The following is a 238,489-nucleotide window of genomic DNA, read 5'->3' as shown; positions in this document are numbered from 1 at the left end:
TTTCGTTTTTGTAGAAATGGCTAAAAAGATGCCCTGATTTTGATGTATTTTTTGTACTGAAAAAATGTCAAAGATTCAAAAAATTCACTAAATAATCAATCTTATATTAATCGTAATAATTTTATAATGTGAATGTCAACTATTATGTGTTCTATCAAAATATTGTATTGGTTTTTAGTTTGCATTGAAATGAAACTTTTTAGAGAGTTCATAACGAGGCGTACTTTTCACCCTTGAAAACCCGCCTGAAGCGAGAAACCGAAAATGTCATTTTTCGGCGGAGAAAATTGTTTTTTTCAAGTTTTTTATTTTTTTCTGAGAATCAGTTTCAACTAATGTAATCTTCTGGTAAGGAAAAGAAAATTTTCATTTTTTAAATTTTTTCCGACAATAGTCAATATTTACGGACAGCCTCTCTTAAACACTCAAAAAGATTCCTTCTCACGAGTGGGTGCACTTCTATGGAATCAAATACCACCTTTCATTAGGAGTTTATCCAAAAAAACTTCCAAAAGGAAATCAAAACCGTTTTATTAAACGATCTTAATATTAATCGCTATGATACTGAGATCTTCAAACTTTTTAAGTAAGTCTATCTGTAATGAGCTATTTTTCATTTTCTACTCAGTGAACTACTTTTCATTTCCTATTCAGCTCTTTGTACTCTGATTATTTAGTATTATTAACATATAAAGACATCTTTGTAAATCTACGTGTATATTCTGTGAATTTAACCTGCCTAGACTAGCTTTAGCTATATGCAGGTTATATAGTTTTTCTTTTTTGTATTCCTTTATTCATCAATAAAGTTTAAAGTATTCATGTAAGGTTCTTTCCAAAGAAGGGAGGAGTTGTAGTGCCGGGATCCTTGTGTCAGGGATCCCTGTGTCATGGGATACACGGAGCACATGGAATGATTTTGTATGTGTAAGTTTAACAACGGCTTCGGAGCGAATAAAGTGAGTTTAATAGGAAGGTTATTCGTCTTTTCCACACTTTGAATTAGAAAAGTTTCCATACAGCAAGATATGGACTCAGTCTGCAGATGTTTTCTTACAGTGTAATTACATCAGCTGTAGAAATTTATCTTCCTAGCTGTAGCTTGCATGAAATACAGAAACTGAAACTTTCCCAACCAGTCTGTACTGGTTTCAGAGATTCCCTCCCTCATTTCAAAGTCAGGAGAAACAAAAAAATAACAAGCCTGAATCCAGTTATACTATGTTTTATATATTTTAATAATATCATGTTATTCACATTTTAAAAATGGCGATTTGGAGTTGAGGGATATCATCAAGTGGCTGACTGGAAGTTATGACATCCCCCCACTTGAATTTCCAAAGAAGTTCCAAGTAGAATTTGTTCATGGTTGCTTGCTTGGATGTTGTTGTCGGCCAACTGCTTCAACATGTGATATGCCCATAAAGTTGCCTGTACACAAAATAGTCCCAAAATGATGGAAGAGATGATTTACTCTTCAATTAAAGAATGTCATGGGTTTGGATTATCATAAATCCAATAATCATTAGTACTGTCACAAGTTTAGAATATGCACATTCATGTTGGTGAGGGAAGTTTGCTTTACCTTTATTGTTCATGTTGTTCAGCATAATAGTCCATTTTACAGATCCTCTCAGTTACTCCAGCTTCGATAGAGTGTAATATATTCTTTAGTTTTTGACTGCATCCCGTGGGAATGTAAGAAATGGACACATCAAACAACAATTATTGAGACCCTTTTAAAATCCCACAGCCTAACTCTAAGAAGTTAAACATCAGCCTGTAAGTGATTGAGCTTCTGATCAACAGCATCTGAATTTTCAGGTAAGAAATAAAGAATGTCTGGTACTCCCGCAACTGTATCGTGATGTTGCCTTCCGATGTAATGACTGTTCCACTGCTGAACGATTTCATCCAGTTCTTTTTGAATTACTCTTGAAAAACAAAACCAAAGGCATTCCATGTGGAAAGAATTTCCAAGTTCATCAATACCAGATTCAAACATGTCTTGGAAAAAATTGAACCACCAATTTAAGTTGCTTCATCTAAAAAGACCACCAACCTTCAATACGCTGGTTTGATGGGGAAGAACCATAATGGTGAGCTTTTGACGCCGCCAAATTCATCATCTTCATTGGTTCTAAAATAAGATTGCATTGCAGCAACAATAACATTCTCAGTGCCACCATCCGAACGTACAAGTCTTGGACATTCGCATTTTGAACAGCATCCAAGAACAATCAAGCTATGATCTTTGGATTATTGTTTGATTTTACCAGTTCCAGCCAAATTATTCTTCTGCTATATCCACATACACAGCCATGGATCGGGAACCCATATGGCTTCGGCTTGTCATAGCCTATGAAGTTAGACAATAGACAATGTCTTATTTTATCTTATGAAGTTTGACAATAAGACAATGAATGGTGGCCTTTCAGTGCCATTCACATTTATCTGATTAATAAAAAAATCCTGAAACAATTTTTTTTTTTTTTTTAATTTTTTATTTCATTTTTTATTATTTTTTAATTCTTATTTTTTATTTTTTATTTTTCCAAACATCTGACTGCTAACGTCGAGGGACGGTGTCAGAAATACGGCAGAACTGGCCCCTGACCATGGTTCCCATGCAGGGAAAAGAATGTACTATGGAGAACATCAAATATGCTTGCAAAAAAAACATTTCAATACTGAATTGGAGTGTGACATACTAGCAGGAGAGCGCGGGCATTAATACACCGACATTTCACAGATGAAGTCCTTCAAAGTTATTCACATTCGATTCATCGAAGTCCTTGAGCTCGAGTGTGCTGAAGTAAAAACAGCTCACAATATTTACAGTACTAAAGCTACAAATCACCCGGTAAGTCCCTCAAAGTCCCCACCTAAAAAGTGTAAAACAACACCAGCTAAGGTTGCTACTTCTGCACCTGTCAGCACAATGCTTAAATATTGGACAATTTATTGACCAAAAAGTCGAAATCTTAAGCCTTTACTTGGAGGAGTTTTCTATCGCCGAGAGAGAATGATCTAAGCCTTTCCCAGTGAATTTAGCAGTGGACAAATCCCCATTTGCAAGTGAAGGATTTCGTCATGCCTACATGGCTAGCACTATAAATGGACTCCCTGAAAAGAAGTACGTCCTTAAGAGATACAAGGCGGAGGAGATTGAAGGAATAAAAAGATTGACTGGGTCTTTAGAGGTGAAAACTAGAAACGCTGTACAGATGAGCACTCTAGCACGTAATTTTGCCCAAAATATGGAAGTGGAGAGTCCAATGGAGTTTGGAAAGTGTTTTCAATACCCTAAAATATACTTTTCCGGTCTCAATGGAGAGTATATCACACTGGAAAACATTCTAGAAGGGGGGCCCTTTCATGAAATACATGAATAATGATGGGTACGTGTGTGGGGATGAAGTTCATGATCTCAGCCTTAAAGCAGAGGCATATGCTAATTACACATAAGGACAATCTCAGAAACAATTAATTGTACTCGATATACAGGGGATTGCAGGGAGGTGAGGAAAGTCCTATTTCATTGCACAGGACATCTTAGTGAGCAAGCTATCAACTCATTTTTAACGGAACATAGCTGCAATCAATTCTGCTGGATGTTTCAACTTCCAGAGCTGTAAATACCAACTTGTGTAAAATATTATCATCAGCTGGATGGACTGCAGATTAGCCATTACAATCAGCTACTAGATCAACTAATAATTATGATATTAGAGCGATATCACATAACCAATGTTTAGCATTCAAATGAGCTGGTGAGTAAAATAGCATGCTAATGATGTGCTCACGTGGCTACACGCTTCGGTGAATCAGCTAAAGTTTTAAAAAAGACTATAACGACAAAAATTCGCTGGTACAAAATATTTAAAATGAATTATAACGATTTATAAGATATGGGTTTAATGTAAACAACATTTTTTGGGGTTCACATATCTCAAATATCTAAACAATCAAAACATAACAATTTTCATTTAAAGGAGTTTATAGACTGCAGAGTCGAATTTAAGATGTAAACTCCTTTCTATAATATATTTTTGACTTATAATTTCTATGAAATGCATTGATATCGTTCACTACAACTTAATGAAAATATAGAAGGACGGGTTTCCAGTAAATTCTTAGATTTGTTGAAAAAGTCTGACCCGTCTTTCTGCCAAAAACGCCACAAGCTCAATGCAAATTGGCATCAACCACCTTGGATGTCTCCAAATATTTGCTATAGCCTTATAAGTTTTCATGTCCTTGAAAACGTGTTCTACTTTAATGCCTCTTCTTGCCAAACACCTGTTAAATTTCCGAGCTCGCCTTTGGTCTCTAGCGTTCAGTAAATGCATTTGCATCGCTTGTATTGGAGTAAGTAGGGGTCCGCCGTCTGGGTAAGCTCTATCAGTTAGAAAATTAGCGTCACGCGGTAGGCTAAGGGGTTGTCCAGTTCCAATCGGGGTCATAAGCCGGTATGCAGTAGCATCATTAAAACAGTGATAGTGACGGTGGCCACTGTAGAATTGTCTCTGTGGTTCAATTAAGGGCCGATAAATCTCGTGCGGAGTTGAATCAATCGCACCCACTGCATTCGGAAATTCGGGCCAATTACCCATCAAGTTCGCCCATTCCAGATCATTGAGCCATCTTATTTGATTATGGAAGTACTGCCAGAGCTCAGGCAAAACTTTGTAAATGATCCGGACGACAGACATATGATCGATGTCATACAACGCCAGGGTGTCAATATGGGGATACTTCCTCAACCACATGAGCACTAACAAAATTTGGTTGATAAGATTTATCTTTTGTCGCCCTTGACGCTGTCGTGGTTGCCCGCGAACATTCAACTGAAAAAGGTTTGGTGTCAAATCTCTAACCAGTTGTATAAAAGATCCTGGAGTCTCGCCAGTGTTCCTCCAAAATAACCAACACTGCCCAGAAATAAGAGAAAACAAGTCCCGCCCTCGAAAGTCATATCCGTGAAAACCCGGTAGCAAACGCTGGCTCAAGGAAAAGCGACCACCTCTTAGTGGAGGCTGCAAGGCAACAAAAAGCAGCACGACCGCTATTAAGGTTCGAAGCAAGGACTGTAGCTGTACGAGATCCATCAGGTCTTCTCACATGCATGCACTGTATTTCATGGTTGCATGGTGATGCTAATTAAAAGGACAATACAAATTACAAATTCTTTCATGCATTTTTTCCACTCTCTCAACCATATTTCTCGCCAGTGTTGCGGGTGTTGAGTTTTAGGAGCTGTTCTAAATTTGAAATATTTTCCGCTAATATTCGATTTCCACGAAAATGTGGAGTCCCTTGGAAGTAGAAAGTACCTCTTCAAACGATAGACTCGATGAACAAGAATCAAATAAAGCAGGTAAGTGCCCAGGGAGTTGAAACTGCAGAAAAAGCGCGAATGAAATATTTCAATACTTTGAAATTTTATTAATCATTTCCCTTCAAAATAAAACAGGCACCGAAAAGAAAGCAAGAGCGAATGTAGGTGACCTGGAAAGGAAGTTTATTCTTCAATGCTACAACCTATCCATGGAGAAGGATTGGAAACATGTCCTGTTTACGAAAGAGCGAATACTAGATGCAGAGCTGCCTCAATGTGTTGTGCAGATATACATGGATTCTCCACAAGACCGCGTTATAAACCGCATGAAAAATATCGTCAAGAAGGCCCTCTCATCTCCACTCCCATCCACTTCCACGTCGGCCTCCTCTAAGCCAATATATGTAGAGGAGCAAACCGAAATACAGGAGAACCTGATGAAGTACGCGTCAAAAGGGACCCCAGCCCATAGAAAGTTGCAAAACAAATTGCGTAAGGATTTTACTGCATCCTCCACAGACAGTGACAGCGAAGCAAGACTAGAGCAAAGCAAGAAGAAAATTAAAAGTGATAGGGAAGTTGCAAGAGAAGCTCAAGAAGCACATAAAGATTTGTGTACCAACGCAATGGACACACTCGAAAGAGTGAACAGTCTGCTAGTCAGTGTGGATAATCAAATTAAGAAAACAAATCAAGATAAGCCTGTCTAATGGTTAAATTTGTACGAAAATACTGCATGTTTTGTTGAGCTTATATTTGTAGTTTGGCTGGGTAGGTAATAAAAAAAGGAATAAATTTTCTACTGCTTGACAGCGAATTTTTGTCGTTATAGTCTTTTTTAAAACTTTAGCTGGTTCACCGAAGCGTGTAGCCACGTGAGCACATCATTAGCATGCTATTTTACTCACCAGCTCATTTGAATGCTAAACATTGCTTATGTGATATCGCTCTATTCTGTTATGCCAATGTCACTGTGATAGCATGTGATGATTAACAATTGTGAGTTTACCTATGAAGGGGATTCTCTCAAGCTCTGTCATAGTCAACATCTTCTAGTAATTTTGAATGCTGATCCTTGAAGAATGTCTCTAGCCTTTCAAAAAGCTCTTTCCAAAATCTCTCTATTTTCTATGGAAGGGCCATACATTACAGATTCATCCACCTCAGCTTCATCACAGTACTTGCTTAGGAGATATAGGTGCATTGTTGCCAAATCTACAGTTTCTGTCCCTTTATCTAGCTGCAGACGAGATAACTATGATATGACGATAAACCGCATAACTAAAAAAATTAAACCATGTGATTTATGTTTTACATTTTAATTTAAAATTGTTGTGCAAGTACAAGGATGGTTTAAAGGGTAATACTCTAGAGATAGTGAGTTAAATAAAAGCATTGTCCCTTACTGTTATGATTGCTGCATTTCAGCAGGAACTGTTATGTATATGGGTTTCCTGTTTTACATCCAGGAACCTTGTGGTTTCGGGAGGATGCCATTTTAATAAATAAAACTTAACATGGTGTCAGGATAAAAAAAAGAAGAAAAATGGGCAGATTACAACCTCCAACTGAACTGAGAATGACTGGAAATGTAGCAGAAAACTGGAGACGCTTTAAGCAGCAATTTGAAATATACAAAATCGCTTCAGGGTTAGATGAAAAAGATGAGAATTTTCAAGCGATGACAATAATGCACGTGGTCAGAGCTGAAGCCCTGGAAGTGTACAACGCATTTCAGTGGGACAACGAAGACGACAAAATCGATATTGAGGAGATTATGGCCAAATTCGAAAGATATTGCAATTCTTGTAAGAATATAACTTTTGAAAGGCACTTGAATTAGTGATTTGTGACGGACTGCTGATGAAGGGTGATCGCGTGATAACACCCATAAGCTTACAGCCAGAGATGTTCAACAGGATACATAGTAGTCACCTGTGAATAGAGAAAGGTTTAGATTGAGCAAAGGAAGGTCTATTTTGGCCGGGGATGAGCAAGCACATACAGGAGAAAGTTTCGACACGTCCTGTCTGTAACAGACATAGCAACAATCAAACCAAAGAGCCATTGATACAGCATGAGGTACCTGAGAGGCCATAGCAAAAACTGGCAGCAGACTTGCTTGTAGTTAATCAACATAAATATCTTGTACTTGTTGACAAGTATTTTGAACTGTCACATTTAAAGGCCAGTACCAGTAGCACAGTAATCAACTGCTTAAAACAACACATGTCCAGACATGGTATACCAGAGGAGCTGCTTACTGATAATGGGACAAAGTTTGCTAGCTAAGAGTTCGGTCAATTTGTAAAGGCATGTCAATTCCAGCACACGACATCTTCACCCAGATACCCACAAAATAATGGCATGGTAGAGAGGACTGTTCAAACAGCCAAGAAACTTCTGCAGAAAGCCTATGAAGACCATTAAGATCCCTACCTAGCCATACTCGAGTTAAGAAACACTCCATCCACCACACATAGAAAGAGGAGACATGGAATCAAAAATGAATGAACTTATGCCAAGCCAAGCAAAGGATAATAGAGCTTATATGACCAAGCCAGATGTAAGTGATGAGCCACCTGTAATCAGTAGGGTCAGCGGTAGAGTCATCAGACCACCACTCAGATACAGAGAATAATAGGAAAGAAACATTGCTTCAGTGATGGGAACATTGAAAACATTTATTGAATCTGAACTCTGAAACACCATTATCATTATAGTTTGTCTTACTGTTGTCTAGTCTTTAATTGTTGCTGAAAAGGGAGACGTTATGTATATTGGTTTCCTGAGTTACATCCGGGAACCTCGTGGTTCGGGAGGATGCCATCTTAATAAATAAAACTTAACAGGAGCTCTGATTTCAGTATTTACTACATACCTTTAGACTCATATAAGTAATCCAAGTAATAGCGGCCAATTATTTTGGGATTACTGTTGGATGTTGATATGCATAGAAATTGAATTTTACCACTGTAAGTGTCTAGACCTCCATAAACACAGAGTGGGAATGTTGCATTTTGAAAGCCACATAACTCGTAATGGCCATCAAGGGACATTATCCAATCAGAGCCCTAAAAAAGAAAACAAAAAGAGCAATTAAGGGCTTCTCTGCATATTTTAGCGTACTAACAATAACAGCTCAAGCTATATTTGAAATTAAGAACTTAAGAGTGGATGTCCCTAAATGTCAACTACCGCGGGAAAATCGAAAAAAATCGAAAATTCCTAAAATATTCCAGAAGAAAGCCTTTGTGGTTCTTATTACCAGAAAAATACTTTTAGGATATTCCGCTTTTTAAATAGCGATTTTTTAAATGTTTTGTAATTCACGCCTAAAACGGCGATTTTGAGAGACGAATAAGGCCGAGTTTTACCGATGTACCTTGTCCCAAATTTCTTCAAAATTTTTAACATTTTGTTTTCTACAGGTGATTTGAAGTTCGCCTAACCTTCTTCACTTGATTATTTAAAATTGGCATGCAACGAAATTTTTTTTTTGATTTTTGAAGAAGGGCCTAATTTATTCAGTTTTGACAAAGTCAAATATTGACCATTTTCGAAAGCATTAAAAGTCAACTGGTACATCGATTAGCCTCATGATATTATATGCTGTGGATAAACAATCGTTTCAAGAGTTTATTACCGAAATCCAAATCTCGGGCACTTTAAATGGGAACTTTTGAGAGCTTTTTATGACCGGGCTGAAATTAGCAGCCAACTCGGCAGCCAACTCAAAAATGTCATATAATGCATCCTATGCAACTCAAATAAGATTATTCATCTGTACTAAGTTAATTTATGGAGTTTCGTGCTTTAATTGAGCTAAATAAATGAAACATATATATTTTAGTAGTCATTGAGTATCAAATCAGTATCATGAACATTGACATGCTTGATGATGTAAACTTAACTTAACCTAAACAGTTATCTTTACCATCGTGCATTGTAAAATATGAATTTAATGTATACTGTGCTTCTTTGTGTCATTTACCATGCTTTCCAATGAAAACATATTCTTATATCGACATTTTTTTAAGGAATGCGTTCAGTATATGGGACAAAGTAGATAATGCTCTCACCAGTCAAGTGTCGTTTTGTATTATTTAAAGAATATCAGTTTATAAATCAAAGTCTATTTTTTATTGATTGAATGATACTATTTAAAAGATCTATAAGAAATAAAACTGACTGTTTAAGTTTTTAAGTTAAAAATTAACGTTAACATGCACTTGATCTTTATCTTTTGCGTGAGGTAGCGCCGTTATTGACTCTTATAGCACATTTAGTTTCAATTCTCATTCAAGTTCTTTCTACCATCGCTTTTCTTTTGATAATGAAGTTTGCTGATAAGAAATATTTTAAGGTAAGTAAACTTATTCATTGGCTGATTTGTAAAATTTGTAGTTAAATGATAGCACTTTTAAGATCATCACGTTGTTTCAGGCCAAGCGTCATTTGCAAAAGCACTCAATAGACTATCTGAGACTTGGAACCATCTTTGGTTGGTTTTTCAATGAAAATGAAAAGCCATCGATATCCAAAAAAGATGGCTTTATTGTAAGATCGACTCAAGAATATTTCAGAAGGACTGAATGTTCAGCACGGGAAGTGAAAGCCGTCTACAACGCTTGGACAAAGGACATCGGCGGTGCTAGAAGCTACGCACTTAATTTTCAGGGAAAAAACAGTGTTCGTAGCGTTCTCTCAAGAAAAGGCGAGGTAGGTTCATATATTTGTCCAAAATTTATAAGCTTTTTTTATTGATTTGAATGGATTTTGATTTTGTTTTTGAAAATGGTTTCCGGCCAAACATGCCAGAGTTAAACTATAATCATGCCAATCAAGATTTTTACCAGCTATCAAGCAGTTTGGTATGCCGAGATAACAGAGCCAAAACAAACCGTCTGAACTGTTTAAATGATTAAACTAAATTTTTATTGTTACTTTAAACAAAAGTTGATGAAACTTTTTGGGGACAAAGTATGTTATATTTATGAGGACAGCTATATTCCAGCTCGGAAACTCAGAGCGTGGGCAAAGCTTGTATGTGTACTTAATGGTAGTGGCTATTAACAAATGCAACAAAAGCTGCGTTAACATACCACAATAAGCTAAAGAAACAGTTTATCAGTGAGTACCCTCGACATATAAAGCCACACATGTGCTATACTATACTATTATACTATTCATCTAAGCTACAGCCTAGGGTTACAATTCCTCAACGTTGACAGTTCAGGGAGTAGTATATCCCTCGGCGTATCATGACCTTTGTTTAAATTACGTTATCCGGTAATTCTTATCTTATCATTTTGGAAAGGTTTTATTTGTTTTCAATTATGTTGTCAATCATTGTAAAACAAAAAATAAGATAAATGTTTTTTGTTGTATTAAATGAATAGAAAAGTACCTGGGAATGTGCGCATGAATTGATAGAAGATAATCTAATGAACTAATGAATGACGACTAATAAATGAATCAAGTTATTATATAAATCGGACTGGATGCATTCAATGGGTGGATCGACACGTAAATGGATGAATGGTCGCATTAATTGAGTCGAATAAAATTTTGACGGATTAAATAATAAATGAATACGCCTGCATTAATTTTGGGAAAGAAGAAAAAAGAAAATGAAGAAAATGCATGAATAATAATGATATTCATTGTTAATAAATCGTTTTTAAGTAATGTTTAATAAACGAGCAGGAGTGTTTTATCGGGTATAAAACACGAGGCGCAGCCGAGTGGTTTTAGACCCGATAAAACACGATCTGCGAGATTATTGAACGGCTTAGAAAACTTATGATGTTTGTTCTCATTGTGTACCGATTTTTTTACGAAATGAACCAAGTTTGATAGAGAAAATCCAAGTTAAAGTTTATGCAAATGAAGACGAATCTTTATCCGATATAAAATCACCTTCATGGTCATGATTTCTATTGTGTTTTCTTCATGAATTATTAATGAGTTTTCTAATTAACAATAATAACTCAATAATTGGTCTGAAATAGGAAAGGAGAAAAAAATTAGATTAATTACAGTTTTCTTTTACAATTTCTAAAATTTGATAACACCAGCGTTAAGATGTACTAAAATATTCCCATTCATTCCCATTCATTGATAAACTGTGTAAACATAACCATCCTCTATCCAAATTCTGAAAATTTTCGTTTATAATTCACAAATCCGAGTAAAAAAATATTTCTGGCAATTTTAATGTCTAAATGAATACACAATATGAACAATAATGATGTTTATCACCTACAAGATTATCATTCAAAGAGTACAAAATTTCTTTTCTAAAGAAATCTTTTTATAAAGTCCTGACTCCACCGGCAGTTATGAGCAGAAATTGGTGAATTTGATGAATTTATGTAAGTATGAATGAAGGAGTAATAGAGGATATTACATGGGCGCGCGGAGATACGAAATTTATCTTCGAGTGTTGAAAAGATCTCTCATGAGTGAGCCCAGCGAACGAGTGAGAGATTTTCAACACGAGAAGATAAATTTCGTATCTCCAAGCGCCCATGTAATATTCTGTTTATTATATAATTATCAATGAAGTATGTTTTGGCTTTTTCAGACAATTCTTTCCGTGTATTTTTGAATAGCCATCGCAATGGTGTTATTTTCACGTGTGAAGATATCAATTTTTCGAAATAGAGAAAAATAGATATTTCATTGGTAATTATATAATAAAATAGAATAATACAAGAAGAACCGAACTAAGAAGTAAACGGAAAAATGAATTTGCAAATGTCTAACAAATATAAAGAAGGACAAAAGGGGAATAAAATCCTGCAAGACGGAAATTGCCCATTACCCCACCCTTATCATTTTTCTAATGGTCCATATCCCTTAATAAAAGAACAAATGGATGAATACATACAAAAGTTGCTAAAGAATGGTTTGACGGACGCAAATAGAGTGAAATAACAAATGGCCGATTGTCATAAATAAGTGCACAAATGAAAAAATAAATAATTGAGTGTGAGTTGAAAAAGATGAATGAATGGATGGATGGGTAAATGTTATGGATGAGTGCGTGAATAAAACGATTAGTGAGTGAATGACATGAATTGAATGAATGAATGATATAATGAAGATATGCATGAATGAATAAATGAATGAATGTATGAATTGTTTAATGGACGCATTAAAGGGGAATGTTGTGAATGAATGCGTGAATGAATGGATGGCTAAATGGATCACATGACTGAATTTTAGTGGTGCAATGTATGGTAAAATAAAGATATGAATGGATGACCTGCAGGAAGAATGGACGGAGATATAGGTGGATTTGATTTGTGAACAAATAACAAAAACGATAACAACTGACATATAATAAAATTGAGAACTGACATACGAAGGATCAACGGCCCTGGGGACGCCGAGGGTAATCGTGCGGGGATGCTCGTCGTATCTCTTAGGGGTAAAAATCAGCGATTTGGTCTCTTTTAGTGCCGTAAAGTTGATATATTAAGCAATTCAGCACTTTCTGGTATCTTTTAGGGTGTTGAAAAAGGAACTAGCTCATCGCAATCATCGCATGTATACAAATCCAGTCATTAATTAATATTTAACAAAAGAATCTCTGGTGTATTTTTATAGAACAGTAGGAACTCGTGGATAAATTGAATCACCGTAAAAAGCTTTGTGAAACTGACGTTTCGGATGTTAGTCCTTCGTCGGAGTAAGTGGAAAGAAAATATGAGAAGGGATGAATAAATTATAAATACTAAGATGGAAAATAAAGTGACCAATGAGCAATAAGCATATGAAGAAATAAAAAGAAACAAAAGGACCGAAAAAAACAATAAATGAGAAATGGAAAGTGAAGCATGACTAATTAAAAGTGAAGTGTTGATTCATCCCATGGGGACTGACAGTGCCAAGTGAGTGAATAAGCCGCATTTCTAACGTTTTGCGGGAATTATTACCGCCGTGCAATAAACTTAAACCAAAGACAATGATGTTACATTATGTTAGATTATGTTAGATTTATTATGTTGTATTTTGATAGTATTGTTTTTGTTGTATCTCTTATTGGTTAAAAATTGCCAAGCCACGCCCTTTTGGAAAAAACGTCCAATATCTTTTAGGGTTATTTTGAAAAATTCCCGACGAGCATCCCCGTAAGTTTATCCCTGAGTCCCCCCCTCCTTCTCCCGGGTCAACGGCACAACCAAATGACTGAAAGAATGAACCGATTGAAGGGTTGAAAGATCTGTCATCAGATCTGTCAACCGGGAGGACGGGGTTCGAATTCCAGCCGGACAATCACTCAGGGTCTTAAAATGATCAAGGTGAGAATGTTCTAGCTTTGTAATTAGTTCGGTATATAACTGTGCATTGAGACGTTATTGAAATGGACTATATATAACACTGCATTACACTACAATAATAATTTAGCCTTTTAAACAACTATTTCGTCATTGATGATGTTTAATTAAAGGTTTTTCGAGTCTGACTTATAATAAAAATTTTCAAAACGTTTTCAAAAGCGATGAAGGTACTAGCCAGAACGTTTCTATTGTATGTCCTAGTAAAAAATCTATCATATTTTATATAGTATTATATTATTTGGATTATATCTGGCACATGTTAGAGACAAATGAACTTAAATTTTTCAATTCAATCGGTAGAGTTTTGATGGCATTTATACTGAAAACAAGTACGAATGTCTGTCCAAAGGCCAAAAAGCTGAAAAAGAATCATTTGAAGCTGTCCAAGAGAAAAGCAACGTAAGTATGCTTAAGTTTCATATTACTTTTTAATTTGTTTCTTACAATAACCTTTCCTTTTTCATTTAACATAGCGCACATATTATGCTTATGTTCACTGCTGTTTTCCAATGTAGGTTTTTGAAAACAAACGAAATCTGAGGAGAAAACGAGAAGTAAGTCTACTTTTTTACATTACCAAGATATTTACCAAAATATGTGAAACAACTTACTAGAATGGAGTCTTACGGAATCTTATTTCGATAATAGAGTGCTCACATTATATCCGTGAAGCAAATACTAATTTTTAGCGCTAAATAGTGATAATTAAACAATAGCAAACAAAGGATTCTGTATGAAATAATACTAATTAGTACTATTTAATGTTCACGGTTTTAGTGCGTGCACTCTAAACAAAAGACGTCGATAACCCAGAGCAAATGACTTATTTGGTAAAGGTTTACACGATGGAAATTTATATGAAATGTCTAGAATAACTAAAACTCAAAGTTAACTTCAAGAACTCAATATCGTTTAAAATTTCGTTTTCGTTTTAAATTTTTAGAAATCAGTTAAACTGAAAGATTTTGTGGTCACTCCACTCTTGTTTCCTAAAAGAAAACCCAAATCAAGCGTCGTACAGAGTTTAGCAGATACGGTTTCCAAGGTAGGATACTTATTTACCAAAAATCGTACGTCCTGCTCTAAATAATCAAGACTAAAGATTTTGTTCAAAATAGGAGAAGAAGAATGTTGTGGCAGAACAAAAAAAGACACAAGAAGACACCACAGCTCCATTAGCAGAGGTAACTTGCATCAACCTTACTGTGCATCTCGTTTGAAATAGCCAGAGCCGCTGCATAAACAAACAAATATATTGTTTTTCTTTGCCCATTGCAGCCAACAAATGATGTTGAAATGGACAGTTGTGGTGAAAAACTCAAACCAACGATAGTGCTTGAGGTAGGAAAAAAATCATTAATTACAAAGGTATGCCTGCCGTCTATAATAATGAACTGACATATTTGCTGAACGACAGAATGATGGCGTCGATTGAGTGGTGAGCGAGTGTACAGTGGTAGCATATGTTATGATCACTTATTATTCTGAACTAGTGACTGTTATACGGACGATGCACTGACCCATCTTACCATTTTTTTTGGTGACAGACAGTTAACCATAGTGGTTAACTAGTGGTTAACAGAATGCTTGTTTTTGTCATGTTTCTGACCTAAACGTTTTTTATTATAACGGAAAACCCCTTTTCTCTTTGTGCAAGTTTTTCACTAATATAAAATTCCCCTTTACGTATTTTAGCCAAATAATGATGACGCAAATGGGCTTGATGTTCCATGTGAAGAAGTCACACTAAAGGTATGTCATATTACTTGTTCTAATAGATGTAAATGACAGTTAATGTACTCCAAAGCATTTGATTGCTTACGCGTGCACAATATTTCGAATATTTGTGAAATATTTGTTGTTAAAAGGCCGTGAAAGTGCAAAAACACAACACATTAGCGGTAGTTAATTTTTAAAGGTACCCTTTCTTTAGACCACGTTTCTGATAATAACTTTTTATTTTCTTATGAAGGACGACATCACAGTAGAGACTGTTTCAAGACTTACTCGTTCTATTGCTACAACAGACAGGGTGTTTTTCACTGCATCGGTACCCAATAACTCCACATCCGTTATGGAATCATTTGATTGGGATAAGATCAAACCATCTCGTTCTCGCCGAACGCATCTGGCTAAAGGATGGACTGATGTCGTTTACAAATATCTGAACAAACTCAACCCGTACTGCCCTTTTGTATTTAAAGGGCACAAAGCTAAGCGATTTTCTAGTCGACAGAGCACTGCCAGTTATTCATTTATTGCAAGTGGCCGCTGTGCTTTCAAAACCTGCCCTCTCCAATTTAAAGTTTTCATGTTATGCAGTGAAGAGAGGCAACGTATTTTGCATATTGCTTTTAACGGCGATGTGAAGCACGACCTGAGCATTAGAAAGGCTCGTCCCATCACCGGCGAAACAAGGCAAGAAATGGTTCAACATTTTAAAAAAACATCTGAAAAACCCTCCACTGCTCACAATGAAAAAGTAGACAACATTGAGAGTTCGTCATTTAGTGCTGGTAATTGGTCAGGTGCAGGTACAAGTGTCAATGTTGTTCAGCAAATTGCTAGTGAAGCTAGGCGTTCGTTGAGACTGAACGACAATGCCATTGTGTCATTGGACTCAATGCGCAAAGCATTCATGAACGAAGAAGGATTTTCTTCGCTTAAAATAAAGGGATATGTGCAATATATAGCTGCCTCTCCACTTGTCGTTCATCTTTGGACCGAAGGACAGATTCGCCTTTGGCACGACACCTGCCGCAACATGGTGGCATTTCTTGACGCTACAGGTACCATCATATCCAATTGGGATGACAATCGAGTTTTGTACTACACGTTGGTCGTTCCCAGCCCTGTTGCCGGAAAACCACCTTTACCAGTTGCAGAATTGATAACGAGCCGTCACAACGTGCCCACTATTCAACACTTCTTGCAATCCTTTAGGTACGCTGAGGGGCTTTTGTTTGGTCACAACAATGTTCGAACGCCAATGCAAATAGTCAGTGATCAGGGAAAAGCCATACTACTAGCATGCCTCCAGGAATTTAATAAAGAAACTGTGCTATCGTACCTCGAGCGAGCTTGGCGAATAGTTCACGGCAAAGGAAGTGAGAAGGATTTTACCTTAATGACACCTCATATCTGTTGTAGCCATTTGATGCACAACGCAAGTACCATCTGCAAAAAAATATGTAAAACTAACAGCAAACGTTGGTATTCTTTCTTGCTGTACTCAATATCTCTTCTTGTTAATGCCTGTACATTTGACGAGTTCCAACAAATTCTTGAAGACATATCCCTTCTCTTTCTGACCTCCCACAACTGTCCCCAAGTTCAAAAAGCATATACACGAATTCAACAAAAAATTGAGAAATTAAACAAAGAGGAACCTCAGATAGAACACAAATGCACAGACGACTGTGCTAACATGGACGAGTCTTTTACAAAACCTGATGCTAAAGGTCCATTTGCAAAGAAGCTGTTTGAGATAACTCACAGCATGGAAGAACGTTCCAGTACGCTTGTCATGGGAAAAGACGAAAACCGATGCTATTCACCAGAGTTCATGGAATACTTAAAGCGTCTTCTCCCAATTGCACCTTTGTGGAGTAATTTTTTCCTCTGTAAAATTTCAAAATCAAGATTCCAATCTAAAAAAAATTCAAAAGAAGTAACAACCCAAGGTACGATCGAGAACTACATGAAGTTAATGAAAACAGACGACTTCAATGGAAAACACCATCTCCGCGTCGATGAATTTGTGTCTCTTCAAAAAACGTTTATTCAAGCTAGGTGCCGTTTATATGGCGACACAATACAAAAACGGGCTGTCATGCAATTGAAGCGAAAAAGAAAAGAAATGTGCTGTGATGATCTCGATCTCTATTCTGGATCAACCGAGCAATGGAACAAAAAGGTCAAACGATCGTCATCTCCAGATAAGCGCCGTGGACAGTTCCAGCAGCCACCTTCCAACGCAATGCCAAAAACCCCAGTCAACTCAAAAGTAAATTTAACCAAGAACACTTCTAGAAATTCAAACAAGTCAACGACAACAACTATGAAACCAATAAAAAAACAATCTTCAGCGTACTCAAATTATTTGACCAAGAATTTTAAATCATTTTCAAACAAAGTAAAGATCTCCCAGCAGTCTCTAAAATAGCTTCTAAAAAGTGGAAGCGACTCACTGCCGAGGAAAAAGATAGCTATGATATGAATGACATAACTACTGGTTCTCTCGAATCCAGAATGCCAAAAGGTAAAAGAACGCCACCATCTACCAGCCCAAGTTGTCCTATTTTTTCGATAGGAATGAAAAACGAACACAACAACTGTTGGTTGAACGCTTTGTTGCAATCTTTCTCAGTTACCACTTTAGGTGATATTACAACAGAGGACGCAAAACCACTATTTCCAATGATGTTCAATTACCTTGCCATGATTTTTACAAGACTTAAGGAAAGTGCAGATTATACAAGGCCATTGAATCCCACTGATTTACTCAAGCAATTACACAAAAAGGGTCTGAAGATTGGTAAGCAACACGATGTTCATGAAGCTTTCTCCAAAATTATGGAAATCTGCTCTTTCGACCTTGGTGGAACACCCATTCCTTTTTTTTCTACGTTTTGGGGCGCAGTGCAATACAAGAATTCCTGTTGCACTTGTGGAAATTCAAGAGAGAGTGAAGAGGATTCATTTCATTCACTTGCTGTGGAGCTCCCCAGAAACGGAATGACATCTTCAGTAAAGGACTGCCTCTTTGAATATTTCAAGGAAGAAGTTCTTATCGATGACAACAAATTAGAATGTGGGACTTGTCGTCAAAAGACTTGTCAAACACGACAGGGTTTTTTAAAAACCTGCCCCCAGAACTTTGTCTGTGTACTAAAACGTAATGATGTCACCGCAAATACTAAAGATCATTCTCCATTGACATTGGACATCACAATCGATGTATCACAGTTGAAGCACGAGGGCTCTCCACCCACTGAATACATATTAGCAGCTGTAATACTCCACAAAGGACAGGCGTTGAGTTCAGGTCATTATGTTGCCCTACAAATTTTCCCTGACAATGATACTGTAGTACTTTTTGATGACGAAAAGGTCGAACATAAAAACCTTGCATACTTGTCTAAAAGAATAGTCACAAGAGAAGTATACATGCTGTTTTATGTTAGAGTTGATGGATAAAAAGATAAAAACACTGTACACTCAGCGGAGATCGAGGACGCGAGCAAGTATACCGATTTCAAAAGTGAATTCTCTCACAATAAAAGTGGTTTCGACAGTGTAAACAACATACAAAGCGAAGACGGAGCGCAAAACGACAACAAACACAAGATTGAAGTTCACGATACAAGTATTGACGACGCACGTACAGCTGAAAATGAAAAACAGCAAGAACACAAATATATTTCACCCTATGACGCACTGGATATTACCAAAAAAAATGAAATCGTTGGGACAGTGAAATCGCTTAAAATATACGGACGGGATTTGAAAACCTTAGAACATCCTCCTTTAAATAACACATATGTATTACCGGACAACCCTGGAGAACTCAATGACACTATTATCTTGGCATACCTATATTTGATCAAACAAGCGTTGCTTTTGGAAAATAAAGAATGTGTTGTTTATGATACCAATTTTTTTTCGCAGCTTAGGTCAGTTTTTTACCATTCTCCAACAAGTCCAAAGACAACGCAAGACCTCTTAAATCTCTGTCATTCACACTTTAAGAAAGTCGACCTGACAAGCGTTGATCACATCGTGTTCCCTATACACAGATCCATCCGTTATAGACATTGGGCTATTGCAGCTGTGGATGTCAATGTCAAAAAGATCACACTGTACGATCCTTTGCATAATGGCGATTTTCAAGAATGTCTGCTGGAAGCTAAAATGATTAAATGTTATCTATCTGCGATTGCAATAGTAAGGGGATATTGTAATTTTTTTGACGATTTGAATATTTCAATGGATAATCACCACCCAAAGCAAGACGATGCCGTTAGCTGTGGTGTTTTTTGTTTAAAATTTGTTCGAAACAAAATTCTTGGATCATCCTTTGAAGCCGTTCATCGAGCATCAATCATGGATGATATTTTACAAGGCGGTATTAAACATGACCGTAACTTTTGCGAAAAACTGACAATTGACATTGACTTACCCAAACGAAAACAGTGCGAACGTGGCTCTAAATGTACTCTCCGCTTTATTGCAAAAGATGATGCTTTTCTAAGGTACACTTGGAAGAAGGAAACGTCAGAAGGAGAGATCATCACACTTGAAGAAACCAGCAATAAGCTAGTCTTTACTGTTGATCAAAGCAGCGATGGATCATACTTTTGCGAAGTGGAAAGTAGCTTTGGAGACATCATTTGTACAAACACCTGCATCATAACGTCAACAACCTACTCAACCTCTATTGCGTACAGAATATCAGCAGTTGTCCGTGAGTGGAAATTTTCCCGAATCCAAATAAAAGAGGTAGAACAAACAATCCAAAACATCATCCCGTTTGCATTAGAGATTATAAACACACCGACTTCTAAAGAATCACCGGACAAATGCCAGCAAAGGCATCTTATATACCTAAAATCATCGCACAAAGAACGGCTTGAAACAAATTACACATTTCCAGGAATAACCTACTTCGAGGAAAACACTTTGGATGACTTGCTGCAAGAATTAGCCAAACGTCTGCAAACTTCAAACATAAGATACAACTTTTGCACTCCGCAATACATATCAAAAGTACTTTTTCCTGAAATCATCATTAAACTTATCACCGATAGAGAAAACTGCACTTACGAGGAAGCTTCAGCTATAGCGTACGACCAAACCCCTGAAACTAAACAGGAACTGCACACCTCTACCATCGACATTAACATAATTAAATCTAATGAAACCATTTACCCAGCAACAACACAAAAGCAATCAAGAAGAAAAGGAAAACTAAGAAAAGTTATTAAACAGGCAAAATAAACCCATACACAAAAAACGTGACCGTCACAGCTTTCTCTACAGAAAAGAGATAAGTGGCTGCTAGTCCATCTACAAAGCTCGATTGTCACTGTTAACATGGCTACTAGTCCATCTACAAAGCTCGATAGTCACAGAAACCATGGTTACTACTCCATCTACAAGGCTCGATAGTCACAGTAAAGGTGTCTGCTAGTCCATCTACAAAGCTCGATTGTCACTGTCACCATGGCTGCTAGTCCATCTACAAAGCTCGATTATCACAGTAACGATGGCCGTTTGTCCATCTACAAAGCTCGATTATCACAGTATTGGTGTCTGCTAGTCCATCTACAAAGCTCGATTGTCACAGTATCGATGGCCGTTTGTCCATCTACAAAGCTCGATAGTCAAAGTAACCATGGTTACTACTCCATCTACAAGGCTCGATAGTCACAGTAAAGGTGTATGCTAGTCCATCTACAAAGCTCGATTGTCACAGTAAAGGTGTCTGCTAGTCCATCTACAAAGCTCGATTGTCACAGTAACGATAGCCGTTTGTCCATCTACAAAGCTCGATTGTCACAGTAACGATAGCCGTTTGTCCATCTACAAAGCTCGATAGTCACAGTAACCATGGTTACTACTCCATCTACAAGGCTCGATAGTCACAGTAAAGGTGTCTGCTAATCCATCTACAAAGCTCGATTGTCACTGTTAACAAGGCTGCTAGTCCATCTACAAAGCTCGATTGTCACTGTTAACATGGCTGCTAGTCCATCTACAAAGCTCGATTGTCACTGTTACCATGGCTGCTAGTCCATCTACAAAGCTCGATTGTCACAGTAAAGGTGTCTGCTAGTCCATCTACAAAGCTCGATAGTCACAGTAACGATAGCCGTTTGTCCATCTACAAAGCTCGATTGTCACAGTAACGATAGCCGTTTGTCCATCTACAAAGCTCGATAGTCACAATAACCATGGTTACTACTCCATCTACAAAGCTCGATTGTCACAGTAAAGGTGTCTACTAGTCCATCTACAAAGCTCGATTGTCACTGTTAACATGGCTGCTAGTCCATCTACAAAGCTCGATAGTCACAGTAACCATGGTTACTACTCCATCTACAAAGCTCGATTATCACAGTATTGGTGTCTGCTAGTCCATCTACAAAGCTCGATAGTCACAGTAACGATAGCCGTTTGTCCATCTACAAAGCTCGATTGTCACAGTAACAATAGCCGTTTGTCCATCTACAAAGCTCGATTGTCATAGTAACGATGTCTGCTAGTCCATCTACAAAGCTCGATTGTCACAGTATTGGTGTCTGCTAGTCCATCTACAAAGCTCGATTATCATAGTAACGATGGCTGCTAGTCCATCTACAAAGCTCGATTGTCACTGTTACCATGGCTGCTAGCCCATCTACAAAGGTCGATAGTCACAGTAAAGGTGTCTGCTAGTCCATCTACAAAGCTCGATTGTCACTGTTACCATGGCTGCTAGTCCATCTACAAAGCTCGATTGTCACATTAACGATAGCCGTTTGTCCATCTACAAAGCTCGATTGTCACAGTAACGATGGCCGTTTGTCCATCTACAAAGCTCGATAGTCACAGTAACCATGGTTACTACTCCATCTACAAAGCCCGATTGTCACAGTAAAGGTGTCTGCTAGTCCATCTACAAAGCTCGATTGTCATAGTAACGATGGCTGCTAGTCCATCTACAAAGCTCGATTGTCACTGTTACCATGGCGGCTAGCCCATCTACAAAGCTCGATTATCACAGTAAAGGTGTCTGCTATTCCATCTACAAAGCTCGATTGTTATAGTAACGATGGCTGCTAGTCCATCTACAAAGCTCGATTATCACAGTAACGATGGCCGTTTGTCCATCTACAAAGCTCGATTATCACAGTATTGGTATCTGCTAGTCCATCTACAAAGCTCGATTGTCACAGTATCGATGGCCGTTTGGCCATCTACAAAGCTCGATAGTCACAGTAACCATGGTTACTACTCCATCTACAAGGCTCGATAGTCACAGTAAAGGTGTATGCTAGTCCATCTACAAAGCTCGATTGTCACAGTAAAGGTGTCTGCTAGTCCATCTACAAAGCTCTATTGTCACAGTAACGATAGCCGTTTGTCCATCTACAAAGCTCGATTGTCACAGTAACGATAGCCGTTTGTCCATCTACAAAGCTCGATAGTCACAGTAACCATGGTTACTACTCCATCTACAAGGCTCGATAGTCACAGTAAAGGTGTCTGCTAGTCCATCTACAAAGCTCGATTGTCATAGTAACGATGGCTGCTAGTCCATCTACAAAGCTCGATTGTCACTGTTACCATGGCGGCTAGCCCATCTACAAAGCTCGATTATCACAGTAAAGGTGTCTGCTAATCCATCAACAAAGCTCGATTGTCACTGTTAACATGGCTGCTAGTCCATCTACAAAGCTCGATTATCACAGTAACGATGGCCGTTTGTCCATCTACGAAGCTCGATTATCACAGTATTGGTGTCTGCTAGTCCATCTACAAAGCTCGATAGTCACTGTAAAGGTGTCTGCTAGTCCATCTACAAAGCTCGGTTGTCACAGTAACGATAGACGTTTGTCCATCTACAAAGCTCGATAGTCACAGTAACCATGGTTACTACTCCATCTACAAGGCTCGATTGTCACAGTAAAGGTGTCTGCTAGTCCATCTACAAAGCTCGATTGTCACAGTAACGATAGCCGTTTGTCCATCTACAAAGCTCGATTGTCACAGTAACGATGTCTGCTAGTCCATCTACAAAGCTCGATTGTCATAGTAACGATGGCTGCTAGTCCATCTACAAAGCTCGATTGTCACTGTTACCATGGCTGCTAGTCCATCTACAAAGCTCGATAGTCACAGTAACGATAGCCGTTTGTCCATCTACAAAGGTCGATTGTCACTGTTAACATTGCTGCTAGTCCATCTACAAAGCTCGATTATCACAGTAACGATGGCCGTTTGTCCATCTACAAAAGTAGTATAGGGGATGGGGGTTCCAGCGCAACGACCACCGGAGGATTACCCGCCTAAAGTACCCCCCTCGATTCGTACCGCGATTACCCGCATCCCGAGTTTATGTAAAATATGTTAGTCTATATATGGAGTGCGAAGATTGTAAAGAGTTTGCTTATGATTTCTGGGTAAAGTGCTTGAAACCCAAGTTTGTTACCCCACCACCAAATAAGTATGTTTGTTGTGACAAGAAAATGCAAATAGAAGACGACACGTCAGCACAGTGTTACGAATGTGGTAAGAATATTCGTAATGCCGTACCAAATGCTACCAAAGAGCAATATTATGCCAATGGAGGTCGTAAGAAGACCCCATACAAGAGAATAAAATACTTTAGGGACTGGATGAGTCATATCCAAGGTTTACATCCGATATATTTAAGCGACGAAGTAAAGAAGAAAATCATAGACCACTTAGAAGAGCCAACCCCGCAAAGTCTACGGAAGACATTGAAAAAATTAAAACTAGGGAAATATTACAAAGCTATTCCCTATCTTTTGTCTGAAATTACCGGCAAGTCTATTCCTGAGGTTTCTGATATGACAAAAGCCGAGTGGATGTTTTGTCGGCTGGATAAGGATATTCCTTATTACCCTGACGTAATCTATGAAATATTTTACAAAATTGACCCCAACCACCCCCTGTTAGGATGGATTCCAAGAAGATAGTGGACGATTACGTCATATGTTTTCAGCCAATCAAAACCTTCACAATTTTCCTTCACATTTATGAAAACGTTTCACATTTGTGAAATAGATTTGTGAAACTAATCTGCATATTTTCTAGACTGACGTTCGATATGTAAATAGAATCCCGTCACGCTCTTTTCGAAGCAGATGTTTACTGAGCAAGCTTTCTTTGAAGCTCTTCTTTTGCCTCCTGGTAGATCTTTTTGCGAGATTCCTCGGAAAGATCTTTTACGACTGTTTTTTTATTCCTTATGTCCGACTTTAATTTCTCGTATTTGTCTTCTTCGGCCAGAATAAGCGAGAATTCTACGTCGTCTATCTTTCTGTCACGCAGAGCCTTTGAGACAAGGTCGGTAATAGTATTTACTTTAGCCCTAGACAGAGCTATTGTCGTGTCATGCTTGGATATTTTCGTGGATAGCTTTTTCATAATACCCGTAGCAACAGCCGAAATGATACCACAAGCTGTCCCAACGCCGGCCAAAGGAACTCCAACGATTATTCCCGGCCCAGTAAGCGAAGTAGCAACGCCAGAGCCCGTTAACACAACAGATATGGATCCTGAAGTTATCGCAATCTTATGTAGCGTACTCCGGGCTCTGACGTATTTCTTCCTAACTTTTTCATAGTGTTTTGTTTGCCCTTCCAAGTAAGCCAGGATTAAGTTCGCTTTATTCAGACGAAAGTTTTCGGCGTTTAGTTCGTTAGGTGTAGTATAGGGAACATCTGGGTACAACTTAGGTGCTGAAGGTATAACATCCATTATATATACTAATGTACGACGCTTTTGGGAATGATATTGAGGAGCAGCCACATCACAATAATCGAGATTACTGGAATTGGAGGGCCTTTAGGAAGATGTTTCCACATGCGGATGCTAGTAAGTTCGAAAGAAGACCCGATGGTATTTACTATAACGGCTCCAGAATGTACAGTAATGAGGATTTGAAACCTACGCTGGTTAATCAGATAGACGATCAACTGAAGAATTCTGGTTATGTTGAACATAAGCCTAAGCCAACATATGTTGAACATAAACCCGTGCAAGGTTGGTCAAAGGAATTATTGCTGGGTACCAGTACTTATCCGATACCCGCAGTTTCATTTGATAAACACCCAAGCTTGGACCTAACGCTGAACATGCGGATCTTTAACAAGCATTCCTTTCCGTTAAAGGTGCGAGATATCTTCAAAAACGTGCCCATTAATCGTACCACCGCTAAGGAATCTCATGAATGGTTAAGTGGTCCTAACATGCGTTATTGGCCGCAGCAGCTGAACTTTGCGGTTTGGTGTGCCACTAGCGGCTGTGGGGTAAGCGCAAACTTGATGAAGAATTCAATATTTATGTTTCATTTTCACTTCACGGTTAGGAGAATACTACATGAGATGGGCGTTACTGCATTGCCGGGAGATGCTGCGTTTTATCCTAGAGATAACAAATACGACGTTCCAGCCTATAACAGGCTTTGTAAGGAGTTCGGTGTTGTAGGGAAGGATTTTAGATGCACTACCGGTGCTAACAATGGTTTGGGACATATTTGGGCTTATTGGGGGATTGGTGGGCATGTGCTAAGTGATAAGGAAGTTCATGCGCTGCAGTTGCGATGGGACACGGGATATCACAAAGAAACTCACGACAGTAGCACCTTCTTTGAACCAAATACCAAAACCACTAAGGAAGTCAGAGACGGACCTCTGTTCAAAGATGAGGGCGGTAAGTATGCAGGGGCCAATCCACTGATTATTAAGATTACCAACGACGAGCAAACGAAGCAATACTTTAATTTCATACCCCCAGAAGGTAAAGGACTAACCAAAGCCGGCCTTGCCCGTTTGAACCGCAGCATAGAAGCTTACGTGTATTCCATCCTTGGAGCTCAGGTAAACACCCGATCGAGTATAGTGGGGAATACCGGCGCCGCAGAAGAGACGCGAGCCGAAGCTTTGATTCTATTCGAAAGTTCGATTTTGGAGGGCGACATTAGCAAGGGCGTACAGCGTTACCAACTAGCTATACAAAATTCTAAGGCCCGACTGGACTACGCAGTAGCCCCGGGTTGTTGGTTAATGCCTAGTAATTTATCTATAAATACTGGTTCTGTAGTAGGATACAGCAATAAGCTGCAGCGAGCTACCAAGAACATGAAGTTTGGGGTGAACGACGTGAACTCTGACACTCTTAGAAGCATCCCCCATTTCGTGGAGAAGCCTAAGAAGGAGCACGTAGAAAAGCCCGCACCAAAGAACGTAAAGAAGAAGGTTTTGCCTGCGATACCTGAGGAATATGACCATAACTTACTAAAGGCCGGCTTAGCAGCTGCAAGCATTGGTCTGAGCTATTATATATGGCGATGAACAACCCCTACGTAGCTGGAGTAGATTGTGTCTATACGACTTACACAGGCGAGAAAAAATACACCCAGGCGTCTTGGGTTGATGTCACGGGCATGTCCGTGAATTTGAACTACTCAGGAAAGAAGTTAATCCTTTGTAGTATTTGCATTGGCACGAGCGGCCATGCCAACGTCGGCTTTAGGTTCCTGGATGACAACGGCGTACTGCAGCCTATGCGTGCGAAAACGAATAACAGGGAGCCTACGCATTTTTCCGTAGAACCGCCAGCGAATAGCGCCGAGAATCTTACGACTTGGACTTTTCATATGGTCGCCGATTGCCATGGGAAGGTAAAGCTACAAATACGCGTAGATGACTCAGGGAGCGTTTGCGTGAATAGCATAGAAAATCAAAGAGATACGGATTATAACCACGCGACCATAAGCGCTTTTACGGTGCTTAGCCTTTAAATATATGAATCCACATCAGAGGGAAACCAATTACGTTTATCACTTAGAGGATGGTCGGTATGCTGATCGCACCTGGATTGATATTGGAATGTGGGTTGAGGTTGGAGGCCTTGCATTAATTGTTTGTAGTATTAACTTTTCCCCAGCGTATCAATCTAGCATGGGGCTTAGGTTAATAGATGAGAATAACGAGCCTTTAACACCCTTTAGAACGTCGACTAATAATCGAAAGCCTACTCATTTTTCGGCGCAGCCATACATATATAGTGCTGAGGCGTTTTACGTGTTAACGTTTCAGATGGTGGTTAATTGTAAGCATGTTAAGCTACAACTTCTTCCAAATAGCAGGCTTAGCACCAGCGTAGTTTACGTAAATCGACTAGTTAACAACCCCGATGAAATTTGGAATCATAAGCCCATTAGCACCATGAGCGTGCTGCCGCTAGTTCCGCATTATCAGGGCGGCGCGAATACTATCTTTACTTATCCCCAATCGAGGATGCCTCGGATGCCTGACGACGATAAGCCCGACATAATACACGAGGATAAGATTAACCCTTCATCTTCTTCAGGAGTACCACCCCAATAGCGACGACCAAGATCCAAATGTTATTCCCCACAAACTTTAGCAGTTCTCCGCCGGCCCTAAGTGCCAAGGAAACAACCGAACCCAGCAGCCCAGGAAGACCGGCTGCCATCTTTTTTCCCAAGTCCGTCAGCCCACTGCCTAATTTCTTTACGCCCGCGCCTGTAGCCTTAAGCGTGGATAGGATAACTCCTACTACGGTGCTAATAGCGACCGCGAATGCCAGCGGAAGACCATACTTCACCAGAGCTCTTTTTACCTTTTCCTTGGTGGTAAGCCCCAATTCTCTTTCCAGGTTGTCCTTTTGCGCTTGTAATTCCGCAACCCTCTCCTGAAGGGCTTCTACTTCCCTTCGGGCTGCCTCCCTTTCTTCTTCGGGGCGCGCCTGGTCATTGATTATTTCCTGCTTTTCGGATATGTTTTTTTCCAGGTCTTCGATGGCCTGATCTCTTTGCTGGATTTGCTCTTCTTTAATGTTGATTTCAGCAACTAACTGCCGCCGCTCCACCAAAGAACCCTCTATGGTGGTACGTAAGTCCTTGGCTTCTTCCTTGCTTATATCCAGGTCTTGCAGGGCGAGATTGAATGCCCTTTGGGCGCTGTCTTTTTCGCGAAGAGAAATGTCTCTTTGTTCTCTAAGTTCTAATATGCGTTGATTCTTGTCGTCAAGTTCTCTCTTTTGAGCATCAAGGAGTAGTCGGTTTTGCCGTATGTAATCTGCTTCCCTTTCCTCCATCGCTTGCTTTAGCTCTTCTACTTCCCTTATCGCCTCAAGACCTTTTTGTTGCCGCTGCATTATGGTCTTAACTCTTTCGACGGCTTCGTCAATATTCTCACTATTTTCTCTCATTCTTTCGGGTAAGTTGGGTTCTCCTAATGTCTTTCTAAGGGTTGGAGGAATATTTTTATCTGCGTAGTATTTACCATTTATGTCCCTGATGACATATGGATGAGCATTAGACCTATTTAACCTTGCTACTACGACTTCCCTGCCCCATTCGTTATCCGCGTCAAACATTACTTGGACTTTGTTTGGATCCCAGTTTGGGAATTCTTCCTTGATCCTATCAAAGTCGTCCGGGGTTTCTTCCATGGATTCGTCCATTTGTTCCTGAACCCTACTAAGCCATGCAGCGCCGGGGGCTTCGGGGATGTTGCCGTCCGGACCAAAGCTGGTTTCCGCGGTTTTGCTCCTAGGAGGTTTCATCATCGTGTTACTACCAAAGTCGATGTTATCGAGCTTTATGTATTCTGGTATGGGTTTGCCTGGGTTCTTAGTGCGGTATTTGTCTAGGAAAGCCATCCAGCCGGCGCGGACTCTTTTTCCAAACCGACGCACCATGTTACCTCGGAATTCCGTGGGGTCGTTGGTTTTAGGTAGTAAAGACTCGTATTCTTCGTCGTTAATATCGACTTGACCTTCTTCGGTGGTGGGATCAAAATCCGTTCCTTCTACTTCCATTATATATGATAAGCTCAAAGTTAAATCCCAACGTATTACCTAAGCAGGTTGGCGGACTAAAGGCAGAACGCACCTTTCACCGGGTCACCTTTACGCCTTCTAGCGCTAAGCCAGGGGAAACCCTGTACGTAGGCGTGCCCCGCCTAACGGATAACCTAGTGTTGGTTCCTGGCACCCTAGCGCTAAGGTTTAACCTAGCAATACAGCCAGATACCGCAGACGCGCGTTACGCCGTCAATAATGCGGGTAGAAACCTCGTTTCCAAAATGCGTGTAAAGTTCGCCGGGGAATCCCTCTTGGACTTAAACAGGTATGATTTGTATACCACGTACAAAGACTTATGGTTGACCGCATTTGACCGCGCGCAAAGGATAGAGCAGGGAATCGCCAGTGATGCCATACGCAAGGTAAGGAGCGCAACCTCTGGCGCCTCAGGAGAAGACGAAATAAAGACGGCTTATGGTACTAAGCATGTAGTTCCATTAGATTTCGAAGTTATCACGAACCACGGTGCATACTACCCAACGCAGCTAAGCGAACTACAGTTCGAAGTAACCCTAGCAGATACTACGAACATTCTACAGGGAAAGGACGTAAGTTCCTCAGCCGTCCACCCATACTCCGTTACTAACTTAGAGCTGCAGTATGAAACGGTATACAGCGAAGACTTAGCACGTAGCGCCGGTATGGAATACAGCGCCGGGAAGGCTTTCCTTTACGATCACGTCGTGATGTACAAGACGTTCAGCTTCACGAACAACGTCGAAGAGGTCATCAACCAAAGCATTAACCTACCCAGACGCAGCCTTACAGGGGTAATGTTACTGTTTGCAAAAACATACACGGCAGGATTGCGTGACTCTGAGGCGTTCTTTAATCCTAACATCACTAACGTAGGCGTTAGCATTAACGGAGTGCCTAATAAGGTTTACTCACAAGGGATAAAGCCCGAGGACATGTACCGGGAAGTCGCGCGTAAGTTTGGCGACCAAATTGACCCAAAGAAATTCTTTAAGGATAAGTACGCGCTGTGGATCGACATGCGCACGACGAACGACGAAGACCTACATGGACAGGGATTGCGGCTGGTAAATACCCAGGACGGCATTACGTTGGAGATCAAGCGCACCAAACATGCCAGCGACACTACTAAGATCAACGCGTATATCTTCGTAGTCTCAGACGCGCAACTGAGCGTAGAAATGAATCAGCTAAAGAGCGTTGCCTATTGATTCGTGCTCACTCATCCTTTTGATAAAAATATCGTTGGTATATAATGCTTCGCGTATTTGAAAACAACAACACCAAACTGCAATGCATAGTGCAAGGCGATAAACTTTATTTCAAAGCAAAGTCCGTGGCTGATGCCTTGGGTTACGTAAATTCCAGAAAAGCGGCGTCTGATCACGTCTCAGAGGAAAACAAGGTAACTTTGAGGTCTATAAAGGGTGTAAATCTGACTGACACCCTTAATGCGCAACCACATTCCGTTTACATCACTGAAATGGGTCTTTATGAGTTAATATTCGGATCTGAAAAGTCCGTAGCTAAGGAGTTCAGAAAATGGGTGTTAGGTGACGTTCTCCCTACCCTCAGGAAAACAGGTAAGTATGAAATAGAGCGGCGCTTTGACAGTCCTAACAAGTTGGTATTCAAAATAGAAAATGAATTTGACCTGCATAAGAAGGTCGTAAACTACATACGTCGATTCCACCCTATCCTACTGCTCGCACCAGGTCTTGGAGAACTACAGGACTCAGCTAGCAAAAGGATAGTATGTTGGCAGAAAGGGTATCAGGCGGGGCAACCCGACATCTTAGTTCTTAATGCACATAAAAAGTATAATGGGTTATGCTTGGAGTTGAAGACACCTAAGGGTAACGGCGTATTATCACCTAAACAAGAGGCGTTACTCGCACAATACGAGGCAAATGGTTACCTAACCATGGTGTGCAACGATTACGACCTTATATGCAGGGAGATCGACTATTACGCGGAAGGTATTCGTGTACCTTGTCCTTGGTGTGTTAAGGCTTTTAAGACGCAGGAGGCGTTAAGGACTCACCAAAGAATATTTCATAGATATAATGATCATTGAACAGACGCACTGGCGTGAATTAGTCCAAGGCATCACATACAAAATAAAAAATTACGTCGTTTTCGAAGACATCAGCCGTTTAAGGTTGGTCCTCGAATACGAAGGGAAAGAGTGTACCCTGTGGGCACCTGACTGTGTGCGGTATGTAATCCAAGGTGAAGAGTACACGCACATACGCAGCTATGGTAAGGTTAACGGGCGATGGAAGTTCGACGTTGAACGTAGGGTGGATGCTAATCCTCTGTGTGATTAGTCATCCTCGTGGGCGGTTAGGTATTGGTCTGCTTCGGCGGACCTCATTTTTTCTGTCATGTAATTAGTGGATATGGTAATTAAGGCTCCTCCTGCGAACGCTGCGATGTAAGGTAACATTATATATATATTATTCATTTTTCCATGCTTTTCTTACAGCAAGGTAATGGTCTAAGGGCTTGGGTCCGTCGTACAGGCAACACCAAATATGTTGACCGCTACGTAGACAGCCACATCGGTCGCAAATGCCGTCCCAGTGTTCCCTGTCTTCCCATCTCACGCCCTCGACGTCGTCAAAGCATACGAAGGTCTGGTCTATTTCCTTCTTACGTCGCGTGAGCGCCCGGGAGGTTTCGTGGGGACAACAACGTTCGGCTAAGTCTCCGTGGGTTTCACAGACGACATCTTCGAGGTGGTAACGACGACAGCGGTATTTATGCCAGTTCTCCTCGAAGTGAGGTTCATCGCAACGGAGACAACGGTCTTTGAGGCAGACTCTGTTCTCGCGGTGATATCGTAGGGCCTGTACAGTGGACAGTTCCTTACCGCAGTCACCGCAAAGGGTACTTACGGTCTTCTGACAGACTTTCTTGGAAAGATGGTATTGCAGTCGCTGCTTGCTACTAAAAGCTCTATCACATTGCACGCACTTCATTATATATACCTTATTTTTTATTGTTAATTGTTAAAACCAGCAAAAGATAATGATGTAGGTCTTATCCTTTATTGTTAAATTGTTAAAGTAAGATCATCGACATCATCTTAACCATTCTTTGATATCATCTGTGGTAATTTAACAAAATGACGATAAAAAATAGACCCTTACTTGAGACCTCTTTGCAGTATTTAACAAAATAACAATAAGAAAGAAGACCTATGCTAATTCCTCTTGCTGGGGCTTAGTAAGATCTTCTTTGCGACCTCTTACTCTTCCAAGTCTCCTCCTCGAACGTCGTCTAAAGTCCTTTGTGCTTTAGTATCCGCGGGACACCAATGTCCAACGAAGTCTTCTTCAGAGAATACCTTATTACAGTGACGGCAGCTGTGTTTCTTACGAGGCTTTGGCGTTGGAGGGGTAACGACAATGCAGTCAGCAGGTAGTTCAGATGTAATGCAGTCCATATATATATATTCACAGAGGGTATCGCATGAAGTCCTTAAGGGAATCCCTAGCCCAACCTATCATTGTCCAGAGCGCAGCAAGCCTCTCTGTGCGCTTCAGATTGCACATTTCTTCGTGTAGCTCTTGCACGCGCTCCCGTAATCGATCGATCTCTTCTCTTTGCATCTTAATGGTATCTAATTTATCTTGCATGTAGGCGATGGTCTTTTCCAGAGGCTCCATTATATATAAATGGATCCAAACCATATTCCTTGCAATGCTCTTATCGTAGGACCCACCGGCTGCGGAAAGACCCAGTTCGTCGTGGAGCAGCTATTAGGACCCTTTAGATACCGCTTCGACTACATCGTGCTATTATGCCCCACCTACGTGAACAACCGCACCTGGACTGGTATAGGCGCGAACGATGACGACTTCTTTGTGGACATCTTAGACCCTAATGAGTTATCCGGTCATTTGAAGTTCTGGCACAAGCAATTCCCTAAAGATACACAGACGCTCCTCATATTGGATGACATTGCCTGTGGGGACGACGTAAAAAGGCGCACCTCCGAATTAGTGAAGCTCGCCTTTAGCGGCAGACATGACAACATTAGCGTTTGGTTGCTTTCCCAGCAGCTTACCAGCGTCTCTAAGCCCTTTAGGGAAAACATAGGCTCTCTCGTAGTATTTTATACTCCGAGCAAGTCTGACCTGGAAACCATTTTAAGCGACTACGGCGGTGAGATAAGCAAGGAACAGCTGCACGAATACATGCGGCATTTAAAAACGCACCAACATTCCAAGATGATCTTCTCTTTGAGGTTTCCGTATGACGTTAACATATATGGACATTGAGCAGCTCATAGATGAAGTCCCCACACAGTTAGATGAAAGTAACCTCAAGGAACAACTTAACATTCTTGTGTCTTCTGGGAAGTGTAAAGAAATGATAGGTAAGGAACTTACCCATGAGCAGGTTAATAAGCTGTCAGAAGAGGAGGTTAAGAAGTTCCATAAGAGGTACGAGGCTGCCCTCGCAAGTAAGACCACGGACGCCGTAGCAGACTCCGCTATCCGACTTGCCACTAAATTGCTTGGACTTGCGCTGCCCATAGACGACGTGGAGCAACTGCGGAAGGACATAAGCGAGGACTATGTCATCGCCCAAGAACTTAAGATAACCTGCGGGTGGTTGTCTTTGAAGTGCGGTAAGTTAATGGCAGTCGCCTCTGCGGCACTTCACGTAGCTCAGCACGTCGACTTGAAGGAGGTACTAGGTTCCTTTGGAACATCTTGGAAGGACTTCAAGAAGGACAGAGAAGTCGAAAAGGTCTTCCAGGCAGCACTTGCTGAGGTACCTGATCAAGTCGCCTCAAGTACTTAGTCAAGTCGTTGTCAAGTCACCTCAAGTACTTAGTCAAGTCGTTGTCAAGTCACCTCAAGTACTTAGTCAAGTCGTTGTCAAGTCACCTCAAGTACTTAGTCAAGTCGTTGTCAAGTCATTGCCAAGTCATTGTCAAGTCGTCATCAAGTAACTTGTCAAGTCCTTCAAGTCCCTTAATATAAGATGAGTGGCACCGAAGAACAACCAGAAAAGGCTCCCGTAGAAGATACCAAGATTACCAAGGCTAAATCTCCGGGCAGAGTCGCTGCCGGAAAGAAGCTCGCGGAGATGAACAGGAAGAACAAAGCCAAAAAAGAAGAAAAGGTGGAGGAAGAAGAATCCTTTATTAATCCGGGATACGTCATTGGCGCGTTAGGAGTCGCTATAGCAGCAGGCAGCCTCTACTTACAATGGCGGGCAACGAAAAAGGTAGAACCACCAACGTATCGCGCACCTGTGGAACCGGCTGTTAGAAAAAGTAAGATCCCTGAAATGGAGTAGATTTATCACCACGTACCGTGGCGACCTAGATTTTCCTTCTCGCTTTGTAATATAATGTCAACCGCGTTATTGAAAACTGTTGAAGAGGCAGCTATCATTACTTCCATCGTTGCGGGTATTGGTTGGGTAGGTAAGAAAGTGCTCAAAGAAGACTTTACTGAAGACCCAAGCAAGAGCTTCGCTAATTTTGCTAAGATGACCGCTGCCGTTGGCGGGGCTATCATGGTAAAGGATTACCTACGGAAGGAAAAGTACATCCCTAATGTATAAATGGCTAGCGTGGTCGCAGGTGGAGTTATTGCAGCCTTAGCATTCACTGGAGCTAATTATGGTGGTCAATATTTGGATAGATTAGTTAGAGGTGATCGCAGCGGAGATTTGGCCGCCGAAAGGAAGAGACACGACTTAGCGCTGGAGAAATATCAGCGGGACGTGGCAACTTGGAATGAAAAAAGACAAGCTTACAGGGATTGGTTGGACAAGAACTACCAAGACAAGATGCAGGCGGATAAGAACTTCGAAAACACAGACTACGCCTTCAAACTTTATGCGCAAGCACACCCCGCGGCATTAACGGGGTTAAGAAAGCCTCAGTTCAAGAATTACTACCAGCCTTCTAAGAAACAAAAAGACAATGAGTTGGTCTTTGTAGGAGTCGCAGGGCTGGCAGGAGGCGTGGCCTTGGCGTATCTGCTCTAACGAAGGGGACTTGTCCCCTGTAATATATGATCGTCTTTTTGGAAAGCGACAAGAATAACTTTACCACTTATCTGAATCCCCCCATCAAAGCCTGTAAGGTTCGGTTGGTTAGTTGCTCTTTGTATAATTCTTGGTATAATTTAATTAATGGCTTTGTCATCGGAACTTCCGGCACCAAACCAAAAATACCAGATTCCCATTACACCCCAATAACACTGGCTAAGGAGCTAGCGAAGCATGGATACACTCTTACCACAGGATTACCCCATGAAATGAAATTCAAGAAAAATAGTGGAAGCGCTAATTTAAAGGACAGTTCATTGGTAGAACTCCTGGGCCTTACTAGTACCACGATAAATAGCGGCAGTACATATGATGTAAAATGGAAAGTCGCATCCTCTTACGAAGTCTATTGCGACTTGGTTCATAGTTACAACAATGGAGAAAAGTCTTCTCTTATGTCCAAGTTTCTGCCCCAAGGTAATCCATTTGACCCAGTGGAATACACTCCCATTTCTTTGAGCTATGACTTGTCTAATTTGGTAGAAAGCATAAACATCACCATTAAAGTGGACGGAAAGACGGTGGATTTTAACGGACGTAAGATCAATCTTCTCTTGGAATTCATATAATGGGCCGCGTAGAGGACAAACTTAAAAGGATTTACTATGGGCCGGAAGGCTATTGGAGAGGAGCGTCAGCTATCAAGAAACTCGCGACCGCGGCCAGGGTATCAGACGAAACAGCTAAGAACTGGTTGAAAAAACAAACCCTCTGGCAGGTTTATCTTCCCGTGCCTAAGTACATTCCCAGGCCCAGCTTCACCGTAAATACCCCCAATGAAGTTCATCAGGCGGATTTGCTTTTCTTACCGCACGACAAGGTGCGAAGAAAGACCTATAGATACGCTTTGACCGTAGTTGATATCGCAAGCAGATACAAGGACGCCGAACCCATAACCAGTAAGGATTCTGGGGAAGTCGCAGAAGCCCTAGGTAGGATTTATAAGCGCGTCTTGAAATGGCCTAAGCTGCTGCAAGTGGATGCGGGGACGGAGTTTATGGGCGTGGTTACCAAGACCCTGAAAGACCACGACACTAAGATTAGAAGAGCTAAAGCAGAGTACCACAGGGGTCAGAGCATCGTCGAAAGATTCAATAAGACCTTGGCCGAGCGTCTCTTTGGGTACCAGTATTGGAAAGAGCTGGAAGATCCCTCCAAACGCAACAGGGAATGGACTCAGAGGCTCCCCCAGGTCGTCGCAGCTTCGAACAACGAGGCGGCCAGGGCTACGGGAATGAAACCCAAGGATGCCATAAAAAAGAAACACGTGGAACACAAGTCCTTCATCAGAAGTTCGAGGGCGGTCTTCCCCCAGGAAAAAAGATTAGGCGATGTCACGGTTCGATATCTCTATGAGTCGGGTGAATTAGAAGGAGGATCCAAAAGAGCTACGGATCCTAATTGGTCTTTGGAAACTTATCAGATCCGAAGTGCGATAGCTAAGAAGGGCCAGCCCATCTTGTATTATCTTCATGATGGTCCCACGCGTGGGTTCGTCAAAGAAGAACTGCTTATCGTGTGATGTCCGAATGCTATCGTATGCACTCCGTCATCACACATCCATCGCTTACCGTCAAATGCAGACAGTGACACCTTCTCCTGCGTGACGTTATGTATCTGATGACCATAGCTGCGCAGGCTGTTCATCTTATGCCGCTGTTCCTTGCGTGTTCGTAATACGTTGAGGTAGGACTCGTGCGTAATGTCCTTCTTAACCACATACTTTTTTACGCCTTTAGCTTTCTTTTCTACGCCGTCTAACTTTAGCACGCTGTACATCTTTGGTTTCAGACCCACGTACTCTACTATGGGTTTTCCTAACATTTCGTCTTTCATCTTCCCAATTACCTTCTTATTCTTCGCAGAGTAAAGGAAGTGCTCCTTCGGGTAACCGCTGGTGTCGTACTCGTCTATGTCGGGGAGGCAGTCTTTGTAAACGTCTTCCGTTTGCACTTCTAGAATTAGGGAGTCGGTGTCTGTGTACAGGAGGCGACAGCGGTCTCCGTACTTTGGCTTAAGCTTATCGTAGTAGAACTCGTACATAAGCAGCTTCGATAGATCCAGCACCGTAAAGCCTGTGTAAACGGGCTTGTTTAGTAAGAGGTTTGCCCTTTTCATGTGAATCACGTAGAAGTTCAGCATTTCTACGTATCTAACGAAGCCTGGCTGTGACACGTATGCTTCTGCTTCCTCTTTGGTGCTGACTATTTTTACGCTTACGCGCTTGCGGATGTTCTCCATTGTCTTTCCGAACACGCTGTTGTTCATCAGTTTGAAGAGGTTTTTCTCGAAGTCATTTTTCGCTGCGGTACGCTTTTGCGTGTTAAAGTCAATGTAGGGGCGCATCCAGGGTTCCTGCGTGAATTTTAGGACTCTGTGGATCTTCTCTACGCGCATTCCGTGTCGCACGTAGAACTGCAGGTTGCGGTAATGTACCACATACTTCTTCTTATCCATCAGGTTCATAGTTAGTTTCCTGTACGGTTTGTAACCAGGGCACATTTGCTTTTGCAGCGGACTTAGCTGCTTAAATGGTATCTCTATCGCTTCTGGTGCTAAGGGGAACTCATTGTGTTCGTCGTGCAGGCGCTCTGGGTACTCCAGATCCACTTCTAAGACGTAACCCTTGTCTTCCTCCTTTCCTACCTGCATGTAGAAGTCTATCGGCTTCACTGGATCCCATTCGAAGTCTCTCACAGGTAGGTACTGTGACATTGCCCAACCATAAAGGTTATTCGCATCCAGGTAGTAAATGTATGTGGTTGGTTTCTCTGGGTCGTGCTCTACTAAGGGGTTGTTTGCGCGGGCGTAACGTCGGCTGGGTCCGCATACGCCGCCACGAATACCGTCTTCCATAAACCGATACATGTCGTACTCCGTTAGGAGATCCAACTGCGCATTTGTCTTCTTTAACAAAGCACTCCAGCTGAGCCCAGGAGCCGTGTAGAAATTAGCGGGATCCAATCCGTAATATTCCATAGCCATCTTTCTGAAGCTTTGGAAAACATCTGCAAGCAGCACTACGTCAGACCTTAGGTAGATGTCGTGGTAGTCACCCATGTTCTCACAGGAGTACTTTTCCCACACGTCTAACGCATGCTGGTACTCCTCATCCTTTATACCAGACTCGTTTAGGGTGCTGTAGAAGCGATCTTTGGGTGGTAGGGGTTCTTTGAATCGATCCCAGGAGTCTATGTATTCGTATGGGTAGACTCCTTTCCTTTCCGCGCCGTATTGACTGGAAATGGGAAAGTTGGTGTTATACTTTACGAGGTTTGTTAAGGAGTCCGCCATAAACTGCTGCGAATCTAAGAACTTTAGCTTACCCACAGTTACGGACATGTAGCGCTCTTTGTTGTTGGGTATGCATTTGACGTCGGAGCCGTCTGTTCCTTGTAGTAGCAAATGGGAGTCGTAACCGCGGAGGTTGTGAAAGAACACCGGAATCTCCATGTCTGGATTTACTTTGAAGTTTATATTGCATTTCCAATGAGCCGCTCCTCTGTATTTACCCGTGATGTGGCAGTGATCCCTAACCTTATCCACATAGAAATCCTCAACAAATGCTTTGTGGCAGTGAATGCAGTGCGTGGAGGGCTTTCCCGGCTTCTCACCTTTCTTAGCATACTTCCCGCATTTAAAATGAGCTTCTCCTAGATACTTTCCATCTTCATCCCACGCTTTCTTGGCTCGTCTTCCAAACTGAAGAAGCGTATGTTGGCAAATGTGGCATTTTTTTGCCTTGTTAAAAGCCTCCTGGTTCTCTTTGGTAAATTCCATCTTCTTTGGACGTCTTAATTGTTCTCTAATCTCCCCCTCCTCTTCTCGCAATGCTTCTAGAAACTCATTAGCTGCGTTCTTACCTCGGTAAATTACAGGAGGGTCGGCCTTACCATCTGATCTGACTACTATGTAACCAAAGGAGCAGATCTCGTGTAATCCCACCTTATTCGTGGCACCACTTTTCTGCTCTTCCTTAGTTATCAACGCTTCAAAGTCTGCATATATCACGTAAGGCACCTGCATCTGCTTTTGATGGTCTGAGTAGGATAGGTTCTTATCTGTGGGCATCTGGATCCGTTGCGCCACTTCTTCGACTCCGCGACATATTTCGGCGTGTTCCTTTAGAGCTTTAACGCTGGTAAAGGATAACAAACAACAGTCGCAGAAGTATTTCTTACCTTTGTGCTTGGTGTGTCTGTAAAACAGTCTGCTAATATGTTTAACCCATGAGTAGTGTCCGCCGTGGTAGAATAAATGTACGCGCTCTCCTTTACTTTTTGACAGAACTAACGGTACTATCGTCTGCTCTCTGACTCCGTAAACGTTAATTGCTAGATCGTTTATTTCCTCAAATATGGGGATGTCTATCAACTGCATGGGAAATTCCACACCATCCCACTCTAAATCATCTGTGGGATACTTACTTGTCCTACAGGGATCCTTCTCTGCTGGATACAGTGCAGACCTGATTGCCCACATAAAGCATCGATTGTCTTCATTCTTCACGTTTACAATAGCCTTCTTCCTTTCTACCCACGTTGGTAGCGGTACGTAACTCCCCCCTCGTATGGGTACGTACCTGGCTATACTTATCTCTATTCCTTCAACCTCCTCTACTGTCCAACCCGATCCTTCTTTCGTGTAGTTAGACAGCGACTCCATTATTGCTTCTAAGGCTTCACTGAGTGACCTATCCAGATTCGTGGATTCTAATATCACTAACGACTTTGATCGCAACATTGCTGTCGTCATTACCTCGTCTTTTGACAAACTTACTTCTACCATTATGCTCGCTTTCAGGGCTCCTAATTCTTCTATACCTTTTCGGAGAGTCCTTTTAACCTTCCTTTCTGACTGACGCCAAAACTGTCTAACGTCAATCTCACCGTTACCGGGTATTGACACCGTGCTGAAGTTGCTTTGGGATTCCATCTATATAATAGGAAATATCTTATACCTAATTCCAGACCCTTTTCAGATCGTCGTAGTCATACTCACAATCCTGACAATGCCAAAACAATTTAACCTTAGTCTCAAACTTCTTACCACATCCACAATTATAGCTGCTCATACATTTCGTCTTCATCTTCAAATGCTTCTTCAAGTCCACTTCTTTCTTAAAAGTTCTCTTACAATCTTCGCACTCCATATATAGACTAACATATTTTACATAAACACGGGATGCGGGTAATAGCGGTACGAATCGAGGGGGGTACTTTAGACGGGTAATCCTCCGGTGGTCGTTGCGCTGGAACCCCCATCCCCTATACTACTACAAAGCTCGATTATCACAGTATTGGTGTCTGCTAGTCCATCTACAAAGCTCGATTGTCACAGTATCGATGGCCGTTTGTCCATCTACAAAGCTCGATAGTCACAGTAACCATGGTTACTACTCCATCTACAAGGCTCGATAGTCACAGTAAAGGTGTCTGCTAGTCCATCTACAAAGCTCGATTGTCACAGTAAAGGTGTCTGCTAGTCCATCTACAAAGCTCGATTGTCACAGTAACGATAGCCGTTTGTCGATCTACAAAGCTCGATTGTCACAGTAACGATAGCCGTTTGTCCATCTACAAAGCTCGATAGTCACAGTAACCATGGTTACTACTCCATCTACAAAGCTCGATTATCACAGTATTGGTGTCTGCTAGTCCATCTACAAAGCTCGATAGTCACTGTAAAGGTGTCTGCTAGTCCATCTACAAAGCTCGATTGTCACTGTTACCATGGCTGCTAGTCCATCTACAAAGCTCGATTATCACAGTAAAGGTGTCTGCTAGTCCATCTACAAAGCTCGATTGTCATAGTAACGATGGCTGCTAGTCCATCTACAAAGCTCGATAGTCACAGTAACGATGGCCGTTTGTCCATCTACAAAGCTCGATTGTCACAGTTAAAATGGCTGCTAGTCCATCTAAAAAGCTCGATTGTCACAGTAACTATGGTTACTACTCCATCTACAAAGCTCGATAGTCACTGTAAAGGTGTCTGCTAGTCCATCTACAAAGCTCGATTGTCACTGTTAACATGGCTGCTAGTCCATCTACAAAGCTCGATAGTCACAGTAACCATGGTTACTACTCCATCTACAAAGCTCGATTATCACAGTATTGGTGTCTGCTAGTCCATCTACAAAGCTCGATAGTCACAGTAACGATAGCCGTTTGTCCATCTACAAAGCTCGATAGTCACAGTTAAAATGGCTGCTAGTCCATCTAAAAAGCTCGATTGTCACAGTAACTATGGTTACTACTCCATCTACAAAGCTCGATAGTCACTGTAAAGGTGTCTGCTAGTCCATCTACAAAGCTCGATAGTCACTGTAAAGGTGTCTGCTAGTCCATCTACAAAGCTCGATTATTACGAGTTCTTTGAGTTTCGTAATTTTGTTTGTTTATAAATGTCACAGTTGCAATTGCAAATGTTAATAATTAACTTCGTTAGAGATTTCTGTATTGGACATTGTTAGTTGAAAGGTTTTTTCATTAATAAATGCTGTGATGTGTTTTTCTTTTCTTTTTTGAGTTTATTCAGTGTGTGACAGAGAGAAAGACCCAGGTTTAAAACTTAATAAGTAATATATTAAAGATATTAATATTATTTTGATAGTTGTGACTTTTAAAATTTTTATAAAAAGGTTTTCTTTGGATATACCATTCATAATTTATAGCATTCGAGGCAATATTTCGAAATATTGAGTTGGCTGCCGAGTTGGCTGCTAATTTCAGCCCGGTAGAGAGTTTGGCAGTGTAATCAATGAGAGATTGGAGGGGATAGTTGGCAAATATTTTGGGGTTGCAGTACAGTAAAACTAGTAGCTGTACTGCACTGTAAAACATTTTAAAGTTTTTTCATAAAGAAATTTCTATTGAAAGTAATGACTATTAATTACTTACTTATTTTTAGAATCAACTGTTCCCTGTGATTCACCTTCACTGGAAAACATACCAGTCAAGACTGCTTGACAAACTGAAGGACGTGAAGGATGGTCTAACAGTGGCAGGGGATGCCTGTCACGACAGTATGGGGCACAATGCCAAATATGGGGCCTACACCATCTTGTGTTGTAACATGCCAAAAATAATACACTTTTCACTAGTTCAGGTAATTTATTTCTTAATTACAGTTCTCATGCACATAATTATTTGTTACTGTACATATCTCATTTGTTTCGTCCAAGGAGGACATCCCAACCACTACCAAACTATTGTTACAGATTTCCGACACTAACTTTAGACACTTCTCATGGTGTGCATATGATATATATCATGTCAATTTTATTTTCATTGTCATTGTGTTTAGAGAAACCAAGCAGAATCCAGTAATGCAATGGAATTTATGGGATTTAAGAACTGTATGAATTACTTGTTGGAGACGTGTGGCCTGGGGATTACCGCATTCGTATCAGATCGACATACAACAATTGCATGCCATATGAATAAAGTACTGACCCAGATTAAACACTACTTTGACTTATGGCATTTAAAAAAAAGTAGGTGCCTTGCTGACACTATGTGCATTGTTGGCAGATCTGATGTTGCTCTAAGTTGCCGTTATTATGGAAGCAGGCAAATAGTATAGCTTCAAGTAGTATAGCTTCACTTGCATGTTTCTTTAAACAAAAGAATATCTCAATGCCGACTCAACAGTAATAGCTGCTGCCAGTGTGTGAATTGATCAAGATAATGTATTTGTATAACATTTTATTCTTTCTTACAGAAATAAGGAAAGTACTCTCTAAATTGACCAAAGAAAAGGCTTGTGAAGTTCTAAAGGATTGGATAAGGCCCTGTGAGAACCACTTATATTGGAGTGCACAATCAACACATAGTGGTGATGGTAATCTTATATGGGCAAAGTTTAAGTCCTTCTTTAGCCATGTAATTAATGTGCACAGTGACCTTGGTGATCCTTTGTTCAACAAGTGTGCCCATAGGAAGATCAGAAATAGAACCTGGTTAGAAAAAGGTATCACTGAAGAAAAAAGACCTTATATTATTGTTTGTATATTAAATGGACTATTGTCTAAGCATAGTGTAATATTCTTCCCCGGGCATTGTTATCCATGAGATGGTAATAAGGAATGGGGATAGCTCTGGCCTTCCCCACGCCAACATCCTTTCCGTACCAATGACTCAGGCAATGAACTGTACTCATTCTGTACCCGGAATATCCTCCAACAGTTTATTATTAGGCAAACTTTGTAGGACTCATAACATCACTCTTTCCCAATCCTTACTCACATATCATTTCCCAACACCTGATATATCTTTAGAGTGGTTTTGTATGAGTGGCAAAGGATTAATTAACAGTAACAGTTACTATATATACAATTAGGGTACTGGGTACTAGGTAACCGCCAAAATTTGAAGTGTTTAATTACAGAACTCATGGTTCTGGACACGGTACGGTCATTGTCCAACCCATGCGAAAACACTCTACTCCCCCAACACTACGTTAAAGCAAAATCTTAGCCTCACTAATCACCACCGAACCAAAGCATTCATTGCCTTTTAGGACCCTCAAAAGCCTGAGAGAAGCCTTCTAATGAATTTGCGCGTCTATACGTTTCGCCTGTATCAATAGGCAAATTCGCTAGTCTTGCTGCCGCTCCCGCTGGATTGATCACCTGTTTTAATTTTATGTAATGCAAAGCGGTCTTGCTACTCTTCCACCCGACGTGGTCCATGATTTCATGAAGGCTTATACCCTCTAAGGCCAAAGAAACCGCTGCACCACTGCGAAAACTATGCAAGGTGAGCTGTTTCCCCGAGAGCCGGCCAGTCAACAGTGAGGTGTAAAACTTAAGGCGCGCTTGGGCCGCGGTAGGCTCCAAACAATATGCACTGACCATATTTTCCTTAGTTATCGACCGAAAAAGGAAACCCGGAGCTAGATTTACCCGTAAGAGGCTGGAAATGTCAAAGTAGACCTCTAAACCTCGTACCGGGCAAAGAAACTTGTTCGATCCTCTTTTAAAAGCAAACCCATTTGAATCACCTGATCTCAATGATTTAGTCCAAACATGGTTTAGAAGGAAGCCTGAGTTATCCGGAAAACGGAGCACATCCGAAACCTTTAACTGAAGTAGATCCGCTGCCCTATCACCCGCAAAAAATAGCGACTTAAATAAAGCTTGATCTCTAGCATACATAAATAATTGAATTGCCGACAGAGTAGAACTATTATTAAGTACATTTTCTATGTATTCTGAAATTACTGCCAAGTCATTTACTAGGATAGGCTCTGCCTGACGTCGCGTGACCCTGGCTTTGAGTTGTTCCTCCCTCACATCGGCTAAATAGGCCTTAACCGAGCGACAAGCAGCGGGGTTTCCTACCCCAAGGAGGGAGTGCCACTCCGAACCCCTACCATTCTCAGAAAATATTGCACGGAGTTTTCCTATCAACGAATCAATCGTTCCATAGGCAAGACGCGTTGGGCAAGAACAGGTCACACCACGACAGACTAAAGCCGGACACTCTGACTTATGTACTTTTGTCCTTCCAGCACGATCTTTCCATATGAGGAACTCTATCACATCATCAGGTATAGCAGAAGCCAAAGTCTTTTTGCGATGCCCGGCTACCCAAAAACTGGCTAAATTCGCACTCCAACGCTGACTTTTGCTTGGTATATCTTGACGAGTCCCGCTGGTTCTTAAGTTCCTGACGTCGTGCCACTATCAGCTCTTCATCAATCGTTAATTTTTCCCCGAGCCGTCGCACCGAGGTGTTTAGGGATGGCCTCTGATAACCACACTGTTGGCAAAACCTGAAGCTTTCATCATTAGGGTAGTTACACCGTGGACACGCCACTGCAGGAGTAAACAACTTGGGCACCCTTGGCAATTCCTAAGCACGTCAATGAAATACGACAATCAGAAGCGCGTTATCCGCAACACCCACATTGTAGCTGGACATGGTATGGGGCTGTAACCAGACTTAGACGGAGCTAGCAGGACATGACTATCTCCCTTTTCTCCTAAACACAATCTCCCTGAACAGCGCGCCATTAGCTCCGGCCACCAATACGGGTGAGGAGTGAGCGCTGGGACGATTATAGAAAAAGGCCTCTTAAAGTTAGTCAACAATCGAAGTACAGGGCCTATCAGGTTAAAAGGAGGAAAGACATACGGATTCATCATGTTTGGTGCAGCATGCAGGTCTTGGGCAAATAGGTTTACACCCCTCGACATAGGGCTTGGGGCTGGTGAAAAATGGGGTAGAGGAATGTTGTTCTTGCCTCTCACTACATTAGAATCTAATGCCATTAGATCAAAGGAGTGGCCCGTCTTACCCCCAAACTCATCATCCACTTGCGCAAACGACTCTAGGGACAACTTTGTGTCGCTCCGCGACAACCTTCGGGAGGGGGCATCCGCTTTGTTAGAACAAGACTGGATAAACTGCAAGTTGAGATGAATATTTCGTGAAGAAACTTCCCAAAGCAGCTGCTTCGTGACTCTGACTAATTCGAGAGAGGTTTTACCCCCTTGAGACTTCCACGCTCCAATCATAACCTGACTATCAACAAGAGCGTCCACCCTAGAATTACAAATGTCATCGGGGAAAGCTCTTATAGCGTACACCAGTGCCTTCATCTCCTTGGCAGAAATGTTGAGCGTCTTGTCATTGACGTCCCAATAATCTCCAAAAGAGATGTCTCCGCACCCACGGTGAATGACACAACCCCAGCCATATCCGGAGGCATCCGTGGACAGAGAGAAGGTATGGTGTTTTTCGTCCCTCCAAGGAATGAATTCATCTCAGTTGTCAAGAAAGCGCCAATAAGACACTTCCTCTCTCTGAGTCTCGTTCAAGATGACTGCATCCTTCCCCGCACGCTCGGGCCGAGCTTTACTGATCTCTCTGATAAACAGCTTTGCTGCTGGAACTGCCAATGACAAGGAAATGCATTTGCCTTGGAAACGCTGAAGCGTTTTTAGTGGTATGGGCTGTTTACCAGTGAGAATGAGTTCCCTTAACGCGGCAAAAGACTCCTTCCTGCGCTGTGGTATCAGGAATGACTGCTTCTCAGAGTCGACGATAAGGCCCAGGTATTCTAATGAAGTTGTAGGAACGAGAACAGACTTCTTTATACCAATTGTATAGCCCAATGCTATCAGCACGGACAGCACCACATAGAGGGCAGCCTCTGCTGCTTCGTAACGAAAAACTTTCTCACGCTCTTGTGGCAACTTAGCCCACCGACCGGTCGCAGTAATGAGCTCACCATTCAACCGATCATCTATGTACAACGAGCAAGGGACCCCTTGCGATCTCAAAAAACCCTGTTGCTGCCAGACCGATGGTGTGATATATGTAGGGGGAGATTTTCCATCCAAAGGGTAGCGTTGTGCATACAAACCATAAGCCCCCAAACGAGAAGCTTAAATACGTTTGGGAGTTATCTGTGACCATCACGTGGTCATAGCCGGACTTGTCGTCACACTTTGTAATAAACGACGACTTGTAAACATACCGGGGAACATCCGCTAGACGATCTAATGACAAGGGAGCATCTTTCATCCAGAGGTTCAGGAACCTCGCGTCCAGACAAAGCCGAGGTTTCGATGGCTCAACTATCAATGGCATCACCAGGTGCGGTGGGTCATCCGAACCCACCTCTCCCCATACTCTAAATGCACCAGATGTGAGACGCCCAAGTATCTCAGAGGAGATGAACTCTGAAAACTCTTTACAGGATGGGTGATTCGCAAACATCTTGCGCGGGGGTAATTCTGTCTTGTACCTCGACCCTTTGAAGGATCCCGAAAATGGCTGAGAAAATTTGAGGATGTCCCCCTTGTTTTTTATCCACTCCTCAATTCGCTCCTTTTGTGGATGTTCTTGGAGCAGTTCCGCCCAAGCTTGAACATTTTGATGAACACCCCCGACTGAGAAATTTTTGGGGTCCCTAAGTTTGAGAGTATATAGATCCGGGACCACACCCGTTGAAATTACTTCTCTCCAGTAAACTGGAGTCTTTTCTCGCCCCTCCTGACCGGGAACGCCGTCGATATCCACCCACGATCGATTCACTTGGAATTGTCTTGGCTCGATTGCTTTTTGCCATTCTACGGAATTCCCACCACTTGTCAACATCAACTGAAGGCTCGAACTTCCTCTTATGTCCCGTTGTCTGGGGAAAAACCGGTTCAAACCAGGATTCAAACACAGACAAATGGATAAAGCCAAGACACATCGAAATAAGACAAGATATTTATTGACGCGATAGGATACCGACGGGTTCCCGATCAGGAGAGAGCAACTTCAACACGCCTGTACAGGTCGTCTGGTGGTTGGCCGTAGTGGACAACCAGCAGGAGTTGTTCCCCCCGATATGGAAGACCTAAAACAGTAAGTATCCACCTCTCTAAAGACAAGACGTATGCCCGACATGCACGTCATAATAAATTTTATTTTATTTATTTTTTCTTTCGCATATCACACATCGGATTCCCTTTATTATTGATTGCATCCGGAGTATTTATAAGATGTCGGCCTGTTAAGTAGTATCTCCACTACAATTCCTACACGTCTTGGACGAGTTAAGTTCAAATGAAAATTAATACCGAACGCTAAGCGGTGTGTCAACATAATGTTCAAACATGAACCAAGCATGTACATGTTTAAAACAATGCGACGATTGTTTGCTCATTAGTCCATTAAAGAACCACATTATTAACCCCCAGCATTCATCTATTATTACAACCATAGGCATTTCGTTACGTTTTAACTAAGCCATATTTTTTGCTAACAATATTCCCTCTTGCCACACAAACATTAAAGCCCAACATGCAATATTTCCAGCCACACTGTCAATGTTCGAGTCTCACAGACAATATTTCACGCCTCACGGCAGCATTCGAAACCACATGGCGATCTACAAATGTCACGGGTAAACAATTTCAAGCCTCACAGGCACTATTTCCACTATCGCGCGTACACAATCTTTTAAGGGTCACAGAAAATATTATTAAAGTTCCACAGGCAATATCTCAAGCCTCACAGGCAATGCTCAAGTCGCACAGGCAATGCTCAAGTCTCACAGCTTATATTTCAAGCCTCACAGGCAACATTTCAAGCCTCACAGGCAATATTTCAAACCTCACAGGCCAGGCAATATTATTCAAGCCTCACAGGCAATATATTAGTCAAGCCTCACAGGCAATATATTAGTCAAGCCTCACAGACAATATTTCGAGCCTCACAGGCAATATTTGTCAAGCCCCACAGGCAATATTTTGAGCCTCACAGGTAATATTTCAAGCCTCACAGGCAATATTTGAAGCTTCACCAGCCAGGCAATATTATTTAAGCCTCACAGACATTACACATCCTTAACTGAAATACACCAGTTCATAAAGTTTATAGTGAATATGAAAACAAAATACAACAACAGCCGGAAAGATTAAACTTGGCACCAACGGCGATACCAGAATGCAAATTACGCGACTAGAAAACTTCGAACTAATATACGAAGCACACTAACTTAAAACTTCAGACCCAACGCTACGAACGACTAGGAACATAAACAACGCACTAGCGAAAGGAATATTACCTGAGGCGCTGCTTCCTGGACGTCAGGAGCAGCGGCATCTTGAGCGGGGTTTTGTGCTCCATCCTGCACAGCAGCATTCCGGTCCGCACCTTCGGGAGGATTTTGAGCAGCATTTTGAGCCGCATTTTGAAGCGGCGGCACATCTTCTACTGGGTTTAACACTCGAACAACTTCTTCTTGAGGTGGAACAACCGGAGCTTGTTCGGCCATATCACAGGAAGACGGGTTTGAAATACCAAATACTATAACAAAGACGATGTTTGACCGGCTGCCTCGAGTAGAGTGACACTATAGGACCACGTGAAGGGCTTTTATTATCTCATTTGCATAATCCCCGGGGACTCAAATTAGCAATGCAAATTGAGTTTGCATAGTATAGTAGTAATAAATTATGCGTTCGGTGTGTATATAATGAAGTAGAGAGAATAAGAGAAAAATTTATTTTCCCTTGCACACACTCTGTTATCAAGGACACATGTTATTTTCTGTCCTGTTTTTAATCTTTACATTTATCTTCTTTATTACCTTATGACCGTTGTTGTTTTGTTACTTTGTGCAATGTTGTCATTTCAGTTTGTATGTGTACTGTAGGTTCAACAGCCCATGACAAGTTAGTAACTGCACTGTCGAAACCAAGCCTCATTAGAGGAATAAAACAAGCCTCTCCTCTGGACCAAACAAGGGGTTTGGAAGGTTTCCACTCCGTCGTGAATTACTTCGCACCCAAAATGATCGCATACTCATATGTTGGGATGTACAGCAGGTACTCTTTGTGTTTCCAAGTTCCATTTTATTCAGACTGTGTGTTTTCTTTATTTCTAGGTATTCGACCTCTTGCATATTTAGCAATATGAGGGTCAAAACAAAAGACTTTTGATTTCTTTACAGTTAGTGTTTGGTCCCCATATTGACCTGCACTTCAACATGCTGCAAGAGATTTATAACCCTAAGTTTTACCCTATATTATTTGTAGGCGATGAAGTTACATGTAGTTGCTTAGATAATAGTAGTTGTATTCTACCTTTAACATTTTCTGTTGCACTTATTTTGTGTTTATCAGAGGGTATAATTTAGATGTAATTTTTGTTTTTTAGACACATCTTAGCCATTCTCCACTTCAATTCCAACTTGGACAGAGAAGTTAAGTACAAAGCTGATGGGACTGAGCAGTTGAGGGTGTCATATCCAAAGTTCAAAAACGGGGAGGCCACAGTGAGGAATGTGTGCATCACCCAAAACTTTGGTAAGAAATGGTGTTTAATAGTTATAATATTTCTCAACAAAACTTTAATAAATGTTTTGCGATAACGAATAAACTCACCCTCAAGTGTTATTTTACAGATTATGTAGAGGAATTGTATGACACCTTCCTGACAAGCAGCAAAGAAGAAATTAGAAGTGCCAGAGATGAACTACAAGAAATGACTCCATCCCCTATGAACTCGGTACTTCAAAAGCAGCCTGTTGCTGAAGCCGTTCAAAAAAGACTGGAAAGAAGAAGTATGGAAGTTGCAGATACGCCTGCCACTACACCAGGTATGTGTGGCCTAGTATTTTTTATTCTTATAATGCCTATATGCATTATTCTGAAAACCTTGTATCTATTTCATAGCATTGCAGAACCAAGCACAGGTCCAACATGAAGTTCCTGCAAATAGAGCACCCCCGAAGTGCAGACAATGTCAGCAACCCATAAAGGGACATAACAAAGTTAAAGATTGTCCAAGAAATAACAAAACATAAATATTTTTATTAGCATGATATGTACAGTAATCAATTTTTGTTCCAGTTCTTAATTAACAAAATAGCATTAATTTTCTCTTTTAATGCACCATACCATCAAACAAACTATTCAATAGGAAAACCAAATACCAAAACTTAGGACCATTGTGAAATTATTGCCTATTTCAGTAACATAGAAGCTGGAACCAGAATGGAAAATGACATAGTAAACCTCTGAATAGTTTGAGATACACCAGAGACTTTTTGCTGTGCTACTCGTGTACCATTTCAGTCTAAGGTTCTATGTTCTGAGTTTTGAAACTGACATTTTTTACAACCGATAGTGGGTCCAGTTTATCAAACTTGTATATAATATTATGTATTTGACAAAGCTTCATAAAGCTGTAAAAAGTATACTTTATTTTACTGATTTATAGTAAAAACATTCATCAGTTAAAAAAAGAAATAAATAAGAGTAATTGCAGAAACATTGAGTCTATGATTCTTCATCCAAATCAAATCCGGTGTAAGTTACTTCACTTGTACCAAGAGGAAATGCATCTCGTATGGCGAGGTACGCACATGCTGGTAAAGGAATTCTCCTTGATCCAAGCCAGCCATGAATGAGGCGCGAAAATTCTCTATAAGCGATACTTCTCAAAAACCTATGAAGGGAACGGGAAATAAATTATTTTAAAGGGAATAGATTCCAAGACAACGTAAATACTTCTCCACTTTATATAGGTGTTGACTAGTAGTGCAGAGAAGTGTATATACGTGAAAATGCCATGGGAGGGTCATGGAAGGGCGAAAGAACTCTCGCTTTCAAAAAAAACAAAACAAACAAACAAATAGATAGCTCTTTAGACCTACATCTGATAATAATGTTGTCCTTTGGAAACAACGGCTATTCCGACATGAATGTAAAGCAACCTTTTACGTCAAACGTGAGTAAGTCCTAACTACTGTAAGGGACACGCACTGAACAATATTACACATTCTTACCTTTCTTCAGATCCTGTTTGACGATATCTCTGCTTATTTTTCGTCTTGAATCTGTCGGCAGCCATTCTCAAACTCCACTTGTTGAGGCAAACCGGTTGGAATCCAGGATGTTGAGTCACACAGGAAAGTTCAACTTCGGGTGACAATTCTTGTCGCACCAGATCTGTTGTGAGGGATTCAACACAACCTATTTCCGTGCAACAGTAACATTCGCTTATGTTTTGGAGGTTCGTGATTGCACAATTTCCGCACTTGCACCTTCAATAAAGAATAAATAAGTTTGCTAAAAAAATCTGTGTTTACGTTTCACATAATTCTTAACTTTAGGAGTTGAATGCGACCACGAGTTTCTCACTTACCAATCACTAGCTGGCAATTCGCCGGTAAGTCGCTTCTTTAGCTCTGATTCAAGCTCTTCGATTTCCTTTTGCCTCTGGTTATATTGGTCCATCCCGGCACTGATCACTTGCTATGGGCTCATCCTGATAAGCGCCTTCGTCTACATCATCGAGTTCAGCTCCTGCTGTAGATGAACATTTGGTTGTCGACGCATCAACCGTTGTCTCTTCAAATTCCTCTTCAAGATCCGATATATCACCAATAAAAGAGCCTAAAGAGCTCTCAGTATCCGAACAGCTTAGTGACATTTCCATTTATGTAGTTTTCCAGAAGATTTCGATATGTTTCGAGCGATAACAAGGAATACAAGGGAGCAACAAGCATGAACGATGCCTTTACTTTACTGTAGCTTTGTATAGCTTGCTAGTTCGCGTACCTTAGCTGACGTCACTCGACCCAGGCCCCTAAATTGCACGAGGAACTCTAAATTCGGCAAGGGCGCCAAATTCAAATTGATATTACGAATTGAGAATTTACCTAATTCAAAAATTCTTTTTGCATTTCGCTTTTAAATGTATGTAGATTTGAATAAGGTTTCGGAAAAATTGGGTTCAGTTGCACTTTAAGTATTAGGAAGACCTTGAGGCGATATAAGCCGTGTTATACTTCATTTGCCAAAATATCGCTATATTTCCGAGAAAAAGGAGAAAAACCGATTTGTGCATAATTGACTCTCTGAGAGAGCCAATATATCATCCAACTTCGAGGGCCTAGCGTTCCTTTGCAAAAATGTGTATGGGCTTCTTTGTTGAAAAACTTTTTTTAACATTTTGGCTTGAAATCTGTGAAATTTTATTATTTTCCAATAAAGTTTATGTTGGCGGAAAAGTTTTTATTAGCAAGTTACTTTGGCACGTCATGAAATATAAAGAACTTTGAAAAAATATTTTAACCTTGTGCTGTATAAAATAAAACGTCGAATTGAGAAGTTAAAACAATGTTCTAATCGTGAGTAAAGTGATTGTTTTGGGATTTTTGTTCTGAGATGAGTAATACTTGTGCTACTCATTACGCTTCTTTCGTGCTTAGCAGCCTCCCGCGTGCATCGATAACTCGGTAGATGCACGCTACTTATGAACCGTACCATTCCTTCAATTTGATGTCAATAACTTAAAGTCAGTCAAATACACATCGGTAGCAGAATCCAACTGGTTACCCACGATATATCATCAGGACGTCTGTTAGTGTTGTCAATTTTCTGGATGAAAAGCTTCGAATTCAGTTATGGTTTTAGAATCAGTGTCAACAGGAAATTGAACTTTCTTTCAGCTCTTCTTCTTGATCTTATTGTAGTCTTGATATTATAATTAAACCTTGGCAATTTAAAACCATCTTCTTTGGTAAGGGTGCATAATTTAACAGAAGACAGATTTTCTGTCCTTTTTGGTGGGATAATACGCGTGTAACGGAAGTTAGTGAATACAAAAAATTACAAGTAGTTTAGTTCATACCAAAGACAGGTTTTCCCGCCAATTTGTATTGGTGGGATGATACACGTGTGTACTGGAAGTGAGGCATACATAACCCTTATTAACTGAGTAGCGCGAGAGCCATAAGAAAGTGAAAAAAAAAAAGGGTCCATAACTTACGTTACGAACCGAGCAAACAAGGATAATAAGATATTTATTGTATGGCAAGGCATTTAGTTAGAAAAGAGGGGGAGAAACAACAACAACAACAAAAAAAACAGACGCATGTCAAACGGGAACTTCATTGGAAAGGCTTCCTGTACGTGCCACAAATCATGCGTGTTTGAGTCACTCAGGAAGATAGTTTTTAGTTTTAAAGTTATCTGAAATACTAGAAAAAAGTGAGCCTTTCTTTTTACTGAAAGTTAGGCTTTCTTTCACAAAACATGTGAATGCAAAAAACCTGAGCATTAGAATAAAACTGTCGTACTTCAAACGTTTTTTTAGACTCAAGATTGTCAACCAATATGAAAAAAAAAATACTACTGGCTTTCGTTTTGTTTTCTTATGAAAATACTCTCCAGGAATGAATGAGAAGCTTTGGAAAATTACAACTTAGTGAACATGGATAGTTTTTTGATACTGTTGACTGTTTGAAGCATGCCGGCCATAATGCACAATAAACGCATTTTCAACTCAGTGAAAAGGTACTGCCAACTCTCCTGTCCGCAAATGCTTTTAAATTCAAGTGAGGATGAAATATTATGAGATATGGAAATACCTAAAAAGCGGATGAGCCTAGAAAACTGCTTAAAATTCCAACGAAAGAAACCACTGACTTCTTCATTGGATCGACTCAGATAAGTTCAAACTTAACGTTGTAACGTTACTGAAATAATACATTTGCTTGATGAAATTATAATTTTTTTTTTCTAGTAAAACTATTTTTATTTCATTTATGAGCTATTGAAGCCGCTATTCAGTTCGTAGTTTTACCTAGTTTTTTTTTATTTAAGTCGTACGAAATCGCAATTGCTCAACTAATGTAGTGTCTAGTTCAAAAAAACTTCTCGCTTATTGACGTTGTGACTTCTTTATCAGTCTAAAGTAGGTTATCATTAGATAATTTATTTAAGTTTTTCGGCGATTTCCATCTAGAAAATTTTTTTTAGAACGATTTGAATGTTTTTAAAAGATCCTAAGTACAGCATTTTGTTTCATTTTTTGGTCCGTACCGTATGGACCGTAAATTGAACAATCATAACGGTGTGAAAATACCTTGCCATATAAAAAAAATTAATTACTATTAGTATAAGTCCCGCATACCAGTGGTAATCTATCAACCAATGAGTGTTATCGTCATATTGGTGAAATCTGTAGATATATGCATGGAAATTAGTTTTAATTGTTTCTCCAACACTCTCTATGTTTCCTAAGGCGAAGCATAGTCGAAGAAGCAAATCATTCTCGATTGAACGTGTTTGATTCATTTCATATCAGGCGCGTCCCGTCGTTTCCACGAAGATCAATCTGACCATGACATGCTCTGGTCCAGTGGAAGAATAAGCCCACCGATAAGAAAGGTTTGTTTTATATGAAGTATTCAATACTTTTATACTTATTGGTATTTCTCTAATCAAAAAAAGAAGCAACAACAGGAGAGAGAATACTTAAGACTAACGATACATACCCTTGATCTTCTCACCTTTTTCTAAACTCCACCGGCATGATGGACTGTCGTGTGACGATACAATCCATCCCGGACATATTCCATCTTCAAACGAACATTGGAGCCTGGTTGAATCTGAAAAGGTCAAATTTGTTCTTTAGAATCGCCCAAGTAAACATAAAATCATTTGTTTTGAAACGCCATATCTATTGCTTACCGGAAACTTGTATGGACTTCGTAATACGTCTTTTCTTGTGCCAATGCGTTAGGTCGTCGGGAAAGTGATACGATAACTATGTATGCATTTAAAAAAATATATTTGTTGTAAAACTTTGGTAAAAACATTCAAATATAAGAAAATACTTTAGACTGAACGTAAAGAAACATATGAGCTTTGTCCGAGCTTCCTACAGTAAGAAAACGATGTATTATTTTATATTTTTATTTGTTTTATTAGTTGTTTTTGTGTGTGTGTGTGTTTCTTTTCTCTGTGCGGAAAATAATAACCATCTAAAAATCTCGCTTTCTATTTGGTGGACTAAAGCACGTTGTTTATGATGGCGCACAGCACAGCACAGCACTCCACATCACGTGCGTTTGTTATGGGGCTTTCAATTTGTGACGTACTTCCGGGTGGAAATGTAATCATTTGTAGAAAAGATTAGGTGTTGAATTTCGATTGCGTACAACATTAGTAAAATGTCTGAATTTTAAGAAAAAAATTTTCCCGCATAAACCTTTGAGTGTATTAGTAGAAGAAGAATCCTATATTTAGTTATCAAGTCTTATACAGGTTCTTCAAAATCGAAAACGATCATGGTAACAGTTTTTGCGTAATAAAAGCACTTGCAGTACAAAAAAAACAACAACAAACAAACAAGCAAACAAACAAGCAAACAAACAAACAAACAAACAAAACTTATAAGCTTCATTTCGGCTTTCTTCAACACCTGACCATCGACTTATATGTATTAACTCGCAATGTGTTTCTTGTAAATTTTTCCTTTTAGCATCATAAAATTCGTTCTTTATCTCTGTCTTAAGTTTTTTCTTCTTTTTAGCGTAATTATATAAATATAGGAATATATATAAAGATTGCAGATAGATCAAATACAAGACATCACTTTAGCTATTCGCGATCTTTTAATTTAATTAATTAAAGTTTGTATGATGATCGCGTAAGCGTGAAACTCGGATTAACAGCTAAAGTGATTTCTTGTATTTGATCTATATCTACAATCTATATATATATATATATATATATATACACTGCGGTTTGCATAAACTTTGAGCCTTTATATATATATATACACACACATATATATACAAGTACATCAAAAGTGCATCAAAAATTATGGGATGTCATCTCTGATATTTTTTTCAGAAAGCCCTAGTGATAGACAACTCGAAAATATATATACATATGACTCAAAAGAGATCTCATATCTTACATCAATGCTGTAATTGTCCGGTTGCACGATCGTCGAGATTTTCAATTTCATTTTGTGCTCTTCACAGCTCATTTCGAGTCTCCCGTTAACCATTATCGTTCGCTTAAAAGCCTCCAGCTGTCTTACCAGTGGACAGGAAGGACAGGCAAGACCTTTGCAGCAGAATTTGTAGACAGCTATGGAGAAGAGAGTAATCAATTATAGAAGTTTTGAAAAGTCCAAAATAAAGAGCGAGAAGTATAAGTGAACAAGTAATGACTCACCTTCAAAAGTTAACTCTGAACCAAGAACAATGCTTCTACTGATGTTGTTGGTTAATTGAAACTTAAGAACTCTAGAACCTGTGATTTAATAAATACGTGATAATAAAGGTAAATATGGAGTAAAAGGCAAAATCTCTTTATACTTTACCAGAGATAAAAGGAGAAAATGGGTGAAGATAAAAGCAGTGGTATAAAAAGAACTCCTTTGCTATTTGGATATTCTGTTCCATCGACACAACTAATCAATCGTGACAACTGAGCACAAAGATGAACCTTACCTGGTCTCATCCAGTAGACAAACTCAGAGGGGAAAAGTGGCATCCCTTGTTCATCGGGTAACTTTAAGACTACGGTAAGATAATCGTTATTGACCCGCTGCCGCATGTAAGCCTCCATATGATACAAATGACATCTGCTGAAGTTTTGTAACTTATATTGGCTTGGACTCCTGGAAAAAAGTGTCCAAATGTTACCACAACAATGAAGCAAGAAAGCAAGCAACCAGACAATCAACCAGACAAAAGTGACAAACAAACACATAAACAAACAAAATTACTATCAAACAAACGAACATATTGACAAACAACAAAACAAAGCTACTCAGTATCAAACAAAAATAAATAAATAAATAAACTAAAGACAAAAAACAACTCAATAACCAACAAACAAACAAACAAACAAACAAAAAACAAATAGACAAACAGACAAACAGACAAACAGACAAACAGACAAACAGACAAACAGACAAACAGACAAACAGACAAACAGACAAACAGACAAACATAAAAACAGAAAAACAGACAAACAGAAAAACAGAAAAACAGACAACAGACAAACAGACAACAGACAACAGACAACAGACAAACAGACAAACAGACAAACAGACAAACAGACAAACAGACAAACAGACAAACAGACAAGCAGACAACAGACAGACAACAGACAAACAGACAAACAGACAAACAGACAAACAGACAAACAAACAAACAAATAAGCTAGCAACCAAGAAGCAAAACTGAAAATAATAATCTTACAATTTATATCCGGTGGGATACGTAGGTGACTCAATTTTAATCAACAGCTCGTGATCAGCTCTTTCATTATCACCCAGTCCTGGTTCTTCAGCTCTTCTTAGCCATATTTCACATTCATCATCACATGAAGCTGCGATAAAGTAAAGTCTTGACATTGCAACCTGATGATTTAGGATAAGTTTACCATTAGCGACTTAGGATTACATTGAAGAGCACTGATATAAGGCATGGACAATAAAAAAGATCAAATTACAAGAAACACCTGGTTATCCGATCCATGGTGGTTAACTAAGTGAAAAGAGTTTTCAAGTCTTACCATCACATAACCTTGCTCTCGTAGACTGTAGTTTGACAGACCAGAAAACGCAGTTATGCTAAAGGATGGTGAAACACTGGATATATTGGGAGAACCACTAAACACATCATTAAACTTCAAAACTGAGCTCTTGTTAGACGTTGTGTACATGTTCCATGATTCATACAATACTCCACGTATATTAGTGAAATTGTCTGCAAAGACATTAAGACATTCATAAAACACAGACAAGCGGATGATGCTGGAATGAGTGCATTCAGATGGATAGAGTTGATGAAGGTGGTTGGGTATATGGATGGATGAATGGATGGATGGATGAACGAATGAATGGATAGATGGGTGTAAATAGATAAATGATGGGAGTGGATGGATGCATGCTTGGATAGACGCATGGATCAATCTCGTACCCAGAGCCCACGTTCCTCATGGTCAGCACCGAGAAACGAGAGGCTCTTGTTGCAGCCGATTTTATGCGAGCTTCCGGTCCGTGAATCTCGGACCGGAAGTTTCAACTGCGCATGCTCAAACAAAATTCTAAAAATGGCGGCCAGGCGTCAAGAATTCGATTTATTTCGTGATGCATTGGATTACGGACTAAAAATAATTGGAAAAGGAGATTTACACCAGATTTCAAAATAGTGCGAACTCTCGGGATTTCCAGTTTCGGTCGATCTTCGACACTCGACCGACATCACTCGACGGCTTGGTAACCAGGCTAACCAGGCGGGTTACATATCTATCAATGGCAGTCATGACGAAAACCAAACTCGGGAACTGATCATGAAAGATATAAATCAGGTTTTGACAAGACCATAGACTTCAATATACCATTTTCATTGTCTGGAATGAAATTTAGAATTTACAATATTTTATTGGCTGTGTTCCCGACTAAAATTTTGAAGTAAACTAACGTAACCTTACGTATAATAAGCTTATACTCACATGTTAGCAGTCGATACCTTCCTCGTCTCCCAAGTGCTTTGACATCTCGCTGCTGTTTATATAGCTTTCTTATTTTACACAGGAATGTCTCGCCAACGAAAAGAGCCCTGCATGTTTCTTGAATTGTGGAGCAATAAATTATCTGATGATAGATTACCCTCCATCGCAGATCAGTTGATATGGTTTCCATGATCAGTTCCCAAGTGAAAATGGCATATTGATGGTCTTGTCAAAACCTGATTTATATCTTTCATGATCAGTTCCCGAGTTTGGTTTTCGCCATGACTGCCATTGATAGATATGTAATACGCCTGGTTAGCCTGGTTACCAAGCCGTCGAGTGATGTCGGTCGAGTGCCGAAGATCGACCGAAACTGGAAATCCCGAGAGTTCGCACTATTTTGAAATCAGGTGTAAAGTTAAAAGAAAAGCAATACCAAGTACTAGAAGCCATTTGTCTTAAAGAAAAAGACGTCTTAGCTATTCTCCCAACTGGATATGAGAAGTCTTTGATTTACCAAGTTTTACCTCCAGTTATGGATTTTTTTTTTAGTAATTGGAAAAGGAGATTTAAACTTAAAAGAAAAGCAATACCAAGTACTAGAAGCCATTTGTCTTAAAGAAAAAGACGTCTTAGCTATTCTCCCAACTGGATATGGGAAGTCTTTGATTTACCAAGTTTTACCTCCAGTTATGGATTTTTTATCTGGTTATAACATCAATCCTTTAATTAATACTACTAAGCGTACTGTAATTGTCATATCGCCTTTGACTGCATTGATACAAGATCAAGTATCAAAACTGAAGGAATCTGGACTGAACGTTTGTTTGTTGAAAGGGGATCGTGTCACGAAGGGAGTTGACGAGAAAGAAAGCCAACCACTTGACTGTATGCTAAATTACCAACTTATATTTGCTCATTCGGAAGCTGTTGTGAATAACAAGAATGTATTGAGAATCATGAGGTCCAAAAAGTTTGGCGCTAAACTTAAAGCAATCGTACTGGATGAAGCTCACTTGGCATTAGATTGGTAACACCCTTATAAAGTAAAAATTCTTAAATTAAGAAACTAAGTCTTATTTTAAGGTCCCCAGATAAGAGGACATACTTACTTACTTTAGAGAATGAATAGTCTTGAATTAAGCACTTTTGGATCTTAAAACTAGAAACTTTGGTATCTTGCATTCTTTTATTTTGAATAAAATATTTTCTTATTTAAGACAAATTCTATGTCAGGTTAAGTTACACAATTTTATTGAATTAAGAATTGCATTTCCCTAAATACAACATTATAACAACTTAATTTGAGAATTTTGTGTTCAATAAAGTAATCATCTTTTGTTGATTTCTTAAATTGAGTATCTGGTTTTCTTATTTTAAGACTTTGATCAAATTCAAACATTAGGAGTGATACAAATTCAGTATGAATTACTTTTTAAAATACCTATTTGCATAATTAACCCCACCCCTTATTAGCTTAGGAGAGGAGAAAAAATATATATGAAAACCAAAATTCAATTGGTAAACAATGGCTTTCAGAAAACCATACTGATAACTGCTCAGAAGATGCATGTATGTACCACCCAATGTTCAATAAATTTCAAACTTTAATCCATTGCATCATGGAATCTTTTGGGCTCTTCTTGACTTTTTTCAGCTACTATTTTAAATTAAAATATTTTAAATACATCATATAGAACCTTTATATAATAAATGTGTTTCTCACGATTTAAAAGAAAAAACATTTTTTATATGCATGATTCAGACCAGCATACCAAAAGTTATGACTTCTTTCAAGTATTTTTACTAATGTGCCAGTAATGGGTCTCACAGCCACTACAACCAAGAAAGCTAGAAGTGAGATAGTGGCATCTCTTGGTCTTATTGACCCAATTATAATTGAAAGTAACCCTGACAGAAGTAATATCTATTTTGCTTCATCAAGAAGGCCAGATCGTGGGGAAACAAAGTTTACATAGATTCTTGATGCATTAATTGCAGATCTTGACAGGCATAAACTTGATTTCCCTTTGACTATTGTCTTTGGTAATCTTGAAACAATTTCAAATTGTTTTGCATATATGAGTGAGAAAATGGGGAAAAGACAATACCACCCCTTAGGGTCTTTAGAAATGGCAAGTAACAGGCTTTTTACACAATACCATGCGCAATATCCAGTACATGAGAGAGAGAAAATTGTTGATGGTCTACTTTCTGGAAGCTCAAAGCTGAGAATCATATTTGCAACTATTGCTTTTGGGATTGGCCTTGATTTGAGAAATATAAGAAATGTCATTCACACAGGGGTGCCATATACACTGGAAGAATACTTCCAGGAAGCTGGGAGGGCTGGGCGCGATGGCCTACCCTCCAAGGCAATCATCTACTATAATTCATATGATATATCCAGAGCAAAAACAAAAATTGTCGGAAGAGATGAGAATGTATGTCACTGCCCAAAAATGTAAACGTCAAATGATCTTGAGTTACTTTTGCTTCCAAGAACCACAAAGAGCTGGGCCTGAACATGATTGCTGTGATTATCATCAGCAGTTATGCAACTGTGATGACTGTATAATTGAAAGTGTTGCATACATACTGGACAATGATGTGGTAGAACAACCAGAATCAGATGGCAGTTTACTTGAACCTCTTGGTGATGCAAACAGAGAGGAACTCTTAGTAGAACTTGAAAACTTCAGATTGTCTCAACCTGGCATTGGAAGATCTGTTGTTGGAAGCACAAGCTTTATAAGTGGTGTGAGTTTGGAACTCCTGCATGATATTGTTGAAAACTTATCTAACTCCAGGTCATTAGAAGATATAGAAGGTAAACTACCTGTTTTTAGTCATGACAATGCTGTCCAACTCTGGAACTTTATTCAAAAATACATTTGAAACATCATACAAGATTAAACATATGTATGCTTCAAAAGGTAATTTGTGTTTCAAATACATATTTGTACCTTATACTTCATCAGCACAATCATCATCTTCAACAAAATCATCATCGCCTGACTCTTCCTCTGACTCTTCATGTTCATCTCCGCAGTAAAGATACATATGTTTAAGTAGTTTTCTTTTGTGATTGGTCATCCATGAATGCAAAAGTGGGACATTCAGTTTGTCAAGTGGAGTCTTGGAAATTTCTGGGAATGTATTGAAGGTTCTACCAGGTTGATGATCAAACGGTTTTGTTGCATTTATGATGTTAAGCATCTCCATGATATCTTCTGTGCTGCAAGCATGTGTGTGAGCAGGACACGGCTAAAAAACCGCTGCGCATGCGCCAAGATTCCTGAAAACAAGATGGCGGACGCGTGAGTGTTTCCCGTGCTTCAGAATGCTCATATTTCCAATGACCACCAGCGTTTCAGTTTGACTTTGATTGGAGATCTAGAGCAAGTAGATAAATATGTAGACCCTATTGAACATGTCCATGGTCTTTGAAAGAATATTGACTCATTGGTCATCATGATAGACGATGCTGTTTTTGGGCTACAATATTCATAGTCGTGGCAAAAATCGTTGCGAATCACCTTTGTATTTCGAGCCGACTTAAGGTCAGGACAACATACTTAAGCTCAAGACTGTGATATTTTGTTCATTATTCGTCATTCTACAACATATCAAATGAGCTCCTGATTCCAAGGATGAGCACCGAAACTATTTGCATTTTTTCCTTCCTTGTACACGAAGCCTTCAACGAGGTGCCTGGGCATTCGAGGGAAAATTCTTCGTACGATCAATAGTCCATCATTGCCATTCTAACCTTTCAAATGTGACAAGATTCGCTATACTTTAAATCAGATTTATGATACAAATGGAATTATTTCAATAAAAATGTTTCCAATAGTAATAAGTTGTAATCTTATTGCCTCCGAATATTTCCGCCATAATTTGCTTAAGTAAGGTAATTATAGATCAACAAACTTAAGCTTCTAGCTTTGTGAAAATGTTTGTTATTTTTTCTTCTACTAAATATCGAAACTGAGATTTGCCTTTTGTTAATTTTTGATATACAAAGTTATTAGTCAACGCAGCTAGATTTCACTTCAGAAGGTAAAATAGAGGATATTACATGGGCGCGCGGAGATACGAATTTTATCTTCGAGTGTTCAATTGATATCTCACGAGTGAGCGCAGCGAACGAGTGAGATATCTAAATTAAACACGAGAAGATAAAATTCGTATCTCCAAGCGGCCATGTAATGTTCTGTTTATTATATAGATATCGATGAAACTTAAATAAAACAAAAGCTCAAAAATTCTTTATTAAAATAGCAAGCCGATTCAACAGCGATATCTTCAGGTGTGAAAGATATGGTATCTTCCACTGGTTAAAGATATCAAGTTTTCGACACTAGAGAAAACCTGGTATTTCATCGATATCTATATATAATAATAAAAAATAATCTCTGGGTGCTTCCAAAATGACCTATTCAATACATATATTTTTTCGAGTTTACCTATTTTCATAACATGAATACAAAACAAGTCGATCACTTAAATAGTTTAGCCTTTTTTTAATATAAAATTATCTTAAACATTAATCATGCCACAAAGGTGGTTACTGGATATTTCTACTATAGCATTAATCTATTCTGCATTATTGGTAAGACAGAAGTTGATGCTATGAAATCAGAACAAGCATAAAATTAAAGTTTATAAATAATTTATACACATACAATGGGATAAACCTCTAAATTCCTTGTTATATTTTTATAATATTTCAAAAATATTTCAGTTACAACAATTGAGGACTCATGCTCACACTCTTATTACTCATTAGGAGCATTTCAGATTTAGGTCTAGGACTAGTTAAAGCTTTGTTTTATTTTATTTTATTTTTGTTTGTTTTGTTTTGAAAGTAAACCTTTTTAAGAAAAGAAAGTCTCCTTTTTTAGCCTCTTGTAAACTGTAATACTTTATACAATTAAAACTGATTAATGTAATGTGAAAGGTGACTGTAACTCTTTTTTCTATTTATTCCAAATGATATCATCATTCTGACAAATATAATAAATGAAACACAATTATATCTCACTTCTGTAGTTAACCAATTATCTATTCCAAAAGAGCTAATATATAGTCAATATATGAGCTGTTTCAAGAAATAAAACCTGGAACTGAAAAGAAATAACATTGACTTAGAGCCACACTGAATGTATACTTCCATTTTAAGAGGCAGTCTCTGTAAAAGCGGCCCACTGCATTTCGGGTCAGAAAATAGTTTTCCCTCAAACTTTTACCATAGAAAGGTAATTACTAGTAAGTAATGAAAATGACTTTATTTTCTCGAAATTCATCAAAATGATTTTTTTACAGCGCATAAATCCTGGACCACCGTTATCACTAAATTTACATTTATTATCAATTGAAAATTGCCCATATTCAAGTCGTCACTGCTCGCAAAATATAAAACGCTGGAACAAACCATTATTTTTCCTGACTTTTACATTCATTCTAGTGTCAAGAATAAGCAAAATTTTGAATGTTAAGCAAAAGGGGAAAAAGGAGAAAAATAAGTATTCATACCCATTTGACGGCTTTTTGAAATCAAGACAAACCACCCTTCACTAAAAAGCTTTTTTCTCCCAAGTCCGGAACGGATTACTTAAGTCTTTTACTTCAATCTACTGACCGAAGGTTGATAAAAGTGGATTCATAAAAACATTTTGCGCTTTTTATGTATCTTCGTCACAGCAACCTCGGACTTTTTCGTGTTTTTACCAAAATGTCTCATGAAATATGCAAATTAAGTACTGAAATAAACTATAACTAACCATTATTACTTGCTTGAATTTTACTATATCCGGTGTTAACACACTAAATATTATCTTATTTTCCATTTTAAACTACTTTGAAGTAAAATCGTCTCCAAAAAATACGCTATGATGCGTTTGACGCGGTATATGAACTGTTTTGAAGTTTAGGCAAATTACTTATTGATAATGTAAACTAATTTTTCTAAAATATAGTTTCCAAAACTGTATTTCAAACTGTGTCAACACTCAATTTGCATAAACTTCAAAACAGGCTAGCCTTGGAAATTTTTGGTGACCCACTAAGGCTTGCCTCTATTCAACACAGCAAGGTATACCAGGCTACAAGAGCTCTAATACCTAAAGTCGGCATTCAATTAAAATTTCGATATGTCCAAGCGAACGTTTAGATAAACGAGTGGTGATGACTAGTAGAATACTAGTTTGGACTGCGTTCGATGTTTCTGAATAAAACAGTCGGAACTCGTGGATAAATTGAATCACCGTAAAAAGCTTTGTGAAACTTTTCGAAACATTTCGGACGCTGAGTCCTTAATCGTCGGAGTAAGTGACATTTAGATAGTCTGCGTAGCAGCGCTTTGAGGGGAGGGGTAGGAAGGGACAGTGGAGGCGAGTCGTCTTTAGGCGCGATTACACCGAGAAATTTTTGCCCTGTCTAAACTTTCGCTTGGACATATCTAAATTAATTGAATATTAAAATAGATGCTTTTTGACAAGTTTTTAGGTTATTTCAAGACAATAAAAGAAGAGAAATACAGTTTTGTAAACTATATTTTAGAAAAATTAGTTTACATTATCAATAAGTAATTTGCCTAAACTTCAAAACACTTCATATACCGCGTCAAACGCATCATAGCGTATTTTTTGGAGACGATTTTACTTCATAGTAGTTTAAAATGGAAAATAAGATAATATTTAGTGTGTTAACACCGGATATAGTAAAATTCAAGCAAGTAATAATGGTTAGTTATAGTTTATTTCAGTACTTAATTTGCATATTTCATGAGACATTTTGGTAAAAACACGAAAAAGTCCGAGGTTGTTGTGACGAAGATACATAAAAAGCGCAAAATGTTTTTATGAATCCACTTTTATCAACCTTCGGTCAGTAGATTGAAGTAAAAGACTTAAGTAATCCGTTCCGGACTTGGGAGAAAAAAGCTTTTTAGTGAAGGGTGGTTTGTCTTGATTTCAAAAAGCCGTCAAATGGGTATGAATACTTATTTTTCTCCTTTTTCCCCTTTTGCTTAACATTCAAAATTTTGCTTATTCTTGACACTAGAATGAATGTAAAAGTCAGGAAAAATAATGGTTTGTTCCAGCGTTTTATATTTTGCGAGCAGTGACGACTTGAATATGGGCAATTTTCAATTGATAATAAATGTAAATTTAGTGATAACGGTGGTCCAGGATTTATGCGCTGTAAAAAAATCATTTTGGTGAATTTCGAGAAAATAAAGTCATTTTCATTACTTACTAGTAATTACCTTTCTATGGTAAAAGTTTGAGGGAAAACTATTTTCTGACCCGAAATGCAGTGGGCCGCTTTTACAGAGACTGCCTCTTAAAGTGTGACAAGGTTATAACCACACTCCCAACATACCTGGATTTTCAAGGAAAGATAATAGGAAAAAGAGGATACATATATGTGTATATATATCGCTAAATTGTCAAAGTTTTAGGGATTCGGTGTATATATATATATATTTGTATGACCGGTAGATGAAAAATCTATCTTCTTTGGTTCTTTACTTTTGTAAAATAAACACTGAGGACAATGCACATGGCAAGGCTTCTGCTGTCAAAATAATGAAGGCTTTTACACATAATGGCTAAACACAAAAATTCAGAAAGACTTTTCTATTTTCAGTGCTGCAAAGTGCTTATATAGAGAAATACATTATTATATATATATAGCAGGTTTGGGATATCACTTGAAAAACCTTGAAAAGCTAGAAATTGAGAAAAAAATCATTTTTGACATGAACTATAAATGGCACATTAACTTTGGAAGCACTTTTAAAAGACAACCTTTGGTTTTGGTATTCACCTGTAAGATTTAAAAGAGAACAAGACCTTAACCAAACTATACAATTCAACAGCTCGCTGTTATACACAACCTTACTTCCACTTTACAGCTATAGCACTTAACAAAATATTTTCTCTTTTTAATCAAAGGAGTTTACTTCCACACTAGACATAATACTATGATATTATGATTTTTTTCATTTATAATAATATGATGAATTATTGAACTGAACTGAAAGTAATATGAATGGAGAGAATCTAATATACACTCTAATTTGCATTTAATTCCTTTAAATAGTGATGAAAATATTTAATTGTAAACCAGGAGGTGATTAAAATAGCCTTTTAAAAGCAACTTCAGTCTGTATTCAAAATCGTCTTGAAACTTAATATGAAACTGGTTGCCGAATAATTTGTTTGTTTGTTTGTTTTTGCTTTTTGCGTTGTTGTTGTGTTTTTTGTCTGCGAAATCCCCAAACGAAGGCATATCTAGGGTTTTACCTCACGTTATTGAAATTTGTCTAAAATTTGCGAGTACCAGAATTTATAAGTAAGGTATTTTACATCATGATCGGGGTAAAGCATGTTCATCTATAGCTTTTATTGCGATTTTTAAAGTTTACAGCATCCATGACTATATTTACTTGATTATCTTGACAATCGATGAGCTTTTCAAGTTCAGCATCTTGAAATAGACTTGGAACAAGAAAACAATAATTGTATTTCTTCTCTGTCTTTTTATCCAAGTAAGCTTACTCGATGACTTGTTTTTGTCCGAATTAGACTAAAAACTTGACAATTTACCATCTACCGGACATCGTGTTTCTTATCTGTGTCGTTTTCTTGATAAACTATGGCATAAAATCAAGGTCTTTGAGATAAAAACTGCGATTTTTGGAAGGAAAAATGCCCGACAGGAATCCTTTCCTCGTCCGCCATTTTGTCAGAGCGCCTGCGATAAATTCAGCGGTAAACCACATTGCGCACTCTCAGTTGAGATTTAAATTAGCCAATCAGCGGTTTTTTAGCCGTGTCTGTGAGCAGTGGAATCATCAGAAATGTGAGATTCTTGATCGAATTTTTGGCAAATCTCCTTCAATCCATATGCAGCTCTTGAGCATCTTTGAACAGCTTTCAATGTCTTATTTGCACATAGTCCCTTTAAAATGTCTTTGTTACTTTTAACAAGATGTTCCATTTTCAAATCATTGGCATAGTTAGTTCCCAGCCCTCCTTTTGGATTTACGAATTGTCCATGCAATACTCTATGAGCAGTTTTATCAGTGTACAATGCTCGTATTCATGTTATAAACCTTTGAGCTTCACATGCATACTTCGTTCCTCTTTTTCTGCATCTAAAATACAAGATTAGCATCTTCCAGTTAATGAGACTACGCTCATCATCACCTTCACGTTCTGTATCATTAAGTTGCATTAACATGAGACCCAACTGTATAATTTGTAGGCCATAGTTAAGTACTCTGTCTTCTCTACTATCTGTGGGGATATCTGAGATAGTACTCTTTGAATGAAGCGCTCTTTGTCTTGATCGGTTTGACCTGTCATGGTATCCGATGTGGTTAATGCTGCTAATAGTTCTTTTTGCCAGATAACCAGTTGGCCAGGTGTCAAGTTATCAGATGCAGGTCCAATGATAGATAATACGAGTACTGCAACAGTTAAATTTCTGTTTATTGTTTGGATGTTCTCTGGTGTTTCCAGTATCTTTTCAACTGCTAGAAACTGATAGTTGCTCGACTGTTTAATGGTTAAATGACCTGTGAAAATTAAAGGAGGTAGTCATTACTGCTGTTTTTTTGTACCTATTTTTATCATATATGTATGAAATTACCTGGAGCAAGTAACTCTTCTCTATTTTTATTTTCTGAAACAGTAGCTGATGATCCTGGAGTAGATGCCTCCATTCTATTATTCTCTTTTGCCTGACTCTTTTTCTCTTTTCCTTCTCTCCATTTTTTTTCAATGTCAAACTCTGCCATAGCAAATTCGTCTACAAACTTTCCTATATGCTCTTGCAGAAAACTCCATTTCTCATCTCCAGATGCATCTTTTGGCAGATGTCTCAAAAATGATGGAGAGGCACTTGTGCTTTTTCATAAATGCCTTTGTTGCAGAAAGCATTAAATGTTCACAGCTTGCATAGTTTTTGTTCACTTTACTAGGGACGTTAACCAATCTAAAACATTGCCTGAGATGGTACAATGTTCCAACTTCTCTTGCACATGTAGGTGTTGCTCTATACAGTTCCTCCCATATAAACTAGTTGCAAAATAAAGAAATGTAGTGAAAAATTCATGAAATATTATATTTTCCTGATGAGTGTATTAACCTTGTGTTACTGCTATTGATATGGACCTTCCAATTAATCCACATACCTTAACTGTAGAATAACTCATCAATTAAGTTAAGCAAAACTGTGGTCTATGGACATCAGCAAGGAATTCTTGGAGTTCATCGAGATATTGACATACGTCAGAATACCTTGATTGATCATAAGGTACAACTGGTAGACCAATGCCGGACTGTGGACTTCTTTTGCATGTATTTTATGTGTATTTTCAGTGATTTATAAATGAAAAAGAATATTTAGGATCTGGTTTTAGTTTGTGTTGTATCAATTATATTCTATTTCATCTCATGTGCAACCATCAAACAAAGTAATGATACGCTAGGGAATGACACATGATCTGAAATGGGAAACATATAAAATAAATATTCTATACCTGTGATTTATATGACTTGGAACAACATTTTCCAGTGCTTTCGTGAAATCGAAGAATTCCACAAGAATTCTGGCCACCAAAACAATGTAGTCTTTCCTTAGTCTTTCTGTTTCAGTGCTGCTCAGCAAATAGTTAATGTTATCAAACCCTTCAAGATTCTGTACCAAAGGTTTCGAATCATCAAGGTTATTTGATGGCACTCTATCAAATGTTAGATACTGAGCTGTCCAGTGTAGATCTGAATTACGGTGGTTTTTCAGTTTTATATTAACCAAGATTCTGAGGTCAATGTTGTCCAAAAATACCTCGCATTGCTTTCCTGCACAAGTTTCTTATCGCACTTTCTCAGTAAAATCTGTTCCAATTTCTTCCATAATTGACCTGTATCTGTCTCTTGATTGGGTAATCCCTTCCTTGTTCGATCTTTGAGTTGTCTGCAAAATAGATTACACATGACTGTAAGTAACTGCAATGAAAATTACTTTAACCTAAAAACTACACCAAGACTTTTTTTGAATCCACAGATAACTAACTATATACCTTAGCTGTGGCACCTCCAACTCCAACAATGACAACATTTATCTTTTGTACGAGGCAAAGTTCACTCCACCTTGTATTCATAGTGTGCAGTATGAAGTACACAATGGAGGAACTTTGCTCTCATAGTCATGTTTTGTTTTAGGAAGAGAAATAGTAACAAGGAAATCCAAAACATCTGGTGCTCTTTTTTCCATTTCATCCAAAATTGGCAACCAAGAAAAGTTCTGAAGCTCCTTAAATTATAGAAATTACATAATTATACACATTAAACAACCTATGGAACCCTTAACATTTATCATTAAAACATAAACTTCATTATAAACAATGAAGGAAATCAGAATAGGACGTTTGCATGATGGCGTCATTTGACTCCCACTACCCAGATGCTTTGCGAATTTTCTTTCTCATTTAAATTTGTATTTCCTCATGAGAATAGTAAGACAATTGGTGCTAATTAACTGAACAAAAGAAAGCGTGCAAGGGAGTCTGGTAGTAGAGGTCAATGACGCCATCGTGCAAACGTCCTATTCATGAAAAGTAATTATGGTATGATTTAAATTAAGAAAAATAAAATTCTCTTTTATTATAATGTAATTATTTCTTGTATAATTATTACCCTTCAAAGAAATGAAAATAAACACACGTATTTACAACTGTTATTATAAGCTCTAACTTGTTGGATACCTTTTGTTTATCTACCGGCATCCTCAGCACTGATGTGTTCTCAGGATTTCTTGTCCAAAGTTTCCTGCACTGGTCATCAATATGTTGCAGAATCAAGAACTTCACTGCATTTAGTAAATCTGGAGACTCTAGAATAACCTTGGCTACTTCAAGAGTTGTTGTTCCAATAGAAATCATTTGAAGCACCTTCATCAAAACGTTTTTGCAGTTTTCATTGACTGGTTTGTTCTCATAAAGCAAATAATTTAAAAATAGACTATATTTACCAGACTGTAAAGAACACATGAAGTTATTATTCAACCTTATTATATGGCATCAATGTTTCGCGCGCTCTGATTGGCTGCTTAGCGGGCAAGATTTTCTTGTAATGACCGGTCATTACGGAAATTGTTCTCGGCTTCATTCACGGCTCTTTTCAGTTGCGATCAAAAGCTACGAAACCAAACATTAAATCAACCGAAAACATAAACAAAATACATTTATCTTTTCAATAACTGAAAAAAAATTATTGTATAGCTTAGAGATACTTCTCAGTGTACAATGAGCGACGAAGAGAGCCACAGCAAAAGCGAATTTTACTATCCAGAGGAAGAAGAGGCAAAAAGTGAGCAAAACAACATGGCTGAAGTAACCAATACCGGAGACGACAGTATCAATAACAGTCAAGAAGATTTGCTAAAGTTTGTGCAAGAACAGAAAAATGAGAACACTGTGAAAAAAACGGCAAGTGATATGAAGTGTTTTTACCGTTTTCTTGGGGAGATAAACAAGACAAATGTTCAGATTTTGGACTTGGCACCAAAAGGCTTGACCACCTCCTTGGAAAGTTCTTCAAAAACATCAGGAAAGTTAATGGCGAGGAATACGAGCCAAGTAGTTTGACTGGGCTGCAGAGAAGCATCCAAAGGTTTCTGTCAGATTCCAGGTCAAAGATGAACATCCTCAAGGACGATGAGTTTGCTTTATCTAGAAAAGTATTGGAAGCCAAGCGTAAAAACCTTGTTGAACAAGGCAAAGGGAACCGTCCTAACGCGACTCGTTCGTTGACCAAAGAAGAAGAAGACAAGCTGTATCAGAATGGCGCTTTTGGTGCAGAAAATCCCGTAGTCCTTCAGAGAACCATGTGGTGGATTCTCTCCCTGCATTTTGGGTTTAGAGCCCGCGACGAGAGCCGTAAATTGTGCTGGGGAGACGTCTCCTTACAGACAGATGCTCTCCAAGATGGACGCGAAATGCTTGTTTGGCTGAATGAGCGGGGCACCAAGACACGTAACGGCAAAGAAAATGGTCACAGGCGTTCTTTCTCACCAAAAGCATACGCCACAAACACGGAGAGATGTCCTGTTCAGTTTTATAAGCTGTTCAGAAGCCATCGACCCGAAGAAATGAACAAGCCAGATGCTCCATTCTTTCTTGCTGTACGACACGGCGACCGCCGAATAAATCCTCAAATGTGGTATATAAAGGCGCCCCTAGGCAAGAATGAAATCGGTAAATTCTCGAAAACAGCCGCAGACGAAGCCAATCTCCAAAGAAAAGGAGCAAAAGTCACAAGTCACAGCGTCAGGAAGACTGGCATTGGCCGATTGCTAGATGCAAATACCCCAGAGACTTTTGTGGCTCAATTAAGCGGTCACAAAAGTCTTCAAAGCTTCCAGTCATACAAGTCAGTAAATGAGCACCATCAGCGACAAATGTCGTACATTTTGAGTTCTTCAAGTCACTCGCAAAATTCCAAACAGATAACTGCTTCTCCAGACAATAGCAGTGGCCAGTTAATAACAAGTTCACGGCAGTCACACAGCAGCCTGAGTCTACAAAACACAACGAATTCGCTCGCTTTGAATAATTCAAGCGACCCAGCAGCTTTAAATGGTGTTTTTCCTGGAGCGAATATCAGCAGTATCTATCAATGTCAGTTCCAGATCTTCAATGGTCCAGTTAAGTTAATCCAACAAGGTGCAAAGCGACGTTATGTTATTGAGAGCGACGACGAAGAATAACACTTCACTGAAATCACTGCAAGTTCTCCGCACGTGTTCAAAATTCATTGACAATTTGGGTCTATTTTTCTTCTAAATTTTTGAGTTTTTAAGAGTTCAAACACTTGTAAACACAGGTATCTGTGTTTTGTGAAATTAAAGTATTCGCATTTTCCTAGATCCTGCCATAATAAAGACAAAAATGTTCTCGCTTTGAACAAAACCGTCTCTGCGAATTTCAATAAATTCGCCAGGATCGCTTGGCTCAGTGAACACGACCTCAACTTTGACCTTGCGTGCGCAAGCGGATGTTGAAAATTACTTCCGGTGTTCATAGTTAGGTATATTATTTATTAAAAATACAGCACTAAAAAAGGCCATATAATAAATAACTTATTAACCTCGTCCGTTCGGTCATTACAGGGAAATCTCAGACCTCGGTCTTTTTTGTACGGACCTCGCTGCGCTCGGTCCGTACTGTCAAGACCTCGGTCTGAGATTTCCCTGTAATGACCTCACTCTCGGTTAATAAGTGGCATATAATCAGTTATTGACAGGAGAGCTACAGTTGGAATATTTAAATGCATGAGGTGAAACTTTGAATCTTCTGGAGTGTTCATGATTTGTGGGGTGGGGTAAAGGGGGCATTATAACGGGCTGTAAAATAGGGAGCAGCCATTTTCTATTGTCTAAATTAGAGGCGCTAGGCTTAATTAACACTCAATGAAAGACACTTGGAAATAAGTTGTGATACTAACCTTCGGATTACGGAGACCAGAAGTAGAAATAATAATTGATGATTTCGACTGTGGCTTTTGGGGTTTATTTGGTAGCAGTGAGGGTGGTAACACACGCTTTTGAAAAGCTTCTGGGGTTGGAGCTGGCAAGATTGGTGTTAATTCTGGTACAATCGTTACTGGTTGGAATGGTATCATCGGTGCAGATAGAATCGGTGTGAACATTGGTGCTGGTTCTGGTAATGGTGATGGAGCAAATAACTCAGCACGTGCCTTTGGCGCACGAGAGGGATCTCCATTTTCTTCTCGGCTAGCTTTCTTTCTCACATGCCGAACCGATGGCGATACTTTCTCTGAACCGGGGCTTTCAGTTAAATTTCTTTCCCTTTTGAACCGAACTATGTACTTCTGCTGTTTAGTAGTGTTAATAAATGTATCCAAAAACTTTTGAAAGTTATTGATCTTAGCGTAGCAGGGACGGCAAATGACAAGAGACAACCCTTCATTTTCCTCGATTTTGATTCCAGTTAAACTTTCGATGTTAGAAATTATGTTTTCGGAAGAAGACTTTGATACAAAAAGATTGATAGGATGATTTAAAAAAAACCAAACATTTCCATTGCAGCAGCGGCACTGGCAATTTTTTTTCTAGGGGAAAAGTCCGCCATGTTTTATTATGAATATTTACTTTCGGACTTTCTATTGTTTAAATTCGACCAATCAGAATGCGCATAAAATAGGCTGCAACCAGAGCCTCTCGTTTCTCGGTGCTGACCACGAGGAACGTGGGCTCTGGGTACGAGATTGATGCATGGACGGGAAAGCCAAATAAGATATCTTACCGAAAGCTACTATATCTGGTTCACTGCACAGTGTCAAAGTATCATTCTCATCCGATGAACAAATGTTAACAACGTTTACTTTGGATTCAACGCCACACTTCGCTATATCCATGGAAACATTACATGGGATGCTGTTCCCAGAATCCGTGTCGTAGAGGTCGATAGTCGGTGGGTTGTGATATTGGCTATCACTTTTGGCCTGGCAACTACGATTTAACGTTACAGTGTGTATGTAGACACTTCTTTGTAAAAATAGCTGTATCCAGGGAACAGATGTCTAGAAACAGAGAGAACGTCTCATAAAATGGAAGATAAATCTATAAACGTAAATAGACGTAAATTTGGAAAAAGTTATAATGGATATTAATTAGAATAATTATAAATATGTGTTAATTGACTCTCGACAAGTATTTCCAAGAAGGTTATAGTTCATAAGGAGAAGTGCGTAAAGGAGTCGTCATGTGCAGCTTGAATGATTGATCTTTCAACCCGTTTTGGCTCTGCCACCGTAAGTAGATATGTCTAAGATATCCTCAAAATCAGGTTCTCGTTCTTTTTCTTATGCTGCTGCTTCTCTTTTTAATAAAATAAATCCTGAAGTGAAACATGCTAAGTCAGTGCGAAGTTTCACTTCCAATTATTGTCATTATCACCAAGCCTGAATATGTTAAGGTTTGGTGGTAGTACCGACGATTGGAGGTGAGACTTCGTCTGTCGTTCCTTTGTCATTTTTAGTTTTACTCAATTAATATTAATTGCATTAACCTTAGTGTACATATTTCCTTTTATAATTATTTGTAGTTTTATAGATCTCAATTTTAGCTATATATTTCTATTGTTATCATATATTTAACATTATGTTTAATTTTTATCAATATATTTATTATGATTCATTTTATACACAGCTTCAGTGTAAATGAGCTTCTTCAACTTTCTGAATTCTGTGTTAAATAAAGTTTATTATTATTATTAAGTACTGAGCCCCAAATGGTCTCCAATATTGTACCGCTTTATCCTTTCTCTTTCTTTTAATCATATACGTTGGGCTAAGGCGACACTTCTCTACTAGAAGCGGTAAAAGGACAAGGATTTTCTGAATCTGGTAGGAGCCAAAGGTTCTCTTTGCTAGTGCAGAGCTTAGTTTTCTGTTGTCGCGCGAGTACTTGTGCGGTCTTCTTCTTTTAAGTTAAAGCTTCCACAACATCATTGTATATTTTAAAGTTTATCTCTGGTGATTCCGTGTGTCAAAAAGGTGTCTGGACCACTTAATCATCTCTTTAGCTGATAAAACTAATTTATTTCGAATATAAAAAGCTATGAAAAATTGGCCTAAGAACATTGGAGCTCAAAAATTACAACTGGAAACGCTCTTAATCGCTTTTTCCCCGCTCGATTTTTCTTAAACTTACATATATTTACCGTTTAATTATGGAGTTTACAACAATACCAAATAAATAACACATTGTTTTTTTTTCCCAGTGTATTCCTTAAATTTCTTGATTACAGGCTTGAAAGAGTGTTGTGTTTACATTAAAGTTCTCGAGTACGCTTCTAATAAATCCCCTAGTCTACCACGATTTACACATGACAGAATCTACTCATTGGTACACGGGGTGACGTGGAGCGTCACGGGGGTGGGGGGGGGGGGGACTCCCATATATTGAAGGGTGGGGATGCTCGTCGTATCTTTTAGGGGTAAAAATCGAGGATCTGGTATCTTTTAGGGTGTCTAAGAGATTTTTGGGTCATTTTAATTCAAGCTGGTGTCTTTTAGGGTATTTTTAAAGATTTTTACGTGTAACTTTGCGTGTTTGAAGTTGACGTCTTTGGAACTATTGAAAATGCAAAAAAAAAAAACCTATAAATTTGTTAAATTTCAGCTGGTATCTTTTAGGGGTAAAAACTTATGCTGCCACGCCCACCTTTGTAAGACTCGGGTATCGTTTAGGGGTCATTTTGGAAATTTCCGACGAGCATGCCCGCCCGTTGCCACCCAGAGTCCCCCCCCCCCCCCCCCGGGCTTCCTTTGAGCGAAGCGGAATGTCCATACACTTCGGGTTTTGGCAGGCGTCTCTCCCCTCCTTCTTTCGCTGGCTGGTTCGCTCTCCGGCAGTTTACCTTGGTCACACCCTACAGCTAGTCCGCCAAAGAAAGCGATAACAAGAAAGCCTCGAAGCAAAGAGAGAAACGCCTGCGAAGGAGGCTAACCCCTAGCTATATTACTTGTGTGTAATAATAAGAAAAATAGTAAATACCTTGTTTGTGACAAGAGGAGTTTTACTTTCGGTTTTCACGTCAACTACTTAAATTAAAACAGAAACAACATGAATATAATGACGTGGTGAATTTGAAGTTAATGAAATTGATGGTTTTCATATTGTTCAAATGAATCAGATATTTGTATTTACCAGTAGGATATCCACACGAAACTCCTCTGATGCTAAACGATGAACGGTTTTCTACTATTGTATGTGCTACTTTACAGCATACAAGTGAAGACTCATTACCATGACAACTATCCAAAGACAAGATTGTTGGCAGTTCTGCTATCACGTGCGGTGACCATGGACTTGCTTTGCCAGTCATACCAAGCATTTTACAGGCTACTCTTGATTCTTTCGTTGTCCAGTGTCGAGAATAAATCTTGCCCCACTTACCATCAGTTTTGACTTCGATATAACCTTGATTGGGTGTCGCACCTCCCGTTAGACGAATGCCTTGAAGTCTTTCTATTGAATTCAGAAACTCATGAATAATTCCAAAGCCTTTGATCGATCCTATTGGAGCGACTAAACCCGTCACTTTGATGGACCTTTGATAATAATACTTTATTCTAAAAATGCAGATTACATATTTTGAAAAGGAAGACATTGAGGTTAGCCCTATATAAGTCCCCTATAAAGTCTTCATCGTTAGTCTATTCTTTATTCATAAAGAATTGTAAGAAAACAGCATCGAAGCCTACAACGTATTTTTTTTCTAAATAGAATAAAGCAATTAAAACGGCTTTCTCCCGTGCTCCGTTCAGTAATACCCCTTGCATGTGACGTCAGAGCAGCTCAATTAGTAGACAAACAAAATAATTTCAATCTTATTTCAATTTTATATGAAGACTTAGAGCCTCATCAAGGTCAGTCTCGCGTACTATCACAGACGACCCACCAAATATCATCTTTCTTTCTTTCTACAACTGATGTAAAACTGTTAACTTAACGTAAATTTCAAATATAAATAGAATAACAATGATAATAATAATAATAATAAAAAGATGGATAGAAGGATGTATGGTGTGTGAATGGATAACCACCGCTTCTACTTACCTAGCTTCTTGCGCCCATATACTTCCACACGTAGTGTTTTGAATCTGTTAAACTTCGTTGGTATAAACCTTATAAATCTGGCCTCATCTGGTCTGTCTAGGATATTCGTCTTTACAGTGAACCGGTATGTACTAACCGGAAAAAGCTGACACAAAAGAAAATAGTTATAGAAACGAAAAAAAGTATAATGTGGGTACTAAATGAATGACTAATAAAGACCAGGTATTGAAAAAGGAATAATAATATAAATATAAGAATTGATGATGATGATGATGATGATGACGATGACGACGATGACGATGGAGATGGTGATGGTTATGGTGACGGTGATGCTGATGCTGATGGTGGTGGTGATGGTGATGGTGATGGTGATTGTTAGATTTGCATTGATTGACATGTAATTATATATGACGATCGTACATAATAAAACACAAATACACCACAATTACTGGCGACGAGGATGGCCACATTGTAAAAATTCGGAGGACTTCTTCTTGAAATAATGTGAGATTTCCTTGGTTTTCACAAACAAAAATGGCCTTTATTGGAAGAATAGAACCATTCGACGAAGCTACAGAAACATGGAGTGCCTACATCGAGCGTTTGGAACAATATTTTACAGTCAACGAGATCAAAACAGAGAAGAAAGTTCCCGCGCTTGGAAGTAAAACTTATAATCTCTTACGGAATTTAGCAGCCCCAGAAAAGCCTTCTGAGCTTGAGTACAATACCATCGTACACCTTTTGGAGAGACAACTATCGCCTAAACCGTCTGTAATCACTCAACGTTTCCGATTTCATACAAGAATGCAAGACGAAGGAGAAACTATAAACGACTATGTAGCACAACTAAGGAAGTTGGCGATTCACTTGCAACTTCGATAACCTGAACGACACACTCAGAGATAGATTAGTATGTGGAATCCGTAATACCGGAATACAGAAAAGATTGCTTTCAGAATCTACGTTACCACTGGAAAAAGCTATCGCAATATCCGTAGCAATGGAAATGGCCGCGAAAGACGCCATTGAATTACAAGGTAAGCACAAAGAAGTTGGTGTAAACAAGATAGCTAAAGCAAAGCCTAGAAAACCAACCGAAAATCAGCTTAAACCAAGAGATAATACGTGTTTTAGATGTGATAAACCAGGTCATTCATCTAATTCATGTAAACATAAAGAAGCTACATGTTATTTTTGCAAGAAGAAAGGACATATCGAGAAAGCATGTAATGAGACCACTCCACCAGCTACTGGAACAAGGTAAAGCATGGCAGTGGACGAAAGCATGTGACAAAGCCTTCGAGAAGGTAAAAGAGATGGTCACGTCAGATTTGGTATTGTGTCATCATGATTCCAAGAAGCCTATCCGCTTAGCATGCGACGCGTCACCATATGGAGTCGGCGCAGTTCTGTCCCATATCATCGATGGACAAGAAAGACCAATAGCATTCGCTTCTCGCACCTTAACGAAAGCAGAGAAAAACTACTCTCAAATTGACAAAGAAGCATTAGCAATCATCTTTGGAATCAAACGATTCCACACCTACCTTTACGGAAGACAGTTTACGTTGGTTACGGATCATCAACCACTAGTAACCATCTTCAGCCCAACCAAAGGCATACCAGTGACCACAGCTACAAGACTACAGCGATACGCTATGTTTCTATCAGGCTATACTTACGACATAGAGTATAGGAACACTAAGCGACACACTAACGCTGACGCCCTTTCAAGACTACCGTTCGAAGTAACCCCAGAGGATCAAAAGGAAGAAGCTGTTGACATTTTTCACTTAAGTCAGTTTGAACAGTTACCAGTGACAAGCGCAACAATCAGACGAGAGACAACAAGGGACAAGATCTTAAGTAGAGTCTATGAACAGACCATGTCTGGATGGTCAACTAAGCCAGACGACAAGTTACTACTGGCGTACTACAATCGTCGAGATGAAATCACAACGTATCAGGGATGTCTCATGTGGGGAATACGAGTAATCATTCCAGACACCCTAAGGAAACAAGTATTGGAGGTCATCCATTCAACTCACCTAGGCGTAGTGAAAATGAAAGCCCTCGCTAGAAGTCACATCTGGTGGCCAGGAATCGACTCCGAAATTGAACAGATAACCAAAACCTGCCCTGGTTGTAACAAAGTACGAAACAACCCAACAAAGGTACCCATCCACCCCTGGGAATGGCCAAGTTCACCTTGGGAACGCATCCATATCGATTTTGCTGGACCATTTATGAACAAACAGTTTTTGATTATAGTCGACGCACACTCTAAATGGCCAGAAGGTGTTTCCAATGAACAAGATCACAGCAACAAGCACTATTGAGGTACTACGCTCAGTATTCGCAAGAAACGGCGTACCACAGCAGCTCGTTTCTGACAACGGACCGCAATTCACGTCAGAGGAATTTCAAACATTCATGAAGAGCAATGGGATTCACCATTTTAGATCAGCACCGTTCCATCCTGCAACGAATGGACAAGCAGAAAGATTCGTGCAAACCTTCAAACAGAGTATGAAGGCAATGAAATCAGAATCAGCCTCTTTAAACAAGAAGATAGCAAATTTCCTACTGATGTACCGCAACACACCTCATGCTACCACTAACGAAACACCAGCCAAAATGTTCCTTGGTCGAAACATACGTTCACGTCTGGATTTGATGAAGCCAGATGTAAAAAGCACAGTGCAGAAGAAACAAATGAAGAAAGCACTTGAGAAGAAGACACCTATACGCTTGTTTGATAATGGACAGCCAGTGACAGTTCGAGACTACAGAGGACAAGACAAGTGGGTTAATGGAACCATCAAAACACAACTAGGACCATTAATGTATGAAGTCAAAACAGAAGCTGGAAGTTATTGGAGAAGGCACACAGACCAAATCCAAGAAAGGAAGCATGATGAAAATCAAAGCGACCCTCAACCAAGACCAGCAGAAGATGTCTGCCCATCAGCAGTAGAACAGCCATCAGTCAGCACAACCCAGACAAGCAAGAAAGTTACCCCCGCTAAGAGCAACATGACGCAACAAGGACAAGGCAAAGGACATCGATACCCAACAAGGCACAGAAGCCCACCAAAACGTTATATGTATGAACAATATTAGGACAGTCATAAGAGATATGAACATTCAGAGACATTATTATTGAGTTATTTTTTCTATCACAGTGATTCATAACTAAGAAGGGAGGAAATGTTAGATTTGCATTGATTGACATGTAATTATATATGACGATCGTACATAATAAAACACAAATACACCACAGTGATGGTGGTGGTGATGGTGGTGGTGATGGTGACGGTGGTGGTGATGGTGGTGGTGATGGTGATGATGATGGTGATGGTGATGATAAAGGATGGTATAGTAATAGAAGTGAGTGAAATACAATTCGGTCTGAAATCATAAGAGTTATTACACAGATATATATTACCAATTAATTAGGAATATTTTGCAATCTTTTTTGTTAAAGGCAAACTAGACGGCATTTTTCTCTGCTCAACGTACGATCAAAGGAGAACCTTCCAGATTCCAGAACTAGCAGTCTGATCATTTTTTTTAGCTAAACTTTTCTTATTTTAAAAACTAAGGCTCTCTTTCTACAACTAGTACCAAAATCATCACACTATCTGTAAGGTTTATCTCAAACTGTTTTTGAAACCCCCACTGCAGGCATCTCCTTTGGTTTTCTCGGGCTTCCTTTGTAGAGGGCAAAAAGACAACTTTTGAGCAACTTTTTTGTAACCCATATCGAATAATAGGAATAATCTATACTTGATAAGAATATCATTATATTTAAACATTTATAAGATGTAACGGCTCGATTGATCGGAATGCTTTGGAACACTTCTTTGGATTTGACCAAATTTAGTTCCTTCAAAGAGAAATCAAGAGGCAACATAAGAATGTTTTTATTAGACGCCAGGCCGTATTTGAAGTAATGTTTCAAATACGAGTTGCTGTATTCTATTGGGGTTTCAAAATCCGAGGGGAATTGCATTTGAAACTCCACGAGGATTTTGAAACCCCAATAGAGTACAGTGACGAGTATTTGACACGACATCTTATACTCTTTTTGTTATGGTTGTTTTTATTTCAAAGTTCTAGTACTTTGAAATATTTCAAAGTCCGAGTAGTAACACTTTGAAATATTTCAAAGTACTAGAACTTTGAAATGGGTGCGGTCGTATTTGATGGAGTTTCAAACTACTGCACGTGGTACAAATAAGAAACCCTGGTTGGTCGATGAGCTCATGAATAGATATAATCTCAAGACCACTAATGTTATATGATACCCGTAAGGTATTTTCAAACTAAAAAAAAAATCCTATGGGGTCTGATGGGGGGAGGGGAGGGGATTTAGGTCCCCATAGGTGAATTTACTAGTCCGTAACCTTCCGTTTTTGGCAGACTACTCCGTCTCTCTTCTTTCTCTCCCTCTCTCTTCCCCAGTTCTTATCTGTCGTTTATATTTCATTACAGGAATCCCAATTACTTTCCGGCGAATGAATATGGAGTTGCATGAGGAGGAGGATACTGTTTTTATACATTTCAACTGAAATAGTTGTGTCCTTTATATTGAATGAATGAAAGGGTGAGTGAGTGAGTGAGTGAGTGTGTGTAATATTTTCTAGAAACGGTGGAAAGTGTGACGCAGCGTTATGAAACATCAGGACAAATGTACTTTTTTTGCAAGCAAGAAAAAAACAAAAAAAAACAAAAAAAAACAAAACAAAAAACAAAAAAAACAACACACACACGATATTTTAAGCCTCCAAAGCATCATAAGACTTATTCAATTCGAAGAACAATAAATAATAAGTGTTTACTATATTGAAGACATGATTTTATTAAGCAAAAGGTATGTAATTTTTTTAAGATTGAAAAAACAACGGCTCTCATGAATAATGCTTTCTAGTTGATGAATTGGTTGCAAACGTTTTCGAAAAATAAAAAAGCCTACATTTAGTTCAACTTTCCAATATTAAGAGACGGATTTATTAATACAAAAAATAATTAACCATTTATTCATTATAAGTCTTAAAACACTTGTTTTATTTAATAATTTTCTTTGTCAGTAATTCGCCTTTGCAAACAATGTGCTTGATTAGTTTTTTATTGATAGAGTACATGCAAGCTTTTTCAAGTGAGCATGTCGCTCTCTTTCAACAACGCAAATTCCTTTTGTGGAATTCATAACAGCTGGAAAAGCTAAATAAATAGCGAATATTGAAGTAATATGTATTTGTTTTTATATTTCTTTCAACGTTGAAATAAATTATCTATGTAAATATTAAAATTATTCAAAAAGAACTTGTACTCTGATTTGTTGATTATTCTCACGGTCGTCATGACAGTGGACCTTTGAAAACATTGGAAGTTTAATTGACAGTAAAATGTCGTTCACGTGCTAGTTAAAAAGTAACAGATTTTGATAGTCGATGAACCAATAGAAAAAAAAAAAAACAGCCGCAGTCTACTGATTTTCATAATCAGCTATTTATTTATTTATTTATTTATTTATTTATTTATTTATTTATTTATTTATTTATTTATTTATTTATTTATTTATTTATTTATTTATTTATCTATCTATCTATCTATCTATTTATTTATTTATTTATTTATTTATTTATTTATTTATTTATTTATTTATTTATTTATTTATTTATAAGCTTTCACCAAAAATAAAACAGCTACAAATGATAATATTAATATATGATACTAGGTGTGCAAAAACAAAATGAAGTGATGAATGATAATAATATGAAAGTGTTGGTGAGGGTGTCACAACAGAGCCTGGCTCCACATAAAGTGTACCTTTTCAAAATATTAGTAATAAAAAGAGAATACTATCAGATTGGCAAGGATGAATGGACAAATAAACATGGTGCATGGTGTAGAGGTCGAGACTATTAATAGTGGAGCTTCCGAAGGCCCGCGCGAGCGGAGCACCATACTTAAGAAAAAATGGTAAACCATCGCGTTGATTTTTCATGGCTTGGCTGACGTCACTTCCGTCCGTACGTACGGGCGTCCGTGTACACAAGAATCCCGATTGGCTGGTTAGATTATCTTTTTATTTTGGCGGGAATGTCGACGCGTTGCAACATCCGGGTACACATAAAGGTACACACGTACAAATATGTGTACATACAATCCGGCTATTAAACTTTTGTAGAAAATTTTTACACCTGTTATTACGTATAGAAATACCGAAAGATAACAACACAATTTTTTATTCAAGCTTATATTTATATTTATATTTATATTTATATTTATATTTATATTTATATTTATATTTATATTTATATTTATATTTATATTTATATTTATATTTATATTTATATTTATATTTATATTTATATTTATATTTATATTTATATTTATATTTATATTTATATTTATATTTATATTTACTCTATTTACGATGGAACCCCTTTACGAAATCGATATGTCGAAAGAAAGCTCAGAGGAGAATGAAGCCAAAAGAAAGGCCAGAAGTAAGAGAGTTTTTTCGGAAGAGGAAAAGCTCTGGAGGCGTGAAAAAGAAAGGCAAAAACGAAGGAATCTCACCGAAGACCGAAAAGCGGCAAACAGAGAGAGAGAGAGAAAACGCAAATCCAAGCGGGACTTCGATTATGAACAAGGAGAACATGATCGTGAAAGAAAAAGGAATATGAGGCAAAACTTGACGGATGAACAGAGAGAAAATGAACGTGAAAGACAAAGGAATTTGAGGCAAAACTTCACGGATGAACAAAGAGAAAATTAGCGTGAAAGATAAAGGAAAATTTGAATCAAAACTACTAGCTAAGGCGGCTCTCAAATGCACAGAAAAAATCGGTTTAGGGCAAGTTATAGACCAAAGACAATTAAAAAAACTTTCATGTATTCAAAGATGGATCAAGAAGTGTTCTTCAAGAATTCAGGTGTGTGTTTTTTAGCAAACAATCGTATATTATTATTTTTTGACAAGCATTTTTTCTCGACCAATCGACAAATCAAAGACTTTCTCTCAAAACTTTTAATATTTCTATGGATAAGCTTAATTTATTTTAATGCTGGAGGAAATATAACATGAAGAGCATATTACAACAAATATTCGTCCTTTATTTAGCTTTGTAAATCATTAACAATTCGGTTGTTTTTAACCAACTATCGTATGTTTTTCGTTCAAGAAAAATGCAGCTTTGTTTGCCTTCTATCGCGGGTCCCATCGGCAAAACGAAAGCTGAAGACTTTCATTCAATAATTTTATATCTTTCTAGTTATTGTATAAAGACCTTGTCTTTCACTTTATAAAGCTAAAAAATGTTCAAAAACATTTACAAATGCCAATTTACTGCCAAAGAAATTAGTCATTTTGTATTTTGCATTATTTTCTATTTTGTCTCAGTTATTCGTGTCAAGTTTAATACTGAATGCAAACTTTGTTTTTCGAAGACTTTTGTCATTCATGATTTTCGTATCTTTCTCACACATGAAAACAGACATGAAAACTGGTAAAATCGAATCTCAAAATTTAGTAAGCTTAGTTTTCAAGCTTCTCGAAAAGTAGTTAATTCTCATATGAAAGGAATAAAATTATTTCAATGAAGTAATTAAGAAAGCTTTTTCTTTTAACTGATGACACATTTGGTTTTAAACGTTCAGGGCCTTCATTTCTCAAGTTTAGTAAGTTGATGATCTCCAGCCAATTTTCTCTCTGATGCTACCAAAGCATTTGGTTTTTTTAAATTTTCATTGCGGTAAAAATACATTTAATATAAAAACATCAAAATTCCTATGGAAAATCAAACATCGTTACGTAAAAGACGCAAGTAAGCTTTTTTTTTTTGCTCACCTTAACCAGTTTTCAAGTTAGTTTTATAGTCCTGATTTGTCCTAAAAGAATCGGGAATCTCCAAACTTTCGATTTCAATGAAAGACATCCAAGGTAAATTTCACTACACCTGATATTTTGTTGGACTGTCTGTAGTTATCTTTCGTTTTTTTAAAGTAAAATTAAACAGGAATTCAAAGCTTAAAAATGTCGGTCATGGAAAACTTTGTCGAAGAATCTTCAAAGAACAAAACTAGCCCCTGGGGTGGCTGGTGGTGAGTTGTGTACAAAATTCCTAAGTTGGAGAGTATAATCGCGCATAGAAAACAATGTAGTGCGTTTTGATTCGATTTCAATGCATAGTTTTTATTATGGGATACGCTATCTTTATCTCGAATAAAAATAATTGAAGACTTTTTTCCGGATCTTATTTTTACCTTTCAGATTCATTCAAATTGGGCTCCCTGGCTCCCTAATTTCGTATCGGGAGCTCCGCTTTTAGGCAGTGCCTAAATATATATATTACTATATAAAAAACACTTAAAATATGTACTATTAAAATCTATACTCTATATATAATATTTATGATGTATATAATAAGCGACGGTAAAGAAAAAGCATATTCAAAAGACTGCCGACTCAAGTACCGCCATTAGAAGTTAGTAGCAGCAGTTAGAATTGGCATGGAGGTTACGACATGAGGAGCACTTAGTCATGGTGTTGTCAACTAGTGGTGGCAGGTCATTGATATACACCAAAAATAATAATGGGCCTAGGATACTGCCTTGGGGTACCTCTGAAGGTACTCGTGATCAACTAGAGGTGTAACCATGTACTAGGCACCTCTGACCACGCCCAAACAAGAAACTGTGGAACCATTGCAGGATAGTGCCAGCGACGCCGTATCGAGATAACTTCTACAAAAGTCTATGGTGCGATACACTATCAAATGCCTTAGCAAGGTCAAGGTACACTATATCTGGCTGAAGTCCCCGGTCCAAGGTCTGTCCTATTTGATGGTAGAAGGACAGCAGCTGGGTGACGGTAGAGCGACCCTGCAAGAACCCATGCTGAGAATCATCTAAGATGGCACATAGATGATCTTTCACGTATTTGAATACGCAGCGTTCTAATATCTTGGAAACGATGCATAATAATGAGATGGGCCTGTAGTTGGTTACTGCCTCTTTTTTCCCTTTCTTATGAACTGGGACAACTAGCGCGTCTTTCCACTCAGTAGGAACCTTACCCGATGCTAACGATAAATTGAAGAGAGTGCAGATAGATGGAGCCAGCTCTCTTGCGCAGGTCTTTAATACCAGGGTAGGCACACCATCAGGTCCAGGCGCTTTACTTGGGTCCAAGGTAGAGTGAACCTTAGAACCATATTCATGAGAAGTTGTTGATTTATGTTTGTGTACATTTAGTGTACTATAATATTTATCATTGACTAAAATAAGAGCAAGACCTGAGCGCTTCATCACCATCCCACTGACTATTTTTCCTCCCCGTCGTAAAAGCCTTCTTCCCTTTTCAAAATTTTCGTTCGGCGTTGAAACGTCTGTACTGGCTCTGTACATTTGGATGAAAACATGCGAAAGTGCGAAGTACCAAGACTATATAATTATCGAAATACAGATGCCCGTATCTAATTTGCCATGTTTGATTTTACAAAATACACTAACCTCAAAATCCATTCCCAAAACCATGGCCAATTTAACGATGAATCCATGTTTACTTTTTGACATTGAAAATGCTCTAAAACCACTTAATCCTCACAAGTAGAAAAGCACCGAATGTCCACGTCCTATGTGCGAAGCATGGTGAATTAACAAATGGAGCTGATTTATATATATTCTCATTTAGATATGATGAATTTCCAAACATTTTTAGTACATGAAACTTCACCAAATATCAACATGTTTGGCATCAAAATTTTGCTTGCAAACACAGCTATTTAGGCACGCTAAGACACTTGGCTATCCTGTACAGATGGTCAGCAGGTTTACTTGAGACATATTTACTTCCGGTTGTAGTTTGAACGAAATACCTCAAAATTGAAATTTATAAAAACGTTCGATCAAGTAGCTAAGCAAATTTATCATGCCTGGTTTACTACTACAATCATACGAAATCGAAAAGTTCAAACGAGACATAAGCGTGATTACACATTACTGTTTCCGGTACCTCAAAAAATCAAAAGTCGTTTCGTAATTGTCCTTTCTCTTTATTCGTTTTGAATTAATTCTTTCCTTTTCTTTTCTTACAGCGATCTGTTGATTTGACGGCGCATGTTGAATTCATATTATTATTATAGTAAATGCCGCTGGCATATGGCGGTACCACGATGACCGCAATTCCTGACCATGGTACATGACAATGAACAAGTTAGTTAAAGGGGATTTTGTATTGTATTTTTTTAAATTTTTTTACTATAAATTTTTGTATATATTTCACATAGTATAAGAATACCGAGATGAGGCTACCCGTGTTCTTACCTTTACTTTGCCACCACTTTGGTACATGGTCCAAGTGTTTTTGTCAATAGATGTTGATATTTTGTATTCTGTAGTCCATGTATACCATTGAGGATGACCTTGTGTAGCTACAGCAAGGATAACAAAAACCTCACCCAAGTCTATTTGTAGATAGTCATTAGGGTCTTTATTGGTTTTTGGTTCCCATGCCCTGTTTCCATTCAATCTCGCATAGTGTGGTTTGTAATATATACTCCGATATGAGCTTGCCGTAAATCTGTCATCTGGAATGATTGTTCTGTTAAATACGCCAACGGGGTTCAGATTAACTGTAAAAAGAAAAAAGGTTAAACAGATTTCAAAATATCATGACAACGTCTTGAAACGAGAAAATAGCATCAGAAAATTGACTTCACTATTGGTTTAGATTACGATTTTGTTAAAATAATAAATTGACAAGTGAAGAGCACTTCTTTTAAGAATTAAAATTAAAAATTAAAATCAAGATTCTTTGGATAGCTAAGCATGGTCAGGACGTAGCCAGGAATTTCCGGAGGGTGTCCCAAAAAAAAACCACCGCCATTTGGTTTGCGCCCCTGAAACGACGAAACAAATAATAATAATAATCGACTTACATTTTATTTTTACGAAATTAAAAATATAAATCCGGCATTACCTTCTATTTTTACAAAGAAATTGAAATCACCGTAAAAAAATATAAAAAGCCCCACTTTTGCTACCACAAAGTGGGGGCCCTGACCCCCAGTGCTAGGCCCCCTCGCTACGCACCTGATATATAGTTCAGCTCAAGCTAGTGAACCAGTAGACCTCATGAAACGGATTGTATCTGCCCTCCGCTTTTTAGATAGGACGATAGAACAATTAAAGGCTTGATTGCACGAAAGGTGTTTTTGGAAGCGTTTGCGAGCAATATTCGAAAGATAAAAATGGAAAAAAAGTTGTACTCAAATTTCAAGAAAGTAATGTCAGCTTTGAAATATAGTAATTCTATTTTCTTAATAACATGATAAACCAAAATTATGATGCCAAAAGAATGCAAAAACCACGGGAAGAGCAAATAAATTAAGGATTTGTTTTTTTAACATTAATTGTTACTCTAATATAAGTGATAATATAAGTGAAAAATAAACAGTTTCTACAATGCTTTTCAGATTATCTCAAAATCTAGCTAAACATAATTTTGCTGAAACTCAAATATATGATAGCTAAGATAGTTTAAGAGCAGGTTTCTGTAAGACTCAAAGCAAGGTGGGAAATGAAAGTTTTTGATCACCCTTCAAATTTGGTGAGCAAGTAGGCCGTTATATGGGATGCACTGATTTAGCAGCAAGAAAAAATATTTTGACTATTTTAGCTTGTTGCTAAATCAGTTGATACATCTGTTACTTGAAGGCACGAATATTTCACGTACAAAATAATACAATAACATCAAATAGTATTTTTCTAAACTTAAAAACATACTTTATAATTGACGAAAGTTTTAAGGAAATTAAGTGTAAGTGTATAAGAAACACAGCATTGAATTTTACCTTCGAATGGGTCTTATTTGCTACAAAAATTGTAAATTAAGGTATCATAAAACATTTGTCGTTTCCATGGCAACAGTTCATTTGGTGACAAAATGGTTGGTGTTTTTGTGCATCCCATATGATAATAATAATAATAATAATAATAATAATAATAATAATAGTAATAATGGAAACTTTATTCTTTTTCTTAAATACAGTTGTAAATCTCTATACGTATAGGCAATTAACAACTGGCTACTTGAAATTGATTGATATATAAATGATATAGATAGATATATGTGTATATTAAAAAAAAAAAAAAAATTAAAATTTCATTAAGTCTGGGCTTTCCCAAATCTTATTTTTACAACAAAATATATAATACGTGGCTCTAATGGCAAGTTTCATTATTTTTTTGATTATATAGTGTTGTTGTTTTTTGTCGACTCCAATGTCATTCATCATGTCTAAAAACGTAGAACATTCGTCGGACAGGACGCCAAGAGAGTTCATCGACAGGTTTACAAATTTAACGCGATCGAATTTACTGGTCAAATCTTTAATCAAATTCTTGTATTTTTCTCTTTTACGGACTGCATTGTTATTAAGGTTAGACTCAAACCCAACTGTTAGTTCCAGAACATAAAGGCACTTGGACTGTATTAGGAGGAGGAGATCTGGACGAAAAGTGTTACCAGTAATAATTGAAGGACTTAAAAAACCATTTACATCAGCATAGAGTGAAGAGCGATGATTAATTACAGGTTTGAGCGAGTCGGCAATGAAGTTAAGAATTGAGTCATGTCTCCATGTAAAGCGTTCGAGGTAATGGTGACAACCAGATACAACATGGAGGAGTGTCTCAGGATTAATGCAAAAGGAGCAATCAGGACTTTGTGATAATCCCCATCTTGTCAGATTCTTACGTGTAGCAAGGGAGTTATTTATGTAGCGAATGGTAAAGTTGTAAATGTTCTTGGGTAGGTTAGACTGAACAGAAGACCAAATAGAATTAACAGATGACAATGAGAACTTTATGACATTTGAGAAAAAGAAACCTTGTGATGTTAGGTGGTGTTTCAGTTTATTTTCTTGATGAGAACGAAAGTCTTTAAGAACTTCCTTGGTGGAATTATACACATCGTATTGAACATTAGTGTGACTGCTTGATGACTTCCAGAAATCTCTTATAGAAACATTTCTTGACTTTTTTAAGGAATTACGGAGAACAGTTTGGCACTGAATGAATTTAATTGATGGAGGACAAATATTGAGACCAAATTTATTGCGTTGTAGAAAAACATTACTCAGTGTACCACATATCGGGATATCAAGCCATTTGCGAATATAGCCATTCACTATGGAATCAAGATTTTCTATTATCCAGGTTTTAGATATATCATCTACAGTAAGATGCCAGGAAAGTTTAGATAGGACGAAGCGGCTGTACAGAAGAAGTTTATTTTTAGAATGCAATGGCTTCATATCAATGTCACACATCAAGTCTTGCACAAGAGAGGTCAATTCGGACATGTGTTGGTTGTTAGACATGTTAAAGTCAAAGTAGCGACCTAAGTAGCGAAATGATTCACCCATTTTGACACAGGGAACAAGAACTCCATTAATCAACAGTTTAGGTAAATATTGGTCAGATTTAGTAGACAGTTTTTTTATACCAAAAGTAATGCATTTGTCAACTCTTATTATCATGTCAGACCATTGACACCAGATTATGAAGCGATTGATTAAGTGTTGATTTTCTGATTCTTGACCACTTATGACAGCGGCGGCGTCGTCAGCGAACTGGAACCAGTGGATGGGATTTAAGAACTTAAAGGAGAAGCCAAATTGACGACATTTTTCTGATTTAATATGCTGGAGGAACGTGTTAAAACACAAGTTAAAAAGAAGAGGGCTTAGGCAATCACCTTGAAGTACACCACGATTGATAGGTACAAAGGGAGTGCGAAATTCATTGGTTATTATGGAGGTTTTGAAATTAGTGTATAGGTTTTTGACCAGGGATTTTATATGATCGGGAATGTGGTGGTAATCTAGAACAGTTTGGATCAAGTTGTGATGAACTTCACCAAAGGCGTTTTTGAGGTCTAGAAGAGTAATGACGAGAGAGCGTTGCTTTGTGCGAGCTTTGTTGATGATATCAGCCATTTGAGTAGTATGCTCAAAAGTTCCAGAGAGACCGGGTGTAAAACCCTTTTGAATTTCATGTTCAATGTAGTTATTAGCGGCAAGGAAGTTGAATAAGGCATTACGAAGACACGAGGTAAAAACCTTTAAAGGCACAGATTGTAGGGTAATTGGACGAAAATTAGCTGGATCATTAGCGTTTCCTTTTTTATGGATAAGGATGGTACAGGTTTTTTTCCATTCGCTGGTGACGGATCCAGTTGACCAAGCTGTGCAGATGATTTCAGACAGATATGTGCGGAGAAAAGGACATCTTTTAAAACTAATGATTGACAGTTGATCTAAGTGACACGGAGAACCAGAAGACTTCATTTTTCGAATCACATTTGATATCTGTTCATATGTTGGAGGGTCAAGGTTGAACGGAATTACAGGATCAGATAAAGTTGGTATCCAGTTTGGTAGGTTAAAAACTAATAATAATAATGATAATAATAATAATAATAATAATAATAATCTTGAAAAGTAGTTGCTTGGAGAAGCATAATAATAAAAAGGACAGTGATATGAAACATATAGTTTTTACTTCACAACGTTTCGGTGTCATCATGGCTCCATTATCAAGTGATAGTGAATTACAAGTGTACAGTAGTTTAAGATCAATCGAATTAACATATAATTACTTGTAAAAAACAAAAAGTATTGTTATGTAAATAGTTTGGCCTTGATAGAGTCACTTTGAACATTTAGAGAAGGTGTTTTTTCTCGTATAAACAACATTTCAAAAATTAGACAATCGAATTTGTTGCTACATTTTTTCAAGATCTTAAAGTTATTATTTATATCGTTTGGCACAAAAAAAACGGACAAATGCCTACTTATTACAGAAGATACGTGGACGACACTCTAACCTTCATGCCTAATGACTTCGCAGCGTCTAACTTCTTAGAAGTCCTCAGTAGTAGTCACCACTCAGTACAGATCACAATGGAGCTTGAAAGCAACGGCATGCTGCCTTTTGTTGGTATCCAACTTATCAACAAATCTACTTGTATACAGACTAAAGTGTTTGTAAAGCCCACCAATACTGGATTACTTCTACACTATCAGAGCCACGTAGATGATCGTTATAAACATTGTTTATTACGCACAATGCTCGACCGTGCTTTTCGATTGTCGTCGTCTTGTGAATATTTCTCAGCCGAGTGCAGTAGACTGCAAAATGTGTTCTCCAAGCTTAAATATCCTGAAAGGTTAATTAGCCGTACCATCAATCGCTTCGTATCGGATAAAACATCTCCGAAGCATACCACGTCCAACTCCATTGATGCAAAAAAGACCGTACGTGCAATAATTCCTTTCAAAGATCAAGGATCTGCAGATTTAGTTAGAAAACAATTGAAAGACCTTGGCAACAAAGTTGATGTTTACATCCAATCCGTTTTTGTTAGCCACAAGCTGAATGATGAGTTAAAATATAGAGAAAGTAAACCACCTTTAGTCAACCAGCAACGTGTAGTTTATGAATTTCAATGTGGCTTGTGTGATGTGAGCTATGTAGGCTACACCCTACGACACCTACACGAACACTGTGAAGAACACAAACGTTCATCATCAAGTATATACAGACATTTCAAAAACGAACATGGCTTTGTGCCATGTACACGTAGATTTTCATCTTTCTCCTTACGTGCATTTTGCTGCAATTTTCTTATTGTAGTGTCATTTGGTGGTTTATGCGTTTGAGATATTATTTGTTCAGCAAGTGGAGCAGTTGTCTTGATTGACGTTGTGTACTCTGAGGCTGCGACCTGACTTGGGTTCGTAAATCCAAGTCCCCCCATCCGCACTGGCAATGCCAGGATATCTCGCTCGATCGGTGTGCAATTGTGTTCTGTAACTGATGGTATTAACACATCCGCTACAGCGCGCTCTAGTGGTTCTAGTAGATCTTCAATATCTGGTAGTGTTCTGAGGTAGTATGTCCATCGATGTCTTAGACCAAAGGTGAACGCTACGTAGCAGGCTTGGGATTGTGATTTAGCAAATTCTGCTAACCTTGTTATTTGACTTATCCAGTCTTCCACTTTTCCATTCACGTATTCTTCAAGATATGTTCTTGAACCAAGCACAGCCCCTAGATGTTGGTGTCCTTGCGTGGTGATGTTGATTGATGTTCCATCAAAGACATCTCTGGCGGTTTCTTCTTTCTCTGGTTTTATGATCAGCCAGCATTTCTTTGCATTAGGATAGTATCCTAAGTCTGGTCCAGCCTCCAGCAACCACTTTTTTAATTCCTCTAGCGACCCAGCTCCACTCGCATCATCAGCAAACCAACATTGTTGTGCAGAGCTAGAGATATTTAGATGCATGATCAAAGGCTGAAGTCTGATTGCGTAGAGGCCTATGGCCAGAGGTTCACCTTGCGTGGTACCTTCTGCTGATTTCAATTCTCTTCCTCCTGTGATGAATAGTCGCGCTGGTTCTCTGTATGTGTTTATTGCGTAGGTTGCTATGGTGGGACAGGGTACTCTGATATTGTGCAGAGCAGCAGCTCTATTCAAGGCATTGAACGCGTTTGAAGCGTCAATGAGCAATATTGCATCTGTATCATCAGCTTCGAATATATTATGCATTGCGTGAATCGCTGCTTCACTTCCGCATTTATGACCTGCGCAGACCTGGAGTGAACCACTGGCATCGATGACATCCTGTTTTAACACCTTCATCACGCACTTCCCGATTATTCTTCTGATCACTTCTCCAACACCAATCGGTCGAACTGCACCCCCACCTTTGTCTAATGGGATCACCCGACTTGCTAGTAATGGCTCAATAGTATGAGGATCACTACACTCTGTACATAATCTCCTAGTCAAGGTAGCTAGGGCATCACACAGGTTTGCGCTTGATTTTTTGAATGACTTACAGACAAGAATTCTCTTAAAGCCAAGGGCATCCACGCCTGAGGGGCCGCCTGATCCCTTGGTTCTCAAAGCAGCTTCTCTGATCATTTCTCCATTGATTTGTTGGTATATAGAGTCTGGGACATCTTCAATTGGTCCGAATAGTAGTGATCCTAACTTTGCTTCTTGTGGTTTTGGATGGTTTTCTTGAAGTTGCATCATAACATCATCTGTTAATGGTAACACACCCTTACAACCATCCTCGCTAAGGTAACGCAAAGCCGAGTTTATTTGACCTTCCATGATGAGTTTTGTAAAGATTTTTGCTTTGTTTGGTGGATCAGCTTTCTGAAACTTTACAAGACGACGTTGGATCATTCGTCCTTCTCGTTCAAGTTTGTCTATTTCTCCCTCCTTCCACAATGCCAACCGCTTCGTCAAACATTCTTTGTGCTCTTTTGCTTTAGATTTCTGACTTGGTTTTTGTAGCCCTACCGCTAGAAGAACAAAGCCTGCCTTTAGAGCTATATGTTGCTTATCTGACCCATTGTTCCAGTCATTTATATGCATTGTTAGTTGATCGATGAAATCTTTTCCTACTTTACCGTATGGAACAAGGAAGGTATTTTCCCGCCATTTTGTGATTCCATCGTATGCATTAGTGATGGTTGATGTCATAACTGTTATTGTTGTTCCATTTCTATTTTGACCCCAATTAAATGTGGATGGTATGTTGGTGGCTTTGTATTCTGGTAGGCTTCCTGGCACGCTGGTATGAGATTCGAATGAATCGTTAATAGTCGTGTAGTTATGCTCAGCAGTCCCTGGTTCCTTTGGGAATAGTGTTGCTGTCACCGTATGCAAATTCGTGCTCGAGTTCAAAATTGCGAAATTTGCATTTTGACTTTCGTCTTCTTCTTCATCATCGTCCTTGGCTTCTTTATCTAAACTTATAATGCTATCCGCGGCACATCCTTGCATTTTATCCAGTCTTGAAGCCTGGTCTCGTAGGTTTTGGCTTGTTAAACCAAGATATCCATATCCTTTCTCGTCCCAGAGTTCCTTCATCACTTTATTGTAACCCTTTTTCCTACCGTTCTCATTTAACGGTGGATTTTTCGATGAAATCATTTCGTTAGCTTTTCTTTTGCACTCTAAGACATCGCTATTCATTTCCTCCGTCCATTTCAATCGCTTTGGTTTTCTTCACATAGTGCATTGGATTCAATAAGAAGTAAAAAACAATAAAAAATTGCGGAGGACTAGTTGATACGTCCTCACGTCTTCACGTCCTCACGATTATAATAATAATAATAATAATAATAATAATAATAATAATAATAATAAACTTTATTTCAAGAGAAAAAATTTAACGGTTTGTACTGATGAACTTATGTCCCTCATTAAATATTAAAATTAAGTAAAATCCATTATATACATGGTACTATATATACATATATACATACATAATACAACCCTACATGCTAAAAATGATAAATACTTAATAATAAATACTAAGTAGATGCTAAAATTCATACCCATCCCCCTTACTGTAGATCACATATTTAGATATCCTACACCCAATGACGCAAATCCCATGATATACTAGACTATTACATAACCAATCCCGCTTTGCTTATGATCCAATTAAATTCGCACCCCTATTTATACATTTCTTAAAAATCGTGCTAAGCACAGCTAAATAATCCTAATAATAACTCATTTATGTTTTCCCTTGGCTAAATATTAATAACTATTAAAATGGCACAAACAATGTCGATTTTCCTGCAGCTTGTTTACTGGGCAACAAACAACACACTTTGATTGGAGTACCTATAGCCTGTTTATTAAATTATAAAATTCAATCAATTCAAATATGTTCTAATTATAATCTAATTTACAATAATGTTGCCTCAGTAAAGGAGGGGGAACCGAAAAGCGCCAAAGGTGTACAACCTGTACACTACCCCCACCCAAAGGAAAAGCGACAATCAGGATGTCAACCGAAACAATAACATTAAATGGTAAAAATAAACGTCCATACTAATAATAAACCAATTTGAAATCACTAATGCAAATCAGTTGGTATGTAGTACCAGCTTCTTATAATCAATTGGCTATCTCTCCAAAATCCCATTGCAAACTGCCACCCTTGCTAATCAGTTGCAATATAGGGCTATTTATAATCAAAACATAAATATATCAAAAATTCTAAAATCACATTGCAACTAAGCACCCTTGCTAGTCAGTTGCAATATAATTCTAGGAACAATCAAAACACTACTATATAGCTATACTATATAGCTCTATATTACATTGCAAACTGCCGCCCCTGCTAGTCAGTTGCAATATAGTACAAGTCTATTAAATCAACAGTGAATATACTATATAGCTCTATACCACATTGCAAACTGCCGCCCCTGCTAGTCAGTTGCAATATAGTACGAGTCTATTAAATCAACAGTGAATATACTATATAGCTCTATATCACATTGCAAACTGCCGCCCCTGCTAGTCAGTTGCAATATAGTACAAGTCTATTATAATCAACAATGAATATACTGTAGCTCTAAAAAACCACATTGCAAACTGCCGCCCCTGCTGGTCAGTTGCATTATGGTACAATAATATAGTAGCATACTAACAATGGTACGAACACTAAGATGACAGAGATTGCAAGCGAATATACTTCTGGAAGGCATCAGACTTCCAACGACCCAAAAGCCTAATTTGTGCATCTGAGAGCCCTTTATCTGCAGCATTCGATGCTGCTCCGATCCGAAAACTATGGCCTTTATATCGGGCAGGATCAAGTTTACACGACCTTATGACAATGGAAAGGGTGGAAGAGAAATAAGAACGTGAAACAGGAGACAAATCAACCATTCTAAATGATGGACCAGGAGAATCACCCCTCAATCTAAGATATGCAAGCATAAACTGAACTGGACAAAAAGCATTGCTTGGTAGAATATGGATAGTAAAGGGACGCTTGTTGTAAGAATGCTTATAGTTATAAAAAGTTACCTGAAGACTGGCAACTTTATTGTTGGCATTACAGACCTGAGATAGCTGGTGAAATTGAATATTATGATTAGAAGACGAATGAGTTATCTCCCCAACTCTAGAAAAAGTATGAAAAGCAAATAAACACATGGCTTGAAAAAGAACAATATTATACTTGGAATCACTTAAAGTAGAAGAAGAAAGAATTATCCTATGGAGTAGTGGTAAAGTAATTGGTAAACGACTATCTATACGAGTGTCTCGTTTGGAATAACCTTTCATCATTTGAGAAATCAGGAAATTTTTACTGGGATCTTCATACCCATGTAACTTGTGAAAATATCCCAAAGCTGAGAGATATGTCGTAACAGTCGAAACAGCATAACTCTGGTCATACAAATATGAGATAAATAAAGCAATGGTAGATGGCGAAAATGGGAGGCTAATTAATACACCAGGAAAAATATTATGAAAAAATGTGGAAAAAAGCTTCCACGCCCTTGAATATGTCGGAATTGACGATGGTTGCAAACTTGATTGAAGGAGCCTAGACATTATGGGTGCCAATGCTGAGGCTGCAGATGTAAGGGAATGACTGTTGCTGTTTTGTCCATGTGGTCCGGGATTAGTTGAGTAAATTTGGCAATCTGCAACCGAGATAAGGCATCAGCCAGAGTATTATGACAGCCCTTAATGTGCTTTGCCTTGAAAAGAATATTGTTTTCTAAACAAATTAACACCAACTTTCTAACATAAAACATCATGTCCTTATCCTTACAAGATTGCTTGTTAATTGCATGCACGACTGTCTCATTGTGAGAGAAAAATCAGGGGCGGATACAGGATTTTTCAAGGGGGGGTGGAAAAAAATTTCAATTAACCATAAGTCATTACACTTTATTTAAATAACGAAATTAGAAAGGCGCTAAAAAGATATAGATTAGAAATATTTGATAGTACAACTGCGTTTTAGAAAATGGAAATGATTGTAATGTATACAAAAATTACGATAATAGCTACTTAGCTACAACAGCGTTACTGATGATCTTGTAAAAGGGATGCTGACATCATTCTTCCTTGGTGTATTGTCATATATCTTTGGCATACTTCGTCTGCACTGATATGGATGAAGTGGCTATGCATCGCAATGCAAGCCAAGTCTGATAATCTTTGGGTAGTCATGGTACTCCTTAGCCAAGTATGTATCCTTCTGACACAGGAAAACGATCGCTCAGCTTCTGTACTAGCTATTGGCAATACAGCAAGAATCTTGAGAAGCTCCCGGATATTTGGAAAGAAAATGCTATCAGCATGTTTTGCCAAAAGACTTGTTGCAGAAGATTCGTCTATAGCATGCTCATTGCAGTAACTCTTCCAGCGGAACAGTTCGCCTTCAAAAGATGATGAAAGTGGCAGTAAATGATCCCACTTTTGTTGCAGAACACTGGCAAGTTCAGTTATCTCATCAGAAGACTTGGTTTTAATGACTGGTGGAATTAAAGCGCAGAGCTCATAGTGTGCTACCGTTTCTTGGCTGAAGCGGCTTTTCAGTTCTGAACAAACTGTGTCCAAGAAGGGAACCGCCACTGTACGTTTCCAGTATTCTGAGACTGACTCTGCTGGGGTGTTATCTCTATTCTGCTGTCTACTGCATACACGTGGGCGTTCTTCATTAGATTGTACCAGCTCGGATAACTTCAAGACCTTCTCGTACATGCGTTCAAACCACTGGTCTAATTCACTACGAATGCCGGCGTAAAAGTTTGTAACGTCGTCGATTTTCTTAAAGCCAAGATACACTTCTACAAGACGACCTTGAAGGGAAGAAACAAGTGGCCGCATAGGCTCCAACATTTCTTTGGCACAGATAAAACTGAAAATATGGCCAAATTTTGTCATGGCATGTCGAAGGCCATTTGCCAGTGTCTTAGTGTTTGCATCCCAACTCCATTCTTCGTCATTAGGGTAGAAGCGATCATCATTGGTTGGTTCGCAGATTTCGTTTAGCGTGATAACGACATACTCATACAAATCAAATAAAGTCTCAAATGTCTCGTGTCTTGCAACCCACCTTGTTTTATATAAATTCTTCAGCTTTCGTTTCCTACTCTCAGGACAAAGAGCATCTATTACAACATTAAGAAAGTTCTATCGTTTTGGGGAATTGTCAAAGAAACTGTACAATTCACGGCAGCTATCCATCATATTCTGTATTTGTTTGACCTTGCAAGCGTGACAGATCACGAGATTTAAAGAATGGAGAAAACACCCTTGATATTCTGCATCTGGTGCATGTTTTCCAATTTCTGCTTGGACGCCTTTTTTATCGGATTAGCTAAGTTGATGTTGTGTCTATTTAGACTCTCCCGTATAGTGGTGGCTATAGCTGATCCAGTAGTTCTAGTGAGTTCGCACAGGTCTAACAACAACTCGCGCTGTACGGGACAGGATGGGTAGGAAATAAAATCAAGTACTCTGAGGCATATTGAGAGCACCTCACGTCCTCCAGATGTCGTTTCATCTGCAATCAATGCAAAGTGTGGGGTTTCTTCAAGGCATCGTAGAGAGTACTCTCTAATCAAATCGGCTATGACACTTAGAACTTCGTTTTGAACAGTTTTGCTAGTGTAGCGAGCATTTTGCGGCCCAAATGTTAAGTGTTTCTTAAGCTCAGGGTTGCTTTCTGCAAGAAGAAGCAAGATGGCAATGAAATTACTTTCGTTTCCTGTTGGTGCGTTAGTGAAATCTATGCTATGGTCCCTATGCCCACGCAAAGGAATTTGTTGCTTTGCACATAGCATCACAACATCTACAATGTGGCGTAATATGGTTTTATTTACTTGGATATTTTGCGATGTCACAGCATTCATTTGTGTGTCAATACGCTTTTCTATATTTGCCACTTGTCCTCGTACCGAGTATGAACGGTCTAGAGCTCTCTTGTGATACTCTGTGCTTGAGTGAACATCCAGCTTTTCTTTTGATTTGTTGTAGTTTCGAAATGGAGTCTTAACAAATACGCCTAGTGACTCGTTTTCTTTGTCATTCAAGAAAAGTAAACATGTCTTACACCATCCTCCCTTATGTTCAGGATGCGCACTGTACGCTAACCATGGTCTTCGATCAAGCCATTTCATTTGAAATGTTATTTGCTTGTTTTTGCTAAAGCGATGAGTATGAAGATTGGCACAGGATCCACCATTTGGACGCCAACAATTATTGAGAAATTGTACTTTATCTGAGTCATTCATGTCATCTGCCATTCCCAAAATAATCTTACTCACGTCATTAGGCGCTACAACTGAGACTGGATCATTATCCAAAATGCAGCTTTCTTGATCACAAGAATCATCAAGTATGTCTATTAAAATTGAGATAATTTGATTAGATTAAAAACAGACGTGCTCATAGGTGAACATATTTCTTTATTCATTTAGTTCTTCTACTAACCTAAATGTATATTTTCACAGGAAATGTAAACACTTAACTACACAAAAACTTTAGTTTCCAAACATCAGGTCTCACTGGTTGATAGCATAAAAAAAACTAGGGTAACAACAAAACTGTTACAAATCTAAGTTATCTTCTTCACCTTCATATAAATAGTTTGGCAAGTTAGTCCTTGCCCGATGTGACATGAGATGTTCTCCAAATTTTATATCAGTGTGTTGACTCAATAATTCAGCCCAAGCAGGTGGTGGACCCCATGTTGGAGTCACAGCTAGTTCTTTTAAATGTTGGTTGCCTAAAATGTCCCTGACAGTTCCTAGTGAAAAGGGGCAGATTGATTCCCCCTTGAACTTCTCAAGATATGGGAAATCTTTTAATGTATGAATTAGGGATGAAATATGTTCATCTTTAAACTGCAAGCAACGCGAGATATTCAGAACTCTAAGTGTTATGCATTGCTTAAGACATACTATCATATTCCATGGATCGATACTAGTACAACCATACACATTTAAAGATGTTAAAGAATGCATGCTGTAAACAAAATCTAATGAAATTATAGAAGTATTGTAAGTTAAATCAAGATATTTAATGTTTTCACAGCTTGCAAGACTGTTTTCTATGAACATGTAAGGACTGTTATAACGCACACGTTTTTGAGAAAACCTCAGTCCAAGCTTTCGGAAGTGCTTTGCATGCCTAAGTATTATACACTGAAATGTTTCCACGGTCAGCTCAACATCTATTTCCACTGTTTTCCAAATTTCACCTGACCATTGTACTAGAAAATAGAAGCGCCGGCAAACACATCCTACGCCCAGATAATCTTGAATCGAGAGATATGTAAATATCTCAACTAAGATTTCAGAGGGAAGCTCGTTCAAAGTCAAAGATGCACCTTGTGACAAGTTGTTGTGTGACTATGACGTGTACACAGTTGAGCAACACGTACTTAGAGATATAGCCCTCGTGCTTATGAGTGTCTTGCTGATCTTGTGTTTAACTGTATGTAAGAGTTCGTAATAAAGCATTTACTGTATACACACTGTATACATTTTTAAGATTTTAAGAGCTAATGAAATTAAGAAGGTATAATATATACCTAGCTCTTCATGAAAAAGTATTTACGAATTGCTGACTTAAAAGCTTGAAAATGCTTTTTTCGTAGTTTCTGCAGGAATAGTGTTACATAACTTAGTGCTAGTGACGCTAAACAACCTCCCCTTCACACTGCCTTTTATATTTGGGACGAACTAGATTGTACCTTGAATGCCTAGTTGATCTAGTGTGGATATCTGAGTTTATAATTATTATCTCATCTATGTAAGTTGGGGTAATGGCCTACTTGCAGAACAAATTTGAAGGGTGCTCAAAAATTTTCATTTCCCACTGCACCTTGCTTGAAAAATTAAGTTAATGCAATAAAAAAGGCCACGGTGTTCATTTTCACGCTTCAACTCGCTAAATCAAGAAATGGCGCTTAAAAGTCTTACAATGACCGAGGGAAGACTAAGGCGATTTCAAGATTTCAAGATTCAAGCTCGTTAATGACTAAAACGTCATTAACTAGTTCTGTCATCTAACGTTACGCGCATTAGGATGCGCAGTGAGAAGCCATGGAATTACCTATACGTATCGCTCTAACATAGAAGAAATTTTAAATTTAGACAACATATTTTTCATTCATATTATCAGCTTATCTTCGAACCTCAGAATCTTCATATATCTGATTAAAAAATCTAAATGAAACACCTTGTTTTACCAAATGGAGCAGAGTTCAATGAAAAGAACAAAATTAAAGAGCACTTTCTTCTTAATTTGTGGTGAATGCTCACAATCAAATTATTCTTAAAACGCGTGTCAAGAATTAGCATATTGAAAGCTTCTCTACTATTTTATTTGGCTGCTGAATAGTTCAGCGTTTAGAATGTAATATAGTTCTTGAAGTTCGTGGCATGTTTCCTAATTTTGTTTGCCAGCTAATAGGACAATAACATGACTTTTGGAGGGCATATTGTTTATTTGTGGCGCGAGTAGCATCCTTTGCAGCCTTGCGTACTCTCATTATCACCAATAATGTTATTCTCATTATCACCTCTGCGTAGAACTTTCGTAAAACCTCGTTGAGCTCTTTCAGAGCAATGGTTTTCAAGTCGACACTGATTTTTCGTTTCTCACTCCATTTGTAAAACCTTTTCAGGCCCCATTCAGTTGTCTCTTGATATTTTTTGCTTGAGCTTTCGTCTCAATCTCGTCGAGCTGCTCCTGGCCTAAGTCAGAACTTTGGCTACTCATTTCTAGCTCAAAATGTGGATACTTTTCCATATTAGAACAGTATTTTGACGAAAAAAAGCTGCCTCAAATCTCTTCAAACTAAACAAAAAACAAAAAAACAAAAAAACAAAAAAACAAAAAAACAAAAAAACAAAAAAACAAAAAAACAAAAAAACAAAAAACAAAAAAACAAAAAACAAAAAAACAAAAAAACAAAAAAACAAAAAAACAAAAAAACAAAAAAACAAAAAAAAAAAAAAACAAAAAAACAAAAAAACAAAAAAACAAAAAAAACAAAAAAAAAAAAAACCCGAGTCGGTGTAAAACAGCTCGTGCGCTTTCAAATGGTTTTCTCGTTGACATTTGATTGGTCGAGAACAGTCGTACGAGCCCTTTTTAGCCAATCAGCAACAGGGCTGCAAATGTATTTGCGGCCGCGCATTTTCAAGAAGGCATTTTATTATTTGGCTTAGTTTATTGACGATAATGCTGTTTGTCGATAGCTGAACTTTGCGTTCAGTGGAAATTTATCTACGTAGGGCTTTAAGAGCCGGGCACAAAGTATAGAAATGTTTTAAGCCTCTGGGCCCAGTTGCATAAAACATACACTTAAGTATTTACTTAAGTGGAGCACTTAAGATTTCATTGCGTGTTCTTTTACGTGTGTTGCATAAACCACCCTTAGCTCTATCGTAAGTGGGTTACTTAAGTGCAAATTTACGGGAACACTTACGTGTTCAATAGACCTTTTCCGAATTCATAAACTATACTTCTGTACAATGATGTCTGAATGTCCACAAATGCCAACGGTAGAGTAAAGCCGATACACAACTCGGACAATACAAACACTTCAATATTCAACTTGCGACTTTTACTGTAAGGAGCGAATATTAATCGAGACTAATTAAGCCTGAGCAACAGAGAGTTCACAAATGGAGTATTTCGTTTGGTTTTTTTTATTTTGTATAATTAGACACACGAGGAAGATGCAGATTCAGGGGACGGAAAAGTAATGCGCATTGAATTCATCAACTCTTTCTTTTCTTCAAACTGAATGTATATATGTTAGAACCATTCTTAACATTGACACAAGTCCATAAGTAATAAACTTGTAATCATATATGGCTAGTAAATCGAGGGAATATCTTTTGTAATGAAAAAATAAAATGAAGTGGCCATTGATAAAATTAGTATAGTTAACTTTGTTCCATAGCTGTTTAATTAAATAATAATATGTGACAAATTTTTTTTGCTTGATTTCATTTGTCCGTTTGTTTACTTACTTGCTTTTGCATTTTACAATTTATTCAGTTTTCCTTAACCAAAAAAATCTCCTTTTCATCTCATATAAAAAAAAAAAAAAAAAAAAAAGGAATAGATCAAATAATAAATATGACACACTTCGACTTACGGGACCTCCAGGGTTCCCGTAACTTTACGTGTGGTATTTCCACTTAAGTAATGTTGTAAATGATTCTTTGCAACGCCCGTAGCTACTGTTACATAAGCGACACGCAAGCGAACACTTACGAGAATCTTAAGAACATATATTTAAGAGCAATCTTAAGTAGATAACTTAAGTCTTTTTATGTAACGCCCTTGTTTTACGGGACCACTTAAGTGTACCCGTAACACTTACGGGGGTTTTATGCAACCGGGCCCTGCAGGTCCTGTTTAAAAGAGCTGAATTAAAGCGTCTATGTTCGCGGATAATTCCCCCGAGGTGTGTCGAGCGGATGACCTCGAATATGGGAATGTTATGAGCCTTGTCACGTTAAAAGAGCTGAATTAAGGCGTGTATATTCGCGGTATGATTCCCTCGAGGCGTGGCGAGCGGATGACTCGAAAAAAGGATTGTTGCGAGTCTTGTCTAGTTCAAAAAAGCTGAATCAAGGAGGCTGGAAAGGGCTTTCTTGAGCTCGCGCGCGCTCTAGGTTCTATGACGTAGAACTTGCAAAAGGAAAATTTTGACCTCAAAAATTTTAATATTCAAACTAAAAAAAAAAAACAAAAAAAACTCTGCGGTGAAATTTCTTCAAATTTTGCATATGGCTTTGGTTTATTTTTTTTGCAAAACTTAAGGAAAGATTTAAGAAATTATATATAAAAGGGAACCATTCCAAACAATTTTTTAGTTGATTTTTACGAATTCCCTCTAACAAAATTTTTCCCTTTTTCGTCAAAAAGAAGATTACGATACAAAATATTCCGTTTTTTTAAAAAAAATTCACCGTTTGCTTCGTGAGTTATGATTTTTTATATGAACAATTTTGATGGCATAACAAGGGCTCTGATGTTGTCAAAGCAACGTCTTACCACAGGGAGCCCGGCTTAGTGATGCTAAATCGGTAAAACGATCACGTGTCATATGTTGATGACATTACATAATAATCGTAACTCAATACACCCATATACAAACGGTCACTACGTAATAGAACACCAGTGTTTGTAACGCGTAACTTAATACCGTAATAAATTCAAATTCAAATACGTAACGGCTAAGTGTAACGCACGCGTTAAGGAGAGAGAAAGGAGAGAAGTGCTGAAACAAGCAAGGTTTATTCGTTGTATGTGCGGCAGCAGTTGATGGGACACTTAATTTATTCATAACCAGCATGACATCGAACGTGTACTCAAATGTACAAGTTCCGAGTTCGTCAATAATAGTGAGTATTAAAACTGATTTTTACAAATACGAAATGAGTTTGTTATCGATTATAAACTAAGAATTATTTTCGAGAACTTCGAGAACAGGCTACTTGAAAACGTTGAAGTTGGCTCTGAAGAAATATCAATCGCCGAAATATACGAAGAGCTACCAGCTTATGGTTCAGGATAAAGAAAATATAGACAATAATAACAGAGAACTCGGACGTCTCCTAAAAACCGTCTTTCCTTCAGCAACTAGAGTCAAAGTCACTTCTGGAAAAAAGCGGGGGAAAAACATTTCTACCTGTCAAGATATTTTGTTATTTTCATGGAAAAATGGCAGATCAGGCTATCATGAGAGTTGCTCACAAGTTATGAAATCAACGCTCCCTCATTTGGTTTAATCTATACTCATTCGCTTGATCCAGGTTTAAGAGCCCTAACTCTAAAACAAGACTAGAAAATCGAGTTTTTAAAAGGGCTACTATAGTTTGTTTCAGCCCTTCTCTCCTTTCTTTCTTCTTACGGGGCGTCTAACACTATTGCATTACAAGTTCTATTAGTAGTGACCGTTTGTATATGGGTGTATTGAGTTACGATTATTATGTAATGTCATCAACATATGAAACGTGATCGTTTTACCGATTTAGCATCACTAAGCCGGGCTCCCTGTGGTCTTACGTCATTTTAAAAATGTTAATTGTGACCTTTGGTTTTAGGTCTTTGACTTTCCGGGTTTACTTGCTGTCATATTATAGCCATATCATTTTTGTAGTTCATAATTGTAAGTGAATGCAAAGGCGCAAAACACTTTCCAGCCTCCTTAAGGCGTCTATGTTCGCGTGATGATTCCCTGGAAGCGTGCGAGCGGATAACCTCGAATTTAGGAATGTTTTGAGCCTTGTCATGTTAAAAGAGCTGAATTATTAAGGCGTCTATATTCGCGGGATGATTTCCTCGAGGCGTGACGAGCGGATGACTTTGAATAAAGGATTGTTGTGAGCCTTGTCTTGTTCAAAAGAGCTGTATTAAGGCGTACATATTCGTGGAACGATTCCCTCGAGGTATTTCGAGCGGATGACTTTGAACATAGGGAAGTTTTGAGCGTTGTCATGCTAAAATGAGCTGAATTATAAAATATGTCTAAATGTATAAAATGACTCTCTCAAGGCGGGAGGATGACTTAGGATAATTATTGAATGCTATGTAATCTTGAGTGACAAGTACTTGATCAGTGAGCAAAAAACACTGGGTTTGGCGTCAATACGGTTTTCTGTTTTTGTTAGCTGGTGCAGCGCCAGTTGGAGTAAATGAAGACCAAGGTTGATGTTCCCTCGGCATCAATGGCAGAACTTCTGATTCGCAGGGTTCGCAATCTAGCCTCTCGGCCAGCCTCGAGTTCAACAAGTATGAAGCCTTAAGCTAATTGAGGCCCTCAAAAATGCAGCTCAAGATGCTAATCACGAGAAAAAAGATTACTAGAGGGCGGCCTTTGAAACTTTAAGAGAAAAAGGTTAACCAGCCAGATGGCATGTTTCGGAGTTACTTGTTGCCACTCTTAGGTGATAAAGACCAAGAAAAAAATATTGAAGTTATTGCCAGAGTGGAGAAGTACGCGAACCGAATAGCTGAGGCCAGACGATACGCGGCCCCCTATGACAGATTGCAAGACCGCGGGTAGCTAAGGTGCTTTTATTGCCATCAATTTGGCCATTTCCGTGCGGAATGCCCAAGACGCCAACGCAGTTCCAGGAGACCCCCGTCTTCTCAGGAAATAAGTAACAAGGATCGGGAGTAGCCCGTGTTCAGGAGTGTAGACTTGTAAAGCTGACATTAAAATTTACTCTTGCATTATAAATTTGTCTCGTGTTTTAGGTATCCCTGTGTATGCGCTTTTTAATACACCTTTTGCTGTTCAATAACAGAAAATATACTTTCATTAATGTTGCATCAATAAGGTGGACATACATTAACGCCATAATAAACTTCATTATCCGGTGTTCACGATGTTCACGATTTTTTCAAAATAAAAGTGAAATTATTCAAAATGAACATCAGTACGTTTATTTGGGTGGTATTTCACATCTTTGGACCAAATATAAACAAAATCCTTTTTTAAAAAAATTGGCCACCGATTTTCGATTATGTTTGATTTTTTTTACAGACATTGCGTCTTAATGAAACTTCAATAACACCAATTGACAAACAATTTCATTTATGGACAATCATTTAGCGAAAATAGTAAATTCATTAGCGCAATTAGCATAAACATGGACAGTCAATTCCGCGTTTATACAATCATGAGCGTCAGCGCTATATTCTATGTCGTGGTTCGACAAACATTTGCATGATTCAAATGAACATTGGACTTTTTCCGCTACTGGAACAATATATACGTATTTTAAATCATTCCCAATTCTTAAACATCGATCCGTGGGACAGTGGCCAGTTTGGATAGACTACAATTTGATTGACGTTACTTCGCGCCTAAAAAGACATAATGCAGAGTTTTATGTTATTTGGATTATGTATCGAGGAAGTTAAAGCCATAGAAAGGAGTTTTGTGGAACAGCCGAATGTTCTCCCCCCCCCCCCCCCCCCCCCTCACCCACCCCCTTTTTCCTCCAGAGTCTCATTAGCTCTGGCCTTATTGTCTCTCCGGATCTATTCCCCTTTTTCCGCCACCAGAACAGTGAATCTTCCTCATTTCTCACTCCAAGAAAGCGGACTCGAATTGTCCCATTCTAAGATACCTGCACTATATTTTTTTCCGATGCTTAAAGTAGAAGTCTATCCAAACTGGCCACTGCCCCACGGATCGATGATTAAGAATTGGGAATGATTAAGTGGATTTAGTTGATCGGCAACCGATATGATATGATATGGTAAAATATGATAATAATGAGTTGCAATTTGTATGCAATAACTTACGTAAAGAAACCACGTGATAGAAAGATAACCACAGGACTGTTTTTGGTAGCCAGTGTAGAATACACATTTTTATTCGCACCTATTTACAAAGAAAATTGCATTGTCAAAACTGAAGTAATGTTTAAGCAACGAACAACACAGCAGTGTTAACCCTGGTATAAAATACCAAGAGAGTAGCCATTATTTAAAATTTAGTTTAAATCAACATTTTAGTCGAATCAAAATGAAATTGCTCCGATTTGCTTTAGCAGCTCCCTTTTATTCCTTTATGGAGAAAAAATGCCCTCGAAAACCATTTTATGCCTGATTTAACATTTAATAGTTATATATCTTTATAATTTAAGTCCAATTAAACTACAGCTATTAAACGTATGACTGTGCACGAGAAAATACTCAAAACTTCCCTGTTTAAAGCTGTACTTCTCGTAAAGCTACTCAGCCAAACGTGAAAAACAGGGCTTACCGTGTACGTTTTCAGCAATTTTACCAAACAAAAAAGTTCGAAAGTTTCCGCGAAAATGGAAATGCTACAAACGTGAATAAAATTGGACTATCCTCAGTAGCGACTGAGAGCGAGTACTGCAGCGTTCTGTGTCGAGTAAGCGAAATGAAACGAATATTAGCTAATAAAACAAAACAAAAAACAAAAAAAAACTACAAACCTCATGCAAAGATGTCGTGCCTTTTGAAGACGCACGGAATATGCTTCCGTTGTAAAGATTCTGAACTTTACCGGACGAATTTCAACTTTACTTTAATTTTTCTCTAGGAAAGTAATGGCATCAAAATGACGACTGATAGAAATGGATTAACTGTACGAGACTAGATCAAATATTTATTAGGGCGGGCAGCTGGAATTAGTATGCTAGGGCGTGTATTTTTTCGTGGTTAAAAAGATTCACATTAAAGTTAATTCTCTTGGCATTAAAAACGTTATTAGGAAATATTTGAAACAAAATGAATGCAAGAAACGTACCTTATGATTATACAACGTTTTGAATTCACAGAAATAAATGGTAAAGCCTGCTACGACAAGTTTTACAGGGCCTCCATGTATAACAGTTTTTAAATTTGTGTAATATAAGATTCACGCAATTCAAATAAAAGTATTTAATTCAACACAACACAAATGAAATGCAATGAATGAAAGGCTATTCTGTTATATTTTAATATAATAAAAAATGGAAAAAGTTATTTCCGGTAGCATTTCAAAAAAATAGGCCAAAATATGAAGGGTTTTTTTTAGAAAATGTTTCTAATTATTTTTACAGCATTCCAACATTAGAATTTGTTTTTTAATGTATTATAAAAAGTGAAAATATGAGGGTTTATTTTAGAAATTTGGCCTTTTGGTAAACGGTATTAAAAATGTATTTCCATGATCATATAAAGTACCTCTAATACAGGATTAGTCAAAATTTGAAGGCAAAATGTTCAGTTTTTGAAATGCAAAAATTATTTTTTCGCTGTTTGGAACCATTTTTTTACAAGGGAAAGATTGAAAATTTGGCAGAAACTTGACTTTAATTTCTATTGAATATTAAAAATTACTGACTAAATTTTCCTCCAGATTTAATAATTTGAAAAGATTTCGAGCACCTTTATATCAAAGATTTCATGGGTTTTAAGTATGGCAAAGTACCATGGTAACGATGCATTCAGCTCAAGTACCTCAAAGAAGACCTTTCTTGATCTCACAGCGTGGCCTAAAAAACACTAAAGTTAATGCAATTTGATGATATGAATAAAAAAATTAAAGTGGATGCCATATGTTTGAATTCGGTCTTTCACAATTTGACAATTGATGAGACTTTCAATATTTGTCACTTTACATATGGTTAAGTTTTTTAAAAACGTTTATTTTACAAGGAAATGTACAAATGTATTAAGAAAAGGTGCAAAAAAAAAAAAAAGTCAAAATTTGCCGGCAACAGGCAAAAACATCGATCTCGCTCATATTCTAGTATAGGTTTGACCTATAGCCAAAGGAAATCGTGGTACACTTCGTGCTTCTAATATTATCGCTTGATTTCCGAGAAAAATGAGAAAAACGTATTCGTCAATAAATGACTCTCTAAGAGAGCCAAAATACACTCTAACTTCAAGGGCCTCACCTGCCTTTGCAAAACGTTATATGGCTTAAATTTTTCAAAAAATTGTTTATAGTTTTTAGTTTTTAGTTAAAAAAATGAATATCTTTCAATAAATATGTATATATATAATGGTGGAGAAAAAAATTAACAAGGTACTTTGGCGCCTCATGAAAAGGTAAAGAATTTAAAAAAAAAAAAAATTTTTTTTACCATATTGACTAAAAAAAAAAAAATTCGATATCACGAAATCAACAAGCTAAAAACACACATGAAAAAAGTACTCAATTCTGATTGGCTTAGAGCAATGTTTAAAACGTAATACAGTGCAAAAAAGTGTAATTCAGCGCAGAAAAGTGTAATTCAGTGCAGAAAAGTGTAATACAGCGCAGAAAATCGTAACACATTGCAAATTACAAACGGAATTATTACTTTTGATTGGATAATAAACAAAAGAAAAGGATTTTAGCCAATAAGATGACAGATTTTTATGACGAAAAATTTGACGGAAATTTAGCAAATCGAGGGGGAAAATGACAGCCATCTTATCTTAGGCAAAAGTAAACAAAGATTTTACGTATTTTACTATCAAAGTGTAATACTATCAAACAACTAAAAAACAGTTCAAACACCAGTAAAAGTGCATCGTTATGGCTGAATTTATAGAAGAAATAGTGAGAAGAAAACAAGCTATGACATGAATTGATGGAAATGAGCCAGCCGATCTAAAGAAAATACTCGAGCGATTCTTTGCCGAAGTAAAGCAAAACTAAAACAGGAACGAAGAAGACTATGAACAAGACCATAAATGAACAAGATGTGATAAGTGCTTACACAATATTGTGGTCTACAAGATTCCAAAACTGGGCCGAAAAGTTTTCTGAACACGTTCAACAACTGTCAGGCATATATATTTTTAATATACAGCTTCAGTTAGCTGCAAAGTCAGTCAATCCAAATGTCTACATTCATAGTGATTCAGATTTACTTTACTGTAAAAAAGAATTTTTACAATAAACATATATAGTTAAATTTTGGCTTAAAACAGAGTTAATAGAGGGGACTCTATTAACTCTGCTTAAAATAAATAAAAAACTCATTGAATTGTGCATTTGAAACCAAAATTACTTTGAATATAGTTGGTCGTGAACGAACGAATTTCATAAAATATTATGCGTTGAATATTTCACATATTTTCGTCACTTGTTTTTGGTATTTTTTCATGTTTGTTATTACTAAGTAATAACACGATTTCTCATTCAATTTGAGATAATTTGCACAAGTGTGTTTTTCAAAGAGCTGAAAATGCACTCGACCTACGGTCTCGTGCAATTTCTTGAACTTGAAACCGTGTTATTACCTATACTAAAACGTTATAAGTAGTTAACATTTTCTAATCGTGAGTAGACGGAAATTTTATTTTGTAATGATTAATGGTGATTTAAAGTTCACCAGGGATGTAGAAATTTAGAAGAAACAGTGGCCTTAATTCGGCTCAATCTAATGAATTTATTTAAACAATCCTAAAAAAGCGAAATATTTAAAAATTACAAAATTACTGAAACAATTATAATGCTTCAAATTTTGAATAGATTATATAATAAAATGAAAATTATCAACAGTAAAGTAGCACTTATTTAGATTCAAGTGGCTTCTTACTAATAGCGGCGTTGCGTGACCAAACGTTCATGTCCACGCAACATTCTAAAAGAATTGGGTGTGACCTTTGATGCTACCGAGTAACGCCTTTACATGTCATGTTCGTCACAAATTCGAATTGTACTGAAAATATCCTTCTATGTTTTAGCTTCTCTAGAAAAAAGACTTTTATGGATCATTAAGGGTATTTATATACAATCATTATGAATCGCTAAATTTTAGAAATATATATATATATATATATATATATATATACACACACACACACACATTTATATATATGTGAAGTGAAATTCCGTATACCACTGGCTGATAAATGAAATCTAAAACAGTCAACCTTAAAAGTATTGCAAAGTATGACAAGTTTCTCCAACTTTGAAACTTTAACTTAAGGGATAATAAATCGGCTGGTTATGTCTCTGTACTGTAATATCAACACGCTGAGAGCTGTAGAGCACTCGAAAAGCAATATCTAGAGAAACACTTGGCTACGCCGCGTGTTCCCAAAGCCTGCCTTCTCTTGCGCTCTAAAGCTCCCAGTGTGTTTATATTACAGTACAGAGAAAATGTTGTATCGCATGAATACAACTGCAGTTTATTTTCATATTCTTAACAAGTTGACGTTAGGATCATGTATTTCGCACGACACACTTTTTTTTTCAATAATTATTCCTGGATATAAGAAGAATCTAAATTCCTAAACTCTTGGAAACTTTTATTATGTCTGTAATACTTTCTTCGATATACATGTCTTTAGCGTGATCTGCTGACTTCCAATTTTTAAACAATTCGTTAAATCTAGCATATCATAACTTTCTATCATCAAAACAGTATTTATTCCAAGAACTCAGAAAAATTACATTTCTGAAAATATATTGTTCAGAGCTTTGACCTAGTACTATATTACAAAAGAAAGAGGGCCATTAGGGCCACTAGGGCTGCTTTTTCAAGTTTATTCAATTTCAGAAAAGAAGAAGATAACTATTTCGAACACGATGGGAGGGCCACTAGGGCCACTTTTTCAAGTTTATTCAATTTCAGAAAAGAAGAAAATTACTATTTCGAACACCATAGGAGGGCCACTAGGGCCATGCCACGTTTTAAATTTTTGATAGCAATGTCGTAAGAACAGACGAAAATGACTATTTTAAAGGGCGATGGTCGGGACAGTTAGATAATTGGGACATTTCCATGTCGCAATCGTCCTTCTTATCATATTTTTCAGTACTAAAAGTCGGGACAGTCGGGACATTTTTCTCATGGTCACTAGTCCAAATTGTCCTTTCCCTCGTTCTTTTCGACGCTAAAAGTCGGGACAGTCGGGAAATTTTGATGGCCCGTCGCATTCAATACATGGCATGTTCTTCAGCTGAGTGCCTGCTTAGCCTAGTAGTCCTTCGGTTGAGTAACTGCGTATCATAAACGCTTATTCAATTTATTTTAATACGGCGGTTTGTTTACTTGTTTCGTCGAAGAGATTAGCTCAAGTTGAATGAAACAAAATTGCAGGGTTCGCGGAATGGCATACACCCAAATCTTCCGATGTCGAATGCGATAGGATAGCAAAATGAGCATTTCAGGATCAGAATGAGCAGATCAAGAGCAACGCATGCATGAGCAAAATGAGCAGGGAAAAAATTGCCTTCTGCCTTGAATTATAGTCATGACGTCATCCGGCCGAATCCTCAGGATGCAAAAAAGTACCCCCTGAAAAAGTACCCCTGAAAAAGTACCCCCTTTGGTCCCGGAGCGGCTCCGGAGCGGCAGACAGAAATTTAATTTAGACATGTCGTCATCCCAACGCTAGCTACCCCTCCACTTACGGGCGCGGGGCAGCCTGACGGTGCAGAGCCGTTATTTGTATACTACTTGTGAATCGGATTATGAGGTAAAGCGTTTCTCCGCTTCAACTTATAAATTCTTACGTAACGCAGAATCCAACGGATTATTGAGAGAGGAAAAAATTCCGTGAACCCATTTCGTGGAAAAAAAACGAAAGAAACCACACACACAGAACCCATTACCGATAATTTAGGGAGAAGGTCAAAACAATGGTCCCAGCTAGGGACCCGATTTAGGGGGGTGGGGTATTGCCCGCCATCACCTACCTTTTCACGGATGGGGGCGGGAGGTATATGCTGGTACCCACCACCTCCATACACCAGTCTATTTCAGATGATTTTCTTATTTCTTCTTTGGTTCGGTGACGAGGTGTGTGTGTGGGGAAGGGGATGGGGGAGGGGGGGGGGGGGGTATGTGCCGGTACCAACTACCTTCATGGCGAACGACAAAAAGCAGGCTACATGGTAAAGAGAACTAGTTTTTTGACAGCTTCAGTCATCAACCCTCTTTTACATTCGATCCGCGTGCCAACGTAATTAGCGCTTTTTGTCACATGAGGAGCTTTATACGCATAACTCAAAACCCTAGTCAGGAGGGTCATACGTCATGATTGACTATTGTTCTGGTAAAAAAACGTATACATTACGAAAAAGGTTATAAAGATTTACTATTGTGCAAGCGTAATCCGAGATCAGTAATCAGGAGAATAGGAGAACGTCTTGTAATGAATCAAAGAACAAATCGAAGTAGACTGACCCTGAGCACTAGAGGTTATCAACATACTCCGCGAAAACTGAATGAAAATACTCTGAAGTTTCATTAAATGTCTGAATTTTATTTATCTTTGCGCTTGTGTTATTGAACACCATGCAGGCTTTAAACAAAGACAAGCAATGCAAGTTGTAAGTCAGTAGCTTATGTGGCATATTCGATGTTCAATTATGATCAGAGAAGCAGTTTACAGTAGAAGGCGAAAGTTGATGTAATCAAGAATTACAAGCTGCTCAATGAAAAAGAACGAAAAATTAAAAAAAAATAGCTTGCCGGTTCTCTGATAAATTAGATAAAACTTAGATGGAACTCGCATGATCAGTAAAGCAGATCCTTCTTTTATCTGTTTGATGCCGGATTTAAGCATGTCAACAGTATGTAGGATTTTAACGCGTTTCTATACCTTGTATTATTTCTGGGCTATCTTTAAAACAGGGAACGGGGAACGGGGAACGGGGGAACGGGGAATTGGTAAACTTTCTACGCGGTAAAATATATTTCTCGTTACAATATTGTAAAATATCTTATATATATATATATTTTTTTTTTTATTTTTTTATATTAAAGTCCGACAAAAGTACTTATTTGAGCCCACCATATCTATGGTTTGAGAATCATTTCGGTATTTTAAATAAAAATTGACAGAGATACCAAACATAGGGTCTTTGCGTAAAAAAATATCTAGAAGAACAACCCTCTCTCTCTCTCAAGATTCTCTCTCTCCCTCGGCGGGGCTAGTTAAGATTTACAAATGCGGTTAGATTACAGGCAGTAGAATATGACTGACATATGTAATTATTGGGGTATCTTTGATTATGCAGCGACTGGTTGTGATTGGCTAAAACGTCTTTCGCCGGAACCATATACTGATTGAGGATTTCCAGGAACATGTCAAACTATTGAGTACCATCGCGGTGTCGAAGGCGTATGACTACTTTATAGTATAATGTCCTCTTCTGAAAATGATGAAGACTTGCAGGATTCAATCTTCGAGTCCAAAAGGTTGCGTATCTTCTTAGCAATACAATAATTTTTCTGTTCCAAACTACTAGTAGTGTATTCTCAAACGCTAACAAGGAAATTATCACAGTCATAGGCTTCAACCATATCGAGACGAAGATATTTTTTACACGAATGTAGCTCAACGTGAAATCAACCTCAGAAGTCATATTTAGGAACCCAAAGGTAAAATGTTTCTTGGCCCCGTTGCTCAGCGACAGCATTTTACCCCTGCGTTCCTGATGCGTGGTCATAAGGTTAGAGGTAGAAGAAGTCTTTGACATTTACGATCTGGGCTAAGGGCCCGTTCGCGCTAGACCGACAAGAATTGTCCGAGTCATTTTGGAGCGGAGCCCCATGCTTAAGAAAAAATGGTAATTTATCGAGTTGATTTTTCATGGCTTGGCTGACATCACTTCCGTCCGTCCGTGTACACAACACAATAGAAATTCGTTTAGAAATACTATTTCATTTGACTTCATTCAAGTCTGTAAATTACTGATTATTTATTGGAGCGAATTGTCGTTAGTTGTCTCGAGCAACATCTATTGAGTAGATTTTTACCTCCGCAGATATGTATGAGTCAATTCCAAAGGTGCCAAACCCCCTCCCACCCCGGACAACCCCCCTGGGTATTTGACTTTTTGGAAAAAAATGGTCAAATTCCCCACCATGCAGGCCAACAAAATGATCAAATGCCCCACCGTTCAGGCTCCACTAACTGGTCAAATGCCCGCCTCTCCAGTCTGATGAATCTCAAATTTTACCTAAAAAGTACTTAACTGAGCCCGTGCAACTAAAGTTTTTTTATTCGTGGTTATCATAATAAATAAAAAAATTTAAATTTTCTCAATATCATAGATAACAAATCTTGAATTTCCTCTCAACAAAACAGCAATTTTATGTGTTGTGGCAATTTTTTCTGTGTCGATAAACTTAATTAGGTTAGTGGTTGAAGGATTACCAGCCCAAGTAGCGTAAGAAAGCAAAATAATATACACTGCAAAACACACACCAATGGAAAACCTTCAACGAAATTTTCTAAAACAATTCAGTATTAAAAATTAACTGAAGTAGGTGAAGACTTTTTATATCGTTTAAAACATATCCTTTGTATCCTTTGTGGCATCCCAGATTTTAAACAACTTAGGTTTTTTATTTTTTATTTAATTCAAAGCACGAACATAAGCACGAACCAGACTGGTGAGAAATTTTGCAATCATAGAAGGCTCGAATTGACAAGAGGAAAGTCCGAGAATAAATTATGCCAATTAGATAAGGGCCGCTACATTTAGTCTGTAGTCAAATGCCCGCCCGTTCGGGCAAATATTCAGCGTCAAATTCCCCACTATGCAGAACTCGACTATGGTCAAATGCCCGGGGTATGCCCGGGGGAAGGGGGGGCACCTTTGTAATAGACTCATACATTAACCGGGAGTTAACATACATGAATATTCCTTCGGGTGTTTGTGATGTCCGACGATCAATCTACTTTTTATTCAGAACGGTTTATTTGGATGACAAAACTAGCCGAACTTTCTTCAAGACTCCATGACTCTCGTTTTGAAATCTAATGAAAAGTTCTTTTTCCGATGCATCCGGCTCTACCTACGAGCCTTCTGAAAAAATCTAAATATGTTGACGATTATACTGTTTACTTTAACACATCAGGAAAAAAAGGTTTGACTCATTGGAATTTTAGTTTAGGCCTTAATCGTATTATTTTACTTCAACTTGCATTTTTCCTTGATTCTTTTGATATAAATAATCCGAAGATAAAACTAAGTGCGAGGTGCGCATGTGCGCAGTGGGTCCACAGTGCTAGAAATATCCCACATGAAACATCAGCAGTTCATTTCGTCATATAAATAGTGAAAGTAGTCTAGACTGCATGTAAGAGCTTTGTGCTTGTTGGTGTTGTGTAACGTTCGTAATCAGATGACGTAAGACGATCGATAAACGTTTAATTATCGATCTGCTAACATCTTAGAGTGACCACAGTAAATCCGTGAAACTTTAGTAATACTAAATAGCACAATAGCACTATTGGCGCAAAAAGGCCAAAAAGACCAACGACCCTCTAGCCTGGTCCGCCTATGAGAACTTTAAGCGCGAGGTGAAACACGAAATTAGATTTGCAGAGAAAGAGTTTGTAGCAGACCAAATCCAAAGTAATCCTAATGACTCGAATACTATCTGGAAAGCGACCCGTCTTTGTATACCAAAGAAATCATCGTCAAAGAGGACCTTTAGCAAAGACGACAAAATTGTGTCAGACGAATTTAATCGTTTTTCGTCTCTGTTGGTCCAAGTTCTGTTGATAAAATTAAATCTATGGCCAATGACTTCAATTTCGACCTTAATGATGAAAGCTTTGTCCCTAAACAATACCCTTTGTCTGAACAGTTTACTCTCCATACAATAGAATGTAAAGACATTGAAGACATAGTACTGTCCATGCCTTCCAATAAGGCCCCTGGGATTGACAAAATTCCAGTTCGTGTCATCACAGATTGTCTTGTACCAATTATACCTACAAACACATCTATTGTAAATGCTTCACTTAGCTCTTCTACATTCCCATCTTGTTGGAAAACAGCTGAAGTAACACCCATTCCGAAAAAAGGCGACCACGAACAAGCAAACAACAACAGACCCTTGATAGTATTAGCCACAAGATCCTGCTGACAAAGTTACAAGATGTAGGGGTTCTCATTCACTTATCCAGTGGTTTGGTAGTTACATTAGTGAAAGACATCAAGTCGTTAGGATCAATTCAGCAGTCTCTGAGCCTCTCCATTTGGTCAGCGGTGTTCCCCAAGGAAGCATTTTGGGCCGTCTTCTTTTCAGTATTTACACTAACGACCTCCCTTCTGTGTCTAAGAAATGCAACTCACAATGCTACGTAGATGATACGAAACTCCTCATATCTTTTCAAGTGCAAGACAAACAGTCTGCCATTTCTGACCTGAACGAAGACCTCCTTAACGTTAGGAACTGGTGTTTTAACAACTACTTGCTCCTAAATCCAACCAAGACTAAGCTCATGGTGTTTGGAAGTAGGCAAATGTTGCCTAGATTACAGGACTTTACTGTATCTCTACTAGGAAGAGACCTTGTTCCTGTTCAAGAGGCCAAAGACTTGGGTGTGACTCTCGATCCTCATTTATCATACGACGAACATATCATTAAAACTGTTTCTGCATGCATGTCTCGCCTTGGACAGATTAATCGTGTTAAACATGCATTTGAAAAAAAGACTCTCTTAACTGTTATAAACACTCTAGTGTTCAGTAAATTATATAACTGTTCTAATGTCATTGCACAACCTCCAAAAATTGCAGGCCGTCCAAAACTTTGCATTTCGAATTGTATGCGGGGCTAGGAAATATGATCATATCACGCCTTTCTTAAAACAATTGAAATGGCTTCCAGTCGTTCGCCAATTATATTATCGTAGTGCTACCTTGGCGTTTAAATGTATGATCGGCAGTGCCCCAGAGTATTTTTCGTCGCAGTTTGTTAAACGCGCAGAAATAAGCAATCGCACTACTAGAAATTCGCAAAAACTGAATATTCCTCTCTTCAAGACGGCCAGTGGCCAAAGAACATTTTATTATAGAACAGTAAATCTCTGGAATTCTATCGAATCGTCCCTTAAATTGTGCAGAAATGTTAATATTTTCAAACAGTCGCTTAGATCTAAGTTATTACGGGAGTTCTTAGATAATTAGCTCTCCAGTTTATTAGTTTATTTATTTATATCTTCATACTTTCTTCATTATTTATAGATAACTATTATTTTACTGTAAGATATTGTAATATATGTTTTTTTCTTAATAATAATAATAACAATATTTTTATAAATTAGCAATTAGATATTTAGCTGACTTTTTAAATGTAATATATTGTCTTTGAAAAGCCCTTATGGGGAAAGATAATAAAGTATGTATGTATGTATGTATGTATGTAGCAAAAATGTCAGCACCAATATCGGACAGAGATTCCTTGGCCTAGTTGATAAACACTTTCCTAGAGGCCATAATCTTAGGAAAGTCTTTAATCGTAACACCATCAAGATCAGTTACAGCTGCATGAACAATGCCAAACAAATCATTGACAATCATAACAAGCGCATTTTACATCCACCGAGAGACGACAACGACACCGCAAATAACACAAAGGACAAGAAAACATGCAACTGCCGACAAAAGAACAATTGCCCGCTTAATGGCAACTGCCTCCAATCATCAGTTGTATACCAAGCCACCGTCACAAGAAAGGACAACAACACTACCGCAACATACATAGGACTCACAGAAAACGACTTCAAAACAAGATACAGAAACCACACCGCCTCATTCCGCCACGAACAACATAAAAACTCGAGTGAACTCAGCAAATACATCTGGACTCTCAAGAACGGTAATATCAGCTACTCCATTTTATGGCGCGTCCTATCTTCAAGCTCCGCCTACAACAGCTCCAGCAAAAAATATGTAACCTTTGTCTTAAAGAAAAGTTTCTAATAATTTATCGACCGGAACTCTCATCATTAAATAAGCGCAACGAACTTGTATCTTCATGCCGCCACAGAAACAAAGCATTATTACGCAACAGCTAAACTACATCCACTAATTAATTATGTATACTTTTTCTATATAAATGATAGTAACGAATATTCTTATCATTAAATCCCCTGAAGAGTGAAGTAATTCACGAAACAGGCTTGTCGGGAAAAATGTTGTCTTGACTTTTTCTTCTCAAACAAATATATATATATATTCTCGTTTTTGTGGCTACTGCATCGAAGAGGCGAAGCCACTATGTCATCGAGTTGTATCCGTCCGTAAGAGTGAGTGAGTGTGACTCGGCAAACGTTCGGAATTAGTCGAAAGGGTTTCGAGGCATTGTGATTAACTTCGGAACCAATCAGCATGTTACGGCTGGGGCAATCTTTCGAGTTTCCCCGGGTCGGCCGTGTTAGAACAGCAAATCACTTACTGAGATTCCATCATTCAATCACTGCATTTATTAGAATCACGTAAAGACTGGGTAAAATACAATAAGGTATATCTGTATTAGTTAAAACCGCTTACAAATAGAAAAAATGTGCTTGATTAGGGAATGATTATGCAACACGTGGTCTAGCGATACTTAGAAATGAATGCTCAGCCAACTATAGGAAGTTTATGCTGAATAATAATATTGATAATTTCTTGTAGGAGAACTAAATATAATGAGTTACATACCTCTGTGCTACTTGGCCGGATAGCAAATTAGTTAATATTCTAAGGAGCTTCTTTCTTAGTTTAACTTTCCTTCGACACGCTACATCAACTTATCACCCAAATCAAACTATCAGATTACGGTTATGTGATACGAGCATAATCACTGGTAAATCATTAACATGGCTCCCCTAAATTGTGATTACAATTTACCCCAAACAAAACAAACTATATATATATATATATTACTAACAAATGTTCAATATTCAGTGTTCAACTTGGATATTCACGTTATATGGCTCCTTAGCTGGGACTCCCTGGTCTCTCATTTATTAGTTGTCATCGCTTCTCAGGAGCAGAACAAGCTTGTGGATCGGCCTTTCTAAGTATGTCATCTTGGAGCCCGTTCTTCTTCCTGAGGAATCGAGGTGAGGAGAGGAGACAGCAATCTTGACTTTGCGGACGTAGCCGTCTTCGTCTTTATATGGCTGTACAATGCGTGCGAGCTGCCACTTAGATCTCGGGTTGTCCGCATCCTTCAGTATGACGATGTCATCCACTGACAGATTCTTTCGGGGGCGCAACCACTTTTGTCGTTCTTGCAGAGACTGTAAGTAAAATCTTCTCCAACGTTGCCAGAACTCATTGGTTAGGTGTTGGACTCTGCGCCATCTTTTTCTTGAGTATAGGTCCGCCCTCTGGAAATCTCCCGGTGGAGGCATTACTATCGTAGTCTTCATGGTCAGCAAGTGACTCGGCGTTAATGCATCTAAGGAATCTGGTTCTGTGAGACCGTTGGTAGTGAGGGGGCGGCTGTTTACTATCGCTTCTGCTTCGATCATCAGTGTCCTCAAGGATTCATCATCGAGTTGCTTTCCATGAGTCTGTAGCAGAGCTGTTAGCACGCTTCTCACACTGCGAATCTGCCTTTCCCACACGCCGCCTTTGTGGCTTGCGTGCGGGACATTCATCTTAAACTGTATCCAATCGCAGTTGGTCTTTATCAGCTCTCTCTTTATGGCATCTTGGTCCATTTCCTTCATGGCTGCGTCAAGCTCATTTCTAGCACCCACAAAGTTCGTTCCTTGATCCGATCTTAATTGGCGCACTGGTCCACGCCGTCCGGTAAACCTTCGGTAGGCGTTGATGAAGGAATCTGTTGTCAGCGATGCCGCTGTTTCTATGTGAACCGCACGTGAGGCCATGCAGGTGAATAGGACTCCGTACCTTTTCAGCTCACGTCTTCCTTCCTTTATGTACCAGGGGCCAAAGTAGTCCACCGCACTGTATGTGAAAGGTGGAGCTTCTTCCAGTCTGTCTTTAGGAAGATCACTCATTTTCTGTTTCTGAGTGGCGCCTCTCAGCCTTTGACATGCGACGCATTTGGAGATGTAGTGTCCCACTGCTGAGCTTCCATCAATAATCAACAAGCCAGCAGCGCGTATGTCTGCTAGTGTTCTTGCCTTGCCTTGGTGGGCTCTCTGATGATAGTGGCGGATTACTAGACCTGTCACGTGACATTTCTTTGGGAGGATAACGGGATGTTTCACTTGGAAGGGAAGGTCGGCCAATCCGATTCTGCCACCAACGCGGAGAACCTGGTTTTCGTCAAGAAACGGACTCAGACGGAGAAGAGAGCCAGATTTCACAATCTTTTCTGCTGGACGTCCCAGGGCCTTTAGAGCTCTCATTTCTTCAGGAAAGAATTGGCTCTGGACAGCCTTCAGGATCAGATTTTCCGCTTGTTGTAGGTCTTGCACATCGAACTGAACTCTTTCCCTTGTTGACGTTCCGTCTCTTCGACTTTTATAGGGATCCACCCTTTCCTTGCGTGCGTTTATCGTCCAGGCTAGCTTCTGCACAAATTGCTTGCATATCACGATGGCTCTCTTGGCGCGATACCAATCTGAAAAGTACTTGACACGCTCCAATATTGTTGGGTATTCCTTTGAGTGCGTTGCTAAGGCTGTGACTTTCTTCACTTCTGGATCGCTGTGGTTGATAACTGTGAAGGTTTCTGATAAAGTCTGGGACTCTTTGATTGGGTGCCAAAGGAAACTTGGGCCATTCCACCATCGTTTGCTCTCGGTCAGCTCTTGAGCACTAAGACCTCTGGAAGCGTCGTCAGCCGGATTCATGCTTGTTTCCACGTACTTCCATTGGTGAGGCGAGGAGCGTTCACGAATTTGCTGAACGCGGTTTGCAACGAACGTGTGAAAACGCCTTGCATCGTTGGATATATAACCAAGAACGACTTTACTGTCCGTCCAGAACACTTCTGCTATTTCTTCGTATTTCAACTCTTTCTTCAGAAAGCCGCTAACCTTGGCGGATACCAATGCTGCCGTGAGTTCTAGGCGAGGCACTGTTATAGGTCTGAGTGGTGTCACTCTAGCCTTTGCCATTACCAGGGCGCAATGTATCTCGTCACGATCGTTCACCATTCTAAGGTAGGAGCACTGGCCATAGCCGTTGGTGCTTGCATCGGAGGAGTTGTGTATCTCGACGGTCTTGCACTCTCCAAAGCCTTCAGGTTTGTAGCATCTAGGAATCTTTAATTCGGCCAAGCGATGCAGCTCGCTCCTCCACTTCTCCCAACGAGGTCTGATTGACTCTGGTACTTTATCGTCCCATCCAACATTGTCTCTGGTAAGGTCTTGGAGTATCCTTTTGCCCACAAGAACAAAGGGAGCTACCATGCCCAGGGGGTCGTAAATAGAGCTTACCGTTGCTAATATTCCTCTTCTCGTCAATGGCCTGTCCTTCAGTTCGATCTTGAACTGCAGCTGATCCGACTCTATACACCATTGCACTCCCAGGGCTCTCTCGATGGGCAACAGGTCCTTGGTTATGTCAAGATTCTTTAAACCTTTCGCGCGCGACTCAATTGGGATTGATTCTATAACTGCTTTACTGTTCGGTAGGAACTTGTGCAGGTTGAAGCCACCCCTCCGGCAGAGTGCCTTCGTGTTCTCAATAAGAGCGATGGCCTGCGCAATGGTTGGAACGGACTTTAACCCATCGTCTACATAGAAATCATTCCTAATGAACTCTGCTGCTTCCTTGCCAAACTCGATCTCGTAGTCGTCGGCTGTTGATTTCAAGGCAAAATTCGAACAGCCAGGTGAGGAGACCGCTCCGAAAAGGTGAACTGTCATCCTGTACCCTGTCAAAGGATTGTTCGTATCACCGTACTCCCACCAAAGGAACCTAAGAAATTTTCTATGTTCGACGTTTACCTTCACTTGGTGGAACATTCCTTCGATGTCACACATTAGTGCTACCGGTTCTTTCCTGAATCGGCACAGAACTCCTGAGAGGTTGTTCGTGAGGTCCGGTCCCTGAAGCAGATGTCTGTTGAGTGACTCGCCCTTGTATTCCGCACTGCCATCAAAGACAACTCTGATTTTATCCTTCTTCTGGGGGTGATAGACGCCGTGATGCGGGATGTACCACACTTGACCATCATCGCCGCTCTCCTTTGACTGGGGAACTTTTTCTGCATAACATTTACTGAGCATCTCCTTCATGAATTCTTGGTAATGCTTGCGGTAGGTTTCGTCCTTTTCAAGCCTCCCTTTCAACCTCATCAGTCTGATTACGGCTAACTCTCTGTTGTTCGGCAGATTAATTCTATCATCTTTGAAGGGTAGAGGAATTTCATAATGGCCATCCTCTCTTTGGTTAATTCCATCTTTCATCCTTTGCATGAACTTGCGGTCATTGTAAGAGAGTGTCCGCTCTTCGTCTTGTGATTCATCAAAGTCAAGTTCGAACATCTTCGAAACTTGAAATGGTGTCATTATTTCCTTTGTTTGAGTACGCATGGAGAAGTGAAGTGGTTTCTTGGTCTCTCCTACAACCTCCCTGTCGAGTATGCGATGGCAGCCGCACTTCTCGTGGACATCCTTGCAGTCAGGATCTACTATGCCTATCACTCCCCATCCTAGCGCAGTCTTCTTCGCATAAGGTTCATCGTCCTTGCCCGGAATGACTTCTCTTGGCTTGATTGCGCGTGCGCAGTTTAGACCGATCAGCAACCCGATTTCCACGTCGCTTCTGTGTGGCATCAGTTGATCAGCTATACGCTCCAGGTGTGGCCACTTTCGAGCTGTTTCTGGTCGAGGAATCTGTCCTCTTCTCGCTGGAATGATTTCTCTAGAATACGTTCCGGGTAGTGGGATGATCTCACTTTCGTTTAGGCCTCGTACCACAAGACCGTTCACCTTCTGACAATCAATGAGACGTTCCGCAAGTACCGTTGACAATTTGAGCTTCACTTGGACTCCCTTCACTGCCATTCTTTCAACGACGTCATTCTTGATGAAACAGCCGTCTGACTGGTCGTCTAAGAGAGCGTATACAAGTACTTCCTGGGACGAATTGTCGTGTGATGTATCCATACAGGAACGATCAGGGAATGGGCGGCACAGTCGTCTTGTTTCTGGTCACTGATCTTTGTACATTTCGATGAAACCTCCTTAACCTCTATTTCTTGATCAGAGTTCTCTTTCAATTCCTTCTTTGGAACGAACGTACCGTCGTGCAAAGACGTCGGATGGAAGCCGTGGCAACTCTTGCATACTGCTATCCTTCTGCAATCCTTTCGCATGTGACCCATCTTAGGCACCCGAGACAGAGTCCCTTCGCGCGTACGAAGCTTACTCTCTCTTTAGCTGATAGCTTTAGGAACGCCTTGCAGTCGTCTAGGTTATGTGGTCCCTTGCACGACGCACACTGCACTGACCTTTCTTGCTTCGAGTTGTTCTTTTTGGATCCTGAATTTTCTCGCTTTACTTCAGCGGAATCTGTGAAGAGGGATCTCTGATTGTAGATCCTTCCTACTCTGACAGGTTTGGCTATTTCCTCTTTCTTACTTTCTTCTTCTTTGAAGATTTATTACCGGATTGCATGCGATCCTTGCCTCGCGCGATATAAAATTGCAGAACTCGGCGAATGGTGGGTATCCCATCTCATTCTCTCTTTCAAAGGGAAGCAAAACGCCGCTTCGTTCGCCGCTAATCCATCTATCTACCTCTCGACTCCAGCGATCTACTAAGTATCTTGGAAGTTTCTTGGCCATTTTTTGGTTTTCTTCCGGATCGTTTAGCACCTTTAGATACTTAACGTTCTGCATTGCAGCCAAGCAATGGAATAAAAAAGCGGAAAATTTCCGCAAACTAACTCCATCGTTTGGAGGGATTTTCGGCCAATCACTTAGTTTCTTTCTGTATGCGTCAGCCACAAGGAAGGGGTTCCCGTACCGATATGCTAGTATACCCTTTGCCTGAAGGTACGCGTCCTTGCTATCCAAACATAGGAGACCGCTAATCGCTTCTTTGGCTTCCCCCGCGGTGTATTTTCCAAGATAATACAGCCGTTGAGCTGGACTTTCTATTCGGCTTTCTATTATAGTCTCAAAGGATTTAAGCCAATTAGGATAATGGAACATACTGCCTCTGAAGATTTCCGGTTCCGGAAGGGGAAGACTATCTATGTTGCGTCTTTCGGACAACAAATCTGCCAATCTGCCGAGGGCGTTATCATTATTCGAGCTTGGTGTACTACTATGCACGTTTGTTTCTCGGTAAGACACGAACTGCGATGCGTCGACATCGTCAAATAAATCCGTTGGTGGATCAAATGGGTTCCGTGTGTTCAAATGTGTTGACGGATAGTTGTCAAATGGTGTGCCTATGACGCGAGTTGAGGTGAAAGGATTTACAGACGAGTTCGAAGGTTTCGAATAATTTTTTAGCTCTGGGTCTGTCTTGTACTTGGACTCGAAATCAAGATTTTCTGACTTAGTCGACTTAGATTCTTTTGCATGGATATGGGATTCTGATATGTTAGCTGCATGATGCGTAGATTGCATGACAGGATCGTGTTGCGGGGCTTCTTTGACGGAGTCAAGTTGCATACTCAAATATTTGTTTAAATCTTTCTCTGTGTCATCTTCTTTAGGCAAATCAAATGCGCCGTCGACTAATCCTAGCTCTGCTTCTTGTACCTTGGCAATCGCGTTCATTTCGGCCTTCGCAAACGCTAGATTCTTAGCAATTCGAAACTTCGTCATCTCAGCCTCCTGTTTTCTTAGCGCGTCGGCTCTTTGTGCTTCTAAGTCTTGAAATTTTAACTCTGCGCCGAGTCTCGCGATCATGCCAGCCATCTCGGCCTTTCTTGCAAACGCGGAATTGCTGGATTTACTAGAGCGAGTTGATCTCGAGCTGCGAGATGAGCCCGAGATCGAAGATCTTTCGTCTTCATTTAGCCTTTTTAAATCGCTTAACCTTTTGTTTACTTCTTTTAGGAGGTCAGAGTGCTGTTGGTCGATCGTCTCAAATTTCTCGCTCGCTACGCGTCTTTCTGTTACGTCTAAAGCCTCTTCTAGCCTTTCATTCGCGCCGGCGAGAATCTCCATTTTTGCTTCCAACAGACCCCTTTCACTAAGAAGCCGGTTGACATCCTCTGAGTCTGCTAGCAATCCATTCACTATATTAAACTGTTTGCGCCAATTTCTTTGGGCCGTAATTCGATCACGATCTAGCAAGTCCAATTTAAAGGCTGTGCCCTTCTCTGTCATTTTCGTTTCTCTTTGCGTGTTTTCATCGATTTCCTCGGTGTTTAAATCAAAATTTGACATACCTTCAGATGCACTGTAGCACAGAGTCTTTACTGATACGGCTGGGGCAATCTTTCGAGTTTCCCCGGGTCGGCCGTGTTAGAACAGCAAATCACTTACTGAGATTCCATCATTCAATCACTGCACTTATTAGAATCACGTAAAGACTGGGTAAAATACAATAAGGTATATCTGTATTAGTTAAAACCGCTTACAAATAGAAAAAATGTGCTTGATTAGGGAATGATTATGCAACACGTGGTCTAGCGATACTTAGAAATGAATGCTCAGCCAACTATAGGAAGTTTATGCTGAATAATAATATTGATAATTTCTTGTAGGAGAACTAAATATAATGAGTTACATACCTCTGTGCTACTTGGCCGGATAGCAAATTAGTTAATATTCTAAGGAGCTTCTTTCTTAGTTTAACTTTCCTTCGACACGCTACATCAACTTATCACCCAAATCAAACTATCAGATTACGGTTATGTGATACGAGCATAATCACTGGTAAATCATTAACACAGCAATCAGCAATCAATAAACAATTCGATACGAAACGATGAACAAACTTCGAAAACAATCAACGCTTGAACAACAAAATCTCGCTGTACTCCGATTATTGCCAAAGGGGATGACAACCGATGACGGCCTTGGAACCTCGTGGTGGGAGACTCGGCGAAAGACGACTACGAACTGAGTCAAGTATAGAGCATAATTGAAAAAAGAAGTATTTGAAAACGCTTTTCTGTTTTTCATTTCAAAGGCAGGCTGTGTGTTTTATTCCAGGAATCATTCGACCTACGAGCTCAAAACTGAATATACAAGATAATTGGCCATTTATGATTATATTGGGCGTTGTGCGTGTTGATTTACATTACTACTTATCTTGACCTTCAAGGGTCACGGACACTATTTATTTACGCCGTGAACTAAGCAGATATTTTATAGAAATTCGTTTAGAAATGCTATTTATTTTGTCTTCATCCAAGTCTGTAAATTAATGATTATTTATTTGCGCAAATTCTCGTTAGACCTTTGCACATTTCAACATATAATCTGAGCATTGCTTCGGTTATTTGTAATCTTGTAATGTGTGGCGATCAATCTACATTTTATTCAGAACGGCTTATTTAAATGACAAGACTGGCCGAACTCCATTGGAATAGCGCAGCGCGGTTATACTAAAAATAGATGTCACGAGATCGGACCCCCCGCATGACTCAGACAAACAGAACACAAAGGTCATAGTAAATGTAAAGCGGTTTTCATTACGCTCGCTAGTTTCTTTATATTTTCTCGTCTTTTTTTTTGACAAAATGGTCAGTACGAAACATTGCTGCTGGGGAAGATGTAATAGTGATTCAAGATACCCCGATAGACTTCCAGAATCGCTCAAAGAAATGGAGAAATTGGGCCAAAAGATCTTCATTCCATTCATCAAGCCATCACAAGACCTCGAGCGTTGTCAGAGGTGGATCAATGCTTGTTCTCGAGAAGCGTTTTCGCTAAAGAACATTACCAGAAACACTTATATATGTGCTCTCCATTGGGTTGGAGAAAGAGGTCCAACAGATGAGTTTCCCGACCCTCTCAAAGCCAATCTGAGAGATAATGAAACCAAGAAAGCTTGCCGTACCAAAAGGAAGGCGCCAAAGGAAAGAGATATTTACAAACCTTGTTTGAAGAAGTCGAATTCAGACAACGAGAAAGATTGCATTTCCACCGTTAACGAGCCCTGTGAGTTGGAGGAAGAACTAATTATTGAAGACAACGAGCCAGGTAATAACAAGGCTACACAGACTAATATCTCTAAGTATGAGTTGGCGATCAAGGTAGAGACATTGATTCTTCGTAATCAAGCTAAACTACCAGAAGAAAAGATAAAAATTGTAAGTAATCTTTCTTATGAAGTGATCAGTAAAGACCCCAACCTAATGAAGTACTATGTTGGCCTAACTTCGTCTCAGTTTGACATCCTCTACGATTTTTTGAACGAAGTTTGTCCTTTGGACACAATATCATTTTGGGGTTGTAAAGGAAACCGAGTTATAAAAGTTAAGTGCTCGCGGCGTCTCTCGAAATGGTCATCCAGAGAGAAACTGTTCATTTGCCTCCTAAGACTCAAGATGGGCTTTAACATTAAAACACTGGCGCACCTATTAAGTACCCCTGACAAGGAAATAAAGGATACCCATATCAGGACCATCTTTACTACGTACATTCAGCTAATGTTCAAGATATTCCGCCAAATGCAGAAAATAATTTTTCCTACCAAGGAATTTTTGCGACGTTTCCTTCCAAAAGTATTCAAGTCAATCAAAAATGTTCGATGTAGTATAGACTGCACAGAGTTTCGAGTTGAAACCTCCAGAAACTTTGCCCAGCAAGGAAATACATATTCAAGTTACAAGCACAGCAATACTTTCAAGTGCCTTATTGCCTGTACCCCTACTGGTGGAGCTTGTTTTGTGTCCGATTTATTTGAAGGGGACGTCTCAGATGTGCAGATATTTGAAGAAAGTGGCATCCTCAAAGACTTGGAGCCAAATGATGTCATTCTTGCAGACAGGGGATTTACTGTCCAACATTTAGTTAACCCCCTGCAGGTTAAACTCAAAATCCCAGCCTTTTTAAAGGGAAGAAAGTCTCTGACAGCTAAAGAGGAGTTGGAAACCAGAAAAATTGCCAAAGCAAGAATTCACATTGAACGTTTTAATCAAAGACTCAAACAATTTAAACTAGTAGGGAGAAAAATTCCCCTCAGCCTTGCACCGCTTGCCACTCAAATGGTTGTTGTGGCCTGTGCTCTTGTGAATTTTCAAGAAGTTCTTTGTAAATAAATACATGCATATAATAATACACATAAGTTTCACTTTCAGGACTGTCATATTTTACTAACATGTACATAATGTAAATAGAAGAGTCACTCATTTACACAGGTTGTAACTAATATAGACTGACTGGTATATTTTGCAATCACTCTATAAAAAATCCTTATTTCTTAATTCATCAATTTATTAATTCATAATTATTCAAAGTGTACTCTAGATTATTACTGAGCTGCAGCATAGATAACATGGCTTAGTTTATATCCCATTGGGCTTGCCTTGAATACTGATAGTCCAGAATGTGGATTTCTGTGCTCTTTAAGTCCATCATAAATATAACATGTGCCATGATGAATTATGATGCTAATGTAGTGGCCTTCATTCCATAAAGTGGCACTGTGAAGGTATAACTGGGTGGAATTGATAACAAGGGTCGCTGGTAAATCTTCCCATTCTAGATGACCTGCTCTACTGAGTAAGTCCACACAAAAGACAAAGACATTATTAAAGCAAACAAATTGTCTGGGTGAATTTGCTCGCAGTCCAGAACAGTACCAGGCAAGGTATTGCTTTCCATTGCAATCAGTGACAGTATCTTGCAAACAAGGAATGCCTGTAAGTGGTTTGTTCTGAAATCTTCTTCGGCAGAGGGAAACACTTGGATTCAGCCATTCATGAAAGGCACTTTGAAATGTGGTTATACCTGGACAACAACTAAGATTGATGTTGCATGTTCTATAGATTTTAACTGGTGAAGGGCAGTTAGGCAGACCACAAGTTGATATAAATTCAGTGGTCAAGACTGACTTCAGAAGCGGCAAAAAAAAATCTGCTTCATTTCCATACAAATCAATATCACCAGAGTTGTTGAACTGAGCTGCTGCTTGTGGTATTACAGCAACCTTTGCATCACCATATTGGTGAAGTTCTAATAAATGCAATGAGGTTTTAATAATAGCACCCCCTCCATATACATTATCAAGGTTTAGTCTGTTCGACTTTGCTAAACTTTGAAATATCATGATCCAGTTGTCAATGGGGCAAGTGTTCGTAAGTGATATCCCACCTGATGTGACACACCCCCAAGGCAAAATGACGAGATTAGTGCTAGATGCAGCAAACATGGTTGTGTAGCCCGTACTGCTAAAAGAAGTGCATGTGGTTGGGTAGCTAGTACTGCCAGACGAGGTACATGTGGTTGGGTAGCTAGTACTGCCAGGAGAAGTGCATGTGGTTGGGTAGCTCGTACTGCTAGGAGAAGTGCATGTGGTTGGGTAGCTAGTACTGCCAGACGAGGTACATGTGGTTGGGTAGCTCGTACTGCTAGGAGAAGTGCATGTGGTTGGGTAGCTAGTACTGCCAGGAGAAGTGCATGTGGTTGGGTAGCTAGTACTGCCAGACGAGGTACATGTGGTTGGGTAGCTAGTACTGCCAGGAGAAGTGCATGTGGTTGGGTAGCTCGTACTGCTAGGAGAAGTGCATGTGGTTGGGTAGCTAGTACTGCCAGACGAGGTACATGTGGTTGGGTAGCTAGTACTGCCAGGAGAAGTGCATGTGGTTGGGTTGGTTGAACAGCTACCGCTGCTAGAAACTGAAGCATATGTGTGATCATGTGATAACACGAATGGCAAAAGATCTCTTGGAATCCTCATTTCAAAGACTTCAGGTGCAACTACTCTTGTCCAGAAAGCTGTAAGGGAGAGTAGTATGTCTGATATGCATGATTCGTCCCTGTAAATCCTCTCAGCAGACACTGGACCTTCCTTTGCATACAATACAAAGTCACAATACTTCCTTTCTGTTACAAGGAGTTGCATTTGTGTTTGATAGTAATATGAATGACTGTGCTTTAAAAGACATTCGTTGTCTTTTATGTAAAAGCACTGCCTTTTCATGACTTCCTGTGATAGAACAGACTCTTGGATCACACTTTGAATAGTGTGATCATGAAAAACCTTTAGACTCTTAATCTCTAGCAAACCATCTTCTTCCACAAGACCATCAGGAGAACATGCTAGCCAGGGGTATTTGGGATTAACCCACAATCCAGATGCCACAACTTGATGCTTTGTTTGAGCTTGGTATTTCAATATAGCATCGGCTTCATTTTCTAAGCCTCTTGCCATCCAAACAGACTGGTAGTTTTCACTCTCCATATTCCATTTGTAAGATGATATAAACTTCGCACTTCGACTGGCTGCACTTTTGGATCCATCAAGTACAAGTTTTCCAATCTTAACAGCTTCAAGGCATTTGGAGGCGGTTAGTCGAAGCCAACTCTCAGAGTGCCATTTTTCACTTTGGCTCTGTTGCTCTGTGTCAGAAAGTTGGGTGAGTGATGAGGGAGTTAAGTTCTTAACAAGGATTTCTACCTTCTCTCTTAACAAAGGCAAGCAAATATCGTCTACTGAGTAATCATTATATGAAACCTTCAGTTGTGTCGTCCACATAGAAATTTTCCCGGTCTTAGCATTTTCATATTGTAGCCGAGAGACAAAGTTATTGGTCATTGACGATGTTACCTGTCTGTATTGAGGCGGTCGTGGATCGAAATCTATAACTTGAACTTGTGTTTTCTTTTTTTTGGAGGGATATTTGGCATCTGAGAGTCTTTTGGGATTTTTCTTTCTTCCTTTGTTCCATGAACACTCCTGGCTAGTACATGGTGTAGTTACGATATGTCCGTGTTCTTTGACGTGGTCTAATAACAACAGCAAAACCGCAACTACGTGGCTGCATCGGCCAAGTTCTGACGCTTTGCATGGCTCACACGATGCATGTATAACTGCGCCACTTTGAATCGATAAAATTATCAATACGTTGTGAGGAAGATCTGTTTTCATTGAGGGCCAAACGTGCGCGCGAAGGAAATAATAATCACTGTTCTTGTTGTCAGTAACGTCGTGTACGAAGCCAGAGTCAACATATTTACGTCCGTTCTTGAAAGGCTTGTCAGTCATATGTCCGAGTCCGTGTCCCTTTGCTTCATCATCACTATCATCAGACGTTTGATCTACGACTTCACTTTCTGATCGTGATGGAAGCGATTCTAAAGCATAGAAATAAACGTGTCCATAGTTGAACTGCGCCGGTATGTCATTGGATGGAAAGTTTTTCCAGCCCGATGTAGGTATTTCAGGGACTTTATTCTTTGGCTCTTTGATTATTTTTCCGTCCTTGCTGTATTCCTTGGATACCTTAATATCGAGCCACCTACCTCCATCTATACTCGGATCAAGAATGCGGTAATTTCCAGCGTTTATACAATCCTGAACACGTGCGAGCAGTTCGCTACGCTTTCCAGTGACTTTTAGGCCTCTGCATTTAAGCCAACGCTTTAACTGGTAGACAGTATAGTTTCCCGGGTCAGCATCAAACCTGGATCCAGGAACTCCATCATTTTCAGTCAAGTTTGTAGCTGTTTTAAGTGGATTTAGATACGAAGTATTTATATTTGCAGTCATTCCTCTTCTACTGAGATGGTTTGTTTGTCTGAGTCACGCGAAAGGTATCATATTTCGTGACGTAATAACCGCGCTGCGCTATTGGTCTTACTTTAAATTTTTATATTATTTATCTCAAATAATTCCTACTTCTACTCTGATCACCGTGATATCATACAGTGCGCCATCGCATGCGGTAACTGATGCAGGGCTGTCAACCCCCAAGATATTCAAATCTGAAGAATTGATAGGGAAGGGGCGTGAAGTCACAGCGGAAAAAAGCGCGCGAAAAGACGTCATTCACTTTGTGACATTTGATGTAATTGGTTTACTTCTGGCCAATCAGATTATCGCTTATATTACAATGGCCTGCTTGCAAGAACAGTTTATGAGGAATGTTTTGATTTTGTTAGTGATGTAAAATAACACAAACAACACAAAATAATTGGGATTTTATGGTTGTGAAACTCGAGTCTCACAAGAAATGGTCAGCTTCGGGGATTATCCGAGAGATTTGAGACTCTAATCTGGAGACCGGGAGATACGGTCCAAAATCTGGAGACTCCCGGTTTATCCGGGAGAGTTGACAGCCCTGCAGTGATGATCCACATACACCTACTTGCAAAAACGTTGTCATACGATATTAGAACATTAGTACTTTAGCGAGAAAGGAATAAATTAAAAGACAAAAGAAAAAGTTCAGCTTTAGTGATCTTCTTTTGTTTTTTAATATAATTCCTATCCCACTAAATCACTAATGTTCTATTTTCGTATGTCAACGTTCTTGCAAGTAGGTGTATCTACTGTACAAATCATCTATTGCATTTCGATAATGGCAGTAGCCACATGCTCTTTATAAGCACTATTTTTTATTTAGTTGCTTTAAGAGATGTCTATTTTCCGGTCACAACAACCGAAAACTCAATGATTCGGATCTAACCAAGGGAGCACATTAAAATTGTTTGTGTAAGGAAAGTCATTGTTCTTGGTTGATCTATCTAGCGCGCGCAATCCATCTTGTGACAGGCGTTCCTCGTAGTGTTTTGGTTTCGGCCGATCCGAATGGCTTACGATCGTGTAAGGAAAGGAATGACGAGTGTAATAGGAGGGGAGTGAAAGAGTGGAAATTTTATCGTCCTATGCTCGTAGCAGATTGCTATGCACACAGGCGGTTGCTAGGCACATTGATGGCTGGATTACACAATCAATATTTTAACGTGCTCCGCTGTCAAAACTTGAAGTAAGATGAATTTATAAATTTACATAACATGAGCGTATGAGTTTATGTTCAAGACGACTGTCGAGTCACTCGTTTGAGTGTTTTTGAAATCGTTAATTTGAAATTTGAATTTTTCTACAGAATAACCACTAATTTATTTTCCGTATCTAATGGGGAAGCTATCAAAACTACGGAGGCATATTTAGTTTAGAAGACCGAGTGTAACGAAAAAGGGCTAAAGCCATGTGATCAGGCAAACTTTTCAACAGTAGGATTATTCTTGATTATGTTCATCAGTTCGTGAGCCGATTTTTTCCTGTTCCGACGCCGGCGAATGAATGTATTGTCGATCCTCCTATATTTTGAGCCGCAATTCCCGTTGATACGGTGATAAAAACACCGCTTTCTCCCTTTCTCAACTCCTTTAAAAAATATATAATTAAAAATGATTTTCCGTTTCCAGCTACTCCACTAATAAACACACTAAAACCTTTTTCTACGATATTAGATATATTTAGGCACTGCCTAAAAGCGGAGCTCCCGATACGCAAGTCACAGGGAGCCCAATTTGAATGAATGTGGAAGATAGAATTAAAATCAGAAAAAATCTTCAATTTTTTTTTCAATATTAAGACAATGTCTCCCATAATAAAAAACATGCACTGAAAACGAATCAAAATGCACTACATCGTTTTCTTTGCGCGAGAATACTCTCCCGATCCCACTTATATGAATTTTGTACACAACTCACCACCAACCCCCCCAGGGGCTAGTTTTTTTCTTGGAAGATTCTTCGACAAAGTTTTCCATGGCCGACATTTTTTAAGCTTGGAATTCCTGGTTAATTTTACTTATAAAACGAAAGATAACTACAAATAATCCAATACAATATCAGGTTTAGTGAAATTTACCTCGGATGTCTTTCATTGAAATCGAAATTTTGGAGATTTCCGAACTTTTATGGACAAATCAAGACTATGAAACAGACTTGAAAACTGGTAAAAAAAGGTGAGCAAAAACATAAGCTTACTTTTACTTCTTTTACACTAATAACGATGTTGGTTTATTGTCCACATCAAAAGTTTTATGTTTTTACAAGAACCGTATTTTCATTCATAAAAGTCTTGACTATTTTTCGAGAAGCTTGAAAACATAAGCTTACTATATTTTGAAAATTCAATTTTACCAGTTTTCATCTTGGTAACAACAAACGTTTTTGAAAAACTAATAAGTTTACATTTATTTATACTTGACAAGAACAACTGAGGCAAAATAGAAAATAACGCAAAATGCAATGCAAATACAAAATAATATTTTCTTTGTCAGTAAATTAGCATTTGGAAATGTTTTTTAATATTTTCTTAGCTTTTGAAAGTGAAAGACAAAGTACCGCTCTTTATATAATAACATATCTCACAACAACACAAATTTAAGCTCATTTTTATAATCATGTACTAGGTCGAAAAGCTCAATAAACAGTTGAATATTTGGTGTAATTTTAAACTCATTCAATATTTAGATAAATTATCTGTAGAAAGATATAAAATTATTGAATGAAATTCAAAATGAAAGTACTCTTACCATAATAACAAAACAGCTACACTTTTTTCGCACGTTTGTCATTCTAGTTCGTTGCTCGTTTGCCGGTAATTTTAGGAATGTTATTTAGCTTTAAGCTTTGTCAAAAATCTCTTGGATTTGTTTAATTGTGGAATTCAAAAAGTGCTTTTTCAAATGATTATTTTATATCATGTATGAACTACGAATACTCTTGCCATAAAAAGAACAAACCAAGTACTTTTTTCGCTCGTTCTTCATGCTAGTTTGTTGCTCGTTTCCCGGTAATGTTGTAGCTATGTTATCTACACTAAATAAAACAAAATAGAAAATGTCCTAACCTCTATCTTCACACTCTGGCGAATTCTTTTTTTCCATGATTTCTTCAATAATTTTTTGTTTCGTTTTTACAATATTTACAAAAAAATTTATCCATAATTTTTTGTTTCGTTTTAACAATATTTACAAAAAGTTTTTAAAAAGCTCGTTAAAAAAAGTCGTCATTTTCCAAGTGACGTGTGATTTGAAATCTCGACCAATCAGAAACGCGATGTACACCTGGCGGGCGACACTTTTAGCGTTACGCACAGGGTTCCCATGCGATGACCACGAAAACTGAGTTGCATAGTTTACCATATTCTATACCTATGGTGCTCCGCTCGCGCGGGCCGAGGAGCTCCGCTATGATGAACCAATTACCAGAAAGGTATACCCAGAATGTCACAATCGTTTATGAGTGGGATACAAGCATACTCCTAACAACTACCTTATCATTTATTATTTGTATCAAAGCAGTTGAAAATTGAAAGATGGTGGATACTTATGAAGCAATGTGGGGGAAAATAACTACTAGCAAAATAGAAAAAAGAAAAAAGAAAAAAGAAAAAAGAAAAAAGAAAAAAGAAAAAAGAAAAAAGAAAAAAGAAAAAAGAAAAAAGAAAAAAGAAAAGAAAAAAGAAAAAAGAAAAAAGAAAAAAAAAAAAAAAAAAAAAAAAAAAAAAAAAAAAAAAAAAAAAAAAAAAAAAAAAAAAAAAAAAAAAAAAAAAAAAAAAAAGCAAAGAAAAAGAAGAATAGAACATGAAAGACCCCGACATTGTCATTAGGCTTTTTTCCAAGGCCTTTTAATTGACCTAATTCACTATGACGTCACTGCTTGTTTATGTCGGGGATAGAATCGCCAAATCCAATAGAAAATTCAACTAAATTTGCTCCTAGCGAAACAGTCTAATCTAAAATGGCCTGGTTTTCAGATATAATATGTGTTAATATGTACTAAAAAATATTCTGAGCGATTGCTGGCTATTCTACTTCTCTTCGTGGAATGATACGGGATTTAGAACAATTTTCGGTTAGTTTGCGTTGATTTGACCCCGTCCTACGACCATGATCCTTTGCGTTTAAACAATAGATTGTTGAAGATTGTTTTGATGAGACGTTATAGTGAATTAGGGCAATTTGTATATTATCTGTCAAACCTGTGTAAACTCCTTGAAAAGAACACGTGACTGATCTGGTAAAACCGCAAAAAAAAAAAAACAAAAAAAAACAAAAAACAAAAAACAAAAAAAAAACAAAAAAAAACCGAACAACAACAACAACAACATCAAACAAACAAACAAAAAAGAACATAGGAAAACCTTGGAAAGAGCATGAAAAAAACATGTAAAATCCTAAATCCTCAAAACTTGAGAAAAACCAGCGAAATGATTTCAATATTAAACTATTTCAGCCCTTTTTGTAACATCATATCACAAGTGGGTGCTAGGTTATTCTACTATAAATTTAGCACAGCTATTCTTCATCTTGAGGGTGTTAAACAGACGGAAGTGTTACAACAATGTTATTAGAAAAAAAAAAAACATTACCTGAAAGTGGTCATCATTAATTTTGATAAATACATACAGTGGAATAAATAAATGTTGAAAAAATATTATCAAAATATTTCACAACGAAAGTCTAACTCTCAATACCAGGAAGGTATACCCATAATGTCACAATCGTTTATGAGTGGGATACAAGCATACTCCTAACAACCATCTTATCATTTGGTATTTTAGTGTATCAAAACAGTTGAAAATTGAAAGATGGAGTATACTTATGAAGCAATGTGAAGGGAAATAACTACTAACAAAAAAAAAAAAAAAGAAAAAAAGAAAAAAAAAAGAAAAGAAAAGAAAAGAAAAGAAAAGAAAAGAAAAGAAAAGAAAAGAAAGGAGAAGAAAGAAAAACCCCGACATCGTCATCGTCAGGATTTTTTCCAAGGCCTTTTAATTATATTTGCAATTGTGTATCATAAAAAAAAAAGAATATATAAGATGAAGGGAGATGTGACGTCCTCATTCATGTGTCACGCCACTAATGTAACTTGACCTTTCCCGTTTCCTTTCTTTTTGTATCCCTCGAGACTGTTTAGACAACTATACACATACTCAGGCAAAAAGTCAGAGTTGAGTGTTGAGGTTGGTTCTTTAAGGCTTGGCTAAACCAGGAATCATGTTTCCAGAAAAATATTTATCCTTCGCATGTTTCCCCAATGTTTCCCAGTTTAGCCACATGTAAAACATTGCTGCGTGCAATAAATTTTGCAAAATTTGCTTCCAAGACGCAAAAAATATATCTGCTGTGCGGCATAAATATTGTATGCTTCAAAACGCATGTAAAAAATGTTTCCCGATGTTTCCTGGCAGTTTTGCTACTTTGGAAACATTTTTTGGAAACATGTTCCCTCGTTTAGTCAGAGCCCTATTCCAAGGATCTATATCTAATTAAGCTTCGAAAATTAGCACCAAAGAGTTGCAATAATCTAAACAAGCATTAGAGGTTGAAAGGAAATACCTAAACAACAAAGTTCTAGCAAAAGAAATTAATAATAAAAATAAAAATAAAAATATTAATAATAATAACTAAATTCTAGTCTGCAAACAAATTAAAATTAATCATTATTGCCGAATAATACTCTGGTGGTCCAATTCCATTTGAGGGAAACTGAGGGAAACGTAAACAATCAATTGATCCTACTGGGGCTCAGTGTGTTCCATTTGTTAAAGCCTGATTTGTAGCTTTTTGTGAACACAAAATATTAAAAAGGGATAAACTTTCTTGTGACCTCCAAGTGGTACATTGGGGTATCCATGTTCTCTGCACTTTGCACAGGATCTAACCGAGGGAGTATGATTAAGAGACATGATTAAAGTGTAGACAGGAAACGAAACCGATCCTCAGATTGAGCGCAGATCATTTTACAATAATTGCAATACAAAAACCTGGAAATTATATTGAATGTATCAAATTTAGGGAATTTTTAACAAATTACCTGCCAGAAATCGGTTAAGATGGAAACATCAAAGCTCGTGGACTAGACTCATTGTATTAAAAATGTTCCCAGAAAATTTTAGAAGTCATCAAGTTTTGCGATTTTAGCTTTAACTGTTCGAAAGTTACATACATACATACACACACACACACACACACACACACACACACACACACACACACACACACACACACACACACACACACACATACATGCATGCATGCATACATACATACATACATACATACATACATACATACATACATACATACATACATACATACATACATACATACATACATACATACATACATACATACATACATACATACATACATACATACATACATACATCTTTATTTAAACACGGATGTCTCATCATACAAAATGGGCTTCCTAAGAGCCGTGTTAAAACTTATAATAGAATAATAAAGCAGGAGCACAATACGACCTCACCTTAGTAAAATTGCTAAAAGAGGAGAGTACCTATGCTGGCAGAGTTTATTACGAATTCTAATTATTGAAAAAATAATCCATTGAGTTACGGAAGTTACTTAATGTTGACACACTTTTCATATTATCAGGGAAGCTATTCAAAAACAGCCCCTCTGTAGTCCCTCTGTTATACGAGCTGAACTTTGGAGCGGCCCTCAAAAGCTCCTCAAAAGCCCCCCCCGCTACCGGTTTGAATAGCGCTAAGGAAATTTCAAAAAAACGGTGCATAAGCTATTCGATATAGAGCGTCATTAGGCAATTCAAGGCTAAAGGCTATCTAAGTAAGTGCATATGTTACAATGGGCCATACTAAGGCAGATAAAGGAAGACTAATGCAATCTAAGGTGATCGATCTTATCACTTTGCCATAAGCTGCACACGACTCCGACTTTGAGTACGTGAAACCAGGCTTATTGGTCCCCTCCTCCTCTCCTGTCCAGCCCTGTCCTCTGCACTCCTCTGCTCTGCGCGCTGTGCTCCAAACTCCTTTCTTCTCCTCTCTTTTCTTCTCTCTACTTTCTTCTTATAAATCGTACGCGATTTTCTTTTTTACTAAAAAAGGGAATTCGAAGAGCAAAACGTTATCTGAAAGCAAATTAAGACTAAGCATTTCAATTTTGTTTCCTCAATTGAAGTCTGTATTTCTTTATTTCTTCTGTAGAAACAATGGAAAATTTCTGTATTTTTTTCGCTTCGAGCTCCATTTTTGTACTAAAAAAATCCAGCAAAATTGCTGGCTTTCACTCAGCTAATAAAAGCTTTTGAATCTCATTATCTGCTCCACATGGTAATCAAACACTGACCACCATGTGCTATCAGCCAGAAAGAATTATAGTTAAAACTTGCGATTCAGCTGATGAAAATTTCACACGAGACAGGAAATGACGTCAAGTGAAAGCCAGCAATACCTGCTCCCGATGTTATTTTTGAGCGTGCAAAATGTCACGCCACCGGCTTTTTTCACGTTCTGATCACGTGCATTGGTTTATATTCACCATTCTATTCACGTGCGTTGGGCTTCCTCGATGACAAAGAGGTTTTGCCTATACGAAGCAGCAGCCACAAAAACCGTCGGGTGGTTTTAAACAACTTTATTCAATATTAAATCATTTAAAATGTTTTAAACTTTAAATAAAATCATATTTAAATGTGTTGAAACCATTTTAGGCTTAGCAAATTTTATAAGCTTCAATTGTGACTAAGAATGTGTTTAGTTTGACTCTTTTACAATCAAAGGCACTGGACTATCAATGTCTAATAAATTCTACAGTTAAAATGATTCTGATAGAGACAGCATTTGCAAGCTAATGCAGTTTTAATTATTTATCAATGTCTATTAATAACTACAATATGATCATTATGGTAGCAACGTTTCCGCCACTATCACTCTCTTTTAGAGACAATAAATGCAAGAATAGGCAGTTGATTATTTACCAATATCTATTAATAACTACAATATGATCATTATCGTAGCAACGTTACCGCCACTATCACTTTCTTTTAGAGACAATAAATGCAAGAATAGGCAGTTGATTATTTACCAATATCTATTAATAACTACAATATGATCATTATCGTAGCAACGTTACCGCCACTATCACTTTCTTTTAGAGACAATAAATGCAAGAATAGGCAGTTGATTATTTACCAATATCTATAAATAACTACAAATATAATGATTACGAGAGAAACGCCACTCTCACTTTCTTTTAAAGACAGCAAATGCTAGCGAGGGCAGTTTTAAACTTTTATCAATATATTTTAAAAGCTACAAAAAATGATTATGATAGAAACGAAACGACGGTCATTTTTGCTCATATTTTTTAGTTTCAAGATTTTGTACATTTAAGGTCTTACAAGGGTGAAAAGCACTGCGCTTGTTCATTAAAAGGGCGGGAAAATATCAAACCCGTGTTAAAACAAAGATTGTTTTAATCTCTTCAAATTTACTTTCTTCAGTTCGGCAAATCATACCAGAGTCATTATCTATGTCCTCTAATAATTCTTATTAAGGTTACTGGAGACCTTCAGGGGTATGTTTCGTTTAAGACTCTCTCTTCGCAAAACTTTACACAAAATCCCATAAAACTATATATCGTTTTCAAGGTCATATAATAAAGATTCAGAAAATAATATTATTTGAAAGCGATTTTTTAATATGAAACAATCCATAAACACATATCGGGAAAGTTCAGTTGAGGTCAATTAATTGACATAAATATAGCGCATATAGCCAAAAGAATTTCACTATGTGAATAAGCAAAAGATAAAGTACAAAAGGGTGTGAGCGATTTTTGATATTTTACTTCATTAAAAAGTTATTGAATTTTAAAGTTGGAACGTCGAAAAATGTCAAGGCCGGTTAATATTTTACCGCATAAAAAAAACGAAATACTCAAAATATCAAAATTCGCTCACACCCTTTTGTAGATTATCTTTTGCTTATTCACATAGTTTGGTTCTTTTGGCTATACTCGCTAACGCTATTTCCATTAATTCACCTCTACGCAATGTGCCCGATTTGTGTTTAAGGCTCGGTATTGTTTCAAATTAGAAATTAATTTTGAATAATTATTATTTTCGAAATCTTCATCATATGACCTTTAAAACGATATATAGTATAAGGGGGTTTTGTTGACCTTGTTGCGTAGGGAGAGCTTAAGAGAAACATAGCTCCGAAGGTCTCCAGTAACCTTAAATAATCTGTTACTGATTTCATTTATTTGCAACGCTGAAAGACGCAGTGCGTTTTCCCCGTGTTTATTAAACTACCAGAAATGGTTTAATCTATAAGGAGGTGTCTTCTTTAAGATCACCAATCTTGTTACAGTCTTTTTACTTTCATCATCTTCAGCCTCCACCACTTATTGATGCTCGGTTATCAATATTTCGTTTTCAATCGTTTATTCTGCAGCAAAAGAATCATACCACTTTTTAACAATGCGATTGAATAAAAAAACTCTGAGCAATAAAAAGCGTGAAACAAGAGCTAATATGCGAATAGTAACATGTCAGGATAGCATGGTTTTCAGAGGAAAAAACCCTTAAGTATTGGAACCTAAAACGATGGTGCAATTACTCCGGTTTCTGGAAGATGTTTTTGGATACCATATCTTTGATTCCTGTGTTCATATACGTCTATTGGATTCTGGGATGAGGGAAACGAAACCAATTAAAACCAATAACAATACTTATAACAACTATGCAAAGCCTTATCACATTACTAATGTTTTGCATCGTCAAGATATTTGTTTTGTACTCACCTCAGAGGTTTGGAGTTTGTGTTTGGAAGAGTTAATGCAGTTCTTGCTCGACAGCTAGTTGTTCTGGGTTTTCTTTTTCTCGGCAAATCCTAAGGTCCTTCAAAGGCAAAGCTACGGGGCCTATTTGTTGAGGTGGTAAACGTCCTCCTGCAATGTTAAAAAAATAACAATAATTTGAAAATGCGATTAACTTGGCTCCCAAGCTCTGTTTTATAGCAGAAACCGAAGGTAAGTCGTTAATATTATATATTCCTTGCACAAAAAAAAAACTCTTGTATTCCAGCTGCATATATACTTGACTCTTGTATATACTAGGCTTTGAAGATTCGTTTACAATAATGAAAGTTTGGAATCCAATAATTAATTCAAGAATGCAAGAGTAAAGTCATTAATGGTCACGCTTAAGGTGATTTAACTGTAAAAAAGAAATAATTTTCTATTTCATCAGCTTTTTGGCTACCTCATCTTTTCCACACTAGCTCCCCCACGTGATTTGGAAATCAAGGCCAGTGTAGTCCACTCGCCTCAGTTCTCTCAGACTCGACCCCTGAACTCCACATCACATGTGAGCAGAGATTGTTGGGTCTCTCCATTGTTTCAAACACTTTTCTGTAGGTTCTTTTTCTAGTTCCTCCATTTGTAGAAACCGATTCGATCCGTAAGTAAACTGGCCCTGACTTTTATAATATCACTCAAAAGGTTTTTTCAAAGTTCCCTCTACCCTTCAATACACTGAGGACATCGTTTTCCTTTATCTTTCAGCAATCATGTTCGAGCATTCACTTCCTCTCCACTCCCTCCCCCCTGCTAAACACACCAATAACACCATTACCTTTATCTTTCAACAATCTTCTCCTGATTGACTTCATGCTGTTGATCGTTTGAGAGGATGAGAAGGTGTACAGTACTGGGTTGATGGCTGAGTTGACGGGAAGTACGAATACAGCTACCCAGATATACACAGAAGGTTCGTTGAAGTCATGGACGAGAGAAACTACGCCAAGAATCATGACAGGCATCCAGCAAAAGAAGTCGGTCAGAATCACAAACAGAACCCGCTTCCCTAATGCAGAATCAGAGCTTGATGATGAACGCACTTTTTGAGCGGATTTTCGAACTTTTATGAGTATGGCGATGTAACCAACAAGGATGAAGAAGAACGCAGCGCCATTGAAGCCAATAAAAACAGCAACGGAATACTTCCAACCGGGAGGGCGATCCTTGGATAACTGTAGCGGCAGACAGACAGTTGAACGGCCGTAAAAATTGAAGCCAGATACTTTGTCGTTGAAGTAGCTTGGAACAAGAAGGGGAGTAAAGGACATGATGAAGCCAGCGACCCAAATTAACAGACAGAGAAAATGAGCAAGTTTCAGATTAGTGCGTCTGCCTGAGAACTGGAAAAGAATTGTGTTTATTCTATCGGCCGTTATGGCAACCAAAATCATGACTGAAACTTCGCTGGACAAAGTGGAAATGGCGCCTGCTATTTTACACTTGATGCCAGCTCTCCACTCTACGTCATGTAGAAAGTATTCACCCTTCCTTATTTCATTGTAAGTTCCAATGAGCAGAAGATATACTCCCATGAGAAGATCAGCAAGCGCGAGATGGCAAAATAGCAAGGACTGGACACTGTTTATCTTTACACGTCGTGTTCTTGGTCGTTTTCTTGAAAGGAATATCCACCATGCTATGACAGCCAGATTGCCAAAGGTAGCGAGAACACCTTCCGCCCAAATGCAGACTTTTACTACGGCGTTTTTGAGCATGTCGTCACAGCTGGAGAACTCGTTGCCAGGGGAGACACAGTTAAGGTTTTGAATAGACTTGGTTGCATAGCAGCACATGATGAAGCTGTCTGTTGATCTATAACGGTACCGTGTAACAGAAAGATTAAAAGTCTTGACAAAATTATAGAATTTGAGTAAAATTTAATGTCAGGTAGTAAACAACACATTTATAAAAAACACCAATCCTGCATTTATTGTTCTGCATCCCTAGTTACTGTTGCGACGTCGGACAAGCTAAAATGTGTTCGTTTTTACATCACGGAACACAAACCGCTTTCTGATCATTGTAAATGTATGTCTTAGAATCAACAAATTCTCACTAATGGTATATTAAGAAAAAAATTGATAACTACTAAAAAATATATTTTGAATAGTCGAGTCGAGTTGGAATTGGTCGGAATTTTTGTATTCCACTGGAAAAACTACACATTGTTTGGTTGAACAAATAAGCAAAGCCGGGTTCGGTCTATTCTCACTTACAGATATTTGAGTTTTTGCAGGTTCTTGAATGCATCTTTTGGAATGGTCCTTTCGTTGATGGAATTGTTCTTCAACGTCCTATCAATATAAAAAGTTAATTTATTGGTACATTTCATTGTTCGCTTGATTTTGTCAGTTGTTTCGATTTATTAGTCTTTCGTTCATTCACTCACACATACTTCGAAAAAATCCTTCAATTTTTATCGATTTCCTGAAACTACCTGTGGGCTTATCAAAGTCAGGCCAATTTACAGCTCGAATTGAATGCTATCGTGTTAGGTTTTGCGGAGAGAGAATAACCGGAGAAACTGAAGAAAACGTTGGAATGCATGAATCAAGGGAAAGAATAAGGAGGGAAAGGGGGCGTCTCTAGGCAAATGGCTGGAACGGTGTTTGCATTCGTGAAAGATAGCGGAATGACGTGTAGATTTTCGAATGAACTACGAGCATCAATGTCTAATCTTAAGAGGAGGACATCAAGAATCAACCTCACAAGAGTAGGTTCAATAAAGACGATATCAAACATTATCCATGCCGTTTTTCAGGGACTGTTGTCTTTTGAAACTCCATATCATTCCTTTATAAAACTTTTATGGCTGTATTTGTCAATGATGAAGAAGTTATATCGCATATAACGGCATTCAAAATGGAGGATTTAAAGATGACTAGCCTAAGTGTAATAGCTTACAGTTTTTTCAGATTTTCAAGTCCTTCAAAAATTGTTTTGTCAATTTTTTGAATTTTGTTTTCATGAAGAAGCCTGAAAAAAATAAAATAAATAACGAAAATGATAAATAATCAATATCGCAAATTTAATCGAATTCCAAATATTTGAATACTACTCTTCCCAGTAGACCGAGGTAGTTGTGATTTTTTAATCGCCTTTGTAGCGTCTGTTATGTTATCCGCAAGTACATTTCAAATTGACCACGTGATGCCAATGTTGTACCACGAGGGCAAGTTTTTTACACCACGTGATTAAAACTTGACTGAATTTTGATCACGTGGTGTAAAAAACTTGTCCTCGTGGTACAACATTGGCATCACATGGTCGATTTGAAATGTACTTGCGGATAACATAACAGACGCTACGAAGGCGATTAAAAAATCACAACTACCTCGGTCTACTGGGAAGAGTAGTACATTGATTTATGTTAAAGCAATGACTTGTCGAAGAAAAGATATCGGTTACTTACAAGATCTCAAGGTACTTTTGGTGACGGAAAATGCCAGCAGGAATCGACTTCAGTGAATTGTCTTGAAGGTATCTAGGAAAAGATATATTGGAAGCAAAAGTTAAAGTAATAATGTTATTCTTAATAAAGAAAAAAAGAATTATCAACCATTATAACCTTATTATTTTCCCTTTCCTCCTTTTTCCTCATTTCCTTCCTTCGTCCTCCTCCATTCATTCCTTGTATTTTTGAATTTATCTTATCACTTTCCCCAATATTTAGATTAAAAAACTCTACGGCACTTACAGATATGTCATATTAGTGTTATTTTGAAAGGACTGTTCTTGGAGTCCCTCTATTCGGTTACTACGAAGGCTCCTAACAAAGCATAAAATGCGACAACATTAAAGATCAGCCTTAACAACGCAAACGGTTAGCTTATTGTATAACTTTGATATAAGACTTACAGTGCGCGAAGACCTGGAAAACCAGAAAAAGCATCCGAATTGATATTGGAAATTAAATTTTCTCCAAGATCCCTGAATTTAAAGAATAGTATTTTATAGTTAGAAGGTCCCTCGTCCATTATTAAGACCCACATTATTGTTTTATACTTACATTGCTTCAAGTTTCTCCAAACCAACAAACATGTTTTTCAAAACTTCTTTAACGAAATTCCCATTAAGTCGTCTAAAAAGAAAACGTGATTATTTTTCTTCAGAAAAACCATTGTCTTTCAATGTAATTAGGATAAGCGGACTCAAATATTCAAGGCGCGCTGCACCGTTGGGCGGGCACTTTCTTATTTAACTTCTTGGTATCTACGGAACTGGTCCAGTTTTAAGAGGGACGATAATTTTGTGTTTGATAAAATATCTACATTTAGGTACTGTCTAAACACGGATCTTCCAATGGGTTCACGGAGCCCGATTTAAATCAAAATGAAAGGAGAGATTTATTCGAGATGAAGATAATGTCCCCCATAAATAAAACCTTGCAGTGAAAAACTCCAATCGAAATGCATAACATCGTTTTCTTCGCGCGAGCCTTGTTTTCAACTTTACTATTCTCCCACTTAGGAATTTTATCACGTGTACACAACCCAGGATTTTACAGGCAAATCACGAACTCTAAATAAGAAAACATACCGACGCAGCTCACACTAGTTTTTAGCTAGTTATCTCTTCTAAATAAGAACATACTTAAGAGTGACTGTCTGTAACCATCGAGCAAAACGTGGCAAACTTCGAAAAATCGATTTCGCTCATACTTTCAAGTTAGTTAGGGTAATGTATCCTAAGAATCGCTGTATAGTTGGTTTGATCAAATAACGCTTTATTATGGAGAAAAATGGAATTTTTCAAACACTCCCGAAAACGCCGTTCGCGACAGTAAATTTTGACTCAACTTTCGCGGATGCTGGACAAAACATAAGCAACACTGGGAATAACAACAACCCATATTCTTGAAAACCAATCTATTGAGTACGATATGCGTGACTTTGGGATCAATTGTACAATTTTAAGATAACAAAATAATTTTATTCGCTAGACGTGTGTTTAGAGTATCAAAAAGTAGGTCTTACAAAAATATTCATTCTGAATGTGCTAAACCTCTCAGTCGCGTGAAACTTCGCTGGTCGATTAGTCAGATGTTGGTCTTTCTAGTGATGTAAAGAAATCTTTGGGCAAATGATTGTGTGTCACGCAGTATGTCTTCAAACTTTGGTCAAATTACTCATTTCTGACCTATGGCCGCTTTCTATAACAGACAAGATACTAGTGTTTATAAGTAAAATACAAACTCAAAAACAAGCCTAAAACACTTTTATAGCCTTAAATAATGTAGCTGTTTAAGAATTCTTACCTGGCAAACTCTGAAACCTGGATTTTTATGAATGTTTTTAGACACAACATCGATCTGGTTTCTTTCATTACCGACTCGAACTTGTCAACGGCCGAGTGCCACAGGGAGCCCAACCTTTCTTGTTGTGGTGCAAAACACAGGAAACCCAGATTGATTAAAAAATCGTTTTAATTTGTATTAATGATGATGCAAACACACACAATAAAAAATTTCACAACTATTCCAGTAAAACTTACTAAATTACATGATAATCTATAATATGAATGACTAATAAAGAGGGGAAAAAACTGAAGTAGAACCTTACTAATGGTAACAGTTCTAAATTGATTTTAAAGAAGTTGAACCGTATACACTACATGCAATTTTTCTGCTCGGCATGTCATCATAAATGATCACCGTAATAGCGGAGCGCAGTCGTGACGTCACGAAATTGTGACCCCTGCTGAGATTCGGACAAACAAATCAGCCTTTAAGAGATGGCATGGCGGCAACTTCGAAAATTACGTCGAGTTTTATCACTGTTCTCAATGAAAATGATGGCGTTCCTGGTTCAAAATTTGAAAGCGAGCCGGATAACTATACATTAGAGCAGCTGAAACGTTGGCTGAAATGCAGAGGGTTGAAACTTAGCGGTAAACGAAGCAATTTAATCGCACGCGTGAATAATTGTTTATCGTCAGGCAATAATCATGTTCTCGATCCAAGTATTGATGATGGAAAATGGTTTGAAGCCAAAGCTTTACGAGAAAAAACAGGAGATGATGTAAAGAAACCAAATTTACGAAAGATCCCGGACATACCAAATTCCGGATGGAAGAAATTCCCGGCATACGATATACCATCGCAGTTTAACTACGGCCACGTGCACTACTATGGCTTGGAATCCCTTCCATCAAGCAACGAGGAAGAGAACGACGACAACGAGAGCCATGGACTTGGCCACATGACTGATAAACCCTTTAAAAACGGACGAAAATACGTAGAATCCGGCTTTGTGCATGATATAACAGACAACAAGAACGACGATTACTACTTTCTACGCGCTCATGTCTGGCCTTCTATGCGAAATGATTACCCTCATAATGTCACGATTGTTTTATCTAGTATTAGTGGTGCCGTTGTGCATGCGATGTGCAATCCATGTAAAGTCTCCCAGCTAGGTCGCTGTAGCCACATTATAGCAGTTCTCCTTCACCTTACTGACCACGTAAAGGCAAACGGGTTCACCGTATCAACACCATGTACCAGTAAGGAATGTTCATGGAACAAGGGTAAAAAACGCAAGAAAAATCCCCAAAGACTTTCTGAGGCTAATTATCCTTCAAAGAAAAAGAAAAGCCGAATAAAGGTAATCGAGTTCGATCCTCGACCACCACAATACAGATTCGTGACAGAAAAGCACTTAAATGCTTTATTTAGAAACATCGAAAAGGACTGTAGTCGCACGGGGAAAAGTTCTATGTGGACAACACAGTTAAAGCTGAAGTATGCCGATTACAAGCTGGAGGACATAGATTTATCTGTGTTGGAAGAGCAGCTTAAGGTCCTCGAATGCAACATCACTCCACCATCCCTCATGCAAATACAAGGCACTGAAGCTCAAAGCAAAAGTGAAATGTGGCAGTCAGAAAGGTGGCTACGACTTACAGCATCTAAATGCATTGAAGCATTTAGAGTCGGAAAGTTAGTCCTTGATGACTCAAGCACTGCTTTGATCAGATGTAAGAAGTTCATATGTTCTTACATTTGGAACTTAGTTTCTCCAAATTATCAGTCGGTTTGGATGGCACGTGGACTTGAAAGTGAACTTGAAGCTGTTTCAAAGTATCAAGAACAAACCAAGCAGCAAGTAGATCCATCTGGTCTCTGGGTTAACCCAAACTTCCCTTGGCTGGCATGTTCACCGGATGGTCTAGTAGGCCCAAATGGACTCATTGAGATCAAATCCTTGAAAATTTTTAGTGATCATACCATCAAAGCTGTTTCAGAGGATTATAGTGTGGTTCCTAAGGAGGTACTAGGCAGACAGTGTTTTAACATCAAGGATAAGCAGTGCTATTTGAAGCACACACACAACTACTTCTACCAAGTACAGATGCAACTACTTGTCACTGAGAGAGAATTTTGTGACTTTGTTTTGTATGCAAAGGATGGTCCTGTTTCAATTGAGAGGATAACAAGAGATGATCAACTGATTTCAGATATATTGGTGAACCTCACAGCCTTATGGAAAAAAGTTATTGCTCCAGAGATCTTTGAAATGAGAGTTCCCAGAGATTTGAATCCCTTCATTTTACCAGTTTTAAATCCAGTTAATATTAATCCATCCTCTGGTAGTACTAATACCCACCCGTCACAGCCTACAGTGTCACCTGGTAGTACTAATACCCACCCGTCACAGCCTACATTGTCACCCGGTAGTACTAATACCCACCCGTCACAGCCTACAGTGTCACCTGGTAGTACTGATACCCAGCCATCACAGCCTACAGTGTCACCTGGTAGTACTAATACCCACCCGTCACAGCCTACAGTGTCACATGGTAGTACTGATACCCACCCGTCACAGCCTACAGTGTCACATGGTAGTACTGATACCCACCCATTCCTGTCCCAGTCATCTTGTCATATTGATAACAGTTATTCCCAAGACGAAATTGACATTGCAAGCTTCCTAGCACAGTCAAAGATCCCTGATGATTTGATAGCCATACCTTGGGGAGGTATGACTAATAGAGGTTTAAGTCTTACCAACACATGCCCTCTTGACAACTGGCTCATGATTTTACAAAGTTTGGTAAAATCAAAGAAGATAAACCTTGACATTCTTAAAAGAGGAGATGCAATTAAAAGGACACTTCATTTGGTGGAACTCCACCAATTTGGAGATGCTAAATTGACATTACCTACACCACCTCTGGTAACACCTGGTGACCTATATGGCAATGAGGCAGATTACTATATGCCACTATTTAGTTCTGTTCTTACAAGTGAAGTCACAACATCATGTAACCTAGCTTCATGTCCTTCACCATGCAACACACACAAGACATGTAGCAATACACTTGGGTGTCCTTCAGGCCAAGGCTATTCGTTTGAGAAATCACTATCTGAATGGCTAAATCCTGGTCCCACTCTATGTCAAAGAAAGTTCTACAGTCAGCCATCAATTGGAATTCCATGCACACAAAATATTTCAATTGATTGTAATGGAACACAGTATCTATCATGGCACTGCTCTGGTATGAGAACAAGTACAGCACGTCACTTTTGCAGTTTTGGAGATATTTTTATCTTTTCTTTGGACTTAGCCAGTAGAGCAGGCTATTTACGGATGGACAATTTACCTATGGTTATAAAACTGAACACAAAGGAACTATATTTACACAGTGTTACATTATGGAATGGCCATCATTATATCTGTGTTTTCAACCACTTTCATGCATGGCTTGTGTATGACGGTCTTAAAGAGTACAGAAAGCCAAACTCTGGCCTTTCTATTTATAAGGCACAGCCACTTGGATATTCAATAAGCCATGTAATTTATATTGTTTAGATAATCACCAGGTTGCATTTCAGTGCATAATATCATTTCATTTTTATCATTTTTTTATAGCATCGTTTTACCTTTTGAACTTTCTTCTATGTTATAGAGTGTGTTTCATTAACTCATGAAATAAATTGTACTGATTACAGTGTAATAGCTACATAAACACAGCAGAAAACAAAGGAATGGAGTGACGTAGTGCGATAAACATGTTAAAGTGTATTTCATGAGTTTATGAAAGCCACTAATTTGTTAACACAGATATAAAACCATGTGACATTTCTTTAGTCAAATTGCTAATTCCGTATGTCAATATTACAAAAGCCTATTGTTCACTTAATCTACACCAGTGAATTTTAAAACCCAAACAGTGCTTTAACAAAGCTATATATGATGACTTGTAACATACTGTCTTTTATGCAAGCTCAGATGTATATGGCATATTAAGTACAATGACATGTACACAAGAACATTCAGTTGACCTTGAAGGGACTATCTGCACTTGCTTATGTCTGTCACAAGTCAATATTTCATTGACTTACATAAAGTCCAATGTTCAAGTGTTCTATTCATACAAATGCCTGACATGGGCAGGTCCATAGCTAGGATGGGTGAATGTGGTTGAAAATTTGCTCAACATGAACCAAATACAATCATTATACAGTATATGCCATAGAGTTGTTTTTATCTGGGAGACTTTGTTTAACAATACCCTAACAGAGACAGTTCTGTTGTAATTATTTTGATACAAACATTTTAAATTAGATAAATATTTAACTTCTTGTAGCCAAAGAGTGGGCCTTCAATGTCCTGACAGGGGTGCAGGTGCACCCTTTCATGGGCATCCCCTAGCTATGATCACATGCATGATTTACTTACATAAGACCTCTTGGAAATTAACAAGCACGCACGCAACTACCACTATTTGTGTAGCTAATGGTGCAATCGAAAGAGGGATTTTCCTTCCCACAAGCTTAAACTGTTTGAGTCTCTGATTGAATCTTTCAATGTGTATTCTCGCCTTTGCTATAACTCGTGTGTCAAGTTCTTCTTGTGCTGATAGGCTCTTTCTCCCCTTCAAAAATGAAGGAATTTTTACTTTGGCTTGGAGTGGGTACAAGTTATCTTGAACTGTAAAGCCTCTGTCAGCTAAAATAACATCCCCTGGTTGAATGTGCTTCATGATTCCACTTTCCTCAAAAATTTCAACGTCAGAAATGTCTCCCTCAAACAGATCTGATATAAAACATGCTCCTCCATTTGGTGTACATGCAATGAGACACTTAAAAGTGTTGGCGTGTTTGTACGAGGAAAAGGTATTTCCTTGTTGAGCAAAGTTCCTCGACGTTTCAACACGAAATTCTGTGCAGTCAATGCTGCATCGCACATTCTTAAGGGTCTTGAAAACCCTTGGTAGAAAGCGGCTCAATATCTGTCTCGATGGGAACATCACCGTCTCCATTTGTCGAAAAATCTTATACATCAGCTGAATAAACGTTGTAAATATTACTCTGATATAGCTATCTTTGATTTCCTTGTCGGGAGAACTGAGTAATACAGACAACGTCCTGATGGTGAATCCAGTTTTTAGCCTCAAGAGACAAATGTACAGCTTCTCTCGAGAAGACCACTTGGACATTCCTCGCTGGCACTTTACTTTTGATATCTTTCGATCTTTGTAACCCCAATATGAGATTGTTTCTAGAGGGCAAACATCATTAAGAAACTCATGAAGCATCTCAAATTGTGACGATGTGAGGCCAACAAAATGTTTCATTTGGTCTGGATGGTGCACAACGACTTCATAAGATATATTGCTTATAACTTTGGGGGCGCTAGATGAGCCAGACTGGAGCTCATTACGTAAAATCATGTTCTCGATTTTACTTGCCAGCTCGTGCTTTGTTACGTCCGTTTGTGTTGCCTTATTATTCTCTAAATAATTCCCTTCATCTTGTACAAGACAGTTCTCCTCCATAATTTCTTGATAGTCTTGACTTTCAATGGGAGTATCGTTGGTAGCACAGCACTTCTTTGTCTGCTGTTGTTCAGCCTGTTGTCGTTGTTTGGGGAGCTTTCTCTTTCGTGTTGCCTTCGCCACTCCGCTAGTCGAAAGATTCGCTTTCAACGGGTCTGGAAATTCTGTGGTCGGTCCCTTTTCTCCAGGCCAATGTTCTACACAAATATACGTGTCTTTTGTGATACATTTTACAGTGAAATCTTCGCGAGAGCAGGCATTAACCCATCGTTGGCATCTCTCAAGATCGTTCCATGGCTTCGGAAAAGGGAGATATATCTTTTTGCCCAAATCTGCCATTTCTTTCAACGATCTGGGCAGTTTGTCAGGGTATCTCGAGTCATTTTTACACTGTCCCCAACAACAGTGTTTCGTAGTGACCATCTTGCAATGAAATCGCGATTTTTTTGGGTTGAAGCGTACTCATTCACAGTAATACACAGTGAACTATCGGTTTGTTTGTCCGAATCTCGCCGGGGGGTCTAATTATGCAAAGCTATTTTTAGTATGACTGCGCTCCGCTATTTAGTAAGTAAGTAATTATCTTCAAATTTTTTCTCCCTCGAGATGAAGATAATGTCCCCAATAATGAAAACTATAAAGTGAAAAAATAAAATCGAAATGCACTTGTCTTCGCACAAGTCTTTGTTTTCGACCTTGGTACTTTACACCTCCCACTTAGGAATTTTGTCACATGTAACCAACCCACCACCAGCCACCCCAGGGGTTAGTTTTGTTCTTGAAAAATTCTTCGACAAAGTTTTACATGGTCGACATATTTAAGCTTTGAATACCTGGTTAATTTTACTTGAAAAACGAAAGATAAGTACAGATGATCCAATAAAGTTTAGTGAAATTTACCTTGCATGTCTTTCATAAAAATCCAAATTTCGGAGATTTCCGAACTTTTTATGGACAAATCATTACCATAAGACAGATTTGAAAACTGGTTAAGAAAAGGTGAGCTAAATATAAGCTTACTTTTATTTCTTTTACATAACAATGTTTGGTTATCCATATGAAGAGTTTTATGTTTTTATAAGAACAGTATTTTTACCGCAACGAAATTAGTATATGTAATAGGACTCCATGCCGTCCAATTAAGAAATAATTGGACGAGGAATATTCTGAGGACTGACAAAATTGGATGAGGCCGTACACCGAGTCCAATTTAGCAGTCAGAGGAATTTTTCGAGTTTAATTATTTCTTGATTGGGGAGCATGAAATCCCATTTCCTATTAATTATATGGCTGCCTAATTAATCCCATATCAACAAGACCTGTCCAATTAAGAAAATAATTGGACAGTTACCTATATGGGATTAATGAGAAGCTGTAAAATTAAGAAAATAAATGCTTTGGTAGCATCAGATAGAAAACTAGCTGGAGATCATTAAATAACTAAACTAGTCAAATGGAGGACCTTAACGTCAAAACCAAATGTCTCAGTAAAAAATAATTTTCTTATCCTAATTCTTCATTAAAATATTTTTATTCCTTTCATAAAAAAATTAAAGGGCCACTTGAACGAAAATCGCTCCAAAATTAAAACTCTTTCGTTCGAGCTGGAACTTTGCTGAAATAATCTTGAATACATTAAGAACCACCCACTGGAATATCTTTCTAATATTCGAAAGGGAAGGGCCAAAATTTTACGATTTATTTTCGTCCGCCATTAATTTTTTGACTCACGGCCAACGAGTCATTATGTACAGCAGTTTTACGCTGTGACGTCATTTACTCAACACCGTCATGTTAGCGTCGTTTTGACTATACATTTCTTGTTAGATTACCTGAAGTTTATTTGATGTTTTAATCGCGTTATCGTGAAAAGAATCTCTAAACAGACTTTTTTTAAACCTTTGATACCTCTTCAAATATGATGGAAACTCCTTTGGACGCTCGCTTTGTCAATCCTGAAGAGTTAGAACCATAAGTTATAATGTATGAAGATGAAGCCGAACTAGAAGAAGAAGTAATGCTTGGGAAGAGGTTTTCATAAAAATTCCTTACGTTCATTTCATTATTTGTATTTGCTACGTACTGTCCATGATATAAAGATCTTAAATTTGAAGTTTCAATGTAATCTAATAGTGATTGATGCTATGAAAACAACCGATTGCCTTTTGAATTCTGCGTTGTGATATAAAGATTTGTGACAATATACTTAGATCTATGTGCCGAATAATTTAGAATGTGAGCTCGTAATTCTCCTAGCTGATTTACTACAGAACGGTTATTATTTGCTTCAAAATGTTTATTATGCATTGAATAGGTATAAACATACGATTATCTAATATCATCTTTGTAATAGAACATGTCAAAGGTTTCTTATTTATTACTCGCGCGACAGCGGCGTCTGTCACTCAGCTCGTAGATTTTTCTTTCATTGTGTCGGATGTCTCGCGGACCCAAATTTTGCCCTTGTATGTAAATACTAGTATACCTTGAAAAATTGTTATCCTTAAAATGATTCGAATAAATCCCGAATATCTCAGTCACTTCGCGCGATGGAACCGCTAGAATCTCGTCCATGCGTCCTACTTTGTTGTGATTCTTGGCGTGCCGAGATGTATTGAAATTTTCGAATTATGATCGTCAGTATTATAGAAACTGAAACATTTCAGCGCCTAGACATTGTTTGGTCATATAGTAGTTAGGAAACCGAATGAAACATTATATATTTTCTGAATAAACCAAATAAACCGAGTTTTACGAACATGGTACATACATTACCCACCAATGTTTTGGTTTGGGTTGAGTAAATGACGTCATAAGTACTCGTGCCAGTCTTCTTGAGTCGAATTCTGTGATTCAAAGAAATTAATGGCGGACGAAAATAAATCGTAAACTTTTGGCCCTTTCCTTTCGAATATCAGAAAGATATTCCAGTGGGTGGTTCTTAATGTATTCAAGATTATTTCAGCAAAGTTCCAGCTCGAACGAAAGAGTTTTAATTTTGGAGCGATTTTCGTCCAAGTGGCCCTTTAACTATTCTTCGAGAAGCTTGAAAACTTATATTATAGGCTTACTAGATTTTGAGATTCAGTTTTACCAGTTACATGTTAAACTTGAGACAAAATAATAAGTAATTATGATTATAATATATATAATATATAAGTATCATTATAAATATGATGCTCCGCTCGCGCCGGCCGTCTTCCCACGAGAGAGCTCCGCTAATAATGCTTTGGTAGCACCAGATCGAAAGAATGTAGATGGATATTATTACGAATAAACTAGTCAAATTTGTAAGCCCCTGAACACTGCACAAAACCAAATGATTCGTTAAAATAATAATTTTTTATTCATTATATATTAGCCTTACCTATTCCATAAAAAGCTACAACGTACAACGTGAGCAGGTTAAAGCTCATCAACTAATGATTTTGGGCTAGGTACCACTGCGTGATCCGGTTACGCAACATCAGAAAAAATATGTTAACGTTTTGGTCAGTTACGATTTCAAGCTCACACCCCCTCATGTGAGCCCATACAAATTATGTCTCAAAAACACGGTTTTTGGATCTTTTCTCAAAATAATGACTATATAGGCAAAAAACAGAAGTGGATTCAGTTAATTCAACTATTCGCAGAAACGAAGGACTAAGCTTTTCACGATGATCCAATTTATCTACAAGTTCCTACTGTTTTATTCAGAAGCACCGACGCAGTCCTCGCTAGTTCTACTAATTATCACCACTACTAATTTTTCATAGGTATGGTTGTTCACTATAACGCGCGCTAATTGGCAGATTTTTCATAACTTTTTTACATAAATAAAAAAAAAAAACAAAAACAAAACCAAAAAACAAAAAACAAAAAAAAAAAAACCAGAAAACAAAAAAACCTTTAAAATATTCTTTTATAGAAGTAAGATATACAATCTTAGATTGGCACCTGTGTCTGTGACATGAACAGTCTGGAAGCAGTAGCTTGGTTCTCTTTGGTGCTTTACAACTACCAGCTTGTTAATATCACAGTTCGCGCTTCAATTTACTTACAATGTCTTTAACGTTGGTAAGTTTACAAAAGACTCTTCTTCAACCACGAATATTCGATTAAAACTCAACTCGCTGAAAAGAAACATAACAGATACAGATGACTGACTTGCTTCGCTGATAAATTGACGGAATAAACACTACAACATGCTTTGCTTTCAAATAATGGATGCTCTCAATGACTTCTACCCGCTGCATGTATCACAGGGCAGATGAAAGACCGTTTAACGCAGCCGCAACTGTGACCTCTACGCCTTTTTACTTTCACTGCGCATGCTCAAAGAAATGCCATGGGTGGTCAGAACCAGCGTGATGGGGTCGAGTAAGACGCACATTATGCAATTTTCGCCTCACTCGGACGTTTCTCCTCGGTCCCTTTTAGGTCTGGAAGTAACAATATCATACTTACATCAATGACAGAAAACTTAGTTTCATGAATGAATTCACTTTCACCTGGTGAATCTTACTTCCTGAAAATAAGCTATCGATACAAAGAAAAGAAGGAGTAAAATCTTTAAAATGAAATACACAACCTGATACGAAGAACAGCCGCCATTTGACAAGTGCAAAAGTTAGCATTTACATTGCCAACCCAAGGGGTATATCTAAAGACGTGATACTTACATGGCTTTAGAGTTCTTGGGCAGTCGGTCTGGAAGGGACATCAATTGAGTCGAAGTTATGACAATCCCACTACCATTCGTTTCTCTTCCACAGGTACATGACAAGGGACAGTCTGTGTGGAAAAAAAAGTCAACAATAACATAATTATTAGTTCCACCCTCAACCTCTCTGTTCCATGACTTTAATAACAGTAAACCACATCATAACCGGAATGCAACAAGTATGACCGACAGTGCAGTGTGATCCTCATACCTTGAACACATCCGTCATCTCCTGTATCTGGGGAAGAACAACGTTTGAAGATAAATATTCAAATAATTTTTTAGTCATTAATCAAGGTAGGTAAAACTGAAAATGAAGCACCCTTTATCTTGACCTCTATTAGAAGCTTAGAAGCTATATTTGACAAAAAAGGTCATGCTGTAAAGACAAAATGTTATTGCAAGGACACGACCAAGTCATTAACTAGAATCGGTTGCATGTCTTTGTACCTTTTATTATCTGGTAATAAACCTTGAATCCAGATCTTGTAACATTGTTATTGGACGAAAAGGTTATCTTGATGGTGTCTGACTGTGACTCGATCATTTGTGGATATCTGCAAAATATCAGAAACGAATCATCAGCCTAAAAGCTGTAGCTGTATAAAAATATTTGGTGCGAAAACTTCTAACTGATCGTTGTCTGTACGTGCTTCCTTACAGTGCATATGACAAGAAAAAAAATAATGTTGAAAATGTGTAGTTTATTAGTATTCATAAGAATATCACGGTAAAATTGGTTTTTAATGTGTATTTCTCTAGAAATTCAAGAAAATTTAGCACAAGTTGTGACGTCATTTTGTTTACAAGTCTCCAGATTGAGTTGCAAATACATGAAATATGTTTCAATGTATAATCTTAGTTTCAGGGAGGACACTTCTAAATTTGAAGAGTACCACAAGTGCATTCAAATGAAGCTAAACAGAATATGCTTTTTAATGTTATTTTATATCAACCGCATTTCTTATTTAGTGCCCAAACAACTTAATCTATAGTACAAGTCAACAAACTGACGTCACAACTTGTGCAAAACTTTCTTGAATTTCTAGAGAAATACGTCTTTGAAACAAATTTAACCATGATATTCTCATTAGTACCAATAAACTAAACATTTTCAACATTAAATTGTTTTTGTGTCATATGCAGTTTAAGGACGATTTTACAAGGGTGCCGCGTCAGGCGAGAAAAGAAAATATAAAACTATTATAAATACACAACCTTACTAATAAGAGACATTAGAGGAATGAAATTAAATAAGTATAAAGTACAACATGATCAATCAATGTTAATTATATATTTATTTATGTTAATCCCTTTGTTCTTTTTTACCTTGATCCACAGTAACGACCAATACGAAAAGTCGACAGAGCTTCCTCTCCATCATACACTTCTACAAAGTCAGCTGAACATGTCGGGCTCAACTCCAATTCAAAGGCTTTAAATTCCATACGAATCACGTGACCTTTGCTCGCCTTGATTGTCCAGGTACCGCTAGTATTGTTGTCATAGTAACCAGGATAATAGGGCGACACGATGTAGCCTGTATTGTTGGTCAGCAACTCATTGCAGGCTGTGTGTTTAACGTGTTGAACAAAATCAAAATCTGTAAATTCAAGTTTCATTTCATTTTGCTCTCGATACAAAAAGTCAGTAAGAGAAACTGTATTGTGTTCATTGAAAAGGAATACAGTTGCCAGATGAACAATTCTTCAACCTTATCTCACCTTCTCTCGCTGATGATGGTATAATATCAGAACAGTAGCCCTCGGTGGTGTGTAAGGCACCTATCGACAGCAATCCTGGCTTATTCCTGATTTCACTTTCGATAGCAAGCTTTAAAAAAAACGCAATTATTTAAGTTATTGTTATAAACGTCTACTCTGCCGCGTAGTCCATCAGTGTTAAATAATCCTAGTCAACCACAATGCATTGAGCGACGGAACAATGAAATGCTAAGCAAAGCGACATTTTCTTTGCCAGGCAAAATGGCAGTTTCGTAGGTAAGAAGTTTGGAAGTCAAGTTCCATGAAAGAGCTTCGAAAAAGATGTAGACGAACGATGTAAACCATAGCATCTTCGAGGCTTTCAAGTCCAAACTTGATTAATTAAGTATAAGATTAGGGATAAAACGAGTATAATTTTTTAAAAAACGTGCGTTTTGGCTATATCTAGTGAGAGTCTTCATCAGAACACCACCACCAATACAGACCGATGGCATAAACTAAGAACGGACAATACTAGATCTTTCAACCATTGCCAACACTGTTGGAGCAGAACATGTGAAATGGCAGTGAAACACCTGTGAAAACTTTCAAAGGATTTTCACATATTTTTTTTACATGTTGATGTGAAAAAAACATGTGAAAACCCTGTGAAATGGGTTCCTCCTTTTCACATCCTTAACATGTGAAATAACCTGTGAAACACCTGTGAAAACCAAATCCACTTTTTTAATATAAATCCATTTCACATGGTAAAAACATGTGACAATCCTGTGAAAACTGAATCCATATAAATTCATTTCACATGGTAAGACATAAGAAAAACAAATTTACATGTTGTAATACAATTTTATTTCACATGGAAAAGAATGTGAAATTATATTATCTTTAGATCTGAAAATACTGTGCTTGTGATCATGTAAACTACTTAAATTTAGATATCTGAATAAGTTGATCTAATACAGGTAGTTTTTAACTAAGAAATTTATAAATAAGCTTTAATTACACCAAATTTTCTATAAACTACAAGGCAATATTGACATCTCGTGCTAATGATTTATAAATACAGCACTTCATCATCAGTTAGGTTAGGTTTTCAGGAGGTAAGACCTACAAATTCGAAGGGTAAATTAGTTACATTATATAAAAGAAACATGTTCCATATCTCAATACAACTTTCCATGAATAGTAGATTTAAGAAAATGCTAGGATTTTGACCTAAATATAGCCGCCTAGATTGTCACTTCATTGATGTAAAAATCGGTTTGTAACAGAGGACATTTTGATCGCTTACCTCAGCGAAATCTCTTAGAAATTCGTTGATCTATACCAGATTACCCTCAGGTTATGAAGTATCACATATTAGTTCGTTGTTCCCCGTTTTTCTCAGGGGATTTTAGGCTATTTAAAAGCACAATTATCCATGAACCATCCATGCTTTACAACAAAGAACGATTACAATAACTGAATGAAAAGTCCGCCTAAATTCGAACTGTTGAATTAGCGAATCAGAGCAAGCAAGGATATCCAAATATGGCCATCCGTATCCAAATATGGTCAAAACTCTACACCAGTCCGGCTCGGTTAGTCATGCCAACATGGCGTCTATCAATGTTGATCGTAATGTAGATCTCGTTCTTTAATCGATATGATTTATTGAAAGGTATAATTTAGGATGTTTAGAGAAGTATTAAAAACATGTTGGAGATGTAGTAAAAATGTATTCATCGATTCCTCAAGGTTAGATGTGTAGTCTTGTAAAGTGTCTTATCAAATCAGCAGATGTATATTAGCTAACCTTGAGGAATCGATGCATTTCTCAAGGTTAGATAATATACATTTGTTTTAAGAATATGGTAGTACTAGATATTTTTATATACGATAACCCACTTTTGATTATGACGAAAAGGAAGAATGATATTCTATTTACCACTTTAAGGTAATAATTTTGTAATAATTATATGGAACAGCTAGTTATAAAATGTCAACATATATTAAAAGTTTCATACGGTTTTCATTAATTACATGGCTTTGAAATTTTCTTTGTATTTCACATGCATGTGAAAAAAATGATTCAAAATTTCACATGTCAGATTTCACATGTTTCAAGTTTTCACTCATGAAATTTCACATTCCGTTTCACATGTTCCCAAATTTCACAGGTGTTTCACAGCCATTTCACATGTTCTGCTCCAATAGTGCAACCACGCTCACGACAACCCTGATCATAACATCGACTTTAATTCTGTTCAAGTTCTCGCCAAGACCTCCTAATGCCTCCCTCGACGCATCAAAGAATCCATGGAAACCTTCAAATGCCCTAATAACTTCAACAGAGAAGGTTCCTACCGCCTTAGTTCTACCTGGATCAGACAAGAACACTAGTGACTCTGACCGCCTTTGCCGTGAAACCCCACCAGAGAACAATAGACATGTTAATCATTCATCGCTTCATTGCCTCTTCCCACGCTTTGCTTAGATATACGCGCTTCACACATTTTCGTCATCATTCTGATGGAGGCTATCACTAATTATAGCCCAAACGTCATGTTTCTTAAAAATCCTACGCGTTTCAACCGTAAACTTACATTTAATTAATGATGTGGACAATAACACAGGGGCACAGCATTGCATTGTAGTTAACTAAGATTCTTTAAGATATACGAAGAACAACATCCCAGTGGAACAAAGGTTTACAGGATCACTGATATGTTCAATCAAAGAGTGCTTTGACCGTACTAGATTCCAGATCCTCCTCCTTATTAAAACATCATTTTCAAACTTAAGGTTTCCCATTCATGTTCCAGATTTTCCGTACCTCGTGTTTTTAAAGGCCTACGCTAATGTGTGATCTATGAAACTTAGACTGAAACCAGTGGAAAACATTGATTTCAGAAAGGAACTTATTATATTGATTTAGACTAAATATTTTCAGGGGGAAAATGGCTATAGTTTATCTAACCTTATATGCCGTTACTGCTGTCAGTGTTACTTGTCCATCCCTCCATCTACTGTCCTCACTGTCTTTGACCATCCATATCGGTCTCTTACTGTACTCTCGGTTATCAAATTCTTGATAAATTATCATCGCTTTCGCTCCAGGTCCCCACATTTTGTACTTGAACTTCAAACACCTCCCTGGAGATTCCGATGACCTGTTGTATCGCGGGCTCTCTATTCTTGCAAAGCTACTTGGTGTCTCGGGACTCGATGGACCAATTAAACTCAGAACATTTCCTAATATTAAACGAATATTAATTAAAATTTATGTATGCGCATCTATTCGGTCCAACTGATAACAAAATATGTCTATACCTTGCTTTCCTCGACAAGTTGACTCGTAAATCTTAAAACCACTAGTGTTCCTTGGCTTTACATTCAAGTAGTCTTTCCATCCTAAGAGGTTCCCAGTCTCTGTTCCACATTCGTACGACATATAGAGTATATATTGCTCAGACAACACATTATTCCATATGTTTAGTCTACTGTATTTAACCTCGGTTTTCTGATCTTGGGAATCAAAAGTGACCGATATGTTACCTCCTGAAAAAAAAGAAAAAAAGTTAGGAAGAAGGATGAGTATTTGGCGTAGTGATCACCAACTATTTAAGAGAAAAAATGTTTGAATTTGTTTGGATTTTTTAACTGTGTTAGGTCGCATGGATTTCCTTTGCTAATGCTAATGAATTTGTGAAAAGTATGGTTTTCCTATGTCTGTCAGTCATACGTAATATGGTTCCATGTGTCCTACTAAGGTTAGCTGAAATAGAGAGAAATGAAATCTCCATGGTTTATTGCTTCATTCACAACATCGTAACACCACAACTTAGATTTGTTTTTCGTAATATAGTAAAAAAAATACTTATTTCACCGATATTTCAGAAAAGCATCAAGCTTACTATACAGTTCCTGTTTGTCCAACACTCCAAGTCCAATAGCTATTGCAGCACCGTCAATGAACGTTTGCCATACCCCAAAATTGGACATCCACGTGAGGCAAATGTGGATCCATTTTCTAGTTTCATTTCTGAGAAGATAAAAGATCAGAAGAAAGAGAAAAAGGAATATTAAAAGAGCAGTTTCATGTGATGGTCAAAATATTGAACGAATTTCTAAGAACACCTGGGGGCCTGTTACGCCACAAAATGTAATAACTCGCACAAAATGTAATAACAACGCAAAATGTAATAACTTTTGACGCAAAATGTAATAACTTCAGTAACGCATTTTAAATATATGTATCCAGAAAATCAATATTTGTTCGGTATACGAACCATACCAGGTGACTTTAACTTGAATTTCGCATGAACTGTGAAGATAAATATTCATGTTGAATACACGATTTCAAAGTGTGGATTTTTACTAAGCAAAGTCCACTCACTCCAACAGTAGTATATTTGAGGGAAAAATCAGCAACTCTTCATATATATCACCAATATCAAGCGCACTCAGGATCAACATACATTAATGATTTTAATAATTGAAGTATGTCAAAACTATCGTATTGAATCCCGACATGTCTCATGGATAAGGGCTAGTTTATTATTCAATACTGTCAACTTGTTAATCATTTTATTGAGTAAATAACACTTTAAAAAATTTACCACATTATGGTAAAAAATGTACCAAAATAACATAAATTAATTAGTCAGAATGTTCATCAATTAGCAATAAAAAAATACATAAAAATTAGCATTTAATCTTAGCAAAAAGGCGCGGGCATTTGTTTAATATCTCGTAATTTGAATGTAGTCTATCCAGTTTTTCCCCCCAGACGATTCTCTATTCTGTTCTGTTCGGTTCTACTGTGTCGTTTACGTCCATTCAGTAAACATTGATTTTAAAATGCGTTATTGAAGTTATTACATTTTGCGTCAAAAGTTATTACATTTTGCGTTGTTATTACATTTTGTGCGAGTTATTACATTTTGTGGCGTAACAGGGCCGTTTTTGTTATGAGAATCTTTCTTATTTAGCACTTTCAGATCGTTTGTACCTTGTCGTTGCATCAATATTGAGAAATGCAATAACAATCTTTTCGTTCTCCTCCTTTACATAACTAACGCTAATGATGATTGGCGATGAGCTGTTGATTGACATCCAAAGACACATGGTCATTTCTTCCAGTGATTCCCTTATCTCCACGTTGACATAGTGATTTTCATGGTCGAGCGAGAAACCAATGTCTGACTCATAATCCTGGGTTAAGTTGTCACCTGAATAAAAACACCATGAAGTGCATTGAGATGTGTAGTACTGGACTCCTTTTGTTTAGTGTGTGTAATGGTATTGGGGTCCCCTATGTACAGCCTTTGAATCTCGTTAATGACAATGTTAACTAGCACTTTGATCAATCTCGTATCCAAAGCACACGTTCCTCTTGGTCAAGCACCAAGAAACAAGAGGCTCTAGCTGTAGCGCTTGTTTTGAGTTGGCTTCTGGTCCATAAATCTCGGACCGGAAGTTTCAATCTCACATGACTAAATCACAAGCTAGTCGTTGTTTAGTTTACTTTGATTTTTAGCGATTGCTTTAAACAACGGTAATCATTTTCGACCTTACTAGCATTGAATATATAGCTCTTATTAACCGAGTGCGAGGTCCGTATCGTAAGTTATGGACCGAGTTTTTTCCACTGCCTTATGGCCCAAGCGCGTATCGCGCGGGCCATAAAAAAGAGGAATAAATGAGGGTCCATAACTTACGGTACGGACCAAGCAAACGAGGTTAGTAAGATATTAATTATATGGTAAGGCATTGAGATTAAAAAGAGGCGAAAAACGACAAAAAGTAAAGTTGACAGCGCATGTCAAACGAGAACTGCATTGGAAGGGCTTCCTGTACGTGCCACAAGTCATGTAATGTTTGAGTCGCTCAAAAAGAGAAGTTTTAGTTTACTTTGAAAGAATCTAGCTATAGTTTAAAGTTTTCTGAAATACTAGTTAACAAAAGTGAGGCGTTTTTTGCACAACATTTAAATGCAAAGCAAAAAAGGCATCAACAGAAGACCTCAAGAACTCAACATGAGATTGAGAAGAAAACTGTCGTACTTCAAACTTCAAGATATTCACAACCAAGATGAAAAATACTATATCCTTCCGTTTGTTTTCCTTCCTTTTATTGGAAAATAAACTCAAAACCTCTCTCCAGAAATGAATGAGAAGCTTTTGGAAAATTACGGCTCGCTGAACATGGATAGTTTTCGTCAATTTTCAACGTTTTGACTTTTTGAAGCAGGCCGCCATATGCACAATGCCTGAAGTCATGAAGACGGCACACTTTCGACTTGGCTAAAAAACATACTGCCAACTCTCTCCTGTCCAAAAATGCATTCAAATTCAAGTGTGGATAAAATATTACTGAAATATGGAAATACTTCAAGAGCGGCTAGAGGCTAGAAAATTGTTTAAAACGTTAACCAAAGAAACTACCGGCTTCTTTACCCGATCGATTCAGATAAGTTCAAACTTGAAGTTGTAAGCTTACTGAAATAACAATTTTACGTTAATTCCACTCCTATCTTTATTTCATTTACTGAATTAGCCGCTATTCACCACCCTTTAGTTCGTAGTTTGCCATTTAGTTTTAGCATAGTTAGTTTTTCTAGTTTTTTCTAGTCGTACAAAATTGCTCAACTAGTGCCATGTAGAGCATTGATCGAAAGAGTTGTCGCTTGTATGAAAGAGTTGTCGCTTGTTAGATAAGTTTTACATTAAATACCAGTGACTATCAGTTATCTTTAATTATTTATTGAAGGTTGCCCGACGATTTTCATACAGAAATATATTTTTTGATGAAGATTTTAATGTTTTAAAGGATCAAAAGTCAGTACACTTAGTGAACCATTTCATTATTCGGTCCGTACCGTAAGTTATGGACCGCAAATTGACCAATAATAGCGCGTGAAATTACCTTGCAATACATTAATGTAGTAAAATTTTTAATCCTTTATACTTTTACTTTTAAAAAGTTTACTATTTCAATTTGTCCCATGTGTAATTTTTTGTGCCATTGATTGCCATTTGTTTTTAAGAGTGAATGTTAGTGAAAAATCGAACAAAATTCGAAAAATCGCGGACACAGTCAAAAAACTGAATTTGCTCATATTTCGTGGATGGATAGTGCTAGGTACCAACTAGACGCAAATGGGGTTCGTTTTTTCTAAATATCTTTTTAAACGAGAAAAATCGTCGAAAAATCGCTTGAGTCAAAATCAGATGAGGATTCACTAGTATCCCAAGTGCACGTGCACGCTTATTGTTTTCTTTGGCTTTAACCGGTTTATTTATTTATTTATTTTTTTGGCATTGATACTTCCACTCCTAATATTACTTATACTAACGTGTTGCTTTAGCATTTGATGAAGACATGTTTGACTAATTTGAGAAAATAAAAATAGCCAGATATAGGATCTCTACTGAACCTGAAATTATTTCAGTATTTTGATGAGTTTCTTTAAATCTCTTGAATAATTTATAAATAGATATCGCTAAAAGGTATGAAATACACTCTACTCTAGTACAATTTTACAATAGTATTTTATCTGTTGAAATGAAAAACTTTATTTCTCTCTCGCGATGCATTCTGGGATACTAGTGGATCCTTCTCTGAGTTTTTAAAATAAGCTAATTTTTAATGCGACCGAACTCGAAATTAGGCCAATTTCGGTTCGCTCTCCTGGAAATTCATGATGCCTTCGAAAAAATTCAAAAGTTCAGGTACATACATTAGTGTTTCCTTAATCGGAAAGCAACTTTTGTTTTTGCCTCAGCATTTTTCCTATTTTTTGTATACCGCATAAGACTAAGGTCAAAACCAGCAAGAAATAATATATGTGGTAGTGCCTCAAAACTTCCAACTTTTTTGCCACATAATACTGAAAGGTCATTAATTAATTCTTTGGTTTTAGTTTTTGGGCTGTTTTTGTTTTCTCGAGCTGAGCGCCGATGCAACTTCTGCTAAATCCACCAATGTCAAACTCAAAGAAGACATGCTTACGTTATTTCCTGCGTGATTTATATTCACTGAACGGAGCACATATAATAATGATAATATAGCTGCATGATATATAGCTGTTTTATTTGTTAAATAAGTTCTCTTGTTCAGGTAGTATCTTATGCTTTCTTATTTCAAGGTGTGTTTGGAGGAATAAAAAGTGGTTGTAGGCTTTTCCAACCATTTTTTCAGGACACAAGAAAAGCGAGCCTTTCTCCTCTTCACCGAAGTCGGTTTGATTTTGTTTCTAAAGCATTTTAACAATCTCGATCTGCTGTAGACTTTTTAATATATCTTAGCCTATGACGCGTGATGTTCTTTCGCCGGAGCTGGCTTTGCCAGTAGCGCATTTATGGCTGCTTCATCTATTCAACTCGCCCATAGTTAATTCTCGACACCCGTAGGGGGGTGCTGTAAAACGCGGAAACAAAATGTGCCGATTGCCGAAAGTGCGAAACGGAGCGGAAAATGCACTAATTTATAAATCGGTAAAACGCAAAATATTTGTTGTCTAAAATTGCCAGTATAAATAATAAATCAAAATCAAAATATGCCGATCAACGTTGCCAACGTTGCGCGACATAGGGCCAAAAAAGAAAAGAAAGAAAGGGATTAAATATCGGAGTCACATTAATATACATACATCTATTTCTTAATTAGATTAAACGAAGAATCATTATAACTTTGAAAGAAACAAAAATCTACCGAAGTCTGCCCTGGCGCGAGCTCTTAAAAAAACCTTCGGGAAAATGACGTGAGCAGGGTCGTACAGCTTTGAGCGAGCAGGGCCGTAGGGATTCGTACGGCCCTGCTCGAAACCTGCGACCGTATTGACATAATTTGCAACTTTTAAAATATCTTTTTATTTAGGGTCATATGATAAAACGCTTATTGAATGAGTTAGGTCAGGCCGTACGGGAAAATATTTGGCTCTCGATCATTTGTACGGCATCACCTCGAGTCAAATGTTTTCCCGTACGGCCCTATACCACTCAGTCAATAAGTTCATATGAGTTAAATTATCTTTTACAATATTGCTCAGGCAAAGCAAGGAAAGTGGTAACGATTTATGTTGTTATGGAACCATCTATTGGCTATGCAACCGCGCGAAAGCTGCTAAAACTCTCTCTTTTACTCCAAAGAAGAACTAGCGTCCACAACGTCAGTAAGTTTTTTTTTCATTTTTTCAACTTTTCACAGTGTAAAATTTACCCTTTTATCATTACCGTTTCATCAGAAACACCGACGCAGCTCACACTAGTTTTTAGCTAGTTATCTCCTGCTTTATTCGTCAATTTAAGCGACGAATAAAGCAGGATCTTTAAAAGTCATTTAAGTTCGTTCTCGTTATTTCAACAGTGCGAGTACAATAAATTTAGCGGTAACAAATAGTAACACAATTTACTCTTATAACAACTAGACATACCTTGTGATCTTGTCGCTGCCTTTATAGAATTTGCAACCTTTTCATAGGAGTTCTCATCAAGTACTTCCCATGGCACTTTTTCATTACTTCCTTTAACCCAGCCATCCCATTCCTTCTGAGCATTTGACTCAAAGCTTTCTAGATCTAAACCCCAAATGTCATTAGAGGTCAACAACACTCATAATATGTTATTATATAAATTTGCTCCCTTCTTCGCTGAATTCACCCATTTTACTATATTGTCGTTAACCACATGAATCAGTAACACGTACCTTTCCTATATCCATACACTTCTACACGTAGTGTCTTCCATCTGTCGTATTTCGTCGGTATGAATCTAATGAACCTTGCAAGAGTTCGAGTATCGTTTAACGCATTCTTGACGACACCATTTTCATCTTTGTTACCCGAAAATAACTGAAAAGACATACAAAGAATCCATCTTTAAACTCGAAAAAGAAAATGTTTTCCATTTATCTTTGAATTGGTTGGAGATGAAAGATAACGTTTAGAGGTGTGTTTGTGTTTTGTTTGTTTGCCAAGTCATCTGCTTTATAGAGATACCAGTGTACATGTTCTTACCTTGATTTTGCCACCACTTCGGTACATTGTCCAAGTGTTATTGTCAATAGATGTTGATATCTGGTATTCTGTAGTCCAAAATGGAACATTAGGATAGCCTTGTGTAGCTACAGCACGGATAACAAACACCTCACCCAAGTCTATCTGTAGATAGTCATTAGGGTCATCATTGGTCTTTGGTTCCCATGCCCCTTCATTTCCATTCAGTCGTGCACGGTGTGGTTTCTCATACATAGAGCTATATGAGCTTGCCGTAAATCTGTCATCTGGTATGATTGTACTGTCAGATACACCAATACGATTATCTCCCCATTCTGTTGGAACAGAAAACAGCTGACTATTTAAACATGTTTAAAAAAAAAAAAAAAAAAAAACATTTCCATAGGGATTCCCCTCTAGCTGGCTCATGTCTAATCTTTTTCCACACAACCTTTTTGAGTTAAGGACGTTCATTCGCAAAAGACCCCGTCATACATATTTCAATTTTTTGCACGATGAAAGTACATCACACTAGAAGTAAAATACGCATAGAAGTAAAAATTGGAGTCAACGATTTTTTTGCGATTAAAACGCGCAAACAACGCAAACATGGAAATAAGCCGTATTTTACAAAACACATACGATAATTTGACGGTCCCCATTTTTATAAAACTTTAGAAAATGATCCAATTATTGCTCGGTATTTAAACGTTTATTGCAAAATTAGGAATATGTAAAGGTAATCATACGGTTTCGAGTTCAATTTGGGATTAATTCGCACAAGTGTGTTTTTCATAGAGTTGAAATTGCACGAGACCGTAGTTCGAGTGCCATTTCAGCTCTTTGAAAAACACACGACTGCGAATTATCCCAAATTGAACTCGAAACCGTATGATTACTTAGTAATAACACACATGAAAAAATCACAAAAGAAAGGGACGAAAAGTTGTGAAATATTCAACGCATAATATTTTATGAAATTCGTTCGTTCACAAACAACTATATTCAAAGCGATTTTGGTTTGAAATACATGTTTCAAAGAGTTTTTTTTACCTATTTTAAACCAAAATTTGGCTATATGTTGATTGTAAATATATATATATACATATATATATATATATATATATTTTTTTTTTTTACTGTAAAGTAAATCTGAATCACTATGAATGAATATATTTGGATTAGCTGCCTTTGTAGCTAACTAGAAATGTATGTTGAAAAAAATTATACCTGGCAGTTGTTGTTGAACGTGTTCAGAAAACTTTACGGCTCAGTTTTGGGATCTTGTAGACCAAAATATTGTGTAAGCACCTACAACATCGTGTTTAATGGTCTTGCTCATAGTATTTTTTGTTTCTGTTTTAGTTTTTGCTTCACTTCGGCAAAGAATCGTTTGAATATCTTCTTTAGATTGGCTGGCTCAATTCATGTCATAGTTTGTTTCCTTATCACTATTTCTTCCATATATTCAGCCATAACGATTTACTTTTACATGTGTTTTCTTTTTCGAACTGTTTTTTTTTAGTTTTTTGATAGTAAGATCCGTAAAATCTTTGCATATTTTTACCTAAGATAAAATGGATGCCATTTTTCCCATCGATTTGCTTCGAATTTCTCTCAAATTTTCATTCATAAACATCTGTCATCTTATTGGCTAAAATAATTTTCTATTGTTTCTTATCCAATCAATAATTGCGTTTGTTATTTGCACTGTGTTACACTTTTCTGCACTGCATTACACTTTTCGGCACTAGATTATATTTCTCTCCACTGTATTATACTCTTCTGTACTAAATTACACTTTTTTTGCACTGTATTACGTCGTAACTACACTGTTGTAAGCCAATCAAAATTGAGTAATTTTGTCATGTTATTAGTAATGTTATTGGACTACATGTTTTCGCCTGCGTGCAGCTGGACTTTTCTCTCGTATAGACTGTCTGCGAAACAACGACACAAACCGCGTTCTCTAGACCCCACGCCCCCGCGTATGGATTTGCATACTGAATTCTAATTCGTTATAATGAAAGCCGTTTCCGATTGGTTATCAGAGCCTTTGCTGAAATCAAAGTGGCGAAATTTAGCCATCACCAGAAATCTGGGACATTTGAGCCCGCGCGCATTGAGCAGTTTAACATCGAGCCCCTTAAATATGGACCATCAAATGTATATAAAATGTATGGGAATTATTTTTAAAATAATGATTTCTTATGAAGAGAAACGTTCGAGCTTTTTCGGTGACCTCTTGTTAAGATAGTTAGGTCTAAAAGTACTTTATTCTTATAATCATCAGCATTCGAGTGTTAACCTGGTTCTATGATAATACTCTATGCCCATAGAGCCTTTGTAAGATGGAGATTTATGCAAAATGCCCCCTAATGTTTTACCTCAGTCAAGGTTTTTTTGCTAACGAACATATTTCGGTGACCTAACTTTAGAAACTTCGAAGAAATCTCGTTCGAATGACGCTGTTTTTTTACCTAAAACAGTACCTTTAAGTTGGTTCCTTCGGCCTCCGAAATCCATGATCAACGGCGAGTTCCACAGAGAAAGGATTCCCCCATTTTGAAGGGGAAAATGGCCAAATTTAATGAAACATTCGACCAAAAACAACGAAAATGTTCATTCCTATCCGCCATGTTGTAAACAGACCCGGTATATTTGGTCCCATGCCCTCACAATCAAATTAAACACAGGGTTCTCAAAATATTTTAGTACTATAACTCTCTGTAACTTTTTTCACTTGAAAATTGATCAAAATGGCTGATGTTTTTACAGAATACGAACGCAATATTATAAACCAAAAGCTTAAAGTTGTTGATCCACCTATAAGTTATATAAATCAACGGAGAGCTAAGAATGAGGAGTTTGTTTTTGCTATTGAAATCCCCTATCCCATCCTAAAGGCTGCCTATGAGTCCCCTGGGGAAGTGTGCAATGGGATATACTGCGGCTCAATGTGCGCGGGCTCAAATGTCCCAGATTTCTGGTAACGGCGAGGACTTGTGAAACGAAGCTTTTTCAGCTGTCCGAATATCAGTTTGAACACAGCTGTGCTGCCTCCTTCTCTATGTCCTTTACATCGAGAGCTGTTAGTTTTTTCTTAAGGTGCTACTTGGACGAAAATCGCTCCAAAATTAAAACTCTTTCATTCGAGCTGGAACTTTGCTGAAATAATCTTGAATACATTAAGAGCCACTCACTGAAATATCTTTCTGATATTCGAAAAGAAAAAGCCAAAATTTTACGATTTATTTTCGTCCGCCATTAATTTGTTGTTACAAGAATTCGGCTCAAGAAGACTGGCACGAGTAACGTAAAAACCAAACCAAAACATTGGTGGCTAATGTATGTACCATGTTCGTAAAAGGCTCGGTTTATCTGGTTTATTCAGAAAATATATGTTTCATTCGATTCCTTAACTACTATATGACCAAACAATGTCTAGGCGCTGAATTTTTTTTCAGTTTCAATAATATTGACGATCATAATTGGGACATTTTAATACATCTCGGCACGCCAAGAATCACAACAAAGTTCAGGACGCATGGGAGAGATTCAGTGTCAGGGAGATTCGAGATTTATTCGAATCATTCTAAGGATAACACTAAGGATAACAACTTTTAAAGATATATTTATAACAAGCGCAAAGAGCCACCTCACAATTTAGGTCCGCGAGACATCCGGCACAAAAGTAAAATCTACGTGCTGAGTTACAGACGCTGTCGGGCGAGTAATAAATAAGAAACCTTTGAGGTTTTTTTTTACAAAGATGATATTAGATTATCGTATGTTTTTACCTATCAAATGCATAATAAACATTTTGAAACAAATAATAAACGCTCTGTAGCAAATCAGGAGAATTACGAGCTCACATTCTAAATTATTCGGCACATAGATCTAAGTAATTATCACAAATCTTTATATCACAACGCAGAATTCGAAAGGCAATAGCTGTTAGATTATATTGAAACCTCAAATTTAAATCTTTATATCATGGACAGTATGTAGCAAATACAAATCATGGAATGAAAGTAAGGAATTCTCATGAAAAACATTACGCAAGCATTCTCTCTTATACACGATGACTTCTTCGTTGGTAGCAACGGGTTCTAACTCTTCAGGATTGACAAAGAGCGCGTCCAAATGACTTTCCACCATTTGAAAAGGTATCAAAGCTTTAAAAAAAGTTTACTGAGTTCATTCTTTTCACGATAACGCGTATAAAACATCAAATAAACTTCAGGTAATCGAACAAGAAATGTATGGTGAAAGCGACGCTAACTTGAATGGGTTGCATGTATGACGTCACAGAGAGAAACCGCTGTACACAATGACTCTTTGGCCGTGAGACAAACAAATTAATGGCGGACGAAAATCAACCATAAAATTTCGGCACTTTTCTTTCGAATATCAGAAAGATATTTCAGTGAGTGATTATTAATTTATCAAAGATTATTTCGGTAAGGTTTCAGCTCAAATGAAAGAGTTTTAATTTTGGAGCGATTTTTGTCCAAGTAGCACTTTAAAGACAAGAGAGGGATATTTTCAAGCTACATTAGCCACCCTTTTATAGGTTCCGCAAACTAGCATCTTGTCCAGAGATTCTAAGTCTTGTGGTAGCATTCTCTCCTTAGCTTTTCTTTGGATGTTCATTTCACCTTAACGGACAGATCTGTACGTATTGACTTAACAGGGGTTTCTCTCTGAACTGGCGAATAAGGAGGAACAGCGGGAATTGGTCTTGTGAATGCGAACACATGATGTGTTATCTTCGCTAGTCCCTTCGATACTACTTTTTTAGGGGTTACTCTTTAGCTCATTTGTCTCAATAGGCAACGCATTCTTCTTATAATGTCTCGCAATTCGGTTTCAAGTTTGTGTTGCAGTTGGATTAAACTTTGTCTGTTTCACAATGTTTGAAAGAACGACTTGCATATATACTCGCTCTGTCGATTGAAAATAATCTCCAACTCACACTTCACGTTTAACTTTGAATTTCCTTTTACAAGATAACAAACATTTTGCTTTGATAACTCTCAAGGACATAAAATACAAATTATGATTATTACTAGCAATAAACGAGACATAAATTTGAGTCTTATTCCCGACAAGAACCAACACACGTGAAATCATATACTGTAAACAACCTAGCCTGAAATTTGAGTAGAAACTGAAAATTATAACCAATCAGCAAACTTATAAGTAAGAGCCAATCAGAACGCGTACTGAAATCCTGGGGGTAACGGAACAAGAAAGATGTCGCTGGTTCGCAGACGGACTTAACAGTTAGTTACTTCAGCTGCACGCAGGCTATACATGTGTAGACTCGTACCATTAGGTAAAGCCTACAAGTTTACGAAATATGTGATTCGATTTGGTCCCATCGTCAGATGTTTTTTTAATTATTTTCTCTATAAAGCTAGACACTATAAAGTACTTAAAAGAAACGAAAAAAGATGAGTCACCGACTTTGCTTTATAACAATAAGTCGTGATTTATTAGTGAACTTGTTTCCTTAATATTTACAATTAAAGAAATGGTAATTGATTAGCGTGCTTCCATCGTGTTTTGGGTGAACCCGTAAGGCTGCTAATCACGAGTGAAGGGTAAGAAATGCAAAAGGGGTATCAAGCCGGCAATGGTCAATGCTTACCTGGGCGTATATCTAGTTCTGAATGCACTTGGGAGGATGCTTAAGTACTAAAGAACCTAGAATCACTCTCAGCTACGTCTCGTGCGAATCCTACGCTTTTTTCGCTTAAGCAACCTACCGAGAGCATCCAGAACTTGATACACGCACGTTAAGCATTGTCCATTCTTACGCCTATCAAAGCATTCTAATGACGTCATCATGATAAGCGAACGCACACGCGCACTAAACTTACCTTGTTTGTAGACAGTACAATACTTTGATGGACAAGTTGGAACTTTTCTCGGGAACTGATAGACAAAATAATCCTTGCAGTTTCGTATCTTTACGATAGTTTCCTTAACACAGCACTTGCCATCTGCAGCAAAGCATAGTTGACGTTCAACTATCCCATCTTCTACTGAAGGAAGTAGGCCATTGATCCACCCCATGTATTTAGTGGAGCAAGACGATTTTCTATCTATGCACGATCTTGCCAACTGCCGTCCAGCAGAATCCACGACTCGGTACCAGGCGGTCGTGGAAAGATGATCGTCACAACCTCTGAAGGTTTCTTCTTTTGCATTGGTATCCTGTCGACGATCTGAATAACTGAGGGACTTGTACTCATGACACTCTTGATGTGCTAAAAGACGTGACAAACAGAATTAGTCATATAATTGGAGAAGAGTCTCAGCCATTGATGATCAATACATCAAAAAAGTTTGGTGATCGTTTACTAATAGCTTCTGCAAGCACAAGTGCACCAAGCTCTAAATGTGTTAGCTTCCCCAAACAACACAGCAAAACATTAAAAATTTACTAAAAATCACAACTTCAACATATCATTTTTGAACTATGCAAAATAACTTGTTTTTGTTGGCAAATATATGACTGATAATTGAAACTGTTATCACACGTCGAAATCGAGTGATTCATTTCTGAATTAGTCTATTTGATATCACATGAGTAATCCAAAATGAGATGATAAATAGAGATTATTACATCCATTTTGAAATCACAAGCAAATCCTGCAATCTGATTGGTTCCCTGCAGCAGTGATTTCAGCATAAGTTGCACGATTTTGAGCTCTAAATTGCACGATTTTGCGCATCAACTGATATGAACCAATCACAAGAGAGACATGTCATTTTCTAGCCAATTATATCAAGGAATCCATCTGAGTGTTGAGCTCACCGCTTCTTGCGAAAAAAAAGAGCCACGGCTCAAAAAAAAATTTTCTGAAGAACGATTTTACCGTCAAAAGTCTTAAAAAAAGACTTAAAAAGCCGTAAAAAGGACTTAAAAAGACCAACTGATCACTTAAAATCGTCAAAAGCATCTTTGTAAAGTAACTGCTTAAGTAAGTTGAAGATATTACAGCGAAAAGCAGTGGGAGAAAATGCAATCGGCATCTTTTGAATGTGACTTCTTGGCGATTGATCGTGGAAAGTGGTTTCCTTTTCAATCTTTAAAGCATAACAAAACATCGAAAATACAGTCATTAAAAGAAGTTTTTCTTAGGAAGAAGATTTTTGCTGAGCTACGTGACTTCTTAAGGACAACCGAAGGACTAAACAACCTTTGATTTTTGCTGTTTTGTGGGCACAAGTGTGATCTAAACATGTTGAACAGAAATCGTAAAAATACAAGCAGTGAGCATTGGCTGTAATATGAACAACAGCCAGTTCATTACAACCCTTTTGGGCAGGATTGTCTTGTTATTTAATGTAAGTAAACGATTCTTAATACATGTAATGCATTTTGGTCCGATATAAATTCATTTTAGTTTTGGATTGAAAGTGTTGGTTTTCAAAATGAGAATCATTGCTCGATCAGTATATAAACAAGTTATCTTAGCAGCATGTTTGAATCGACTGCTTTTAGATTGTAAGTCATGTCGGTTTAACTGGAAAAAACATCTTTTTCAAAAAAGATTTCAAAATGGATATAATAAAGTGGTAATTGAACTTCGTGTCGTGCAATTTTGGTCTGAAATCAAACTTGCGATTTTGTAATCGCGCGTTTGATTTCAGACCAAATTGCACTCCACTAAGTTCAATTACCATTATTTATCACATGTTAAGAACTTGATATCGTTTTTATTCACGAGTTTTTCCGTATCATATCGCGAACGAGCGAGTCCTCGAGCGAGTTCTTAACATGTAATAATTTGTTTATTACACATTAAGGCTCGATATATAACACACCCAAAATGTTTTATTGTCTTAAATATCCTTAACCGACTTACACCATTTCAAAATGTTAAAGAATTATACGTTTCCAATTCAATATCATTCAAGATATTAAAGCTTAATTAAAAATGTAAGGAGCACAAAATTTATCTTGAATTTGATAGAAATAAACACTAAATAGAGATTTATCTCGCCACTCTTGACTACTATCGTAATCAAGTTACAGTTACAGTTTACCGTGAAGTGATATCGTATCACTTCACTGATATGGTTTTTATTCACGGCTTTATTTCACGGATATCGAGCTTAAATGTGTAATGAATAAATTTTCTATCTAGAAAATATTTCAATATATATTTAAAGATGAGAGGTCCCATCAAGGGACGTATTTGGTATGACTGGGCAGAGAGGAACGGTATCGTAGGCTACCTGGGACTACCCTTTCCATTTGAAGTTTATTTTCACCGTGTATTGAGATGATTCAGAGGAGGATCCACTAGTATTTCAGAATTCATTGCGCGTGAGAAAAAAATTAAAAAAAAAATTTAAACAGCTAAAAGTAATATTTTCGAAATCGAAAAAGAAAAGACCTTCGTACTTTAGTAAAGAGCGTCTTATACCTTTTAGCGATATTAAGCCATAAATTATTGAAGAGATTGAAAGATATATACTCGTCAAAATACCGGAATACTTGAGTAATTTCAAAGTCAGTACAGATCCTACAACTGCATACTTGTATCTGCCAAATAATTGGAACATGTCTTCAACACTTTAGTATTAGTAATATTAGTCAGTGGTAGAAGTAGTGTTACAAAAAGAATCACATAAACCGGTAAAAGCCAAATATAACAATAAGTGTGCAAAGGCACTTGGGATACTAGTAGATTCCTCCATTGGATATGATTATTGAAGTTATTTGCGAGTGACCACCTTTCCTTTTGAAATCCTGAATACGTTGTTGACATACATGCCGCAAGATGAATGATCCGTACCTGGAATCTTCAGGCAAGGCTCCTTTGAATAGGTTGAACCATCGATAGTTAAAATTGCATTGGGGTTCTCCTTTTGTCCTCGTATCCTTATCTTAAAGTAAGACGGTATATTACAATTAGCAATAAAACGACTCAATGCCTTAATTAATATAAGGTCAGGTGCGAAGGTTGAGAGCAGTGTTGCAGAAATACAATGGAGATTTACTTCTGCAACGTTGTATCCAACAGGTTTCATCGTATGAACAACATTGTAGCGTTAATGGCAATTAAGTGAACATAGCATTTCAAAATGATAAAATATATTTATCTATATTGTCGTAACTGAAACACTATTGCAAAAAAAATAAAAATTAAAATTAAAAAAAAACCATAGAGAAATAACAAACAAACATACCAGTAAAAACGTTCGTTAATTCTATCGTTAGTATCGCGTTGCAACTTGTGTCTAGACCTTAAGAAATGGGGAAGGACTGTTTAGCTGTTTTAAAGTTAATTGTAATTTACTTGTAAACGCTCTTGTTTTTCTGGGATTGGCAGTTGGATAAAGGTCGATTTATCAGTGGCACTTCTATAGCTCCATTCTTCTGTAGTTCTCTTGTCGGTTTGGAATTCTACAGCCAATTTTCTTGCAAAATATTTGCTTCCGCTGTAAAACCAAAATCGAAGGCATCGCCATCCTTCTGCTTTTGGGTGAATGAGTGGACTTAGCTTATCCCAATCACATGCGCCATCCTGGTCTGCATAGCAAGATGGATTCCCTGCATACAAAAAAGGAATCCATTATATCCTTCGAGCTCGCAGATGCCTTGAATTTCAGAGGTTTTCCCTCTCCAGTACTTTCCGGTCGTATATTTTGTTGTCGAGACTATCACTGGAGCGAGAGAACCTCTGGAAATCAAGGTATCCCTATTAGAGCATATACATCATTGAATCGAACTTTTCCATTATAATAAGAATTAATAACAAGGAACACTGAAATAATGTCAAATCGCTTACGTTGAGAATATACCGAAGCACAGCCACCTTTGACAAATCCCAAATCGTCTAGAGCTACGAAATGTTCGCTCACATATCCAGCGAGAACAATCTATGATAAAAAATAAAAGTAAAAAAACAGTCTCATTACGACTATACAAGGGCACTAGGACACCGAACGTGGTTGGATTTCTATAGGTTTTATTTTACTTTCGATTATTTGAATTAAATTAACGTTATACTTGTTTACTTATTTTGAGTCCGTGTTCCTTCGTTGTTATAATGCAGACGTTTTTTTCCAAAGGTCAAACAGATTTAATAGCCGATGAGCGTTACTTCTTTAACGGCCGTTCTGTAATTTACCCTGTTTGTACTATACCAACAACAACGCGACCGCGCGATGTTCCTTACGTCAGTAATATTCAACCGTCCTAGAGTTAATATGGTTAATCAAATTCACCTTAGGTTCGTGTTTCGGTTTTGGTCGAGAGTCAAGAGTACTAGGTCGAGAGTCGAGACTACCCTTTATCTGAGTATCTAACTATAGCTTCTATGATTTTTGAGCATAGTTAATTTCCTCAAATATAAATCAATAAATATAAATGAGAGCGTATATATAAATAATAACACTGACATCGCGTCATTGCGTTATGTGATCTTGTCTCTCTACACTCACCTAAATATTCCAACGTGTCATTTTTGGTTCCCTTGTTATTTAGAAAATAATTTAAATATATACACAAAGTTGTGTATCTGCGTCTTTTTCCCCTTGTTTTTCGGATTCTTGGAAGATAGTGAGTTTAATGTAGCACATGCCCGCTTTACAATCAATGACAGCTCGCACAGCATCAGATCTTAGAGTAAGATCTTGCATTGTAAAAGCCGGAATCTGTTTTCAGAGTTTGAACTCGTGCAGTCGAACAAAAGATGTGCGATATATATATTGAATTATCTTGATGGCTATTATTTCGTGCTAAACGCTACCAGAGCGTTGATGACTGGCAATAAGAATTTCATCGTATTTGCCCAGCTAGACTGCATTATTCCATTCGTATATAATATAAATCATAGTATACGATATGTGACATCCGGTTTCGTATAACGATGGCTGGCGCAAAGACTCGCGAAGGCACCATTGTTTGCGGATTTTTTATATTTGAGAAAATTAATCATATAAACTATAATTGGATACTCAAGGGTAGTCTCAACTCAAGACCAAAACTCTTTAAGTTCCATATAGAGCATCGGGTAGGCTACTGGCCTGCTTGCCGTTGTTGAAAATAATTGGATTAAGCGAGCGGACGAGATAATAATGGCAAGCAGGCTAGTAGCCTACCCCGGGGCTCTATATGGAACTTAAGAAGTTTCACTGATTCACTGATTCACTGATTCACTGATTCACTGATTCACTGATTCACTGATTCACTGATTCACTGATTCACTGATTCACTGATTCACTGATTCACTGATTCACTGATTCACTGATTCACTGATTCACTGATTCACTGATTCACTGATTCACTGATTCACTGATTCACTGATTCACTGATTCACTGATTCACTGATTCACTGATTCACTGATTCACTGATTCACTGATTCACTGATTCACTGATTCACTGATTCACTGATTCACTGATTCACTGATTCACTGATTCACTGATTCACTGATTCACTGATTCACTGATTCACTGATTCACTGATTCACTGATTCACTGATTCACTGATTCACTGATTCACTGATTCACTGATTCACTGATTCACTGATTCACTGATTCACTGATTCACTGATTCACTGATTCACTGATTCACTGATTCACTGATTCACTGATTCACTGATTCACTGATTCACTGATTCACTGATTCACTGATTCACTGATTCACTGATTCACTGATTCACTGATTCACTGATTCACTGATTCACTGATTCACTGATTCACTGATTCACTGATTCACGTAACAAACCTCTCCTGGTGAGTTTCCTGGTATTTGTACTTGTCCAAATGCCCAGTACCCTGCAGTAGGAATTGAAGTGTTCCAGAGAAGCTTGGTGCTGGTTGCGGTATGGACAACGATTTCGAGTTTTGAGTTAGATGTATCACGAATAAAATACCAGAATTGCATACAGGCATTGACGGTTATGTTCCAATGCTTCACGAGTCTTCCATCGCCACTTTTGGTGCTTTTGTTTGACTTTAAAACAATATAACTTCCTACATCAAAAACAACAAAAGCAATATATTGAACAATTGGACTACGACTTCGAGTTTTCCACGAGTCAATAGATAGTCCATGAGGTATGCGTATCGCCGAATCGACTATTTAACTCTAAAAAACGAAAACGAGTAGTCTAATTGTTGTAGCACAAACCTTCTAACTAATATTATAGTATTGAAAACAAAGAACGACACTGAAAACTTTATTGAACAAAATGACGTTCAACCCTAACCGGTGGCACTGTTTTCATTAATTTATGTGGACTCGAATCTTTCTGTCTTAACGTATAAGCTCAAACTTGTTTCTTTTATTTTGATGATAACTATGTTTCCAATATTTTTCACCTTTTATCTGTTCTTGCGAGAAATTTAAAATCATGAGCGATAAACTGAACGAATTTGTTCACAAATACTTTGTTGTGTGTTCATTCAAAGCCGTGCCATGTTTACAATTCGCTTAAGCTTCTTGTCGGTTAATTTGCACTTTCTTTAGTGTTTTGTTTGTTCTTACCGTTTAAAGTTCTTTTTGAATACATGTGAATAAGTTTTATTTTCGATGTTTTCTATTCTTTGAGAAAATCCTCTTAAAATGCTAACGTTGTATGTACGTTAGCCAATTAAGATTACAGAATTCGTAATAGTATGCTAGTAGGTTTATGCTAAATACGTATAGTTTTAAATCTCGTTCTGTACAACAATCGTATGTATGCGTAAGTTAATTAAGATAAATTTTTATTGCATTCCTCGCAGCAATTTTTCAAACTCTGCACTTTTAATTAACATATTTTGTGAATACAATGGGTACCTTGGTCAGTCATTGACGTGTGGTCGTGGTTAGGAAAATTCTGTTTCTTGGCTTGGTATTCCCCTGGTTTAAAGAAATCCCAGACAAGAGTGCCTTTCGTATCGTTTTGAAAGCCACAAAGCTCTTTGTCAAAACTGCAAACTCCTAAATAATACCAAGAACAAATACCAAACTAAACTAAACATGACATATATTACAGTGCGACTACTCCAACCAAAGCCACCTCGATAAATTTTCTACAAATTAGCCAATCAAAAGTAGGAATCTGAACAATAGAATTGCTACAAATCGGCTAAACATCCATGGGTTTACACGGTTGAGAATACTGCCGGTACCTTTGTTGTCGAATGTAAACGTGCTGTCGCATAGCAACATGGGGATAAAGTCTTACAGTGTCAGCTTGAAAATATCTTTGTCAGGAAGAAACAAACTGTAATCATAAAGACTGTGTTTTATACGATTTCTAATTTGCTTTCCTGTCGTATTTGAAGTCGCACATTACTATTTTTGTATATCTTTGGTGACACAAATCACTAATTTGCGAAGAAAATATATTTACAAGCTCTTCTTCATCATTTAGTTTAACCAACCGGAACAGCGGAGGAATATCTAAATTCAAAATTTGCTGCTAATCTATTGTCTAAATACTCAAACACTATTGGCTAATTTGTAGAAAATTTGTAGAGGTGGCTTTGGTTGGAGAAGTCGCACTGTAATAACAAAATAAACGAAACACTAAATAGTAAACGTGTTAATGTTAATGATGAGGGTGATGACGATGATGGTGATAATGTCGATAATGTTAATGCTGATGGTGTAGGCATTAATGATAATTATGATGATCAAGCAAATAATGATCGTGATGATGATTGCTGATGTTGATGTCGGCAAAGATGATTATGATGGCCATGTTAATAATAAGTAAGGTGATGACGATGATGATTCTAGTGACTATGCTCATGCTGATGGTGGTTGCGGTAATGATGATTATTATGGTCATGTTAATGATAAGTAAGGTGATAACGATGATGCTTCTAGTGACTATGCTCATGCTGATGCTGGTTGCGGTAATGATGATTATTATGGTCATGTTAATAATAAGTAAGGTGATGACGATGATGCTTCTAGTGACGATGCTCATGCTGATGGTGGAGGCGGTAATGATGATTATTATGGTCACGTTAATGATAAGTAAGGTGATGACGATGATGATTCTAGTGACTATGCTCATGCTGATGGTGGTTGCGGTAATGATGATTATTATGGTCATGTTAATGATAAGTAAGGTGATAACGATGATGCTTCTAGTGACTATGCTCATGCTGATGCTGGTTGCGGTAATGATGATTATTATGGTCATGTTAATAATAAGTAAGGTGATGACGATGATGCTTCTAGTGACTATGCTCATGCTGATGGTGGTTGCGGTAATGATGATGATTATGGTCATGTTAGTGATAAGTAAGGTGATGACGATGATGCTTCTAGTGACTATGCTCATGCTGATGGTGGAGGCGGTAATGATGATTATTATGGTCATGTTAATGATAAGTAAGGTGATGACGATGATGATTCTAGTGACTATGCTCATGCTGATGGTGGAGGCGGTAATGATGATTATCATGATCATGTTAATAATAAGTAAGGTGATGACGATGATGCTTCTAGTGACTATGCTCATGCTGATGGGGGTTGCGGTAATGATGATTATCATGATCATGTTAATAATAAGTAAGGTGATGACGATGATGATTCTAGTGACTATGCTCATGCTGATGCTGGTTGCGGTAATGATGATTATCATGATCATGTTAATAATAAGTAAGGTGATGACGATGATGCTTCTAGTGACTATGCTCATGCTGATGGTGGTTGCGGTAATGATGATTATCATGATCATGTTAATAATAAGTAAGGTGATGACGATGATGCTTCTAGTGACGATGCTCATGCTGATGGTGGAGGCGGTAATGATGATTATCATGATCATGTTAATAATAAGTAAGGTGATGACGATGATGCTTCTAGTGACGATGCTCATGCTGATGGTGGAGGCGGTAATGATGATTATGATGATCATGGTGTTCTTGATGGTGATTGTTTAGTGTTACCTCTTTGTACTTGCAATTGACATCTTTTGACCTTGTGCATTTCTTTGATCACGAAGAAATCTTTATACATGCAAAAATGACATTCAAACGTCTAGTTAATTCGCATATTAGCAAAAATATTCATTTTCACCAAGAGAATTATAAGAGTGCCAGTGGTAATTGACTTCTACTTTTGAGCTTTGAAACTTCATGCAAGTGATTTTCTTCAAAAGAAAATAAGGAGTTTTAATCATTACTTCAAAAAAGCACCTTCATCATCATATTTCTGATATTAGTTGCTTGCTCTTTCCTGAGGAGTTCCAGTTAAGATTTATTTAACTAAAAATTATTCCAACAAAACTACTTTTGTTTAAGCAAAGTGCACCTCGAACATGTGTTTTTTTTTCATACATTTGAGAGCCATAAACGAGGTATGTCAATATTTTCCGTGCATAAAAATCTCCCTTTATTCGTACCCCTCCCCGACACTTGTATCTAATGACCGGACCCTAAGGAAGCAGTGTTTACCACAAGATTGCTGATGTAGTTTATCCACACAGGACATCTGCTGGCTACAAGAACTGCACGTTCCATCCAGACACTGGTACTCTGAACATTTTTGAGCTAAATAAAAAAGAGACACAATAATGTAAGGAACTGAAAGCTAACATTGATTGCAAATTTCATCTCTAGAACGGTTTCTTTTTGCTTTGATTATGATTATATATTGTAGTAGGCAGGTATTTGGTGGTTGTTCTTCATATAATGATTTAGTTTATCAGTTGTTTGTGATGCGCATGAGTATTTATATAGAATTTGCGCAATACAAAATAAAGTTATTATTATTATTATTATTATTATTTTTATTTATTTATTTATTTTTTACAAACATTTGAATTGAAATTTACAAGCTATTTACAAACATTTTAATTGAAATTTACAAGTTTATATATATATATTTATTTATTTATTTACAACTTAAAGTGTAGCACACTAAGTGTGCTACACGAGATTTTTCTACAACATGATTTATATTTTATGATTTACATCTTTTTGCATCTTATAATGAAAAGTTTACATCATTTTAACATAATTACTAGTATAAATATATTGATATTAGATTACAGCACACACAACAGCAAGCACAAAAAAATATAAATATAGATATAAATACACAAACAAACATAAGATTTGCCAGTTATTTGAGTCTAGTGCGAGACATATTTCCCCCCTTTTTTTTTTTTTTTGTGTTTGAAAATAACGTTATTCTCCTTGGCTACCTTATACTCAATTATTTCATTTTGTCTCAAAACATTTTGTATTAACTTTAAATTAGGAGTTTTCTGGCTCTCTCTTGCTTTATATAAACACATTTTGTATGTTAATACGATATAGTTGATTATGGTATCATCTACACCTAAAATAATATTGGATTTATTACATTCTGGTAAGTGAATATCAAAATCAAAGAGCCAATTCCTTAATTCAAAATAAAAATTCATTGATTCAATGCATTCTACAAAGAGATGATCAATAGTTTCAGGATATAATGAGCAAAAAGAACAGGACGAGTACTCCAAAATTTTAAAACGGTGAAGATCCCGGTTGAGATATAATATATTATTCAAAATCTTGTATTGAAAATATCTCAAGTATGTATCGATTGCTGTGGTATAAATTCTGTTATAAATTTTGTTCCAGTCAAGGGGGTTCAATTCTTGATTCATTTTCTTGGTTATTTTCTCTTGCGACGTAGGAGGGCAAAATTTCACTTCGATAAGGTATTGATAAAACTTATGTGTTGTAACGCTTTCAAGTTCTATCCTATCATTCCTTAATTCTAAATATAATTTTGAACTAATTTTGCTTTTTATCTTGTTTATGTTTTTATTCATCATCTTTTTCCATAATGAAGGAATTGCCGAGATTATTCCTGCCCACCTTAAGTAGTCCTTCTCTTTTAGGCCTTTTAGGCCCTGGTTTTTGCATATTCCCCTGTTAGATTGTAACTTCTATCGTATAGATCGTCAATTGTATTTATATTACAATTGGAAAAATCCTTGTAAAAGACTGATTTATTTGCAATTTTAATATATTTGTTATTCCAGAGATACTGCTGACCTACTTTAGTAGGACTGTTAACTTTTTGGTCAGTTATTTCGGCCCATCCTTTTAGAATCAATTTATAAAAAGTGGGAATATTTGTAGGAATTCGTTCCTGATTGAAGTTTAAATTTATATGTTTAAAACCTCCTATTGTGTCAATAAAAGTAGATGGAATTAATTGGAGTTGTGTTTTGTTTTTTGCAGATAGAACTAAGCGTGTAGCCCACTTTAAATAATTTGCTTTCAAAATTGAATCAAAATCGGGACATTTTAAACCCCATCCGAATAGTCACTAATTAACGTGTTATGCTTAATTTTCGTTTTTTTCCCGTTTCATACAAAATCTTTTGTCAACTTTTCAACTAAATGAATAAAATCCTCAGGGACTGGAATGAATTTACATGCAAATAAAAGTTTAGGTATTGCAAGAGTACGAAGAATCAGAATCTTTCCCAAAACAGTAAGATTCCTTGATTTCCATATAGAAAGTGTTGTTTGAAAATAAGTAATTATACGTTTTAAATTATTATCATACAAAAAATTATCATTATAAGAGAACTAAATACCCAGAATTTTGATTCCTTTTTGATGAAAATCTATCCAATTAATATCTTTAAATTGCTTTGGTTGGTCACGGTTTTCCCTTCCCTACCATCCTGCTTCTGATTTCTTCCTATTCAGTCTTAATGACGAGAACTTATAAAAACGATCCAACTCTTGAAGAACTTTTGCAAGTGACGACTCATTTTGCATAAAAAAAGTCGTATCATCTGCAAAGAGAACTAGTTTTTTTTCTTTACCGTTAATATTTACTCCTCTAATGCTTTCACTTTGTCTAATCATGATTGCCGTGATTTCCATTATCAAGATGAAGATATATGGGGATATAGGATCCCCTTGTTTGGTTCCCCTTCCGATGTCAAAGAAATCCGTCGCTTTTCCATTATTTAAGACACAGCTGAGGTTATTACTCAATAGAATTTTTACCCATTTAATAAAATTATCCGCAAAACCAAACTTTTCAAGGACTGCAAATATAAAGTTGTGTTCGATCGAGTCGAACGCTTTCTCAAAATCGGCGGCGAATAATATAGGTGATATATTATTAATTTTCGAATATTCCATTAAATCGCTAATTATACGTATTGGTTCATCAATATTTCTTCCTGTGACGAAAGCGGCTTGTTCTGGATTTATTAAAGCGGGTTAGATCTTTATCAAACGATTACTTAAAACTTTACTGCAAATTTTCGTATCCACATTTATAAGACTAATTGGACGCCATGCATCCATAAATCTATTATCTTTCCCTGGTTTTTCAAGTAATGTTATAATTATTTGTTTCTGCGTAGTAGACAGAGAGCCAACTTTAAAATTTTGGTTAAAACACATTATTATGTCTTCTTTAATTTCGTCCCATAAAAACATATATAACTCTTTTGTGAGACCGTCATTGCCTGGTGTTTTAGAAGGTCCCATTTGCTTTAAAGCATTGTAACATTCTTCTATTGTGATTTCTTTTTCACACGAATCTCTATCCTCATCCGATAAAGTTGGGATTGTGTATTTCGATAAAAAATCGCGACATTGGCTTCCTGTTTTGTTCGACTTAGAAAGAAATAAAGTACTATAGTAATCTTTAATTGTTTTCATGATTTTGTCAGATTGTAATTTCTTTATTATTTTCTTTATCTATTATTTTTTTAATATGAGTTTTGGACTTATTACGTTTTTCTAAAGTTAGAAAATATTTTGTATTCTTTTCGCCTGCCTCGTACCATTTTGCTTTTGATCGAATAATTATACCTTCTGTAATGTAATTACACTTTTCTTCTAATTTTTCTTTTAAAATTTTATGCTCTTTAATCAGTTCTTCATCATTTTCCCATCCATTTTGTTTTTCTATCTCTTTAATTTTCTCCTCGATTTGAACGTAATCTGATTTGCGACGTTTAGCTATTTGTTTTGAAAAAGTCATTGAAAATTTGCGTATCTCGTATTTTATAAGTGTTACTTGGTGTTACTTAAATAGGACTTGATCCGGGTACCAAAATATTTGTTGTCAATTATTGAGTTATTGAATTTCCAAAAAGACGAACCTCTGAGGTCTGTATTAAAGGCTTCAAAGTTAATTGTAATAGCTGAGTGATCAGTTGTAGGAGCTGGGATAATATCACATTGTAGGGTCGGTATATGGTTGTAATTCGTCTGATATAAAGAAAAAGTCTAATATACAATGTATAGTCTGATTTTTTTTACTAGATTTTCCTTGTGCTTTTCCTCGCCAAGTGAAACGTTTTTCTAATGGATTCCTTAATCTCCAAATATCACATAAATCGTATTCAATCATAATGGTTTCAATTGTTTCTACAGACTTTAATTTAGCTGTAGGGTTACCACCAGATGATTCAAGATCGAGATTCATTGAAAAATTAAAGTCACCACCCCAGCAAATAAATGTATCAGTCGGATAATCCAATCCGTTAATAAGTTCTACTATCTCTTTCATCAAAAGTACTTGTTCTTTATCATAATTTGGCAAATAAGAATTAACAAATAAAAAAAAAGCTTCCTTGTAATTCGCAGAACGCTATCACATATCTAACATCCTTATCTAAGATTTGTTGCTTAATTAAAACACATAATTTACTCCCAAAAAGAATAGCTGTTCCTTTGCTCTTTGACGTCCCTTGAGACATGACAATTTTGCTCGTTCTTTTTGCCCATTCGTTTTCTAAATCTGGTGTACTATGAGTTTCCTGAAGAAAAGTAATTCCGTTTTCTCCTCTATGTTTAACTATCCAGTTAAACATTTTAAAGTTTTTCTTATAGTCCCTTAGGCCTCGGACATTTAATGATAATAGGTTGAAATTAAATTGATGCATGGAATTCTCCGGAGTGAAAGGAAAGGCAATTAGGATAACTGACAAAGGCCTTACTAAAGATGAATACTAATACACACTCACAAAGAAGAACAATCAATAAGATGAAAAAATTTTCAAAAAACAATAAATGATATACTACGCTTCTAATGTGAATTAAATCTACTAAAGTACTCATACTGGGTTGTTTTGAACAAAAACTTCACTGGTCCACAAGATATCGTATGACGTGGCCTATTATAAATATATTAAAAGAGTATTAATTTCATAAAGAGAATTGAGTTTAGATTGTGAGAACTTTGCCTAATGGCCAGAATTTTCCATTAATGTATAGTGCTACTCAGCTATCTATCACATGATAGATAGTGAGTAAGTTGTCCAATCAGATTGCAAGATTCGTGATAGCATGCTAATAGGTTTAGTTAATGCTAATTATACTAAACTTTTACAAATACTTTTTAGCCGGCTGCATTGCCTCGTCCAAAACTATCTTATCATCAAAACTATCTTGCATTAGCCACATGCAGTCCTTGACTGCCTATTTTTTCAGACCTATTATCATTGTTATTATAACATGCTCACCACAATGATGCTCGTCTTCACCATCTGCACAGTCCCTCTTCCCATCACAAAGTCTTGTGTGATGAATGCATTCCTGATTTGCACAGGTAAAGTAACTAGTTCGACAAGTGCACCCATCTTCATCAGAATCATCAAGACAGTCGCCATGGATACCATCACATCTGTGATGTTTGTCAACGCACTGACCATTCCCACATTTGAACTCCGTCACTTTGCATTGAAAGCCTTGAAGAAAGGAGACAGAAGAATATCACTATGATAGTGTTTCTTTCTTATATCAACAAGCCAATTTTTAAAAGGTCGAGTTTTAGTTAAAGAAAGGTTGGCTGGTTGGTTGGTTGGCTGGTTGGTTGGTTGCTTACTTTCTTGCTTGCTAGCTTTGTTGGTTTGTTAGATGGCTATCGAAAGCTCGGTTCATAAAGTTCCTTAGGTTGATGAAACAACCGATAAAAATTGTAATTCGTTTACTCAGATCTAAGGTAAATCGATAGAATTTAGCATAGCAGCAGGTAGGGGGACTCGCGATCGATGCCAAAGATATACGGGTTTAACTCGCGGATTTACGAAGACGGGTACAGCAGATTTATCGCAAACGGAGGTTAAAATATTCCTTAGATATACATGGCCACCATCAACGACATTCAAAACAAAACTGTGCGCAGGCTCGGAAATCAGGTGATGGATAACTCAGACGCTGACTTTGTCTTCGCTACATTTATGGAGGGAAAGACAGACAAAACTATGAATCACAAAATGGCTGAAAAGATAATCAACAGAATGCCGGCCGGTGACTACCGTTTGGAGTTGACATTCGTAAAGTACTTAGACGGTGAGTGGATAATAGAAAAGGGTCGTAATCCTATCAGAGCGTCTGGTAAGCAGAACCTGTTCGTTTTGAATAAGCACACACGACCGGGAGCACTTGAGGGAATAGACATGCTCTTCTACGAGGTCGCTTACCCGGTTACCGTGGTCATCTACGGTGCATACGAAATTAAGAAGCCGGACGTTAAGAAGCTTAAACCAATGCGACATCCTGGTAACTGCGTTGGGAAGCTGGTTAGGGAGTTTTTCGAGGATTCCTCTCGGGGTGGTAAGCTTACGCCAAAAAGAAGAGAAGCCATCAGGAAATGGGAGCATTCTACTCGTAAAACTGGAGGAACCATCGAAAACATCAAGAAGTTGGAAACCACGTTAGGAAGGCGAATCCATGTGAAAGATATCACCGACGGCTTTATTTACCCAGGAACGCATAAATACGAAGGCAAAGGTGCTCCCATAGTCATTTACCAACACAACGCGCACGCGTGGAGGGAGTTGAGGTTCCCAAGAAAGAAGGAGACAAAGGTCTATAAGAATTCCCCATTGACAGAATTAGTTCATGAGAATTCTATTTGGTTAATGGATTCAGAAGGATGTCAATTCATGACGCAAGATGGTACTTTATACCGACCACAAGTGGAACATCAACGCATTAAAAGCGCCTGCGAAACCCTTGGTGAGGACTTTTCAGACGAAGTGCTCAGCTCTCGCAGCTTGGACTTCTTAGCCGCGAAGAAAAGGAACGGCTGGAAACCTACCCCAAAAGAGTTCAAAGATATCTCCAAAGCTTGCGTAGAACACGGTCACGGCGGTCTTTGGAATATGGAGTACAACGAAGACGAGTACGTGTCGTTGGATATGAAACACTGTTACCCCGCCAGTTTCAAAGGCCTTGGGGATTGTAAGGAGTATTATGACCGTTACGGACATCCAGACTCCCAATTCTTTAGGGTGTCACTACCGGGTTACTACGACGCCCCAGCAACGGGGTTCATCAGACTGACCACCTGGGAGTTAGCAAAAGACTTACATCCCATAATTTACGCGTGGTATGGGAAGCACCTGCAGGAGAAAGAATGGATACCCATACCCCTACTGAAGTTCCTCGAAGAGCGCAAGCTTTTAAAATACACAGCGCATGAAGCCATACTCTGCCATAGCGCCTTTACACAATGGCTTCCAGAGCACAACCCCACAGCGCGTGTGGTCATAGGTAAATTCACACAGGGCGCAAAAGAAGGCGAAAAACACATGCAGCGACGCTTAATAACAGACGCCGGTGAGCTAAGCTTCCTCATAAAACGTGCACATGACCAAGGAACAATGGTATCCGTAGAGAAATGGGACTACTTCATAGAAGGTCAAAAAGAACAGAAATGGAATGCGCTGTGCTATTACCAAGACCATCGACCACAGTATTATCATCTGCGTGCCAGCATGCTAGCATATGCGCACATCAATCTCTTAGCAATGCTGCTACGGTTTGACAAAGAGGACATCCCACGCGTAGCCACGGATTCCTTGTATGTAAAGCCAGAAGTGTTAGAGAAGATGCAGGAGTTCTACACTGCCGATGAACTTGCAGAAAGTGGTCAATGGCGCGTCAAAGATGAGGAGATAAAAGCATGGAGAGGCCGTGTAGAATATCACGGAGAACATCTTTACGGTAGCGTGGAACCAACCGGGGAGCCTCTACCGTCGGTTGCGGACCCAATCTCTTACCAACGCTTCTCTTACCTTTACGGAACGGGAGGCAGTGGTAAAACTACCAGGGTTTTGGAACTCTTTCCAAAGATAAAGGTGTTAACGCCAACGCACCGTCTGGAAAGAGAATTAACGGAGATGGGTTACGACGCGCAGACCTACCACAGCTTCTTCCGCTGGAATGGTCAAAAGTGGGTACCAGAAGCCATCCACGACATACCCCCGGTGATACTTTGGGATGAGATTTGCACCGTTCCTTTAGAAATCCTGCAGGAATTTGTAGAATTCCTCCGTGGAAAGTGTCAAGTGATATTCGCCGGAGATCCTTGCCAGCCTCCTCCAATAACCGGAGAGATGCCCCATAAATGGTTAAAAGAAATGGTAGACCATGCGGAGGAAATTAACACCGACTACCGCAGTAAGGATCAAATAAGAAACCTGAAAGCAGAACTTCGGGGCCTTAGTGATGCCGCCCAATGCAAGACACTGCGCAAACGTGTACGAGCGAAGTCCTACGAGGACTTCCTTCACACATGGCATCCAAAGGATTTGGTGCTAAGCAGCAAACGCGCATCACAGTCTCGCATACAGAAAGACTTGCTAAATATACACCGAGAGCGCTTCCCTACACATCCCGTACCTGTTTCTTACAAACCCCACGATACCCGAATGCAAAAAAGAGATGTCTGGGTACCTGGTACCGACATCCAACTATAAACTGCATTAACACATGATAAAGCCTGGGTACCCAGAGAAAAGGTGGAAAAAATTACCTCCCACCCAGATTGGCGCTTAGGTTACTGCATGACAGTCCACAGCGCGCAGGGGCTTACCATAAAAGAAACCTTATGGATCATAGACCAGCGGCTGTGTTGGAGCAACCTTATCTACACCGCTGTAAGCCGTGTGGAGTACGCCAAACAGTTAAAAAGAGCCTGGGGGCCACAAATGCGTTACGACCGCACCCCAGAAGACATAGCAATGGAGAACATTGCTAAGAAACTCCTTCGCTACAAGCGGCACGACGAAGAAAAGAGCAAAGATCCCCGCTATGCGGGGATAAAGTTTGACCTATGCGTGGACGACGTCTATAAGAAAGGGGCACGGTGTGCCAAGTGTAACATACCGCTACTATGGAGGTTTGACCCAAATGACGATCAGCAGTTCTCCGTGGATCGTATAAATAACAAACGCGGGCATTGTAGAGGCAACGTAAGGTTGACATGCCTAGAGTGTAATCGGGCGCGTGGTGCTGCGCTACTTTGAAGGGCAGCTAGCATTACTCTGAGTCTTTGGGGACTATGAGCAGCTCTTCCATGACAAATCCACGACTTGGGCCATTTAGGTAATACAACACAGGTTGCCCTTCCTTGGTGACGGACTTCGAAATCTCATACGTTTCCAGAGACCAGTTAGGATCCGTGGCTCTCTTACTGCCACCTTCGAGTTCCCCCGGCTGATAGAGGTATCTGACCACTATGTTGCGGGGGAGCTTTTTTTCCTTCAGTCCGACCGCCCTCGAACTTCTGACGTAGGACTTGTGTTCCACGTGTTTCTTTTTTATGGCATCCTTGGGTTTCATTCCCGTAGCCCTGGCCACCTCGTTGTTCAAAGCCGCGACGACCTGGGGGAGCCTCTGAGTCCATTCCCTGTTGCGTTTGGAGGGATCTTCCAGCTCTTTCCAATACTGGTACCCAAAGAGACGCTCAGCCAGGGTCTTATTGAATCTTTCGACGATGCTCTGACCCCTGTGGTACTCAGCTTCAGCTCTCCTAATCTTAGTGTCGTGGTCTTTCAGGGTCTTAGTAACCACGCCCATGAACTCTGTCCCCGCATCCACTTGCAGCAGCTTAGGCCATTTCAAAACGCGCTTATAAATCCTACCTAGGGCTTCTGCGACTTCTCCAGAATCCTTGCTGGTTATGGGTTCGGCGTCCTTGTATCTGCTTGCGATATCAACTACGGTCAAAGCGTACCTATAGGTCTTTTTTCTCACCTTATCGTGCGGTAAGAAAAGCAAATCCGCCTGATGAACTTCATTAGGGGTATTTACGGTAAAGCTGGGCCTGGGAATGTACTTAGGCACGGGAAGATAAACCTGCCAGAGGGTTTGTTTTCTTAGCCAGTTCTTAGCCGTTTCATCTTATACCCTGGCCGCGGTCGCGAGTTTCTTGATAGCTGACGCTCCTTTCCAATAGCCTTCAGGCCCATAGTAAATCCTCTTGAGTTTGTCCTCTGTTCGGCCCATTATATAAATTTGATTCAAGCGAAGGATAGGACGAGATTGATCTTACGTCCGTTAAAATCCACCGTCTTTCCGTCCACCTTGATGGTGATGTTTATGCTTTCTACCAAATTAGACAAATCATAGCTTAAAGAAATGGGAGTGTATTCCACTGGGTCAAATGGATTACCTTTGGGCAGAAACTTAGACATGAGAGAAGACTTTTCTCCATTGTTGTAACTATGAACCAAGTCGCAATAGACTTCGTAAGAGGATGCGACTTTCCATTTCACATCATATGTACTGCCGCTATTTATCGTGGTATTAGTAAGACCCAGGAGTTCTACCAATGAACTGTCCTTCAAATTAGCGCTCCCACTATTTTTCTTGAATTTCATTTCATGGGGTAATCCTGTGGTAAGAGTATATCCATGCTTTGCTAGCTCCTTAGCCAGTGTTATGGGGGTGTAATGGGAATCTGGTATTTTTGATTTGGTGCCGGAAGTTCCGATGACAAAGCCATTAATTAAATTATACCATGAATTGTACAAAGAGCAACTAACCAACCGAACCTTACAGGCTTTGATGGGAGGATTCAGATAAGTAGTAAAGTTATTCTTGTCGCTTTCCAAAAAGACGATCATTATATTACAGGGGACAAGTCCCCTTCTAGTGATCTGAGCTGCGCTCAGAGCAGATACGCCAAGGCCACGCCTCCCGCCAGCCCTGCGATTCCTACAAAGACCAATTTGCTATCTTTTTGTTTCTTAGAAGGCTGGTAGTAATTCTCGAACTTAGGCTTTCTTAACCCCGTCAATGCCGCGGGGTGTGCTTGCGCATAGAGCTTAAAGGCGTAGTCTGTGTTTTCGAAGTTCTTGTCTGCCTGCATTTTGTCTTGGTAGTTCTTATCCAACCAATCCCTGTAAGCTTGTCTTTTTTCATTCCAAGCTGCCACGTCTCGCTGATATTTCTCCAGCGCCAAATCGTGTCTCTTCCTCTCAGCGGCCAATTCTCCGCTTTTGTCGCCTCTGACTAATCTATCCAAATATTGACCGCCATAATTAGCTCCAGTGAATGCTAAAGCTGCAATAACTCCACCTACGACCACGCTAGCCATTTATACATTAGGAATGTACTTTTCCTTCCGTAGGTAATCCTTTACCATGATAGCCCCGCCTAAGGCAGCGGTCATTTTAGCAAAATTAGCGAAGCTCTTGCTTGGGTCTTCAGTAAAGTCTTCTTTGAGCACTTTCTTACCTACCCAACCAATACCCGCAACGATGGAAGTAATGATAGCTGCTTCTTCAACAGTTTTCAATAACGCGGTTGACATTATATTACAGAGCGAGAAGGTTATTACTCCATTTCAGGGATCTTACTTTTTCTAACAGCCGGTTCCACAGGTGCGTGATATGTTGCGGCCTCCCACTTTACTTTTGGCTTCGTAGCCCGCCATTGTAAGTAGAGGCTGCCTGCTGCTATAGCGACTCCTAACGCGCCAATGACGTACCCAGGATTAATAAAGGATTCCTCTTCTTTTTCCTCCACCTTTTCTTCTTTTTTGGCTTTGTTCTTTTTATTCATCTCCGCGAGCTTCTTTCCGGCAGCGACTCTGCCCGGAGATTTAGCCTTGGTAATCTTGGTATCTTCTACGGGTGGTTGTTCTTCGGTGCCACTCATCTTATATTAAGGGACTTGAAGGACTTGACAAGTAACTTGATGACGACTTGCCAATGACTTGACAATGACTTGACAACGACTTGACTAAGTACTTGAGGTGACTTGATCAGGTACCTCGGCAAGTGCCGCCTGGAAGACCTTTTCGACTTCTCTATCCTTCTTGAAGTCCTTCCAAGTTGTTCCAAAGAAACCTAGTACCTCCTTCAAGTCGACGTGCTGAGCTACGTGAAGTGCCGCAGAGGCGACTGCCATTAACTTACCGCACTTCAAAGACAACTACCCGCAGGTTATCTTAAGTTCTTGGGCGATAACGTAGTCCTCGCTTATGTCCTTCCGCAGTTGCTCCACGTCGTCTATAGGCAGCGCAAGTCCAAGGAGCTTGGTGGCAAGTCGGATAGCGGAGTCTGCTACGGCGTCCGTGGTCTTACTTGCAAGGGCAGCCTCATACCTCTTATGGAACTTTTTAACTTCCTCTTCTGACAGCTTATTAACCTGCTCATGGGTAAGTTCCTTGTCTATCATTTCTTTACACTTCCCCGAAGACACAAGGATGTTAAGTTGTTCCTTGAGGTTACTTTCGTCTAACTGTGTGGGGACTTCATCTAAGAGCTGCTCAATGTCCATATATCTTTATGGAATACGGAAACCTCAAAGAGAAGATCATCTTGGAATGTTGGTGCGTCTTTAAATGCCGCATGTATTCGTGCAACTGTTCCTTGGATATCTCGCCGCCGTAGTCGCTTAAGATGGTTTCCAGGTCAGACTTACTTGGAGTATAAAATACTACGAGAGAGCCTATGTTTTCCCTGAAGGGCTTAGAGACGCTGGTAAGCTGCTGCGAGAGCAACCAAACGCTGATATTGTCGTGTCTGCCGCTGAAAGCGAGCTTCACTAATTCGGAGGTGCGTCTTTTTACGTCGTCCCCGCAGGCGATGTCATCCAGTATGAGCAAGGTTTGCGTATCTTTAAGGAATTGTTTGTGCCAGAACTTAAGATGGCTGGATAACTCGTTAGGATCCAGTATGTCCACAAAGAAGTCGTCGTCTTTCACTCCTATGCCCGTCCAGGTGCGGTTATTCACGTAGGTGGGGCATAATAGCACGATGTAGTCGACGCGGTATCTAAAGGGTCCTAATAGCTGCTCCACGACGAATTGGGTCTTTCCGCAGCCGGTGGGTCCTACTATCAGAGCATTGCAGGGAATATGGTTCGGATCCATTATATATACGATGGACCCAGTGGACGCAGTAAGAAGGATTGCCACCGACGCAAAAGATAAAAGAGACACCATAGAAATGCCAAGGGAGGAGATCGATCGGCTGAAAGAGCGCGTGCAGGAATTGTACGATGAAATGTGCGGTCTGAAGCGTGCAGAACGGTTTGGCGCGCTTTTGACGATGGCGGGCTGGGCGAAAGATTCCGTTAAGGACTTCATGCGGTATCCCTTATAAGGGTTAATAAATTCTTATTATATAATGAAGTGTAAGGATTGCGACAGGGAGTTCAGTAGCAAACAGGCTTTGCAATATCACCAAAAAAAGAAGGTATGTTTTAAAGAGGTGGATAACGTCACCACCTGTGGCACTTGCAGCCGGCAGTTTAGCAGTAAACAGGCGCTGCGATATCACGTGGAAGGAAGGGTGTGTTTGAAGTCTAAGGAAAGACGTTGTGCTGATTGCAATCGGCTCTTTAGCACGCCCCAAATGTTGCAATACCACCAAGAAAATAGGGTGTGTTTAAAGGATGTGTGTGCGCGCTGCGACGAAGGTCTCACGGACGCATGGCATCAACATAGATGTCGTGGTAATTATGATTTGGACGTCGTATGCGAGGAGCATGGTGATATCGCTGCGAGATGTTGCCCAGCGGAAACCATAAGGAAGTTAACTCTTCGTAAGAAAGAAATAGACCAACGCTTTACGGAGTTCGACCGCGCCGAAGGCACGCTGGGAGAACGCAGAGTATTGGAGTGCGCCCTGTGACGCGTGTGGCGGCTTAAGGAAAGGAGATGATCATATCTGGCAGTGTTTGTGCCCGCAACATCATCCCCGCGGTTTTAAGGAGTACTTGGATCGCTTTGATGATTGGCATGCTCAAAACATGGAGGTAAGGAAAAGGCGTCCTTAGTTTGCGCAAAGAGTCTCAAAACACACTCTTATATTTATTAATATTCTTTGATTGTTTATTAAGAATAAAAGAAGAAACATTAATAAATATAAGGACCCCTTTTGGAGAAGGTATGCAGAACTCAATAAGAAAAGAAGAAACATTAATAAATATAAGGACCCCTTTTAAAGGTATATGCTAGCCTACGCAGCCGCCTTCTTAGGAGGATTCCTAATCGCCCTTTCAATATATGGACTGTATTACTTGCGAACTACCTGCCGACTGCATTACGCCACCGATACCCAAACCGCGTAAAAAATACACCTGCCTTCATTGCGACAGGGTATTCTCCGAAGGATCCTTTGTGGGGCATTGGTGCTCCGCGGATCCTAAAGCGCAGCGGACTTTAGCAGACGCGCTTAACTACAAAGAGGAGATGGAGTGACTCTTCTTTCAATGTCAAACTTCCATCGGCCATTTACCTTACCATAGCTGCGTAAGTGGGTGAATTCCTCGCCCTGAATTACGTACCGCACGCAATCCTGCGCCCAAAGGGAATATTCCTTGCCTTCTAAGTCTTTGAGGACTAACCGTAAACGGTCGATGTCTTCGAAGACGACGTAATTTTTTATTTCGTATGCTTTACCGTGGACAAGATCACGCCAGTGAGTCAAGCTGAGCTTCATTATACCTATGGAATATCTTTAGGTGCGTTTTCAAAGTGGCGTAGGACTTAAACCGCTTTACACAGCCCTTACAGGGAATACGAATGCCATCCGCGTAATCCATCAGGGCACGGCAGATAATGTCGTAATCGTTGCTAACCATCGTTAGGTAACCATTTACGTCAAGCTGTGAGATTTTCTTAGATTGCTTCGCGGATAAGACGCCGTTTCCTTTTGGGGTTTTCAACTCAATACACAACCCGCGGTATTTCTTATGCGCATTTAGGATCAAAAGGTCGGGTTGACCGGCTTGGTAGCCTTTTCGCCAGCAGGTTATTCGCTTGCTGTCTGAATCTTGAAGTTCGCCAAGACCCGGCGCTATGATGAAATCGGGGTAAAACCTACGTGTGTAGTCGACGACCTTCGCGTGTAGGTCGGCTTCATTTTCGATCTTGAATACTAACTTGTTTGGGCCGCCAAACCGCCTTTCTATTGCATATTTACCCGTTTTCCTTAGCGCGGGTAGGACTTCCTCAAAGACCCAATCACGAAACTCCACAGCTTTGGGTAGTTTGGAGCTAAATATCAGTTCGCACAAACCAGGTTCGGATATAAACACGGCATTTGGTTGCGTAGTAAAGGAGCGGTGATTCGCAGCCCCTTGTAGATCAACCCATTTTTTCTGGTATTTCTCAGATACGTGTGCTCTAATTGCATCTCTAGGGCGCTCATAGCCCAACGCCAAAGCCACCTCCTTTGCTTTGAAGTACAAAGTTTCGCCTTGCACTATGCATTGCAGTTTGGTTTCGTTGTTTTCGAATACGCGAAGCATTATATACCAACGATATTTTTTTATCAAAAGGATGAGCGAGTGGATCAATAGGCAACGCTCTTTAGCTGATTCATTTCTACGCTCAGTTGCGCGTCCGACACCACGAAAACGTAGCAGTTTATCTTATCACCGTCGCCCGCACTGGCGTTTTTGGTGCGCTTGATCTCCAATGTTATGCCATCCTGCGTATTTACTAGACGTAAGCCCTGACCATGCAGGTCTTCGTCGTTGATGGTGCGCATATCAATCCACAGCGCATACTTATCCTTAAAGAATTCCTCGGGGCTAATTTGGTCGCCAAACTTGCGCTTTGCCTCCCTGTACACGTCTGCGGGCTTTATCCCCTGGGAGTAAACCTTGTTTGGGACTCCGTTAATATTCACGCCGACGTTAGTAATGTTAGGGTTGTGAAAGGCTTCGGAGTCGCGCTTACCGGCCTCGTAGGGTTTAGCAAACACCAACATTAACCCCGTGAGACTTCTTCGGGGGAGGTTAATGCTTTGGTTGATAACCTCATCCGTCTTATCCAAGAAGCTAAATGTCTTATACATCACTACGTGGTCGTAAAGGAATGCCTTGCCAGAGCTGTACTCCATGCCAGCGCTACGGGCCAGCTCTTCGCTGTACACGGTCTCATACTGCAGCTCTAAGTTGGTGATAGAATAGGGATCCACAGCTCCACTGATTGCGCTGTCCATTCCTCCTATAACGTTCGTGGTGTCCGCCAAGGTTACTTCAAACTGCAACTCGGATAACTGTCTGGGGTAATACGCGCCATGGTTCGTAATTACTTCGAAATCCAAGGGGATAACGTACTTGCTACCATAGGCGGTCTTTACCCTTGTTGCGTCTGCTACTGCGGTTGCTCCACTGGAGTCCGTAGGCGCGGGGTTAGTATCGCTGCGAAGCTTACGAAGGATAACGCTTCCAATTCCCTGCTATATCTTTTGTGCACGGTCAAAGGCTGTTAGCCACAGATCCTTATACGTGGTGTACAGGTCGTACCTATTCAAATCCAAGAGGGATTCCCCTGCGAACTTGATTCTCATCTTAGAGACGAGGTTCCTACCCACATTATTGACGGTATAGCGCTTGTCCTTGGTGCTTGGTTGTATTGCTAGGTCAAACCTTAAAGCCAAGGTACCAGGAACCAATACTAGGTTATCCGTTAGGCGGGGCACGCCTACGTACAGCGTCTCCCCCGGCTTTGCGCTAGAAGGTGTGAATGTGACCCGGTGAAAGGTGCGTTCTGCTTTTAGTCCGCCAACCTGCTTAGGTAATACGTTGGGATTTAACTTTGAGCTTATCATATATAATGGAAGTAGAAGGAACAGACCCCGACTTCGATCCCACCACTGAGGAAGGTCAGGCTGACATTAACGACGGTGACGAAGAACCGCTGCTTCCCACCCAACAAGTCGACGATTCCCTAAGGAATAGAATTGCAAAGGCCCTAAGACATCCCAAAGCACGCGAGTACACGTTTCCGCGTGAGCACATAGAGCTTCAAAACATGGGCGAGCCGCAAGCAGCCGCGCGGGAAACCATAGAGTGGGCAAAGCAGGAGCTAGAGCTGCGCTACGACAACTTTGATGCTGACGACGTAAAGCTCACGGAAAAGGGAAACAAAGTCCTCATAAGCGTCCAAGACTTAAGATTTCCCGACAAAGACCGCTGGACAAAACCGCAAAACCTCTTTGATGAGGAGGGCAACGTTAGGGGTGACGTCTTGAGATTAAGAGGCTTTCAGCGTGCTACTAGAAGCCTGTTAGTAAGGCTGCACAACTTAACCGAAAGGACCAACGCGGAAAAACGTGCCGCGGATCTGCAAAGGGAGTTAAGACAAAAAGATGTAGAATATGCAAAGCAAGGTCAGCTACTTGCCGATGCTGAAAAGAAGTCCGCCCATCAAGATGAAAGAATAAAAGAAATAGGAAATCAGGTGGATCAGGTGGATCAGGCCTTACGCGAATTAGACAAAGCACGGGAGGACTTAGGAGAAGCCCAAAGCTCTGGCGCCTCAGTGGAAGCGCTGCGGGAAACGTTGGAAGAAAGGGAGGAGGAATACATGAAGCAAAACCAGCGGCTTGCCGACGCGCATAGGAGGGAGGTCGAATTTAAAAATCAAGAAATAAGGGAGCTGGTAGACCAAAGAACCCAAATTCGACGCGAAAGAAATCAAACTCAAAGGGCTCTTAACCTCGCCCTGCAAGAGTTAGACTTAATTAAAGACGATACCGATAACCTGCAAACCACCATAGCCGGCTCTTTAGTGGAACGGCGACGGTTAATGGCTGAAATCAATACTAAGGAGGAACAAATCCGGCAAAGAGATCAGGCTATTGAAGACCTGGAGGGACAAATAGAGCGGCAGCAGGAAATAATCAATGACCAAACTCGTCCCGAGGAAGAAAGGGAGGCAGCTCAAAGGGAAGTAGAAATCCTTCAGGAAAGAGTCGCGGAATTACAGGCGCAAAAGGACAACCTGGAAAAAGAGCTGGGGCTTACCACCAAGGAAAAGGTAAAAAGAGCTCTGGTGAAGTATGGTATTCCGCTGGCATTTGCGGTTGCTATTTCGGGCGTAGTAGGAGTCATCCTATCCACGCTTAAGGCTACAGGCGCGGGCGTAAAGAAATTAGGCAGTGGGCTAACGGACTTGGGAAAAAAGATGGCAGCCGGTCTTCCTGGGCTGCTGGGTTCGGTTGTTTCCTTGGCACTTAGGGCCGGCGGAGAACTGCTAAAGTTTGTGGGCAACAACATTTGGATCTTGGTCGTCGCTATTGGGGTGGTACTCCTGAAGAAGATGAAGGCTTAATCTTATCCTTGTGTATTATGTCGGGCTTATCGTCGTCGGGTGTCCGAGGCGTCCTCGACTGGGGATAAGTAAAGATAGTATTCGCGCCGCCTTGATAATGCGGAACTAGTGGTATAGCGGTCATAGTACTAATGGTCTTATGATGCCAGGTCCTGTCGGGGGTGTTAGCGTATCCGTCCGTGCTATTTATGAAAGCATAATAACCAAGATTGCTACTACCGTCAGGGTAAATCTGTAACTTAGCATACTTACAATTGACTACCATTTGAAACGTAGCCACGTAAAACGCCTCGTTACTAAATGGATATGGCTGCGCCGAGAAATGAGTAGGACTTCGATTGTTGGTCGATACCCTATGAGGGGCTAAAGGCTCATCGTTCTCGTCAACCAACCTAAACCCTATGATTCCCGCCCGCCCCGAGGTAACGTTAATGCTACAAACGATCAACGCAAGACCTCCAACTTCAACCCACATCCCAATGTCAAGCCAGGCGTGATCAGTATACCGCCCATCCCTTAAGTAATAAGCGTAATGGGCTTCCTTCCAATGTGGATTCATATATTTCAGCAAATAAATTTGCTTCTAAAGGCTAAGCACCGTAAGAGTGCTTATGGTCTTGTGGTTATAGGTCGTATCCCTTTGGTTTTCTATGCTATTTACGCAAACGCTCCCAGTGTCGTCTACGCGTATTTGCAGCTTTACCTTCCCATGGCAATCAGCAACCATGTGAAAAGTCCAAGTCGTAAGATTCTCAGCGCTATTCGTTGGCGGCTCTACGGAGAAATGCGCAGGCTCCCTGTTGTTCGTTTTCGTACGCATAGGCTGCAGTATGCCATTCTCATCCAGGAACCTGAAGCCCACGTTGGCATGGCTGCTCGTGCCAATGCAAATACTACAAAGGATCAATTTCTTTCCTGAGTAGTTCAAATTCACGGACATGCCCGTGACATCAACCCAAGATGCCTGGGTGTATTTTTTCTCGCCTGTGTAAGTCGTATAAACACAATCTACTCCAGCTACGTAGGGGTTGTTCATCGCCATATATAATAGCTCAGACCAATGCTTGCAGCGGTTAAGCCGACCTTTAGTAAGTTATGGTCATATTCCTCAGGTATCGCAGGCAGGGCCTTCTTTGATGGTTTCTTAACTACGGGTAGCTTCGTTTCATGCGACTTTTTTGACTTCTCCACGAAATGGGGGATGTTCCTAAGAGTGTCAGAGTTCACGTCGTTCACCCCAAACTTCATATCCTTAGTAGCTCGTTGAAGTTTGTTGTTGTATCCTACTACAGAACCAGTATTTATAGATAAATTACTAGGCATTAACCAACAACCCGGGGCTACTGCATAGTCCAACCTCGCCTTAGAATTTTGTATGGCTAGTTGGTAACGCTGTACGCCCTTGCTAATGTCGCCCTCCAAGATCGAACTTTCGAATAAGATCAAGGCTTCGGCTCGCGTCTCTTCTGCGGCGCCGGTATTCCCCACTATACTCGATCGGGTGTTTACCTGAGCTCCAAGGATGGAATACACGTAAGCTTCTATGCTGCGGTTCAAACGGGCAAGGCCGGCTTTGGTTAGTCCTTTACCTTCTGGGGGTATGAAATTAAAGTATTGCTTCGTTTGCTCGTCGTTGGTAATCTTGATAATCAGCGGGTTAGCCCCTGCATACTTACCGCCCTCGTCTTTGAACAGAGGTCCGTCTCTGACTTCCTTAGTGGTTTTGGCATTTGGTTCAAAGAAGGTGCTACTGTCGTGAGTTTCTTTGTGATACCCAGTGTCCCACTGCAACCGCAGCGTATGCACTTCCCTGTTGCTTAGCTCGTGCCCACCAATCCCCCAATAAGCCCAAATATGCCCCAAGCCATTGTTAGCACCGACAGTGCATCTAAAATCCTTCCCTACAACACCAAACTCCTTACAAAGTCGGTCGTAAGCAGGAACGTTGTATTTATTATCTCTTGGATAAAACGTGGCATCTCCCGGCAGCGCAATAACACCCATCTCATGCAGTATTCTTCGGACGGTAAAGTGGAAGTGAAACATAAATATCGAATTCTTCATCAACTTCGCACTTACACCGCAGCCGCTGGTGGCACACCAAACCGCAAAGTTTAGTTGCTGCGGCCAATAACGCATGTTAGGACCACTTAACCATTCATGAGATTCCTTAGCGGTGGTATGATTAATGGGTACGTCTTTGAAGATATCTCGCACCTTTAACGAAAAGGAATGGTTGTTAGAGATCCGCATGTTCAATGTCAAATCCAAACTTGGATGTTTATCAAATGAAACCGCGGGTATCGGATAAGTACCGGTACCAAGCAATAATTCCTTTGACCAACCTTGCACGGGTTTTGGATGTGTTGGTGTGGGTTTAACATAACCAGAATTCTTCAGTTGATTGTCTATCTGATCGACCAGCGTAGGTTTCAAATCCTCGTTGCTGTACATCCTAGAGCCGTTATAGTAAATCCCATCGGGTCTCCTTTCGAACTTACTAGGGTCTGCATGCGGAAACATCTTCCTAAATGCTCTCCAATTCCAGTAATCCCGGTTGTCGTGATGTGGCTGCTCCTCAATGTCATTCCCAAAAGCGTCGTACATTAGTATATATAATGGATGTTATACCATCAGCACCTCAGTTGTACCCAGATGTTCCCTATACTACACCTAACGAACTAAACGCCGAAAACTTTCGTCTGAATAAAGCGAACTTAATCCTGGCTTACTTGGAAGGGCAGGCAAAACACTATGAAAAAGTTAGAAAAAAGTACGTTAGAGCCCGGAGTACGCTACATAAGATTGCGATAACTTCAGGATCCATATCTGTTGTGTTAACGGGCTCTGGCGTTGCTACTTCGCTTACTGGGCCGGGAATAATTGTTGGAGTTCCTTTGGCCGGCGTTGGGGCAGCCTGTGGTATTATTTCGGCTGTTGCTACGGGCATTATGAAACAGTTGTCAAGCAAAATATCAAAACACGACACGACAATAGCTCTGTCAAGGGCTAAAGTAAATACTATTACCGATCTTGTCTCAAAGGCCTTGCGTGACAGAAAGATAGACGACGTAGAATTCTCGCTTATTCTGGCCGAAGAAGACAAATACGAGAAATTAAAGACGGACATAAGGAATAAAAAAACAGTCGTAAAAGATCTTTCCGAGGAATCTCGCAAAAAGATTTACCAAGAAGCGAAAGAAGAGCTTCAAAGAAAGCTTGCTCAGTAAACATCGTGACAGGATTCTATTTAGATATTGAACGTCAGTCTGGAAATTACGCGTAATCTTATGCCATAAGATTTATGCTATTCGCTCATCTTATGGCAGAAGATTTATGCTATTCGCTCATCTTATGGCATAAGATTTATGCTATTCGCTCATCTTATGCCATAAGATTCACTATCTTCTCGGAATCCATCCTAACAGGGGGTGGTTGGGGTCAATTTCGTCAAATATTTCGTAGATTACGTCAGGGTAATAAGGAATATCCTTATCCAGCCGACAAAACATCCACTCGGCTCTGCTCATATCAGAAACCTCAGGAATAGACTTACCGGTAATTTCAGACAAAAGATAGGGAATAGCTTTGTAATATTTCCCTAGTTTTAATTTTTTCAGCGTTTTCCGTAGACTTTGCGGGGTTGGCTCTTCTAAATGGTCTATGATTTTCTTCTTTACTTCGTCGCTTAAATATATCGGATGTAAACCTTGGATATGACTCATCCAGTCCCTGAAGTATTTTAATCTCTTATATGGCGTTTTCTTACGACCTCCATTGGCGTAATATTGCTCTTTGGTAGCATTTGGTACGGCATTACGAATATTCTTACCACACTCGTAACACTGTGCTGACGTGTCGTCTTCTATTTGCATTTTCTTACCACAACACCAAAAGCGTTCTGGCTTAGGTACGATAACTTTAGGTCTTAGACAAATTATGCAAAAGTCGTTAACGAACTTCTTACATTCGTGCATCGTATATTTATAAGATATTTTAACCTCCGTTTGCGGTAAATCTGCTGTACCCGTCTTCGTAAATCCGCGAGTTAAGCCCGTATATCTTTGGCATCGATCGCGAGTCCCCCTACCTGCTGCTAGCATCCATACCTGGCTTTGCAACTACTGGGCGCAGTGTACAGGATCTGCTTGTTACTTTAACATCCCTTATCGCGACTGAAATAGAACCGTTTGTACTAGAATAGCCTCTGAAAGAAATCTATAAATTAAAAAAACATCGTCAATACTCATAAGTTTAAATATCAAGTCTTTATAGATGGACAAGTAAAAGTACCTGGAGAAATGTACTCGAAGCGCATAAAACAACCAACAACCCATTTTCTTACAAATTCACATTGGGTCCGGCATTGATTAATAGATAATTTATTATACGAAACACACTCAATTTCCCGTGTATTAGGCCATTTTTTCGAGTGCTATTACAAAGCGATAATACACTGTCTGTGAACCGATTTTGAACGGTTTTTGTTTTTGCGGTTGTCAGGAGGATATCTTCTCCTTCTCCTTTGTGCGGCTCAAGTCAGTGGTTAAGCTCGTAAATTTTAAATTTGCTTGTTTACAATAAAAATTATTGTTTTAAGGAACTCTTTTTCAGTTTTTCCTGTCGTACAACAAACAATTTATTACATCACTAATACAAATAAAAAATAAAAAATAATTAAATAAAAATAATAAAAAAATAATCTATTACAGCCGAATAATTTTACTCGTGAAACTGTATTTTTTTTCGTCCTTGGGCGAATCGAAAAGAAATACGGCCACTTTCATTCGTAAAAGTATCCGGCTGTTATACACAACTAGAAGTGTAATATCCTCTGTTTGGTTTAGAAATCTAGGTACCTGGAAATTCTTCTTCGACTTTACAGGTATGTGTGCTCGTTCCCACACCATCCCTTGGCACCCTGATACCAGCCACAAGCGATCTTTACTCAAATTAGTTTTTAAGAAGACCTCAAGACGTGACGTAGTGTTGGAAGGAAGAAGATAAGAGAATTCAACGCACAGCGTTATATGTTCATATTGAGAGTTCCAAGTCATGGACGGGGATTCCATGGACGACATTCCTGGTGTGGTTAGAGCTACAAAACCACCTAAATCAACAAAGTAAAAAATACATGGTTTACCGTATATAACTATCTTACAAAAAGAAAACTTTCGGAAAACTTTTTAATGATGATAGACGCGTTCATCGTCTAGCACATAGAAGTCAATTTTTCACATGTGAGTAAATGAAATTTATTATATAAACTATTGTTGTTTACAAAGATTTCTACAACTGAGAAATTTCGTATTTCAAGCAACATATGTAAAAATACGATAAATTTCTCAGGTAAAATTATACCAATCAGTTTTCAGTATTCTGTGACGCCATTGCTCTCACAGGTGCGGGAAAATCATAACGGTCGGCAGCTTTGTCTAGTATCAGGGTCTCGTATAATAATAACCAATTTTATTCAGGAAGCCTACTTCACATAATGTGTTTTACGATAGGGTCCTGCCGTATAAATAAAACTAATTTAATAATAAATAATTCTAAAGGACTAAGAAAAATCTAGATATAAATATAAAAAATTATAAAAATACCCTTCCTCAAATCAACCATGCAAGCAGCAGAAAAACACTATTAAAGGTTAAAATGATTCAAAAACTCTTAATATGAAAACTATCTTACAGTAATTAAATCCCCTCCCCCTTTATAAGCTTCTTAAAAGTTGTAATATCCCTAGCTTCCCTTATTTCATGCTTCAGATCGTTCCAGTCATTACTAGCGAAATTAATTGATGTCCAGTGTCCCCATTTACGCTTAGCTGCTGTCTTACGAATATTAGACTTAACACTGGTATTATACCTATGAATATCTTGCTGATACCTTAGATCAAACCTATGTGAAAAGAGGTTGTTCCTACATTTATAAATGAAAATTAGACGATGCATCTTTCTTCTAATCTTAAGATTAACCCAGGAAAGACTCTGTAAGGCAGCACTTGCAGAAGACCTATAAGAAAGGTCCAGGATAATACGCGCAGCTTTGTTCTGTAAAACTTGTAAATCTGACATTAAGGACTCATTACCCCGATCCCCCCAGACTATATCAGCATAGTCAAACAATGGCAAAATATAAGAATTATAAAATAATAGCCTACTGTGGATTGGCAAATAATTCTTAATGCGCTTAAGCAACCCTAGCTTTTTGTTTATCTTAGATTTGACATAGTCAATGTGTTCATGCCATGACAAATTTTTATTGATGACTACACCAAGATACTTGTAGCTCTGCACTTCACTTCCAAGGGAACATCCTCGATGGAGAACACCAGATTTGAGGATAGCTTTGCCAGGCGTTGAGAACTGCCAATAATCATGAATTTGGATTTCTTGATGTTAATTGTCAGATGGTTCATCTTAAGCCAGTTACAGACTTTTTGAAGGTCACAGTTTAATTTCTCCTGTAAGGTATCTGAGCATTTAGATGAAAAGTGCAGCACTGTATCGTCGGCAAACAGAGTTACGCGACAAAAATCTAAGGTGTTAGGGAGGTCGAAAACTTAGACATATTAATCGAGAAATTTTGAAGAGTTAATTTACGAAATAATTTAAGAACTTTATTTTAGCAAGCTATTTAATGCGGTTTTCCATATTCTGCGAACTAGATAGTTGCGAGTTTGCATGCTGAAATTTGGTTTTTCTGTACCGTACGTCAATCAATAATAATCAGTTGGTACCTTTTTCAGCTCTTGATTGGCGGCTGAGATAAACCAATTTCATAATAGGCCGTTGTAATGTCTGAGTTTGCAGAATATGGAAAATCAGTAAATGCATGAAAACTGACAAATTAATGATGTATGTAAATCGTTTTATCTTTCACTACGTAACCCTGGAAAAATCAGGAACTTTCTAGATCAAACTACCACTGAAAAACTAGCTCACGCTTTTGTGTGCTCCAAAACTGATTTCTGTATGTAATAGCCTCATTTTTGGTATTCCGATGAAGCAACTTGGCAAATTGCAACGTATATTAAATGAAGCTGTTCGCATTACCATCAGAGCAAAGAAATTTTAACACAAAACGCCTATACTCAATCGTCTTCATTGGTTGAACGTTGCCAAAAGAATTGAATTTAAACTTATAACAGTCACATACAAAGCTATAAACGGTATCGCTACATCCTATATAAGTGATATTCTTAAAATACACTAACCTACTCGTAAGCTAAGGAGTGCCACACAAGGAGTAATCTTAGAACAATCTTCATACCGTAATAAGTCATATGGTGCGCGTAGCTTTGCCGTAGCAGCGCCCAGACTATGGAACCGTTTACCACCAGATATAAAACATCGCAGTCTTTGGAAATATTCAAGAGAAAACTAAAAACATTTTTGTTGAATTTTTAACTTAACACTTATTTTTATCTTATCACTTAACCATTTCATCGTTATATTTGTAAAGAGCATTGAGAATCTATAATGCGCTATGTAAGGACATATTTATTATTATTATTATGAAATGTTTTTTTTTTTTAATTTTATTTTTTTAATACAACTAAATACGGTAGATGTATTTGGCTACCAGAAAGAGTAGCAGCAGCATTTTTAGCCGGGTTTTTTTATTAATTTTTTTGTTGGTATTTTTTGAGTCCTTTTTATTTTTAATCCGTGGATACTCGAAGCGTAGAAACGAGTTATTGTGAGGGGTCTGAATATGCAAATGTGTCACTCGCTCGCTCACTCACTAAGACGTTAGCAGATCGATAATTAAACGTTTATCTGTCGTCTTACGTCATCTGATTACGAACGTTACACGACACCCTTGGCAAGTACGAAACTCTTATACACTATTGCCGGTTTTCACATGACGTCATCAAAACATCAAAATCTAAAACTATAGATCGTATAAAGGCATTCCTCTAGTATGTTTTAGAAATCAGTGTTATAAGTAACAAGAAAAAATTTCGAGTCATTTCGATGTTTGGTTCTCGAGTTATGAAGGTTGAGTTTGTGTCACGCAATGCCGTCACGTCTATCTAAATAGCGATCAAAATAGTAAAACAATTTACTCTAGTTAAAAGATTTTCCCTTAGACACGTTTTAAAGATCTATTTAAGGTGTATTTAAGTGAAATATAGTCAAAAATATTAAACATTCCATCATCTTAAGCCTTTGAAATTTCGTCCGCCATGATGGTTACCAACTTGGAACACCAAGATGGCCGCTCCATACATTTTAAACAAAAATTGCGTCATGTTTACTCGCCTCTAGTTCCTCAACGAAACGCTTTACAGCCTCGACATTTGGCCAGAATATGTAGTTTTGACCGCGTTACAAGATTATGAAACTTTTATTTCATTATAATGCGAATTTACGCTTTTTAAATTCATGATGACGTAGGTGAAAACTAAGAATAGGTTACATTGGTTATTTATATGAGGAAATGAAATGCTGATGAAACATGTGGGATATTTCTAGCACTGTGGACCCACTGAGCATGCGCATACTCGCACATAGTTTTCTCTTCGGAATATTTATATTTAAAGAATCAAGGAAAGATGCAAGTTGATGTAAAAATATACAATTAACGACTGAACTAAAATTTTAATTAGTTAAACCTTTTTTGCTGATGTATTGAAGTGAACAGGAACACTTATGTACAATCGTCAACATACTTTGATCTTTTCAAAAGACTCGTGGGTCAAACAGATGCATCGAAAAAAGCACCTTTCATTAGAATTCAAAACGAGATTCAGATTTCAAGCTTTGGAGGAATTTATTGTCATTGGAGGAAGGTCAAAGTCACAGCGGTCGATCAGCAAAAAAACCTTATATTAAACTCGATCAAGCGACGTTTTATTAGAACAGCTGTTTAATTTAATAAAGTGACTTCGTAAATATTAAATCAATGTTTAGATCGATGGAGTCTTGAATAACATTCAGCCAGTTTTGTCATCCAAATAAGCCGTTCTGAATATTAAAAAAGTAGATTGATCGCCGAAGCAATGTTCTTGTGTGCTAATCTGCGAAGGTAGCAATCTACACAATAGATGTCGCTCGAGACAACTAACGAGAAATCGCTCCAATTAATAATCCGCAATTTACAGACTTGAATGAAAACAAATTAAATAGTATTTCTAAACCAATTTCTATAAAATATTTGCTTAGTTCACAGTGTAAATAAAGTGTTTAATATAAAAACTTCGATCGCGCAACAAATCGACTCTAAGCGCCGTGACCCATGAAGGTCAAGATAAGTAGTAACGCATAAAGCAACGCTTTTTGTTAGCCAAAAAGATTTAAACGAATGATTCCTGAAATAAACCACTCGGCCCGACTTTTAAATTAAAAACACGATCCAGAATTCGTTTTTCAGAAGACTTAGCAAGTAGGAGTCTGTCGAAGTCGTCTTTCGTTGGCTTCACACAATCATCAGAATCACAGAATTGGGCTTCAAAACTCAACAAAATAACAAAGAACTAAACAAAGTAGGTGCTAAAAGGGAAAAAAAAGGACGACTCGAGTATTTAAAATATGAAATTGAGCGAAATACCTTGAAACATTCGAATGTCAACAAGAAAGAGAACACAGTAAACACAATCTCTAGAATGTCAACTAGTATCCACGAGTTCGTCAAAGGGCGGTTTGATTTCCAATTAAAGTCTGTATTTCTTCTATAGAAAGACTCTCTCTGTTTATTGCCGCTATTTCCTCCAAAAAGTTCACGTGACATAAAATGTAAACAATATTGAATCAAATGTATCTTCTATTATCATTTAACAACTATTCGCAGAGAGCAAAGTGGATATCGAGGAATAATAATCGAAACGAAGTTGAGGTTATTATTCCTGATATTCTCTGAGCCTGAGGCGAATAATCGTTTTTGTATCAATACACAGGTGATTCTTTCAAAAGGAAAAAAAAAAAAAAAAGGGGAAAAAAAAAAAAAAAAAAAAGAAGAAGAAAATAAAAGACACATTCAAAATTAGGCAACAGCAACAAAGCGGCTGGCCGCCATTTTTGATTATCGCTGGAGGAGATTATCGCCTGGTCCTGATGGTATTCAACCAGAGATTTTAAAGGAATGTGCTAACGAACTTGCTTCCTCCTTATGTTCGCTCTTCAACCACAGCTTAAAGTCTGCGTCGGTCCCTCTCGACTGGAAGTGCGCAAATGTCACACCCGTTTTCGAGAAAGGCGCAAAATCTAACATTATGAATTATCGTCAAATTTTGCTGTTATCAGCTATCAGTAAGCTGTGTAAACGTTGCATACTCACGAAACTAATACTTAAGCTAATCCATCTGATTTCATTGGTGCAACATAGCTTTATTGAAGGTAGATCGTGTGTTACGCAACTCTTGTCTGTACTCCAAGATATTGGAGCCTCTCTTGATGAGGGTGAAGAACTCGACATTATTCCGTCCCTCATCGTAGACTTCCGCACAAGTTGTCCTTATATGGTATTGAGGGCCCTTTCCATTCTTGGTTTAAAGATTACATTACGTCAAGGTCTCAACGTGTACTGGTTGACGGTGCGCTTTCTTCGTGGACTCAGGTGATATCTGGTGTCCCACAAGGCAGCCTGATGGGTCCCTTCCTCTTCATGCTTTTCATCAATGACCTGTCTGAAGTGGTTGAGAGTGATACTACCATTGCTCTCTTTTCCGATGATGCGAAATGTTCACGTGTGATCTCCAGTCCGTTTGAATGTGAAACGTAGCAAAAAGACTTGAACTGTCTTTATGACTGGATTGTCCTTAGGGGATTATCTTTTAACGTAGAGAAATGTGAGGCACTAAGGGTTTCTAGGAAACGCTCTAGTGCTATTCCTTCTCTTACGTACAGCCCATACACCATCGGCAGCCATTCACTCACTGCGATTAACTCGGAAAAAAAGGTCTCGGCGTAACAGTGAGTAGCAACCTCACTTGGAGTTTGCATGTCTCCACGGTCGTAGCCAAAGGCAACAGAATGCTTGGGTTCCTTCGGAGACACTGTGATGTTGGTGGTTTAGGGCCTGATCGCAAGAGATTGTTATATTTAACTTTTGTTCGCTCCCATCTAGGCTATGCTAGCGAGGTCTTGGCCCCTCAATCGTGCATTTCGTATCTTAAGATTATTGAAAATTTTCAACGACGCGCAACTAGATTTATCCTGAACTGCAGTCCTGATGTTAATCGCAGGCCCAGTTATAGGTCTAGGCTTTTATCCTTAAATCTTCTGCCTTTGTCGTACTGGTTGGAATGCCGAGACTTAATATTCTTTATCAAGTGCACAAAAGGGTCGTATACTTTTTCTGCTGATTCTTAATTCTCCTTTAGTGTAAGCCGTACTAGAAGCTCGACTAACTTGTTATTGCGAATTATCCACTCCTTTCGTACTAACTTATTCAGTGATTCTTTTTTCAATCGTATAGTGATCCTTTGGAATAACCTACCTATTATTGTTAGACAGCAGTCATCCTTTTCTTCTTTCAAGACTAATTTGTATGAATGCTATTTTTTGAAACTAGACCGTGACTTAAGCATCTCTAGACCTCGTACTTGGAAATCTGTCTGCCCACGTCGTAGATCGGTCAACAGGCCACAGTGCTGTTGATTTTTAATCTGCTTATACTATTAGAATTTAATTACCATGTTTTTTGTATATTGTGACTTTTGTATTTTGATTGAGTGGAAGTCTCTAAATTAAAAAAATAAAATAAATAAATAATCTGAATTCCTCGACCAATTAACGCGCGAGATTTTCAATAATCAGCTGTATATTTATACTAATAAGTAGTTAAGTAGTTAATTGCAGCCTCGTTTTAATGTTTGTTATTTTAGGACATGTGCAGAACTCAACAACAAGGGCAAGTTTGGGTTGGCTCCATATCCAAAATTGAACCTCTTAGGGATATTAGTAATCTAACAAAGTTTCATACTTTTATCATTAAAGTGAACAATTCTGGTCGATAACCTAATTCCATTGTTTTCTTTTGTTTCTATTTGACTATTACACTTCTTAATTAACGTGTTAAATGCCATCACTCCATAGCACTACTAAGACACATAGTTTTCCTTGCTAGGGCTGTCTTCTTGTACGGATCACTGGCTTTTTTTCTTCCACAGAACAGTTGCCGGATAGTTGAAGTCAAAGTTGACCATGCCTTCTTGCTTGATAAGCTACACCGTTTCAACATCGCTGGCAGTCTACACGACTGGTTTCGCCCATACCTGGCCGACGACAGCGTGTCACCATCCTCGGATCAACTTCAAATGAACTACCAGTGACATCAGGTGTGCCGCAAGGGTCTATTCTTGGACCGATATTGTTCTTGCTGTTTGTCAACGACTTACCAGATATTGTCATGTCATCAAACATTGCCTGTTATGCTGATGATACCAAGATATATAAAAGGATCGACTCCATTACAGACGCCGCCGCTCTGCAGACCGACCTCACGAACCTGGTTAACTGGTCAGAATCGCCCGGTCTCCTATTCAACCGCAAAAAGAGCAAGTGTCAGCGCATCACATGTAAGCGGAACCCTACACAGTCATCGTATTTCATCAAAGGCGATAATTTAGAGAGCTGCTACTCCGAAAGAGATCTTGGGGTTAGCATTTCAAGTGATCTTACGTGGTCCAAACAGGTCAGTGAGCAATGCGCCAAAGCCAACAAACTCCTAGGTTTCGTCTACCGCTCCTCCAGGGACACCAAGAACACAAGAGCTCGCCGCACGTTGTACTTGGCTATTGTACGTCCCCATCTGGGGTACGCTACCCAAGTATGGTCTCCTCAGTCAGCTGCACTCATCAAACAAGTGGAACGCATACAACACCGAGCAACCAAGTATGTGCTCAAGCTTCCATTCCCCTGCGACATAGAATACAAGGGAAGACTCGAACTAACCGAACTGTTGCTAATCTCTTATTGGCATGAAATGCTAGACATCATCTTCTTTTTTAAAGCAATTAACGAATTGGTGGACATAGATAATGATGTGCTACCGTCAATAAGGGATGCCGGCAGAACAAGGTTTGCATCAAGCAACAACAGAGCAGTGACATTCACTAAGAAAAGATGCAGAACGACCAACGCTCTTTCTTCATTAGAGTATGAGGACGTGGAACGCCCTACCGGAAAATCTAAGAAATAAGAATGTTTCTCTTTCCATTTACAAGAAATCTCTTTTAGACTACTATCGTCGCGCTCTGCACCTCGTCTATGACCAGGAAGATCCTCAGACATGGAAAACCATCTGTATAAAATGTAACACTGCCCGAGGATTGCAGAGCGCCCCATCATGCTGCTATTAACTGTCAATAATAAGGATAATCAAGGATCATCAGGGATCATCAAGAGAAAAAGGACAAAAAAAAAAAAAAAAAAAGGACAAAATAACTTTGTTTCAAACGAACCTTCCTTAAATTAATGTTAATATGTGAGGGACCACTGCAATTGCCACACGCTATAGTGGATTCCCAGCCATTATGTATGTATGTATGTACGTACCTACGTACCTACGTACGTACGTACGTACGTACGCACGTATGTATGTATGTATGTATGTATGTATGTATGTATGTATGTATGTATGTATGTATGTATGTATGTATGTATGTATGTATGTATGTATGTATGTATGTATGTATGTGTGTGTGTGTGTGTGTGTGTGTGTGTGTGTGTGTGTGTGTGTATGTATGTATGTATCAATCAATTACTGTGTGTCCAATATCTCTTTAAGATTGTACGCTGACGATACCACCAGTTATGCTTCAGAGGCCTCCTCATTAGCGCTTCAGTTCATAGTAAACAATGATTTGTCTACTTTGTCTACATGGCTGGAGCAAAATTACCTGTCCATCAATAATACCAAGACGCAGGCGATGATCCTTGGTCCATCAACATATAAGTACGATTTCCAAGTCAATGGCAACGATGTAAAAATCGAACCTACTTTGAGAATTCTTGGCGTCACATTGGATAAAAGGCTTACCTTTAAGGAGCATATCACAGAGCAGCTCCAGAAAGTTTATGCAAAGACATCTGCCTTAAAACGAATCTCACGCTTTGTATCCGTGAGCACAATGACTCTATTATACAAATCATTTATAGTTCCACACTTAGAATATTGTAGCATAATACTTATTGGTCTTGGGAAAGTTCAGGACAATAGACTCGAAGATGCTAATTATTATGTTTTAAGAACGCTTTTTCAAATTAAGAACGAAAGCTATGAAAGTCTGTTAAAGTTAGTACGTATGGACACTTTAAAAAATCGTAGGTATTATCAGGCATTGATCTTGATATATAAATGCCTTAACTCTATTGGTCCACACTATATTAAGGATTTTCTAAATCTAAGAGAAGTTAGTTACAATTTAAGGGGGAAGGGAAGCAATCTGGCTCAACCTCATTTCAACTCTGAATGGATGCATAAGTCGTTCTCCTATATTAGTTATAAGTTGTGGAATAAGCTACCTATTAATGTCAGAAACTGTGGGAGTCTGCAAGAATTCAAGAGGGATTTAAGAAAATTAAAATTTGAATCGTTATATTAGGCATAGATTTGTAAAATATTTACTTAAGTCTTTCTTATTATTATTTAATTAGTAGTCACAATTCATAACATTTATTCCTTTAATTTAGGTTTATATGGTTTGGGGTGGTTTTATTTTAACATGGATTTGTATTATGTATTTTTTGTATATTTAGGGAATTTAGGTTATAGATTATGAGTAGGAGTGGGTTGGGTTGGGTTGGGTTGGGTGGGGTGGTTCAGTATACGGTGGGGTGGGGTGGTTTAGTATACTTTTACCGTGATTTTCATACTTACATAATATTTTTAGATCTAGAATTTTATCTGTATTGTATTTTTATTTAGATTTAAGTTTAGCACGTGCACGTTCTAACGAGACTTTAATGTAAGCTCCTGTGTGTCTACGTGAATAAATAAATTACTTACTTACTTACTTACTTATGTATGTATGTATGTATGTATGTATGTATGTATGTATGTATGTATGTATGTATGTATGTATGTATGTATGTATGTATGTATGTATGTATGTAATTATTCTAGTGTGTGTGTTTGTGTGTATGTGTGTGTGTGTATGTGTGAGTGGGTTCATGTGTGAGTGTTTGAATGGCGAAGCTAAATAAATAAATGAATAAATAAATAAATAAATAAAGTCTAACTGCTGCATATAACTATGACTGCATTACTCTTATTTAGCAACACTTGTTGTGGGTTTTTCGTGAAACGAGTTATAATCTAATATTTCATTTGTCGTTGCTTTGACAACATTAAGTACCTCGTGAAAACCTTAAAAACCTATACTACACTAAACTTAGACTTTTATTTATTCACACACTTATTTGCAATATTGAAATATGTAATATTTCTAGATTATTTTTAATGAAACAATGAATAAAGAGAAGAAAAAATCATGAACTTAGAGTTATAGTTATATCTCAAATCTGTGTTGAAATCAAAAACAAAATCTAAAACAAGTCAACCAAACTATTTTCTATAAATTTTCATTACTGCAACTGTATATGTTGTGTCGCATTGCATTGCTCATGTATAAAGCGCTTGAGCCCATCAGACTATGAGTGGTCCTTTTCATGTTACGGGTATTAAGCGCTAAAATTTATACAGAACAGAGAGTAGAGATCCTGAGGATCGAACGGTTGACTTCTAAGCCTTGAAGGCCGGCGTGCAGTAACCAACTGACATACATATATATAAAACGTGAAAATGACTACATTTTCCCATCGAAAATAATGCATTTACATGACAAGCTCAAATGTAAAATAAAACCTATTTGGTTTAATTCTAAAGGTAGTTTCTAATTAATACGATATGAGGAAGAAACTTCAAAAACACTTAAATAAGTGATCAAAAACAATTCAAGATGTGCGAAATGAATTCTCAGTACCAAGGGTCCCGAACTACCTTACAGCAAACTTCTTACCTCGATATATTTCCCCTTGGTTTTCTCACCTTTTGCTAAACTCCACCGGCATGACGGAATGTTGTGTGACGATATGATCCATTCCGGACATATTCCATCGCTAAACGAACATTGCATTCTGGTAGAATCTGAAAAGAACAACAAAAAAAGTGTTTTCTAGAATCGTCCACTTAATAATTATCAAATGTCTTGTTTTGTAAAGCCATATCCTTTGCTTACCTGAAACTTGTATGGAGTTCACAATACGTCTTTTCCCCTGCCAATGCGTCAGGTCGTCAGAAAAATGATACAAAATCTATCGATATAATTAAAGTATTTCCATTGTAAATCTTTGGTAAAAGCAAGCAATCTTAAGAGGAATGCTTTAGATTGAAAATATTAAAGAAATATGCTTTTTCCATACTCCGTACATTATGACAACGTGCAGGAAATGCACAAAACAAAACAAAAACAAACAAATAAACACAAAAACAAACAAATAAACACAAAAACAAACAAACAAACAAACACAAAAACAAAACTAAGCAAAAACAAAATGGGAAACACAAGTGAACATAATTTAAAAATCAAAATATTTCTTATATCTTACGTCAAAGCTGTAATTGCCAGGTTGCACGACCGTGGAGATGTTTCGTTTCATCTTGTGCTCTTCACAACTCATTTCTAAACTCCTATTAACCATTATCGTTTGGTCAAAAGCGTTCAGCTCGATCACCAGTGGACACGAAGGACAGACAAGACCTTTGCAGCAGAATTTGTAGACAGCTATGGAAAAGAGAACTATCATTGATTAAAGAGGTTTTGGAAATTCCAAAATGAAGAGCGCGAAGTGAACAAGTAATGACTGACCTTCAAAAGTTAACTCTGAACCAAGAACAATGTTTCTACTGATGTTGCTGGTTAATTGAAACTTAAGAACTCTAGAACCTGTGATTTAATAATGAAGTGATAATGAAGGGTAAATATAAAGAAGAAGACAAAAGTTCTTTATACTTTACCAAAGTAAAAGGAATAAAACGTATGGGTGGAAATGAAGACGGCACTACCAAAAGAACTCCTTTACTATTTGCATGGTCTGTTCAAACACAAATAAAAACGTTACCATTGAGCACGAAATATGGACCTTACCTGGTCTCATCCAGTAGACGAACTCAGAGGGGAAAAGTGGCATCCCTTGTTCATCAGGTAATTTTAAAACTACGGTAAGATAATCGTTATTTTCCCGCTGTCGCATGTAAGCTTCCATATGATACATATGACATCTGCTGAAGTTTGCAAACTTATATTGGCTTCGACTCCTGAAAAAACGTGACTCAAAGTTAAAATAAACAAGAAAAAAAAAACAAAAAACAAACAAACAAACAAACAAACAAACGAAGAAGCAAAACAAACAGAAAGAGATCTTCTTACAATTTGTATTGGTCGGGAGACGTGGGTGATTCAATTTTAATCAACAGCTCGTGATCAGCTCTCTCATTATCACCCAGTCCTGATTCTTTAGCCCTTTTTCGCCATATTTCACATTCGTCGTCACATGAAGCTGAGACGAAGTAACGTCCTGGTGTTCTAACCTTTGGATTTAACATACGTTTTACTATCAGTGACTTTGAAGTGCATTGTAGAGCACTGAAGATCTAAGGTATGGACAACGAAAAGATAAAATTACAAGAAACACCTGTTTATCCGATCCATGGTGTTTAACGAAGTGAAAAGAGTTTTCAAATTCTTACCATCACATAACCTTGCACTCGTAGACTGTAGTTTGACAGACCAGAAAACGCAGTTATGCTAAAGGATGGTGAAACACTGGATATATTGGCAGGACCACTAAACGCATCATTAAACTTCAAAATTGAGCTCTTGTTAGACGTTGTGTACATGTTCCATGATTCATACAATACTCCACGGATATTAGTGAAATTGTCTGCAAAGACATTAGAAATATCCATAAAACCACAGACAAGCGGAGAAATAAAGAAATTGTTAAATGAATGAATGAATGGATGGATGGATGGATGGATGGATGGATGGATGGATGGATGGATGGATGGATGGATGGATGGATGGATGGATGGATGGATGGATGGATGGATGGATGGATGGATGCATTTGGGTTGCTTGGGTATGTGGCTGTTTGGATGAGTAATTAAGATGACTTACCGAAAGCTGATATATCTGGTACACTGCACAACGTCAACGTAGTATTATCATCTAATGAACGGATTCTCACAACGTTCACTTTGAATTCTAAGCCACACTTTGCTATATCCATGGTAACATTACATTGGATGCTGTCCCCAGAATTCGTGTCAGAGAGGCTGACAACCGGTGGGATGTGATATTGACTATAATGTTTGGTATGGCAACTGCGATTGAACGTTATGGTGTGTATGTAGACACTTCTTCGTAAATGTAGCAGTATCCAGGGATCGGCAGAAGTCTAGAAACAGAGAGGACTAGCTGTTAATCTCCTAAACTATGTTTCTGCAATCGATTATATATTATTATTAACTATTATGAGCATAATTAGCGTGCTTTAACACAGTATCGGAGAAAATAAAAAATACCTCTGCTGAGATATAAAACACATCATTACATCATATCTACGGGCGATTCATAACCAGTAAAATAAGATCATAACTAACAAGTAACTAGTATTTGTTTTGTTTTATTGTTTTCTAACTGCTATGTTCGTTTTTGCGAGCGCATGCCTTTGTTTATTGTTCCATTCTACATTTTCAAGTGAGTTTCCTTTGTCTATTAAGTATCTTTCTTTGCATAAGCGTCAGTATATAACCCGTGCATTAGTATTCAAGTTTAGATTTTCACCTCCAGTGAAGTTGTAAGAACAGTAGAACACAGATCTTGTAAGTTTATCGTTTTCATATTTTCTTTTTGTTTTTTTCCGTGCCATATTACTTCTTGTTTGCTTAGTTTAACTTTATTGACTTATTTACTTGTTGTTTGTACTTCGCAGCAAAACGTTCGCTTTAAAATATAATAATAAAGGATCAACGCATTTGAAACTGTAAATACAAAGAGCCATAATGATCACACCACTTAACTGAAAAAATTAAAGAAGAATATCTACTTTTTCAAAATTATATATCTTTCTGGAGGAGGTGTTAACAAGGGGAGGGCGTTAACAAAGTGGGGGCGCCACTTTGCACGAATAGTACAGCGGTACATATTCTTAACGCACAACTGTTCAAGACAGAAATACCGTTAGCTGATAGGCAAATATATACGACAAGGCGATGCGACATATAGGATAGATGACCTCTATTTAGTATCTTCGAATAACTGAAACAACAATACATTGATCATTTTTGAAATCTACAGATAAATGAAACAAAAACATATATAACCCAATCTATCACAACGCCCTTGGAAAAAAAGCATTTTTCTTTCTATTAAGAAATACTATTTTTACGACTTTGCTATGCTGCAATAAACATAACAAGCCGCAAGCCCGTTTTTTTGGCGATAAGCGGAATTGAAATCCGCATACTTGTGGTGTGTAAAGATGGGCGAGGTGTTTGTGCAACAGCAGGGTATCCACCTTAGACCGAAGCAGTATTTACTTTAAGATTGTATTAGAATGATTATGTTGCTCTGCTATCCTCTGCCGGTAACTCCATGGTTAACAGCCTATTTTAATGAATTCGATCGCTGTAGATCGGTACTAAATATACTGGACAGCTAATCGAATCTACACGATGCTATTCTGATCATGAAATTGATCTACGTTGTTCGAAATATGCCGTCGAGTGGTCAGCGTTTGGTAATGTACAACATGATTCTCGACTCAAAGCTCACATTTTCGATCTAGCAGAAAATACCAGGTAGATTATGGTACAGGAATGTTTCAAGAAGAACCTTTACTTGTGTTTGATAGTATTGATCCAGGAATTTAGAGTATAGTTGATGATATATGATCGTATTTTAGGCCAAACGTCTAATAATATGAATTGGCGCGAAAACTGAAGTCTGGCAAAAAGTTCGATGTTACGTCCTATTTAGATGCTCTTTCTGTCGAATACGTCAAAATTATAGCTATAGAAGATCCTTCACACTCGTGAATGCCAATTTTAAATATATAGCCTTAGCTTTTATGATAAGATGTACTTTAAATTTGACAATGAATGCTGCATTGTTGCTGCATATGTTCCCGCGCAAATTAATGTTGTATTTCTTTAATAAATTTTTAATATATAGCTAGAAAATGGAACCCTCTCTCCTTGCTTTCTCAGGCGGCTCGCCCGAAAGCAACAGAATTACTCAGGTGGCTCGCCCGTAATTCTGTGAGAGGCTACATTCTAAATTTATAATCGATCGTAGTCTACTAGTTTTAATTTTTTTTGTAGTAGTTAGAAAATGGAACCCTCTCTCCTTGCTTTCTCAGGCGTCTCGCCCGAAAGCGACAGAATTGCTCAGGTGGCTCGCCCGTAATTCTGTTAGAGGCTACGTTTTAAATTTCTAATATCTAATCGTAGTTATAAAACATTTAAATGCGAAAAGGTAAAGAGAATAACAGCACTGCTATTTGATCATATTACGCTGCTTTGTATCGAGTTGTTAATCCAATTGACACGATACTCGGATTTGTGGTAGTAACCATAGTGATACTGGGAACATGCTGGCACAAATATTCACCAAAAAAACGGCCTTGCGGCTTGTTATGGATTGATCGGTGGTTGCTTATGCACTCATGAATCAAAAGCTGCACTCTTAACGAGGCCTACTTTTAATGCAACTATGTTGCCCTTAAAAATCGTCTCTTGTAACACCCACATCAAGCCTTTTTCGTGCTTAGGCATTTCCTGCGTGCTCACAAAACCAGATTAAATCATACTAGAGTGCCTATCATATATCCTTGGAAAATGTCGTAACAAATTATACAAATTTGCACAAATTAGTATTTTCAGTCTACTTCAGTAGACGGTACACCAACAAAACTTTGTACTAATTTGTACATCATTGTTATTTAACTTTTTCACCGCTAAATGGTATGCACCCTAATCAATGACCATGAAGGAGAGGGTATCTCTAGGCAAGTTGCTGTAACAAGGTTGTTTACATTCGTGACTTAACGTTCCAGCTCTTTGATTTTCGAAATGGTGCCGAGTTTGAAGACGGATAGATGACGGCTAAAAGGGTCAAACTTTTCTTATTACGACGGTTTTCTTTCTTGATTTTGCAATCAATAAAAAATCTAATTATGGTAGAATGTGTTTTACGAGTTATTCTACGGATACCTCGAAGAACAACGATCATAAATCTGCCAGATTCTTAAAGCCAAATTATCATTTAATCAAATGCCCTAGTGTGAGTTAACAATTCTCTATCTTTCTAACGAAAAAAAATATTATTCACATAAAAGACAAATTTCCTACCCGCGACAAAAATGACAGGTCGTCGAAACGTCCCGCGATAAATAAAATCATATATCAACAAATGGTTAGATGAAAATACAAATCAGATTACAGAGGACTATAAAAGAACTATATAGGTGGAGGAATTAGCATTTAATAGCTTTTCTATCTGTAACTTAGCCTTTCTTTTGGTTCAATTTTCAACTGCTATGGCTTTTTACTTATATCAACAAGAACAATAATCTCAAAGCAATCCATTGGTTGCTATGTGACGGCACGAATGGAAACAACGCTGAAATGCAAGGCCGGAAACGATAGAGAGACCCCTCCCTCCTGTCAACGACCAACGTTTTAGCATTGTAAATACCTTGTTCATGACAAGAGTAGGTTTTCTTTCGCTTTGCACGTCAACTAGTTATAATAAAACAGACAAAATAAATAGAGATGTTTAATGGGACGGAATGGTTTGGAAACTCCATAGAACAAAGCTATTGTTTTGCGCTTGAGGTTTAACCGTACTATCACGTGATACTGACCGTGCACAATGAACCAAAGCAAGTGTGGCTAAAAATACTGGTTTTCATAAATATTATTTTCACGTATGAACATAGTCTCCTACGCAGCCGCTATTAGTGTCGTCACGCCACGCTCACTCCCCTAAGTAGCGGCTGCTTACCCGAGCACAACATTCCATTCTCTTTGTCTGTGGTTAACCAATTTTTAGAAAAAAATGCAAGATCGCATTACCCTAATAAAAGTAACATAGGCCGCACCGCACGATCCGGATTTTTGACGAGCAAAAGGACGAGAAGGACGAGCACATTAATTATTCATCACATATTAGCATAAAATGACGAGCTGGCATTGCTTGAAGTTGCCATGACGACCAATTGACGTCATGAGTTTATTGTTAGGCAAGAGTTTTGGACGAGTAGGACGAGTATATTAAGTATTCATCATTAAAAAGACGAGCACATCTATTGTTTATTAAATCGATACCATAAAATGACGAGCAGACTATTGTTTATTAAATCGATACCATAAAATGACGAGCAGACTATTGTTTTTTAAATCGTTACCATAAAATGACGAGCAGACTATTGTTTATTAAATCGCTGCCATAAAATGACGAGCAGACTATTGTTTATTAAATCGCTACCATAAAATGACGAGCAGACTATTTTTCATTAAATCGATACCATAAAATGACGAGCAGACTATTGTTTTTTAAATCGTTACCATAAAATGACGAGCAGACTATTGTTTTTTAAATCGCTGCCATAAAATGACGAGCAGACTATTGTTTATTAAATCGCTACCATAAAATGACGAGCAGACTAATTTTCATTAAATCGTTACCATAAAATGACGAGCAGACTATTTGTTATTACACCATTTGCTGTTCATTAACCGCAAAGGAATATTCATTGAAGCGAAGAAGCATTGTCATTAGAGCGAACAGGCATACAATAAGGCGAACGGAGTCTCAATAGTGCGATGGAACGTTCATTAAGAAATTTAGCATTGATTTTGACAATCATGAATATGTTTGCGTAAGTTCATTAACGTTTTCAAACTTTCATTAGCGTTTTGGTGCAGACAATAAACCACAACACACATTCAATACAGCGTTTTGGACATTTATTTACGCAATACAATATAAGTATATTTTCCACTAGGAATTGTAGGATTTTAACTGTCTTTTCATTTTTTTTTACAAGCCGTGAATATGATTTCGTACAAACAAAGCGCCGTTAGGTACAAATATCAAGTCAGTTCTGAGTTTTTTAATCCCTCTTTTTTGGATATTGCAATGGCACAACAAAGAAACAAAATTCCAAATGAAGTCAGATAGCGTCTTGTGAGGGCCTATGAAGATCCACAGAAATGCATAAAATGGTACAACCACATGCAAACATATCGTCCAAGATGTTTAAATAGAGAACACATTCAAGGATGAATTCACTTTTTCGTTTTTGAAAATGTACAATCGTAAAAGCACAATATACTTATTTTGTATTGCGTAAATAAATGTCCAAAACGTTGTATTGAATGCGTGTTGTGGTTTATTGTCTGCCCCAAAACGCTAATGAAAGTTTGAAAACGTTAATGAACCCACGCAAACATATTCTTGATTGTCATATTTCAATGCTAAATTTCTTATTGAACGTTCCATCGCACTATTGAGACTCCGTTCGCTTTATTGTATGCCTGTTCGCTCTAATGACAATGCTTTTTCGCTTCAATGAATATTCCTTTGCGGTTAATGAACAGCAAATGGTGTAAATCGCTACCATAAAACGACGAGCAGAGTATTGTTAGACAAGTTTAGGCAAATCTTTTGTTTAGCAATCAAATTCATAGAGCACGGGGATTTTGAATTTTATTCCACATTTGTAGCGCGTAGATATCGTTTTATGAATTATAATTTAGTGACTATTGTGTCGAAGACAATACAATTAATGACTCATAAACCACAAACAATAAGACTTACGAAGTTCTACCTACATATTCTAATAAGAAGGAAAACGTTGGAGTGTAAAACATCTTTATTTATAAACTAATATAAAAATATGAGAATATGTGGACCGCATGGCACTAATGAAATACATGAAGATATAGAAATATAGATAAGTTATAGTGCTTGGGAACGAGTTTATTCCGGGCGAAAGCCCTTGGAATTAAATTCGGAAAAATTAATTTCCGACCTCGCTGGGAATCGAGTCCACGAAATTCACTTTAATTTCACTGAATTTCACTGTTCACTTTAACATCCTTGTTTCCACAGCAAACACAGGGATCTTCTTCTGTCTCACTTTCCTCATTTTCTTCTTCGTCCACCTCTCCCTGGTCTTGTTTAGAGTCATTATTCTCAGAATTTCGGTCCTCCTCCTCCTCCTCGCTACTTGATTCTTCACTATAAGATTCATCGGATCGTTCTTTATTATCCTCAAGTTCTTCTTTTTCCATTAAATCAATTAAGACTTTTTTTTATTCGAATCCATTTCTTATTAATTCCCAATTCTGCCAATCCTTCCAGGAACGAATTGAGGGCTCTAGGTTTGAGGATATAAAGATTGTAGGGCAACAGTACATAATCTAAGAGGTCTGTAATACTTGTGACAGGTGTATGCGCCGCTGGTTTTCTTTAAAGCTCACCGTCTGGTGTCCAGAACACAATTTTTTTGGAAGCCGCCATGCTATGCAAAAGATCCTTGGCATCTGACGCTGAAACACCATCCGAAAGATCTTGCAAAACATTCTGAATAAGCGGCTCTTCTTCACTTTCTTCTTCGTCATTGGACTCTTCAATGTCTTCTTCGTCTTCTTGTTCCCGCCATTCCAATTTTCTTTTCATGGTGATGTATCCCCAACTGAGTCTTAAATCAAATGATTGTCCGCGCCTACATCACTATCCATTTATAGCATCAAAAGTCCCGATATCAAAGCCGGGGTCAGTAAATCCGAAATGAATCCACCCCACACTTGTACAAGAATTTGTTTCTTTTTCTTATATGGAACACCAGGATCGTGAAGATCATAGATTGAGCTTTGGTAAGTTAGTAGATGATTCCGTTCTTGTTATGTCGTAGGGATGTACTTGTACAAAATATTATGAATCACTTGAATAATTGCGTGAACTTGCTCGGGTGTAGCAGTGCAAAGAAGGAAGTTCTTTTGGTGTTCAGGAGAAGACACCAAGAGTTGGAGATTACCAAGATTGTTCTTCACAACAGGAGACATGATGAAATAATAAACTAGAACTATGAGTGAATAAAATTTTATTGCGTGTAGCCGGGTGGCTAGGCTATCGATAGTCGGATAGCATGATAGCTAAGCTATGGATAGCCTGATAGCTAAGCTATCGATAGCCTGATAGCTAAGCTATCGATAGCCTGATAGCTAAGCTATCGATAGCCTGATAGCTAAGCTATCGATAGCCTGATAGCTAAGCTATCGATAGCCTGATAGCTAAGCTATCGATAACCAAGAAGCTAATCTATCGATAGCCTGATAGCTAATCTATCGATAGACTGAAAGCTAATCTATCGATAGCCTGATAGCTAAGCTATCGATAGCCTAATATCTAAGCTATCGATAACCTGATAGCTAAGCTATCGATAGCCTAATATCTAAGCTATCGATAGCCTGATAGCTAATCTATCGATAGCCTGATAGCTAAGCTATCGATAGCCTGATAGCTAATCTATCGATGGCCGGATAGCTAAGCTATCGATAACCTGATACCTAAGCTATCGATAGCCTGATAGCTAAGCTATCGATAGCCTGATAGCTAGATAGATACTTTTATTTAAACAGGGTTATCCTATCAGTAAAATACAATAAATTTACTGTTATCAACAGGAGCCCTAAAAAGCCCTAGCTAAGCTATCGATAGACTGATAGCTAAGCTATCGATAGCCTGATATAGCTAAGCTATCGATAGCCTGATGCACGTGGTCTGAATGTGTATAAGAAGGACTGCAATCTCTAAGTTCATTCATAACTGAGAAGACTCGAGATGACTCGCATGTGTTTATTGTGCCAGAAATCGGTTAAAAACCTATCGTCTCATTTGAGTCGGGTCCACAAAATAAATGGTCCAGAACGCACATACTGGTTTCAGCAAGGAAAGAGGATCAAAAATGACCTGGGTCATCTTTTCAAACCCACCACCTCACGGACGCGGAAAATGGTCCAACAGATATTTGTAGTAAATTCCAGTTGCTGCATCCATTTACTTGTATGGTAGGAGGAATTACAGATGCGGAAAAACATCTTGGGTACAGCAGTTATTGGAGCATGCGCAAATGATCATCAACCCTCCACCTCAGCGTATTGTATACTGTTATTTTCAATGGCAACCAGCCTATATAGAAATGTTAAGAACCGTGCCTGGCATTTAGTCCATAAGCTGAATCCTGAAAAGTCCCTAAAAATCAGTTTTCGTAGCACCCCCCTGGAGACATAGTGAAACTGGTATCAAATGAAAGCTTATTATCTATATTTTCATGAATCACTTGTTACTTTTTATGTAACCTGTGCTTAAGTGAGATATACGACCGAATCTGAGGGGGGTGGGGTGCGAATATATATAATTTGAAGTAATAGCCTCTCCACAGAGAAAAAATATATCTTTGAAAATATAGCTCCATAATCAATAAAACTTTCCAGAAATGATCCTCTGATTACATGGTGTCGAAAAATGTATGTGTAGGGAATCTAGATGTTTCCATGGCAACCGTTGCTAGGAAGAAGTTAAAAGTTACAGAAACATACACGATTTTCACTGTTTTTATCGTAAAATATTCTTTCAGTTTTATTATTGTGAAACGTAGTTTTGCTCGAATAATGAAACTATGATAAATGATTATTTGGCCTTCATTTTACTTGTTTTGTCTCGTTAACTTGACCTTTAATTACTTTTGAGGGTTGATCTTTTAAGAGATTCTTAATTGGTGCAAACGTGCACGTATACGTTTGTAGTGTTTTTGCAAAATGTTTACAATTTTTTGAATCCCTAAACATGACACAGTTACACTACATTGACCACTTCTAGCTAGAAAAGGTGCCATAACAACACCATAGGTGGTGTACAACCCATAATGCAGTGCAACCTAATATGACATGTGATAAAACAGTGACCGCCATGTTGGAAAGGAAGGGTTGATGTAGCTGTCTTGTCTGTAAGTACCTCACTATTTGATGCAATACTGGATATTTAAATCTTTATTTGTGACTTTTTGTATTTAGGTAAGATATTTTTTTTGATTAATTCTAGAAAGAAAAAAAGAAATAAGATGTGAAAATACTTATTTCTAGGTGAATTGTGAGGCTTGTTTTCCAGAGAAATTCAGTCGTTATGACTGAAATAACTTCTAGAAAACGTTCAGCAGTACAGCAACCGAACTGGAATAAATGCCTATGTCATGTTATTGAGAATGCTGATGGCAAGTTGACAGCTTTCACGGAGAAAAGTTGGGAAACGTTTCACAAATGTGCTCATCAAAGGAGGGATTTCATATGGATGAAGATGGAAAATTCTTGGGATCAGGGACCAAGAGGCAACTACCATCGGCGCTGTTATCAAGAATATACCGATAAAAACAAAGTAGTCAAAGCACAACAAAATCACCATTTCTCTAAAGAATATCTCAGTCAAGAATCCGTTATGTCTTCACCTCCTAAAAGAATTCGCAGGTCGCAGAATTCTAGTTTTGATTTGAAAAAATGTGCAATTTGCCAAAGAGATAAGATAACAACATCCAAAGGAGCAAGAACAAGAGAGTCCCTTACCTTAAACGTCAGCGAGTTTGGTAGCACTTCTTTGACCAAGGCAGCTCAAATACGCAATGATAATCACCTGCTCTTGAATATTCAAGATCAAGATACAATAGCAATGGAAATCAAGTACCATCGTTCCTGCTACAAAGACTATGTACGTCAAAGGGAACTTGATAAGTTAGAGGAGAACAACTGTAGAGAAGAAGATATTGGAACAGAAGGCTACAATAAATCATTTGACAAATTAAAGGAGATTATAGAAGAGGAGATTTTGAAAGAAGCAAAAGCAATTCCCATGTCCGACCTTGTGGGAAAGTACACAACTTTTCTATTTGACGAAGGAATCAGTGCTACCTCATACAGGTCATCCAAGCTCAAGAACCGCCTAATTCGATGTTTTGGTGAAAAACTGTCTTTTCGCCAACCAGTAAACAGAAACCAATCTGATATTGTGTATAGCTCACTAGTCAACGTTGGAGAAATTGTAGAGACTATCCTTAAAAACAGTGCTCAGTATGAAGAGTATGAAGCAGAGGAGTTAAAAGCGAATGACTGTACAACCGATACGGTTCTGGATGAGAGCTATCACATTTTCCATGCAGCTAAAGTGATAAGGAGCTTACTTGTAGACGTGAAACCTACTATGACTTGGCCACCATCACCAGACGATTTAGACAGTGGCAGTGCTATGGTACCTGATTTGGTGTACAATATGATGGCGTGGATTTTAGTGCCCCAGTCAGAGTATTCCAAAGAGAGAGTTGGGAAGCTTTCACCAAATGTTCACCGCCTAGTAGTTTCTCTTTGCCAGGACTTAATACATTGTGTCAGTCGTGGTCGAGTAAAAACCCCAAAACATGTTGTTCTGCCTATGACAGTAAAAAGTCTTACTGGGAATGTTGAATTAATAACCATCCTCAACAGATTTGGTCATAGCTTATCATACTCTCAAATAGAAGAATTGGAAACAGCTCTAGCCGAGAATCAGATTGCAAAGCAGCAAAATTGTGTCCTAATCCCAAATGCTTGTTCTCCTGGCGTGCCTGGTGTGTTTTGCTGGGATAACAATGATCTTCTTGAAGAAACTCTTTCTGGTAGGTGTCAACGTAAGTTCAATTGAAACCACGCGTCCATTTAAAATGCTAGATTGTTTTTCATTACGCAGGAAAAGAGACCACCCATTGCACAAATGGCATCATTGTTCAACGCAAACCTCATACCTGTGAATTACCTCCTGTCAATTCAGCTAGTCCAGCATTATCAAAGAAACGCTCTATTGATTATGTTCCCTCAGATGTTCTTCATTTTAGCTCAAGCTCTCGCAAAGGGCCCAGTCCAGTCAGCATGGATATTAACAAAATGTCAAACAGTAACCAACAAGTCAGCGTTTATGCTCAACTCATCAACTTTGGCTGGAGACTCTGTCGGCGACCATATCAAGATAACATCTTTGATGTGCAGGAGAATCAACCACAAGTAATACCAGCATGGACTGGTTTCAACACGATGCTACAAGACAACAACCCTCTCAGAGAATGCTCCATTGGCTATTGCGAGGTTATTGATGCAAGTCCAACAGAGCTTCCAACTGTTTACACGGTTCTCCAAAGGTCACTCAAAATGGCAGACCAGCTCGGACAACAAGATGTCATCGTTGTATTTGATCAAGCCATCTATGCAAAGTGTCTTGAAATAATATGGCAAAATCAGGAGGAGTTCAAACGACTGGTTGTTAGAATGGGAACATTCCACACCATATGTGCTTACCTAGCTGCTATCGGCAAACGATTTGGAGATGGTGGCCTAGCAGATATTCTTATAGAAAGTGAAGTTGTTGGTTCTGGATCTATTGCTGCAGTTCTTGAAGGGCGCCATTATAATCGTGCAATTCGTATCCACAAGGTGATAATTTATAATACATAATTTAATATGTATTAATAATACACTAAAACAATTTCTTATTTTCAGATTGTTTATGAATCATTGCATCGATTGCAATGGAAGGGCTTTAGGTCTTGACTACTAGCACATGATCACCCAGTTAATTACGTCATGATAGTCAACCAAGTAATGGACATCCGAAAAAAGTTCAGCAAAGAAAAGTTTGATGGCCTACTGTCCATGAAAGATTTTACCAAGTTAATGAAGCTCTACAAAGAATACTCCACCTTCGATAACGGTCCTATGAAAGCCTTTTGGAATAGTTATCTAGAGATGGTTGAAGTGTTGTTGAATGTTGTACGAGCAACGAGGGAAGGCAACTGGAATATGCACTTAGAAAGTACCAAAGAGATGCTACCCTGGTTCTTTGCATATGATCACATTAATTATGCAAGATACCTACCAGTCTACTTGGCAGAAATGATGACACTGGAAGAAAGCCATCCAGAAGCACACAACATGCTTGCCAATGGTGATTTTGGAGTCCAAAGAACGATCCATCATGGGTTTTCCCAGGTGCCAGTCGATCAAACGATTGAGCAAACACTCAATCGAAGTACTAAGACAAAAGGAGGTATAGTGGGCTTCAGCTTGAGGAAAGCTGCTGTGCAGCGGTGGATGATTACTGCCCATTCTCGAGCAGCTTTTGTTGACAGATGTAGGATCATGACAGACGGTTGCCAAGAGATAAGCCAATTTCCCAAAGAGAATGGATCACTACGTATCAAAAAAGATGAAGAAGATGTAGAGAAGATAGTAGAGGTCATAGAGAGCTGGCGTAATCCATTTGATCCTTCGGAAGAGCTTTCTGTCATCAGCTCCGGGCGTGTTGCTGATGAAAATGTGAAGCAAGATTTGCTGATGGCCAAACAGAAAGGAAAGCAGGCGCTTGAGTCATTCGTAAATGAGAGATTGGTGACAAACAGCAAAGGATTCTTTCAACCCCTAACCAAGCTCAAGCTTGGGTCTTTTCGTGAAGCCCAAAAGAAGACATCATTAAAAGCAGGAGGAAGAAACATCATCATCAGAGCTGACAGAAACCTCTTTGCACGCCTTCTAATCATTGGTCAGAGCCGGAAGGTAGACCTCAGGGACCTTTTGACGTTTGAGCTTGGTCCTCTCCCCTGGTCACTGGCCTCGTTTGATGGGTCCATAGCCAAGACCAACAAAGCTGCTCTACCAAAACTACTTGAAAATGGAGTTGAGTGCCTAGACAGTCTTCCTGATCAGACAACGGCTTTCATCATAGACGCCATGGCACTACTTCAATCGTTGGTGAAAGTACCTGACAGATTTGAATCTCTTGCAGAAATGGTGATGAAACGAGTCATGGCAGTGGCTGGGCAAGCAACAAGAATAGATTTTGTAGCAGACCAGTATCCTGAAATCTCAATAAAAAACACTGAGAGAGACAGACGAAGCAGTAATGGCCAATTGGTGGTTGCAATCTTCAGCCCTCAGCAAATGTGCCCACGTCAATGGAAGAAGTTTATGGCAAATGGTTCAAACAAAACTGCTCTGTTGAACTTCCTCGTAGTCGAATGGACATCTAACCATATGTATGCCCGCATGATTGGAAACCGCACCCTTTTTGTTACACATGGACAAAAGTGCACCAAAATATGTACTCAAGACGGCAATATTATATCGGAGATCAGTGAAGATCTATGTAGTAATCAAGAGGAAGCGGATACAAGAGCGTTGCTACATGCTTCTCATGCCTCACAACGTGGCCATCAACGCATCGCAATCAAGTCTTCAGATACAGATGTCGAAGTACTGGCTTGTTATTACCAGATAACCATTCCATCTGAGTTGATCCTGGTAAGCGGAACCCAGACTAGAATTCGACTAATCTGTGTGCCTAAACTTCGTGATAAACTCGGATTAGACACATGCCGGGTGCTGCCAAGCCTTCATGCATTGACTGGCTGTGATGCAGTTAGCTCTTTTGCAACAAAAGGAAAAACGAAAGCTCTTACTATCGTTCAAGAAAATGAAATTTTGAGAAAAGCTGTTGAGACCTTGGGTGAACGAATTCCAATTGTAGATCTTGATCAGTTGGAAACCTTTGTTTGTACCCTCTACAACGATCCAAAGTGCAAGAGTGTCAACGAATTAAGATACAAGATGTTTTGCAAGGGCAAAAACTTACAGTCACACCAACTTCCACCATCAAGAGCAGCGTTAGTAAATCATCTCAAGCGTGCCAACTTCCAAGCTTACATTTGGAAGCATGCCTTAGATGCAAACATCATCCAAACACCTAATGGTCAAGGCTGGCAAGTGAAACACGACTGCCTGGAGATCGACTGGACAGACCAGCCCCCTGCTCCTGAAGCAGTGATGGCCCTGGTATGCTGTGGATGCAAAGGACAATGCAAAACACGACGTTGTTCTTGCGTTCGTAACGCCCTTTCGTGCACAGAAGCATGTGCATGTGAAAAATGCGAGAACAAAGTGGGAGAAGAAGACACCTATGAAGATGATGAAGATGAAAGTGACGACGAGTAATTGTTTGACTATTTTTTGTCATTGGAGATTATTTTTCTTTTTGAAGAAGTTGTAAAAACAAGTTTTGATCTCACAGTTTGGATTAGATGTTTTTGTAAAAAACATTAGGGGACGACCCCTCCCCCTTGCTTTCAAATGTACATATACACCACCTATGGTGTTGTTATGGCACCTTTTCTAGCTAGAAGTGGTCAACGTAGTGTAACTGTGTCATGTTTAGGGATTCAAAAAATTGTAAACATTTTGCAAAAACACTACAAACGTATACGTGCACGTTTGCACCAATTAAGGATCTCTTAAAAGATCAACCCTCAAAAGTAATTAAAGGTCAAGTTAACGAGAGAAAACAAGTAAAATGAAGGCCAAATAATCATTTATCATAGTTTCATTATTCGAGCAAAACTACGTTTCACAATAATAAAACTGAAAGAATATTTTACGATAAAAACAGTGAAAATCGTGTATGTTTCTGTAACTTTTAACTTCTTCCTAGCAACGGTTGCCATGGAAACATCTAGATTCCCTACACATACATTTTTCGACACCATGTAATCAGAGGATCATTTCTGGAAAGTCTCGCCTAACAATAAACTCATGACGTAATTTGGCCGTCATGGCAACCTCAAACAATACATGCTCGTCATTTTATGCTAATATGTGATGAATAATTAATGTGCTCGTCCTTCTCGTCCTTTTGCTCGTCAAAAATCCGGATCTTGCGGTGCGGCCTATACTACTAATACATTTATTTTTTACTTCCACTTAAGAGTCTCAAGAAACTTGTTTACTTGTTAACTTGTTTTGATTTATATTTAAAATGTTTAAATGGTGAAATGAAAGATATTTGTATTTACCAGTAGGATGTCCACACGAAGTTCCTCTGATGTGAAACGCAGACAGTTTGCCATGGCCACCTTCAGGTTTACAGTGCGCAAGCGATGCTTCGTTGCCATGACACCTTTCAAGGGACAGAATTGTTTGCCATTCTGTTATCAGAGGCGGATACCATGGACTTCCTTTACCAACCATACCAAGCATCTTGCAGGCTAGACTTGATTCTGTAGTTGTCCAGTATCGAGAATTAATCTTGCCCCACTTGCCGCCAGTTTTGACTTCGACATAACCTTGATTGGGTGTCGCACCTCTCGTTAAACGAATGCCTTGAAGTATTTCTTTTAAATTCCAAAACAAAAAAAAAACAAAAAAAAAAACAACAACACAGAAATGATCAATAAGCCTATTACGCAATTGGAGCGACCATGCGCATTACATGGATGAACCTTTGTACCCTTGCAGAGAGACAGAGAGAGAGAAAAATATGAGCTTGTGTCGATGAATGAATGAAAATGCAAGTAATGCAAGGTTGGACCCAATTGAAGATCTCTTTCAAAGAATATCTTTGGCATAACAGAAGAATACAAATGAAATCCCACTTTCTCTCCATGGAATTCACTTTTCACTCGGGTC

General features: G+C 38.4%; 20 protein-coding genes, 1 long non-coding RNA gene and 2 pseudogenes across 22 annotated transcripts; 7 read left to right on the top strand and 16 right to left on the bottom strand.

Moving 5' to 3' along the window:
• The first annotated feature begins 13,926 nt into the window (after positions 1-13,926).
• Positions 13,927-17,857, top strand: LOC116295219 (uncharacterized). The gene is made up of 7 exons (XM_089026373.1): positions 13,927-14,091; positions 14,208-14,246; positions 14,636-14,737; positions 14,811-14,876; positions 14,971-15,033; positions 15,388-15,444; positions 15,665-17,857. The coding sequence occupies exons 5-7, from the start codon at positions 14,989-14,991 to the stop codon at positions 17,855-17,857; spliced, it is 2,295 nt and encodes a 764-aa protein (XP_088882499.1). The 5' UTR covers positions 13,927-14,091; positions 14,208-14,246; positions 14,636-14,737; positions 14,811-14,876; positions 14,971-14,988.
• Positions 17,858-17,943: 86 nt separating this feature from the next.
• LOC148912998 (uncharacterized) lies at positions 17,944-18,891 on the top strand. Its single transcript, XM_089026372.1, has one exon. The coding sequence runs from the start codon at positions 17,944-17,946 to the stop codon at positions 18,889-18,891; it is 948 nt and encodes a 315-aa protein (XP_088882498.1).
• A 23,382-nt stretch (positions 18,892-42,273) lies between these two features.
• LOC148912997 (uncharacterized) lies at positions 42,274-43,451 on the top strand. The gene is made up of 3 exons (XM_089026370.1): positions 42,274-42,486; positions 42,685-42,874; positions 43,102-43,451. The coding sequence occupies exons 1-3, from the start codon at positions 42,406-42,408 to the stop codon at positions 43,449-43,451; spliced, it is 621 nt and encodes a 206-aa protein (XP_088882496.1). The 5' UTR covers positions 42,274-42,405.
• A 6,212-nt stretch (positions 43,452-49,663) lies between these two features.
• On the top strand, positions 49,664-50,691 carry LOC116291769 (uncharacterized). The gene is made up of 4 exons (XM_089026369.1): positions 49,664-49,711; positions 50,043-50,191; positions 50,290-50,484; positions 50,561-50,691. Exons 1-4 carry the CDS (start codon positions 49,677-49,679, stop codon positions 50,689-50,691), a joined length of 510 nt encoding a protein of 169 aa, XP_088882495.1. The 5' UTR covers positions 49,664-49,676.
• A 45-nt stretch (positions 50,692-50,736) lies between these two features.
• LOC116291767 (uncharacterized) lies at positions 50,737-52,783 on the bottom strand. The gene is made up of 3 exons (XM_031698975.2): positions 52,035-52,783; positions 51,676-51,933; positions 50,737-51,335 (listed from the first exon to the last, which is right to left on the bottom strand). Exons 1-3 carry the CDS (start codon positions 52,124-52,126, stop codon positions 51,167-51,169), a joined length of 519 nt encoding a protein of 172 aa, XP_031554835.2. The 5' UTR covers positions 52,127-52,783; the 3' UTR covers positions 50,737-51,166.
• Positions 52,784-54,687: 1,904 nt separating this feature from the next.
• On the bottom strand, positions 54,688-58,381 carry LOC116291768 (uncharacterized). The gene is made up of 7 exons (XM_031698976.2): positions 58,217-58,381; positions 57,901-58,061; positions 57,145-57,314; positions 56,867-56,944; positions 56,604-56,779; positions 55,370-55,445; positions 54,688-55,287 (listed from the first exon to the last, which is right to left on the bottom strand). The coding sequence occupies exons 1-7, from the start codon at positions 58,364-58,366 to the stop codon at positions 55,160-55,162; spliced, it is 939 nt and encodes a 312-aa protein (XP_031554836.2). The 5' UTR covers positions 58,367-58,381; the 3' UTR covers positions 54,688-55,159.
• Positions 58,382-62,125: 3,744 nt separating this feature from the next.
• Positions 62,126-68,605, bottom strand: LOC148912996 (uncharacterized; annotated as a pseudogene).
• Positions 68,606-68,804: 199 nt separating this feature from the next.
• LOC116288053 (uncharacterized) lies at positions 68,805-71,117 on the bottom strand (annotated as a pseudogene). Its single transcript, XR_016119112.1, has 4 exons — positions 70,941-71,117; positions 70,257-70,489; positions 69,717-70,150; positions 68,805-69,081 (listed from the first exon to the last, which is right to left on the bottom strand). The product of XR_016119112.1 is annotated as an uncharacterized LOC116288053 (transcript).
• Positions 71,118-73,635: 2,518 nt separating this feature from the next.
• LOC116288051 (uncharacterized) lies at positions 73,636-109,824 on the bottom strand. The gene is made up of 9 exons (XM_089026368.1): positions 109,697-109,824; positions 109,035-109,113; positions 88,163-88,470; positions 77,822-77,966; positions 76,910-77,230; positions 76,757-76,803; positions 74,502-74,778; positions 74,348-74,358; positions 73,636-74,226 (listed from the first exon to the last, which is right to left on the bottom strand). The coding sequence occupies exons 2-9, from the start codon at positions 109,099-109,101 to the stop codon at positions 73,636-73,638; spliced, it is 1,767 nt and encodes a 588-aa protein (XP_088882494.1). The 5' UTR covers positions 109,102-109,113; positions 109,697-109,824.
• LOC116288052 (uncharacterized) lies at positions 92,680-93,564 on the top strand. The gene has a single exon (XM_089026757.1). The coding sequence runs from the start codon at positions 92,689-92,691 to the stop codon at positions 93,562-93,564; it is 876 nt and encodes a 291-aa protein (XP_088882883.1). The 5' UTR covers positions 92,680-92,688.
• LOC148912995 (uncharacterized) lies at positions 93,577-95,347 on the bottom strand. The gene is made up of 2 exons (XM_089026756.1): positions 93,877-95,347; positions 93,577-93,718 (listed from the first exon to the last, which is right to left on the bottom strand). The coding sequence occupies exons 1-2, from the start codon at positions 95,292-95,294 to the stop codon at positions 93,577-93,579; spliced, it is 1,560 nt and encodes a 519-aa protein (XP_088882882.1). The 5' UTR covers positions 95,295-95,347.
• LOC148912994 (uncharacterized) lies at positions 97,383-98,621 on the bottom strand. Its single transcript, XM_089026754.1, has 2 exons — positions 98,612-98,621; positions 97,383-98,377 (listed from the first exon to the last, which is right to left on the bottom strand). Exons 1-2 carry the CDS (start codon positions 98,619-98,621, stop codon positions 97,383-97,385), a joined length of 1,005 nt encoding a protein of 334 aa, XP_088882880.1.
• LOC148912993 (52 kDa repressor of the inhibitor of the protein kinase-like) lies at positions 98,766-100,573 on the bottom strand. Its single transcript, XM_089026752.1, has one exon. It carries the CDS (start codon positions 99,627-99,629, stop codon positions 98,766-98,768), a length of 864 nt encoding a protein of 287 aa, XP_088882878.1. The 5' UTR covers positions 99,630-100,573.
• An 11,585-nt stretch (positions 109,825-121,409) lies between the features above and the next one.
• LOC148912992 (uncharacterized) lies at positions 121,410-121,940 on the bottom strand. Its single transcript, XR_016119206.1, has 2 exons — positions 121,648-121,940; positions 121,410-121,446 (listed from the first exon to the last, which is right to left on the bottom strand). It is a non-coding gene; the product is annotated as an uncharacterized LOC148912992 (long non-coding RNA).
• Positions 121,941-121,955: 15 nt separating this feature from the next.
• On the bottom strand, positions 121,956-126,026 carry LOC148912991 (uncharacterized). Its single transcript, XM_089026367.1, has one exon. The coding sequence runs from the start codon at positions 126,024-126,026 to the stop codon at positions 121,956-121,958; it is 4,071 nt and encodes a 1,356-aa protein (XP_088882493.1).
• A 470-nt stretch (positions 126,027-126,496) lies between these two features.
• On the bottom strand, positions 126,497-128,382 carry LOC148912990 (uncharacterized). Its single transcript, XM_089026366.1, has one exon. It carries the CDS (start codon positions 128,264-128,266, stop codon positions 126,497-126,499), a length of 1,770 nt encoding a protein of 589 aa, XP_088882492.1. The 5' UTR covers positions 128,267-128,382.
• Positions 128,383-129,548: 1,166 nt separating this feature from the next.
• Positions 129,549-131,260, top strand: LOC148912989 (uncharacterized). The gene has a single exon (XM_089026898.1). The coding sequence runs from the start codon at positions 129,568-129,570 to the stop codon at positions 131,089-131,091; it is 1,524 nt and encodes a 507-aa protein (XP_088883024.1). The 5' UTR covers positions 129,549-129,567; the 3' UTR covers positions 131,092-131,260.
• On the bottom strand, positions 130,949-134,616 carry LOC148912988 (uncharacterized). The gene has a single exon (XM_089026895.1). The coding sequence runs from the start codon at positions 134,541-134,543 to the stop codon at positions 131,304-131,306; it is 3,240 nt and encodes a 1,079-aa protein (XP_088883021.1). The 5' UTR covers positions 134,544-134,616; the 3' UTR covers positions 130,949-131,303.
• A 9,404-nt stretch (positions 134,617-144,020) lies between these two features.
• Positions 144,021-148,503, bottom strand: LOC116291724 (G protein-coupled receptor GRL101). The gene is made up of 9 exons (XM_031698932.2): positions 148,436-148,503; positions 148,285-148,356; positions 148,124-148,195; positions 147,839-147,910; positions 147,331-147,402; positions 146,643-146,720; positions 145,202-146,238; positions 144,370-144,516; positions 144,021-144,254 (listed from the first exon to the last, which is right to left on the bottom strand). The coding sequence occupies exons 1-8, from the start codon at positions 148,465-148,467 to the stop codon at positions 144,401-144,403; spliced, it is 1,551 nt and encodes a 516-aa protein (XP_031554792.2). The 5' UTR covers positions 148,468-148,503; the 3' UTR covers positions 144,021-144,254; positions 144,370-144,400.
• Positions 148,504-153,907: 5,404 nt separating this feature from the next.
• Positions 153,908-155,767, bottom strand: LOC148912987 (uncharacterized). Its single transcript, XM_089026897.1, has one exon. It carries the CDS (start codon positions 155,629-155,631, stop codon positions 154,102-154,104), a length of 1,530 nt encoding a protein of 509 aa, XP_088883023.1. The 5' UTR covers positions 155,632-155,767; the 3' UTR covers positions 153,908-154,101.
• A 3,577-nt stretch (positions 155,768-159,344) lies between these two features.
• On the bottom strand, positions 159,345-180,670 carry LOC116287674 (uncharacterized). The gene is made up of 16 exons (XM_089026365.1): positions 180,641-180,670; positions 180,436-180,526; positions 177,505-177,894; positions 171,638-171,951; positions 171,328-171,472; positions 171,056-171,199; positions 166,631-166,850; positions 165,534-165,661; positions 164,950-165,177; positions 164,597-164,871; positions 161,638-161,746; positions 161,243-161,483; positions 160,364-160,470; positions 160,125-160,151; positions 159,873-159,984; positions 159,345-159,729 (listed from the first exon to the last, which is right to left on the bottom strand). Exons 1-16 carry the CDS (start codon positions 180,668-180,670, stop codon positions 159,654-159,656), a joined length of 2,637 nt encoding a protein of 878 aa, XP_088882491.1. The 3' UTR covers positions 159,345-159,653.
• A 24,923-nt stretch (positions 180,671-205,593) lies between these two features.
• On the bottom strand, positions 205,594-207,452 carry LOC148912986 (uncharacterized). Its single transcript, XM_089026243.1, has 2 exons — positions 207,283-207,452; positions 205,594-207,154 (listed from the first exon to the last, which is right to left on the bottom strand). The coding sequence occupies exons 1-2, from the start codon at positions 207,319-207,321 to the stop codon at positions 205,970-205,972; spliced, it is 1,224 nt and encodes a 407-aa protein (XP_088882369.1). The 5' UTR covers positions 207,322-207,452; the 3' UTR covers positions 205,594-205,969.
• A 27,142-nt stretch (positions 207,453-234,594) lies between these two features.
• LOC148912985 (uncharacterized) lies at positions 234,595-237,022 on the top strand. The gene has a single exon (XM_089026364.1). The coding sequence runs from the start codon at positions 234,620-234,622 to the stop codon at positions 237,020-237,022; it is 2,403 nt and encodes an 800-aa protein (XP_088882490.1). The 5' UTR covers positions 234,595-234,619.
• The last annotated feature ends 1,467 nt before the right edge of the window (positions 237,023-238,489 follow it).

The sequence above is a fragment of the Actinia tenebrosa genome, unplaced genomic scaffold (genome assembly GCF_029948245.1).
Source record: "Actinia tenebrosa isolate PJP-AT-01 unplaced genomic scaffold, QUT_ActTen_1.0 PGA_scaffold10__47_contigs__length_13832649, whole genome shotgun sequence".
Taxonomy (NCBI): Eukaryota; Metazoa; Cnidaria; class Anthozoa; order Actiniaria; family Actiniidae; genus Actinia; species Actinia tenebrosa.
The sequence above is the reverse complement of the archived record's forward strand: the minus strand, read 5'-3'. Positions and strand labels throughout refer to the sequence as shown.

What these genes read in the sequence shown, in the direction of transcription:
- LOC116295219 (XM_089026373.1), top strand. Translation starts at nt 14,989, where the DNA reads ATGGACAGTTGTGGTGAAAAACTCAAACCAACGATAGTGCTTGAG. An exon ending in AACCAACGATAGTGCTTGAG is followed by an intron (nt 15,034 to 15,387) that starts GTAGGAAAAAAA and finishes TACGTATTTTAG; the next exon opens with CCAAATAATGATGACGCAAA. An exon ending in GTGAAGAAGTCACACTAAAG is followed by an intron (nt 15,445 to 15,664) that starts GTATGTCATATT and finishes TTTCTTATGAAG; the next exon opens with GACGACATCACAGTAGAGAC.
- LOC148912998 (XM_089026372.1), top strand. Translation starts at nt 17,944, where the DNA reads ATGCCAAAAGGTAAAAGAACGCCACCATCTACCAGCCCAAGTTGTCCT.
- LOC148912997 (XM_089026370.1), top strand. Translation starts at nt 42,406, where the DNA reads ATGGGGCACAATGCCAAATATGGGGCCTACACCATCTTGTGTTGTAAC. An exon ending in TACACTTTTCACTAGTTCAG is followed by an intron (nt 42,487 to 42,684) that starts GTAATTTATTTC and finishes CATTGTGTTTAG; the next exon opens with AGAAACCAAGCAGAATCCAG. An exon ending in CTTATGGCATTTAAAAAAAA is followed by an intron (nt 42,875 to 43,101) that starts GTAGGTGCCTTG and finishes TCTTTCTTACAG; the next exon opens with AAATAAGGAAAGTACTCTCT.
- LOC116291769 (XM_089026369.1), top strand. Translation starts at nt 49,677, where the DNA reads ATGATCGCATACTCATATGTTGGGATGTACAGCAG. An exon ending in TATGTTGGGATGTACAGCAG is followed by an intron (nt 49,712 to 50,042) that starts GTACTCTTTGTG and finishes TTTGTTTTTTAG; the next exon opens with ACACATCTTAGCCATTCTCC. An exon ending in GTGCATCACCCAAAACTTTG is followed by an intron (nt 50,192 to 50,289) that starts GTAAGAAATGGT and finishes GTTATTTTACAG; the next exon opens with ATTATGTAGAGGAATTGTAT.
- LOC116291767 (XM_031698975.2), bottom strand. Translation starts at nt 52,126, where the DNA reads ATGGACCAATATAACCAGAGGCAAAAGGAAATCGAAGAGCTTGAATCA. An exon ending in GAATTGCCAGCTAGTGATTG is followed by an intron (nt 51,934 to 52,034) that starts GTAAGTGAGAAA and finishes TCTTTATTGAAG; the next exon opens with GTGCAAGTGCGGAAATTGTG. An exon ending in CAAACAGGATCTGAAGAAAG is followed by an intron (nt 51,336 to 51,675) that starts GTAAGAATGTGT and finishes TTCCCTTCATAG; the next exon opens with GTTTTTGAGAAGTATCGCTT.
- LOC116291768 (XM_031698976.2), bottom strand. Translation starts at nt 58,366, where the DNA reads ATGTACACAACGTCTAACAAGAGCTCAGTTTTGAAGTTTAATGATGTG. An exon ending in GAGAGCAAGGTTATGTGATG is followed by an intron (nt 58,062 to 58,216) that starts GTAAGACTTGAA and finishes CTAAATCATCAG; the next exon opens with GTTGCAATGTCAAGACTTTA. An exon ending in TTCAGAGTTAACTTTTGAAG is followed by an intron (nt 56,780 to 56,866) that starts GTGAGTCATTAC and finishes TCTTCTCCATAG; the next exon opens with CTGTCTACAAATTCTGCTGC.
- LOC116288052 (XM_089026757.1), top strand. Translation starts at nt 92,689, where the DNA reads ATGCCTACTTATTACAGAAGATACGTGGACGACACTCTAACCTTCATG.
- LOC148912995 (XM_089026756.1), bottom strand. Translation starts at nt 95,294, where the DNA reads ATGCATATAAATGACTGGAACAATGGGTCAGATAAGCAACATATAGCT. An exon ending in TGGATAAGTCAAATAACAAG is followed by an intron (nt 93,719 to 93,876) that starts GTTAGCAGAATT and finishes TAATACCATCAG; the next exon opens with TTACAGAACACAATTGCACA.
- LOC148912993 (XM_089026752.1), bottom strand. Translation starts at nt 99,629, where the DNA reads ATGACAAAATTTGGCCATATTTTCAGTTTTATCTGTGCCAAAGAAATG.
- LOC116288051 (XM_089026368.1), bottom strand. Translation starts at nt 109,101, where the DNA reads ATGTGTATTCTACACTGGCTACCAAAAACAGTCCTGTGGTTATCTTTC. An exon ending in CTATCACGTGGTTTCTTTAC is followed by an intron (nt 88,471 to 109,034) that starts GTAAGTTATTGC and finishes TTCTTTTTACAG; the next exon opens with TTAATCTGAACCCCGTTGGC. An exon ending in CTCCTCTTGTCACAAACAAG is followed by an intron (nt 74,779 to 76,756) that starts GTATTTACTATT and finishes CTCTGTTTCTAG; the next exon opens with ACATCTGTTCCCTGGATACA.
- LOC148912991 (XM_089026367.1), bottom strand. Translation starts at nt 126,026, where the DNA reads ATGGATACATCACACGACAATTCGTCCCAGGAAGTACTTGTATACGCT.
- LOC148912990 (XM_089026366.1), bottom strand. Translation starts at nt 128,266, where the DNA reads ATGTCAAATTTTGATTTAAACACCGAGGAAATCGATGAAAACACGCAA.
- LOC148912989 (XM_089026898.1), top strand. Translation starts at nt 129,568, where the DNA reads ATGGTCAGTACGAAACATTGCTGCTGGGGAAGATGTAATAGTGATTCA.
- LOC148912988 (XM_089026895.1), bottom strand. Translation starts at nt 134,543, where the DNA reads ATGACTGCAAATATAAATACTTCGTATCTAAATCCACTTAAAACAGCT.
- LOC116291724 (XM_031698932.2), bottom strand. Translation starts at nt 148,467, where the DNA reads ATGTTTGTTGGTTTGGAGAAACTTGAAGCAAT. An exon ending in AACACTAATATGACATATCT is followed by an intron (nt 147,911 to 148,123) that starts GTAAGTGCCGTA and finishes ATCTTTTCCTAG; the next exon opens with ATACCTTCAAGACAATTCAC. An exon ending in CAAAAGTACCTTGAGATCTT is followed by an intron (nt 147,403 to 147,838) that starts GTAAGTAACCGA and finishes TATTTTTTTCAG; the next exon opens with GCTTCTTCATGAAAACAAAA.
- LOC148912987 (XM_089026897.1), bottom strand. Translation starts at nt 155,631, where the DNA reads ATGGTCACTACGAAACACTGTTGTTGGGGACAGTGTAAAAATGACTCG.
- LOC116287674 (XM_089026365.1), bottom strand. Translation starts at nt 180,670, where the DNA reads ATGAAACCTGTTGGATACAACGTTGCAGAA. An exon ending in TTGGATACAACGTTGCAGAA is followed by an intron (nt 180,527 to 180,640) that starts GTAAATCTCCAT and finishes TCTTACTTTAAG; the next exon opens with ATAAGGATACGAGGACAAAA. An exon ending in AATATTGATGCAACGACAAG is followed by an intron (nt 165,662 to 166,630) that starts GTACAAACGATC and finishes TTATCTTCTCAG; the next exon opens with AAATGAAACTAGAAAATGGA.
- LOC148912986 (XM_089026243.1), bottom strand. Translation starts at nt 207,321, where the DNA reads ATGTTAAACCCACACCAACACATCCAAAACCCGTGCAAG. An exon ending in ACATCCAAAACCCGTGCAAG is followed by an intron (nt 207,155 to 207,282) that starts GTTGGTCAAAGG and finishes TTTTCGTTAAAG; the next exon opens with GTGCGAGATATCTTCAAAGA.
- LOC148912985 (XM_089026364.1), top strand. Translation starts at nt 234,620, where the DNA reads ATGATAGTCAACCAAGTAATGGACATCCGAAAAAAGTTCAGCAAAGAA.